The 288,358-nt window shown below is 42.2% G+C and overlaps 2 protein-coding genes across 2 annotated transcripts; both read right to left on the bottom strand.

Moving 5' to 3' along the window:
* Nucleotides 1-18,023: 18,023 nt before the first annotated feature.
* LOC126484894 (mucin-4-like) lies at nt 18,024-37,020 on the bottom strand. The gene is made up of 4 exons (XM_050108493.1): nt 37,009-37,020; nt 29,759-29,884; nt 22,025-22,175; nt 18,024-20,155 (listed from the first exon to the last, which is right to left on the bottom strand). The coding sequence occupies exons 1-4, from the start codon at nt 37,018-37,020 to the stop codon at nt 18,024-18,026; spliced, it is 2,421 nt and encodes an 806-aa protein (XP_049964450.1).
* Nucleotides 37,021-51,750: 14,730 nt separating this feature from the next.
* LOC126484893 (mucin-5AC-like) lies at nt 51,751-261,758 on the bottom strand. The gene is made up of 5 exons (XM_050108491.1): nt 261,677-261,758; nt 129,118-131,374; nt 61,717-61,868; nt 51,846-52,072; nt 51,751-51,765 (listed from the first exon to the last, which is right to left on the bottom strand). Exons 1-5 carry the CDS (start codon nt 261,723-261,725, stop codon nt 51,751-51,753), a joined length of 2,700 nt encoding a protein of 899 aa, XP_049964448.1. The 5' UTR covers nt 261,726-261,758.
* Between the last annotated feature and the right edge of the window lie 26,600 nt (nt 261,759-288,358).

Here is a 288,358-nt window from a genome sequence, read left to right as displayed (position 1 = left end):
GTTTACCATTATGGTTCATCATTTGGGAGGAGAGAAAACAGGATACGCGTTTGATCCAGCAGTGTACTGTTTCTCACACTTGAAGACTGACAACAAAACCGCATTTTTCTCAGGCCGACCAGCGACTTTGGAAAACTAAAGGGGTCCAATGATAGTGTGTGTAACAACACCGTTATCTGACTTGTCTTCCCTCGCACTATATATGTGATTAGATGTATGTGGGTTCTGCCTTTCAGGTTTACCGATCTCCTAATACGATCATGCATATAACGTCCACTAATACGCACATGGTATGTGGAAATATGCTTCTTTCTTACAATTCCTTTGCAAGCCAGAAGTGTACACATAAAGCAGTACTGGTCTTTATTTTGCATATTAACAATCGCTTTTTTATCAGCTATACCCTTTGGAAAATGTATATGTAAGGACCCTCGATATACTGGAATCAGCCAGGAAGAATGTAGTACTGAAAGCACATGTGAAATGTTATAGAAGCCTGTACAAGAAAGTAATAATTGCAGCTAAGAAGCTTGATAATGATACCTATATTGAGAAAGGTAACAACAAAATGAAGTCAACTTGGGAGGTAATAAATAAAAATATAGGTAGACACAAAAGAAAAGATAACAGCTTTGTCATTAAAAGTGGGGGTACAACTGTTAAGGACCCACTTCAGATTGCCAACATATTTAATGAACATTTCACAAATATAGCTATAAATTTAATTAAAACTAAATGCAATTCCAATAGCAAGGTAAAAATCCCCGTGAATGACATGACAATGTTCCTTTATCCAGTAACTGATTCAGAGGTACAAAATGCTATAAATAAGTTAAAAAATAAAATGTCATGTGGGTGTGATGGGATTCCTGACAAAGTCATTAAGCAAAGTGCAAGAAACATAGCCTCGCATCTCACTGAAATTATAAATGAATCTTTTAAGACAGGGGTGTTTCCATCAAAACTTAAAATGTCTACTATAAAGCCACTTTACAAGAATGGTGATAAATATGATGTTAGTAACTTTAGGCCTTTATCAATGTTGTCAGCTTTCTCAAAAATAGTAGAAAGGATAATGTATCAGGGACTATACAAATTTCTTATTAAGAATAGAATATTGGTTAATGCGCAAAATGGTTTCTGTAAAAATAAATCAACTGAAACAGCTATCTTCAATTTTTTGCAACTTGTTCTAAATTCCATAAACAGAAAGGAATTAAATTGTGGATTGTTTTTAGACTTATCAAAGGCCTTTGATGTCATCGACCATAAGTTACTGCTTAGGAAGTTATATGCCTATGGGATACATGGAGTTGCCCACAAATGGTTTGAATCATATCTGTCAGACAGGTATCAGAAGGTGGAGATAAGCCAGGCAGATAGGACATATTCATCAAGATTCGAGAGAGTTTTGTATGGAGTACCCCAGGGATCTGTATTAGGGTCATTACTGTTTTTAATATTTATCAATGACCTACCAAGTCAACTATCTGAAGCAGAGGCAGTACTGTTTGCTGATGATACAAGTTTGTTTGTTAAAGCAAATAGTGAAGCTGACTTACAGGAAAAAGTCCCATTAGCAACAGACGAAGCAGACAGATGGTTTAATGAAAACAGACTCATTGTGAATGCCAAAAAAACAACGTGGATCAACTTCAGACGTATTACAAATAAAATAAAAACTAACCTTACAGTAGATCTGGGTAAGTGTAAGATTGAACAAGTATCATACACTAAATTCTTGGGAGTATGGTTTGATGAACACTTAAGATGGGAAAAGCATGTAATATCATTGAACAAAAAATTAAGTCAAACATGTTATATACTTAGAATGCTTAAAAGCTCATGTAATATTAAAACAGTGTTATGTGTTTATTTCTCATTCATGCACAGTTTATTAAGATACGGCGTACAGTTTTGGGGGAACATCAGTCTAACAAAACACTCATTTAGACTACAAAAGAAGGCAGTCAGAATAATAAAAGGTATTGGATATAGAGACTCTTGTAGGCAAGCTTTCAAAGAATTAAAAATCATGACACTACCATCTTTATACATATATGAAAGCATATGTTTCTTAAAAGAACACGAGGAATTTTCTACATTAAACAGAAAATTTCACAACTACGAAACAAGGAATAGGAATGATTTCCACAGAGAAATTCATAAAACAGCTATGTATCACAAAAGTGTACTATACCAACCCAAAATCCTCTACAGTGCTCTCCCCAAAGAACTAAAAATAATACAAAAACTGTACATATTTAAAAGAGAATTAAAAAACATGTTATTGAACAATAGTTTTTACAGTATTGAAGAGTTTGTGAATCATTGACAATAAAAGCGCAGTTAATATTTCCCTGACATAATAAATATGTGTAATTGCTCACATTTAAATACTTGCTGTTTCTATGAAAGTGTGAAACTGTTAATGTAAGAATGTAAATAATCTTTGATGTGAGAATCATTAACCCTTTTTTTTGGTACGTTGTTATCCTACTTGTATATTTTTATGTTAATGTTCTAAAAGTTCTATTAAAATTGTAATGTCTAAGTGACAAGTAAATTCAATTACAAATTTTCATGTATATGTATTTTAAATTGTAATGTTTTTTGACAAGTCCTATATTATTTCGATGATGTACTACAAGGACGCTAATAAATTGAATTGAATTGAATTGAATTACACAAGTATGTGAAAGTCTGAATACAGAACTCTACAGAGAGCTTTACTCAAATCTCTTTGATGGAATCCAGAGAGCCAGGTCTGTATTGAATTCAGTATAAAATCATCAAACCACTCAGCATTTGAGGTGCCCTTTGATATCTCGCTATCATCATTTTGATTATGTATGAACAAATTCTCTGAGACACCATCCTTAGCCAGGAAAGAGAACTTGCAGAACGTCATAGTGAAAGCTGTAATGGCCGGGTTCTTGTTGAAATCCTCTTCAATATTATCAAGTATCTATTGGAACATGATGTTCAAAGTGGGGTGGGAAATTAAATGTGTTAATAGGTGTGTGTATGTGTGTGTGTGTGTGTGTGTGTGTGTGTGTGTGTGTGTGTGTGTGTGCTATACTTCAATCTGCTAGTATTCCTCCTATGAACAGAAATTCCATGCAAGCTGATCTTACAGATAGTGCTCCTGAATCTATTAGTGCTCCATTTGTTTTGCATTTGTGGCGCCGATGAGGTCAACACCAGCATCGATCTTAGTATCGTCTTCGAACTAAACTAAGATTATCTTTGGGTGAAACCGCCATGTTAGTTCTGTGTAAGCCTTGCTTGTGTAAAGAGGTGAATAAATGAACTACTGTAAAATGGGAGTGTTGTTTGGTGTAACCGACCCGAACTTTCTCCTCACTGGTGACCCCGAGTTGTAACGTCTTCCGTTTTCGCCGTTTTACTGTGTCCGCAGCCTCCTCCTCACATTAAATATGCGCTGAATTTAAAGCATATTAGAAATAGGTTTTTGGATATCATTGGAATGTGATGAATAGGATTGGTACAGAAAAAAGAGAAAGACTTTTTTTTTCTAATGACAGTAATTTATTTTCCACAGTTCATGAAGCACAAAATGTGTATTAAGAATATATAAACATTGTATCAAAATTCATGATAATAAATAATATTTTTGTTTGACGAGTTGTAATCTGTTTTATTCCATCATATGCTTATACCATGAGACCTAACAGTTAAGATGTTGCTGTAGTAGTTCATGCATTTACTGTGTCAGAGAGACTTTACAGTTCTGTTGTTGCTACATCAAAGAGACTTGGTACATTTATAGCCTTCACAGTCAGAAGATGTTCAGACAATGCACCTGATGCTTTAGACCTAACAGCCATTACAGATTGCTGAAGTTTAATATTAGTTACGTTTCTTGCTGTAATTAAAACATCTTTGTTCTGGGATATAGCATCTCTGAAAAATCCTTTTCATAAAATTTGCTCTGTATATGACTTCTATGGCACTCGGCCATCACAGGTGACATAATTTTGCATGTCTTCAATATGAGCATGGAAGTCACTATGAACAAGTAGTGGACAACTACACACAGCATGACAGGCAAAGTCCCATGCAATTAATTGTTTTGTGAAAAGTGAAGTAGTACAACATGTGGGACATAGTTTTTGTAAGGAAGAAACATATTATTACATGTCGATTTTGATGATCAAATAAATCTAGTTTATTAAGCTGTAGTAATTTGTTTTCTTCCATTCTACCCTGTCATATGTATATATAATTGTTTAAATTGTGTATTTACATCAGCATTTATAAGAATAGACACATTTACATTTAATTTTTTTTACTGTTGGCACATGCACACATCTTCATAAAGTATTTAACTTCTTACAATAGGCAGAACATCTGCACTGCATGCACCATTTCTATAAGCAGGGATGCATTTACACTTCCTTAAAATAGTGTTGAAGTAAGAACACTTACACTTAATCATCAGATGCACTTACTGCCAGTTCTGTGTCCAAGCTGGCAGCAGCCAGAGAAGCTGCTGCCTGCCGTGGGTCAGCTATGTTGGGTGATGGTACAATGGCCTAGCTATGCTCCCTGGCAAGTAAGCTTGCAGATAGGAGGGGTAGTGCGAGATGGTGGGGGTTTTGGGGGTGTGCAGTTTTCCTCCTGGTGTGGTGCAAAAGATATGAACACAGCACAAGTCGAAAGATCCAAACATAGAGGAACAGGCCTTAGGAGTAACGATATGCAGGAATTCTATTAGTACCAATACATCTCTGAGTGAACAGTAGCTAGGGTAAACATGTTAAACAGGTCAGTTAACTGACATCCTTTGTCTAACTGTCAGACCTGGACCTGAAGGAGGAAGAAGCACCTTTTGTCCTAGAACCAGTACAAGGAGGAAGGGGTTAAACTCCCCGTTTGTTCTAGGGCCACAGGCTTGGACCTGTAGGGGAACACAAACATCCTTTGTCTCAGTGGAGAAATCCCGGGAAATCTAATGTCATACAGCCTGTGCCACAACTACAGATCAGACATCTAAGATCAGCATCTTGGAATCTGACATCATAGACCCTGCACAAGTGATCCGGGTCAGCCATCTTGAATCCCAGTATGACAGTGCACCATCTTGTATTTTTTAATTTCCTGCCAATTAATATTAACGAAACCAACATCCTATATCTCAGGCCATAAATCTGGCAACAGTGTACTCTATCTGCATATTTTAGATCAGCCATATTGTATTCCAGAATGAGAATGTGCCACCTTGTATTTTTGAACTATCCACGAATTTAAAGTTCCACAGCGACATCACACTAGCACAACGAGGCTCTTTTTGAATTTCGCACAAAAATTTGAATTTCCTGGCATTTTATACATAGAGAAATTAGAATTTGTCAAAAACTTAGCAACAGTGCATGATATCATCAGTGACATCATTGATGATAACATCAGAAATCTGGCAATAATGCACTCTGTCCCAGAGCCTTCCTCGCCTATATACTCTGGAAGTCGACATCATATGCCAGGAGGTAATACAGAATGTTGAGAATGAAATGTACGATCTTTTGCACCAATCTCTGCCACTAGTCAAAGGAATCATGAAGAATGGACTCAGCCAAGTCAGACTTATGCCATAACCACCAAACAACAACCCAGCATTTTAGCAACATCACGTGCAACCAGAGCGGCGCGTTTCGTCACAGGGTTATTTGGCAAGCGTGATAGCTTTACGGAGATGTTTAGCAAACTCAAGTGGCACACTCTGCAAGAGAGGCGCTCTGCATCGCGGTGTAGCTTGCTGTCCAGATTTCGAGAGGGTGCGTTTCTGGATGAGGAATATATTGCTTCCCCCCACTTATACCTCCGAGGAGATCACGAATGTAAAACTAGAGAGATTCGAGCGCGCACGGAGGCTTTCCGGCAGTCGTTCTTCCCGCGAACCCTACCGGACTGGAGCAGGAAAGGAAGGTAATGACAGTGACACGTAAAGTGCCCTCCGCCACACACCGTTGGGTGGCTTGCGGAGTATAAATGTAGATGTAGAAAACTAAGCAAGGTGAGGCCGCCACAGATGAGTATTCTCCATTGATGATGGTCTCCAAGATGTGGTTAAACCTGTGGCTAAACCTGTCAAGGTGTTGGTCGACTCATGGCATTCCTCTTCTGTAATTTCGGATGCTTATATCGTCAGTTAAAGAAGACTATGGTCTGTGATATGACAGCGATTGTGCTGAAAGTCGCTAATAGGAAATACGTTCAGCTGATAGGGATATGTATTGCAAGATAAAGGTCAGTAACAGAACACAACCCTTCTAATTTGTCATGTTAACAGCATGTAGTCAAAATGTTATTTTCGGATACGACTTCTTGCAGGCATCGCAAGCAGTCATAGATGTAGAAGATCAGAGCTCCAGACTGATGAAGCTATTCCGATAACCACGCGTAACAAAGATTGCTATGGGCTGTTTTTGCCAATGAAGACGTTGTTATCTCGCCATCAGCAGGAAGACTAGTTCCAGTCATCAATCGAGATGATGCGAAAAGTGGCATTTGACCATGAATAAAGAAAAGTGTGAAGTTATTCACATTAGTACTAAAAGAAATCCACTAAATTTCGATTACGCGATAAGTCACACAAATCTGAAGTGTCTAAATTAAACTCAGTACTCAGGGAATACAATTACAAATAACCTAAATTGGAACGATCACGTAGATAATGTTGTGGGTACAGCAAACCAAAGACTGTGATTCATTGGCAGAACACTAAGAAGGTGCAACAGTTGTACTACAGAGACTGCTTACACCACGCTTGTCCGCCATATTCTGGAGTATTGCTGTGCGGTGTGGGATCCGCCTCAGGTGGGCCTGACGGATGACATCGAAAAAGTACAAAGAAGGACGGCTCGTTGTGTATTATCGCGAAATAGGGGAGATAGTGCCACAGACATGATACGTGAATTGGAGTGGCAGTCATTAAAACAATGCCGTTTTTCGTTGCGACGGAATCTTTTCATGAAATTTCAATCACCAGTTTTCTCTTCCAATTGCGAAAACATTCTGTTGGCACCCACATACGTAGGGAGAAATGATCATCACGATAAAATAAGAGAAATCAGGGCTCGCACACAAAAATTTTAGTGTTCGTTTTTCATGCGCGCCGTTCGAGAGTGGAACGGTAGAGAGACAGCTTGAAGGTGTTCATTGAACCCTCTGCCAAGCACTTTATTGTGAATAGCAGAGTAATCACGTTGACGCAGATGAGAAGCTTTGTTAAACTGTGAAGCTTTTATCGACTGTAGAAGGCTACTCAGGTTCACAAAAGAAACCTACACGCCAGCGGCGCTCATAAGCATTGTAAGTGGTCAAAAAGAACTTTAAATCAGTAACTGTCATGAGCAACCACAACTCATCCTTAAAGGTATTTGCTCAGTGATAACTGAACCACTTCGGGTACGGCAGCTTCGTGTCAGCAACGAACTCCGCTACCACTACATGCAAAATAGGGGAGGAAGCTACTATCTAACTGCCAATAGGATCTGGCATGATCAAGGAACAATTTCGGCGAGTGATACCCATTCTAAGTCAACTTTTGAGTGATTTCAAATCAGGAGTGGAGAAAAGACAGACCATTTGGCCCATGGTATAACACCATATCAACAGTGGAGACCAGCCATGAACAAACGACTGCTCATATAGTGTCACCTCCTGAGTGACAGAAAACCCAGGAGGAATTTGAGAAGGTGCTCCAGGATTACACGACTGAACTTTCAGAAAGTACATGACACTCCCCTGCGATCCTTGTGTAGGACAGCACATGACATTTCTTCTTCAGCTACCAACCACGGAACAAAACCTTGAAGAAAAATGTCCATCCATTTGCCACTCGTTGATGACACTCTAGACTACTCGGAAGAAGTAAAGTATTCCTCAGCTATGGACATGCAGGAAAATGAAAGTCAGTGAGACCGACTGGAAAAGACTGCGTCCATAACGGCTGATGGTCCCTATAAGTTTAAAGTTACGCCCTTTGGACTGTTTACCGCCCCAGCCATCTTTGAACATATGATGGACAACCTGCATTGACGCCTTAAGCTGATGAGGTGCCTTTGCTATGTGGATCGTTTTATCGAAGACATTTTCCTGGTACATCTTAAGGAGGTGGTAACATCTTTTCCAGTCTTAATGTCATATGACGAGAATGCTGAGAGAACTCCACGCTGACACTAGCAGGTATGGAACTGACAACTGCGCTGAAGTGTATTTAGAGTGCAGGCCTCCACCTAAATCCGAAAAAGTGCGTCTTCGTCACCCAAAAAAAAAAAAAAAAAAAAAATAAATAAATAAATAAATAAATAAGTAAATAAATAAATTTTGGGCACCTAGTCAGTGGCGGTGGAGTTTGTCCAGATGCAGAGAAATAAAAGCAGTCATTAATTTTCCAGCTATGCGCAACATTTATGATGTGAGAGGTTTTGTCTGAAATTGGTCATATGTAGCAGCGATTCATCAAGGACTTCCGTAGCAAGGCACATGCCTTGCAAGAAATGCTAGAGGGAGACGCCAGGTTTTCCTGGTGCATCTTAAGGATTTGCTAACATATTTTCTATTCCTAGCGACATATGACGAGCAGTTCTAGTGCAGATTCAGGAAGGTGCTTATGCTTTCACATTACTCTCCAAGTCCGACACGAACTACTCTGCAACCAAGAAAGAGTGACTTCCAGTGGTTTGGGCGAGCAACAAGTTCCAGTCGTATTTATTTGGCTATTCACAGTTGTGATAGACCACCATTCTCTTTGCTGACTGAGTAGCATGACGGATGGGGCAGAAATGAGCGAGCTACTCTGAAGTACACTCCTGGAAATTGAAATAAGAACACCGTGAATTCATTGTCCCAGGAAGGGGAAACTTTATTGACACATTCCTGGGGTCAGATACATCACATGATCACACTGACAGCACCACAGGCACATAGACACAGGCAACAGAGCATGCACAATGTCGGCACTAGTACAGTGTATATCCACCTTTCGCAGCAATGCAGGCTGCTATTCTCCCATGGAGACGATCGTAGAGATGCTGGATGTAGTCCTGTGGAACGGCTTGCCATGCCATTTCCACCTGGCACCTCAGTTGGACCAGCGTTCGTGCTGGACGTGCAGATCGCGTGAGACGACGCTTCATCCAGTCCCAAACATGCTCAATGGGGGACAGATCCGGAGATCTTGCTGGCCAGGGTAGTTGACTTACACCTTCTAGAGCACGTTGGGTGGCACGGGATACATGCGGACGTGCATTGTCCTGTTGGAACAGCAAGTTCCCTTGCCGGTCTAGGAATGGTAGAACGATGGGTTCGATGACGGTTTGGATGTACCGTGCACTATTCAGTGTCCCCTCGACGATCACCAGTGGTGTACGGCCAGTGTAGGAGATCGCTCCCCACACAATGATGCCGGGTGTTGGCCCTGTGTGCTTCGGTCGTATGCAGTCCTGATTGTGGCGCTCACCTGCACGGCGCCAAACACGCATACGGCCATCATTGGCACCAAGGCAGAAGCGACTCTCATCGCTGAAGACGACACGTCTCCATTCGTCCCTCCATTCATGCCTGTCGCGACACCACTGGAGGCGGGCTGCACGATGTTGGGGCGTGAGCGGAAGACGGCCTAACGGTGTGCGGGACCGTAGCCCAGCTTCATGGAGACGGTTGCGAATGGTCCTCGCCGATACCCCAGGAGCAACAGTGTCCCTAATTTGCTGGGAAGTGGCGGTGCGGTCCCCTACGGCACTGCGTAGGATCCTACGGTCTTGGCGAGCATCCGTGCGTCGCTGCGGTCCGGTCCCAGGTCGACGGGCACGTGCACCTTCCGCCGACCACTGGCGACAACATCGATGTATTGTGGAGACCGCACGCCCCACGTGTTGAGCAATTCGGCGGTACGTCCACCCGGCCTCCCGCATGCCCACTATACGCCCTCGCTCAAAGTCCGTCAACTGCACATACGGTTCACGTCCACGCTGTCGCGGCATGCTACCAGTGTTAAAGACTGCGATGGAGCTCCGTATGCCACGGCAAACTGGCTGACACCGACGGCGGCGGTGCACAAATGCTGCGCAGCTAGCGCCATTCGACGGCCAACACCGCGGTTCCTGGTGTGTCCGCTGTGCCGTGCGTGTGATCATTGCTTGTACAGCCCTCTCGCAGTGTCCGGAGCAAGTATGGTGGGTCTGACACACCGGTGTCAATGTGTTCTTTTTTCCATTTCCAGGAGTGTATTTCCACGACGCTCCAACATCTGGTCCCTGGGAATCGTGAAGACTTTAGATATAATCAGACGTAGGTATCTCTGGTCGGGTATCTACTGATTCGTTGGACATTCTATGAGCTACTGTAAGAAATCTAACGACAGAAGTACTACAAGGCCAGGCACCTCTCAGTGAGAATTGGTATGGATTTTTACACCTGTGGGAAAAGCAGGACTAAAGTTCTACTTTTGTACTAAAGTTCTACTTTCGGCTGTGTCGTATCTTTCATATTTCGTCGGGTGTGACGTATGAAGTCGAGGATAATGACCTTTCATAAAGAAAAAAAACTGCAGACGTCATCCATTTCCTCCATATGAAGCCCTACTGCAATCCTCGGCACAGATCGGTTTCAAGGAAACCGAAGACCCACTCGATTATCACAAAGGTTCTATGGGAGAGGCTACCTTCGATGCTCATGATAGTGAGATGATGTGACGACATAACATTGGTTGAATTTGTCCTATTCCCTCACCTCCAACATCTCGCAAATAGGAAGGCTCTTCTTGTTACTCCGCTGTACGGGACTTCTCACCCAGGCATTAGGCGGTGGCAGTGAGATGGACTGAGTGGCAAACAACCAGGTTGCACAAAAATATTAGAGCTGTTCTTTCACAAGGTCAAAATTGCATGCTGAAAGGTGGCTACACTGAGTCACAGTGCCAGAGATTGCGCCAAAGATTATTATTCCGCCGCCTCCACTGGTGCAATAGTAGTTCAGAGGTTGTCGAGAGCAGTAGTAGTTCAGAGGATGTCGAGTGCAGTTGTTGTTCTGTTGGGCGAGAGAGTAGATGCTGTTCGGTTGGTGTAATGTATAGATGGAAGATGTTGCAATGATCGCAGTGTATTTTTCAATGATCACAGTGTATTTTTCATCAATATATATTGAGGTAAAAAAAAAGTATTACAGATTTCTTTAATGACAATGCCTCTTGGTCACAGGTTCGGTCAACAAAGCATCTGGCTCGTGTTCATGTATTAGACTTGTAATTCTGGTTCCTATGTGCAATTATAGTATTTCTGGTTTTGCAATTAGTTCATTGTAAATGGTGTTTAAAATATCTTCTCGTATTGAGGAAGAACCAAGCCAGATACATGTATGTTGAGTCACACTACCACATACAGAACAGTTACACTTGTGCTTTGTTGTTTCGTAGCTTTTATAGTTGCAGGGGACTTAATTAATCAATTGTGTTAATGGAAATTTCTTGTCGTTCTTTATTTTTATTTTATGCAGTCAGATTGCGTGCTAATACTAGTCAGAGCCAACCGGTTACGAGACTTCGTAACCGGAAATACAGCTACTAAAGTTATTGCATTTATTCATTATTCTTTTTAATTAAGCCCCCATGCAATGCTGTGAGAATAATGTCCCAAATTTTCTAGCGGCATCGCTTGCTAGCGCTGACATTTTTCAAATGTGCTTTTTTCTTCTTAAAATATGAGGTCGAGATAGTGACGTTTCCCTGTAAGAGGACGTTATAATGATGTCATTGTCTTTTAACACACTACTAGCACAGGAGTGAATTCCTACTAGACTTGGTACATTTTTGTTGTAGCGTTCTGGTTGTTTAAGATGTGATATTGGCGTATTTCTTAAAAACATCACACTAAGCTAATGGTTTAATGTGGGATATCGGTGCTAATTGTTTAACAACTCTAGTATTTTTGTGTGTCTTAGGATGATGGTCTTGAAAAGTGGGAAAATATCGATGAAATATTCAACAACTTCCCTAAAACTGTAAACAGCACTGTGCTGGTATATGTATGCTATACCACCTTAGTCTCAAAGTGTCTGAAGTCATTTTTTAATCAGAAATAACACTAAATAAAACAAGGTTGATGTAAATATAGAGGCAGCTATAATTTGACAGTGATTAACTTATTCTTAATACTTCACTGTGATGACTGGAGATCAGGGGCGGGAAGGAGATAGGGAGGGTGTTTTTAATTTTTCACTATCGCAACTGGGATATTTCTGCTTCTTGAATTTTTTGATTGGGTCTTTCAGTTTTCATACTTTGCTGTGATTGTGGAAGATATGGGGAGGGGAGATAAGGAGGAGTCGGTTGTTAATTTCTCACCAGCACAATTGAGGTATTCCCACCATCTTGATTTTTTTATTTCTTTCATTTATTATACTGCACTATGATTGGATAATGGGGGAAGAGAGAGGAGAGGGAGTGGTGGGGGGGGGGGAGGGAAGGGGAAAGGGTGTGTAGCTTGTCTCTAATAAGGATGACAATGTCACTGACAAGATTGCTCCCATATGTAGACAACCTGCTAAAGCTCTTGAAGTTTTCAAGATAATTTTGGTGCACATTTGGTCTCGAATCTCCACTGAATTCTTACATCTGTGTCCTTACACCCACTCAGTCTGCAGTCTCTATTAGATATTTAGGCGTTGTGCAGTGCTCAATTTGAGAAATAACCTATAACAGCTTACCTGTCTCTTTACCAGGGCGAATCGGTGAGCTTCATTTGAAATGCTCATACTCGAACTGGTTTTCTAAGGAGTATAAAGGTTCTCTCAGAGCATCTATTCTGTTCTATCAGAAAGTGACCCTGCAGGGCGGCAATTCTTTGGTAGTGTACATATCAGAAAGTGGAAGTCCATATTAGATAAAATAATCAATCGAACTTTACACATTCTCCACCATAATCTACAATGATTACTGGTACTGTTTATTTTATTATTGCTCCACCAACAATTGAGTATGCAGTTAACATTTATTTTCAATGAATTTAACCACACGTTACAGCTCTTTCCTTTAAATTGTTTAGTATATTTTGAATCACACAAAATGCTCTTGCGAAGGTTTCTCTCGAAGAACAAACTCTACTGAATCTATAGATCTTTGCACCACATACGTTGCAATACGAATCGATTTTTCTGTCGTTAATGGTGTATTATGGTGGTTGCGAAAATTCATTAACCTGTAATGGATAGAAGTAGTGACAATAAAACACTCATACTATAAAAAAATCAGTTTTATTAAATGCATTCTGTACAATATTCAGATTTTTGGCAATCGAGGAACCAATCCTTTTTTCTGTATGTAAGAGAAGCAATATTTTAAAAATATTGCTACACTAGTCACAGACATGACGGTACTATCTAGCAGCTAATCACACATCAGAGTTTGTTGGTTCACTTGAAGCACACTGTGTATATGCTATAGTTTTCGAAGTACATTAAGGTCTCACTTCGATTTGACACTAGCAGATGAATTACTTAACTAATATGTCGAACATATGTTTTCTGCTTCCAATAGCACAGATTATATTTAAAACACTGAGAAAGATGACCAAAAGAGAAACGTGCTTGGTGTGGCAAAATACTGTTGCCGCTGCAAACTGGGGCATGAAGTACGAGTGTAGCTATACACTCAAACATTATATCAGTTAGAAAGTGAAATATAGACTTGACGACTCGTTCGAAATCTCCTTCTTGAAAGCTGTTTCACGCCAGAAAAAGACTCCAAGATGGCATTTAATTAGTAGTAATTTTTGGGGGTTAAGAGAGAACAGAGATCCTTTATATGTAATTTCTGAACGAATTTCACCATTTAAGCCGTGACAGAGATTCTGTATTTGTAATTTCGAAATGAATTTCTTACGTTAAGTTGGTTTATTTTCAGTTTCTGGGACCGCTGCTTTTGTTACACTTGAAATTACAAGATACAGGTACCAAGAGCATAAAATATATTTTGACTGTAAAAATAAGGCTACAAAAACGATTGGTACTGATGGTATCAAATGTAATTGTATTCTCAACACCGATTGTTATTATCTCCAATTAAACGTTGCTGAAATGAGAGAAATTTTCGCCACATTGTTGCCGAGGAATATACGCAATAATTTTTAGAAATAAATCAGCAACGAAAAGCGTATGAATTCATAACAAATCACTGTAGGAATAGTACAAAACAAACGCAGGTAATCTTATTAATTCGTTAAGATGTGAACTGGATTTTCTAAGCATATAAATGATATAGAATGTTAGTCATCTTCACTTTCTCACTGTGAGAGGTAAAAGTAAGTTGTACATGTCAACAGTTGCTATACGTAGCTTACGTTAAACGCTACAAGTACGTAAAAACTAATTACATTATTATGGTCCTGGTTGAAGGGAAGATGATATGGACCAGCCTGAAAGGAAGACTGTACACTGGCTCATTACAGTTAATCGAACTTGATAATGGGATGGTAAAGTGGGTCGTTGTACTAACTGACTGGGAAATGAATATGAAGACTAGTGACACTGTTTGTAAACAAAGGTGATGTATATGAATAACACTAACGTAACTTCTGAAGAGAAGTAATAAAGGATAACTCTGCACCATGCTTAAGGTCTCACGAAGACGAACCATTGTCAAAAAGTTTCGTCGTCTTATCTTGGCAAGAACATATAATGTAGTGCAATAGATGAGAGCAACTTTTGTAAATGAAAAATAGATTTCCCATATGGAACAAATACTAATGTCATTCCGAAACTAACGCATCCTGATTTTTGTGTTGACTTGAGTGGCCAAGCCATGTTATGGGTACGACACTTCTGATTTTTAAATCTCCTTGCTAACGTTCTTTTCGTTTCTTGCTCTGCGACAGTTGGCGGAAGCAGAGAAGCGTTCCAGAGTGGTAGCTGCCATCGAGGTGCATGTAAAACAGATGTGTCGTTGAATTCCTCGCGCCGAGAAAATTGTGCCAATTTAAATATGCTGGCGCTTGCTAAAGGTGTGTGGACACGATACAGTAGACGTTAGTACGGTGCGGCGGTGGCTACTGCGTTTTTATAGTGGTGGGAAGGGTGTGCTCTAGTCGATTCTGTTCAGTTGCCATACTTCATCACAAGCAGCGTTTCGATTAACTCATCGGTGATGAGCGGCGAATCACTACCAAGGAATTGTGTATATAGATGAATGTCGACTATAATACCTGAGACAGTATCTTACAACATCAGCTGTCACAAAGTTTGTATGAGATGGACCTTGCAGATTCTTTTTTAAAAAAAAGAAACATCGAATCGTTATTTGCCACGACTTGTTGGTGGACCAATAAGAGGCTGGATGTGAGAGTTTTCTGAACACCATCAGCATCAGAGATCAAAAGTGGTATCAGCAATAAAAGCCAAAATCCCAAAGGCTGCCCTTGGAGTGACGACATACAAATTTTCCAACAAGGAAGTAGTTCCTGTGCGGTTTCTACAGCTGTCGCCGCATCCCTTAAATCTGTCGCCATCGGTTTCTATCTTCCTGTGTTTCTTTTAATCTTCTTCTATTTCTCTTTTTTCTTTCATGGCCATCTTTACCCCATTTAACCTGCCATCCTTCAGTCTTCCACTTCTCTTTCTACGGTGAGGATGGTACATCAAGGTCGTTTTTGGCCATACGTCATCTGTCATTCGCATTACATGTCCATGCCCTAAGAGCTTCCGTTCTTCTATTATGTCTCTGATGCTTTCTTGAGTCTTGGTCATTTCCCTAATCGTTGTGTTTCTTACGTGGTCTTGCCGAGATATTCTAGAAGATCTTCTAATATAACGCAGTTCTAGAACTCTCAATTTGTTTCCATTTTTTCCAGTGAACTCTCAGGACTCACATCCATAAGTTTTTATGAGCTCTACAGTATTTCTATAGAGCATCTTCTTTACTTTCCATCTTATCTTAGAGGACCATAACAGAGGGTTTAACTCCTGGATTGCTGTTTTTCCAAGATATTTATTATTTTCTTTAATTTACGTTGATATTCTGGCCTTCTAGTATTATGCTGCCTATAATTTCTCCACTGCACAGGTATTCAGTCGTTTCAAAATGTACTTTCGGTCCACAGTTATCATGTTCTTCTTACAACCACCTACAGGAAAATCGATGTTCTGTCTACTGGGGTATGCACAGTGCAATTCTTTTTCATGTTGTGATGTTTAAAGCCAATTTCAATTCAGAACCCCATAAGACGATACCGACTAGCTGAGGGCACGAATTTCAAGAATGAGCTCTGAGAATAAGACAAAAAATTCCGCTTACAACACGATGACGTCAGGCCCCACACTGTTTAGCGACCCTGGAACGCAGTGCCAAATTTTGCTGGAATGTCCTACGACATCCACCTTAGGGTCCTGATTTATTACCTCCAATCTCTCATCTCTTTGAGCGTTTGAAAGTGGAAAGAACGTTTTCCACACTCAGAGACTGCCTTTCAAGCTGTAAGACAGTGGCTATCCTCAGGTCTTTATGAGCACGGGGTACAGGCTTCTGTTCATCGTTAGCAGGAGTGGTGACTATGTGGAAAACGAAACAAGTGCGAGTGGGATTTGCGTTCTGATTGAAATACGTGACATAGATGGCCTTATCTTTCGACTGCATTGATTTAGAAGCTTAAATCTTTTACACCACGAAGGCAACGTGGACCTCGGTATTTGACATAAATTTCAACCTGATACCTCCACTGGCTCTTGAGAAAAATGGGTCTTAACAGAAGGGCAGACATATGAACAACAGAGAACCTTGCAAGTAGGGCAACCACAGCTATCAGTAGTCGTCATGGGTATTAATAAAAGGCTTCAGCTGTATTTACTCGTTTATTTTTAGATGGCACTAAAGGCCACATCTTCAGGTGAACAATTTTAGTTTTAGTTACATGTTCACCCGAAGATGTGGCTTTTAGTGCCATGAAACCGGCAGTAATCTAAAGATAAACGAGTAAATACAGCTGAAGCGGTTTATTAATACCCAAGATGAAGACGGAAAACAAATATAAAGAATTTTTGTATCATATAATTACAAATTAACAATTTTAGGATTTTTTTAACTTATAATATGACACTTTGCCTCTTACGAAATTTCGTGATTATAGGGCAATTGAAAGTACACTATAGGTCTTGATTAGTTAGTTTGCAAGTGTCAAAATATGTGTCGTAAATGACTGTACCTTTTGACTGCATTGACGTACAAGCTTAAATTTTTCACACCGCCAAGGGATCATAGACCTTACCATTTGACATACATTTCAAAATGATACCTCTACCCGTTTCTGAGAACAAGTTCAGACGGACAGAAGGTGACCTTATAAGGGCTCCGTTTTTAACGATTGATATACGGAACCCGAAAAACGACCTTATATCTCTGAAATCCTTCTCTGTTGCAATGTTTTATTGTTCTTTGCATAGCTGCCGTAGTTTCCATGAAAATGAATGGAAGGTATTAGTTTTGGAATGAGCCTCGTAGTAATTGCTATTAGAAGCGCGGGGTAGCCGCGCTGTCTGGGGTGCTTCGTCACGGTTCGCGCCGCTCCTCAGGTCGGAGGTTCGAGTCCTTCCTCGGGAATGGGGCTGTGTGTTGTCTTTATCGTAAGTTAGTTTAAGTTAGATTCAGTAGTGTAAGTCTAGGAACCGATAACCTCAGCAGTTTGGTCCCATAGAACCTTACCACAAATTTCCAATTTCCAATTGCTATTATCATTGTATGGTGACAGTCTTGGGAATCTTTATTGATATTTGCTTAGCAAAACGCATAAGGAAGGACGATAAAAATTGAAATGTATTGCCGACGGTAAGAATTTGTTATTTGGGCGGATAACAGCGACTTTGCTAGAAAAGTTGAAGGGGAAAGGTCACTGGGTGCGCTTTAAGACAAGACAGCGAGTGCCTCAAACGAGGGAGAGTTGGAGGTGAAGGAGAGTAGCGGATGAAAGAAAAATAGAAAAGCGCACGAATAAAAGCGAATCGAAAGGAAGCAGCCGTTATCGCCTCGACGAATCCAACAGGCCAGCGGCGACGGCAGCCTCGAACTCCTGGCGTCCTTCGGGAGTGTCGAAGCTGAAGGAGATGGACGGCACCAGTAGGGGAGGCTGGTCGACGTCGGGCGACGGTTGGGCCGGACGGCCGGCCACGGGTTCGCTGTACAGCGTGTCCGGCTCCGGCACGATGACGCGCAGGCCGCCCGCCTGACGGAACGGCGACGGCGCCGACAGCCGCGGCTCCTCGCTGCTGGCCGCTTCCACCCCGGGTCGCCCCAGGTCCGTGGACAACGACGGCACCACCTCCACCGACACCTGTGCTCGCTGCCCCAGATCCACCTGTTGCGAGGGACCTGACAGGCCGTAGCTTTCCTGCTGCACGGAGGCGCCGGGCTGCGAGCCACCGGACACCACACCTCCGGCAAACGATTCGCTCGTCAGGCTTTCAGTAGGCGCGTAAGAGGCGCCGACAGGAGACTGGGGCGCACTGACAGGCGATGACAGTATTTGTACAGACACTTTTCCTTGCTGTTTCGAAGTCGCCGGCTGCTCTGAGAGGGCAAAATATGCAGATGTAGCAGGCGACTGGGTACGGCTTCCGTCCTGAATTGTAAGACTCGTTGATTGTACTGGTGACAGTGACAGCTCCGGTAACGCGTCACCCTGCTGGTTGGAGAGTTGGTTGTAAGCAGAAAGGGATGAGGATGGAGAAATTGTGGTACTGCTGCTATCGGTCAGCGGTTTAGATATAGAGACCACGGAAGGGCTACGAGAGAGACTTTGTCCTTGTATGGAGGATGAGTACTTGCTAGAAAGTTTCTCTCCGTACCTGAATCTAGACAGTGCTGAGGGTAAACTATTCGGTCCAGATGTATCCTGCAGCGAGGGTGAGAATTTGAGCTCTGACGCTACAGGCAAAGGTGGAAGCTGGTCCGTCTGTGGCGACGAGCTAGGCGAGGATATTGGCACCGAGTGTTCGGCGTAGATCAACGTAGCGGGGGTCGTCACGGGTTGCTCGTTGTTCCCAGAGAAAGCTGCAGATGTCGCCTCTAGCGAAAATGGAGACGGCGATGAGGATACGAAATTAGCAGGTAGAAGAAGGTCGCTGACGGATGGCGATGGCCGGAATGACACGAAGCGGTTTAGTGGAGATACTTTGTCACGGCCTAGTATAGCGAGTGGTGGCGGCAAGGGGCTCGAGTATTGTTTCGGAGCTGCCGTCGACTGTGTCGCGCCGTTGATCGCTAGTAAATCAGTCAGAACAGTAGATGGCGCCCCGCGTGTGATAGGCTCCACATTGAATACTGCATCGCCAACTGTAGGAGTGCTGTCTACGATTCCAGTCCCAGTTGTACCAGCCCCTGAGAAGTATTGTGATAAAGGTGGAGCTGGAGTTGAAGACAGCTGCAAATCACCCAAGATAATATCACTGGCTGTCGTCGGCTTTGCCGAGAGTACTACACGTCCACTGTCTACGGTTTGGCCTCCAGCTGTTCCAGTCTGTGTGTAGTATATTGCTGCAGGGGGAGCTGGAGTTGAAGACAGCAGTATATCACCCAGTCTCTGCGCGGGAGAGGAAATGCGTAATTCTTGTGGGAATTCTGGAGATTCGTTAGATAAGGGATATGGTGTAGAAGAGACGACAGTCTGTGTGAATCCCGGTGCCCCGCCAGAAACTGTGGTCAGCGCCAGAGGAGGAACCGTTGCTGTGTAGAAGCCCGGTGCTGGGGTGGATGATGGTACAAATGTTTCCACAGTGACGGCGTTCGTAACTGGCAGTGGGCTTGGTGTGGACGAAACGAGTGCCACGTCCCCAGATGAGCTCACTGAGAACGCTGTAGACGGCGGGTAAGCAGTGTAGTCCTGCGTGGGGCGTGGTGATTCTGACGGAACCGGGCTCGGTGTCGAAGAAACGGAGTTGTCTGGCTGTGGAGAGGCGGTACTAGAGCCTGATTCCGACAGCGGTGATGGCCCCTCTGTCAGAGTCACAGGGCGCGGCGTGGTGGACGTCGATAAAGGTCCAAACGAAAGGGCAGGGGCGCCAACCTTCTGCGGAACGGTTGGGCTCAGTCTCACAGTACTGCCCCCACTGCTTCCGGGTGTCGGGATGATCACTTCGGCGCCACGAGCCACACCTGGAAACAAAAGCGGTTCGTAAAAATGTTGTCAACCCCAGGAGCCAGCTCGCTAATAACGTGTAACACTGTCCCTGGTCTTTTTAAACGCCTCATTTCGGAGAGGAGGGAATAGTTTATTCATGTATTGCTCGGATATTTCTTCGTTCCAGTATTCTATTAGTCCATTTCCTCGTCCCTCTATCTCTGTTCATCTCACCTCCCCCTCTTTCTACCTACCTACTCCTCCCCCTCTCCCTATCCATCCCTCCTGCCTCTGGGCACCTCCTCCTTCCCACCCTATCTATCTCCTCTTCGCCCCACTTTTAAGGTTCACATATATTTTCTGCTACTGTAAATAATTCACGTTTACTGTACTGGGACAAAGATGAATGAGCGTACTGCATGAGTTGTGAATAAAATTCTTGACTCTGTGTTCAGTGTTATTTATGGCTAACTTGCTAGTCAGTCAATTGTGCAGCGCTGGGGAATTCAAATTTGAGACATAATAGCGAGCAGTGGCGTTCTTCAGAGAATGAGATGTGTTTTCTGTGAATCTTGGAGAAGCTATTTGGACTATTTTACTGTAGAGATGAAAACTCATTTATAATACTTGTTTGTTCTTTTTATTTCTGGACAAGATTTTGGAGGAATTTTAAAGTTGTGTTTGTAATGAAAGAATTTTGTAATTGTTGGAGTCTTCCTGTGTTGTGCAGTCTCTTTGTCGATAATCAAAGTCTGATTTCTCAAAAAACGATTTTCCTTATAGTGAAACCCACCTCCATGATTCCTCACGAAATCCTTGTCTTTGATGGACGCTCGCCGACGAGGACCACGTACTGGGTTCTGTTACTAAGTCTTCGAGCCACTCACTCACTCATTTGGGAACCTAAACCTATGCTCGGACGTTCGTCAACAGTCTGCAGCGGGGTACCATGTAAAATGATTTCTGGAAATCGATGAATATGGAATCTGCCTGTCGCCTTTCATCGTGTGAGAAAAGGGCAAGCTGAGTTTCCCACGGGTGATGTTTTCTAAATCCGTGCTGATTTGTTGTCAGAAACTTTTCTGTCTCAAGGAAATTTATTATATTCGAACTCAGAATGTGTTCAAGAATTCTGCACGATTCGATGTTAAGGATATTGCTCTGTAATTATGCGGTTCAGTTCTTTTACCGTTCTTAAATGCATAAGTGAACTGCACTTTTTTCCAGTCGCTTGGGACTTTCCACTGGGCGAGAAATTCGCGAGAAATGCAAACTAAGTAAGGGCGCAAGCCTCCACAGTTTTCTGTAAAACAGAAATGGGATTGCATCCGGACGTGACGACTTATTTGTTTTTGGTTCTTTCAGTTGCTTCTGTACGCCACATATGCCAATTTCTATGTCCTCCTTGCGGTAGTCTCTACGACAGGCAAACGACGGTATGTTTGTACGATCCTCCTGTGTGAGTGATTTCTTAGACGTGAAATTTGGAACTTCAGCTTTCCTTTTGCCACTCCAGACTGGTCGACGAGTAACTGGGTAGAAGCCTTCGACCCGCTTAGTGATTTTACGTATGGCCAGAATTTTCTCGGGTCCCGGCAGGTTTTTTTCGCTAATGCATGACCGTGGAAGTTGTTGCAAGCTTCGCGCGTTGATCTCCTTACATTTCTTAGGCGAAGCATAACACATGCTTCGCAAACAACAACCAACATTCAAATGTGAATCAGAATGATTAACCTACTGCGTAATTTTTCCTTATATAAATAATGTAGATGGCGTTACTGTTACCTACTTCGAAGGTTGCACTGAAATGCTGATCATCTGCATTTCTATACTAGTGCCAAATTGACGTAGCTGAATGTCGTCTTCATGGTGTTGGCAGCAGTGTACGTGGTAAGGCAGATTACCTGGAGGCAAATATCCGTCAGCGTGGCTGAAGCTACTGGAGAAGGCCTTCAGCTTGATCGCCGGAGGCGGCGCATCCAGCTTCTGGAGGCTCGGGTCACTTTCCAGCGGCGGCTCCAGACCCGTCGACAGCGCCAGACTTCCTTCTTTGTCCTGCGGCAAAGAAAGTTTTTTCTTACGCAAACAACACCAATCAACATCTGTCACTGCACCACTGAAACGAAGATCTGCTTCAACAAAAGGATATACAAGAAATCGAAAACCGTTACAACTGTCGAAATAGTGCTCAGATGATATAACAAACACTGTATTAAATTAAGAATTTTATTCACTCTGACGTCTTACGCAGGAGGATGAACTTTTAGACACAGTTTAGTATATTGGAGTAGACGGTAGAGAAAAATGACTCCATAGTTTCAGAACAGTCAGTTCTACAGTACATCAAATCGAGCAAAATTTACCAAATAATCTTACGTCGGAAACGCACTCGTGAGAAGATACGGCCATAAAACGATAGACAATCAGCGACGAACTCGCAGAAGTACACTCCTGGAAATTGAAATAAGAACACCGTGAATTCATTGTCCCAGGAAGGGGAAACTTTATTGGCACATTCCTGGGGTCAGATACATCACATGATCACACTGACAGAACCACAGGCACATAGACACAGGCAACAGAGCATGCACAATGTCGGCACTAGTACAGTGTATATCCACCTTTCGCAGCAATGCAGGCTGCTATTTTCCCATGGAGACGATCGTAGAGATGCTGGATGTAGTCCTGTGGAACGGCTCGCCATGCCATTTCCACCTGGCGCCTCAGTTGGACCAGCGTTCGTGCTGGACGTGCAGACCGCGTGAGACGACGCTTCATCCAGTCCCAAACATGCTCAATGGGGGACAGATCCGGAGATCTTGCTGGCCAGGGTAGTTGACTTACACCTTCTAGAGCACGTTGGGTGGCACGGGATACATGCGGACGTGCATTGTCTGTTGGAACATAAAGTTCCCTTGCCGGTCTAGGAATGGTAGAACGATGGGTTCGATGACGGTTTGGATGTACCGTGCACTATTCAGTGTCCCCTCGACGATCACCAGTGGTGTACGGCCAGTGTAGGAGATCGCTCCTCACACCATGATGCCGGGTGTTGGCCCTGTGTGCCTCAGTCGTATGCAGTCCTGATTGTGGCGCTCACCTGCACGGCGCCAAACACGCATACGACCATCATTGGCACCAAGGCAGAAGCGACTCTCATCGCTGAAGACGACACGTCTCCATTCGTCCCTCCATTCATGCCTGTCGCGACACCACTGGAGGCGGGCTGCACGATGTTGGGGCGTGAGCGGAAGACGGCCTAACGGTGTGCGGGACCGTAGCCCAGCTTCATGGAGACGGTTGCGAATGGTCCTCGCCGATACCCCAGGAGCAACAGTGTCCCTAATTTGCTGGGAAGTGGCGGTGCGGTCCCCTACGGCACTGCGTAGGATCCTACGGTCTTGGCGTGCATCCGTGCGTCGCTGCGGTCCGGTCCCAGGTCGACGGGCATTTGCACCTTCCGCCGACCACTGGCGACAACATCGATGTACTGTGGAGACCTCACGCCCCACGTGTTGAGCAATTCGGCGGTACGTCCACCCGGCCTCCCGCATGCCCACTATACGCCCTCGCTCAAAGTCCGTCAACTGCACATACGGTTCACGTCCACGCTGTCGCGGCATGCTACCAGTGTTAAAGACTGCGATGGAGCTCCGTATGCCACGGCAAACTGGCGAACACTGACGGCGGCGGTGCACAAATGCTGCGCAGCTAGCGCCATTCGACGGCCAACACCGCGGTTCCTGGTGTGTCCGCTGTGCCGTGCGTGTGATCATTGCTTGTACAGCCCTCTCGCAGTGTCCGGAGCAAGTATGGTGGGTCTGACACACCGGTGTCAATGTGTTCTTTTTTCCATTTCCAGGAGTGTATGTGCATTGAAACTAAATTACCCAGCTAAAATTTCTTATGTTATAGAGCACTCTTATTAATTGAATTAACTGAATAGTCAAAGTTATGTAAACTTTAAATTACTATCCGTAGCTGGCTGCGTTAGACGCGAATTTTCTGTGGCGCTTACTACGCTAAAAGTTCCGTAATGCCATTAATTTGCTGAGATAACAAGTTGTGCGTCAAAAATAGCTGTGCAGCAAGATAGTCGAAAAGTCGTACTACAAGGCGCAGTGGTATTAATAATGAAATATAAAGGCCACAGATTCTAAATTTTGCTAATGTACGGAGAGCATGAAATAACTTCTATTGTAAGAAGTACAGTAAACCAGTAAGTGAAGTAACACAGTGGCGGAAAAGAAAAAAAAAGATGTTAAACACTTTTTTCAAATCACGTTTTGAAAGCTTATGGTTGAAATTCTTGCCTCCAACATCGCCGCAAAAAGTATTGGGCTGTTGCGAATGACTGTCGCAGCCTCAAAGTGCGCCCGCTGTCAGCTGATTGGCTGTCGATTTATGGGGGTGAGATTCCGGTCGATGGTTATTTGGAAAATTATGCACAATTCAAGGTCATCATTCTGCTCTGACCATTTTATAAGGTCGTTTCCACCATCCTGTATGTAAAGGGTGAGGCAGAAAAACAGGCCACCCCCAAATACAACTGGAATGAATGAGTATATCTAGGTGCGTTTTTCGCCAAGTTGTAGCGAAGAACATGACGAATTGTGTGATATTCGCAAGTAATTTTTATCGTTTGTAGTCGCCGCATTACGACACCGACTTTGTTTTTTTTTTTTCTAACTGAACTATATACTTTTTCTGTGGCATTTGAAAGAAGCTTCTATGAGAACTCAACGACATATGTGAGACTTTATTAAATAATATCAATACAACAGCGTCACAAACCACTGTCCCGCCGTCCGGAGAAGAAGTTCGACAAACGTGTGCCCCATTACACCAAATGTAAGGAAATACGTAACTCAAGTATGGTTCTTGTGTCTAACTGTACGCTTGAAGCCCATCAGTCTCTGTTCTGCTGTTCTAGCAATCAGACAACTTCCTCCTAAACATACTGGGACATTCACAATGTATACGGTAGCCGAAAAAGTGGATATCGTTTATGGCGAATATCACCAAACTGTTAGAGCTCGGTGCGGTTTTATGCTAAAGAGTATCCAGATCGTGCTAAGCAGTCACGATCTGTTCAAAAATGGTTCAAATGGCTCTGAGCACTAAGAGACTTAACATCTGAGGTCATCAGTCCTCTATCCGCGCGGGATTAGCCGAGCGGTCTCAGGCGCTGCAGTCATGGACTGTGCGGCTGGTCCCAGCGGAGGTTCGAGTCCTCCCTCGGGCATGAGTGTGTGTGTTTGTCCTTAGGATAATTTAAGTTAAGTAGTGTGTAAGCTTAGGGACTGATGACTTAAGCAGTTAAGTCCCAGCCGGCCGGAGTGGCCGTGCGGTTCTAGGCGCTACAGTCTCGAACCGAGCGACCACTACGGTCGCAGGTTCGAATCCTGCTTCGGGCATGGATGTGTGTGATGTCCTTAGGTTAGTTAGGTTTAATTAGTTCTAAGTTCTAGGCGACTGATGACCTCAGAAGTTAAATCTCATGGTGCGCAGAGCCATTTTTTGAACCAGTTAAGTCCCATAAGATTTCACACACATTTGAACATCAGTCCCGTAGAACTTAGAACTCCTTAAACCTAAATAACCTAAGGACATCAAACACATCCATGCCCGAGGCAGGATTCGAACCTGCGACCATACCAGTCGCGCGGTTCCGGACTGAAGCGCCTACAACCGCTCGGCCACCGCGGCCGGCAGTCACGATCTGTCTTTGCAAATATTATAACTGAGCTACTCGAGCGTGACTTACGATCCACCCTGACAGATTTACTTCCACCAACACCTCAGTTCTATTTTCTTGAGTACCTCATTTGGTAGATCAGTTGCCCGCGAAAGTGTCCCGAGTTCGGGTCTCGCTCCGGCACACAGTTCCAATCTGCCAGGAAGTTTCATATCAGCGCACACCCCGCTGTAGAGTGAAAATTCTTTCTGGAAACATCCCCCAGGCCGTGGCTAAGCCATGTTTCTGAGATATACTTCCTTCCAGTAGTGTTAGTCTTGCAAGTTTCGTAAGAGAGCTTCTGTGAAGTTTGGAGAGTAGGAGGTGAGGTACTCACTGAAGTTAAGCTGTGTGGCTCAAATGGTTCAAATGGCTCTAAGCACTATGGGACTTACATAAGTCCCCTAGACTTAGAACTACTTAAACCTAACTAACCTAAGGACATCACACACATCCATGCCCGAGGTAGGATTCGAACCTGCGCTGCAGCAGCGCTGTTCCGGACTGAAGCGCCTAGAACCGCTCGGTCACAGCGGCCGGCTAATCTGTGAGGAAGCGTCAGGAGACGTGCTGGGTTAGCTCAGTTGATAGAGCACTTATCTACAAAAGGTAAAGGTCCTAACTTCGAGTCTCAGTCCAGCACATAGTTTAAATCCGCCAGGAAGTTTCATATCAGCGCACACTCCCCTGCAGAGTGAAAATTTCATTCTGGAAACATATGTATAGTGTTATGTTGCTCAGAAGTGTACATTTCTCGGTTAACTCATAAACAAACAATCGCATGTTTCCACAAGGTAATGACCTGTCAATAAGATGTTTACGACACCATTGGGCATGGTGGTTAGGTGCCGAAACAGGTTACTCGTTATAGACACAAAATGGTAACTGATTTTGTATTGGTTGCCTATCAGCAATTCATCTTTAAAACAGGTGAATCAATTAATTTGGGAAATAATCTACCGTTCTTAATCAAATGAATCAACAAGTACGGTAATGTGACCTTTATTAATAACATAAACTAAGTTTCACTATTTGTCGGCAATCCAGAGCGCCTTGTGACAATATAAACAGTTTAGAAGTATCTCAAGGCACTCTACGGGAAACTTGTTATTTCGTGGTTCGCCGTATAACCTCTCTCAACAATCAGCATTACGTTTTTTTTGTGTAGTTTACAAGATTATTTTTGTGGGAAAAATTTCGCTGTTGTATCGGTTGTTTCTGAGAAAAGCCGAGTTCTACAAAAATAAAATTAGTGTACTGGACCTTTTCTAGAGGAAGGTACAAGATGAAATGGTGCATATTATGGTTAACGAGACGTCTTTTCCAACGACATCATTTTATTCACCTTTTCACTACCAACACCGACACCCAAGTGTAATAACTTGCTACTTAACTTGGAAATATGAACAGGGGTGGCTTCTAAGGTTGTGCCGCTGTGCCGCGACACCACTTGCATAAAAAAGAAAGGAAGAGATATCTACGCAAACTGCGCTTAAAATATTGTTCGGAATATGTATTTTCTGATTTGAAGAGGCGCGTTTTGCCGCGCTCGTTCTCGCGGTAGTTTTCTGAAGCTTGGAGCCAACTGCAGATTGGCACCGTCTGTTCTGAACGCTGTGTGAAAGGCTCCACCGTTGGTTTCTACACGCTTCTTATGGCCGCCAGAGAGCAGTTAAGTGCAGGACGTATTGAAGCTCGATCTGCCATCTAGCGATCACGTTAGAATATATCGGTGCTCAGATTTCCTGTAATCCAATTTTACAATCCCTAAACGCTTATTAATGCTTAATTAAATCAAATCCAGAAATAATACACTTAAATATTATTATAAATAGCTTTATGTAATTTGATTATAATTATGCCCTTACCTTTTGTAACTAAGAGGCACTATTTCAATATTGGTATATTTCACAACAGGAGGACTACTGCAACAGAACTAAAATGGTAACGTATTCACCACCTGTTGAGCATATGTTTTCCGAACAATGGTGTAATATTTCTGTTTATACTCGTTACGTTCGTGTAATACAGTTCTGAACAAACACATTGTAGTTATTGCGAGGTCAGGTAATAGACCGTATACAGCTGTCTGCACAGTGTTATCTGCAAGGGAAAATTCAGTTGACTGTGGAAATAGCAAACATGAACAGGGTAAATGAGTTATTAAAAATGCCATTTAGCGACAGGAGTCACAGATAAAAAACACTAGGTAGGCCACTCTCAAATATGAATCTGTAGCAGAAAACAAAGAAATCGATGCCGTAACTTCAGTCCAGAAATTTACCAAAAGATGAAACGGATTTCTGGGTGTGAAGAAAGCAACGCTGTTTTTTGTTTTCCTTTTGTTTCATTTGGAGGAGATGTTCATTGCTCTAAGACCGGAATAACTGATATTGGGCGTATATGGCCTAAAACGAAAGTACATGAAATGTCAAAGTGACACATGAATAATGCGCTTATTCTTTCGTTTCTAGGCAAAACCAACATTCAGCAGAAATTAGATTCGCAATATAGACAAAAAATTGACAGCCGCAACAAATGTGTAGAAAAGTATAGATGTATATGGAATTTAACTGTAAACTGTATTCGGTTCTGTGGTGCTTTGGAACTGGCTCTCCGGGGCCACGGTGAATCTGATGCCTCTCAAAATAAGGGGGTTTTTCGCGAGCTAATTCAGTTCAGCGCGGAACTGGATAAAGCTCTTCAACTTCGTCTCATTCAAGCATCAGTGTTCAAAGGCATGTCTAAGACTGTTCAGCCGGCCTCTGTGGTCGAGCGGTTCTAAGCGCTTCAGTCCGGAACCACGAGGCTGCTACAGTCGCAGGTTCGAATCCCGCCTCGGGCATGGATGTGTGTGATGTCCTTAGGGTAGTTAGGTTTAAGTAGTTCTAAGTCTAGGGGACTGATGACCTCAGATGTTAAGTCCCATAGTGCTCAGAGCCATTTGAACCATTTTTAAGACTGTTTAGGACGAACTACTGCAATGCATGTTGGAAGTGTATAGTGTATTATGATGAAGTTCGTAAAAAAAAAAAGAAAAAAGTGCTGATTATGTTGCAATAATCGCGGATGAAAGCACAGATGTGTCTTGCAAATTTCAATTGGTTATTGTTTTGCGTTATATTGTCGAGGGAAAACATGTTGAAAGATTTTGGAACTTTGTTAATCCAGAAAGTCAGAGTTCTCATACTATAGCTGAGAGTATTCTGAAAGAAATTGAACCATTAATTGGCGATGATCGAGCAAAACTAATAGCTCAGAGTTACGATGGTGGCAAGTCGAACAGGGTTCAGAAATTAATTAAAGACAAATATCCAAAAGCAAACTACATCCATTGCTATGCCCTTCAGTTCGACATTATGTCTACGGCAGCCTCTGTTAATCGCAAAGCCCGCATCTTTTTTGCACACCTTTCAGGTAATTCTTCCCTCTTTTCTAACTCGCCATAGAGATCAAAAGTGTTGCATAGCATTATTCAAAAAGGCTTGCCCCGTGTGTGTGACAAGATGGAATTACCATTCGCAAGTAGTAAGAGATGTTTCTGAAAACAGGGAAAAATCTTATTACTGTTATGGAATTCACTGAAACAAGTGAGAGCATAAAACTAACTTCTGCTATTGAAAGAGCTCGTCATACAAACAAAGACTGCAAGATAACGAATTCATTTTCTGGCTATCATTTTTCTATAAGATAATGCCTCATGCATATGTCCTTTTTAATCAGCTTCAGAAGAAGAAACCAAACCGACCACAGCAAAGCAAGACAACCAGAACTTTGAAGCGGCAATGCAAAACATCAGAGATGACGTTGGTTCCATTCTTAATGAGATTAGTTTCGAAGATAACGAATCGATGCCTGCCAAGAAGCGAAAATGAAGACACGGAGGAAACGGAAGCGTTACCTCAGCTGCAGAAGTATCCTGTGCTGGATGAGGGAAGACGGAGGCTGCGGCCTCGGTGGTGGCGCGGCTCGACGGCGCCACGGGTGTGCTCAGCTTGGCCAGGGGGCGGCCGACCAGCCGCTCGGCCTGCGTAAAAAAACATTCAGTAGCTCTAAGGAATTAACATCGCAACTGCCCGTGTAGCTTGTCATCTCGAATATCTAGCAGCCATCCAGTGGTTACAGAAACACTAGTTAAAGCGAGCTATGCTTCTAGCTTGCGAATGACTAATGAAGGTAAAACGTCTGAAGTTGAGTTTGTACTTACGTAGTTTCGAACACAAAACGTCTCTGGGACAAAATTCAGGATGTATCAAAAAGAATCATCCGATTTAAAAAAAATCGTAACTACACTACTGGCCATAAAAATTGCTACACCAAGAAGAAACGCAGATGATAAATGGGTATTAATTCGACAAATATATTATACTAGAACTGACATGTGATTACATTTTCACGCAATTTGGGTGCATAGATCCTGAGAAATCAGTACCCAGAACAACCACCTCTGGCCGTGATAACGGCCTTGATACGTCTGGGCATTGAGTCAAACAGAGCTTGGATGGCGTGTACAGGTACAGCTGCCCATGCAGCTTCAACACGATACCACAGTTCATCAAGAGTAGTGACTGGCGTATTGTGACGAGCCAGTTGCTCGGTCACCATTGACCAGACGTTTTCAATTGGTGAGAGATCTGGAGAATGTGCTGGCCAGGGCAGCAGTAGAACATTTTCTGTATCCAGAAAGGCCCGTATAGGACCTGCAACATGCGGTCGTGCATTATCCTGCTGAAATGTAGGGTTTCGCAGGGATCGAATGAAAGGTAGAGCCAAGGGTCGTAACACATGTGAAATGTAACGTCCACTGTCCAAAGTGCCGTCAATGTGAACAAGAGGTGACCGAGACGTGTAACCAATGGCACCCCAGACCATCACGCCGGTTAACGACAGTATGGCGATGACAAATACACGCTTCCAATGTGCGTTCACTGCGATGTCGCCAAATACGGATGCGACCATCATGATGCTGTATACAGAACCTGGATTCATCCGAAAAAATGACGTTTTGCCATTCGTGCACACAGGTTCGTCGTTGAGTACACCATCGCAGGCGCTCCTGTCTGTGATGCAGCGTCAAGGGTAACCGCAGCCATGGTCTCCGAGCTGATAGTCCATGCTGCTGCAAACGTCGTCGAACTATTCGTGCAGATGGTTGTTGTCTTGCAAACGTCCGCATCTGTTGACTCAGGGATCAGACATGGCTGCACGATCCGTTACAGCCATGCGGATAAGATGCCTATCATCTCGACTGCTACTGATACAAGGCCGTTGGGATCCAGCACGGCGTTCCGTATTACCGTCCTGAACCCCCGATTCCATATTCTGCTAACAGTCATTGATCTCGACCAACGCAAGCAGCAATGTCGCGATACGATAAACTGCAATCGCGATAGGCTACAATCCGACCTTTATCAAAGTCGGAAACGTGATGGTACGCATTTCTCCTTCTTACACCAGGCATCACAACAACGTTTCACCAGGCAACGCCGGTCAACTGCTGTTTGTGTATGAGAAATCGGTTGGAAACTTTCCTCATGTCAGCACGTTGCAGGTGTCGCCACCGGCGCCAACCTTGTGTGAATGCTCTGAAAAGCTAATCATTTGCATATCACAGCATCATCTTCCTGACGGCTAAATTTCGCGTCTGTAACACGTCATCTTCGTGGTGTAGCAATTTTAATGGCCAGTAGTGTATTATGTTATTTGAAATATGTGCGTGAACATCGCACTGTTGGGTATAGCAAACTCTTGAGTTATACTTGGTTCCCGCTAGGTAGCACCACTATGGGCCCGCTTCAGTTCTTTTAAAAATGGTGTCGGGATAACAGAAATTGTTTCGTGTCCTACGTTTTGCGCATTGCGGGTCAGTAATAATTGTTCAGTGTGGCTTTCGTACTAGGTACGACGTGGATCCTCCTACAGCACAGAGCATTAGACGATGGCAGAACAATTACGAAGAACAGATTGTTTGTATAAAGCCAAATCGCCTGCCCGTCCTCGAGTGTCTGACACAGACGGTGCACGCATCCGCCATAGTTTCAGAAGGAGTCCGCAGAAATCCGTTCGCCGTGCAGCTCGACGGCCCAATATGCCGCCGATGTCCGGCTGGCGTGTGATGCGTCGACGTTTACACACGAAACCGTATAAAATTCAGCTCTTCGTGAAGGTGACAAAGAACAACGTGTGTTCTGTAATTTCGTTATTAGCAAGACTGAGGACGACAGTTTTCTTCCACGCATAGTGTTTGGTGAGGAGGCAACATCCCATTTAAAAGGAAAGGTTAACCGTCACATTGTGGGAATATGGGGTACGGAACAACCACGTGAGGTTGTACAACATGAGAGGGACGGTCCAAAATGTAATGTGTTTAGTGCAGTTTCAAGGGAAAAGATGTATGGTCCATTTTTCTTTGTCAAGAACACTGTTACAGGAAGCACATATCTCGGTATGCTCCAGAATGTTCTTTCCCCACTGCTGGAGACGGATTCGAACGACTTCATTTACCAACAAGATGGGGTACCGCCACACTGCATCTGGAAACGCGAATTTTGAATTGAAAGGATTACTGAACGATGAATCGGTCGCATTGAACGAGATGATGCAGCCTCACATTACTGGCCTCCGTGGTTACCGGACCTGACTGTATGTGATTATTTCTTGTGCGGGTTTATAAACGACAGTTTATGTGCCACTATTACTAACATCAATGAATGAACTGATACATCGCATAACAGCAGCTGAGGAAGCTGTAACTCAAGACATGCTAGCTGCAGTGTGGGAACAATTTGAATGCCGCGTTGACATATGCCGTGCATCTCAAGGGGGCATATTAAACACCTATGAAAAGGTATGAAAAAAAAACTTTTTGAGTTTCCCGTTCATAAAATAACAAAAGTCATTGTATATGTTTATTAGTTTCAGAAATATAGATGAGCCACATCAGATGACTCTTTTTGATACACTCTGTATATAAAAATTACTTTTTCTACAATCAAACAATGGAAACTCCAGGTAGGAATATCAACAATGCAGGAAGACAGATCGCTACTTACCATAAAGAAGACACGTCAAATTGCAGACAGGTACAACTGAAAGACACTCAAATATAGCTTTCGGCCACAGCCTTCGTCAATAAAAGAAACACACACACACCGTTCACATATACATACAAGCAAGCACATCACACGCACGCACGACCGGCAATTCCAGCCTCTCGGGCTGGAATGCTACTCTTCATGCAGAGGTACGAAGGCTACATCAAACAGTAAGCTACACATTATTATAGCAGGCCAAATAATTTTTATTGAATGTGAAAGGTGGATGTCACATGTACTGTGATAATTCTTAGTATGCCATGGGCCGTAAAGATGAGTTAATTCGTAAATTTGATAAATGTTCTCAAGCCATGTGATATCGCCCTAACATTGTCATTATGATTATACGTTTTGGAACGAGAGATGTTGGTCAGAGAGGTTAGCTTTACTTTGTCAAAGTAGAGTCAATGTGTGCTGGTAGCAACTACGTGGTAGTAGACTTAGTTTGAAATGGACGGAAGGTGGCCTGCTCTGGAGTGCAGGCAGCATATTTGGAGAAATTTTTGTAATATGATTTTTAAAGAGAAATATTAAGCTGAATGATTATAACGTTGTTTGGATCAGAAAACGTAACAATTAAAGGCAACGCGGTTTGTTATATTTGTAATTACTTAGGATACTGATTGTTATAACTGTGCCTATGGTTTAGATTTTCTGCAAACTTTGTGTAATGAGGTTATGTGGCTCTGTCTTCATGTGTGAGAAGTATGTGTCGATTCAGTTATTTCATAATCGGTGAGATCATACTTGGAGTCACGAACGAAGGCTGTCGAGTTTAGGCTTGTTCTGCACACCTACGTCACGCATTCTTCGAAAGCCACTGAGCGTTCAGTAGCATTGTGAGCGCTCTTCTGTAAATGCCGTGGTTAACCGTGCGGCAAGCGTGCTGACGATAATTACCCCAGCGGGTGCGTGCGGCTCTCAGTGTGCCGCCTAAAATCGGATACCATTTAACTAACAGTTTTTTTTAGTTTCCTGGAAAAATTTATAAAAGGGGTTTTGAGCTACAAATAAGATCGTTATAGCCACAGGTTTCAGTGCTATAATAGGCCTTTATGACATCAAGTGTAACAAAAATATGTAGTGAGGAGAAACGGAAATAGTGTATAGTCATAACAAAGAACAAGTCCAATTAAGAAAAAAAAAATATCTTGAACACTTACCAAGAATCATACACTTTGTTCCGCTGGAGAAGTTTTACAGAAATCACAATAATGTGGCTGTGTTGTGCGAAACCGCGCAAGCGGCCGCGCGGTTTGAGGCGTCACGTCACGGACTGCGTGTCCCCTCCCGCCGAAGATTCGAGTCCTCCCTTGGGCATGGGTATATCCGTGTGTTGTTCTTAGCATAAGTTAGTGTAACTTAGTTTAAGTAGTGTTTAAGCCTAGGGATCGATGACGTCAGCAGTTTCGTCCCTTAGGAATTCACACACATTTTTTGTTGCTTGCAAACAAATGTTTGCAACTGTTGCAAGTCACAGTACGTTTGTAATTTTTTTACCACCACATAGATAGTTCCTCCCATACATTTTAACAACTTCTTCGTTACTTACGGGGATTGATCGATAGGATGACAGAAATCCTTAGATGACCCTTGGTAAAGTAAAGAATTGAGTCCTTTCTTTCAACCGCCTCTCCATTAGATCCAAGGCCAGGTTTCTGAGGTGCGCTCTTCTTCTGAAACTTTTGTCTGGATCATTTGCGAAGAAGAGCACTTAGGAGTTAATTCCTGCAATATCCAGATACAGGAAAAACAAGGCCAAGGGCCATCATATTGATGTCCTCTAAGTGGAGTAGGATGTACACATGTGACCAACAGTACCTACGTCAGCTTTGGTTGCATTGCAGTTCAGATTTACAACAGACTTTCCTGTAGAAGCGCCTATTTCATCAGTTTCATGCAATGGCGACAGAAAACGCACATTCTTTTCGTTTCGCACGAAACAAGACAGAAGTCATCTTGAAATCCGAAAAAACAGTTTCGAGTTTCTCGCGACCTGTTTGGCAAAAATCCCGGAGGAATTCCCTTCTTGTCCTTCTTCAGTGTCCCTATGAAGGTTATCCAGTCTTCTGAAAGATACTGTCCTAAAGGATAACTACTATAATAGTTATGCATAGTTACACTGCTGTGAGTACCATTGATTGGCTCAACTAATCTCTTCACAATATCCATAGTCTGGTTCGATACAAGATATGGTCCAAGGTTATCTCCGCCGCATTATAGTACAAAGTTACATGTGTAAAATGTCTTGTTATCGCACAATGCGTACAACTTCAAACCATACTTCGCAGGCATATTGGGAACGTACTGCACAAAACCGCAACGTCCATGAAAACGAACAAGAATATGGTTGTGAGCTCCCCTGGGTTGTAGTTATTTCTGCAGCTGTTACAAACTGCGGTGTGGAGATCACGGATAGCAGCAAGTTTGTCAATTGCAAGTCGCTCTTTTCCCGTTGAAGTATCTTCAAACCCCAGTAACCGGAGCAAGAACAGAAAGCGCTTGTAGCAAAATTCTGCCCTGAGAGTATTCATTCCTCTGTCATTCGATGCCCACAGCTCATGCGTTTGTGTGTCCTCCTTTTTGTACAGCAATGAGCAACAGTGATCCTAAGAGAGCATTATTTCGGAAGCAGAAGTATTTCCATAGTCTCTGTCCCTCTCGTAATTCACAGATGATCTCTTGTTATTGGGGTATCCACCACTATTAAAGCTCAGCACCGAGCAGCGGCGTGCTCCATTAGGCGCGACCGAGAAACGCATCGTCGGAGAAACGCATCGTTGGGCGCATTTCTTCGTGCGCGGCCCGCTGCTGAAATCGCAGGCCGCCTTCGCGCGCGTTCGCTTCAAACCACAGCGATTGGCCTCCTCCACTCACCGACTGGCTGCCCAGAATATACAGCGGCCCCTGCCGCCGACTCCATTAATTATGGAGCCTTAGTTACAGCCGCTACTGACGTCTTCAAGCCAGTTCTCATCGTACTATGTTCTACTCCACAATTAGGAAGGGCTACGCTACGGTGGACCTGCTGTTCGATGTCGATTTGGCTGCGTTCTGGACTTAGAATCCGATTGCTATACTGGAGCTTGGGCTTCAACGTTCACTAGGCTTAGTACGTCAATGGACTTTTGATTTCCGCCGGAATTCTGTTTTTCACTTGCACTTCCTGGACAATGGTATAACTAACATCAATTTATATTATTTCCATAAAGTGTTCGTCTTCAGCTTGGCGCTTGGTAACAGAATTATTTTGTATGAGTGTTGTGTCAATAAACCGTAGAACGGTGATATATTTATTGTTATTCCTGGTTATAACACGATAAAAATGGCGAATGGCCAGCAACTATTTACAAGTACTCCTAACAAGGATTTCTTGCACGAGGCGCTCCAATTCGAAGACCCGTCATCAGACAAAGTTTTGAACTTAGCACAAAGCTTCGAAGTAACCCGAGCAGCAGGCAAGAAACTAGAGTCATGGATTGACGTAGCAGTCGTTAATGTAAACAAATCCGAGCCAGCAGCCTATAACCACAATAGTGGCGATTTGGACGTAGCAACAGTGCAGGCGGGACGCCGTAGCGTTAACCTACAGCGTCCTCTACCCAGCTCGAGCCGATCGAACAGGTCTTGTGTACCGAAACGATTGCTGTCTTGTCCGGATTGTTTTAAAAAACATCGACGTGAAGACTGTTCTGAAGATGGACCTATTCCCAACACTGTTCTTCCAACAGCCATTTAGCTTCTGCACGTCGTAGTTCCGTCAGGCAAGACAGGCTCCTGCCCAACAGACGGACGTTAATCTGGTAGCCACTATAGGCCATCAAGAGACTTTCAATAACATTTTCTTTGGAGTGCAAATTGCAGAGAAACCAGTTCAATTACAAGTAGTCACCGGCGCAGCCGTGAGCATTCTGAATTGCAGTACGTATTCGGAACTTGGAGCTCCTCCCTTGCAAGAAACAAAGAGACTTGTAATGGCATATAATAAACGTACCATTCCAGTACGCAGTCAAGTCGAACTGCCAACGACATATCATAATGTCACCCGCCACATTACCTTTTTAGTCATTACCAGTGATTCGCCGGCCGCTGTGGCCGAGCGGTTCTAGGCGCTTCAGTCCGGAACCGCGCTGCTGCTATGGTCGCAGGTTCGAAACCTCCCTCGAGCATGAATGTGTGTGATATCCTTGGTTAGTTAGTTTTAAGTAGTTCTAGATCTAGGGTACTGATGACCTCAGATTTTAAGTCCCACAGTGCTTAGAGACATTTGACCCATTTTTTGAATCAGTGATTCCGCTGAGAACTTGTTTGGACTGGACTCTTTTCAGAAATTTAGATTTTCCATAGACGATTCTGTGAATTTGATATCCAAAGATATTCCGTACCCGGACCTAGAGACACTTTGCCAGGATTATGAGTACATGTTCCCCTCGAACTCGGCACCGCAAAGAATTTTGAGGCACACATCACACTGAAACATAATGCACGGCCTCGGTACTTTCGAGCCCGCGCCATTCCGGTAGCTCACAGAGACCAAGTAAAGGAAGAATTGGATAACTGCAATTGGAGTTCTGGAACCTTTTTTCTTCTAGTCAGTAGGCTAACCTATTAATCATAGTGTGAAAGCCATCGGAGGAGATCCGCCTGATAGGCGATTTTAAAGCAACTGTCAGTGCTCAGTCAGAGATTGAGACATAGCCTACATCTACATCTACATACGTACTCCGCAATCCACCATACAGTGCGTGGCGGATGATACCTCGTACCACAGCTAGCATCTTCTCTCCCTGTTCCACTCCCAAACAGAACGAGGGAAAAATGACTGCCTATATGCCTCTGTACGATCCCTAATCTCTCTTATCTTATCTTTATGGTCTTTATATAAGTTGGCGGCAGTAAAATTGTACTGCAGTCAGCCTCAAATGCTGGTTCTCTAAATTTCCTCAGTGGCGATTCACGAAAAGAACGCTTCCTTTCCTCTAGAGACTCCCACCGGAGTTCCTGAAGCATTTCAGTAACACTTGCGTGATGATCAAACCTACCAGTAACAAATCTAGCAGCCCGCCTCTCAATTGCTTCTATGTCCTCCCTCAATCTGACCTGATAGGGATCCCAAACACCCGAGCAGTACTCAAGAATAGGTCGTATTAGTGTTTTATAAGCGGTCTCCTTTACAGATGAACTACACCTTCCCAAAATTCTACCAATGAACCGAAGACGACCATCCGCCGTCCCCGCAACTGCCATTACATGCTTGTTCCACTTCATATCGATCTGCAATGTTACGCACAAGCCGGGAAAATTACCGTCAAAATTACAAGGTGAATTCTTCTTCTCTAGAATAGACGTAGCGGATGCACACCTCCAACTTCCCCTTGATGCAAATCTCAACTGATTCTTATACTTAAAACGTCGCACAGGCTTTATCGTTTGAAATGCTTAATGTTGGGTATAGCAAGTACCCCCGTAATTTTTCAAAGGTTTTTGGAACAATTAGTACTCAAAGTGGATGGTTCCATTAACTATTTAGACGTCGTCGTTGTAACAGGGAGAACCACGGAGGAACACCTTCGCAATCTGAAATCTTTATTCAGTGTCTTAAGGGACGTGGCCTAAAATGCACAAAAGAAATGTTGTTTTTTCCATCCAGGGATTGAGTACCTCGGTCCCCTCATTTCCAGCTCAGGCATTCGTCCACTCGATAAACATGTCGAAGCCATAATCATACTTCCAAGGCCAACGACACTTAAGTAACTTCGGTCCTTTCTGCGGCTTATGCACAGCAGAAACAGAAACCACCCCCTTGTGTCAGCAATGCAAAAAGGGGTGCATTTCCAGTGGACCCCAGATTGCGAGCGCGCCTTTCAAAGGTTGGAATCCCAGTTGTTGATAACTCCATGTCTCACACCTTTTGATCCAACAAAGCAGATAGTTCCTACAACGGACGCATCTGATACAGGCGTTGGAGAGGGCCTGGAACACAAGGAGGCGGATGGCTCTGAAAACATTGACACTCACGCAGCACAGGTACTCCCAAACAGAAAAAGATGCGCTGACCATCATCTTTACAATAAAGAAATTCCACGTTTTAGTTTATGGCACGAAGTTTCATCTCGTCACAGACCATAAATCGCTGATCCCCTTATTCAACCCAGCAGCAAAGATTCCAGAGCGGACTGCTCACCGCCTCCAGCGCTAGGCTTTATTTTTGGCGCGCTACCAGTGTGAGATTCACTTCTGCAACACTAATGAGCATGCCAACGCGGATGCCCTCTCCCGCCTTCCATGGGGATCAGATCCAGAGTTCGACAAAGAAGAAATTCTGTGTTTTCACCACGATGAAGAAGCAGAAGCCGCCATAAATTCTTTTCCCATTACCAGCTCGCGGGTCGCAGACGCAATCGGTAACGATGAGGTAATCCAATAAGTCCGAAATGACATACTTCACGGATGGCCTGAACGACAACCTCCCAAGGCTTTCCACGGCGTTCCGTTAGTTCTTTAATGCCCAAAGCAGAGACACCCCCAAGTAGTCATCCCTTATTCTTTACGCCAGCACATCCTGCAACTATTGCACCAAGATCAGTGGAGGGTATCCTGAACTAAACTCCTGGCTTGTAGGTTCACTTACTGGCCAGTCATGAACCAAGAGATTGAACAACTCACCCAAACGTGTCCATCCTACCAAAACGACCAGGCATCCCAGCGACATTCATTTGCTTCTTGGCCACCATGTTGCTCGCACTTGGGAGCAGGTACACACTGATTTTGCTGGGACAGTGTTTAACGCCATTTTCTTGACAATGGTTGTTGCTTACTCCAGATTTCCATACATTTTCCGATGCGATGACACGTCAACCACCAACACCATCTCACCGTTAGAAAAATATTTGCGATTGAAGGTCTGCTGGAAGTGCTCTTAACGGACAATGGTCCACAAGTCCGTGACTAGGAGTTCTGTGCGTTCTGTGCCCAGCATGGCATTCGCCACATTCCCGTGACCTCCTTCCATCCATAATCTAATGGAGAAGCCGAGAGGATGGTCCGCGCTTACAAAACTCAAATGAAGAAATACCTCGAGTACCACTCCACCGATGCATCACTAACTTTCTTTAGCAGTTACAGGTGTACACCCATTGGAGACAAAAGATTAGCGGGACTTCTCCACGGACGGCAGCCCCGGACCCTCTTGATACTGTTCATGTCGACGCCAAGGCCTTGCCACCTTTGCTTGCTTCCAAGTTCTGCCCTGGTACCTGTTGGCGAAAGGAATTGGCTGGCAACCAACTGGATTCGAGGAACAATCGATTGTCCGCCCGGAGTATGCAGCGACGCCAGCCGCCGACGCCTTTAACTATGGGGCCTTATTTAACGCCGCTACTGACGTTTACAAGCCAGTTCTCATCGTGCTATGTTCTACTCCACAACTAGGAAGTGCTACGCTGCGGTGGACCTGTTGTTCGATGTTGTTTTGGCTGCGCTCTGGACTTCGATTGCTATACTGGAACTTGGACTTCAACTTTCACTAGGCTTGCTACATCAAAGGACTTCTGATTTCCGCCGGAATTCTGCATTTCACTTGCACTTCCTGGACAATGGTATAACCACCATAATTTCTATAAAGTGTTCATCTACAACTTGGCTCTTGGCAACATAATTATTTTGTATCAGTGTTGTGTCAATGAACTGTGGAACGGTGATATATTTATTGTGTTATTTCTGGTTATAACAATTATTTATTTATCTATTGGTATTCGCAACAACACAATCAAATATGTCAGGGTCAATAAATTTGAGAAAACTTTCGATTTCAGTTTTAGTTCCTGTATCATTGCGTTTCGGGCTGGGTAAGACCTTGATTATATTCTTGCGTTTTGGTTTACCCGGCACCACTAACGGATTACTTATCCATAAAGTTTCCTGGTCCTTCCCAATATAAAAATGGCACTCATACTTGGTAATTCATTCACTTCATTCCCTCCATTGTACGATTGTTCAGATTCACTAGAATAATCAGCAGCCTCGACTGTTTCTGCTTCATCATCGCTGTCAAAGAAATCAGCGTAATCCTCTCCGTCAGATGATTCCAAAAGACGGCGCTCAATTTCGTCTGTCGTCAATCTTTTTCTGTGTGCAAACCTTGAAGACAATAAGAAAAGTGTAATACTAATATTCAGTAACCAAATAATGATTCACTCCAAGTGTTTTTGTAAAATATAGCTTCTGGTCTTCAAAACATTCAGTAGAGATTATGCCGCATCTACTTACATTGGAAATGAAAATGAGCGTTTGGTGTCATTGGCCGGGAGGCCCCTTGCGGGGCAGGTCCGACCGCCTGCGTCTTATTACATTCGACGCCACATTGGGCGACCTGCGCGCCGGATGGGTATGAAATGAGGAAGACAACACAACACCCAGTCGCTGAGGGGAGAAAATCTCCGACCCAGCCGGGAATCGAACGCGGGCCCGTAGGACGGCAACCAGGCACGCTGACCACTCAGCTATCGGGGCGGACATTTATATTAACGGGGCGTTTGCGGCACGCAGTGTCGCCTCAAGTGTAGTTGTCCATTTCGCAGAGAAGTCGCAGCTGTTATGAAGGGTCTTATAATGTGACAGCAGTGCAGCTTTTCGCCTTGCAATGTCATCGAAGCATATCTAGCACCGTTGTGTGCTTTGCGCGCTAGCTTAATTACGGAAAGAAAACTGGATTGGCGGTTTTGTATGCCGCCACGCGCGCGCCGCAGAGTTATGTGAGCATTAAACGTGATTGTAGCGAGTCCTTTAGTGAATTTGTGTTCCATTTGTTGCGAGTTGTCATCACTGATAGTGGTGGTGAGTAATAAATTCCACAGAAGCAAGCGAGAGACATAGTGTGCAGGATATACGCTTTCTTCAAGCGGAAAGCACGCGCATGCGCGCACCGCAATTGTCATTTGGAACCGTCAACAATGCAGTACCCGTTTGTGCCTCCACATGCGCGAACCGCAGTTGTTCGTGGAACGGACTATAGTACCTGATTATTCATTTGCATTCATGGTTTTATTTGATCGCACACTCGCACTGCACAACGAGAGTTATGTGCTGAGTCACATTTCTGCATACTGAGGAAATCCCACCTAGCATTGCACATCGCAGGTTCGGTGAGTGAAACTTAATTTTGACAGTCAGATCACTATTTTATAAGAAGACAAGGCTGCAGAGCAGACGAGCGGACCACTGAGCCCACGTAAGCCATAAATTTCATGATCATTGTAGTTCATATCCAGAGCCAGGCACATTTATTGTCAGAGTGCGTTTACGAGGATAATATAAGTTCAGAGTTTAATGAGAGTAAAATACCTTAAGAAAGTGCTACATTGTGATTTCAGACAGGTTTAACAGATAAAGTCAGATGCGCTATATTCTGTGATCATTTGTTCTGTAATTACAATGATAGTTCTAGTCCAGAAATTGTTTTCTAAACTAACAAAGATTCGTAACTTTCAAGGCCAACATGTAACACAAAGTCATTTTGTCACAGAGTCAGATAGGTTTAATTAGTTCTAAGTTCTAGGGGACTGATGACCACTGATGTTAAGTCCCATAGTGCTCAGAGCCATTTGAGCTTCAATTATTTCTATCTTAGTCTTGAGATATTTTCAGTCAACGTTTCTCAATTGCTCATCTTTGCATATTTTGCTGTGTGACTTCACAATAACAAGAATATTAAAACATTTTTAAAGTATACCTCACTAGGCTTCAAAGTGGCACAGTTACATGAGACTATTGTTTAGCATAGTAACCAACTATCTGTAAAGAACGGTCAGAACGTCCTACCAGTCCAACTCCTCGACGACAGAAATCCGCTCCTTGGTTATGGAGTCGCTCGAAAACTGCTGTGTGAACGTTCTCATCGTTGGAAAATCTCTTTACCCTGGACGCGCTTTTAACTTGCCGAAAAGACGAAAATCGCATGGTTTATGATATGCACTTCCCAGTCAATATTATCCACCTCTGTGCGGCACCATTTTTCTACCGCTAGACCCGACACTGCATACCGCCAGAATTCAGAATAAATATTTGTGCAATTAACACGTTTTGCCAATAAGAATTGTTCTGTGCCACGTACTTTGGAGTATGTTTCCAGCTGTCGCGTCTTTTCACTCCCACACTGCGATGTACTGTTATAAGAGATGTGGCTATAAAATAATGGGATTATTGCTGTAAAACATTTTATTACAAAAAACATACATATTTACTTACTGTCGTCCTCAGTGTAATCCCCTCTTCTATCTCTACAAATCTCCACGCGAATTTTCCATTGATGGAAACAGCCTCTGTGAGCTCCTTGAAGACACGTGCCGCTTTTTCTTTCGCTGTTTCAGCGGATTGGAGCTTTGTTCCTTTGAATGCAGATTTGACCTTGAGAAATAGATAAAAGTCACATGGTGCTAGGTCAGTTGAATAGCGTGGGTGGTCTAACTCTGGGATGCTGTACTTCGCTAGAAAGTTTTTAAGATAACCACACGTATGAGCTGGTGCATTGTCTTGATGCATAACTCATGACTTGTTCGTCCTCATTTCGGATCGTTTTATTTTTATTATTATTATTTACTCACGGAGTTAAGCAAGAACCTCAGGATAGTAGTGTTGCTCAATAATTTGACCTTCAGGAACCTAGTGAAGGTCCACAATTCCATGAATACCGAAAAAAAATCATCATTGTTTTCAGTCTTTATTTCCTCATTCGAGCTCTTTTTAGCTCTCGGTGAAGTTGGGCCTTTCCAGCGTATCAAATGGCGCTTCGTTTCTGGATCGTAACATGTTATCACTCTTTCCAAGAAATAAAGATAATTTTCCGTGGTATCCAAATTGTCAATACAAACATTTTCACGAGCTTCTTTTTATTCGATAGTGACAATTTTCGGCACCACTTTCGCACACTTTTCTCATGTTAAATTGGTTATGTAAACTTTGTTAATTTCTACAGTTTCATCAATCGATCGAATACTCAACCGACGGTCAGATTGAACCAGATTGCTTACTTTTTCGATATTTCCATCCATTTTTGATGTTGAATGGTGTCCCAGACGTGAGTTATCCTCAACGTTTTCTCGGCCATCTTTGAAACGCTTGAACCACCCAAAAACTCGCGTACTTGATAAGCAGTCTTCGCCATACACTTCTTTTGTAAAATATAGGTTTCAGTAGAAGTTTTTCAAGTTTCATGTGACACTTCACGACAATTCGTTGTTCTATTATTACTCTTATAATTTTTCCAACAAAACAAAAAACAGCTCGTACGCAAACGAAGGCCGCGGCCACAGTCATTTGTGTACAGACACCAGAGATGCCGCACTCGAATGAGAAGGCTGCCCGCTTCACAGCTATTGGTCGGTTTTGGGGCATGCGGACTTACTCTGTGACAGCGTCGGGTCAGTTATTCTATAGCCACAACTCGTACGTAATGCAGCAGAACGTTATCTGCATAAAACTCGGAACATGTAATCCGCGCGCCACTCTTGTTGCGCAGTGATCTTAGCATGGGACGACATGTGTAACATACTTTCTGAAGTCGCTACGTAGAACGGCCGCCGAAGTCTCGCCAGCGCTGCACGCCACTAGTCTTGCTGTCCAACTCCATCAGTGAACTGCTCGGTTTTAGTCGGCACAAAGTATGCCAGACCGACTTTGGTGAAAAGAACTATGTGCGCATTGGCACAGCTGAGCTGAATTTCCACACTACATCATACGGTTCCTATACTGGAAGCACCTCTCAGTGTGCTTCACCCTCGTACAGGCAAACCTGTATAAATGTTTGTAACTGTTCTACAGCTTTGTTATTATTCATTACATACTGCTCTTCTCTATTTTAATTCTTGTGAAATATGTCTCATATACTCAGTAAAATAAAATTTTATGGACGATGTCTGTCATCCCAGTAAATGATTTACTTGTCATTTAATTTAATCCGAAGTGAGTAAGTAACTACCATATTTAAGTTTGCTTCTAACTGATTATTTCGTCCTAAAATATGTGGTAGAAAAGCAACGCATTTTCGGGATCCAGTGCTACAAACCACCTATAAAGGTAAAACCAATGCTATCATACGACGGAAAGAAAAGGGCTAAGTAACTACTAGCCGATTATCAAAGACTACTAATACAATCGGCAGTCTTCGTGTAACGTATCTCATTTTCACTGACTCCAATGGGCCCTTTCGTTTCACTTTTTTGTATTTAGAGGTTTTTATATAGGTTCTGCTTAATATTTACAGCGAGGCTTCCCACGCACAACCATCTGAAACGGTTCGTTGTATTGAATTCTTAAACTGTGATGCATGTCACCTATTAGGCGCATCAGCTCTCTGTCAAAATTCAAACTGAGATGTCAGCAAATTCCTTTGCGCCGGTAACGCGAGATTGTCCTCTATGCTGTGCCAGCTGCTGCTGATGGAGAAAAATAAATCAGATACTTCTTCCACTGCCGTTTTTTTGTTGATTGGCTGAACTGAAGTTCACGCTTCAACACCCAAACGCTAAGAAACGAACGTAAGGAAGTTTCAAATCAGCACACACTCGGGTGCAGAATGCAAACTCATTTGGAAACAGTCCCCCCAGTATGCGGCTAAGCTGTATCACCGCAATTTCCTTTCTTCCAGAAGTGCTAGTCCTGCAAGGTGTGCGGGAGAACTGTGAAGTTCAAAATGGTTCAAATGGTTCTGAGCACTATGGGACTTAACATCTGAGGTCATCAGTCCCCTAGAACTTAGAACTACTTAAACCTAACTAACCTAAGGACATCACACACATCCATGCCCGAGGCAGGATTCGAACCTGCGACCGTAGCGGTCGCGCGGTTCCGGACTGAAGCGCCTAAAACCGCTCGGCCACACCGGCCGGCAACTGTGAAGTCTGGAAGTTAACAGATGAGCCACTAGTGGAAGTAAACCTGACACGAGGGTTGTGAGTCGTGTCTGGATAGCTCAGTCGGTAGGGCAGTTGATGACGAAAGGCAAGGGTCTCAGGTTTGAGTCCCAGTCCGTCACACAGTTTTAATCTACCAGGAAGTTTCAAATCACCGCCCACTCAATTGCGAAGTGAAAATTCATTCTGGGAACGTAAAGATAAACCTCGCCAAATGTCGGGAACGGTAACAGCGTGAAGTAGAGTAAGTTGATCTGCGACCTACCAAGAGAACTCATTGCTGAATGACGTAATACTGTTTCACTGTCAAGACTGGAATATTCTTTTTACGAAACACTTTCAGTAAATATTTTTAACCTGTCGCTGTAAGTCTGGAACTAAACATACAGAAACAAACGGCGTCATCTGGGAAGGGCAGGAGGACGAAAGGGTTGCAGTTGTGCGTGGACGGTTGTATTAGGGAGGCCGGAAATTAGTGTCCTCTTTTACGTTAGAGTCATACAGATAATTTGAATTTTCTCATTTGGAGAAAACAGAAGAAGCGATCTCTTTTACTTGCTACAAACATTCTAAAGTCAAGATTGCATAGATATTTCTTTATTTAAAACAAACGATTACGACAAACTTCGCTATCTTAAGGTCGTAAAAAATCTTTGTGTTATGAAACATGTTTATAGTTTAGTTATGACGAGCCTTTTATAATGTGCTGTTTTTATCCACATGACAACTTGGCGAGAGGTCCAAAAAAGATTTTTTATGATATGAAGACGACAACAAAGTCTGTCGAAACAGATTGTTTTAAATAAAGAAATAATTATGCGATCTTGGCTTTAGAAAGTTTTTATCAAACTGGTAAACTGTTAACAGGTCTCAATTTTTAATTAGTGATGTAATTACCCTAGTTATCAACAACCTTTTTCCGTCTACATTTTCAATGCCGGATGGTTAAAATCAATTGGTTTTTGAGAAAATATCTGGAGACAGCAGTTTGGATATACACTATGTAATCGAAAGTATCCGGACACCTGGCTGAAAATGACTTACAAGTTCGTGGCGCGCCCTCCATCGGCATTATCGTGTTGGCCCACCCTTAGCCTTGATGACAGCTTCCACTCTCGTAGGCATACGTTCAATCAGGTGCTGGAAGGTTTCTTGGGGAACGGTAGCCCATTCTTCGCGGAGTGCTGCACTGAGGAGAGGTATCGATGTCGGTCGGTGAGGCCTGGCACGAAGTCGGAATTCCAAAACATCCCAAAGATGTTCTTCAGGATTCAGGTCAGGACTCTGTGCAGACCAGTCCATTACAGGGATGTTAATGTCGTGTAACTATTCCGCCACAGGCCTTGCATTATGAACAGGTGCTCGATCGTCTTGAAAGATCCAATCGCCATCCCCGAATTGCTCTTCAACAGTGGGAAGCAGGAAGGTGCTTAAAACATCAGTGTAGGCCTGTGCTGTGATAGTGCCACGCAAAACACCAGGTGGTGCAAGTCCTCTCCATGAAAAACACGACCACGCCATAACACTTCCGCCTCCGAATTTTACTGTTGGCACTACCCACGCTTGCAGATGACGTTCACCGGGCATTCGCCATACCCATACCCTGCCATCGGATCGACACATTGTGTACCGTGATTCGTCACTCCACACAACGTTTTTACACTGTTCAATCGTTCAATGTTTACGCTCCTTACACCAAGTCAGCCGTCGTTTGGCATTTACCGGCGTGATGTGTGGCTTATGAGCAGCCGCTCGACCATGAAATCCAAGTTTTCTCACCTCCTGCCTAACTACCATAGTACTTAAGTGGATCCTGATGCAGTTTGGAGTTCCTGTGTGATGGTCTGGATAGATGTCTGGTTATTACATATTACGACCATCTTCAACTGTCGGCGGTCTCTTGTCAGTCAACAGACGAGGTCAGCCTGTATGCTTTTGTGCCGTAAGTGTCCCTTCACGTGTCCACTTCACTATGATATTGGAAACAATGGACCTAGGGACATTGAGGAGTGTGGAAATCTTGCGTACAGACTTATGACACAAGTGACACCCAATCACCTGAGCACGTTCGAAGTCTGTGAGTTCCGCGGAGTGCCCCATTCTGCTCTCTCACGCTGTCTAATGACTACTGAGGTCGTTGATATGGAGTACCTTGCAGTAGGTGGCAGCAGAATGCACCTAATATGAAAAACGTATGTTTCTGGGGACGTCCGGGTACTTTTGAGCATATAGTGTAGTCCAAATTTCCACACTTTCGCATTTCTTGCCATTACAAAATGTTGTAGTGATCGATATAAATGGTAATCCTATGGAGCAATATAGGGCGAGTATGATGGGTGAGGTAATACCTCCCACCCCAACACATTAATTTTTTCCAAAGTTCGTCTTGTACAATGCTGTTTTGCTTTATCGTGTTGCAGAATAACGCCTGTTGACAATCGCTTGGTGCTTTTCAGTCAAAGACTGATTTACTCGATACAGCTGTTCGCAGTAAAAGTCTACGTTCACAGTTTGTTTAGGTTACGGTATTTGAAAATGAACGACCCAGTTAGTACTCCATCAAACACACAAAAACGCCGTTTTGTGGTGTAAACCCGACTTATCGGTACTTCGTGGAGGTTGATTCGGAGAGAGCCACAACCTTTTGCGTTTTGGATTATCACAGGACACATTTGTCATCGCCAGCGATCAAGAGATCGTAAGAAGCTTCTGTGTTGTGTCCTGAAGCAATAAATTGCACGGGTTCGATTCCCGGCGGGGTCAGGGATTTTCTCTGCCTCGTGATGACTGGGTGTTGTGTGATGTCCTTAGGTTAGTTAGGTTTAAGTAGTTCTAAGTTCTAGGGGACTGATGACCATAGATGTTAAGTCCCATAGTGCTCAGAGCCATTTGAACCATTTGAATAAGTTGCATTTAGTAGATTGGTTAGCTTCGTTTGTCTTTACTAATCTGTTGCAAATATTCTAGGATGGTCAGCCAAGACTGGTTAAGAGTGTTTGACAGTTCCGCGATTGTTTGGTACATATTTGTTTCTACTTCCGGCCTTTAACATGCCATTGTCTAAAGCTGTCGGTCATCGTGACGGATAAGAGTCGGAAAGACCAGAATTACCGGATTTGGACTTAGAAGAGCCATTTACGAACTTCTAATGCACTTGTATGAACATCGCAAATCTTTTGGTAGCAACTGTTGCGTTATTATCCCTGCAAAACTCAAAAAGCATACGATGACGGATATGTACCTCTTCTGGCATTTGGCCGACAGTTTCAACATGACGTTAGAATGTCTCTGGCATGTCTTTGAACTACACTGTGTGGTGATAAATGAAAAACCAATATCAATATGCGCATAAACTACATTACTTTCCAGTCCCTCCGACAAATACAATACGCATGCAGTACAGAGCTCTAAAAGGCACGCCGAAATTTCACTGAGCGACCAAAAATTATAGGAAGGCAATAGCTGTGACGTTAACAGCAAGCAGCTCCTCCGCCAGTGACGCCAATGCAGTGAATCTGTCTCCCTACAGTCTCGGTAGAAGCAGTTTCGTGATGCGCCACATTCAGATCGGCGCGATGGTACTCACCGTGGATGACCCCATATGGATCTGCTGATGCAACATTCCGTCTGTCTGTCAAGCACTTGTGGTCGTCCTGTGAAGCAGTTTAAGCGTGGAAACATTGTCTCTGCGACACGAAAAAAACCTCCTAGACACAACTTACCTGCCGGCCGGATTGGCCGAGCGGTTAAAGGCGCTACAGTCTGGAACCGCACGACCGCTACGGTCGCAGGTTCGAATCCTGCCTCGGGCATGGATGTGTGTGATGTCCTTAGGTTAGTTAGGTTTAAGTAGTTCTAAGTTCTAGGGGACTTATGACCACAGCAGTTGAGTCCCATAGTGCTCAGAGCCATTTGAACCATTTTTGAACCACAACTTACCTCGGAAACCCGAATTGTTATGGACTCTCCCGTGCGTCTTCCATCGATTATCGTCCCACTTTCAAAGTCAGTTAACTTGTGACGAACTGCCATATTCGCTGAACACCTGCCTGCAACAACCTGCTCAGATTTCGTGCCTACAGTCATATACACTTCATCTAGTTCTGACGTTCGGGCTTGATGCACAACACTTCTTTAAACAGGTGAACTCTGCGAGTGACTGTTGCCCATTCAGTTTACTGTTTACCACTCAACTAATATTTTTACTGCAGGAATGTGGTGCTGCGTCTACTGTACCTATGAGTGTGTAGGACTGCATGCCACCCTGATGACAGCAGTGACACAGCATATACACTCCTGTTGACACCGAAACGATGGGGAGCAATCGTAATCGATGGCAGCTCAGCCAATGCCCATAGCTCAGGAACGTTGGCTGGAGCAGTATTCATGGTAAGCTCGATGACGTCCCGTCTCCTTTTTGCTCTAATGCCCACGTATTTCGGATGTTGATGACCATCATAGCTACATCACTTTTCGTTGTTCGAAAAAGTTTTTCGCTGGTTTGTGAATTGTTGTTCTTAAGCTTCCTAGCAAAGACTTTCTTCTTCTGCTTGGTTTCTTTTATCAGGTATATTTCATTGAAGAATCTTCTACAGCAATTTATCGCTGTTTCCATTCCTCATTAGGTGGCAGAGATGTTGTATTTTGTCCGGCCGCGGTGGTCTAGCGGTTCTAGGCGCTCAGTCCGGAACCGCGCGACTGCTACGGTCGCAGGTTCGAATCCTGCCTCGGGCATGGATGTGTGTGATGTCCTTAGGTTAGTTAGGTTTAAGTAGTTCTAAGTTCTAGGGGACTGATGACCACAGATGTTAAGTCCCATAGTGCTCAGAGCCATTTGAACCATTTTTTTGTTGTATTTTACCGCGTCGAGGACTTCTTTTTATTCCTTATTTTTGCGGAGCATGTCGTTTTAATAATTTTATCTATCCATGACACTTCCTGAAATGCTTCAATTCGTCCTCCCCCGCCTCTCCCGTCTCGGTCAACATCCAACTCTCATCTCCATAGAAAAGGATGGGAAACATGTAACAACGTAAACATCTTCGACTGAAAGCTTGTGGTTGCTGAACACACTTATTTTATGAAACGCAGCTCTGGCTTTCTCAAGACTGACTTTAATTTTTTGCTAGTTATCTCATTGGTTTTTAACGTTAGTTCCTAGATATATGTGTTTGTTTCCTTGTTCAATAATCTTACCATTACTGTTTCGATGACAGTTTGGTATGTCTTTCTTGCTGACGTCCTAGATGTGCTCAGTAGGACAGAGTTCTGGTGAATTGCAGGGGAAAGTGGGGGAGGGGAGGGTGACTTACAAACATTCAATGTCCGAAGAAAATCTCTCAGAGCTTTCTGATCCAGTTACACTATTTGGAAGGGATGGCTGATGCACTAGATTGCTGAAGGTATAGGTCGCCCACGAGCAAACACATGCGCATGAACGTACGTCGGACCTATCGCTTCATTTGGTGTTTTTTACGCAATCGCTCCAGTCATTGGCGGCTACCAAGCGTACCGCGACTTATTAGTCCAGACGGCCTTTTCCAACGCTTAGTACATCCTTACATCTGTTAGACAGTGACTTCTGTACCCCATAGGACAGCTTTAGAGGTAGTGTATCGCGTGTGACGGGCATCAACGATCTGGAAGCGATGAAATGCCCTGATAACACGCTTACTGCCCATCCTGTGCTCGACCACCTTATTTATATGTAAGACGATGTCTGGCGAAATTCCAATCACATGACACTCCGAACTGTTACAATTTCTGTGTCGTCCTCTACTACTTAGCAACTGCCTCTGCTGGAATTGGTCACGAATGTGTACTTTTGTTCCCTTACGTAATAAACTGCTGATAGTGACTTACAAGCAAATGATTTGGATATTTGAGCTAGATTAAACGACGTCCACCTGCAATTGAGACACCACCATGGTCGCTGCGCTCTGTCAAGAGAAGCTTGCTCAGACGTTGCAGGTGAGATGTGTCGTACCTGCGGCAGGACGAGGTTGCCCGAGTACTCCGGTATGGGCAGGTGCGGGCTGCCAGCGCGGAAGACGGCGGAGCCTGGGCAGTCGACGTTGTTCCACCAGTCGCAGGTGCCGATGTCCTGGTTGAACACCGACCCGTTGGGGCACAGCGCTGACGACTTGGGCACCGGCGACGGACCCGCACACACGTGGAACACCTGGCAGCGCGTCTCCGGGTCGGCATGGTACCCTGCAGCACGTAACAACGTCCAATCTCAGTGCTCAGATAAGCACTGCTGACGAGCACCGTCCGCTAGCGCATTTGTTTCTGTTTGATAGTGTATGTTTTTCTGGTGGCAGAATTGCACATTACAAAGACTGAATGAAGTTTGAGCCATTTTCACATGTGGATCTGCATCTACAGAGTGCACATCTAACATAGTGATCTTTTAACTTGCCACGGGTACGGGATGAACAGTGGCTAGTATGGTTGAGGCAGAGAACTACTAGACTCTAGCAGTCGTTTGCCAGTGGCACTGTGCCGGGTTTCCACTTCAATTTACAGTTCTCTTCAGCTCCTGAATGCTGACGAAAACTATAGGGGCAAATTCATCTGTGAAGAAGCCTACTCGACCGGCAACCAAGAGACGCCTGTTACAAATTAGACTATGAAACGTCAACTCGGAGGGTGGGGGGGGGGGGGGGGGCGAGGACCAACAGCTGCTCTCAACAAGGCCAATAAACTTGTGCGTACAGCGGTGCCACCATTCATCCTACGAGGAATACACAACGGCGTATAAAAAGACAGAACCTAATGGCAGTCATCCTGCAATGGCAGACAGTATGAGTAGGAGCAACAACGCCCTGCCTACGAATAAGCGCCCAGTAAACCTATACAGGGTGTTGAAAAAAGAATTTTGTATTTTGAGAGGTTGCGTTCTAAAATGCGTACCTTAAAAAGTTCATCTTCCTGCTGTGAAACACATCTACTGCAAGCTATTTGCTGTTATGAAAGATCTACAGAATGAGGGAAACAAATGAGGCTACATTTCTCTGTTATTGTCCGTGGATGCAGCATGCAGTAAACATCTGTTAATGTTGTTACTGTGAGCCGTATTCACAGTTCTGGGCAAGTGCAGCGCATACGTTAATTATAATGGAACCAGATTGTGTTTTGATAAAATTGTGGCACTTCCTTTACATTTTAGTTTTATCGTTGCACTAACCAGCATAATGGAAGCCTGTTATTCCACTCGGGATATGGCATCCCGATCTTCTGTTAGAGTCTGGCACATTGAAGACCGTAATAGCTCATGTCTACCTATCACAGATAATAGACCGTACAGAAGTGTTCTATTACATTTGAATTTACAGTGAATGTACTATGTTGGTTTATATGTGACTGTGTATGTTCTGTCTTCAAAGTACGTTTGTGGGTCTGTGTGTGTGTGACTGATGGGTGCACGCAAAGTATAATTGTTTGTGTTGTTGATGACGATGGGTATATTGCAGCTCTGAATCATTGACAATTTGCCCCATAATGTATAATGTCTTCATCTCCGTCTTCAGTCTCCATCAATCCCTCTTTATCTTTTATGGCCACAGTCTGTCATTGACCAACAATATCTCCTGTCTCTTTGGCTCCCACTGCTGTTGTCTTCATCTATCTCTCTTTCACTACAACTATATCTCTCCCCGCATCACTGTCTCCTCTCTCTATCATTCCCACTGCAACTGTCTCCTCTCTTTTCCATCTCCAGTGTCTCTCTGTTACTCTAGTTCAGGACAAAAAGCGCAAATATGTTTGCATGCCGAAATTTTTGGTGAGGAAGGCGGAAAGAAGATTGATACAGCTGGTTCTCCACTTTTCTTTACAGTTTTTAAAAGACGTACGTATTCGCCTTTTTTTGCTCCGCCAGGAGCAATTTTTCGCTGGTTCCTTCTTTTTCTTACTACAGCCCGTAGTGCTATTTGTAGAAAATGGATTCCATACGTCAGTAAGTTTTTGACAGATTATTTATGTACTCAGGTACATTAACATACTTTGACACATAGAAACAACACGTAAGTACGCTTAACATAAGATTAAATCTTTTGCTTTATATTTTTTCTGGATACTTCGCTCATCGATCGCCATTTATCGAAAACTGACGGCTTATGATTTGTATCTTAAAAAAGTAAAAATGTTATTAGAAATATTTTAGAGAATTTGCAGCTTTTCCAGTTTTACATAATTTTTGGCAGTCATTTCCAGTTTCTTTTCAGGCTTGTTAAGATCCTGTTGCTTGTCGCTGCACTACCACTTTGGCATATTTGTGTAGGTGTGAAGTGGCTTTTCCACAGAGATAGAGCATTATAAAGTTTTGCTGATGAAAAAATGCTGACTAAAAACTAATTTGGCTACCTCAGAGCCTTGCCATATGTTCACCACGTCAGTTAAAATTACATTTACACCTCGGATTGGATATTACGCGCATAAGTACGGTAACTTTGAACCTTTGGATATCGGTAACGGATAATGACATCGGAAAGAGTTTCAAGATCACCCAACAACATCGTCGTAGGAGTATAAGGTAAAACTTTGCCGTGGACAGAAATTATAGATGTGGCCATCCCGACAATTGGTACTTTTGGTACCCAAAAAGCATGGTTTTTCGGGATTTTCTCAAGAACCACCCATAAGAAAAAGCTGCTTTTATAAGCCATCTAATGTCCACTCTGGACCTCACCAAATACAAACGAAGTAAGCGATTTATTCTATTTGCCTGGGCTGGAGGAAGTATATAGTGTTTATATTTTGACACTGTACTCTAGGATAAGTACTCTTGCGATAAGTATGCAAATGGTCACTAAGTCAAGGGCTATCCAAAATACTTAACGCCTTATCTCTGTGATCAATAGAACTCGAGTTACGACCCTCTAAAAATCGCATTTTCGTGCAGGCTTTTTGGAACATTCTGGACCGATATTGTAGGTAACAAAAATCTGGTTATTTACAAGCATTTACTGATTTGCACTTCTCCATCTCCTTGGTCTACAGCTTTTAGTTTTCAGACATGATCTGTATTTACATACTTTTGTTGCTGTGGACGCAAATTATGTACTAGTGCAGTAAATCTCGTCCAGGAGATAGCCTGTTCGAATCCCGCTTGTGGAAGAAAATTTAGAGAACATAATGCTAGAAAGGTGTAAAATTACCAATTACGATAGCGTGTGCCAATGAAATGAAATGATCGTATTGCATTTATTGGCCGGATATCCCCTTCTGGGTTCGGCCGCAGTATTGCAAGTCTTTTTAGTTGACGCCACTTCGGCGACTTGCGTGTCAATAATGATGAAAGACACACAACATCCAGTCCCCTGCCAGGAATCGAACTCGGACCCCCTTGTGTGATAGGCGGTAACGCTACTGCTGCGCTACGGAGGCGGACTGTGCCAGTGATGAGGATTAAATCACAAAGCTGTTCCCAGAGTGTCATGGAGCCACAATGTTGACTGTGAACTGTCTGTACAAATACTCTTAGCTCTGTGGCCCCATTGGTGTAATTCGAGAGGAATGAGTTGTATGTCAGCAACAAGTTGTTCTGTGTTCTTTCTTTTCATTTACATAATCATCTATGAAAACATTAGCAGAACACTGCACTGAATTCAACGCATTCTTTCGTACGACACTCTTACACAATTGCCACAAATGCACGGGGTGGACGGAACCAATACAGAATCACCTTCACTAGGGCCGCACCAATAGAATATGGAATATCCCCTGTCACCACACTCACTAATGAACATAGGTATTCACAGGATAAGTCTATCGCTATTCGCTTTTATATTGTGCTTATTCCAGTTTCTTCTGTTATTTTTAATTTTTTTTTTATTTCCAAATTTACAGAATTACATCTCGCTTGTAATGTCGATGTTTCTGACTCCGTTTCATCGTTCTAACAAAACAAGAATTTGCTCGTTTGTCGTACAAATAGATAGCCATTATGGTACAAAATATTGCCTTGCTTTGCTTTGTCTTATGAATACTTGTTTTGCGTGTATTCCGCAGCCCTGACAGGTTCTTCAGTATATCACATTTCCACTTCCTATGAATATCACAACACAAGCAACTAAAGTCATTAATTTAATCTATTATTCTATTGTTTACAGATTTTCTCTCCTTATACAGTACTTTTGATTGATGTTATTCATTTGTATTAAGCTTTGGCATCAGCTTTGTGGGTGAAAGCCGTGTACCACATTATGAAGCAGCAAATGAAATGGTTTGCCAAACAGTGTGACGATCTGCTAGAAGTACGTCATCTGTAATTTGTAATCTGTTGTGTACGAGTAGCGATATGTGTATACAAGCGTGACGACAAAACGGCTGTCGCTTGAATATTCTTCTCTTTCAATATATTTCTTCTTCTTCTTCTTCTTCTTCTTCTTCTTCTGACAATCCAGGATAAGGCGTTATGGTCTTTTCCGGCCCTATCATCTCTTCCTTGACCCTCCCACACTCCATCCGATAGGATTGTATTCCATAGCTTGTCGCGGGATTCTCTTAGGGGGCAGGCGCAATACATGCTCTACACAATTCTGCTTTAGATGGATTGCGGTTTCACTCAATGGGTGTACCCCCAGTTCTTTACTTTTTTCTTAATTTCTTATTGTGCCTTCTCCTGTGAAGCGTTTCAGTTATTTCTAATTTTTCGAGCTGTCTTAAGTCTTTTGTTTCTACTGTCCAAATTTCTACTCTACGTAGTACTGTGGTAGTACCATGACATTATGTAGTTTCATTTAGGTTTCTCAACGTTTTACCCTTTAACGTTGTTCGTATCGTGCCACATAAGTTGATGGGTGTTAATTTTCTTATTTATGTCTTTCTCTTATATGAACGTTATGCCACATCCTAGATACTGGAAATTGGATGCCTGTTCCACTATTGTATTGCTGATGATTATCCTGGACCTTATTGAGTATTTTCCCCAAAAGGCCATTGTTTCTTTTTTGTTGTCAGTATCTTCAGACTATAATTCAGGCTTACATTGTTTAATCTAAGTTCCGCAATTTGTAGTTTGACTTCACGTCCTGTATGATTACCTGGCTGTCGGCAAAAACCATCGTACTTAGAAATTTGCCTGGTCCCGTTCTTGTATGTTGAGGTATACTGTCCTTCACCCATTCCCTGGTCAGGTCGTCGGTGTAGATGATAAACAGTATCCTTGATTTATTTCTATTTTTGGTGTCAGCTCTTTGCTAGTATCCATTCTTATGTCGGTGTTTTCACATAAACGTTAGCATACTTTTATCACGTGCCTGGGGAAACGTCTTTTTTCATTATTGACCAGAGTTTTTTTTTCTGTGGATGTGGTCGGAAGCCTGTTCATAGTCGACAAATATTAGGTATACTTCATATTGAATTCTCATCTTACAAGGCAAAATTCTTCGTAAATGAAATACCTTAATGAGAGAAATACCGAGAATTTACTTAAGATAAGGAAATACAGTTTTACATTAAAATTTCTTAATCTATTTAAAAGGGACAACTTGAAGTTAAAATATAAACCATTAATAAAATACTACTATTAGCAAGAAAACGAGAAACTCATCGGATCTAGGCATGTCCCTTATCAAAGCAGGGAAGTTCATTTGATTTTAATATCTCCCTTATCTAAAAGGTAACACATTAAATTGGATCTTAGATCTTCATCAAAGGAACCAGTTGATTTAATCTCAATTTCTTCTTTAACCAAAGGAAAACTTTTAATTAAGGTTTTATCAACAAATGAGACATGAATAAATATCATGGAATAACTGGGACTCCCCAAAGGAATCTCCTGTGATTCTCGCAAAACGTAATTTACAAATTAACGCACTGACAAGTTACTTGGTTTTCCTTTGACATGAGGGCTTGCCTACGTGTGACGAACCAGTAAGGTTACAAACAGCCAAACTCGATCCAGCAAACAAATTTATTACGCATCACCAACTGGAGGCATCCATATAATAAATACTATCGGCGGGCTACCCAGACTTAGAAAACTTTAACATGGAATTACTGCCGTGCAGTCACAGCTCTTGCAAAAATGTGTGTGAGTTCTTACGGGACCAAACTGCTGAGGTCATCGGTCCCTAGTCTTACACACTACTTAAACTAACTGATGCTAAGAACAACACACACACACCCATGCCCGAGGGAGGACTCAAACTTCCTATGGGAGTAGCCGCGCAGTCGGCGACATGGCGTCTCTAACCTCGCGGCCACTCCGCGCGCCCACAGGCCTTGTATTCTGCGGTTTATGTAAAGGGGCACTACGGTACTTCGAGGCACCGAGCGCGCGAAACCGATTCCAACATTTGACTTCCGTAACATAAATCCAGCTGGAGCCGGCATCCGTATCCAGAGTATAGATGAGTTCACGGTTCTCCCCAAATTAAGGGCGTAGACGCTCTACTATAACTCATTTCTCACTGCACCAAACACTCCATATCGCACACGACTCTTTTAAGAAACAGTAATCACGCGTCCCGCACGCTCTGGTTCGCTCTGCCGTGTATCCAGTGAGGCAACAAAGCTCCACCAGCCGTCCAACGGCATCGGTTATTATTTTTCTCTACGGTGACAGCGTTCGTTACCGTCACAAAGCGCTCCCAAACCGGTCGACCGCCCGCCGCTCTGTTTCCATCTGCCAGCGCGGCTCCGGTCTCACGGCCCAACAAGCTGGCCTTTCGCGGACGTGGGCTTCCAACGGACGATCGGCCGCGCGGCGAATTCGAAATGTACGTGCAACCAGCACAAGGGGCTTTTCCTTCTTTTTCCTTGAATATCTGTTTTAATTCTGTCAAATCTATTAGATCTGCCCCTTTCTCTGCGTTTTCTTCTGTTGGCCCTTCAGCATCAGGATTATACTACAGAGAGAGACAATCAGGTAGGAAAGAGGTGGCAGAAATCGCATTGTGGCCGCACGGTTTGACGCGCCATGTCACGGACTGCGCGGCCGCCGGAGGTTCGAGTCCTCCCTCGGGCATGGGTGTGTGTGCTGTTCTTAGTATAAGTTAGTTTAAGTTAGTTTACGCAGTGTGTAAGTTCAGGGACCGAAGATCCCAGAGGTTTGGGATTCACACGCGCGCGCGCGCGCGCGCACACACACACACACACACACACACACACACACATATACACACACACACACACACACACACACACACACATCTTCTTATAAGCTCAACAAACACGTACTGTATGGTTGTAATTTTATTTATCGTACAGTATGATGTGGAGCAGTGGTTAAACTGGGCTCTAAATCCCTATACAGCCTTCCAGAAATACTGTACATCTTCTTTAGTGTGCAGTCTTGTGAGGGAACACAATCAGTTGCATACTTAAGAAACACTTCTACTGCTTTATCTCCCCTCACTTCGATTTTAAGAATTTTGCTGTTTGTACTACTGTTCATTACTTTCGCCTTGGCTTTATCTATCCTTAAGTTATATTTTGTGCTACGTATGCTGCCCGTTTCACTTAACAAGTACTAAAGAGCACCGTTACTTTCGGCTAAAGCTGCGGTCGCAGTGGCACCTGTATCGGTGGATTCTGCCGACGGTGGAAACCGGCCGAAGACGGCATATCTTTTCAGATCAGTACGCCACTATGAGCGCGGCCTCACTACAGCCGGTCACATCGTTCGAACGGATAGACATCGGATGACAATCCGTGAAATTCAAATAATTTTGTTTTCTTCGGTAACGTCAAATGACATTCTCACACTCGAAATACGGCCTGTGAGAAACTGATAAGTTTACTCCAAGAAAGGGCGAATTTGTGGCATTCAGAGGATAAAATATAATCGGGACATAGCAGGACTGATATAGCACGTTTATCGAAAACCACAATTTTTAGTGTAAATTATAACCTCAAAAAATAATTTGTTAAAGTAAGAAGGATCTTACGACTAAAGTTATTGCAGTGGCTCTTGTTCGGGCTGTGGTAGGTGGACATTAAATGTCTACAAATTATTATTACTCTTACTGTCGTTTTTATGTCAGTTGGGTGGTCATTCCTAAAGATAGGGTGGTCATTCCTAAAGACTAATTTAAAAACTAATATCTTCACTTTTGTACCCCAAATACTACGAAATACTGAATTTATTCTGTAACGAATTTTAGAGGTATGTTTCGTGCAAATGCACTAAAAGATACTGTAGTATAGTTAATTTCCTTTATTAAAAACTGCACTTGATCTGAAATAATACTGCCACCAGAAATCTTGTTACTTCCTTTCTCAAATCTGCTATGCAAATGTTTAAAGACCATTGAAGTTTCCAGTTCTAGAAGCTGATTATCTGAATACTGCTTTCCTTTTCGCCATTTTTGGAATAAAGTGAGCTGCTGTGATACCACAAATCTACCTTTCATTAATTAAATAATACTTGTTTACTGACATACAAATTTTATCCATACATTATATAACAGAATCATCATCTACTGTCACCACGTAATTTAACTACTATGTGCTTGTAACCTCATTGCCAAAACTCTTATACATCCTACCACTGTAACATAATAAACCATACTCGGACCAACGCGTTTTGGAGAATAAGGTGATGTATCAATGAAACTACGTATTTACGTAATACAGACGTATAAATATGAAAAACGTCAAGTACGGCATTTTTGCTTCAAAGATGGTAGCCTCTTCTGACGTGTTTAGGTCGTCGGAGAAGGACAGTGGTGTCACATAGTTAAAGTGTTCGTAACTTTCGTGAGATTGTGTTTTCCCTGTCATCTCATATATCCGTAAACCTTGTCTGGTTATTCCAGTAACTGCTTACACAGCATGCAATACTTACCACGCTCTTTTCGAGACAGATATGGCTCATTTATACGCATTCGCCATCTTTTTAGTGTCAAACGCCGCAGTGCAGCACTTGTCTCCAAGCACAGAAGCTTATCCATTCCACCCTTGGTGGTTGAAATCTAACCCACATAGGATACATAGGGTAGATAATAACCTAACGTATCTCCTCGACTCCGCCAAACACTGACGAATGTGATCGGGATCACCGTGACCGAGACGTCGGCCTATGTTACCGGGCGACCTCTGACTGTGGCGTCCGTGCCACTGTGAACGCAGTCTGACAGACATATGTTTTCCTTTGTGCTTATTTACTTTCACCTCCCTCTTTGTTTCATATACACGCGAGTAAATCAGTGGCCTATGCAGCTGTCCTGCGCTACACTCTTGTTAACAACAGTTTTCCGTCGTATTTTGTACTTTCATTTGCCTTCCGTAACACTGATTTTTCTTGATCATCATACTTCATGTCGCTTCTTAGTGTTACCCATAAATATTTAAACGAAGTGACGTGCTAAAATGTTCGTGACCAGTGTGGTAGTCATATACCATTGAGTGCTTTCTCTTTGTTGTAAGCATTATCTTATATTTTACTATTTAAATTCCAAAAGAGACGAGTAACTTGACCTTTCATATATCTCACGAAATGACTTAGACGGAAAATTTGAGGCTCATCGACAGTAGTTGTTCCCGGGCATCTTTCGTGACTAGAACAGGAAAATTAGCAAGCAATTGTGGTATCCGATGTACCCAACGCCACACACAACAAGACGATTTGCGCAATGTAGATGTAGCTGTAGAACCCTAGGGGTGCTACTCCGGTGATGAAAGTTGGAAGTCTGCTTGGAATTGAGAAAGTAAGGGAGATGCTGCTGGCAGAGGGACCTGTGTGTTGGAAATTGAGACGTGCGGCTGAGTACCTCAGGAGACAGGTGCTTCGCCCGCGGGGATAAATCTCCGATACGCCGAGTTTCGCCAAAGAACGGGTTCCAATCTCCGTCGCTCTCCGAGTTGAATCTGTGACAGGCGCATGCAGAGGAGGCGACGCGACTCACCTTCGGAGCGCCCCTGGCAGGAGAAGGCGGTGCTCGGGATGGTGCTGTAGACGGGGTAGTCTGTGCCGGGCTCGCCGGGCACGGACTCGCGCAGCTCCCAGCGCCGGGGGTCGTCCACGTAGCGGCCGCCGCCGTGCTTCTCCGGCCGGTACCTGCGCCCACAACACATGGTCACTCCACTGCAGAACACAGCCAGCCCTCGAGTATCGGGGTTCACGCGGAGTTCGGGTGAGTACTCGTATGAGTAGCAACAGCATGTGTTATTTCTGTGTTCTCGACAGGAAAACTTTGTGTTCGTGCTAAAAGGAACATTTCACTTAAAAAATGGGAAAAATAGTTTTTGACTAAGGCCTCACTGGCCGAAAGCTTTATTTGTGTCATCCTTTTTGTTGTGCCTATCAGCGACTCAGAATCTCCGCTATATGGTGAGTTGCAACTTTCTTTTTCATAGTATTGTTACAATCTTGTGAAACAAATTTTCACTTGTGATTGCTAGTCGATGCGGTGCCCGTGAACTCGGATTTGAGAAGATAACTGATGTATGTAATGAACAAAGTGTGTTAGATAGACGAAGAGAACGAATATCTGCACATTCTAAAAATAACCCCAAAAAATTTTGGTCCTACGTAAAATTTATGAACGCTACAAATAATTCAATATCTTCTCTTGCTGACAGTACGGGTAATGTAACGGATGATGATAAACAGGCAGCCGCGGTGGCCGAGCGGTTCCAGGCGCTTCAGTCCGGAACCGCGCGACCACTATGGTCCCAGGTTCGAATCCTGCCTCGGGCATTGATGTGTGTGATGTCCTTAGGTTAGTTAGGTTTAAGTAGTTCTAAGTTCTAGGGGACTGATGACCTAAGAAGTTAAGTCCCATAGTGCTCAGAGGCATTTGATCCATTTTGTAATGACTGACAGTTATCTCTCAATATTAGTAAGTGTAACCTACTGCGTATAACAAGGCGAAAATTTACGAGTACAAAATAAATGCCCAGTCTTTGGAAGCGGTAACATCTGTCAAGTATCTGGGTGTGACTATTCAAAATGATCTCAAATGGAATGATTAGATTACACAAGCAACGGGCAAGGCGAACTCCAGATTGCGGTTTATTGGTAGAATCCTGAAGCGATGCAGTCCTTCAACAAAAGAAATTGCTTGCAATATGTTATTTCGTCCAGTCTTAGAGTAATGTTCATCTGTATGGGACCCTTACCGGTTGGGTCTGATTCAAGAGGTAGAGAAAGTCCAAAGAGGAGCGGCAAGATTCGTGACTGGTACATTTAGCCATCGCGAGAGCGTTACAAATCTCATGGAATGTTTGAAGTGGGACACACTTGCCTATAGACGACGCGCCAAACGGAAGGGGCTGCTCACTAAATTCCGAAATCTGATCTTCGCCGAGGATGTAGAGCATATGTAATTACCACCAACTTCCAAATCGCGCAATGATCACCTTTCAAAGATAAGGGAAATCAGAGTTCTTACTGAGGCGTTCAGACAGTTTTTTTTCCCTCACGCGATCCGCGAGTGGGACAGAAGGGGGCAATTTTTACTTTGCAGCGAATTGTGCCCTCCACCACACACCGCTTGGTGGCTAGCGGAATATATATGTAGATGTAGATATCTTTTCCTTTCATTGTCCTGTAGCAGTGGGCTATTGTGGCTACTAATGAAACTGTTCTTTTAAATGCTGGATATTTTATTATAAAATCAACAAAAGTAAAGGTGCTTTTCAGAAATTATCAAATATTGTTTAGAAAACTTACACATATTTTCTGGGTGTCTTTACTGGCTAACATCACATAAGGAGCACAAATAAGGTGCATTTGTTGCAGACAGTTTTCTTACTCGTATGACACTTTAACAAATTATTTGTTTCCAACGCGGTCAGACTTCACAAAGCAATGTGTTCACTTTTCTTGTCTCTCAGGAATAGCTTCGGGGTGGTGCAGCTACTAGTCTTCCTGGTTGCTATGTACTTCTCATCAAGCTTCTCTCCCAGCTGCAGTATGAAGTCCTTGCTTTTCAGCTTTTCCTCGATTAGAGCATTGTACAATACCCAGGCATTTATCCTAGTCAAATACAGCAAGTTGTAAAATGTGAGAAAAAGGTAAAATCTGAGTGGTGATACTTTGATTATTTGCGAGCCACTCCATATTTACATCAGTCATAAAATGTAACTGTATCTGGCTTTTTTTTTACGTCCAGTCCCAATTTCCACATAAGGAGGCATAATGCTGAGAATCGGGGCATTCTTGCTGCTCTTTCCATGATAAACAGTCAATGTCGTATTCTTCTTCAGCAACACTGTGCTACACAACACTTCTTTTGCTTTCTTGACGGGGGCTGGTCTTTCCCTGCGAGATCGATTCACAGTGCCCACATCCATATTACTTATAGCATTTGCTTTCAAGATTTCAGAGACAGCCAATTAGGCGAAAAAATTGTCACATGAGAGATCTCTTCCCTTATTCAAGTAAGACTGCACTAACGTATAGACATAATTGTTATAATTCAAAAGTGTGTCTATGCAGCACACGGACAAACAATTGCATAGCAAACAAATAAAAATGCTACCTTCTTCATCATATGGTTCAAAGTCATCATCTGATGAGAAAAGTGAAACTACATGTCATGGTAACTCTTCCTCAGATGAAAACTCCAGAGTCTCACCCTCATATTCATGAGCCAAAATCTCATTTATGGCATTTACAATGCCCTCTTCTGTTCTTGGACGTTTGGCCATAATAAATGTGTTTGCTGCAAGCATTATTTGTACAGTTTGAATCCACTACTAACTCTGTAATTCATGCACCAAAGCACTGAATGTGCGGCACGTGTGTACTCTCCCAGACGTGTTTCAATCCGATTTCCTTCGCCTCCACGATTGGAGAACTGCAGCGTCATCAGAAAATGACATAAAATGAGTTTTGAGAGTGTTGAGCAAACAGAATGAAAAAAAAACCGTGAAGCGACAAGATACGAAGTTACTATAATGGCTACAGCAGTGGGATCAGAACTGACCTGCCCGTGGCTCTAGGTGAATTTGGATTTTTCTCTTTTACGGTTTCCCCGTAAAACGTAAAATTAGGTGTGATCGTTAAGTAACATATTTGAAACAAACTCATAGAAATTCAGCAGACACGACAATAACACAAAATAATGAACAACGAAAGAATTACGGAAGAGATCACGTGTGACCCAGACGCGGTTCTAGTGTTGGAATTGTTTGTATCACTTTTTGGCACGTGGCGGTCGTGCGAGTATACGCTCACTGTACCTATGGTGTCGCAGGTCGGCCACCTTTGAGATAAGCCTAGAGGCCAATACCGCCTTTGAGGCTTTGCCAAATACCGCTGCTGCCCCTTTTTCGTCTATGTGTCATTGTTCCTGTCGTTCAGTCGACGCTTCACTACCGCTGAATGATGGACGTGTTTTTCTTAGTTGTACAATTTTGTAATTTTCAATTTATCTAAGAAATTAAAAATGAGGAAAAAAAGATTTAACCATTTTCACCACAAACTATATTAAGTGTACAGTGGAACTTATGCTGATGAAAATAAAGAAAATGTACAAGGTGAAGTTAACTCTTTACAGCGAAATTTGAAAAGTAGTAAGAATGCTGGAGGTGAAGTAGATTCGAAAATCAAATAATTTTAAATAAAACTAACGAGAAAGGAAATGACAGCTACAGATTTTTTTCAAAAATTCCTTCCTTGTCAAAACCACCAAAACAACTAGAGCCCGTGGGCGTAAAAGTATGTTCAAGTTTTATATTATTTTAATAGATAACTTCCTCCACCGCTAAAAATATGTTAAGTGTTCCGTAACAAATTGAAAAACGGAACAACCCAATCAGTTAAGTTGTTGTTCACTACTTACAAAGCTAAGTTGGTAATCTCATCTTTCTGTCTGTCTGTTCGAGGTATTCTCGATTTCAATACAGTTTTCACTATCTTGTAGCTGGATTCTTCAAGGTAATTTAATATAAATATTGCGAGAAATGCCCATATTCAAAGTTTTACATGTTTACTTTTAAATACAGAAAGAAACTAAACAGGACATACCAGAAAAAACTGAAGATATTAATATGCAGTCAATTACTTCAGACAATACCTAAATCAACGCCCAGTAAGAACACTTCTAGGAATAAAATTCTAGTACTAGAATTTGAGCTCAATAGCTTGCTGTTAGCAAGCAACAGATGAAGCAATAAGGAAAGATGTTCAGCAGCAAAAAACATACTGAAGAAGATCAGCACAGCCGAATAACGAAAAAGTCTGACATTCTAGAAAACAAAAAAATTCTAGAAATCTGTGAAAGTAATTCCGACTTTGCAGCGGCTCTAGAAATTCGAAACACTATTGATCTACCTGGAGTAGAAGAAAATAAATCCGGTTTATTTGAAGTCATAAAGAAGATTGCAGCTTTTGGTGGCGCAGCTGATGATCGACGTCGCTCCGAAATTACAAGGTGCTGCGAAGCATTGGCCTACGTAGAAGCCGAACTATGTAAACAGAGGTATGCCATCAGTCGATCAGACTCTTTCCCAAACTTGTCAATATAGAAGAAGGAAAGAAACACATGGCAACTGTTCTGTTAAAACGTGCAAACCACACTCCACGCCATATGCAAAGCATAAAGATAGCAAATTTTATACAGCTGCGATAAGAAACCTTGAATCTTTAACTTAAATTTAATAATTTCTAAGTTTAACATTGCAAATTACGTGACGTTACACCAGTGGCAGGGAGGGGAGGGGGTGGGGTGGAGGGATTATACAGATGCGACCACCTGCGACAAGGACGTGAAACGTGGCGTAAGGCTCCAAACCTCATTACATTCGTGCGGTGTAAATTATGGAGGGTCCGTTTCTGGAGAGTAATGCACTCGCGCTATACAGCGAGCTCTCAAATGTGACATGTAACTTGTTTTGTAGATAGCAGTTTCCGGTAAAACGTAGTGTAAGAGATAATCGATAGGAATGGAACCAGCCTTCTAAAACAAAAACGTATGTATAATGAGAAACCGAAAGTCAAGTAGTATGAGATGGGAGAAGCGGAAACCTGTAAGGTTAAGTTACCATAAAAAAAAATGGTTCAAATGGCTCTGAGCACTATGGAACTTAACATCTGTGGTCATCAGTCCCCGAGAACTTAGAACTACTTAAACCTAACTAACCTAAGGATATCACACACATCCATGCCCGACGCAGGATTCGAACCTGCGACCGTAGCGGTCACGCGGTTCCAGACTGAAGCGCCTAGAACCGCACGGCCACACCGGCCGGCAGTTACCATCATCATGGCCATTTTAGAAGCCACCATCTTGGATGAAACTTGTAGTTTTCAAATGAAAAGGGAGTCGTGTAACGCAGCAAATATATAGTTACATGAGAAAGACATTTGAGAGTAGCTTCATTCACTCTAGGGTTACGTCGCATTTTGTACAGAACAAGGCAAATGCTGGTGATAGCACATAAGGCAACAGAATTTGCTCGAAGTGTTGTGCAGCACTTTGAAGGGTTGTTGATATACGTTTCACCCATTCCTCTTGGACTTTAGCCAACATATGCACCTGAATGCGAGCACAAGCATCGATAATCTGCTCCCTGAGATGTGCAAGATTTCTGACCTTCACCGCATACACAGTAATCATCACGTGTCTCCACAGATACTACAATCCGGGGAACGTGGTAGCCACTTTTACCACATTTACTAACAAGAATTTTATCAAGACACCTGTTCACAGTACTCCACAAATTCTCGATGGGATTTGAGGAGGGTGAATTACCAGGATATTGAAGCACATTAATGTTGTTTTCTTCAAAGAACGTCTTAACTGCTTCAGAAATGTGACACGGGTCTATATCGTGTTGAAATGTTCCACCATCATCTGCAAAGGTCTGTAGGACGACACAATCCTGCGCCAAAGGATTTCCATGTATTTGGTTGAATTCATGCAGTCAACTGGGGGAGCCACTTGCAATGGAGATATCTCATAATATTTTTTTGGGAAATTATTTTACAGTCTGTTCAAGATGGCCAGCTCTCACTGCCTCATGGATGCTTCGCCTGACAATCTTTGCTCTATGTATTTGAAAAATAAAATGTGAATCTTTACTTAAAATTACACGTTTCCAGTCATTGAACGTCCAAGGTTTATGTATGCCAATCATTTTTCTTCGTGGTAGGTTTAACAACGGCTTCTTTATTGACTTTTGTGCCTTCGCCCACAATTATGCAATGGTGCTGCTGCTCGCAGTATGGTTTCAGCGGTCTGAGACTGCAGTCGTGTGTATGAGTTGCGTTTGCGTGAGTGTGTGCGTGTGTGACTGTTTATGACGAAGGCCTTACTTGTCGAAAGCTTTATTTGTGACAGTATTTTTGTTGTGCATATCTGCGGCTCAGCATCTCCGCTATATGGTGAGTAGCAGCTTTTCTTTTCATAATTTGTTACATTCCATCCTAGATTTTCCATTGTTTGACATTCACAAGATCTGTCAGGCGAGTAGCAGAAACACATTCCTCACTAACCTTAAAAACCACTTGCATTGGAGGATGATACATCATCTTCCGGCGGTAAAACATACATAATATGTATACTAGTGTAGTCTGAACGAAAATATTGGTTCTAATTATGACAGACCTAGCGACCTGCCCCTGCTTCGCTAGTGTTGCAGTAAGTGTCTACAGCTGGACGACTTGTATGCTGTAGCGGTAATTTTGTTGATGGTGTGGGGAAAGAAGCAACGCATCATAGTGAAAGATGCAGAGGCGAGCAAGTATGCCAGGACTTAACCCCGTTCACTGCTACGAACACCACATCATCATAGCGCGCCTAAGCGTAGCATACGACGTATAGTGCCTTAATATAAGAATGAAATTAAAAATTAAAATAACTTTTCCAAACTTCGTCAGAGTATGCTTCAGTATATTAATGTTAAAATTGTTAAATCTCAAAGTTTTGCTAAATATATTATTTTATGAAAAAAATAAGTGGCTCTAAATAATGAAGCTAGAAAGCCAAAAACCGTGCAGAATGTGCCAATGTATGTCAAGTGTCAGCTTGATTGTTTGCAATATTTTGGTTGTAATTGGCATTTTTACGAAAAATTTAAGGCACTAAATAATTCACACAGAAAGATGACAATTCGTATTAAGAGTCAGTTTGATATAAAACCAGGAAATATGTAACACCAATAAGCTACCTCTATTAGTTTTCAAGTTATTCACTAAAAACTAAATTTGAAACAATAGCGTCCCTATTCGTAATAGATTAAGTATTGTTTGTATTTGTTATGAAAAATTCTAATTACAGCACTCGATTACAAAGGGTTCAAATGGCTCCCAGCACTGTGGGACTTAACATCTGAGCCCGCATCTCGTGGTCGTGCGGTAGCGTTCTCGCTTCCCACGCCCGGGTTCCCGGGTTCGATTCCCGGCGGGGTCAGGGATTTTCTCTGCCTCGTGATGGCTGGGTGTTGTGTGATGTCCTTAGGTTAGTTAGGTTTAAGTAGTTCTAGGTTCTAGGGGACTGATGACCATAGATGTTAAGTCTCATAGTGCTCAGAGCCATTTGAACTTAACATCTGAGGTCATCAGACCCCTAGAACTTAGAACTACTTAAACCTAACTAACCTAAGGACATCACACACATCCATGCCAGAGGCAGGATTCGAACCTGCGACCGCAGCACTCGCGCGGTTCAGGACTGAAGCGCCTAGAACCGCTCAGCCACAACGGCCGGCTGCACCCGATTATACTGATGAAATAATACAGCTGTACCAATTTCAGGACTTTAGTATGCATAACAATCACTACAAGGAATCTTAAAGAGGCAGTTCACAGGTCGTGCGTTACTGTCGGTTACGTTCTAACATTCAAGCTGGCAAAGTTTGAATGCAGTCGAGCTAAAAATTTTTAACTAAATCCAATGTTACCCCATTCATATAAAAATTTAGAAAATTGTAAACTATTAAATGACAGAAGTATTAATTAATACGTGTCCGAGAAAGGGACCATTTAGAGGCTGCTACCTGTGCCTAGAGCAGTTGGTAGCAGATGGTTCATCAGCGCTCCGCTGTTCCCTTATATAAATACGGCCAGAGAGGCAGTAAGAAGAAACATTTCGCACCGAGTTATCAATTCGTTCGCGTCAGTCAAACGCCTGTGTGCATTGTGCCTCGGAACGCCACAGCCAGGCAGCTACCAAACGCATTTTCGGTAAAAGTAGGAAGTGAACTCACAAGGCCTGTACATCGTCCTGGATCGCTTAGATTTCACGGAAGTAACTGTTTGTGTGCCGCTCGTAATTTTGACAAAATCACGTGGCAAGTGGTGAGATTATTTTCCACTTTTAAGGCGAGCAATTAACCTTTGCTGATTCTCAGTCAGGACGATAGACCATTTTACTTGGAACTTACTGTAGAGGTCGCCTCTAAACTGCTAATAGTGCTGTTTCCAATATGGACATTAGTATTATTATTATTATCAGTAATATTGTTACCTTCGTGCGTGTGAGCTTTTACTGAATATACTAGAGCTATTCTGAAGTTCCGATTGATCGCGAAATGGAAACCACTTTGAAAATCAGAAATATTTTATCTGCAACAGTTAGCTACAGCTTCCAGCCACTGCTCTACATAGTCACCACTCCAACTTAAGACATTTGTCGTAGCGTTGTACCAACTTTTCAATACCCTCGTCATAGAAGGCAGCCGCCTCTGCTTCCCGCCAATCCTCTACGCTCATCTATAGCTCGTTGTCTGTTCGAAAATGTTGTCTTCGTAGCCATCAGTTAATGTGAGCAGAAATGAAACACAGAGGGAGCCAATTACGGGCTGTAGTGCGGGTGATCAGACACTTCCCACCGAAGACGCTGCAGGAGCATTTTCATTGCCCCTGCAGATTGCGACCGAGAATTGTCACTAAGTATGAACCGTGCGATTGCAGTCTTTCTCGGCGTATTCCACTGATGAATTCTTCTCGTAGGAGATGATGGATACAAAACTCATTGAAACGTTGCGACAAGACGACGCCACCACTCGGCTGATAACCCGAGAAGAATTCATCAAATAGGAACCGTATGACAGTTCTGTGATGTGGACTGCATAACATCAGGCGAAATCTCTCACCAGGACCTCATACTTGGCGGGAGACAATATTTTCTACGCATCTTTATGTGCTCACTATGCGCTCAGAACTGAAAAGAGCGAACTGATGCAACCGACTGGCATACTAGGGACACTGTCTAACACATATGTGCAAAGCTTTACTAGATTTTTCACAGTGGTTTCCATTTCTTGACCCATCGGAACTTACTTTCCGAATATCCCTCGTATCGGTTAGAACTCAATACTTTTACTTATAGCCATAGTTCCGGATCCCACTGAGTAAATAGTAAGTACGAACATTTTTTTATCAGTGAGCACAAGAATAATGTGAATAATGTGGACTTGTAGACTGGAAGTTATGGTCAGCATGTTCTCCATCGCTTTCTGGCTGACCGCAAAAATTGTTTTCATGCTCTTGTAGACGGCGAAGATATTTTACTCGCCGCCCCACAATCGGGCGAACATCGTTAAGTAATTCTTATAAATTAAACTATTTAAGCACAACACGCCACTTGCCGGCCTACTGCAGCTCCAGAGTGAGCAGTGGCGCACCGCAACCCGATGACGATGTGAGTCGTGCATCAAACGGTGCCGCGCCTGGGCGCCCGCACTTTCTTCTTAAAGCGGTCGCGGCACTCCGCCGCTAGTTTCAAAATCCCTACAGTGGTTCCCATTGCAGGTCTTTCCAGGCAGCAGTTGACTAGGCAGTCGATTGAAGCAATTGTGGCGCACATGGTGTTAAAATTGGAAAAAGTCGAGTATCGTACAGTGATTAAATTCATCATAAAAGAAGGTTTAGCACCGATCGAAAGGCACATGAGGCTTGTAAATGTGTATGACGGCTTTTCACCTTCCATTTCCACCGTGAAGAAATGGGAGGCAGAGTTTAAAACGTGGCCATGAAAGCGTCCAAGATGATCCACTCGAAGGACCTCTAGAAATTGCAAGCATACCGGAATTCATCGACAAAGTGCATCAAATTTTGAGAGATCGGTGTATAAAAGTGCGTGAAACTGCTAATGCTCTATGGATGTCTAAGTAACGTGTTGGTTACATCTAGCACCAGGAATTGAACATGAAAATTTTTTGCGTAAGATGGGTGCCATGTGAGCTCACGTAATCATTCGTGAAAACAGATCTGGCTTAAAGAAGAAAAACATCATCTTGCATCTGGACAATGCACCTGCCCATGAAAGTGTCTTGGCAATGGAAAATCTGAGAGATTTACACTATGAAGGGATGGACCATCAACCATATTCCCCAGATTTGGCTCCATTAGACTTCCAGCTGTTCTCAAACCTGAAGAAATTCCTCACTGGTAAACGCTTTTCGTCCAGACGAGAAGAGTTATTGCTGTAGAGGGTACTTTGCAGAACTTCTGGAGGAGCGGTACAGAGAGGTGATAATGGCTTTAGAACACTGTTGGGTAAAACGTGTTGATACTAAGGAGATTGTTGTTGTTGTTATGGTCTTCCGCCGGAAGGCTGGTTAGTTGCAACTCTCCGTGCCACTCTATCCTGTACAAGCCTCCTCATTCCTGAATCTGCTTACTGTGTTCATCTCTTGGCCTTCTTCTACGGTTTTTACTTCCCAAGCTTCCCTCCGGTACTTAATTGGTGGTCCCTTGATGTCTCAAAATGTGTCCTACCAACAGATCCCTTCTTCTAGTCGGATAGCGCCACAAATTTCTTTTCTCCCCTATTCTATTAGTTACTTGACCTACCCAACTAATCTAGAGGAAATTATGTCGAAAAATAAAACTTGTTTGGTAGCATAATTCACTATCAGGCCGAGAATTTTTCAGACTGTCCTGTTATATGCACGAACCGTCCTCATGAATCAACGTACTTATTATTGAAAAAGTTACCAAAATCCCTAAAATAGTTGCTGAGAGAAGTCTTCATATGTAGACAGAAAAAGCCGACGGAGAACTTTAATCTGTAACATATATACAAGGAGAATTTCTATACAAGTTGTTAGGAGTATAAGTGCTGATATTTTTATTGGTGACTGAGGACAGTTTACTGAACAACATTACACCAGTATTTACTTCATTTGCAGATTAATAATTATACTTATTAGGTGGAGTATGTTTCTACGTTAGCTAGTACTTCCAAGTACATGCAGCAAGAACAAGCCATAGTCGTTATTTTCCCCTGAGTAGCAGGTCAGATGTTGAAATATGGACATACGGACGCGAAACAGTTAGTCTGTACTGACAGGCGTAGTCCATTTAGTGCTGCAGTTACGACAAACAGAACATCAGGTGACATGTTTGTGGGAAGATATATGCAGAGGAAAAGCAACTAACATACTAAAGTGGGTACATTTTCTTCTATTTTTCTGAGTCATCAGTTTTCTGACTGGTTTGATACAGCCCACCATGTATTCCTCACCTGTGCCAATCTTTTTATCTCAGAGTAGCAATTGCAACCTATGTCCTCAATTATTTGTTGGATGTGTTCAAATATCTGTCTTCCTCTACAATTTTTATCCTCTACAGCTCCCTCTAGTATTATATAGGTTATTCTCAGATGTCTTAACACATATCCCATCATCCTGATCCTTCTTCTTGTAAGTGTTTTCCATATATGCCTTTTCCTCGCCGGTTCTACGGAAAAACTCTCGATTCCATACCTTATCAGTCCATCTAATTTTCAAAATTCGAATTTCTATGTTTCGATTCACTTTTGTTCCTGTTTTTCCACAGTCCATGGGTACATATTAAGGAACCAATGATCACAGTATCTGCACGTATACTCTTAACACGCTGTATAAAGAGTGTTTCAGAAGTGATGATCAATAATTCACACATGGAAAGTACAGGCCCAAGTAGCTAAACATCTGCAATAAACATGGGTTCACAAATCAACCGTTGTCGACACATAACACATATTCTGTTGCTGTTCATCAGTAGCTATGAACACATGGCATCTCTAGACGTTAAAGCAGGTGTTCAAAATGTTGTCCATGCAACATTGAACTCGTTCCTGAAGTGAGATGCGAATCCTCTCAGGCAGTCCTGGGGAATTATGTGAATGCTGGAAGGCTACTTCAGTCCGCAAGCGTAATTCCTCAAGAGAGCTGACCTCGGTAACGTAGACCAGGCCTTGAACCGTGGGATTTAAAGCCGGAAACCTTGGAGGCTATGGCTCAGGCCCTCCTCTACCTTTCCAATGTTGACCATACGTCCGAGTTAGAAGCCGGCGCACTCGTAAATGAAAATGTTCTGGAGCACCTTCATGCATGAACCCAATGTTCAAGCGTTGCTTCAGTGGGATATCATGATGTACATCTAGAAGTACACTCTGCAGAAACAGCATGTACTGCTGTCCGGTCATTCTCTGTGGCAGAAAGTGTGGTCCAATTATGCAGTGTCCGAGCAGTCCTGCCCAGACGTTCAACGAATAACGCTGCTGATGTCGTGATACGTGTGTTGCATTAGGACTGACATCGGCCCAAATGTGACAGTTACGGTACTTAAAAATACCATCACGGGTAAATCCATCCTGCTTACAAACAGAGGACTCAGGGTACACTGTCGTTGCACCCTTTGGCAGAAATTCTCTCTAGGAGGGAAGTCTGCATTGTTGAGGGCTTGCACTCGCTGGAGATAATATGGATAGAGTACTTGGCGATGTAAAATCCGCCACACATTGCTATGACTCAGGACACGCTCCTCGGTAGCAAACCTCCTCGTTGAAGTACTCGGAGTTCGTGTACAATGCGTAACACCCTTTCCTCAACATCAGGTGTTCTCGTACATGGTGTGTGAAACTCTCCGTTTCTCAAAGGCGCTGATGTAAACGGCTAAATGTACGCCTGTCGGGATGCTTGCGGAAAGGAAAAGCTTCTTCATACAATGTGCAGCCTCAAGGGCACTGCCATTTGCTTTGCCATACTTGAAGTGCATGTCAGCATACTCTTCATTGGTGTATCCTCTTTCCATGGAGTCTTCACGTTCGTAGCTGATTTTGAGGCTGGTACGGTGGGGGAAAGGTAAGTAGTTGCGCATGCGTAAACAAACAGATAGTCGATCGCAAACCTTGAGATACCAAAGTAAATACCGCGGTATCCAGTGGCGTTTATAGTTAGTTCCCAACTTGAATTAATGCGTACCTCGGCAACGGTTGAGTTGTGCACCCATCTTTACTGGAGCTTTTTATCTACTTTTGGCCTATACTTCCCGTTTGTGAATTATTGACCATCACTTCTCAAACACCCTGTATGTACTGTGTTAGTGGTGTAGGTACAGATATTGTGATACCTGGTGTCTTAATACGCGCTAACTTCAGTGTGCTATCTGTTTTTCTTCGCCGTCTGACGGTCTTTCCGCAAACACATCACAAAATTCACTACTTAATGTTTTTTGCAGAGTTGTAACTGCACCATGAAGTGGACTACGCCTGTCAGTGTAGAGTAACCGTTTAGCGTCTATTCATCTGCGCTTCAGTACCTGACCTGCTCCACAGCCAGGATAGACGGTAATGACTTGCTTGTGCCACCCTTACTTGAAGGTTAACCAACCTAAAAACATACTACGTACTTCATGACAGCTATAATTATTGTCTGCAAATGAAGTAAATACCGATGTACCGATGTTCAGTACACTGTCCTCATTCATCAATAGAACACGCTGTATATATCTACAGAATCTGTTGTTGTTGTTGTGGTCTTCAGTTCTGAGACTGGTTTGATGCAGCTCTCCATGCTACTCTATTCTATGCAAGCTTCTTCATCTCCCAGTACCTACTGCAACCTACATCCTTCTGAATCTGCTTAGTGTATTCAACTCTTGGTCTCCCTCTACGATTTTTACCCTCCACGCTGCCCTCCAATACTAAATTGGTGATCCCTCGATGTCTCAGAGGATGTCCTACCAACCGAACCCTTCTTCTAGTCAAGTTGTGCCACAAGCTCTTCTTCTCCCCAATTCTATTCAATACCTCCTCATTAATTATGTGACCTACCCATGTAATCTTCAGCATTCTTCTGTAGCACCACATTTCGAAAGCTTCTATTCTCTTCTTGTCTAAACTATTCATCGTCCACGTTTCACTTCCATACATGGCTACACTCCATACAAATACTTTCAGAAACGACTTCCTGACACTTAAATCTATACTCGATGTTAACAAATTTTTCTTCTTCAGAAACGATTTCCTTGCCATTGCCAGTCTACATTTTATATCCTCTCTACTTCGACCATCATCGGTTATTTTGCTCTCCAATTAGCAAAACTCCTTTACTACTTTAAGTGTCTCATTTTCTAATCTAATTCGCTCAGCATCACCCGACTTAATTCGACTACATTCCATTATCCTCGTTTTGCTTTTGTTGATGTTCATCTTATTTCCTCCTTTCAAGACACTGTCCATTCCGTTCAACTGCTCTTCCAAGTCCTTTGCTGTCACTGACAGAATTACAATGTCATCGGCGAACCTCAAAGTTTTTATTTCTTCTCCATGGATTTTAATACCTACTCCGAACTTTTCTTTTGTTTCCTTTATTGCTTGCTCAACATACAGATTGAATAACATCGGGGATAGGCTATAACCCTGTCTCACTCCCTTCCCAACGACTGCTTCCCTTTCATACCCCTCGACTCTTTATAACTGCCATCTGCTTTCTGTACAAATTGTAAATAGCCTTTCGCTCCCTGTATTTTACCCCTGCCACCTTCAGAATTTGAAAGAGAGTATTCCAGTCAATATTGTCAAAAGCTTTCTCTAAGTCTACAAATGCTAGAAACGTAGGTTTGTCTTTCCTTAATCTTTCTTCTAAGATAAGTCGTAGGGTCAGTATCCCCTCACGTGTTCCTACATTTCTACGGAATCCAAATTGGTCTTCCCCGAGGTTGGCTTCTATCAGTTTTTCCTTTCGTCTGTAAAGAATTCGCGTTAGTATTTTGCAGCTGTGACTTATTAAACTGATAGTTCGCTAAGCTAGTAATAGAATCTAGTAATAATAATTTCGTGTTGCTCGTGTCCTGATGCAAGTCTTTTAATTGGACGTAACTTCGGCAGCGTGCGTTTTTGTAGCCATCTTTCTAACCTGGAAAAGCCGAGCTAAGGACCTATAGTTTAACATGGAATCCGAAATTTGTTTCGTTCCTTGCGAATCTCTAAATCATTGAGAGGTGATTGCTAGGCTAAAAAAAATCTGGTCTGACGGATTCAATCCTACGACTGCTCGCGATTTGTCGCTAAACTTCTCAGTAGAACATGTAAAATTGCCTCCGTTTTTGTATTTTATATTCTGTGCCAAAGATAGGTATTATAATCACAAATGTTACTGTTGTTTTTAAACTGATCCATGTTGTTGAGAACAAATTTCATTACTGAGTAAATGTACTGTGAGGCTGTTGTAAGAATTCCTCACCTTTTAAACAGATGCCTATAAGATGGCGGCTATGAGCCACACTCATTATTGTAACCACGTTCTCTTGAGGAGTGAATACTTTTTGCCTGAGTGTTGAGTTACCCCAAAATATTATTCTGTATAACATCAGAGAGTGAAAGTATGCAAAATATGTTAGGTTGCTAATTTATACATTCTCAAAATTAGCAATTATTCTAATTGCAAAAGTTACTGAACCTAGTCGCTTTAGGAGATCCAAAATATGACTTTTCCAATTAAGATTCTCGACTATATGTACACCCAAAAACTTAGTATGCTCTTCTCTGGCTGCTGACTTCTATTGATGTGTTATATTGTGTTATATTTATAGAAGAAACTGTGCTCCTTTCAGTACAAAATTGGATGTACTGTATTTTTTCAAAGTTCAGAGAAAGCCCATTCGCAGAAAACCAGTCAATAACTTTTCCAAAGACATTATTTGTATCATTTTATTTTGGAGTTTCTTTTATTGGATTAATAACGATGCTTGTACCATCAGCAAACAGTGTCAGTTTAGCTTCTTTTTTCAGATAAGAAAGGAGGTCATTCACATATATTAAGAACAGAAGAGGACCCATGAGCGAACCCTGTGGAACACCTACTGTAATTTCCCCCCAGTTAGATGAAGTGGAAAACTTCCTTAAATCACTTCTACATCTACATCTACATGGTTACTCTGCAATTCACACTTAAGTGCTTGGCAAAGGGTTCATCGAACCATTTTCATACTACTTCTCTACCATTCCACTCTCGAATGGCGCGTGGGAAAAAAGGAACACCTAAATCTTTCCGTTCGAGCTCTGATTTCTCTTATTTTATTATGATGATCATTTCTCCCTACGTAGGTGGGTATCAACAAAATATTTACGTATTCGGAAGAAAAAGTTGGTGATTGAAATTTCGTAAATAGGTCTCGCCACAAAGAAAACCGCCTTTGTTTCAGTGACTGTCACCCCAACTCGCATATCATATCCGTGATTATCTCACCCCTATTGCGCGATAACACGAAACGAGCTGCCTTTCTTTGCACTTTTTCGATGTCCTCCGTCAATCCTACCTGGTAAGGTTCCATACCGCGCAGCAATATTCCAGCACAGGACGGACAAGTGTAATGTAGGCTGTCTCTTTAGTGGGTTTGTCGCATCTTCTAAGTGTTCTGCCAACAAAGCACAGTCTTTGTTCGCCTTCCCCACAATATTATATATGTGGTCTTTCCAATTTAAATTGCTCGTAATTGTAATTCCTAGGTGTTTAGTCGGACTAACAGCCCTTAGATTTGTGCGGTTTATCGTATACCCAAAATTTATCGGATTTCTTTTAGTACCCATGTGGATGACCTCGCACTTTTCTTTGCTTAGTGCTAATTGCCACTTTTCACACCATACAGAAATTCTCTCTAGATCATTTTGTAATTGGAATTGATCGTCTGATGATTTTACTAGACGGTAAATTACAGCGTCATCTGCAAACAATCTAAGGAGGCTGCTCAGATTATCACCTAGATCATCTATACAAATCAGGAACAGGAGAGGGCCTATGACACTATCTTGCGGAACGCCAGATATCAGTTATGTTCTACTCGATGATTTACCGTCTACCACTACGGACTGTGACCTCTCTGGGAGGAAATCACGAATCCAGTCACGCAACTGAGACAGTATTCCATATGCATGCAATTTGATTAATAGTCGCGTGTGAGGAACGGTATCAAACGCCTTCTGGAAATCTAGGAATATGGAATCGATCTGAGATACCTTGTCGACAGCACTCATTACTTCATGGGAATAAAGAGCTAGCTGTTTTGCACAAGAACGATATTTTCTGAATCCGTGTTGGATATGTATCAATAAGTCATTTTCTTCAAGGTGATTCGTAATGAAACTTCCTGGCAGATTAAAACTGTGTGCCGGACCGAGACTCGAACTCGGGACCTTTGCCTATCGCGGGCAAGTGCTCTACCATCTGAGCTACTCAAGTACGACTCATGCCCCGTCCTCACAGCTTTACTTCGGCCAGTACCTCGTCTCCTACCTTCCAAACTTTACAGAAGCTCTCTTGCGAACCTTGCAGAACTAGCACTCCTAAAATAAAGGATATTGCGGAGACATGGCTTAGCCACAGCCTGGGGGATGTTTCCAGAATGAGATTTTCATATCAGCGCACACTCCGCTGCAGAGTGAAAATCTCATTCGTGATTCATAGTGTTCGAGTACAGTATATGCTCCAAAATCCTACTGCAAATTGAGGTCAGTGATATGGGTCTGTAATTCAATGGGTTACTCCTATTTCCCTTCTTGAATATTGGTGTGACCTGTGCTACTTTCCAATCTTTAGGAACAGACCTTTCGTCAAGTGAGCGGTTGTATATGATTGTTAAGAAAGGCGCTGTGTGTCTGCATACTCTGAGAGAATCCTGATTGGTATACCATCTGGACCGGAAGACTTGCCTTTCTTAAGAGATTTGAGTTGTTTTGCAACACCTAAGATATCTACTTTTATGTCACTCATGCTAACAGCTGTTCTGGTTTCTAATTATTTAGTAACTCCGCTTTAGTGACACCATCATCGGTGACATTTCCATCGCCATCCCGCAGTGACGATATTGACTGTTTTTTGCCACTGGTGTACTTTACATACGACCAGAATCTCTTTGGGTTTTCTACCGTATTTTGATGCAATATCTCATTATGGAAACTATTAAAAGCATCTCGCATTGACGTGCGCACTGACGTGTGAAACTTGGCCAGTCTTGGAGATTTTGTGAAACTTAGCCAGTCTTGGGGATTTTGCGTTCTTCTCAATTTGGTATGCTCTTTTCGTTGCTTCTGCAACAGTGTTCTGACGTGTTTTGTGTACCGAGGTGGATCAGTCCTGTCTATTATTAACTTATGCGGTGTGAATCTATCTTTGAATTTGAGCCATATCTGGTCTACTTAATCCATGCAAAGAAACTTTTTGCTTCCTGTTCTGTAGATATGACTAAAACAACTCATATGCCATTCCATATATACTGTAGAAGTGTAATTTCTGTAACATAATGGCATGGGTCACACAGTCAGATGCTTTGGATAAGTCACACAAAATACCTATTGGTGACATTTTACTATTTAAAGACTCTATTACGTGGGCAGTGAAATGGTAAGCCAACACAACCATATTTTGCTCTCCCAGTCACTGTCCAGTATTTTACCAGCCATTTAAACGAGACAGCCAGTCAACATACACCCCAGAGTCGGCCATCTATTCTCTGTGTCCCCTTCGGTGCTCAAATAAGGCTGCAGTTCGAGTCTTGTACCCCCTTGGTGCAAGGCTCCATGGACGTCAAATTAAATATCACTGTGTTGTTTTCAGGTTTAAATTGTCTGTATTATTGTTCTATAAGAGTACAACATACACGATGAGTACGGATGTTGATGACCCTATACATGCCACCACTACCATCACCACCACCACCACCACAAAATTGATGCGACTCGCTTATTAGCCCTATTGACATACCTTTCAGCTTTAAGTACGCTTGACGCCTAAATCATCACTGGAGACCTTCAAATTGGAGACCCTCAAATTAAGTGTCCTAATGTTATTAATATGTCTAATTTGTCTGTCATATTTATCAAAATACACAGAGGTATTGCCATTTCAATATTAGGCCTACGCCACTGGTGATACCATAAAACTTTCATAACCTAAACCTAACGGTTTAGGTTTGCAGAAATGTCTCACCTTACCCCACCAAGCACCAGTTTTGAAGGTAGGGGCAGAAGATAATGCATCATGTTCTACACTAGAAAGTTATTACTGACATTATTGACTGTCTAAAGCAGCTTTTTATTACTTTCGATCTTAGGCCTATTTGAGATTATACTCCACTGAGCTACAAAAACGAACTTTCGTCACATGACATTTTTAGAAACTTTCAATAATATTTCATCTCGCCAAGTCCATTTTAGAAGGGGAAGAAAACATTGCATCAAGTTCTACAATAGCAAAATGCGGTTCACACTGACTGGCTTTATATTTCCCATTCTTTGTAAAAGTTCTGTCATAATTTTATGTTTTAACAGGTTTAGAATGTAGTTGTTGTACTGAAGAAGGCTGCCATATTTACTGATAAGAACTATGTTGTTAAGATGCTTTCAGATCGTATCTCCTTCCCTTTTCATAATCAGTTACTAAGTAATACCAAGAGCTAACAACAAGATAAGATCTATAGCATGTTTAGCTGCCGACATCATATTTTCCAACGCTTTAGGACAACAAAGCATACTAAAAATGACGCATTTGGGAGAGATTTTTAATGTAATGTATCACTTAAACTGTATATTTTCAGAATACTCAAGTGTAACTACAAAAATCACCAAATACAAGATGTTAACTTTGTAAAATCTTACATCAAAATGGCTGCAGCTCAGTTTGCTTCTAAGACACGCTGTACTGTTGCAAGTCTCAGGAATATTAATGTGTCTGGACGAGGTTTTACACAGAGGAAAGTTCGATCTTTGATCATGGATGAATATTCGACCAAGATAAAAAACATTAGAAATGTTTATATATCATTTATCAAAACGCATGAAGATTTTTTGACAAAAGTACAGAACACATATGGCTCACTTCGTTGATGCTACGGGCATAAAGTGTGTAAATGTACACTTAGCAATGCCTATAGTTTAATTTCTGTACCAAAGTAAAATTGCATGTTAAAGAAACAAAAAATTGTCTGTATTACTTTTCTATATAAGTAGAAAACACAAGTGGCTCTCTTATTCTTACTGCTGATATAACTTACAAGATAAACTACACTTGGAAATGAATACAGTTCGATCTTTGTAACAAAGTAAAATATCACTGTAATAAAATCAAAAAGTTACCTGCATTATTTGTGACAATATGTACAGATTTGTTCTACAACAGTACATAACACATGTAGTTCATTTATTGTCACTACTGATCTGACATACACGTTAACATATACTTGCAGTGACTTTATTTGTGCTGTCACACAGTTGAAACTACATGTCACTTCGATGAAATAACGCACTAAACATAATACACATTCATATAGATAGGAAATCAGTGTTGGTATACTATCAAGAAATCACTTTCAACTTCTTTTCACGGTCAGCCAAACATTATAGTGTCCATATTCTAGAAAATTAACTTTATCTTGAATGTCACCTCTACTTACTCATGGTCTCATGCAGTGGATACTATGTAGCCTGGATCGAATTATATGTGGAACAGTCAATTTATCACCAACATTTAATACATGCTTGCATAGGTAAGACATGAGGGTTGCTGTGCTTTCAAGTACTCATATTCAAGTACTTTTCAAAGTCAGCCAAACGTTACAATGAAACCTTGCTAAGGTATTATGATTACCTTGCAGTGCAAAACGTTTGTCATACTCTGCTGAGAACGCTACCTTATGCTATTGCATAGTGGAAACGGCATGACAATTCAATAAAATAACATTCTGAACTAACAGTATCTATCAGCATTAATGAAGACACATTTGTAATGGAGTTTCTGCACTTTCAGCTACCACTTTTTACAACTTTTTAATTTCAGCCATAATGCATACTCTCTCTGCAATCTGTCTATGTAACTGTATATTATGTAACTGTATATTATGGAATGTTAGACTGTTATAATATGTATAAACCAGTAGGTTACAATTATATTTTCGTTATATATCTGTAGCATATAGGCTAAAATTTCATTTTCCTACTGCATACACATACAGCCACATGCTAACATGTACACAGTTACTTCTGCACACATACACAAAAAGCAACTGTATGTCTATTACTTTAGTTCTTGTAACTATAGTCGAAATCGACTGAGCCCACATTATTTACTCGTCCATGTTAAATCATACAAACTTTGCCACTGATGAGAAATTTAGATTCCCCACCGCATATAGCTGTGAATCCTGCAACAGAATCAGTCACTTGCTATTAGGGGCTGTCTTGCAGTTGTTAAAATAAACCAGCAGGGCTACTCCAAATATCGTTTTGGTGCATATTGCGCTCCAGATCTTCTTCCTTCTCTAATTCTGATAGCATTTCTTTACACGTTGCTTCCAACATCCTCCCTCTGCTTCAAATACTGCATAACAGAAGCAGAAGAACCGCTGTTTTCTTGGATTATGACAAGTAATTGCTACGAAAAATACGAAGTTTATTTGTAGTAGTGATATTCATGTCAGGCATAAATTTTGTGATTCCGAATCTCGCAGTATATGTACAGAGGACAACTACTTCTACCAGCAACAGTATCACTCACGTGCTACTAGTGGCTACCTTACTTTAAATATGTCTATCTGCTTAGTCAGCAAGGTCTCAGACAAGTTAATGCTGTTTGATACCTGTACATGCGCGTTCAAGGAACAGTCTACGCAACCTCCAAGCATGTCACATTATGCCATGTTGATTTAAATACACATGTGAGAAGTTTTTGCATTGTCAGGAATTGGCGCCTTTTCTGATCGCATTCTCATGACATCACTATCGTTCATGTCTGCTAAATTTAGAATAAGTCTCGATGTCTCTCAGGCTTCGCTGACGAAGCATATGTACACATTTTAGCAAAATCCCCCTAGCTTTTACGCTATAATAAGGGGGGAGGAGAATTGGTGGGATGGGCCACACACGTGTTTGACGCCAATGGAATGGGCTAAGATGTGTATATATGCTTAGTCAAGGTCTCAGAAAGTCAAGATGTCATCTGAATTTTGGAGTCAGGACAAGATGTGACATCATGATTATGTGATCAGAAGTGTCACCAACAGGAGACAAGATAAATGCTTCTCATATGTGCATTTTAACTAACACACAAATATGTTACATCACTAGAGATTGATGAACTGTTCTTTGAATGCTATGTGCAGATATTAATAAGTCTTGACTTGTCTGAGACCTTACTCACTAGGAAAGATACTAAAAGCAAGGAAGCTACTAGAAACAAGTGATCGATGCTGTTTCTGACAGAGTAAGCTGCCCTGTGGATGTGTCACACAGTGATTTCGAATTTCAAAAGTGAATGTCTAACGTATATTACGTACTACTACTACTACTAGGCTTCGTATTTTGCTTATCAATTACTTGTTTTAATTCAAGAAAATAGGGCTTCAATCTGCTTCCATGATGCAGAGGCTCGGTGAAGGTGAAAGTGCAGAATTCACCAAAAGAATATCAGGATTAGAGAAGGGATAAAAGCACCTGGTCTTGAGCGCAATTTGGAGCAGTACTGATCATTTTTGAAGAACTTCAACGTATATCTATCAGCTCAACAGTGGAAAGTATGAATGATATACTGTGGTAAATAACATGGACACAATCAATTTCGACATTAGTCATACGGACTAACGATGTGGACATAGTTTCTATTCGTATGTGTGTCTGCTAATAACTGTGTATCTCTTAGTGAATGGTTGTGTATGTATTACAAAACAGAAATTGTACCTCCTGGTTGTATGTGTATGATAACAACATAAAATTCCAGAATTTATTGTGTGACATCCCTTCGTGGTTTTCATGTTATTTATATCTGACATTCCTGCTTGTACCTCTATAACAGAATAAATATTCCATCTCCTTCATTGTGTGTACAATTATATAGATTATATCACATGATAGCTTTCAGAGAATGCATATATAATGGTTGACTTGAAAACATGTAAAAATGGGTAATTGAAATTGAAGCAACATTCGTTTTTTGGCTACATGAAAGTTTATTAAACAATGTTAATAGATCCACTGCTCAGTACGTTATTTTATCGAAATGTCGTGCAGTTTCCATAGAGTGGCAACATTAGTTAACATTTTCAGCATAAGATGATAAACGTTTTACGCTGTAAGACAACGTTAACCCCCTAGAATGGGGCCTCTAAAATGCTTGGCTAGTTTTGAAAAGTAAAGGGCAGTTTAAACCATAACAACCATTGTGTCTTACAAATGCTTTATTGCTAGAGTTGGGAGATTTCTGTAGGTTACAGTAGATTATGGTAAGCAACTATAGACTACGGTAGTTTTCGTATTAGCCTTGGTCAGTTAATATTTCTATCACGTCACCAGTATCACGCGAGTTGCATACGTACTGGGCGTTATCTCATTACGATAACTTTGTCTACAAATGGGATCAGGTCTTACTAGAGCCCCTAGAAACCGGAAGCGGTGAACAGTCTAGAAAGAAAGTTAAAAAAGAAACAATATGTGTAGCAAAATGGAAATTTTCAATGTTTAATTCAGGTTTTACTCGAAAATTATTGACTTGTAACGTGAAATGGGGGGATACTGTAAAAAATAAAAAACTCTAGATTTATTATATAGCGCTAGAAAACGCTATTTCATTAAAAATTGTAAAATTATAAAAACGCAAAAAACAACATATCAAACATAGCTTCTATACTTAGTCGAGATTATATAACAAATGCTTCTGTTATTGCTAAACAACTTTTGCACTTATCAGCAATAACTGGAAACTCTTGCCTATGACTATGATGATGAACATTGTATTCTGTACAAAATTACAACATAATTATATAGATTTTTTTGTGTTATTGGATGTAAATTGCACTTGCATCACAAGTATTTGCTTTGGTTACATAAAAACGCAGAAGGTACGTGAGGAGTGAATTGCAGTTTATATTCTGTAGGGGTGTAAAATACGTAGAGGTGAAACACTGAACGACGTGTGGTTCTAATTATGAGCAAAATACAAAAAAACAAGCAAACAGAAAACAAAGAGAAGTCGTCGGTTCTCGGTTCTTCTCACACTTGTTTATTTACTTATTTCCTCCTGCCAATGCTACCAATACTACCAGTATCCTACCTTTCAAAACTTCATTTCTGTACTGTGCCAAACTAACAAACTGTAACTTTGGTAGGGCGCAACTCTGTGTATTACATCTATGTACTATGTAACGCTGATAAACGGACTGCTCCGTTATACGAGTAATCCTATCCAAGCTGCATACAGTTTCCACTGTGTAACTACTTAAGTAAGTCATTACAAGCATAGCCAACAGCCTAGCCGCAGTGGTAACACCGGTTCCCGTCTTATCACCGAAGTTAAGCGCTATCAGGCTGGGCTAGCACTTGAATGGGTGAGCATCCGCTCTACCGAGCGCTGTTGGCAAGCGGGGTGCACTCACCCCTTGTGAGGCAAACTGAGGAGCTACTTGATTGAGAAGTAGCGGCTCCACTCTCGTAAACTGACTTACGGCTGGGAGAGCGTTGTGCTGAGCACATGCCCCTCCATATCCGCATGCAGTGACGCCTGTGGGCTGAGGATGACACGGCTGTAAACCTGCTAGTTGTTGTGACTTGTTTTATTATCCTCCCAATAATTCTAATTTTATTATCAGCATTATTAATTTCAGTTTTTACCAGCATATCTCTTGACCTGTTGGTAAATTTCCTGCAAATAATATTATTTTTGAAAATTATAGTAATACAGGAATTTTATTTGTTCTGGCCTTTATGCAAGCTCCTCTTTTCCTCTACAACATTTTTGAGAAAGAACGTTTCTAACATCATTACAAATTTATCACAGATTACACTGAATTTTACATTAGCATGTCTTTCCTTATCTCATCCCATCCCAACTCTTTTATTTTATTCTTAAATCATTGTATCCAAGAAACCTTAATAAACGTCACTGTTTTCAATAACACATCTTGAGCTACATGATGCTACACTGTTCATTCTCACTAGTTGTACTTAATTATCAGGTTGTTTATTAACAACAGCGTAAAACTATTTTTTAGTATGAACAGTGTCTGTGAAAGTATTAGTCACGTTCCTACTCTCTTCCTGCATACAATTTGGAATATTTATTCCTCTACCTTGTATTTCAGTCGCCAAATTTCCTCATAAAACAAACACATTTTCCTTTTCTTGAAACTATTTGATATTTGTGGTCCTTTTCTGCTTTAATTTCTTTGAATACTGTCTGTCCATAACCAGGTTGCAACCTTAAGAATGTGTAAAAATGTGTCTCGCTGTCTCCTGTAAACAGAGGGATTTGGCCTTGTGTTCTTGATTACGAAAGCGACCAAAACTGACGAAGAGAAAACGGCAAGTGCCATAACCTGATTACCCAGAAGCTTCGCTCTGTGGAAAATAAACCAAAATGAGCGAACACGTGCCTCGGCTTATACATAGATACTCGACCGTTTCTGAGAAAATGAGTCAAAAATTTTCGAGCAACGTTATGTGTCTTTGAGCGAGTAATTGGTTCAACCGAAGCGGTGGCATCATGGCTAGCGTCGCGGCTTCACAGTTGCGCGCCCCGTATTCGAAACCTGAATGTTATTTTTATTTTCGTTTTTAATTTGTTTACCAATGTCCGCAGAAAATTACTGTATATATTGAAATAACATTGTCCTTATTCGTCTACTGATAGCATTTCTGGTGAATGAATTTAAAAAAATTGAATGAAAAAATTATTTGAAATTGTTTTCGATGAAATTTCTGTAGTGTATCTTGATGCATAATCAGTTGCAAGCGCCAGTTTTCGGAAAACTAATCGGTTATGCGTGGTTTGCCTTGAAATCATTGCCAATGCAAGAAATCTTCAGCAATGGTAACGACGTTTCATTCCAGAGCGAGATTTATACCAAGAAATGTCGCTGTTGCTCTCCTGCCTTCGCCCGCTTCTCGTGGCATTCTGAATTTCTGTTTAGAATGTTTCTACGATCGGTGTGATCCTAGGGAATGCACAAAATCTTCCTGATGAATATAATATATGAATTAAGAATTGATATCAGGATGATATACGAGAATAGGAGAATTTAAAAAGATTTCAAGCCCTAAGAGCACCATACACACATACACTCCTGGAAATGGAAAAAAGAACACATTGGCACCGGTGTGTCAGACCCACCATACTTGCTCCGGACACTGCGAGAGGGCTGTACAAGCAATGATCACACGCACGGCACAGCGGACACACCAGGAATCGCGGTGTTGGCCGTCGAATGGCGCTAGCTGCGCAGCATTTGTGCACCGCCGCCGTCAGTGTCAGCCAGTTTGCTGTGGCATACGGAGCTCCATCGCAGTCTTTAACACTGGTAGCATGCCGCGACAGCGTGGACGTGAACCGTATGTGCAGTTGACGGACTTTGAGCGAGGGTGTATAGTGGGCATGCGGGAGGCCGGGTGGACGTACCGCCGAATTGCTCAACACGTGGGGCGTGAGGTCTCCACAGTACATCGATGTTGTCGCCAGTGGTCGGCGGAAGGTGCACGTGCCCGTCGACCTGGGACCGGACCGCAGCGACGCACGGATGCACGCCAAGACCATAGGATCCTACGCAGTGCCGTAGGGGACCGCACCGCCACTTCCCAGCAAATTAGGGACACTGTTGCTTCTGGGGTATCGGCGAGGACCATTCGCAACCGTCTCTATGAAGCTGGGCTACGGTCCCGCACACCGTTAGGCCGTCTTCCGCTCACGCCCCAACATCGTGCATCCCGCCTCCAGTGGTGTCGTGACAGGCGTGAATGGAGGGACGAATGGAGACGTGTCGTCTTCAGCGATGAGAGTCGCTTCTGCCTTGGTGCCAATGATGGTCGTATGCGTGTTTGGCGCCGTGCAGGTGAGCGCCACAATCAGGACTGCATACGACCGAGGCACACAGGGCCAACACCCGGCATCATGGTGTGGGGAGCGATCTCCTACACTGGCCGTACACCACTGGTGATCGTCGAGGGGACACTGAATAGTGCACGGTACATCCAAACCGTCATCGAACCCATCGTTCTACCATTCCTAGACCGGCAAGGGAACTTGCTGTTCCAACAGGACATTGCACGTCCGCATGTATCCCGTGCCACCCAACGTGCTCTTGAAGGTGTAAGTCAACTACCCTGGCCAGCAAGATCTCCGGATCTGTCCCCCATTGAGCATGTTTGGGACTGGATGAAGCGTCGTCTCACGCGGTCTGCACGTCCAGCACGAACGCTGGTCCAACTGAGGCGCCAGGTGGAAATGGCATGGCAAGCCGTTCCACAGGACTACATCCAGCATCTCTACGATCGTCTCCATGGGAGAATAGCAGCCTGCATTGCTGCGAAAGGTGGATATACACTGTACTAGTGCCGACATTGTGCATGCTCTGTTGCCTGTGTCTATGTGCCTGTGGTTCTGTCAGTGTGATCATGTGATGTATCTGACCCCAGGAATGTGTCAATAACGTTTCCCCTTCCTGGGACAATGAATTCACGGTGTTCTTATTTCAATTTCCAGGAGTGTATATTACATTATAAATCTATGAGACTTATTGTGAAACCCAAGTGTAATTTTACAATTACTGTAACTCTCTTGTATCCACTAACTTCATAACAAGCTTTCTTGTGGTAATTTTCGATAGACATGTGTAGGTAACTGAAAGAAATAAAGTAAATACAAACAGTAATCAAGTTTCGAAAACAGGACGCAAAACTGAGAGGCAGCGACTCTAGCTACTGTGCCACCAACAAGACTGATCTTTCGCCCGCTAAGACACAACTAAATAACATCGAAAACTTCTACGGTCGTTTTCTCAGAAACGGTCCAGTACGTTCGGATAAGACGAAACACGTGTTCGTTTATTTTGACTCCTCTTCCACTGAGCGAAGTTTTAGGGAAATAGGGTTATGGCACTAGCCGTGTTCTCCTCGTGAGTGAGGACTATTTCCAGAGAGCGATGACTTCCACAGGTAAGTACAGGTGCACTCCGCTAAATTAGTGACACTGCGGTAGTATTCAAAATCCATCAACGTTCATAATGTTTTACAAAAATAGCATCTGTTAACATTAACGTGCCACACAGAGGACGCTACCTAGACACCAAGGACAAAATTGTGGTACTATTGTTTACTCTGAGCAGCGGTTTCTATCGCAAAGTTATGTGTGCCATATACGTAAATAACTTATGCACTTGTGAAAAAACAGCAGTCAACGTACGTATTGTTCACTACCACAGCTGTCTTTTTTATTTGGTGGAGAGGACAGTTTCAAAGAATCGAAAATCCTGATGCTTAAGAAACAAGACCGTCCTATACGGTTGTCAGTGTGAGACATTAGCTGCAGTTTGGCGTTTTGAAGGAGGACATTCTTCAGAATTTTCTTTCTCATTTCTACCTAAAGGCTTCAGTCTGTCAGTTTCTTATGAAGAATAAAACCTTGTTTCCCATTAGCAGGTCAACGTTTCATATGGTGAAGAACACTTTACGCCTAAAGCCTCGCTTCGACGACTGTCTTGTGTGATCTTGCTTCTTAAGTACCAGGGCTTCATCCACTTGTTTTAAATTGTCGACTCCAGTCTTGGTATTTAGCAAATCCTTATTCTCTTTTCTAATTTTCTTAAACCTTGGTATATGTATTATTACCAATATTGGAGTGCCTGTTTAGCCCCTTCTTTCAGTCCCAATTAGTAATTCTCAGCCTCTATCGTTCTGGTCACAAGATTTATGTGGTTAATTTACGTTAGCTTTGGTTTTCATGGCACTGTTATAGCCCGTATGATATTTTCTTTCATGTAACTTGTCGCTTAAACCCGCAAGTCTGTCTTACACATGTTGCATTGAATTTGTTTTGTGGCAATAGGTCGTAAGTCTGAAAATTCCTGGCAGATTAAAACCGTGTGCCGGACCGAGACTCGAACTCAGGACCTTTGCCTTTCGCGGGCAAGTTTCATATCAGCGCACACTCCGCTGCAGAGTGAAAATCTCATTCCAGGTTGTAAGTCTCCTATTTTATAGGTGCTACATCCTTGCAGATCCCATACCTCCACCCCCATTTATGCCAGTACTTCCAAAAGTATCTCATCGAATCCAGTTTGTTTATACATGATGTTTGACTGTTACAGGTACAAACGAAACGGATGAGTAGAGGATAGCCGCGCGGGATTAGCCGAGCGGTCTGAGGCGCTGCAATCATGGACTGTGCGGCTGATTCCGGCGGAGGTTCGAGTCCTCCCTCGCGCATGGGTGAATGTGTTTGTCCTTAAGATAATTTAGGTTAAGTAGTGTGTAAGCTTAGGGACTGACGAACTTGGCAGTTAAGTCGCATAAGATTTCACACACATTTGAACATTTTGAGTAGAGGATAATGAAACAAGCAAATTAGCTTGATGAACATAATCCTGGAAACCAGTGGTTGTTCCGATACAAAGTATTACGACAGAGTACATGAACATCAATGTCTCCGAGGGAAAAAACCGCAATATGCACTTTGTGGTGTCACCGCCAGACACCACACTTGCTAGGTGGTAGCTTAAATCGGCCGCGGTCCATTTAGTACATGTCGGACCCGCGTGTCGCCACTGTGTGATCGCAGACCGAGCGCCACAACAAGGCAGGTCTCGAGATACGGAATAGCACTCGCCCCAGTTGTACGACGACTTTGCTAGCGACTACACTGACGAAGCCTTCTCTCATTTGCCGAGAGACAGTTAGAATAGTCTTCAGCTAAGTCCATGGCTACGACCTAGCAAGGCGCCATTAGCCTTACATAGTTTGATAGTTATCGTATGAAATGTCCCATCAAGAATGCTGTATTCACATGAAGGAATAAAAGTTAAGTATTCGAGGAGCTGCATACTTTTCTTATTAGCATTCACTACTTATCCTGTTCCAGAATTCACGCCCGTCTGCGTTAGATAGCGTGCATTTCGGCCTCCTCTATCTACAAGGTGTTGGCACATTTGCCAACACATCACACTTCAGGACAAACGCATTACAACAAGTCCACATGGGTCCTCATCGCCGCCCTTACACGTTCAAAAATCTCAGACGTGTTACGTATGCAAGGCGTTCCCAGAACTAATCGACATTATCAACATGGCTGAAATACGCCAAAGTTTTTTAGTATCCGCACACAAAAAAGTCCAACGAATTCCATTCGGGGACCACGGAGGCCACGATGTTGGCGAGCCACGTCTGATATACTTGTCGAAAAGCTGTTTACCAGTACTTAGGCATCTGGAATGATAAAATCAAACGAGGGCAGTTTATCATTGTATTTGCTTCACTTGAGAGTTTTCGAAAGAAACATGTCCTTAGACATTAACAGTGCTGTAACCTTGGCATGACTACACTTGCGCACATGTCGTAGGGAAACCACTGATTTCAGGACCTGAGTATATCAGAATTATTTGCTTGTTTCATTGTTCTCTTTTCGTTTGTACCTGTAATAGACAAACACCGTATATGCTGGAAGAAGTGTGAACAAACACCGTATATGCTGGAAGAAGTGTGACCCTTGGGAAAGTTCCTGGCATTCGATTTACAAATATGGGTGTTGAAGACAGGTAAATGATGTAAAACATTCTAAAGATTTCATTTGGAACTTTTTTCAGCTTAAATCAATCAATATCGAGAAAGATTCACTCTGCAATACCAGATCATCTGTTTCTTCTTCATCAATCTCTTACTTCTCTTCTAAGGCGCAGTAACATAATCCAGCACCATCCGTAGTGACTTTCAACATATTGATGCCATCTACATCTACATGTATACTCTGCAAATCACGTGTAAGTATCTGGCAGAGGGTTCATCGAACCACCTTCACAATTCTCTATTATTCCACACTTGTTTAGTATGCGGAAAGAACGAACATATATATCTTTCCGTACGAGCTCTGATTTCTCTTATTTTATCATGGTGATCGTTTCTCCCTGTGTAGGTCGGCGTCAACAAAATATTTTCACATTCGAAGGAGAAAGTTGGTGATTGGAATTTCTTGAGAAGATTCCTCCGCAACTAAAAACGCCTTTGTTTTAATGATGTCCATCCCAAATCCTGTATAATTTCAGTGACACTTTCTCCCCTATTTGACGATAATACAAAACGTGTTGCCTTTCTTTGAACTTTTTCGATGTACTCCGTCAATCCTATCTGGTAAGGATTGCACACCGCGCAGCAGTATTCTAAAAAAGGACGGACAAGCATAGTGTAGGCAGTCTCCTTAGTAGATCTAAGTGTCCTGCCAATAAAACGCGGTCTTTAGTTAGCCTTCTTCACAACATTTTTATATGTTGCTTCCAATTTAAGTTGTTCTTAATTGTAATTCCTGGTATTTAGTTGAATTTACGGCCTCTAGATTTTACTGATTTATCGTGTAACCTAGGTTTAACGGATTCCTTTTAGAACTCATGTGGATGACCTCATACTTTTCGTTATTTAAGGCCAATTGCCAATTTTCGCACCAAACGTATATCTGTTCTAGATCGTTTTGCAATTTGTTTTGATCTTCTGATGACTTTACTAGTCGATAAGCGACAACGTCATCTGCAAACAACCGAAGACGGTTGCTCAGATTGTCTCCCAAATCGTTTATATAGATAAGGAACACCAAAGGGCCTATAACACTACCTTGGGTAACGCCAGAAATCACTTTTGTTTTACTCGATGAATTTCCATCAGTTACTACGAACTATGTACTCTCTGACAGGAAATCACGAATCCAGTCACATAGCTGATACGATATTCCATAGGCACGCAGTTTCACTACAACACTCTTGTATAGTACAGTGTCAAAAGCCTTCCGGAAATCCAGAAATACGGAATCAATTGGAAATCCCTTGTCGATAGCACTGAACACTCCGTGCGAGTGAAGACCTAGTTATATTTCACAAGAACGATGTTTTCTAAATCCATGTTGACTGTGTGTCAATAGACCGTTTTCTTCGAGGTAATTCATAATGTTCGAACACAATATATATTCCAAAATCCTGCTGCATATCGACAACGATATGGGCGTATAATTTAGTGGATTACTCCTACTACCTTTCTTGAATATTCGTGTGACCTTTGCAACTTTCCAGTCTTTGGGTACGGATCTGTCTGCCTTTTCATCGAAGCCTTACTTAGACTAAGCATTGTCTTGTTTACTTCTCAAAAATTATTTGCAATTTTCCTTTAATAGCGTCACTATTTTCATTCCTTTATTTGCGTCTCAGAGCTCTCCTGGGTTTACTTATTTGAACTTTCTGCTGGTTTACAGCGAACGTTACTTATATTTCTGACAGCACAAGTTACTCTTTCTATTTTTTGTTCTTTTTCCATTGATAAATTATGGATCCTTGAGTTATCCGCAGCTTTCTACTCTCTGAATTTGCTGTAGGAATGTTACCCTATTCGCCCTTAGTTTTCTCTTCGTTACTATTATTATTGTCTTTTCCTGTTGGACTTGGTTATTGACGAAAAGGACTTGCACTTACTGTTAACCTCATTCTTACTCTGTGTCAGTATCTCATCTCTTCTGGGTTATCTTCTTTGAAATTCTTGCTGATTTACTACATATGTAACTTACATTTCTGACAGCGCATATTTCTCTTTGTATTCTTTTGTTGCTTTACCGTTGATATACTATGGTATTCTTGAATTACACAGGCCAACGAAATTTTTTTTAACTTTTTTACTTTGATAGCTGATCTTTATAGATTTTTTATGAGCTAAATCCAAATCTAGCCTTAGTTTTTTTGCATGACACATAGTTTTTTGAGCACTATGCTATTTACTGTATAGTATAAAAATCCTATGCTATACGGTAAATGGGGAAATTAATGAAACGCTTTGTTCCATATATGCATAATTTGTATTTACAGTAAGCTACTTAAAACAATGATATACGTTAATAGAGTCACTTGTCAGCTGGAATTGGTTTTATTTTCTTTCTCTTTTTTCTTTGAAGCTTCTTGTGTAGCTTTTTCTAGGATGAGTCGCTTGCTGAACTTCCCAGTGAAGTGACCAAAAAGTAGTTCCCCATCATGTTGGAATTCCAGCGGTTTTGGTAGCGTTTTTCCATCACTTTAATGTCCTGGTGAAAACGCTCTATTTGCTCCTCACTAACATGTGCCGTATTGTCTGGGAAGTAATCAAGGTGACTGTTCAAAAGTGAACTTTCAGGCTCATTAAACATCCTAAAGTTTTAAACTTCTTTAACATTGTAGCTGTAATAGAGTCATATTCTGGATCTTTTTCATGTCCTAACAACTTTGTAAGACTTGCATGAATGATACCCATGCTTCTTTCTCATTTAAGGTCATTGTGGATTCAAAGTTAACATCAAACACCAATTTTCTAATGTCAGGTCCGACAGAGACGCCTTCTTTTAGTTTAGCTTCTGAAATGTGTGAAAAATTTTGGCAGAGATACTTAAAATATGGTCCATATTTAGGCAAAGCCCTTACAAACTGTTTCATTAGGCCTAACTTTATATGTAGAGGTGGTAGGAGTAGGTTTTTTGAATCTACAAGGTTTTTGCGTTGACTATTCTTCTAACCAGGTTTTAAGGACTCCCTCACGGACCAGTTCTTTCTGCACCAGTATTGATCCCCAGCCCTACTGTCCCATTCACACAAGAAACATGGAAATCTGATAAAACCACCTTGGTAACCAAGGAGCATGCATGTTACTTTTAGTTCGCCACATATCATCCAACCATGAGCAGAATAGCCTATTTTATTTAGCACTATTTCTACATTTTCGTAGCTTTCTTTCACATGCACTGAATGTCCAACAGGTATAGATGCATACATGTTACCATTGTGTAGTGAAACAGTCTTTAAACTAGTTTTGGATGAATCAATAAATAGTCTCCAGTCTTCCTTTTTGTATTCAATGCCAAACTCATTCATCAGACCAGGAATGTCTGAGCAGTACAGTAAATCACATTCTTGTTGAAAAACTTGGAAAATTGCTGCTCTCTCTTTCTATGTGCGTATACGCTGGTTCCAACTGCCAATAAGTTCTTTTCTTTTAATCTAGAGCCAAGCAATTCAGCTTTTTCTTTCGTTAAGTCCACATCCCTTACCAAATCGTTAAGCTCGGTCTGAGTAAACCATTTGGGCTCTAGACTTTCTGTATTACTATGTAATTCATCATTATCTGGTTCATCTAAATCACATTGTACGTCAGAAAATACTTCTGTTGAAATAGAATTCAAACCACCTTGTGGTTCGGGAATTGGCAAATCTACACCATGCCCTACTGGTCAGATGGCGGACGAAAGGTTAGGGTAGCTTATTACCTTCTTGTTTTTCGAATTATGTCCAGTAATATCAACACTGCAAAAGTAGCAATCATTGGAATTATTTCTTGTCTTTCCCCATATCATAGGAACAGCGAATCTAAAGGCTTTTTTCTCCTTTTTGGACCATTTTCTCAGATTTTTAACACACACATGACATACCATATGCAGCGCCCAAGATTTATCTTGACCACCAAGTTTAGATCGAAAGTGTGATAGATAAACCTTTTTCACAAAGTCTGTAATGTTTCTTTGGTGTTTTTTAATCACAAATTCACCACAAATTTAGCAAAAACTGACAGCAGAGTTTTTACAAGCACGATTAGACATTGTACTGAGCACATTTACAGGAAACGGGAAAGTGAGGTTAGGTTGACAGTAAACAAAACACCAACTGTACACAAAAATAGAATAGACCTTTCTTTGCCAGCAAATGTTTTTCAGCAGTGCTACCAACGTCATCTACATTCATTACACCACCTTTTTAAATTATTTTAACTATATAAAAGCTGTTAAATTCTTTAAAAAATCGCTTAATTTAATAAATTTGACTGTAAAATGTGAAGAAATGATGGGTGATACAGTTTTTTAAGTATCATATTTGGAGTTCCCCCCCTAAAAAACATAGGAATAACGGATATTCAGCAAAAAGTTTTCCCATCGTTGGCCTTTGTTATCCTTGGCTTTCTGGCCTCTTCCTTTGCTATAGGAATGTTAACCTTTGTGTTCTCAGTTTTTATTTTTTCCAGATGAACTGTAGTCCTCGTATTCCCCTCCTCCCCCATGGGACTTCCTTCTTGGAAGTATGTGTGTCGTAACTACATGCCTCCTTAGCTATATCTGACATTAATTCCACTTACTTTTGTCAGGATTGTTCTGTTTTCTTTTCTGTCGTCCTCCCATGGCCAACTCTTGTTTATTTCCGACCTAATGGTATTAGGATTCGAGGACCAAGGGTGTCTTTCACTTTCCTTTTCTATCTTTAACGGTGAAGAACCCGATGGCAGATATGGCGGAAGAGGAGTTCTCTGGAAGGACTTACTGGCGGAAGATGTATCTTCAAAACAACCCTTACAGAGAGGGTTTGGATCGTCAAACACTAGATGCAGAAATCTTCGAAAAAAATTACCTGGCCGTCTTGGTGGGGTTTCTGCCTTGGGCTGTTAACCCATACACGTAAAAAGATACACATTCTAAAGCCTCATGTCGAGCCTCAGAACAAGGCAAGACAAAGTAGAAAAAGACCCAGTACAAATAAAGACAAGAAAAAAGGATTAACAGACGTAACAAATATGGCCACATGGAATGTACAGCGATTAGGATCAAATGAAACCGAACTAAACAGAATTATCAAAGATTGTAAATAAATATCATCGTGCTTAAAGGTAGAAAAGAGCTGCAAGACTGTCATGCTTTACAGTGGAGTGACAAAACAACAAGAGCATGTTGTGGAGTAGCAATTTGTATAGACAGTAAATGGAGGGATAAACTGAAAGTTTTTCTTTAGTAAATGAAAGCGTCTCAATAGTAAGATTAAAATTCGACAGGGGTCTCCTAACAATAAGAGAGGAAAGGCTGAAGGAAGAAACAGATCTTTATTATGAAGAACTTCAGAAATGTCTAAATAAAGCAAACAATAAGGACAATATAATTTTAACTGGAGATTTAAATGCTGTAACTGAACATGTGCCAATTCATAGTTTAACTGATACTAACGGGGAAGACATTTAAAATCAGAATAGAGCAAAATGAAGGGAATTCAAAACATTTAACCAATTGAAGGTAACAAATACCTTCTTCAAGCGGTTCTAGGCGCTACAGTCTTGAACCGCGTGACCGTACAGTCGCAGGTTCGAATCCTGCCTCGGGCATGGATGTGTGTGATGTCCTTAGGTTAGTTAGGTTTAAGTAGTTCTAAGTTCTAGGGGACTGAAGACCTCAGAAGTTAAGTCCCATAGTGCTCAGAGCCATTTGAACCATTTTTACATGGCCTGCAAGAGGTTTCTGTTCACTCATAAATTGTGTAATAATTAATCAAAAGCTAGCTCCAAGGACAATAGACCCTCAAGTTATAGGTGTAAAACTATATGCACCGCTATCTTGTAAAATCAGAATTCCAGTTATGGTCAAGATGAAAAAACCCAATCAATAAAAAATAAAAATAAAGATGAAAACAATCTAAACAAAAGATTTTAGGTACATCTGTTGCAAGATGAGAGCATAAGAAATCTGCATCAGAACAGACTGATGCAACTACTCAACGAAATACCAACTAATGAAGACATAAACAAAGATTGATCTAATATTATAAAACGCTTTAAAACTCGTACCAGATGAAACGCTAGGTGAAAAATATGGACTGAAGAGACAGAAAAAGCCATAAACAATAAACAGCTATTATATAACGAATATTTATAGAAGAAATTAATAGAAGCTAAAGAGCAATACCATTGGAAAAGAAATGAAGCAAAATCAGCAGTGAAATCAGCACATAGTGCACTGTGGGACGCTTTTATTAACAAGCTGAACATGATAGCCTTGGGAGACAAGAAACAGCGTGGAAATTAATGAAACAACTCAACACAGAAAAAAGAGGTACCGTAAATCTAAACATAATACAAACATCTGACTGGATTACACGTTATAAAGAAATGTTGGACAATATCGAAATCAAAGCAGATAAAAAAGAAAAACTGCAAAGAGTAGACTGTATTCAACTGACAGAATTGAAGATAGTTTGAAAAATGAAAAAACAAAAATCACTAGGACTATATGCAATAAATATCGAATTGATTATATGGAGGAAATATCTTAGAATTAAGAATGCTACATCTCTTTAAAATGTGCTGGGTAAAATACAAGATACCGGAAGAATGGAGAATAGCAAAGGTCATTTCAGTATAAAAGAAAGGAAAAAATATAACATATCTAACTACAATGGCATAAGTATTCTGGATATTGCTTATAAAATCTGCAGAAAAATGTCTCGAATGTAATTTTAATGGAGGAACAAGAAAGTTTCTGAAAGGGAAGTTCATGCATAGACGATGTTTTTGTACTGAAACTAATTCAAAAGAGGCGAGGATTTAATATGGAAACTCACCTAGCGTTTGTGTATTCTGAAAAAGCATTTGGCAGCATTCATAGAGACAAGCCATGGGTAATTATGGAAAAATGAGAAATCCCTAAACAAAAGATTTAAGGTACATCTGTTGCAAGATGGGTCCCTAAACATCTGATAAAAGTCGCCAAAAGCCCTGATATGAAATCCAGAATTAGAACTAATAGATCAAGGAATAAAACAAGAGCCCGCATCTCGTGGTCGTGCGGTAGCGTTCTCGCTTCCCACGCCCGGGTTCCCGGGTTCGATTCCCGGCGGGGTCAGGGATTTTCTCTGCCTCGTGATGGCTGGGTGTTGTGTGCTGTCCTTAGGTTATTTAGGTTTAAGTAGTTCTAAGTTCTAGGGGACTTATGACCACAGCAGTTGAGTCCCATAGTGCTCAGAGCCATTTGAACCATTTTTTTGAATAAAACAAGGATATTGCTTCAATATCTGTATAGATGACATGATAAGAGAATGAAAAAGAGGTGAAACACCATCAAGCATAAGTATTGGTAAGAATAAATATATTTACACGTTGTTTTTCAGAGTTATCCTACAAGACAGCGAAGATAAATTGCAAAAGGTGTTACATATACTAACAGACAAGTGCAAGCTACCTGTTTGACTGTATACATATATAAAATTAAAACTATTTACTTCTTAGGTATCCACCTAGTAAGAACTGAAATAGTCCTCAACAATAAACAGGTAGCCCTTTTTATGTATTTAGCATGTGATACCTTATGATGAAGATTTGAATATGCAAAAAAAAAGGTAATACTCTCCAGTGTATATGTGGCACAATAAGGAGAACACTTAACGGTAAAACACGGACAGAAACACAACTGACATTTTATAAAGTCAGACAGTTCCGTAATTATTATTTGGGGCAGAAAGTTTGACGCTCAGAAATAAGGATTTTTGACAAACAGAAGCATCATAAATGAAATTTCTATAATATGTGAAAGGGTGCACTAGGGAAGGCAATCAGAAACAAAGGAATAAGGGTTGAACAAGGGTTCCAACCATGACCCCAAAAGGCAGTGTGATACAAAGAAAAATGGAGAGAACATGTATTTTCTATGTCACCATAAAGACTTCTTAAACTACCAATGGCTTATGAACCATGGGGCAAGAGAGGTGTGCGAAGACCGAGGATGAGATAGTGAGACCAAAACAGGGCCTAGGCCTAATCATGGAGTGGCAGAATAAGAAGAGGAAGATTATTATTATTATTCTCTTTTCCTATTGAACTTGGTTGCCGACGAAGAAAACTACTGTTAGCCTCATTCTTACTCTATTCTTCAGTATCTCATTTTCTTGTAAGCTTCTCTGTTATTATTATTATTATTATTATTATTATTATTATTAAATTTCAAACTACTGTCCATAGCTACTCATTTAGTTTAAAATTATAATAATAAATAAAACTTGTATTTTGAATCCACAAACACTTTATTTGCAGATTAATCGTTAATATGATTAATTGGATAGGTAAGTATCTTACACACTGCTCAGTTCCTCAGATATTGAAATCAAATTGGATACAATTACCGTCATTTCATGATGCAATCTAATTTTCACTCATTATATGTACTCTTTGTTACAGCGACTCTCCAAACCCTAGTTTTGCACAAAACTGGTGCTTTAAACGAAATGAATTTTCCTTGAACTTTACCACTGGCAGAAAATATCCATTTTTACAGATATTTGAACTCTTGGTGTTCCATGTTGCCAAATTTTGTGTTCAACATACTGTTGCACGACTAGCTAATAAAATCTTCTGCTTCTATAGGTGGAGCTTTAGCTATAAAAGGGTCCTGATCCATAAAAATTTGTCGAAGGTATTTTTTGAACCATCTCTTAAGCAGTGACATGTGAACTTCAAAAACAGATTTTATGTCGCAAGACAGGTCACATTTGTGAAATAGTACAAGCTGGTACAAGAAGGGAAAAAATCGTTGATACATACTAGGCTTACATAATATAGTAACAGTGCTATTACTATTAGGGACATGAAGCAGTGTGAGAAAGAGAACAGTCGGTAGAAGATTTAACTAACAAAAGGGATGATGAATGTATGAGAGATTGGCATAAATTAAGAAATTATGAAGAAATGACATAACTGTCAATAGAATTATAATAAGGCAGCCTCAACATTACTCAAACAAATGAAAACTGACGAAAACAAGATTCTAGATTGACAGCAATACAGAAATAGTCATTTTACCAGATCACTAAAATAATAAATAAATAAAACAGAGAACAGTGCTATTACTGTTAGAGTCATGAAGCAGTGTGAGAAAGAGAATAATCTGTAGAATATTGAACTAACAAAAGGGATAATGAGTGCGTGAGAGATGGACATAAATTACGAAATTATGAAGAAATGTCATAACTGTCAATAGAATTATAATAAGGCAGGCTCAATATTACTAAAACAGACGAAAACTGACGAAAAGAAAACAGAAAAAATAAGAGAGGGGGTGGGAAGAGCGCGGAGGTCTGGTTTTCAAAAGAATTAAGAAAATATGGTGAAAAAGCTTTGGCCTGTGATGGGTCCTCATGTAGCAAAATAATTCTGCTGTTAAGAATGTCATTATTTAAACAATATGGGGAGTTCTGAGAGACATTCCACTGTGTATACATTTGTCTTAGTAAAATAAGAGTGTAAGAGGTAATATACAAGTTAAAAACGAACTTAGTGATCTTGGTAAGTAGAAGATGTAATTATGCAGTTATTTCAAATTTCTGTATGAAGAATCAAATACGAAAAGCGAATGTGATGGGTATATTGTTTCAATATAGTAAATTACTATCTGACCTGTAGTTTTATTAAAGTTATAAACTGTGCATGTGTGGTAATCTGGAATGAATAAGTGCAACCTGACGTAAAGTTTAGTAGTATCTCAGGTAAAAAGGAAGTGTTTTGTGACACAAAGAACGTAACATAGTTCATGTGAATCAAGTTTTATTACGCCTGATGTTTTGGAGTACGTTTAATCAATGGATTTGAAGCATCCTGTCTCACCTGTAGTGTTTTTATTGATTGAAGGTCTATCTGACGAATGATATTATCTGTCTGCCCTTTTTGGTTACCTGCTTTAAAGGAAAACTAATATTGTGAAGTAATCATGTTTTTCGTTATTTATAACATTATTATGTTGCTAATAAGAATGAAAATTAGCTTGTTCGTTGAGTCTAACCAACAATTTTAGTGGCCATGTGACAGTCTAGTGGTTGTGATGGTCCAGTTACATCACTAACTCCGCTGACATTTGGGTATGGTGGAGAGTTACATTTACAGCTATAAGGTAAGAGCTGAGTCATTTTTTTTAATAATAACATCATACAACTTCAAGAATCTGAGTGTCAGGTGACGAGAAAAAGTGCTAACATGTATCATTTTTTTTCTCTGCCAAGTCAAGCGACTAGCTTTTATGTCGACAAAGGCGCACGGAAGTGCGACACTCTCGCCAAGTAGCAGACACTAGATCACATAGCCAGCAACACAAAAGCTACCATGAGATGGGTCTGGCATGACCATGAAGAGAATACCTCAAAAGACATAATAAATGTAATATAACTTTTTTTGTACACAGAACTGAATATGTGGTGAAATCCGCAATTTTGTCTTTGGCACTGTAATTGTAATGGCAGGGCTTAGTTCATGTGAATGAGTTCAGATCCGTTTTCATTAATATATTTAGTATTCAGACTGATGAATGTTGCTACTCACCAGAGGTTATTGTGAAAAAAAGTGACATGTACATGACCTTAGTATAGATTTGACGATTATTATTTAAAGTGAACTGGTTTTGGCGTTTTGTGCGATCCTGACTTTTAGTACATAAATCTAAATGCGGTATTTGCTATCTAACGTTGCATTAATAATACAAGAACGCACAAATATGGAGCTTTAATTTTCTTGTTTGCCTAAAATAAACAGATTTTAATCATATTTAAATTATTCTCGCTGAAATTAATTCAGATATTAGTTATATTTATTAGCTTATTATTATAATGTGTAAACAGCAATTATAACCGAAATACTCGGGCAACATTACTTACAAGTGGAATATTTCATTAAATGTTCCTTGGGTGTACTGAGTCTTCAGTTACTAATAAGACTGGGTGTTGCTTTGTAGCAAGAGCCTATCTCAGAAGTAGGACTGATTAAAGAATTTGGTCAATAAGTAATTTATTAAAGTCGCGACATTGCTAAGAACGCGATTTACAACTTACGTATTTGCCAACCAACATGAGTGGTTACAAGTAGCTATTTGCAACGAACAAGGGATCTATTACAAAATATACATTCTTGGTACTTGAAATACATTGCAAGATGAAAACTGATGAGCTGAATTCCCACCAATAAGGTTGTTACTTTAAAGCTAACCTTAAACAGTAGCTTTGATGTTTCATGTGTTTTGGGAACACTCATTGGGGACCGAGATTCCTTGTTATCGTTTATTTTCAGGATTGACTCAAAAGTGAGTACTGAAGCAATTCTTCGAGCTAAAGTACATTTCTGTACATCTGATCTTGGCCGTAAATCGGACAGTTATGCTGTTTTGTACTTGTCAGAACTACCGCATCTCTACCAAAAAAGTATTCAATTCATGTTCAACAAAACATATATTACAACCGAAGAGAAACTCTGACTATTTCTTAAGTATTAATTGATTACAATACAGTACTGGAAGTGTGTTGTGTTTGGCATGTTTAAAAGTGTCGGGCACATTGTACGCAGGGGAGTTTCGTTATGCTGGTCGACGTAAGTGTTGTTAACTGGCGCAGATCACTGACTTTAAATTTCTTTAATGCTACGTCTAAATCGACATTGGAACAAATCTACCTGCGTATGTTTATTTTCGGTTTCTCATGAATTCTAAATTCATAAAATCTGAGCGGAAGATATCGTGCGCATCCTACGTATTTAGGGACACGGTAGGTGACGAGAAACACTCACTTTGTTCACTGTGATTAAAGCTGACATCTACGATCAAACTCAAGACAGGAAAATTGCAGTTTCAGCACTAATAGCCAGCTGTCATTTCGCACTTTAACTGGTTTCTTGAAACTATCGTTACATATGCTACATCAGCTGACGCCATACCAACCGATGAACAGTCCTGATCGGCACGCGGTTCCTGGCTACAGGCGACACAGGCAGATTCCAAACGAAAAACGAATAACAGGGAGAAAAAAGTAAGAGCAAATAAAGAAGCCAATATGATTATGAAAATGACGAGACAAAGAGCTAAAATTAAACAAAACCTCACATTTAAACCAATTAATTGAATAAAAATAATATCGTATGTCACGTTGATAAAGATTTAAAAACAAATTATCACCTATTGAGATTCCAAACCGAAACCGTCGGAGTGTTAACACTGTAACTTACCCACTACGCTACAGCACGACATACTGTGACAACTTTATATTTATTCCTCTAGACATCGCGCAGCAATGGTGATTTGCTGCCTTTAAAATGTTCAGCCTGATGCAATGTCGTATGAAGCTTATCTACTCTAGTCCAATTTCTGTGCTGATAATACATGCGTGTCTAAGAGAACAGACATAGTTGACAATCCACTGCTGTACCAAGTATCTCGAAATTAATTCGCTGGTTGAAAATACCTTGGCATCACCGTATTAGGTGTAGATATACTAGCTAATAGCAACAAGTAAAAATACGTTCCGGAGCAGTCGCCTTAACCACTACAGTTATCCAAGCATGCTCCCCGGAACGACCTAAACTTCCATATGTCACACTGTCCACTGTCTACATCCTTATTTCGCAGTCCAAGAAATTCATCACCTGACTCTCGCAGTATTATTTGGATTCCCGCCACAGAGAGACCAATGTTCTTATGTCATGTGCCCTCGTAAACGAGATAGTAAATATATAATAATAAATCTGTAATACGGCTGATATCAAGCAATTCGCAGTTAGCGAATTAATTTCGAATTGAATATCTGACGCTGAATCACGTCTTGTGCTATATGATCCAGAGGTGTTTGGCTAGTGCTTCGTACAAAACGTGCTTATTTCGTAACCATATTTGTGTGTGCTTGTTGTTTTCGGTGTGGTGTCATGTCTAATGAAATGCGAAGTAAAAGGGCCAGATGCAGGATTCGAGATCCAAACACATCAAGAAAGAATGCCGGACAAGGCATTGGAAGTGAACTGACCATCGAACATTTCGCTCGTGGCGTTGAGCACTCTGGTGGAAAACCAGATCCAACGCATGAAGCGTCAACGGGCAAGTAATTTAAATCAGCTTATATTGTGATACGTCCTTATAACCGAGACGCTCTTCTCAGCATGGCGCTCCAAGCGGCGGTTTGTGTAGCTTGGGCCTTAAACCGGCCCTGCCTAATACTTGGTACAATAGCATGTATTCTGTCCCACGCACTTAACAGTGGACTGCAAAGTATACACATAAATATTGGAGTCTGAACTATCCACTGAAATAATATATCTACATTATACGTATTACTAAATTAAAGTCCCTCCGCTGCGTTTTTCTCTCTGTATGTGAAGGTTAATGTCAGGAACTACTGTTAGGATTTTGATACGATTTTCAGTAATGGACTGATTCATGAGGCAGGTTTGTTTATATAATTTATAAATATTTCGTGTTAATCGGTTGACCTGTGATGAATTAAAGTCCACCGTCGCGTTTTTCCGCCTGTGTGTGACGGCTAATCTTAGGCACTGTACAGATATTGATACGGTTTTCACTGATAGTTAGACTGACTCCTGAGGAAGGTTTGTGTATATAATCTACTATCACTATACAGACAAGTCGTCTGGTCATAGATACTTAATGCTAGCTGTGCAAAGTTGAGGCCGGTCGCTAGAATATACCTATTTTTATCAAAACAAGTTCAAATACATGGATCGACTACACTCTCAGCCATACAACGAAGTACGAAGAAGATGTCCAGAAAATTGAGAGAATCCATCTGAACATGATATCAAAAATAAATGTGATTGAATTACGCACTCCAAGCACTTCTTGAGAAAGTGTTCACTTGACATTCCAGTATAGGCCATGAATGAACATTTTATCAAATACATGCAAATAGTACTGGAATGTTCTTTATAAAAACTGAACATATTAAAAATATTAAAAATCCATGCTAAGAGTTATGAACTGATTATGATCAAATAAACAAGATAAGGAAAATTTTTATTTTGTAGATAAGAAATCTGTTAAGGTAGATAAAAAAATCATCCCAGCTGAGAATCAGTAATTGAAGCTGCGCTACAATCGACTTGAGACCTGCAAAGTGGAAACTAGACTATGAAAAAACAGACAACTCTAGACCACAGTGTGATAATTGACCCAGTTCTCCATATAGTGAAATTTCTGGCCAAAGGCAGAACTAGATAAGGAAAAGAAATAAGGAATAATATACTTCCAGAAGCCTTGAGGTCAAGAAAGTATAAAGATCACTCAAATAGGCATTTGAAAATAAATTTAAAATCTAGTAGAAGTATAAGATGTGAGGAGAAAGAAGTATAGTTGACGGTAACCTGAAGATAATGGTTTCTTAAAGAAAAGGAAGATTGGGGGTTACATCCGGTTCGTGACAAAGTCATTACAAATGAAGCACAAGCTCGATTTGTGGAAGGCAATAGACCGTGGCCTTTCAAACGAACCAACCGGCAGTCGTCTTGAGCGATTTAGAGAAATCACGGAAACATAAAGCTGAATTTTCGGACGGATATTTGAACTGCTGTCCTCCCGAATATTAGTCCCATGTGTTACTACTGCGCCACCTCGCTCGATAGAGCGTGTTCCAGTGGAGAATGAACGAAAAATTCGACAGTTTTGTTCAGAGATCTTAGAGGGACATACGTATTTCAAGAGACTAAGAAAGTTAGACGTCGGTGAAAGTAAATTAAGGACTCAAGGTAAACAGAAATTTATTTAGGGGATCAAGAGGTGTCTGAGAGAGTTTCAACTAGAGAACTGACTCAAGAGGAACAGAAACTGTTCACAAGAATAATTGTTAACGATCAGACTAAAAGTGTCCTAGTACTGGAAAAGGACTACGTTGCGGGAAAGAAAAACCAGACATCAGGGAAGACTCAGTTTCTTCTAACAGCCGTATGACCACGACTTTTCGTTGTGACCACCATTATTTTCACTTATTCTTTAATATTTGAATCTCTTGGATGTATCCCACAATGTTCCTTGAAGATTTACTTGTCTGAAGGATAAGATCCGTTTTCTTTGAATTCTATACCAGAGAACAACAAATTTCTCTTAAAGCGGATTAGTACCTTCTTCAAAATTTGTACTCTTCTGTGGTCCTCCATAGTCTCTCCGTTGTAGTGAGAGAAAAATGTACATTTTTTTCTAATCTATTGTGTTGACTGTTAAGTAAAGCATTTTTAACAAACAAAAGAGTTATTGCTTTGAGTGACTTTGATGTGCAATAGACCCAGAGATCATTAGTGTGCTATTTAGAATGTAATGTATCTGTGATGACAACGTGGTTCATGTGGCGTCACCGCCAGACACCACACTTGCTAGGTGGTAGCCTTTAAATCCGTTAGTATACGTCGGACCCGCGTGTCGCCACTATCAGTGATTGCAGACCGAGCGCCGCCACACGGCAGGTCTAGAGAGACTTCCTAGCACTCGCCCCAGTTGTACAACCGACTTTGCTAGCGATGGTTCACTGACAAAATACGCTCTCATTTGCCGAGACGATAGTTAGCATAGCCCTCAGCTACGTCATTTGCTACGACCTAGCAAGGCGCCATTACCAGTTACTATTGATACTGTAATCATGTACCGTCAAGAGCGACACTCATCATTAATGGATTAAAGTTAAGTTTCCACCAGCTACGTCCGTTTTTCTAAAGTCTAAATTCCTTGTCCTGTTCCAGACCTCACGCCAGCCTGCGTGAGCTAAAACGCGTGCCTTTCGGCTTCCTCTAGTACCCGGTGTTGGCTCTCCTGCCAACCCACAACAGTTCATGTACTTTTTTTTGAGTCATCAGTCTTTTGAATGGTTTCATGGACCCGCCACGAATTTCTCTCCTGTGCCAACCTCTTCGTCTCAGAGTAGCACTTACAAACTATGTCCTCAACTATTTGCTGGATGTTTTCCAATCTTTGTCTTCCTCTACAGGTTTTGCTCCCTTCGGCGCCCTCTAGTACCATGTAAGTCATTCCCTGATGTCTTAACAGATGTCCTATCATCCTGTCCCTTCTCCTTGTCAGTGTTTTCTACATATTCCTTTCCTCTCCGATTCTGCGTATATCCTCCTCATTCCTTACCTTATCAGTCCACCCAATTTTCAACATTCGCCTGTAGTACCATATCTCAAATGCATCAATTATCTTCTGTTTCGGTTTTCCCACAGTCCATGTTTCACTATTGTACAATGCTGAGCTCCAAACTACGTTCTCAGAAATTTCTTCCTCAAATTAAGGCCTATGTTTGATACTAGTAGACTTCTCTTGGCCAGGAATGTAATTCTTCTTCACTTTCACTCAGAATAGCAATGTCGTCAGCGAATCTTATCATTGATATCCTTTCACCTTGAATTTTAATTCTACTTTTGGACCTTTCTTTTATTTCCATCACTGCTTCTTCGTTGTACAGATTGAACAGTAGGGGCGAAAGACTACATCCTCGTTTTACACACTTTTTTATCCGAGCACTTTGTTCTTGGTCGTCCGATCTTATTACTCCCTCTTGGCTCTTGTACATATTTTACCCTTCTCTCCCCAGCTTACCCCTATTTTTCATAGAATTTCGAATATCTTGCTCTATTTTACATTGTTGACAAATCCTATGAACGTGTCTTGATTTTACTTTAGTCTTGCTTCCATTATCAACCGCAACGTCAGAATTGTCTCTCTGGTGCCTTTACCTTTCCTGAAGCCAAACTTATCGTCATCTAACACATCCTGAATTTTATTTTCCATTCTTCTGTATATTATTCTTGTCAGCAACTTGGCTGCATGAGCTGTTAAGCTGATTGTGTGATAATTCCCGTACGTGTCAGCTCTCGCAGTCTTCGGAATTGCGTGGATGATATTTTTCCGAAAGTCAGATGGTATGTCGCCAGACTCACACATTCTACACACCGAAGTGAATAGTCTTGTTGCCGCTTCCCCCAATGACTTTAGAAGTCTGATGGAATGTTATCTATCCCTTCTGCCTTATTTGTTCTTATGTCCTCCAAAGTTTTCTTAAATTCCGATCCTAATACTGGATCCCCTGTCTCCTCTAAATCGGCTCCTGTTTCTTCTTCTACCACAGCAGACAAATCTTCCCCCTCACAGAGGCCTTAAATGTACTCTTTCCACCTATCCGCTCTCTCCTCTGCATTTAACATGGAATTCCCGTTGCACTCCTAATGGTACCACCCTTGCGTTTAATTTAATCGAAGGTTATTTTGAGTTTTCTGTATGCTGAGTCAGTCCTTCCGACAATCATTTCTTTTTAGATTTTTTCGCATTTTTCATGCAGCCATTTCGTCTTAGCTTCCCTGCACTTCCTATTTATTTCATTCCTCAGCGACTTGTATTTCTGTATTCCTGAATTTCCCTGAACATTTTTGTACTTCCTTCTTTCATCGATCAAATGAAATAATTGTTTGTTATCCATGGTTTCTTCGCAGTTACCTTCTTTGTACCAATGTTTTCCTTTCCAACTTCTATGATTACTCTTATTAGAGATGTCCATTCCTCTTTAACTGTACTGCCTACTGGGCGATTCCTTATTGCTCTATCTGTAGCCTCAGAGAACGTCAAGCGTATCGTGTCATTCCTTGGTACTTCCGTATCCCATTTCTTTGCATATAGATTTTTCCTGACTAATCTCTTAAACTTAGGCCTACTCTTCATCATTGTGATCTGAATCTATATCAGGTCCTAGGTACGCCTTACGATACGGTACCTGATTTCAGAATCGCTGTCTGTTCAAATTGAGAGTCAATAGGTAGAGAAACAGCAGAGAATTTAGTGCAAGATACTCTGTATCCCGATTCATTCGCTTTCTCACAACGTTCCAAAACTGCACCAGGCATTTGTTCACGTTCGGATCACGAAATGATTAAGTCGCAGTTCGTCACTTACCTCGGCCTATTCGTTTCTTGTTGTCGTTCTGTATCTGTCACACAGAATAATTTCTTTTGACTATGTGACTTTCCAATTTTTTTTTCAAACGTTGCCATGCTTTTCTTTTACACGTTTATTCTAGTGTACTCTTATGGAATTCTCGTAATGTTCTTGGGTAAGCCGTCAACAAAACACAGAACGTCTACAATTTTCTCTCTGTCAGCCATCTGAATTCCCATTCGAAACAAGCTGAAAATTACTAGCGCATATCGCTGCACTTTGTCTTCGCTTCGAACCGTTTCCCCGTTACAAAGACCAAGAATGAAGAGCGTTTAAAAGTGAGGCTACTTATTTACGCACTACGTTTCCCCGTTACAAAGAACAAGAATGAAGAGCGTTTAAAAGTAAGGTTATTTATTTACGCACTACGTTTCTCACATTCAGTAAGAGCAAGAGGAAAAGCCAAGACTTGTCGATACTCTCATATCAACCGATGTCTTCAGTGCTACGAACTCCTGTTCAGTATCATGCATTCCAGCGAGTATGCTATAGTGAATCGTAAGAACGGTAGTAGGTTATTTCTCCAAAAATATTTAACTATTTTCGGCGTAAGAGTTAAACATTTTGGCTGAATGTTCATTCTTTATTCAGAACCAGCCGTTTAAAAAACTACTTGTTCGCTGAGCTAATACCAAACTTAAATTTTATTGCATTTTAGTGGTTAATCATCGTGACTGTAGTCATGAATATAATGAAACTCATGAATCACATAGTTTGGTTTTTAACTCTTGTTACCTGAACGTTATTTTGAATATACTTTGTAGCTCTCTTCAAGATTTCGCAGAGCTGGTCGACTCCTCCTGACTAGAACCAAAAAATACTCATAATTTCACATTCTCTATTTTTTTCCAGTAAGGAGGACGCCTTAAAAAATCCTCAACCATTTTTCTACCATATTGTCTGCAGTTGTGAATTTCAGCATCTAATGTAAAGTTGACCGAGGTACCTATATGTTTCATTGTTTTGTGCTAAGAGAGGTGTTTCTTTTTTCATTTTATGTCATATTAGTCTAACTAAATTTATAGAAAATACTTTTAAAGCTGTAGCAGGGGTAATTTAGTATCCATACTAAACACTTAAAACACTTCATTCACTGTCTAAAAGTCCTTTAAAAGTACGAGCCGATTCAGTGAGTAGGTCAGTTTCATTTCAGATACATCACTTCATAGACAAGAACCAGACATTAACAAAAAAGATACTGCGTTTTTGTCTCCTGATTATTCCTGTAAATACGACAGCTAAAGTTTCTTCCGTACAGGCACAGTTATTCCAATATCTGTCGGAAGAAATTTGGCTTCAGGAATGTCTACTGTCTTGTACAATATTACTGGAATGCCCTAAAATTTTTTTAAGATTTCCTGCTTACCTGTTAACTGAAATTACTAGATTTTATATGTGTTCGGAAACTAAAGGCAATATGTCAAACAGCGATCGCTTAAATCAGGTACAATAGAGGCACTACTTATCACAAATTCTCAGTAATGTAGGAAAAAAAAATAATTTCATTAGTTGTGGATTTCTTTTCTCATAGTTTCTCCGTTATGGAATAGCGACAGCGATGTCAAATATAACAAATTTCTAAAGTCAATACCCACAATTGTTTGTTAGTCCGCGACGGATATCTTTTTTTCTTTTCTTTTAGTACAATCGTATCAGTGTCTGGTTTACTACAATTCTTATTAATTTTGTCTGGTCGCACTAGTAAACAATGTTATTCTCATCTCTAAACCTCTTCTTTAAAACCGATATTGAAACAATTTGCCTTTAAAGCCGATATTGAAATCAGCCAAACATTTAGTGACCCAAGATAGGGTATTAGCTTCGTTTAACAGTTCAAAACGTTGTCGTCTTTTGCTATCACACATTGGTAAGTACATAACACTTGGATGAAATAGCGATATGCTATAGCAACTTCACGCTAGGATATTAATTTTATCTTACAATACAAAACGTTTGTCATGATTTGCTGATAGTGCTAAGCAGGCGAAACAGTTACCATTGACACAAATCAGCTTTTAGGGTTGTGGAAACGATGGTCGGTATGTAGGGTGACTACCATTATTCTGGATAAGCATATGTACACGTCCTAGCACGGTTCCCTTTACATCAGTTAACAAGTTCCGAATAGTCCCAAATAGTTCTCACCACTTACAGTAATTACATCACCAAGTTACAGCAAATTTGTGGGTGACAGCTCTTGCTCATAGATGCTATTTTTTAGGGTAATGATGGTCAGTTAACAAGATGTCGGTCATTTCCGTGGATACTAATGTCTCGGGCAACGATGATTAATTTGCAGGGTGACAGCCATTAGCAGCATTCTAGTGGGGCAGTGATAGTTTGCAGCATAAGTGCCACTATCCTACGTGCTTAAAGTTAATTGCTTTTTCAGTGCTTCTGCTTTCACACCGCTGATTACACCACACCAACTTAAGTCCTTGCTTTGCAATAGAAAAAACATTGATTTACGGGATAACTGAATAAGAGGCAAGAATACCAATGACTACAGAAGATGCTTTATAAATAAAGGCAATACACATCTGGCATAAAACTCCTTTTAATTACAGTAAGTTTAAGACAGGAGAACCAACAGTAAACTAGTGTAGTCATCTAAAGATATGTTTGATAAATCAAAACTGGTAATGGCATTACAATAAAACAACTTGCCACAATAATATATCAACTTGCCCCAAAACTGCATCGACTTGCCCCAAGATTGCGCCCAGTTACCCTGGAACTGTAAGCCTTGCCGCTGTTATCCCCCCAGATACATTGGATAGGGCCATGATGGTCAGTTTTGGAACAAGATGGATAATGTTTCAGTGCACATTGATATAGTTGCGGGAAAAGTTGATACAGTTCTGGGGACAAGCTCATGTAGTTTTGGGGGCAAGTCAACACAGTTTTGGAAGCAAGCTGACATAGTTCTGTGGACCGAATTCATGCAGTTCTGAGGCCATGTCGATACAGTTTCGCGGCAAATTGATATAGTTTCGGCGCAAGTTGATACAGTTTTGCGGAAAAGTTGATACAGGTTTCAGGGGAGGGGCAAATTGATACAGTTCCAGGGGACAAGTAGTTAAAGTTGTTGGTCAAACATTTACAGGTGATGGGCAAACTGATGACGTTTCAAGGGGAGGCAAAATTTTATAGTTGGGGGTAAGTTGTTACAGTTGTGGAGTAAACTGATACTGTTTTTGGGAGCACGCTGTTACAGTTTCAAGGTAAGTTGGTTCAGTTTCAGGGAAGTTGACACAGTTTTCGGTGTGTGTGTGTGGGGGGGGGGGGGATGCAGCAGACTGATTCAGTTTTGACGTGAAGTTATTTTAATGTAAGAGCATTACCAGTTTCAGGTTATCATTGGCGTTAGTACATCTACGTCTACATGGCTACTCTGCAAAACTTACTTAAGTGAATGGCAGAGGGTTCATAGAACAACCTTCACAATAATTCTCTATTATTCCAGTCTTGAACAGTGCACAGGGAAAAAACGAACACCTCTATCTTTCCTTATTTTATGATGATGATTGTTTCTTTCTATGCAGGTCGGCGTCAAAGAAACATTTTCTCATTCGGAGGAGAAAGTCTGCGACTGAAATTTCATGAGAAGATCACGTTGCAAAGAAAAACGACTATCTTTTAACGGTTTCCACCCCATATCCTGTACCACTTCTATGAAACTCTCTCCTCTATTTCTCGAAAATACAAAATTTGCTGCCCCTCTTTGAACTTCCTCAATGTACTCTATTAATCCCACTGGTAAGGATCCCACACTGGATAGCAGTAATCCAAAAGAGGACGGACAAGTGTCGCGTAGGCAATCTCTTTAGCAGATCTGTTGCATCTTCTAAGTGTTCTGCCAATAAAATGCAGTCTTTGGTTCGCCTTCTCCACAACATTTACTAAGTGTTCTTTTGAATAAGTTGCTCGTAATTGTAATTACTAAGTATTTAGTTGAATTTACGGCCTTTAGATTTATCGTGTAACCGAAGTTTAACGGATTCCTTTTAGCGCTCATGTGGATGACCTCACGCTTGTCACTATTTGGGATCAACTGCGAATTTTCGCACCATACAGATAGGTTTTCGAAATCGTTTTGCAATTCATTTTGATCTTCTGGTGACTTTATTAGGCGATAAACGACAGCATCATTTGCAAAGAATCTAAGACATCTGTTCAGATTGTTTCCTAAATCGTTTATACAAATATGGAACAGAAGAAGACCTGTAACATTACTTTGAGGATCGCCAGGAATCACATCTGTTTAACTTGATGAAAAAATGGTTCAAATGGCTCTGAGCACTATGGGACTCAACTGCTGAGGTCATAAGTCCCCTATGTGTCATTAAACCGTTCTCTTCGAGGTAATTCATAATGTTCGAACACAGTATATATTCCAAAATCCTGCTGCGTATCGACGTCAACGATATGGACCAGTAATTTACTGGATTATTCTAATTGCCCTTCTTGAATATTGGTGTGACCTGTGCAGCTCTCCAGTCTTTGGGAACAGGTCTTTCGTAGAGCGAACGGTTGTGTGTGATTGTTAGTATTGAGCTATTGCATCAGAATACTCTGAAAGGAACCTAACTGTTATATAATTCGGACCGGAAGACTTGCTTTTATTAAGTGACTGACGTTGCTTCACCACTCCGACGATATCTACTTCTGAGTTATTCTTGTTGGCAGCTGTTCTTGATCCGAGTTATGGAATATTTACTTTGTCTTCTTTGGTAATGGAATTTTGGAACGCTTTGTTTGATAACTCTACTTTAGCAGCACTGTCATCGATAACATTTCCATTGCTTTGGCACAGAGGAGGCATTGATTGTGTCATGCCACTAGCATACTTTACAACGACCATAATCTCTTTGGGTTTTCTGCCAATTTCCGAGACAAAGTTTCGTTGTGGAAACTATTATGAGCATCCCACATTGAATGTCAATGGGGTTTTTACCTCTTCTTTACTTTTTCTGCAAGCCGCTGCTTTTACCGCAGCAAAATAGGGGCTCATCTTGATGGAGGGTAATCAGTAGCGGGTTAGAAGAAGCAGTGAACCAGGCATCTGTTAATGATTGTCGGCACATAGGGCAGTGGGGGTGATCTATCATTGCCCCACCCAATATAATGCTGCTAATGACAGACACGCTGTAAACTGATCAGCATTACCACCCAAATTAATAGCCAGGATATTTTTAATCACACTATAAACTGATCATAATTGACATAACCCTACAAAATGATTTGTGTTAACTACCACTGCCTTTCCTACTTACAAGGGAAACTCCCCATCGCACCCCGCTCAGATTTAGTGGTAAGATGGCCACGTGGATACCTCGTCAAACACTGAACACAGACAAGCATAAAAAAAGGAAGAAGTTGTTCAAAAATGGTTCAAATGGCTCTAAGCACTTTGGGACTAAACATCTGAGGTCATCAGTCCCCTGGACTTAGAATAACTTAAACTTAACTAACCTAAAGACATCGCACACATCCATGCCCGAGGCAGGATTCGAACCTGCGACCGTGCAGCAACGCGGTTCCGGACAGAAGCGCCTAGAACCGCTCGGCCACAGCGGCCAGCCAAGAAGTTGTAAAATGACCTGTGAAAAAAAGCAAAATAGAAACACTGAACGGTCCAAGCTTACGAAGTGCAATAATGAGCAAGAATGAACAGCTGCGGCGTCGTGATTTAAGTGCACGCGGTGTTGGACTGTGAAGCCGACGACCCGTGTTCTGAATTCTCTCGTGCCATTTTTTTTTCACATCATTGTGAACTGTTCGTCCTATTATTGAAATGTTTGTTCTCTTTCTGTAGTCTTGGCAGTTGTCATACTATACATTGCTTATAAAATATGAGTCATGTGGCAAGAATACATTACTTCGAAAGTAAATGTGATGAATAGTGAGAGCAGAAGAGGTACCGCATAGACATCTCACGGAAATGAAAACAACAAATAAACGGGTGTGAACAATGTTACAACACAGGAATTCAAGAGTCACCACTGTTGCGTTCATTCGTTGCAGCTTACGTGACAAACTATCGTGATTTCATCATTCCCCTGGGAGTGATCACATTCACATTCATACGAACACCTAAATCGGCCAAGGAGACATATCTTTCTCATTTACCAGGCATACAAATTAGGTGCGTCGATGAGAGATTCCTATCATATGACACACGTACTGTCACTAATGTCGTGTATGACACAGCAGACGTGTTTTCCGGTGGAGGATTAGGTTGACTTGTCGCCTTGTCATCAAACGTTGGCGGTTCTCATTCGAAAGCGACTTCCTTTCGGCTGCTAATAGAGTTATTGTGCAGATTCAGCTGTCATTATACGTCCCTTCCTTATACTTCGCTGTTGCAAATGGACGTTACACCACGACACAGGCACAAGTCTGAATAGAGCGAACAGCGGGAATACAAAATTGGCCCGACGGAGGATTGAACAAGGCTCGCCCGCTTGCCAGTTCAATACCGTGACCACTTAACCACAACGCCGTTCCTATTTGAGGCTGCTGTATATTGCACGTCTTGTCATTGGACCGCTCGGTATTTCTATTTTGCTTTTTTTCATGGTTCAGTACACCTTCTTCCTGCTTTCATGCTTGATCCGTGTTCAGGTTTTGAAGGGCTGTCCACTTCCTCCTCTTACCAGTGAATCTCAGGGGGAATGTGATGGACAGTTTCCCTTGTCAGCATTATCAGCATAAGATGACAAACATTTTATACTGTAAGGTAAAGTTAGTGCCCTAGCATGAAATCGCTATAAGGTTTGGGTAAGTTTGAAAACATAGCAGTCTTTGTTTCTTGCTTATAGGAATGTGTGTAACTACTGATCATTTCACTGAAGTGTCATGTAGCGTCCACAGTGTGGTAGCAAAAGATGACAACGTTTTGAAGTGCAAGATAAAGTTAACACCCTATCTTGGGGTCACTATAATGTTTGGCTGATTTCGATACGAGTTTTAACGAAATAAGAGCTAGGAATAACATTGATTACTTTGGTACTTGTCATCGAAAAGTGCACTTTAAGCTGTACGCTATCACCAGTAGCAGTCATGTGACTCTTTCAGTGCTATAAAATCAGTTTTTATATATTTTGATGATCTACTGACTAGTACAAAGATCGAATTGCGGTCTTCGGTTAACCTATAGTTTATTTACGTAATGTCAATAAGTGAGCTGCATGTATTTTAATACGTAATACAGACAGTTTAGATGTGGAAACATTTAATTTGATGTTCCACTGTGATTCAAAAGTGTGGTACAAAAATCAAATCTTTGATCATCAACAGCTTTCGCTTAACCTATAATTTTTGTCAGTACTACCAAGATGCAAAACCTGTGTATTTTTTAAAATCTTACACCTCAGTTAATTAACTATAATAGTGGCATGTGTGTTTTGTTCTGGAAAGCTTATACACTGAAGCGCCAAAGAAACTGGGATAGACAACCGCTTTCAAATACAGAGATATGTAAACAAGCAGAATACGGCGCTGCGGTCGCCAACGTCTATATAAAACTACAAGTGTCTGGCGCAGTTGTTAGATCGGTTACTGCTGCTACAATGACAGGTTATCAAGATTTAAGTGAGTTTGAAAAAAAATGGTTCAAATGGCTATGAGCACTATGGGACTCAACTGCTGTGGTCATAAGTCCCCTAGAACTTAGAACTACTTAAACCTAACTAACCTAAGGACAGCACACAACACCCAGCCATCACGAGGCAGAGAAAATCCCTGACCCCGCCGGGAATCGAACCCGGGAACCCAGGCGTGGGAAGCGAGAACGCTACCGCACGACCACGAGATGCGGGCTAAGTGAGTTTGAACATGGTGTTATAGTCAGCGCACGAGCGATGGGACACAGCATCTCTGAGGTAGCGATGAAGTGGGGTTTTTCCCATACGACCATTTTACGAGTGTACCGTGAATATCAGGAATCTGGTAAAATATCAAATCTACGACATCGCTGCGGTTGGTAAACGATCCTGCAAGAACGAGACCAACGACGACTGAAGAGATCCTTCAGCGTGACAGAAGTGCAACCTTTCTGCAAATTGGTGCCGATTTCAATGTAGGGTCATCAAAAAATGTGAGCGTACGAACCATTCAACGAAATACCATCGATATGAGCTTTCAGAGCTGAAGACCCACTCCTGTACCCTTGATGACTGCATGACACAAAGCTTTACGCCTTGGTTGGGCCCGTCAACACCGACATTGGACTGTTGATGACTGAAACACGTTGCCTGTTCGGACGAGTCTCGTTCCAAATTGTAGCGAGCGGATGGACGGGTACGAGCATGGAGACAATCTCATGAATCCATGGACCGTGCATGTCAGCAGGGGACTGTTCAAGGTGATGGAGACTCTGTAATTGTGGGGGGCGTGTGCAGTTGGAGTGACATGGAACCCCTGATATCTGTAGACACGACTCTGACAGGTGACACGTACGAAAGTATCCTGTCTGATCACCTGCATCCATTCATGGCCATTGTGCATTCCGATGGACTTCGGAAATTCCAGCAGGACATATGCGACACTCCACCTGTCCATAATTGCTACAGAGTGGATCCAGCAACACTCTTCTGAGTTTAAACACTTCCGCGGGGCACCAAAGTCCCCAGAAATGAACATTATTGAGCATATCTGGGATGCCTTGCAACGTGCTGTTCGGTAGAGATCCCCTGAACAGCCCTGTAGGATTCATGGCGTCAGTTCCCTCCAGCACTACTTCAGATACTATTCGAGTCCATGCCACGTTCTGTTGGGGCACTTCTGCGTGCTCGCTGTGCCCCTACACGGTATTAGGCAGGTGTACCAGTTTGTTTGGCTTTTCAGTGCATATTTTGTGAAATAATGTAATATTGTTTTGGTGCAAAGTTTAAATTTTTTTCCATAATCAGAGGTGTGTAGTAGTACATGCACATTACGATAAGCGAACTGTGTGTGTGTAGGTGTTTGTGTGTGTGTATGTGTGTGTGTGTGTGTGTGTGTGTGTGTGTGTGTGTGTGTAAGTGTGTGTGTTCTGCTGACATATTTTAGATGAGGATTTTTTGGGCATATACCTTTGAACATTGTGCAACAATTCAGATCATTCGAACACTTTTGAGCACAGCTAACATGGTTGCTCTGGGACTATATTTTGATGTACCCTAATACGCTGCACTGTGATCGGCTTTTTTGTGCTCTATATTAAATCTGTATCGGTTGGAGTGGGGACGGAGAGGGGGAGGGAGAATGTAGGGGACAGCGTGACCTGTCACGTGATGATGCTGATATCATTCATACATCTGATCATTGATACAGCTGATTTCTTATAGAAACGATTACAACATATTTTGTGCTTGTATAGTGAGGGCAAGAGCACACTGCCAACGACGCAGCTGAAAAAGAAAATTTTAAGTGTAAAGGAACCTTTTTTTTAAATTTTTGCTCTGTTTTGTGTTATTTGGACAACTTACTATGTTGCAACAAATTGCAGCTCTATTACTATTTGACGAAACTTACTTCTACATAAGTGAATCACGTTATTACTGCCTCCTTATTTACTTGATATCGGACAGACGTAGTTATTGAAGTACTTGTGTAGTAAGATACTGTGGCAGTACGTACAGTTTTTGGTAGCAGGATCCTCTTGGAACAGCGCCGTCACCATCGCAGACACCAACAGCGTCATCTCCCGCGACAGCATCACCGCCACCAACAGCACCACCACCATCAACAGCGTCACCAACACCAACCCAACACCATCCAGTCAGCAGCAAACCGTCATATCCTTATCACATTTTCAATTTTATTCTGTTTGGGACTTCAGTATTTCATGTCTAATATTTGCGTTTCAAATTCCATGTGTATTGCGTTCAAGAACTGCATGTTAACTGCAGACAGCATGCCCGCTTCATGAGGGATAAAATTACAACAAGGAAACGCACCGCCTGAAAACCCAGACACATTACTATAAAGGTGGGAACGATGAATTGCAGGAGATTATGATTATGTGCTTTCAGACCAAATGTAACAGTATTTCCAAAGCAGTATACATGGCCAATCCTTAATCCACTTACAGCATAATGAGGTTTTTTCTGGGATATTTTCTAATAAGGGAACTCTCCATAGCACCCCCATCAGATTTAGTGGTAAGAGGACCCAGTGGACGGCCGTCAAAAACTGAACACATATCAAGTGTGAAAACAGGAAGACGGTGTACTGAACTGTGAAAAAAGAAAAAAAATACAGAAACAGTGAACGGTCCAAGCTTACAAGTGCAAAACTGAGCGCAGAAAAGAACCGACGGCGTCGTGGCTAATTGGTCACGGTGTTTAAAGCTCCCTCGTGCATTCTTCTAATTATATTTATTTTATTCGCTGTATTCAAATTTGTGTCTGTGTCGTGGTGCAACGTCAGTTTGCAGCAGCGAGGTGTAAGGAAGGGACCTATAATGAAAACTGATTCTGTGCAACTACTCTATTAGCAGCCGGAGGAAGTGGCTTTCGAATGGAACTGCAAACGTTTTATGTCAACCGAATCCTCCACCGGAAAACAGTGTGTTATACACGGCATCAGTGACCGTACGTGCGTCATATGATAGGAATATCTTATCGATGCACCTAGTTTGTACGCCTGGTAAATGAGTGAGATATGTCTCCTTGGCCGATTTAGGTGTTCGTATGAATGTGAATGTGAATGTGATCACTTCCAGGGAAATGATGAAATCATAATAGTTTGTCACATTAACTGCTACAAAGGAACGCAACAGTGTCACAATCACGCAGTTTCTCTGTGTTCTGTCAAAATACATGTTTTTAACGTTTTTGAAGCTGCGTTCCGTTTTGGAAGTTTTGACACTTGAATTCCTGTGTTGTAACTTTGTTCACACCCGTTTATTTGTTGTTTTCATTTCCGTGAGATGTCTATGTGGTATTTCTTCTGCTCTCACTATTCATCACATTTACTTGCGACATTAATGTGTTGTTGCCACACGACTCATGTTCTATAGCCAGTGTATAGAATGACAACTGCCAAGACTACAGAAAAAGAACAAAATTTCAATGACTGGACGGACAGTTCATAAAGGCGTGAAAAAAGAAAATAAAAATAAAAGGCACGAGGATCCAACACCGTGACCACTTAACCACGACGCCATGGCTCTCACATTCTACTAAATGTTGCACTTGTTAATCTTGGAGTGTTCATTGTCTCTATTTTGCTTTTTTTCATAGTTCAGTACATCTTCTTCCTGTTTTTACGTTTGACCGGTGTTCAGTTTTTCACGGGCTATCCACTGTGGCATCTTATCACTAAACCTGAGGAGGGAGCGATGGTGAGGTTCCCTTGTAAGTATTTTGGTAGAAAGGACTATTAATCTTCGGTAGCTCGCCACAGAGTAATAACGTAATTATAATATAATTTATTCGGTTTGTTACTCCAGTTACCTTCACATCTGTAAATATACACTCCTGGAAATTGAAATAAGAACACCGTGAATTCATTGTCCCAGGAAGGGGAAACTTTATTGACACATTCCTGGGGTCAGATACATCTCATGATCACACTGACAGAACCACAGGCACATAGACACAGGCAACAGAGCATGCACAATGTCAGCACTAGTACAGTGTATATCCACCTTTCGCAGCAATGCAGGCTGCTATTCTCCCATGGAGACGATCGTAGAGATGCTGGATGTAGTCCTGTGGAACGGCTTGCCATGCCATTTCCACCTGGCGCCTCAGTTGGACCAGCGTTCGTGCTGGACGTGCAGACCGCGTGAGACGACGCTTCATCCAGTCCCAAACATGCTCAATGGGGGACAGATCCGGAGATCTTGCTGGCCAGGGTAGTTGACTTACACCTTCTAGAGCACGTTGGGTGGCACGGGATACATGCGGACGTGCATTGTCCTGTTGGAACAGCAAGTTCCCTTGCCGGTCTAGGAATGGTAGAACGATGGGTTCGATGACGGTTTGGATGTACCGTGCACTATTCAGTGTCCCCTCGACGATCACCAGTGGTGTACGGCCAGTGTAGGAGATCGCTCCCCACACCATGATGCCGGGTGTTGGCCCTGTGTGCCTCGGTCGTATGCAGTCCTGATTGTGGCGCTCACCTGCACGGCGCCAAACACGCATACGACCATCATTGGCACCAAGGCAGAAGCGACTCTCATCGCTGAAGACGACACGTCTCCATTCGTCCCTCCATTCACGCCTGTCGCGACACCACTGGAGGCGGGCTGCACGATGTTGGGGCGTGAGCGGAAGACGGCCTAACGGTGTGCGGGACCGTAGCCCAGCTTCATGGAGACGGTTGCGAATGGTCCTCGCCGATACCCCAGGAGCAACAGTGTCCCTAATTTGCTGGGAAGTGGCGGTGCGGTCCCCTACGGCACTGCGTAGGATCCTACGGTGTTGGCGTGCATCCGTGCATCGCTGCGGTCCGGTCCCAGGTCGACGGGCACGTGCACCTTCCGCCGACCACTGGCGACAACATCGATGTACTGTGGAGACCTCACGCCCCACGTGTTGAGCAATTCGGCGGTACGTCCACCCGGCCTCCCGCATGCCCACTATACGCCCTCGCTCAAAGTCCGTCAACTGCACATACGGTTCACGTCCACGCTGTCGCGGCATGCTACCAGTGTTAAAGACTGCGATCGAGCTCCGTATGCCACGGCAAACTGGCTGACACTGACGGCGGCGGTGCACAAATGCTGCACAGTCAGCGCCATTCGACGGCCAACACCGCGGTTCCTGGTGCGTCCGCTGTGCCGTGCGTGTGATCATTGCTTGTACAGTACTCTCGCAGTGTCCGGAGCAAGTATGGTGGGTCTGACACACCGGTGTCAATGTGTTCTTTTTTCCATTTCCAGGAGTGTATGTTCACAACAGTAGGTCCTCAAAATACTAGTATCTTACATTCGAACGCGGAAACATCCGATTTGTCACAGACACATACGAAGAAATGCAGTGGTATTGTGATGTGGTTGCTGTTTCAACAGGAAAAGCGCAGCATAGCGACCTATCGCCACTCTTCCTCTGTATTCTGTCAAGCCCAGCACTAGTGCATATTGGCCAACTCTTCATCAGTAACCTATCTTCGCTGATGCTTATCACTGTAAGTGCAACTATCACAGCCAGAAAACGAACCCAATACAGAACCGAGCAATAATGAATGCGAGTTAGAGGGCGAAGGGTAACTTAGGGTTCAAAATGGCTCTGAGCACTGTGGGACTTAACTTCTAAGGTTATCAGTCCCCTAGAACTTAGAACTACTTAAACCTAACTAACCTAAGGACATCACACACATCCATGCCCGAGGCAGGATTCGAACCTGCGACCATAGCGGTCGCGCGGTTCCAGACTGTAGCGCCTAGAACCGCTCGGACACGGTAACTTGGGCGTTACTGTAGTAAAGAGAGAGTGAAGTGAACGAATGGAACAAGTTTGTTTCCAAACAGGGCACAGAACCCGTGATGTGGACATCTGCGACTACTACGCAGATTTTCATTGCAATACAGACAGAATAGTAGGAGGGCGTGTCGAAAAGTAATGTTTCCGAATTTTTTAAGTGAAAACTCTTAAAGCGCTTCAAATAAAACAAACGTTAGTATCGCTCTATATATTCCATCTTCATGTCTACATATTCATTTCTCAACATAGTCATCCTGGCGACGAGTACATTTCTCCCAACGAAGGACCGGTCTGTTGATACCGTCACTGTAAGAAAGTTTCTTTATGGAGCCACCTCATCTCTTCTTGTACCGCGTCGTCGCTATCAAAGTAAACTCCCAGAAGGTGTTGTTTGAGTTTTGGAAACAGATGAAAATCGGATTGAGCCAAGTGGGGACTATATGGAGGGTGCCCCGTGACAGTGAAACCAGGGTGTTACATTTTTGCAGATGTTGCAGCGCTCGTGTGTGGTTTAGCACCGCCATATTGAAGGAGAGGGTGTTCCATGTGTGAACGAACTCTTCGAATTTGAAACTCAATTACAACATGCTGTTTCTCACGCGCCGACATAGTTATGTTACACACAGCCATGTTACACACTACAATTCGGAGCTTTCTGGCGGCAGAGGACTGGAAATATGTAGACATAAATGGTACAGATGTAGAATATTAACAACTTCTATTTTATTTAAAAAGCTTTAAGAGTTTTCTATTAAAAATTCAGAGACATTACTTTTCACTATGCCCCCATCATCGGGGATAAGAAAAAATAAAATAAATGCAGTTACTCTGTAACGAGCGACCGGAGACCATGGGTCAATGATATCAAAATAGCCAGAGAATATCCCTGAATAACCTCCGAAATTTTGTCAATGGGGTTTAGTTTCACCCTAAATAATGGAAATGATTCGGTAACTTCTCTGATGAAATGCTCTGATGGAAATATACCTAGCGATGATAGATAAATGACATTGTTATGCATAACCGAAGTAGTACACTGGAGAAAATCCTACATCCAACGTACTAATTCCTCGGAGTTAAAAAGTATTCATGACATGATAATTAAAGGTTGTGTGGTTTTTGTTTTAGGCCAGTCTTTTAATTTATAAAGTTTAATTGGTTTATATGATTATATATTAAATTATATGCCTACTGAAAGCGATTCCACCACGCCAGTGACTCGTAAGTCGACCATTATACTCTATTTTGCCCCATTTATAATTTTAATATTTTACTACCAGAGCTCTGTTTCTCTAAATTTCTGCGAATTTATGGTTTTCTCAAGCAGTTGGCACAAAATGCAGAACAAGACAGATTATGTTCTTGAAAATCTCTCCGGTTTGCAGCCGGGTGGCAGTGTTAAACAACGCGACGTTTCGACGAGTGTCATACTCATCATCTTCTGGCCATGAGTACGATAGTCTCCGAGACGTCGCGATATTTTAACACTGTCACCCAGCTGGAAACCCGAGACGGTATTCGCCTAGAGGGCCTACATTCACAAGACAGATTCTGCTTTAACTGGCTGTAGTTTTGTGGGATCCATCGACTGTGCATAAACGAAGCCCATAACTGCGGGGCACAGATTGAGACTCTATTCTTGTACGCTACGTTCCTTGCTAATTTATCTGATTTTCAAGAAAATGTCATAGAACCCATTCCAGTTCTTATTTGAGTACAAGAGAGAGCATATCTGCAGTTAATCCTATAGGCTCATTTTTGAAATCTTTTATTTAAAGTATATTAAGTCACTGACGTGACTTCCCTCAGTTCCAACAAAGACATCGGACTATGACTGTCAGGGTGAGATGACTCGCCATATATAATTTGCTTAACATTTGCATAATGTTACCGGAAAAAAAGATGAATCCATAAATGAGAGCAATAACTGCAGCACAGAATCTTTCTAATGAGCCAAATTTATCCAGAAAACTACGAATAATTCAATTTAACTTCATATTATATCATACTTATCAATGTACACATTTAACGTAATAGAGTTTAGAGTCATACATTTCATCTCAGAAAAAAGAAACTCACAACGGCCGAATTAACACGATTTTCTTTCTCAAAAACTGAAATATTTGGGGTTAGATATTTTTGAAAATACGCTGAATCAGACTAATTAAATTTCCTTTTAAGGAGGAGTTTGTAGATTGGCAGATGTTGCGCACTCCCTATACTGCCTGTCAGTTAAATTTTTTCCCCATACGGTCGAACAAACCTGTGACCATCACGTCACCCTTCTATCCAAACCCTCCATGTCCTCCGTTAGTCTGTCCTGCTATATACCCCACGCTCTCGGAAGATATTCCAGTATGTCGTGTAAATGAATTGTAAACAATTTCTTTTTCTAGAGAAATTGGACTTTTCTTGTGTTTTACCGGTATATCGAAGCGTAATATTTCATTTACTTCCAACGAAGCTTGCTTAATCGATCTTCATAAAGGCCTGTCTCCGTACTGTCACCTCCAGCTATTTTTATAATATGACTGACTGTTGTTGTAAATAATTAATTCTGTGGTGAAACAGTGCTACATTCGAATTTAAAGTTCTCTACGGTAAGAGCTAGCGGCTTGTGCTTGGGCCATACTGTTATTTTATCGTTATTAACTGGACATTATCAAAATTGTAAACTATTTTATTCACAATCTACGATGAAAAATTTTGAGAGGCCCGGTTATCAATTTCAGTCAGAGTTGCGCATCTTCAGATCTGAGTAATAATGTTTTGAAACCAACACGTTATTACGCTGACCTGCGTTTTTCACCACTAAACGAACTTAATTGTCTGGTTCTCTAACAATTGTAATCGATGATTGTGAGTAAAATAATTTGAATATTCTCAAGTTCGTTGTTACTTATTGGCGACAATTTAACAATTACTTACAGTACTTGGTCAAAACATTCTCTTAGAAAACGGAATCATCTGCAAAAGATCTGATATTGCAACCAATACTATACACTAAGTCATTTACATAGAACATGAATAGTAATATTCTCACTATACTTCCCTGGAACAAACTAGCTAATAGTTCTGTTCCTTTAGATTACTCCTTTTCCAGAATAACGTACTGCATTCTGTCCATAAAGAATATTCAATGTAGAATGAATTTTCACTCTGCAGCGGAGTATGCGCTGATATGAAACTTCCTGGCAGATTAAAACTGTGTGCCGGACCGAGACTCTAACTCAAGTCCCGAATTGGAATCTCAGTCTGACACACTGTTTTAGTCTGCAAGGAAGTATCAATATTCAATGTAATTAGAAACCCTTTCAGATAGCCCTTTTCCCTTTTTTCTATTGAATTAGAAATTGTTCAAATGAACTGAAACGTAAGTATCTGTAAGGACACTGGTACTCGACAATAAATATATACTGTACGAAGAGTGTGAGTTTCATATGATTGATGTTTTGGGCATGCATGCTAGTTTCCCAGCCTAATTCTGCTCCAGGATAAGTCATTATACTTTAACTCATCATATGAACCATAATTCCGCTATAAGTAAAAGTGAGTGTTATATAGGGGTAATTCTACGAATCAGTTCAGTTCTTTTTTTTTTTTTAAGACGAAACAGTATTCATGCTTCGTGTTCTTTAGCAAGTTTTAGTGGTGTGAAAGAGTAGTTATTGTAATATGGAAAAGTATTTCTTTCATTTCGTCTGAGATAAATATTATTTTCCGTACATTATCTTTAAATAAAAAATTAGGATTTATACCTCGTATCATATGCAACACATGAATTATTTGTTCATAAAACCTATCTTTCGTAAAACATTAGAGCTTTCACAAATCTAGGAACATAATTCCTTTTCTTTAACTCTAGCAAAAATTTTGTTTTATGCACAATACAGCTTGCTGTAATTGAGTTAATAAGTCAGATTGAATAATTTTGTATTATGCACGATACAGCTTGCTGTTAATGAGTCAGACTGAATTTTATGATGCATAACTCGCAACCCCTGTCAATTTACACATTTTATCGTACTGTTAAATCTTATTTTATCTGAGTCTCAGAGAAATAGTAAAATAAGAAAGACGAGCTAGGTCATACATGCCCTTGATTACGTTGTTATGAGGATTTGAGAAACGTGAAGTAGGTAATTTACACTTCATAGCTTAACATTATACTAATCACTTATATATCTTATTGTGTACACTTTCGGTAGGCTATTATTATAAGTTACCAATAAAATACAGTGAGTTTACTGGACAGTACTGAATTATATCGGTAAATTCTCTAGTTACACAATTATTTGCTTTAAAGATGGAGGTAATTATATTGTTTTTATTTACTGCTGTTTATAGTGTGGAATGAAACAACAGTAATATAATTATTTATTTATTTTCCTTTAATTCTTTTATTTCTTACATATTTAACTGTCGTATAAAACTATTGAAAATAATAACAAATGTAACATTAATGGCGTAAATGTTTAGAAGACATTGTTAATCTGATACGATGGTAGATTATGCATTGTAAAGCACACAATTATCCGGGGCGTTTATTCACAATTCACATTAACAAATTGAAATGGAGCTACTTGACACAGATTCAGATACCAGTTTGGCGATGTCCGATCGAGGTAGGATGGCAGCAGCTCCAGTAACATCGAAGTTTATATGGCCACAATTAAAGACGGAGATAACACAGAAGAAACGGCGTGATAACCGAAATTCCAGTTGCATGTCAGTGTTATCATTCTGTCTAAAAAGTTACACACAGAAGAAACAGGGTACGGTCAACTGCTCCCTGTTCAAACAACTTAGCTTCAAATGATATATATGTCTTCAGAATTCCGTGAACCCTTGTGAACATATGTCTGCAACACGACTGTTTGCACTGTACTTGTGGCAAAGAAATTAATGGCACAGAAATTTCACGAAATGAGTGTCTAGAATTCGTTACACATCTCAGAATCTTATTGGGTCAGACATGAATGGTTGTCTTCAAAGTGATGGCTGAGACACTGAAAGCCGTCTGAGCTTCTTAGTAATCTGCCTCAAATAACATTCGTGGATGAACTGTCGTGAGAGGGTCAGGCTAATGATTACGCACTATTCTCGCAATGTAACTTACAGTAATTAACAAGTAGTTAACAGCCATCTCCCGGGTTAGCTTCTATTGAGGGATAGACTCACTTTCCATCGTCGGCTCGTTCCTTTCTCTGCAGCTCTCCTGTAATCACGGGAGCAGACCTCTTCTTCAAGAGGCGCAGGTCAAAATCTGCTCCCGGAAAGAGTGCTGGGTATGAGAAAGGTTGTCCTGCACTCTTCCTCGCGTCTCCTGCAGGCGCTCCTGGTGTCGGGTAAGTGAACGGGATGCTAGGTGATTCTTTTGGATAGCCAGTGAAGATTGTCTGCGTGCTGGGATACGTCACTGGCCGAGGAGTTGTGTATGTGGGCCTCGGAGTCGTATATGTCGGCCTCGGAGTCGTATATGTCGGTCTCGGAGTGGTGTACGTGTACCTAGGGGTACTGTACGTGGGGCGTGGTGTTGTAAATGTCGGCCTTGGTGTTGTATAAGTCGGCCTTGGAGAGGTTGTGGTAAAAGTGACTGGTCGTAAAGTAGTTGTAGTGGTGTACGTGTAAGGCCGAGGTGTGGTTGTCGTTGGGAGTCTTGAAGGGTATGTGAAAGGTCTGCTGGGTGTTTCCTTGGGATACCCAGTTATTTTGGGGGTTGCCTGAGTCGGAAACGTTGGCCTTTGCGTCGTCGTACTGAATGTGTACGGCCGGAGAGTAGTGGTTGGCAGTCTCGTAGTGTAGATTGTCGTAGGTCGGAATGTTGTTGTTGGCCTCCTTGTGGTTGTCGTGATGAATGTAGGTCGGAATGTTGTTGTTGGTCTCCTTGTGGTTGTTGTGATGAATGTTGGTCTCGCTGTTGTGGTACTATATGTAAAAGGTCTCTGTGTTGTTGGGTACGTGAAGGGCCTACTAGGTGATTCCTTCTGGTAGCCAGTGAAGACTGTTGTAGACTGAGAGGGTCTATAGGTGCTGAATGTTGGCTGTCGAGTTGTAACAGTGAAAGGCCTCAGTGTTGTTGTCGAATATGTGGGTCTTGGAGTGGTGAAAGTCGGTCTCCTGGTCGTTGTAGTGAACGTATATGGTCTGACACTGGTGGTTGTACGTCTCGTTGGGTAGGTGAATGTAACACTTGGAGATACAGTGGGGTAACCGGTTGTTCTGACGGTGCTGTATGTGTATGGTCTCAAAGTGGTAGTTGGATAGGTGTATGTGAAGGGCTTAGCTGTAGTAGTGCTGTAGGTGTAGGTAATGGGCTTGCTGGTGGTTGTGTAGGTGAAGGGTCTCGCACTGGTGGTTGGCTGTCTGGTGGGATACGTGAAAGTGACGGTTGGAGACGGGTACTTGTATCCAGTGACAGGAGGTGCCGTTCTAACTGTAGTGGGCGGCGGCGTCGGCCTCGGAGTCGTGAACGTCGGGCGCCTCGTTGTAGTGGTGAACGTGTAGGGCCTCTGAGTGGTAGTCGGCGGCCTCGTGGGGTACGTAAACGTTACCCTCGGCGACTGCGTCGTATAACCAGTTGTAGCATAAGTTGGTCTCGTTGTATAAGTAGAAGGTCGAGCTGTGGTTGTGGAATAGGGTTTGCGAGTTGTCGTAGGATAGGTGTAAGTAAAGGGTTTGGCAGTAGTAGTCGAATATGTATAAGTAACTGGCCTGACAGTTGTTACAGGAGGGAGGTAGGAGACTGGTTTGAAAGTGGTCGTAGGGGATGTGTAAGTATAGGGTCTCACAGTTGTTGTGGGAGGGAGGTAAGTGACTGGTTTAGGAGTGGATGTAGCGAATGTATATGTGTAGGGTCTCGCAGTTGTGGTGGGTGGGGTGTAGGTGAAGGGCCTAGCTGTGGTGGTAGTTGTAGGGGGAAGATAAGAGACTGGTTTTCGAGTGGTATAGGTGAAGGGCCTAGCTGTGGTAGTGGTTGTAGGGGGAAGATAAGAGACTGGTTTTGGAGTGGTATAGGTGAAGGGCCTAGCGGTGGTAGTGGTTGTAGGGGGAAGATAAGAGACTGGTTTCGGAGTGGTATAGGTGAAGGGCCTAGCGGTGGTGGTAGTCGAGGGGGGAACGTAAGAGACTGGTTTCGGTGTGGTGTAGGTGAAGGGTCTAGCTGTGGTAGTGGTTACAGGGGGAAGATAAGAGACTGGTTTCCTAGTAGTGTAGGTGAAGGGTCTGGTGGTGGTGGTGGTGGTTGTCCCTCTGGTGGGGTAGGTGAACGGTTGCGGCGGCTTTTCGTACACGTAGCCCTGGTCGGCACGCTCCTTGTCCGGAGCCAGCAGTTTCCCTCCGTAGGCGAGGCGGGCGTCGAAGGTCGGCCCCAGCAGCAGGTTGTTTGAGGGAAGGCCCACCTCCCCGGCGGGCGATGCCCCAGCACGGCCGCTCCATCCTGCGAACACAGCAAAGGTATGTGTGAGCTGCTTCAGTCGCTAGCTACAACTGACGAAACGTCGCTAGCACGAATATCACGGTAGCTCAGTTGTTCCAAATTCTTTTTCACTAAAGCTAAAGGGTAATGCAGTATGTAAAGGGGGACGAAAATCTAATAGCCATGGGCGACTGGAATGCAGTTGTAGGGGAAGGAGTAGAAGAAAAGGTTACAGGATAATATGGGCTTGGGACAAGGAATGAAAGAGGAGAAAGACTAATTGAGTTCTGTAACAAGTTTCAGCTAGTAATGGCGAATACCCTGTTCAAGAATCACAAGAGGAGGAGGTATACTTGGAAAAGGCCGGGAGATACGGGAAGATTTCAATTAGATTACATCATTGTCAGACAGAGATTCCGAAATCGGATACTGGATTGTAAGGCGTACCCAGGAGCAGATATAGACTCAGATCACAATATAGTAGTGATGAAGAGTAGGCTGAAGTTCAAGACATTAGTCAGGAAGAATCAATACGCAAAGAAGTGGGATACGGAAGTACTAAGGAATGACTTGATACGTTTGAAGTTCTCCAACGCTATAGATACAGCAATAAGGAATAGCGCAGTAGGCAGTACAGTTGAAGAGGAATGGACATCTCTAAAAAGGGCCATCACAGAAGTTGGGAAGGAAAACATAGGTACAAAGAAGGTAGCTGCGAAGAAACCATGGGTAATGGTTCAAATGGCTCTGAGCACTATGGGACTCAACTGTTGTGGTCATAAGTCCCATAGAACTTAGAACTACTTAAACCTAACTAACCTAAGGACATCACACACATCCATGCCCGAGGCAGGATTCGAACCTGCGGCCGTAGCGGTCGTGCGGTTCCAGACTGTAGCGCCTTTAACCGCTCGGCCACTCCGGCCGGCTAACCATGGGTAACAGAAGAAATACTTCAGTTGATTGATGAAAGGAGGAAGTACAAACATGTTCCGGGAAAATCAGGAATACAGAAATACAAGTCGCTGAGGAATGAAATAAATAGGAAGTGCATGGAAGCTAAGACGAAATGGCTGCAGGAAAAATGTGAAGACATCGAAAAAGATATGATTGTCGGATGGACAGACTCAGCATACAGGAAAGTCAAAACAACTTTTGGTGACATTAAAAGCAACGGTGGTAGCATTAAGAGTGCAACCGGAATTCCACTGTTAAATGCAGAGGAGAGAGCAGATAGGTGGAAAGAATACATTGAAAGCCTCTATGAGGGTGAAGATTTGTCTGGTGTGATAGAAGAAGAAACAATCCCCCAAAACTGGAGCAATACTGCAATCATTCTATTTTAGAAGAATGGAAACAGGTAAGACATAGACATATCAGCCTACACTTTAGTTGGCTTTAGAAGTATATAAAACTCAGTAGACCATTTGAAAGCCATGAACGTAATTATAGAATGGAGCAATGAGTACGAATTCCCGCTTTGTCTACGGTTAATAAATATTGATAAATCATTCGTCTATTTCAGAAAAAATCTGTGCTGCCTGTCCTTGAGAAACAAGGGTCGATCTATTTTAGTCCACTGAAGAAAATACACATCTATGCAACAGCTTCTACTAGATATATTCGAGATCGTGGGAAATCCGATTCTGCGAAATCCAAAACTGAAAGAGACGTCAAGGAATGACAGTACATATCACGAAAATCATTCTCAAAAAATATGGAGGAATTTTCAGATCTAGAAACTGTAAAACAGATGAAGGAAAACGGATTAATTTGAACCACCTCCGTTTCACTGTTAAAAAAGTGCTGTTCGCTGCCGGCCGCGGTGGCCAAGCGGTTCTAGGCGCTTCAGTCTGAAACCGCGCAGCTGCTACGGTCGCAGGTTCGAATCCTGCCTCGGGCATGTATGTGCGTGATGTCCTTAGGTTAGTTAGGTTTAAGTAGTTCTAAGTTCTAGGGGGCTGATGACCTCAGATGTTAAGTCCCATAGTGCTCAGAGCCATTTGATCCATTTGAATTTTGCTGTTCGCTTCTGGCACAGGTAAACTTCAACGACTGCCTTATGAGTTTAAAGTAGGCCTTAAAATCAAAAGCTTGAGTTTTTGTACCGCATTTTTGCGGGGTGGGCATGTTTGTGAACGGTTTTGGCGTGGTTACTTGAAAGGGTGGCAGGATGTTGCTGCCACATCGTACTTCCGCAGCCCTATGTAAGCGACACTACACCTGTGTGGTGCAGGGCGTGGTGACTGGTATTTGGGTTGGCAATCTGTGTGAGCTGGGAAATTAACACGTAACCGTCAATTGGAAGTGTAAAAAAGGTGCATTTGAGAATGAGGCGTGAAGTCTCGAAATTGATCACGCGGTAAATCTTTTAACGCCATAACTGCACCCTGAGGCTATTTTATTTGTTGTTATTACTATATCCTGTTGCGTTCCCCCATACGCTATAATGAATAATGATGATATCAAAAAGATGGGCCGGCCGGGGTGGCCGATTGGTTCTAGGCGCTACAGTCTGGAACCGCGCTACCGCTACGGTCGCAGGTTCGAATCCTGCCTCGGGCATGGATGTGTGTGATGTCCTTAGGTTAGTTAGTTTTAAGTAGTTCTAAGTTCTAGAGGACTGATGACCTTCGAAGTTAAGTCCCATAGTGCTCAGAGCCATTTGAACCATTTTGAACCAAAAAGATGGAATCTGTTTACAGGAAAAACGTTTGACCAAGTATATTGAACTAGAAAGGAAATACGTAGAGAAATAAGTGCATTTCTACCAACAAAATCGCTCTATTTCCCACCCTAACAGATAAATGTTCTCCTTGCTCACAAGGTTTGTGGATGTCAAACAACAGTAGTTTCTCTCAACAACTCCATTAGACACGCGTCATCCAACCCTTGAGAAGCATGTTACAAAGTAAATGTAATCTGTACTTCGTAATGCTCGCTAATGAGGAGCTACGCAATGTTTCTATCCTTAAAAATCCAGGTTTTTTGCACCGCCCCCTTGAGAGCGTTCGCCATGTTGATTTACATCTTTTGTACAGCGCTATTCCGTGTGCTAAGCCTATCACGCAAAGCCACTGCGTTCCACAACGTGATGGGGATGAGGAGACGTCTTTTGACGCGTCTAGGAACTATCTTCTTTGTTGGCGGTTAAAATCTTGTCGATATTTTCGAAATGAGGATTACAGTAGTTGCTTAGTAGCTAAAAAATGTGTTAAAGAACCCCTCGTTATCTTTTTGAAGACTTCAGGCGTTAGGCTATGGTGATATTTGGATATCACGGTATACTTACATCCGAACCGTCAGGCGGGGACTTCAATTGCACTCGTACTGAATACGAACAGAGCGTACAAATAACTGTGCCATCTCGGTAGAGGTAGCGGTGAGTTCTGCACCGCTGTTTACGTAACCGCACGTCTGTTGAAGTACATGGCCTCCGAGCTGACTGCTGTTGCTCTCACCTACGTCACAGTGAAAGTAGTGGGAGCATACTAATCTATACTCTGCACGTTATTTCCCTAATCCGCTGCGCTTCCTACTTTTCAACCAAAACAACATCTTAAACATCTCTCAAGCACCAGTAAACGTAATAAGACAGCCTTATTACATCGTTACCGCCTCTCGGTAAGTGCTGTTAAGTGCTCTAGCGGATGAAATGAAGTCGTTGCATGCTACTTTGAGCGAATAATGTCATGTATTGTGTTGTAAGCGAATGTACAGTAACTTATGCTCGTAACAAGTCTAGGTGCATTTTCTTTGTCACGGCAAGCCTGGAACCCATACATCAGTCCATCTTTTGGGGACAGAAATATTTTTACTTCTGTAAGAAATTTTGGCGGGAATGTCATAGCGCTTAAATGCGCTAAAGTTGCCAGTCATTTAATACTGCACAATCTTTTCCTCATCGCAGCGGAATGAACTTGTACTGCATGGCAAAAATCGCAACATTCGTTTGGGAATAATTCCCAAATTGTGTTAAGTCCATTCCTTCACGAGTTGCATAGGCTAAAGATGGGGCAACTTCGCATTAATCTTTTTCGATCAAATGTCAAATGCTTCTGAAAGCATCTGCTTTAGTGTAGCTGGTGTCTAGGCAGATGATACTGTCGTGAAATTGGAGCATGCGTGGAAATGAAATTATTTTGTGACGCCTGGAAGTTACAGATCCTTTGTTTTTAGACACACTCGCAGATTGAGAAACGTAAGGGGAGTTTCTAGAAGTGTGAACTCCTTCATAGATGCCTGTAAAAGTTGTTTCTTCACTGATATTGTACACGAATATTTGACTGTAGCCATTTGTGAGGATATGAAGCGGAATGATGGTTCAGGCTCAGTCGCAGGTAAAGTTGACGACAAGACTTCGGTTCATTCGTAGGATACTGGAAAAATGCAGTCAATCTACAAAGGAGACTGCTTACAGAACACTTGTTCGACTCTTTCTAGAAAATTTTTCACCTGTGAATGATCCATACTAAACAGGGCTTACAGGGATACTGGACGCATTGAAAGAACGGCAGATATGTTTCACCCACGGTGGAACGTCGCAGAAATGCTGAAAAAACAAAATCGTCAAATATTTGAAAAGAGTCTTTAACTCTCCCGCGAAAGCCTAGTTACAAGGGGAAAAAAAAAATTAAAAAATTAACGAGCCAGAGGCTGTAAAATGAAAACCGCCGAAGGGATCGTACACCGAGGTGACAATAGTCACGCAGTAGCGATATGCACATATAGAGATGGCTATAGTACGCTATACACAAGGTATAAAAAGGCAGTGCGTTGGTGAAGCTGTTATTTGTACTCAGGTGATTCATGTGAAAAGGTTTCCGACGTGATTACGGCCGCACAGACCTTGTACGCAGAATGGTAGTTGGAGCTAGAAGCATGGGACATTTAATTTCGGAAATCGTTAGAGAAGTCAATATTCCGAATCAGTGTCAAGAGTGAGCCGAGAATACCAAATTTCAGGCGTTACCTCTCACCACGGGCAACGCAGTGCCCAACGGCCTTCACTTAGCGTATTGTTGTCAGTGTTAACAGACAAGCAAAGCTGCGTGAAATAATAGTAGAAATCAATGTGGGACGAGCGACGAACATATCCGTCAGGACAGGGCTGCGAAATCAGGTGTGGGCTATGGCAACAGTCGACTGACGCCAGTGCCTTTGCTAACAGTACGACGTTGCCTACGGCGCCTCTCCTGAGCTCAGGCGGGTCCTAGACGACTGGAAAACTGTGGCCTGGTCAGATGACTGCCGATTTCAGTTGGTAAGAGCTGATGGTAGTGTTTGAGAGTGTGGAAACCCCACGTGCCATGGACCCATGTTGTCAACAAGGCACTCTGCAAGCTGGTGGCGGCCTCATAATGATGTTGTCTGTATTTACATGGAATAAACTGGGTCCGCTGGTCCAACTGAAACGACCATTTGTTGGAAAAGTTTATGTTCGGCTAGTTGGAGATATTTACAAGCCATTCATGGACTTTATGTTCCCAAACAACGATGGAATTTTTGTGGATGACAGTGGGTCATGTTACCGAGCCACAGTTGTTCGTGTTGGTTTGAAGAACATTCTGGACAGTGAGGGTGAATGATTTGGCCACCCAGATCGTCCAACATAAATCTCATCGAACAGTTAGGAGAGGTAATCGAAAAGTCAGTTCGTGCACAAAATCCTGCACCGGCAACACTTTCGCAATAATGGAGAGGCAGCAATAGAGCTGCTGGGCTACGCCGGGCAAAAGGAGCTCCGACACGATGTTAGGTGGTATCTCATTACTTGTGTCACCTCAGTCTAACGCCACTGCACACGGAAGGGAGTGTAATCACGACAAGAGCGCTGAGGCCCCAAAGTCGTCGCTAGAGGGACACTGGCGCACACTCACGTGACCGTAGACAGAGCACATGCACGCGTCGACCGTCCACTGCGCTCTGTCGTGCTGAAAACGGTTAAATGCAAGCTTCCAAAGAAGAGCAAAAGGGTGTAGTCGGTTTGCTTACAGCGGGACGAGCGCTAGAAACGGAAATTCGTCATAGAATTGCACAAGTGTACGAAGAGCACTGCATGTTCGTTGCAAGGATCAAGACGTGATACTCCATGATCACCCATCACAGTACAATAAGAAAGTAGCCTTAATAAAGTAACAGTTTGCATACACAGATTTAGGACATATAATACCACCTGTTACACACACACACACACACACACACACACACACGCAGGAATAACAAACGCTACCACGGCCACAAACACAAAACAAAACACGATCGTATTCCGTAAGAACGAGGCAAAGTACATGACGTGTAGGTGGATCTAGAAAACATCGAAATGGAAATATACTCTATGTTAGTGAAGAGCAGTGTCGAGGTCGCACAGGTTAACGTGATCCCAGCGCAGAAACGCATTCTCGTCGTGGCTGCTGGGCCAGTCCATCCCTTTGTTCAGAAAGGGCGGCCACGTTAGTTCCGTGTCGCCTGGTGAGCTGTGTGCTTTATCCGTTGACGGTGACCGTCTCAGTTGTCAACGGTTTGTCACCGTAATTCGAGCATTCTCTGTGTTGTACACAGAGTGGCACCGCAGTCTCCACGCACTGTAGGCGCAGGGAAACTGCTTCATAGTCAGCCAAGCTAGATCCTGTGCAGTGTCGTAAAATTCGTGACGGAAGAGGTAGCTGAGGTAGTAAATATCCCATTATAACTGTACTAGAGAGGGTTGCAGGAGCCAATGGCGTTTCCCAAATAAAGAAAGTAAAAAAAAAGAGGGAAAACGTAGCTATACGCAATTCCCAAGGCTTCTTTAGTCCGAAAGAAGGGAAAGAAAATAAACATTTAGAATGATTTTGATGAACAGACTGTCAGGACATGAATACATAATTTCCCCGCGACACATAAAGAGTACACGACATGAAAGTCACCATAGTTATAGCTCCATTGATAAAAAAAAAAATACATCTTTTAAAGAAGGAATTTTGTCATTAGGATAATTTCGTCATTAGGATCCTTACTACACAAGTTAGGCTGTAGATAAGCCATTTTCTATTTTTCCTATCTTATTTATACATTTAAATGTTCGTTAGATATACAAAGTAAACATAATGATTTTCCAAATAACGTGAAAGGTAACCGTAATGAGGGTAGATCCATCATATTCGTCAATTTTACTCATCAGTCTTCTGACTGGTTTGATGCGGCCCGCCACGTTTTCCTCTCCTGTGCCGACCTCTTCATCTCAGAGTAGCACTTGCAACTTACAACCTCAATTATTTGCTGGATGTATTACAGTCTCTGTCTTCCTTTACAATTTTTACTCTCCTTAGAAATTATTTCCTGATGTCTTAATAGATGTACTACCATCCTGTCCCTTCTTCTTGTGCATGTTCCGTATTATTCATTTCCTCTCCGATTCTGGACAGAAGCTCCTCATTCCTTACCTTATCAGTGCACCTAATTTTCAGCATTCGTCTGTAGCATCACATCTCGAATGCTTCGATTCTCTTCTGTTTCGATTTTCCCACAATCCATGTTTCACTACCATTCATTGCTGTGCTCCAAATGTACATTCTCAGACATTTCTCCAAATTAAGGCCTATGATACTAGCAGGCTTCTCATGGTCAGGAAAGCCCTTTTCTCCAGTGATAGTTTGCTTTTGATGCCCTCCTTGTTGCGTCCGTGATTGGTTACTTTGCTACCGAGGTAGAAGAATTCCTTAACTTCATTTACTTTGTGACCATTTATCCTGATGCTAAGTTTCATTGTTCTCTTGTCATTTCTGCTACTTTACAGTACTTTCTTCTTTCTTCCATTTACTCTCTGTCATATGCTGCCATCATTAGACTGATCATTCCGTTCAGCATATCCTGTAATTCTTCTTCACTTCCACTGAGGATAGCAATGTCATCAACGAATCTTATCATTGATATCCCTGCACCTTGAATTTTAATTCCGTTGTTGAACTCTTCTTTTATTTCCATGATTGCTTCTTCCATATATAGATTGATTCCCTCTTGGCTCTTGCATGTGTTGTATATTACCCGTCTCTTCCTAGAGCTTACCCGTATTTTACTCAGAATTTGGAACATCTTGCACTATTTGGCATTGTGAAACGCTTTTTCCCGGTCGACAGATGCTATGAAAGTGTTTTGATTTTCCTTTAGTCTTGCTTTCATTAATAACCACAACGTCAGAACCGCCTCCCTCGTGCCATTACCTTCCCTAAAGCCAAACTGATCGTCATATAACACATTCTCAATTTCCTTTTCCATTCTTCTGTAGTAGACACAGGTTAAAATCGTATATCATACCACTGTATAGTTGGATAAATACAAGAAATTTATTCAATGCTCCTTTCAGTTCAAGTGGGGGAGGGGGGGGGGAGGAGGAGGGGGGAAGGCAGATTAGCAAGCAGAGACAATCGATGTGAATTTTTCATGGTATTTATTTGAGCTATTACTGTTCACTTCAAATGCTTGCGTAAAAAAGTATTGCAGTTTGAGTGAGTTATTTTGTTGTTTATATGGGGTGGCTGTAACAGAAATCAAACCCAAAATGCTTTGAGCCAAGGCTTCAGCTGTCGCAACTGCAGCTCGTCTACGGCCAGGGAACCACCGCCACTACCCCCGTCCCCACCCATGCTGCTCTGTCTACGCACACAAGGGGTACATTATTTTGCGCGACCTCTACGCCTCAGTGTAGAAGAACTTTAGGAAAGACGTAGAAAGCAAAAAAGAAATTGAGTCTCCCTTCTTTGTCTTGCGCCCTTATACGGCGTGTGCTCAGTGTCGCAATGGTTATTAACGGATTTGGTATGGTTAATTTAAGGGGTGGTCGGATGCCCTTTACATCACAACCCTGCTACTCCCCGAGAATAAGTGTTTGTACCCCAACTCTCTGCGTGAGATGTGATTCATGTGAAAGTGTGCGAAAGTTTTCGACATGTTTTCGAATGGTGTAACTGAGGTGGGGTCGTTAATCCGCTGAGCGGATTTAATCTGGAATCGGCGTACCTACCTGTTCCGCAAGCGGTGCTTTAATACACACGGCTATCTGAAAGGATGAAAAAAAGAAAAAAAGTAATAATGATACACTGAGGTGATAAAAGTCCTGTGATAGCGATATACACAAATACAGATGGCGATGGCATCTCGTAGACAAGGTGTAAAAGGTCAGTGCCTTGGCGGAGCTGTCATTTGTTGTGAGGTGGTTCATGTAGAAAGGTTTCCCACGTATGGCCGCACGACGGGAATTAACAGCCTTTCAACGTGGAATTGTAGCTGGAGGTAGACGTATGGGATAGTCTGTTTCGGAAATCTTTAGGGAATTCCATATCCGAGATCCATAGTGTCAACAGTTTGCCGAGAATACCAGATTTCAGGCATTACCTTTCACCAGGGGCAACGCAGTGGCCAAGAGCCTTCAATTAACTACCGAGAGCAGCGGCGTATGCGTAGAGTTATCGGAGCTAACAGACAACCAACACTGCGTGAAATAACGGCAAAAATCAATGTGGGACGTGCGACTAACGTGTCGGTAAGGACAGTTCAGCGAAATTTGGTGTTAATATTCTATGGCAGCAGAAGACAGACGCGAGTGCCTTTAATGACAGCACAACACCGTCTACAGCGTCTCTCCTATGTTCATTTGGGCCCTTGACGACTGGAAAACCGAAGCCCGATCACAGCTGGTAGGAGCTGATGGTAGTGGTCGAGTTTGGCGCAGACCCCACGAAGCCTTGGCACCTGTATTGCCAATACCGTGGAAGCTGGTGGCCCATAATGGTATGGACTGTATTTACAGGGACTGGATCCTCTGGTACAACTGAACCGTTCATCGACTGTAAATGTTTATGCTCGGCTACGTAGAGACCATCTGCAGCCATGTTCCCAAATAACAATGGAATTTTTTATGAATGACAGTGCGCCATGTCACTGGACCACAACGATTCGCGATTGATTTGAAGAACATTCTGGACAACTCGAGCGAATGATTTGGCCACCCAGATCGCCCGATATGAATCCCATCGAACATTTATGGGACGTAATCGGGAGGTCAGTTCGTGCACAAACTCCTCGACCGCTAACACTTTCGCAGTTATGGATGGTTATATAGGCAGTAATACACTATATTTCTGCAGAGGACTTCCAACGATTTGTTGACTTCATGCCACGTCTTGCTCCTGCACTACATCGGGCAAAAGGAAGTCCGACACGATAGCAGGAGGTAAGCAAAGACTTTCGTCACCTCGGTGTAATTTAATACTGTTTAATAGTAGTAATTCAAAACTTGAGAATTTTTTATGAACGTGTCAAACAGAACTCCTAGAAAAACCACGTTGTTACGATGACAACTGAAAATCTATTGAAATAAACAAAAAATAATGAGTCACGCAATGAAAATGTTCAATTATTTCACGTTCTTATCCTTGGTTCTCTGTCACTAGATGCAGTGCCGTTTCTTTTTCGTCTGCAAGAGAAAGCCAGGCGTGGAACGAGGAATGGTGTGGGATGCACGCGAGCCATGGAGAGCTGCTCTTGTCTGGAGGGCAATGAGGCTTTTGTGCCGCCGTTACTGGACGGTTACTGGCGGTTCATCAGTCTCGCGTTTGGATGGAATGAGGAAACGGAACTTCCGCCCTGCTACTTTCACTTTGAGGGGAACAGCTGGCGAGAGGACGGATGTGATTCTGTTTCTCTCTCTGGCTGCGTCGTTACTGAGCTAACACTGACGCCTGACTGCACTGTAATTTATTATCGTTCGATCGGAAAGAGAGCGGTGTATCCCAATACTTGTACTTAGAGTTCAGGTAAACACAGCAGACGAATCGAACATCACGTACTACTTCGCCATTTGTTAGCCCAGACTTCTACGTCACCCGATATCATTTGATGTTTCTGACATTCCAGTTTATTAACAATGAGCAAGCATCCATATTAGTCGATAGGCCTTTTGGAACAAAGAACAGGCGTCGCAGAAGAAGAACTCCCGACCAGGCGATGTGTTTGTATCTCAGATGCAATTGTTCACTCGTCGCTGACAAGAATGACTCCAGCTACATTTATGCAACTCTGTTCCGTCACTTGATGATCTGCTACTTAGTATACAGTGTGATACCAGAAGTCCTGATGATGGGGAGTAGGGTGTAGATGGAAGGGATGAAGAGGAGAGAGGGACGTAGGCGGTCAGCCCAGTTTCGCGTCAGTAACGTATCTGCATTTTACTGCTGTTCTTTCTGTTTTTATCGACTAGATATCTATATCGAGTTTTATCTGTGTTGCTGACTTCTCTCACGAGTCAGACAACGTTTTTGATCGGAAAAGTTGATGAAATAAGAAAGAACTTCTGTTCTGACAGTGTAACAGCAGGGATGTAAAAACGATAGAAAACATGCCATTTCTGTAGTCAGATGAATAAACGCTCGTGGTAAGATATATAACTCGCGCACCTGTCTTTATACGATTACCGTTAAATTGTTGCCTGTGTTTCAGAAGAGTTTCAGTCACCACAGATTTCCGGAGAACGATTGACAACTCACTACCTTTACGAAAACGCGAAAGTTTCTGAGTGGAGTGTAGAGGACGTTAAAATGAACTGAGATAAATTTTTCTACGTATTTAAAAATAACAGCTAGACGTCTGCCTTCGCAAGGATTACTTTTTGCCTTTTTTTTTTAAATCAACGAAAATGGCGAATAGGCAAACTTCTGCGCAAATGAATCGCTACAGATCACTAAATAATGAACACTTAGCCACATTCTGATGTTGGCTATCTGACCATGTGACGGTGTTGAAGAATCATCGTGAAGGCCTGTAGTATAGTGGGAAAATGAAAGGATTTATTGGCGAGTGTTAAAAGACACATCGTAAGGGTCCGAACGGTTGGTGTCTCGAGCTTACATAAAGTAAGCCGGTTTTTGGATAAAATGAACCGATGGATGCAATTACGGTATGAGGAATTCATGACAACACACATCATTGGCCTAACGATGGAGGATGACAAAATCCTGGAAGTCACGACTGCAGCAGGGCTCAGATGATAGGACAGCTGTTTGCCAGCCGTGCACTGTACACTTTTATGGGCAGATAGAAACATTCATCGCCAGAATTAAAAATCATACGAAAATAGAATGAGTGGAAACTATTGTATCAAACAATGTAAAGTCCAGGATGGAACATCAACAGTTATTAAAACGAGATAATGCTAGTCACTATAAAGATCACACGTTGAGTTGCAGACAGCGACAACGAAAAGACTGTTGTACACTGAGTTTTTGACAAAAGCCTTCTCCAGAAAAGAAAGGAAAACACACACAAAAGCAGGCACACTTAATTTACACGCGACCGCTGTCTTGGCCACACTTAATTATTTCTTATATTGAGTATCCTTTTCGGCTAACCGCCATCATAAAATCAAATACTTTAAAACATCCATTCAGTATCTATCGTCATAAGTTGTATTAATACATTGTACTGATGGTTTAACCCTTTGTTTCCTGTTGGTACTTCTAAGTACCACCTCTTTTGATCCTTATTTATTTTGACTGCTCAGGTATTGTCTACATCCTGGGCTGTTGGCTTTTTCGAACACATGTTTATGTTTATGTTTAGTAAGAAACACCGCACTGCCTTCTAGATCTCGTTTGTCAGTCAAAGAGTATGTTAATATAATCTTTGCTGAGAGCTGTAGATTTACTTTGTTTTCTGATATACAATTGTTAGAAATTATTGTTCTTTCTAGCGTAGATATTCTGAAAATTACGTTATATTTTATTCCCGTACAACTCTTTTGTTAAATCTGAGGTTTTTATTTACGAAATATGCGAAAATCATGTGGTACTTTAAAGTATCATCTGGCCGTACGTACATTTGTCGTGTACTGTTATATAAGCGTAATTTGTCGCTTTCTTTGATATTTTATGCTGTATTTTACTAGCATTTTCGAGTCACTGGCAATACCAAGAGATGACGGTATTGTTGCAGCTCTTCTAAAGTATTTGCCAGACGATGATAATGTTACAGAAGTAGAGGCTGATGACGACAATGATAGTTATGTTAATAATCCCGCAGGTTTAGGTTTTTGACGAGATTTTTGAAAAAGCCTTGGGATTTGATGCAATTTTTGAAAGAGACCAGATAGAACGGGCACTAGTGGAGGTTGAAATCAGTTTACCTGAAACTGTAGAGAAATCTGAGGGATAATTTATTGCTTACATCAAAACCCTCTCAAAAGTAGAAATATGACTGAGACTAAAATCGACAAAAGTTGGAGGAAAACATTTATTACTCAGTTATTTTCTTCAAAGAAGGATATAATGTGAAACAATATAACCCAATGAAACTTGTATAATGCGATTACAAACTGTGGCATGTTGCAGACCTGAAAGACTACATTCTTGCCTTTGTTTTTTATCAAAGGGATAACTGAAGTTTTGGAGAGGGAATTGTCCGTTAGAGTAGTACAAGGTTTTTCGAAGAAGTTGTGGGGCAAAAACAGAAGACTAAACCTTGATAACTTTTTCTGCCTGTAAAAGTAAAAGTAAAGAAAAATTTGGTTTCTGCACTTTGAGGATCAATAGGGTAAATTCCCACCAGGGATATCTACATCTACATGGATACTCTGCAAATCACGTTTAAGTGCCTGATGGAGGGTTCATCGAACCACCTTCGCAGTTCACTATTATTTCAATCTCAACAACAAACATCTATATCATTCCGTACGAGCTCTGATTTCCTTTATTTTATCATAGTGATCGTTTCTTCCTATGTATGTCGGTGTCAACATCGCATTCGGAGGAGAAAGTTGGTGACTGGAATTTCGTGAGAAGATTCCGTCGCAACGAAAAATGCCTTTGTTTTAATGATGTCCAGCCCAAATCATGTATCATTTCTGTGACACTCTCTCCCATATTTCACGATAATACAAAACGTGCTGTCCTTCTTTGAAATTTTTCGATGTACTCCGTCAATCCTATCTGGTAAGGATTCCATACCTCGCAGCAGTATTCTAAAAGATGACAGATAAGCGTAGTGTAGGCAGTATCCTTAGTAGATTTGTTACATTTTCTAAGTATCCTGCCAATAAAACGCAGTCTTTGGTTAGCCTTCCCCACAACATTTCTTATGTGTTCCGTCCAATTTAAGTTGTTCGTAATTGTAATTCTTAGGTATTTAGTTGAATTTACGGTCTTTAGATTTGACTGATTTATCGTGTAACCGAAGTTTAACGGATTCCCTTTACCACTCATGTGGATGACCTCACACTTTTCGTTATTTAGGGTCTACTACCAATTTTCGCACCATACAGATATCTGTTCTAAATCGTTTTGCAATTTGTTTTGACCTTCTGATGACTTTATTAGTAGATAAACGACAGTGTCATCTGCAAATAACCTAAGACGGCTGCTCAGATTGTCTCACAAATCGTTTATATAGATAAGGAACACCGAAGGGCCTATAACTAACTTGGGGAACGCCAGAAATAAATTCTGTTTTACTCGATGACTTTCCGTCAATTACTACGAACTGTGACGTCTCTGACAGGAAATCACGAATCCACTCACATAGCGAGACGATATTCCATAGGCACGCAATTTCATTACAACCGACTTGTGTGGTACAGCGTCAAAAGCCTTCCGGAAATAGAAATACGGAATCAATTTGAAATCCCTTGTCGATAGCACTCAGCATGCGAGTAAAGAGCAAGATATATTTCATATGAACGATGTTTTCTAAATCCGTGTTGACTGTGTGTCAATAGACAGTTTTCTTCGAGGTAATTCATAATGTTCGAACACAATATATGTTCCAAAATCCACTTGCATATCGACGTTAATGATAAGGTCCTGTAATTTAGTGGATTAGTCCGACTACCTTTCTTGGATATTGGTGTGACCTGTGCAACTTCCCAGTTGTTGGGTACGGATCTTCCGTCGAGCGAACGGTTGTATATGATTGTTAAATATGGAGCTAACGTATCAGCATACTCCGAAAGGAACCTAACTGGTATACAATCTGAACCAGAAGACTTTCTTTCATTAAGTGATTTAAGTTGCTTCACTACTCCGAGGGTATTTACTTCTACGTCACTCGTGTTGGCAGCTGCTCTTGATACGAATTCTGGAATATTTACTTCGTCATCTTTTGTGTAGGCATTTCGGTAGGCTGTGTTTAGTAACTCTGCTTTGGGAGCACCGTCTTCGATAGCATCTCCATTGCAAATGAAAAGAGATGACTTTCATTATAGGATGACATCCTCTGGAATTGTGGTACTTCGCTGAAAGACAACTAAATTGTGTGTCTGGCTTCGTATTACCATGGAACAGAAATAATATTTGCCTCCAGAGAGCAGGAGGATGGCAGTAAAATCGACATTCAATGCTCTTCTGCAGTAAAAGACTACAGTTGTGATATGGGATTTGTGAATCATGCTGACAGACTTAGATCTGCTTATGGGCTAAGAACAAAATTCATAAAGTGTAGCCGGCCGAAGTGGCCGTGCGGTTAAAGGCGCTACGGTCGCAGGTTCGAATCCTGCCTCGGGCATGGATGTTTGTGATGTCCTTAGGTTAGTTAGGTTTAACTAGTTCTAAGTTCTAGGGGACTAATGACCTCAGCAGTTGAGTCCCATAGTGCTCAGAACCATTTGAACCATAAAGTGTAACTGCCACGAACTGTCCTTTTCACTTCTGGAGTTTAGGATGAATTTTGCTCATGGACGTATGGGACGTGGTGAAGGCAAAGAATGTCAACCCCATAGCTGCGAAGCAATATATGCAACAAAAGCAAGAAATCAGTCCCAAAACATGTAAAATTAGGAAAGAAAGGTGATTTTGTCACTTTTGCCGTAAATATTGGAAGATTTGATGTATGTTGTAAAAGAAAGGTTCAGCAGGACCAAACTAAGAATAGTTGTTTTGTGGAGTATTTCCCTGCTACAATGAAAATAAAAATATTTTTGCTAAACTCCATTTAATAATTGTGTGATTACCTGCCTAATATTCACTGATTTGTAGCTTGAGTGCGTTATAACACATTTGTATTCGATAATGTTGGAAGCGGAGGAAATAAATTAAAATTTGTTCCACAGCTGGGCTTTGAACCTTGCTCTCCTGCTTGTGAGACAAATGTGCTACCCATTACATCACCGTAGCGTTATAGCTAACACCGCTGCATGGACTTCCCGACTCCAGTGCACTCCCTAATACAAACTTCGATTCACACCTTCAGTTTGTGTTAAGGAGGGAGTAGAGTAGTGTACGCAGATGTGTTAACCAGACTGCTATCTTAGTGTAAGGGTTAGTACATCTTCTTAGCAAGAAGGAGATTTGCTTTCAAGTCCCGGCTCTGCCACAAATTTTAATCCATTTCTTCAGCTTCTATGATTATCGAAGGTAAAGGTTAGACTTTGGAAAGTTCAGTGTGGAATAATGGCAAAATTATGAGAAGTATAGATTGCTAGTCACCATTTAGCGGATTTGTTGAGTCGCAGACAGGCACAACAAGAAGATTACTAAACAGTAGGCTTTCGGCCAAAAGGTCTTCTTCTGAAATAGACAACATACGAACACACGTTCAACGCAAACGCAACTCCCACACAGAGAGACCGTGGTCATAAGCGTGTGTTTTGTTTGAATATATGTGTGTGTATGTTGTCTGTTTAGTAGTCATTTTGTTGTGCCTGTCTGCGACTCAACATCTCCGCTGTAAGATGAGTAGCAATCTATTCTTTTCATAATTTTGTCGTAAAGTTGAGACTCGTATGTCTAAAGGAAAATGTAATTCCACATTACTTTGAAAGAGTGCTGTACTGAGAACTGTTGGTTGGAAACCACTGGAAGGTCAGATGGTACTTAAAAGCACTTCCTTTGTACAAAATAAATAAAATTAAAATTCTGAAAGACATTCACTGTTGTTTTGTTGACCATGAAAAAAGTGGGAAATTTATGGGTTTATGACAGTTCAGGCAACAAAGGGTTAAAGTACTCGAGCCAATGATGTCAGTTACCCGAAACGCGTAATCAAAATAAGAACGGCCAAGGCTAACAAATTTTGTGTCTTTATTAAGACGCGATTGGCGGCCTGAGCAGTTTGCAAGAATAAGAGAATAAGTTGAGGCCTGGGTAGGGGCATCTGAAGTTCCTGTGCGGAAAGCAAGGCTTTACGGGTAGACACAAAGGCGGTGATGCAGCGTGCACGGGTGGGATCACGGCTTACGGGCACCACAGGCAGCAGCGGCGTGCATAGGCAGCGCTCTCCCTACTCCGCTACACAGCTGCTACGAGGCTGTCCGTGCTAACAACGGAGTCTAGGGCTAGGGCCAGAGGTGTACAAATTCCCCTTGCAGCCTGCTTGCCCCTAGCACCTCTGCAACCATTCATGCAGGTTAGCCTGCCGCGATGTAAACACAAGAGTGCGCGTGTACTGAGGCATAGTGGGTAATGCGGGCGATACGGGCTCCCGCAAGCCCGGGCTACCTGGGTTCCCGCAAGCCTGCCAAGCTTCACGGGACCCGCTCAGCTTGCTGCGCCTGACAACAGGTTGCGCTGTCAAGCTACCGTGACTAGAGTAGCCAGGTAGTTAGCCTGCAGTTCATTTATCGCAACGGTGGAGGCAGCACAATGAATAGGTCGAATTTTAGTGAGATTGAAAAAAAATTGACAACTGGCGAATACATGCTGGTAACGAAACAGAGCACCAGTGCCGCATGGGAAACGTTTTCGTGTGTTTATGAGGCCGCTTCAAATAAATCGGTAGGTGTGTCTCAATGCAAACTATGTAAAAAGCTCTTAAGTACTTATTCGGGAACCTCGAGTATATTACGACATGTGTGCAAATTTGACAAGCAGTTCCCTCACTCCGTAAATATCTTGAAAGAGGACAAAGATTTAGTGGCCGAAAAGTGCGTCGAAATGTGTGCTAAGGACCTGAGACCATTTAGCAGTATAGAGGGAGAAGGATTTCTTAATTTAGGGCAGACAATGATCGACATAGGTAAAAAATATGGCTCAGTTGATATTAAAAATGTTATGCCTTCCCGAGTGACAGTAGCTAGGAAAGTTCAAACCTTAGCTGATAAAGTGCGCAGCAAAATGCTCCCAGATATAATGCATGCGATTCGTTCTGGTATATGTGCCAGTACAATTGATCTATGGACAGACAATTACAAAGGGGTGCATTACATGTCCGTGACAATGCATTACATAAATTCAGACTGGCGTTTGAATAAATATGTACTAATGTGCTCTGCGTTTCCTAACTGCCCAAAAACTGGCTCGAATATTCGAAACGAGTTGGAAGATGGCTTAGAAACTATGGGTGTTTCTCGTGAAGACATTGCCAAAATTACGTTTGTCACAGACCAGGGCAGTAACATTGTCAAAGCTCTCGAAGTATATCAGCGTCTTCCATGCATGGCTCATAGTATAAACACAGTCTTGAAACATGTTCTGAGCGAACAGTTTTTGAAAGAAAATGTTCCAAATATATTAGCCATTCTTAATACAGTGCGGGCTACGGTTTCGTACTTCAAGAGAAGAGGTCTCTTTGTGAGAATGAACTCATCTTTAAAGCAGTGGGTTTCAACTCGTTGGAATAGTTATTTTGACATGCTTGTATCAGTCCATTCTCAGATTGATTCAGTGAAGGCTGTTTTACATAATGAAGGTGCCTCTGATAAGATGCTGGGTTATGACCACCATATAACTGGCCAGCTTATAGAATTTCTTAAGCCGTTTAAAGAAGCCACAGTTGATCTAGAGAGTGACAAGGATCCAACGCTACATTTAGTTCTACCGTGGTTTTACGCCTTAAAAACTCACTGTACCGTACGGGATAACGATGAAGAGGTTTGTAATTTTATTCCATCTGAATATTATAGAACCACTTGTGAAATATGTATGTTGAGAAAATGTATTTTCAGGACATGAAACCTTTGAAACAAGCCGCTGATGCCTTCCTAGAAAAGAAAATGTGCGTTAGTATGTTGCATAAAATTGCAACGTTTATGGTGGCTAACTACCGCACATTAAGAAAGTTAACCGAGGATGAAAAAATTGAAGTTTACCAAGCAGCACGACAGATGTGTGCTGAAGGTAAGCTCCTAAGATAATGCATATATTCTTCATCTACATGTACATGGTTACTCTGCAAGACACACGCAAGTGCTTAATTGAGGGTTCATCGAACCACTTTCAACTTATTTGTCTCCTTTTCTCGAATTTCGCGCGGGATAGAACACCTACAGCTCTCCGTCTGAGCGCTGCTTTTTTGTATTTTATTCTGATGATCATTTCTTCCAATGTATATGGGACTCAACAATATCTCTTCGAATTCGGAGGTGTAAGTTGGTGATCGAAATTTCATATATAGATCGCGCCACGTCAAAAAACGCCATTGTTGAAATGATTACCACCCCAACTCTTGTGTAATTTCCGCGACACTCTTTCCCCTGTTTTACGATAATACCAAACCAGCTGCCCTTATTTAGACTCTTTCGACCTCTTCCGTCAATAGTCAGGCTCTCCAACTTCGTAGCAATGCTCCAAAAGAGTGTTTTGTCATTAAAACGCCTACAGCATTGTCTGTGTGTCCATTCCTATTTAAGTAGGTCGTAATTGTAATCAGAGGTTTTAAGTAGAATCTACAGCCTTTAGATTTGACTGGTTGATCTTGTAAACGAAGTTTAACGGACTTAGTTTAGTACACACAGGGATAACCTCGCTCTTGTCATTATTTATTGCCAACTGCTAATTTTCACACCAAAAATATATACCTTACTTAAATCGTCCTGCAGTTAGTTTTGATCTTCTGGTGACTTTACAGGACGATAAATGATAGCATCATCTAAAACCTATTATAATTTCAGCTATGTGTAGTTCGATCTTCACATTATTCTGCAAATATTAATTGGAACCTGTACAGTTTCAGTACAAGTGCCCAATCACAGCAACCAAGAAACAAATCCAGGGCCGTACAAAATGGCAAAATTTGAGGACTGGGCAGAAGAGCCTCCTCTCCTACATGATGAAGTCAGCAGATACTTGCAAGAACACTGTGTGAACGAGGGAGATATTCTACAGTGGTGGAAAAATAACTCCCAACGACTTCCTCGACTTGCGTGTGTGGCAAGAAAAATATTAATTATACCAGCCACTAGTGCGTCTAGTGAGAGAATTTTTAGTTGCGCTGGAAACCTAATTAGCGAAAAACGATCACGTCTTAATGCAGACAGACTTAACGATCTCGTCATAATTAATTCAAACACCAATCAGCAGACACATTGAAAATACAGTAGAACATTAAACGGGAAACTATGAGTTTGAGCGCAAATTTACTAATTAAGAGTGCAGATTTCTTTCTTGTGCTTTCTGGGCGTCAATTTCTGAGATAGAAATTTTGTAATGCATACAGTTCATTTTTATTTTAGACTAAAATTTTTGATTTCAATCCTTCCAAGTGACATTAATTATTGTTTGTAAACCATTTTCTGTTACTTGGGTTTGCAAAAGTAGCCAAATATTTTTAGGAGTATCTGGTTTGGCCTAAATAATACTTTCAGGGGAACTGAAGGAAAATTTGTAAAGATTTTATGTTGAAAAGTGTTCTGCAAAATAAAATATTCATTTGTGGAGTAAGGCAATACACATTATGAGTTTAAATTACAATTTATTTTGTTGAGTTCCACACACACTGCAAAATGTAATTTTATTCTTGTATTTCTATATTAAGGGGAATCCCACATGCAGAGTCAAGATGCTGAAAACCTAGACACTACAAATACTCCTAAAATGAAGAGCGTCTTTTTCCATGAGTGTATTGTAGTAGGAATATAATGGAAACTCTGAGCCACTCTCCACAGCGTCTATATCTGCGTCATGAGGATTCAGACTCATCGTTTAGGTCTGTGTTATGAGGGTCTAGAGTCGTCGTTTAGATTTGCATCATGCAAGTAAACACTCGTCGTCTTAGTCTGCATCATGATGGTCCGAAATATGGTCCCTCATGATGCAGACCTAGACTACAAGTGTGGACTCTCATGACGCAAACGTAGGAGCCGCGAAAAATGGCTCAGGGTCGCCATTGTATTCCCAGTACTATAGTTTTTAGACGAACTGGATACGAAACAAGTCCTTCGATTTTGTTAAAATGCATTTTGGCAATTTAGAATAATTTTTCCAACTTCGAATGAATTCACAGAACCAGTAAAATACATCCTGGAAACGTAGTTAAATATTTATATAAATGGTGTCATACTTGGCTGAAACATACTAAAGTTAAAGAATCTAGACTTCCAAAATCTTAATTTGGTTCTCATTGCAGTACAGTGGTTAATAGGGGCGTAGATAATGTATTCTTCTGGGGAGGTGACCAATCTTCTTTTTGGGGGGTGGAGGTTCACTTCTTTAGTACAAATATCCATCCGTTTCGGTGTTGAAGAGTGCAGCACAGACTGCATTGCGTTACCTGGGCATTTATTTATTCCATACTCTCGTAGTCCATCTTCCCTCCCGTATTTTCTCTCTATCCATTTAGTCCTCTCCCACTATCTCTTTGATCACCTCCACCCCCCCCCCCCCCCACTCCACATCCCTTGGCCGGCCGAAGTCGCCAAGCAGTTCTAGGCGCTACAGTCTGGAACCGCGCGACCGCTACGGTTGCAGGTTCGAATCCTGCCTCGGGCATGGATGTGTGTGATGTCCTTAGGTTAGTTAGGTTTAAGTAGTTCTAAGTTCTAGGGGACTGATGACCTCAGAAGTTAAGTCCCATATTGCTCAGGGCCATTTGAACCATTTTTGAACCCATCCCTTGGCCCATCTCCCCCCCCACCCTCTATCCTTCTCCTCGTCATCTCTCTGTTGGATTCCGCCACCTCAGTTCATCTCCTCTTCACCTATCTATGAAAACTCATATATATCTGTCAACTTTTGTGGTGATCAGTGAATCAGTGTCAAAGTTTATTGCTAGGTAGCATTTATTGTAATACTTTTTGATACGCAGCATTGATAGTTTTGTTTTCTGGTGCGTAAACAAATGAAGTTGAAGGTGTCCCGACAGGGCAATATGCGACATACAAATAGCCATGTGAAAAACATGATTTTCAAGATTGATGCCACAAACATATAACAACTGCCCCTGCGATTTATCTATCGACATGGCAAATGTAAGCTGCACTGGAAATTATAACCGTTTAAAGTCGAATGGCATGTCGGTCGGAATCTTAGTGATATTGGAATCAAACTGTCCTCACCTTTGTACTTTCCTTTTAAAATTGTGGCTTCGATTACGTTGTTCTTTAACTTCTTCCCCGCAAGCCGGGTGCCATTACAAAGACGTGGCTGGTTTACCTTTCGCAACATGATTGCCGATCCGACTTAATTACAGATTGGGAAGCGGTAATCCGGGGAAATCCAGCGAATTTAAAAATTCCGTAGGATAGTTGACTACATCATCTTGGTTAGTAACGGAATAAACCGACTTGTATGTCAGCAATTCGCCAGGTGTCATATTTTGAATCTGAAAATTCATTTCGTTAACATCAAGGTTTTTTGCAGCCAATATAACACGTTCACTCAACCAAAAATATATATACATATACATTGCACGTATATATATATATATATATATATATATATATATATATATATATATATATATATATATATGCACATGTAAATATTCAAAAACCTTCTCCATGGAAACATGCGTACATAGTGAACTTTCATGGTAACCCGCAAACGATGTCAAAATCTTTTGTAAGGTACTCTCTTCAATGTACTGTCCGAAATATTATGTAGACAGTGATGTTCCTCTTGATGGTCAAGTGTGCAAAATTTCTTCAAGATCGGAATAAAATTGTAGGTTGGTGTAGAAGTGTGTACGTAAAGTACCCTCCGCCATGCACCATTCAGAATTTTAAGCAGACAACGCCCTTCATCCTGCTTTGAATATCAAGTGTGCCAAATTTCATCAAGATCGGGATAAATACGTACAATTTGTCGAGTTCCGTTATGTAAAGGAACCTCTGCCATGCACCATATGAAATTTTATGTAGACTGTGACCTTCCTCTTGGTTTCAAGGTATAGCGTGCAAAATTTCATCAAGATTTATGCAATACAAACACACGGACACAATGAAAACGCACTTTCAGTTTTTGTCAAATTTTCCAATTTTTCGGTCGATTTTCGAAATATTTTATTTCATAAAAACCTTGTCCTGAGAATTACGAACACAGCAAAAAAAATTTAGCCGAACTGGTCCAGGCGTTCTCGAGTTTTACGCTTATCAACACATTTGGCAATTAATTTTTATTTATATAGATAAGAAGCCCGAAATATACGCGTAAAGGAAGAATATACAAATAAAACCAATATTTTTTTACCTGAAATTAACACATATATATATATATAATGTTGGGGTTTGTCTTTTGGTGCTCAGGTAAAATAAAAATTTTTGATTAACGTTCATAATACGACAATGACGCGCGCAGACTAAACGGCTGCGTAGCGCAGCTCAGCAGTAATATGGGCAGGCAAGCAAGTTTCCCGCAGCCTGCCCGGGTTGGGTTCTGCTTGGCTTGGCTGGGAGTGAAGCAGCCTGCCCGTTCTGTTGACAACGAGCGGCGGCCTGCCCGCCTGGCCACCGGGCAAGCATGGGCGGGTTAAAAGCGGGACATGTACACCTCTAGCTAGGGCATACGTCCGCGAAATGCCAGTCGTCCATCAGCTGTCCCGCTTTAGGCTTACATATAGGTATATTCACTTAAATCAATCGAAATTGGCGTACTGTCAGAATGAAACTTTGTGCGTATTGTGTGGCTGAGATATGTCTCTTGGTTAAGAGAGTTGCTACCAAAACCCAAAGGCTTTCGAAATTAATCTCTGACTGCATTTTTATTGCCATCAATTGTGTTAGGTATTGGTCTACTATCCAATAGTGACATACGAAAATTTTGCCAGACGGGACTCGAACCTGGATTTCCGGCTTATCGCGAGCGCGAAATCCGGGTTCGAGTCCTGGTCCGGCACAAATTTTCGTATGTCACTATTGGATAGTAGACCAATACCTAACACAGCTGATTTCAAGGAGTTCGCTGTTAGAGAATGAATTCAGGCAGTATTTGTAGAGCTACGGATCGTCAGCGTGTCGATTCTTCTGTGGTGTATCGTGAGGCAGCGTATGAAAGAGAATTTGCGTCCCGAGAGAGAGGAAAAGAGAGGTCGCTAATCGAAAGTGTTATTATGTGATGAAATCGTGTGAAAGGGTGGTTACGTTCTACTGCGAGCGCGAACGCTAGTAATCGGTGTCGTGCGCGAGAGTATTCCGTGCTATTACAATCGCGGAATGAACAAAGATACACGGTAGATAACTGATTCTTTTTGAGATAGCAAAGGAGACGGACGTGTTATAGATACGTGGAAAGAGGAAACTTGCATTGTTAACGGCAGACGTCTTGTAATTCTCAGTTACTATTATTTTCACGTTAAAATATAAGTAGAAAACAGAGTAACTTAAGAGTGTAAAAGGGAGGCTTAAATTGTGTACAACTAAGACAATATAATGAAATTTATTTAAAGTAATAGGTGTGTTGGAGTTTCAGTTCAGTGATAAATAAGTATGAAGTTCATGTAATGGTATGACTCGCGTAAACAAAGGGACAGATGTGTACTGGAAACTCGGGGAGAACCTGCAGCTTACACGGTCAAATTCATCTTTGAAAGTAAGTTCCTAAGAAGCATAATAATTGTTCTTCACGAACTCCTTGACCACCGAAATCCAATGGACATCTGAGCTCTGTTACTGCGCACGAGCAGACGCCGGAAGTTTTAAGTGAAGACTGATCTCATTTTTTGAGTTTCAGGTAAATCATCAGACAAGCCGATTAATCAGCGACGAGAGAGATCAGCCTACACTGACCTGGACGATATAGTAACATTTCAGACATGCATGTAAAGAGGCAAATGTCTGACTTTTCAGTCCAGTCTGGCACACAACTTTGAACTGTCCATTACAGCTACACTCTGCCGCAGATCCTCCTACGCACGCTGAAGTGTTACTCTTGAGTATCGGAAGCTCTAACAGATGAAAGCTATTGAGTGCGACAGTCTGAGGGTCCCAACTGATCAATCGACAAAGTCTGAATAAAAAGGACGACTATGCGAAAGTGACTAGAGTTTAACAGCACAGCAAGAAATTTCTGAGGCTAAGAAACATCCCGACATATTGCAGCAATATTCTCCATTTAATCATTATTGACACAGTTGCAGACTTTTTTAAAAATGCCGTTTATAGTGGACCGAATTACATTTCAACGTTCATGGTACTTAAGTTACACTCAACAGTGATGATGAATACAGGTATTACACTAATGCCAATCTTGTTAACAATAAGTTGAATACAATTTTTTCATGACGTAACATCCCGATGAAACAAGAGTAATGATGTGTCAATAGAAATGATTGATAACAGAATTATATATGGAGAAATTAACAGCTCAGAGGAAGAGTGAGAAATAATAAAGTTAGAAATCAGAAAGAAAGGAAAAGATAGTTGTTGAGGAGGGCGTGTTAACAGTGCGACAGAAAAATATGTTTGTCGTTGTCCAAGAGGAAGGCAGCTGAGGTACATTCATAGAGAAGTTACGCCGATGATAACGGGAAAAACTTTAGTGTCAAATGGTTCTAAGCACTGTGGGACTTAACATCTGAGGTTCAAAAAGGTTCAAAGGGCTCTGAGCACTATGGGTCTTAACTTCTGAGGTCATCAGTCCCCTAGAACTACTTAAACCTGACTAACCTAAGGACATCACACACATCCATTGCCGAGGCAGGATTCGAACCTGCGACCGTAGCAGCAGCGCGGTTCCGGACTGAAGCGCCTACAACCACTCGGCCACAACGGCCGGCACTTTAGTGTCCTCTTGATATCAGAAGTTTCTTCCAGAAATATATGGCTGAATAGAGCAGGAGGAGAATCATTTGGTGCTATGCATAGGTATACACAGTATGTCGGACGTATCACTTTCCTTGCTGCAGTTAACGAATAGTGATGAGTATCTCATTTACGAGGAGAGGTGTCGAGGGCTCATTAACTAAAAAGCTGATGAAGTAAGCGGAATATGTGAAAATCGCATCACCTAATGAGGGACGTTAAACTGTTAGCCCTTTTGTTGCGTAATCAAGGGACGATATAAGGGGGCCATAGCATTTTTATACTGTGCTTTGCTTTAATGGTTGTCGATGCTGTATTATGTTCAAAGTCGCTAGTTTGTGACGATAATCCGGGATGGACAGTTTGAGAAGCTCCGGTATTACCATAACGTTCTCGCCTTTCGCGTCCTTCACAGCAGTTCCAGCTCATGTCCACTATCATAGCCGTAGATAAAACGCGGTCAGTTTTCGTACGCTGCATGCTAGTGAAGGTGTCTCCTACACTGTGTTATCCCGCACACTAACCTTTAAATGGACGTATGTGACATACCATAACAGGGTGCCCCCCCCCCCCCCCCCCAGACATCGGACACGGTTCCCCACGATACATGCAGTATCCTTTGTACCTCGCTAAGCACACAAACTGCGAATAAGGCGCCGTATTCCCGGCTCGCCCTCTGACCCAGTTGGGCACTTTGCTGTGCAGAACTCCTAATTTTCATCTATTCTGTCAGGATAGTCAAAACAGCAGTCAGAAGTAAACTGCAGTTTCGAGGACGACGAGTGACCAGTCCCGCAAATAATCTGACCCCTCTAGCACAGTGCAATGTGGATCGACCGAACCTAGCGAAGTCAAATGATTTTTAGTCTTACGACCCTCAAAACTTTAGTTATACAAGGTGTGGCAGCGTTCATAGTAGGATATTAAAAACACACCATCAGGCAGTAACTGAATTTATTTATTACCTCTTATGTCAATTAATAGTTAAAGGTATGCCATTTACTGATGTGTAAGTCATTGTCCATTGCGTGGATTACTTTTTGAATATGACTCCTGTCAAATGATGCCCCCTCTGCATAACACATTCATCTAGGCGGCGTTGGAAGCTTTCCGTAACTCGGCGTGACGTTTTCCCTGGGACACTGCCGACGGCAGTGCTGATGCGATCCTTCAACTCAAGAATGGCGGCGCAACGTGTTCGGAACACTTCTTGCTTCAGGTAGCCCCAAAGGAAAAAGCCTGCACATGAAATGTCAGGTCAGTGAGGCGGCCAGGAAATGTCACTAAAACGAGAAATTACTCTACCGGGAAATGTCTGTCGCAAGAAATCCATGCAAATTCTGGCCACCATTCCTGAGTTGAAGGATCGCATCAGAACTGCCGTCGGCAATGTCCGAGGGAATACGTTACGCCGAGTTATGGAAAGCTTTCAGCGCCGCCCAGATGAATGTGTTGTGCAGAGGGGACATCATTTGACTGGAGTCATATTCCAGCAAATGGCATACCTTTAACTATTAATTGACATAAGAGGTAATAAATAAATTACAGTTACTGCCTGATGATGTGTTTTTAATACCCTACTATTAACGCTGCCGCACCCTGTATCATTGCCACGATGGCTAGACGGGATTCGACTTTAGAGATGTTCGGTCTTAATCACATGGATCGTTGAGTGACTGTGGGAAGATACAAGACGACTTAGACAACATTTCCAGTTGGTGTGATGAATGGCAGCTAGCCCTAATTGATAAAAATGTAAGTTAATGCGGATGAATAGTGAGTTCAAACCTACAATGTTCGGATACAGCATTAGCAGTGTCGTGCTCGACACAATCAAATCGTTTACCGTATCTGGGCGTAACGTGGCAAAAGCGATATGAGACGCAACGAGCAGGTGGCAACTGTGGTAGTGAAGGCGAATGGTTGACTTCGGTTTTTTGGGAGAATTTTGGGAAACAGTGGTTCACCTATAAAGGGTACCGCATATGGAACGCTGGTGCGACATATTCTTGAGTACTGCTCGAGTGTTTGAGATCCATAACAGGTCGGATTGAAGAAAGACATCGAAGCAATTCAGAGGCGGGCTGCTAGATTCGTTACCGGTAGGTTCGAAAAACACGTAAGTGTTACGAAAATGCTACAGGAGCTCAAATGGGAATCTCTAGAGGGAAGGCGACGTTTTTTTCCGAGAAACTCTATTGAGAAAATTTAGAGAACCGGCAGTGATTCTACTGCCGCCAATATACATTGCACGTAAGGACCACGAAGTTAAGATACGGGAAATTAGGGCACATACGGAGGCTTATAGGCAGCCGTTTTTCCCTCGCTCTGTTTGCGAGTGAAATTGAAATGACTAGTAGTGGTACAGGGTACCCTCCGGCATGCAACGTACGGTGGCTAGCGTAATAACTATGTAGATGTAGCTTACTACCACCGGCCCCTCGGTCGATTGAGTAATGTCCGGAAAAGAGGTTCCTCTCGTACTGACAAGGAGATCGTGTCTGCTCTCATCACCGATTTTATCCGAATTTATAGTATACGCAGCACTTGGCCAGAAATAAAAGTAACAGAACCGGAAGCGCTAGACGGCCAAGCGTTTAGAACAAAATTGTATTGTTGACACGAGTCGGATGAAGCATGATCCGCTTGTGTTAGCACGTTTGCCAGGCAGCAGCTGGCGCAGTGGAAAAAGTACAGAACCTTATTCAGAGAGGCGTGGAGCCCAACCCCTGCGCACAAGCTGTTTTATTTTCAATTTTTACGTTACTCACACTCCAAATGACCAAAGTAACACTCGATATATTGTATTTAATATTTTCATTAAAGGCATGAAGAGGAAAAGCAAAGACAAATTTGGGATTTCAAACAAATTTACAAGAAACACATGTATTTACAGCGTCCAAAAGGACTCTTCAAATAACTTTCCAAGAAGGGACTGTAATTAACACGTACACAACTTAGTATTCTGCTAGTTTCGTTTTGATCTACGTGGAGCTCTCGACAGCTACTCGCGAATAATAGGTTCCCGGTGCAGGTAAAATTGTCCCATCGAGAGGGAAAACGAAATCGCAACCCCACAAAACTGCATAAGAATACACTCCATTGTACATCACCAGCTATCCTCGTCAATATTTGGCGAAATGGTGCACCACACACGGTTTGTTGCCGAACAGTACGATGAGACAAAACCTTTTATGAATATAAACCAGATTTGTTTTTCAATCGAAACGTTAAAACAACCATGTAATTGAAAAATGCGGCGATTATAACGTGTGCAAGGTGCCGAGGCAATTACTGCTTCCCCTGTTTTTACGATGAATATCAACATAGCACGTGAAAACCATTAACTGAAAAAAAAATACGCCCACTAAGGCTTCCATGGAAACTTAATTATATATATATATATATATATATATATATATATATAGTCCGTCCATTCGCTGAATCGAGAATTTCAACGACTTTTGCGTGTCATAGATATCGATACTGGCAAGATATTGCTTCCCGGAATTCCAAGACCGTATCAAAATCTCCACAGTAATTGCTCAGAATAGCCCGCACATACAAAATGAAGCGAGAAGGGAACTTGACTTTATATATGTAGAGAGAGAAGACTTAATAAAAATTTGTTTATTTACTTACTAAAACATGCCCGCAACATACATTTTATGTTTCCATGCAGTAATGTTCATATCTTATGCTTTTGACGGATGATGACTGCAATGTATTTTTAAATGGCAAAAACATATATTTTTTGTGGTACAATTACAGTGTAACTACTTACAGATTTTTTACTGTACTTGCTCTGTGAAACCTTGTTTCTTGCCGAATTTTATGATTCTTGGTCAACGGGAAGTACGCTGTGGGTTTTGATGAGTGAGTCTGCGAGTTTCAAAATATGATACATAAATGACCGAATCTTTTCATCGCGTTGACTTGGAAGCTTAAATTTTTTACATCGCTAAGGGACCGTATGTCACATAAGTTTGAGCTTGATACGTCTACTCGTTCCTGAGAGAAATGGTTCTTAACAGCCGGACAGACAGAAAGAACAACTGACGGACAACAAAGTTATAACGTAAAGGTTCCGTTTTTACAGACTGTGGCGCGGAACCCTAAAAACTATCTAATTTCATATACGAAGTTCTGAAGGTCTGAAATCAATAAATGGTTCTTCCGAACAATAGTAACGTTATTTGCCTGTCGCCAAACTGCTAAGTGCAGCTACATGACGTGATAACGTCTAAGACGTGTAAAACTGGGAACTACTTGAAAAACGTAAGATGTCATTGTATGTAGGTGTAGGTCAAAGTGACACAGGTTGCGAAGATGTACTTAATATGAATTAATTGTAACTGATGGAGCTCATCATTTTCAAAATGCTAGAGACCAATAATATTTGACTCGGATATGCAATACTGTTGCTTAAAGGTTCTTCAACGCAAAAATTCACGCGCAGAGCGCATTAATATCTTCTGTTTAGCAGTGATGATTCAGTCTTCATGTCACCGGAAAGGAAAGAAACTGTTTAATTTGTTACAAGAACAGACCTGAATCCTTGCGCGTGAAGAGTGTTCACGAACTGACAGAGTCTATTTCTATTTTGTCAAAGACTTTAGTTAATAGGTGTGAAGTTGATAAGCTGAAAACACTGTAAATTGAAGTACTTTGAAATATTTAATGAACCAGCGTAATCCTCCAAGTGTTATGCCATACCGCACTTGCCTGTGTGTTGCCTACGAAGTCTCAGTGTAGTAAACACAAGCGACCAGTGTGCTTTGCAATACACTTCGTCCACGAGGTGTTCTTTTTGGAGACTAGACTACATCGTTCGGAAACTGATAATGTGATTAAACTGGGACACCGAGCTAATCTTTACGTTTCATAAGCTAGAAGCTGAGAAGAATTCTCTGAATCCTAATGCTCGTGAATACATCCGAAATTGTGAAGCCCACTTATGGAGTATTTTTAAACTGATGACGGTCTATTCCATGTCTGAAACTGGTTGTTAATGAATCAGTTTTTGGCCGGACTTCATAGTATTCGCTTACGGTTAAAATGTCACATCGTGTAACAAATACTCCTTGTTGGACTTCAAAAAAGTCTTGAATGCAAAACCATATTTCGTACCAGTTACCGCTTCATGCTAACTGAAATGCTTTCATTTGCCGAACAAAAAAATTTGGTTGCTTCATGTATAGTTTACATTGAGCAACAGAGACTTCTTCTAAATGGAAACGCAGTTTTTATGTAAAAAGGATCGTATTTAGGCTATTGTTGTCCACTCTGATCTCGAAGTAGTGGAACGCCCATTTGTAATACGTGTGGTATCTTGGTTAGAAAGGGCAGAAATGGTAATGGCACTTTCGTCAGAGCCGACAAGTTTACTGTCCAAGTTCACAACTTGAAGAGTCGTGACCTTTCACAGATGAAATAACGAAACGAGCTTGTGGAAACCCCAGGAACGTATCACCGTTGCGATTTCACTCTCCCTGGTGACCTTTGAGGAATTCGGCAGTAGACCTTGGACACCGCGAAGTAGCTGGATGACGAAGTTGGATTTTTATGTGTTAGTAAAATAAGCGTGTTTGTCACACAGTGCCTGATATACACTTCTCCCGGCCTTGACACGTCCAACAAGCTTACAAATTCCACGGATTAAGCCACTGAAACCTACCAGCACCCTACAGTACGCGACTGCTGACGGTTCGGGCATGACTTGATCCTCCGCATTTCTGCTCGCGTAGCGTCTCTCACACGCATACTGACACATGGTAATATAAAAGCGTCAAGAATTTATTGTAATTCGTGATTATCAAATTTAATAATGTATGAAATTAATTGCCCATTCATCTCGACCTGAAGGATTCCCTCCTTGAAGAACGGCGTCTCTTCTACCATGACGCATCTTCCGACAGTCTAGTAGACGCGCCTGCATTTGTTAACTTTCCGTAAGCCTAGGAAGCCAGACTGTGTTTTATGTTTCCAATTTGGACGCGGAGTACGGGAACCTATCATCAACATTTCTCCAATTCATTCAGAGTGTCTCACGAGTTTGTAACACCGATTACTGGAAACAGGCAATTAAGCAAGCAGATCAGTTTGAATTTTTTAAAGTAGCAAACATATATTTAAAAAAACATTTCGTTAACTGTAACTCATAAAATCCTCTTTTGTTATGTAATGATTCATTTTTCATATTTGATCTGGCAAGTTAGCCGAGAGAGATAATGTGCTGCTTCCTGGACTCAGGTAGGCGCGCCGGCCCCGGATCGAACCCGCCCAGTGGATTAACGTCGGAGGCCGGTGTGCCAGCCAGCCTGGATGTGGTTTTTAGGCGGTTTTCCACACCCCACTAGGTGAATATCGGGCTGGTCACCACGTCCCGCCTCAGTTACATGACTCGCAGACATTTGCAACACATTCACACTCTTTTATTATTTACACTAGACACTTTCATGATTTAAGCTTTGGGGTACACTAATTCCATCCTGGGGGGTATGGGGTGGCGGCAGGAAGGGCATCCGGCCACCCCTTAAAATTAACCATGCCAAATCCGTTCTTAACTCTGCCGACCCTGCACACGATGTGGGACAAAGGCAGTAGCAAAAGAAGAAGGAATTCATTTTTCATATTTAGAGTCTTATGAAGAGTTTCAGTGCCCATGTATTTGTGTGTTTGAAGCAAGTGTCATCGATTACCATCACAATTCGTATGCACTCAGTGAATAACACTTCGAGACGGAACATTAAAGTATTTTACCTGCCTAGCAGAACACAAACTGCTCCCATCTGTCACAAGACGATCTACAGATTCCGTATTTCTCGAGTTACATGAAGACTGAGTGGAACTTTTTTGGGTCATCAGTCCTCTGACTGGACTGATGTGACTTGCTACAATTCCTCTTTCGTGCCAGCTTCTTCATTTTAGAGTAGCACGTGCACCATACGTCCTCATGCATTTCTTGGCTGTATTCCAGTCTTTCTCTTCCTCTACAGTTTTTACCCTCTATAGTTAGCTCCTGTACCATGGAAGTTATACCCTATTGTCTCAAAACGTGTCCTCTCACATTATCCCTGCTTCTTGTCATTGTTTTCGATATGTTCCTTCCTTTGCCGATTCTGAGGAGCACCTCCTCATTCCTTATCTTTTCAGCCTACCTAGTTTTCAACACTATGGTTAAAGATTTTACGTTACCCTTGGTTTTATTGGCCAGGAGCAAATTACCGGAAATCTCTGTTGACTAACAGTTAGTGTCCTCTGTACAGGCTGTGTCAACTACTGCTGACACTGATGTTAAACAGGTGTAATTTTTGAGATCAATGTTGTATTTCATATAATTTTTTAAACCTCACGGAATGGACAAGATAGTTATACAGGGTGATTCCAAATGGCTCCATGCACTATGGGACTTAACATCTGAGGCCATCAGTCCCCTAGACTTAGAACTATTTAAACTTAACTAACCTAAGGACGTCACACACATCCATGCCCGCGGCAGGATTCTAACCTGCGACCGTAGCAGCAGCGCCGTTCCGGACTGAAGCGTCTAGAACCGCTTAGTGATACCGCTATAATGATACTAACTTTTATGGATGATGGAGAAGAGTAAATTTATCAATCTGAGGTAAGGGACCCTAGCGCAGAAACGACCGTGTCGGAAGGTATAAGCGAAAATGTAGTCAAATTTCACCGTAGACTCTAGCAGCGTTCCAACTAAGGGCCCCAACTTCCGAACCCTGAGCATGACGTACAGTATTCCCATGAATACTCCCCGATATCTTGTTGGTGGAGTAGTAACGACGCATGTACCATGAAGTCAGAGAGATAGAAAATCCTAAGTACAGCAAATTCCATTCACCTGCACAAGTTTCACGAGCTGCTACATTTACGACAGTTGTTCAAAATGGGGTCCTTCGCATAAATGCAGATGTGGTACCATCCCCGGTGTCTCCAGAATGAACACTGTTGCAGGAAACGAGAGTCATTGCCCGGAGATCACCTCCAGTCTCGACGAAATCAAGGGTGAGATGAGGTGGACGTGCTGATCACTAAACAGGATCCCCTCTGCCTATCCACTTTTCAGGGAACGTCTGTTCCAGGTGTTCACGAAAGTGAGGTGGGGCTCTATCACGCAAGAACCACATCCATTGGCGAATAACAAATCCAATATGTTCAATGAACTTGGGTAGTGTGTCTCTGAAGAACGTTGCGTACACTGGTCCATTGAAGCGGCGCGAGAAAGAAGAAGAATTATCACTGACTGATAATCTGTGTTGATGGCTCTTCACAATTGTAGCGCACGGATCATCATCGGCCCAAACATGACTATTGCGACTATTTGGCATTCCATATCTCGTGAAATAGGCTTCATCAGTAAAAGTTACACACACAGGAAAATGAGGACCTGTAAGGCTTTGACTGAACGCGACACGAGGTACGAAGTCAGTTGGAGGCAGAGCATGCACTTTCTATGGATATTAAGTGCGGAGCTGCTTTCCCCGTACTACTCGATACATAATATCTGCGAAACATTCATTTCACGCGCAACTGATCGAGGGCTAATTGCAGGCCCTTAATCCATTCGAACAAGCATTGCACCTTATAAGTCGGGAGTCGTCGTCCTCATCTGTCGTTGTACTTTGGTACCAACTGCTCTGTTTCACTAAACCGTTGGAACAGTCTTGGAAACGTGGTGTGAGCAGGATTTCTTCTACCGGATATTAGTTCCTTTACAATCTTTCCACTGCTGTTTCCATTTGCTTGTCGATCCAAGTATATCATGTCAGCAAATGCCGTCACCGGATATAACTCCATTTGGTTAAGGCTGATCGATGTCAGTACTTCAGCTTGTAAACACAGACTGCAATCTACTGCAGTACAGGATTGTTTATCTCAGTAAGCAGTACGCCATCCGCATTGGATTATTTATCACCACAACTTCTACACTTAATTGCTCGTCGGTATTGGCTACCCTACAACCTTAGCAACAACGATACCGATATATGCAACTGTATTCCAATGCCAGACGTTTCATAATGATTTCCGCTTATAATTTTCGACTCGGTCGTTTCCAGACCATGGTCCGTTGCCTCAGGTTGATACATTTACCCTTCTCCATCATCCCTGGAAGTTTGCAACATCATCAAGGAATAGTCCTGTATAACATGCCAAAAGCTGCGACAAAATGAGCGGGAAACATATCTTTGCGATGAAGGAGCCCACCGATGCACTCAAAGACTCACCATGTTTATTTCCAGTGAGCTACACAACAGTAAAAACGCCGCTACTCAATTGAAGAGAGGGCACATTTCCTGCATTCGTGAGAGTCGTAATATGCGATAAGCGAACTATTTTTCAATCAATAAGCAGTGTATTAATGATGAATTTTTATCACTTATGACAAATGTCGCTATTTTATGTTAAATATTACATCGGAAACATTAGAAATGGTTTTTAAAGTATGGGTTTTGTAACAGTGATTTTGCAAAGTTAATCTGTTTTATTTTCTGAAGTACAAAATTATTGAAAATAGGCAAGTAAAGTAAGATCTCGTGTCTGTGGTATTCTTCCTTATCAAGAAATCTCATTCAGGGTTTTAGAGCCATTACCGAAAGTTCAAATGTTTCTGTGTTGCTCTGTACTGTGCCCAAAGTGACTTCCTTTCTTCATGGAGGCGCATTCCCTCTTTGCATCTAAGTGACAGGCAGTTTGTTTATTATATATAATAAGTGACTTATATAGTAGAGACAAGTACGTATGTTACTGTATTATGTTTTCTCTTGTTATTCTCTTGTTTTTCAGGTTAGAAATAACTTGTGCAGCACAGGTTTGTTGAGGTTAAATTATCGTTTGCTCGGATGGTCTATTTTCGGTGTTTTTTTCGATCACATTTATTTCAACACTTCACTTCCACTCCTCACTGTGTATCGAATGTGTGTGTTCACAGTGCGTAGCGTTTCTTACATTAACACGCTTATTTGTTAAAATAAGCATGATACTCGTGGTAATAAAGAAGGCTATTAACGCATTTGAAAAGTTGAGATATGTTGTCTGTGAAAGATTCAAAGTTTAGAATGTACACTTCTGTACGATACGTCATAGTAAAGCACAGAATTCCACGGTATTTTGCGTGTTACTGAGAGGGGGTCCCCTACGGTGTGGGGCTGGCAATTGCCACCCAGACGTGAGCGCGCCGACTGCCCCCGCATTGGACCCGCTGCTGCTGCTTTCACCCTCGTAACTCCCGCTGCCGCGTTGCAGAGCGATCGCTTCTCGGAGAAAGGCCGAACTAGGAAATGGCAGCGGGTAGGTTATCGTGCTGAGTGAGACGGCGTTTTCCGTTTCGCAAGATTCAATCTCAGACACGATTAATTTCGGTTATCGCTCCATTGACGTTTTGGAAAGCCACCACAAATTTTTCGTGAAAAAAGAAAAAAATTCTAGCAATGTTTCCCCCCGAATATGTAGTATGAACATTAATAAAACAGACAAACTTCAGAGACGGGTTCCTAACTGGAAATGGAGGAAGAAAGGTCCTATGAACATGTGTCCGGAAATGGATCGTTGCCATGGTAGATGGCACTCTGGCCACATGCCGTTTGTTCCTTGTGTTTTGCAGACTGTGTGTTTGACGCAGCGTATTGTAAACAGCCGTATGATCTGGTATTCATGTCAGAAACAAGCTGAGATGGTGTTTATGTACGGCTAAGCAGATGGAACGGTCGAGAGGCAGCGCGGCTACACCAAAACAAATAACCTCACAGACACCAACCACATGAAACAACATTTCAAGCCCTTTTTGGGCGTTTTGCATGATCATGGGTCTTTTCAGACAGACGAAGGTGCAAGGACGCGGCAGACTGTGCGTACACCAGATACAGAGGACCGGGTTCTACAGAATATTGAGATGAACCTTAGTACGAGCTCCAGGCAAGCCGCCCGCAAACATGGTGCAAGGCAAAGTACGATTATGTGTACCCTGCGTGACAACCGCTACCATCCCTATAACCTTCAAAGAGTGCAAGGATTATCAGCAGCGGATTTCCCTCTAGGGAAGGCTTTTGTCGATGACTTTTGCACAAGACCATCACAATTATGGGTTTTCTGCCATCAGTCCACTTTACCGACGAAGCAACCTTTATCAGAACTGGCATCATCAGTCGTCATAATCGTCATCTGTGGGCTAAAGACAATCCTCGGTTTGAGCTGTCTCATCAGTATCGATTCAACATCAATGTGTTGGCAGGGACCCTTGGCGACATCGCCTCGATGGAGGAACATACCTGGACTTCCTGCGGAATACTCTGCCTCGGCTGCTTGAGACTGCCTTTAGCAGTACGACAGGTTACGTGATTTCTGCATGACGGAGCACACCCCGCTTCCGCAATACAGTTTGCCGATACCTCAACAGCATCTCTCCCGGGTGTTGGATAGGATGCGGATGCTCTGTAGCATTGCCTGCAATAATACGCTTGGATTTTTAGATCCGGGGGCATCTGAAGAGCATTGTGTATGCTGAACCAGTTCATGAGGTGCAGACCCTTCAACAGCGTGTTCACGACGCCTGTGATTCTACTCGGAGACTGGCCGGAACATGCAAAAGAGTGCGGCAGTCCTCGATGCGACGTGTGAACGCGTGGATTATTTGCCATGGAGGCCACTTTGAACATATGTTGTGACGTGGATGCGACGCAACTCTATATTTTGTTCCGAGACGAATTGTTGTCGTTGGTCATTCACCGTCTCACCGTCCATTTCAGGACACATGTACATAGGATCTCCTTGTACCGAGCAGGCACGTTGACTGTTGAGCGGTAGAGACAGCTAGTTGCCTGTGCACAGATGAAAAACTGTAAACCAGAGTTTTACACTAAGTGGCCAAAACTAATGCAAAGTTATTGGTGCACGGGTCGATTGTTGGCTGCTGAACCCTCTGCAATGCTTTTGTCTCGTACATTCCTGGCAGAAACCGGCTGCAGACGCCTCGCGTCCAAATCGGCTACGATCTGGTTCACAGTAAACCGTCCATCTAACCCTATAGCTCTGCGGAGGTGACGCGCCGTCCATTCTCCGAACACTTGTGGTTGCTCTGTGCGGCGGATTACTCATGTAAGAACACTGTTTCTGCGATACTGAAGATCTTCAGTAGACACTGTTGACCTCGTAAACGTGTAGCCTGCCGAATTCTTGTGTAACCTCCCGACTTCTTGAGTAACCTCCGACATGCTGTGACCAATGCGACCAGTCATTAGTCAATAAATTAAGCTTTCATTGATTGGCGACGTGCATAAAAGACTTCACAGTTTTCTAACATTGTAGTTGCAAACTTCGAACTGCAATGGTAGGATGCTAGCTACCGGTCCTGCCAACTTTCTTCCGAGCCATCGATATACCAAGAAAGCTATTTGTTGAAATCTGAATTTCTGGTAAAATCCTATTCCTCCAAACCGAATCTGCTTATCTCTTGGACAAAACTGTTCTATCTGTAGTGAAAAGTGCGTATTTTTATGACTGAGAATTGAATGTTGCCTCTAAAAACTAAATATTTACCTTTTCACCGCGTAGTCAACACATTTTATCATCTACAGAGAGTTTGCCCTTCTAGCAGAAACTAAAGGTGAATGATGCTTTCAGAATAAAAACAACGTGGAAAAGCATTCATATGCGATGTCTTGTCGCGCCTCTTATATTGCGGCAAACTTTTTACGTTCCACTGTGAATCATTACTAACAATAATGCTTACATTACAAAGCTTCACCTGCCCCAGAAATTTTATTTCCTTTGCTGTCATGTCTCCTTTCCCTGTTCTGACGCCTGACTGCGGCTTAGTATCACACGAAAAGCAGTTCTTGAGAGGTTAACATCTCCGCTTACTTCCTGAATTATTAGACGAATCCCATTAGTGACTTTCCTCAGAAATGTCTGCTTTACTGTCATACGTAATCCTCTACAGTTACTATGCGAAGTATTTGCACAGAGATAACTTTTCCCGCAGTTAGATTTGTGCTTCATCTTGTCGATCGTCTGTCATGGCTAAAGATGCAACTCCCCAAAAACATAATCTCATGTATTTTTATTTTTATTTCCAAAGACTGCAATTTTACAACTGTATATCATTTTTCCAGTTTAATGGACACTTTCACAGAAACTCTGATCTCACACATTCTCTTCAGATAGGCGAATAGTCTTAAAACACACAAAAGGATGTATTTTTATGTAAATTAACGAAATATAGCGATGAAAGTAGACAAAGTTTGTAACTGTCCTTTATTCCCTTTTTTTAAAGCTTCGCTAACATTCGTCGCCACCACCTCAACGTTCTAGACACTGCGCAACGCGTGGGACATAATTACCCGTCAGTCGACATTTTTTAACCAGCCTAGTACAATATAGGGGCCCTAAATTTATAAAATCGGTTTAGTGAGGATCGCCAAACCGCTTTCATCGACGAGACGATTTTAATTAGTCACAACTCCTAGACCACTTAACATTGTAACTATGTGGCTGACTGTAATTGATGTCGACCAAGAACGATACACCTAAGACAGTCTCCACTTAACGTTGCCAAAGGTTCCTTTAAAAATACTCGAATTCCCAGTAGAGTGATGTTGCGAAATGGTTAAGACCATGCATTCAAATTCAGGGGGACTGGGATTCAGTTTACCGTTCGCCGATACAGATTTGTTTTTTGTGGTTTATATAAATAGATTTAAGCAAATGGCGGAATGGTTCCCTTGTAAAGGAACCAGTCGATTTCCTTCGATATCCTTCCCCAATCCGACCGTGACTTGTTCCCTACGTAACGAACTCTTTGTAGGCAGGACATTGGACCCTAATCTCTTTTGCTTCGGAGACTACGAAACGAAAAGTCTCACAAAAATGGTTCAACCAGCCACACAAAACTAATTACTTTACCACAGAAACAACATAATTCACTTCTACTTCAAAAAATCACTTCGTCCATTCGTCACTAATTATCCGGAGGCTGGTTGACAGTAATTCTTCATCTCTATTCCTCTCTGTTCCCGGTTAGTCTATTCATTTCATCATTATGACTCTGCTCTTACATCATATCCGATCTCTCTAGAGTATTGCAGTCTAGGTCCTTCTCTTACTCTCCTGCCTTTTATCGTTCCTTATGTTATATTAAGGAGAAAATTATCGTGTCGGTAACGGCCAATTAGTGGAGTTCCTTTTCCGTGTTGTTGACAGTAGAGGACTTCTTTCACCTGTTGTTCTAAGAATATCTTCGTTTGCGAGTTTTACGGTCTGCGAAGTGCTATTCTTCCTCTTTAAGTACCACATTTCAGATGTCTCCATATGTCTCTTGTCCGAGCCGTAGAAGGTCACGCTCCAAGACAGAGTTAATAATCCTCTGTTTGGTCTCCAAATTTAGCTACCATTATGTAAGCGCTTCATTGCCTGTACAATTCTGCTCTTTATATTGGCTGAATTCTTGCCATCTTTGTCCGTGTCTTCAGGTCAAAATCTATTTCAGCTAGATATCATCTCTTCAACTATGCACGACGCTGTTGCCGAAACATCCTGTAAATGTAGGAAAATCTGCACTGACGTCATGGAAAACTCTCGATTATTTAGGCTGCAAAGTATCGATGATCCGTTAGCTGTTTATGAAAGAAATTAAAGCGACGAAGACGTATGTCCAGTAATACTAAATGATAACAGTGCTTCACATACACATCAACAGTGTTCCAAAAAGTCAAGAAGAAATGGTAATCGCTCACTAAAAATTCAAATTAACCGAGAAAGATGGTGGATATGACTAATATGGCGACATGGCACATTCATACATGATCAGCTATTGAGGTTACTGGACTTCTTATTTTCCTCGGAATGTCTGTAAAGTGTATGCATGCTCAGCAGCAATACGTAAAAAATTGCAGAATTTGTCACTAAACACCTACAGTGGAGCAAGAGATCGATTTCTTTCACTGATATTTATGTACTGTTTATTAGATTAGATTTACTATCATTCCAATTGATCCGTAGTGAGGAGGTCCTCCAGGATGTAGAACATGTCAGAAAAACAATAATACATGACAAATATTTACAACTCAAACAAATTAGCTAATGTACCATTCCACAGGTCCCTCGTAGAACGAACAGTATTCCTAAATCGATCGTTCACTCATTCTGATTGTTACTAAACGGGGCAGTCAAATGAAAAAGAGACAGACGGAAAAAAGTAAGTAAACCGTTTATTATTTCAAAAGCAATAGCCATAACTGTTAATACATCTGTAGAAATAAGGAATACTAACAGCCGTACTTTTTATAAAATATGTTAATTGCGCGACCAGTTTCGACACTGCATTAGAGTCATCTTCAGGCCGCTATAAAAACTGCTGTTTACACATTGTGTAAACAGAATTCCAAGAGTCCAATGAATTTACATGGTGCCTGTCCTAAAGCACCGATGCTTGGATATCATTTGGTTTGCATAGGGGCCTGAAATTACGCCAACGCTGTGGTCGCGTAATTAATATATTTTATAGAAAATACAGCTTCTGGTATTCCTAATTTCTACAAGTTTATGACTTGCCGCCGTCTCACGTCCACTTCAGGAATGGATCACGTAAAAGTTAGTACATTTGTCCCTCTGTGAGACAAGCCAGTCAGTGCCTTCATGGAAGAGTGTTTGCGGTTGCCAACGGAAGCTTGATTGTAGCCAGACGTGCACCCGTTCATCCGAAGCAAATCGAAGCCACGGGTGTCTTGTTTCAGGGCTCCAAAAAAATTAAAATCTCATGGGGAAAGTTCGGGACTGTATGGAGGATGTGTAAACGCTTCCCTGCGAAACAACTTTGGCAACATCTCGGCCCACCCATTTGCAGTCTTGTCTCAAAGTAGGATAAAAGTATCAATAGTAATACCGATTACTTTTGAAGTAATAGACAGTTTCCTGACTTCTTTCGCTCTGTTTCGTTTTCATTTGATTGCCCCTTATATTTTCGCCTTGAAGTTCCACCCGCTTTTAGAAATGCCCCAGTCAGAAAACGAAAGGAAATGAACGAATCTGAAATAGTTTCGGATGTTTTTGACGATGATTATTCAGATGTTCCTAGTGAGAATGAAAATCCGGATGACTGTGTGAATGAATATTTTTATGGTTCTGACGATGATTCCAGTGACATTGACATCGTTAAATCTGTAAAGAAGCGTAAGGTGGCAGTGTTTTCAAGTGATCCGACACTAACGATGAAAGTAAAATGTAAATGTCGTGTGACTAGGGCCTTCCGTCGGGTAGACCGTTCGCCGGGTGCAAGTCTTTCGATTTGACGCCACTTCGGCGACTTGCGCGTCGATGGGGATGAAATCATGATGATGATTAGGACAACACAACATCCAGTCCCTGACCGGAGAATATCTCCGACCCAACAGGGAATGGAACCCGGGCCCTGAGGATTGACATTCTGTCGCGCTGACCACTCAGCTACCAGGGGCGGACGCGATGAAAGTGATTCTGTTCTTGTGAACGATACGTTTTGTTATAGCGTTAGCCTTTCGAGGCGGCGCCCGACTCTCATTTGGACACTGCCATGTGTTGAATTTCTGTCCTCTTTGAAATTAATAACAAAACTCTTACACTTTTTGACATATTTTAAAGTACTTATAATATAGTTACACCTTACGAGTCTATATTCCCATCAATATGGTCTCTATTACATTTATGAAATTTCAAGGTGTGTATTATTGTGTAGGGTTTTGGGGAGTAATGTGTGTATTATTGTTGTTTAAGGGTATGTTGTGTATGCCTCAATACTTACAGTACACAGCTTACATTAAAAAAAAAAAAGGGTAACAGGAGCTGTAACGGTAAAATAGGAAAACTGCATAGTAATAAAATAGTGAGAGGTGGTTGGTTGATTTGGGGGAGGGGAGCAAACAGCGAGGTCATAGGTCTTATCGGATTAGGGAAGGATAGGGAAGGAAGTCGACCGTGCCCTTCCAAAGCAACCGTCCTGGCATTTGCCTGGAGCGATTTAGGGAAATCACGGAAAACCTAAATCAGTGTGGCCGGCCCCGCTCGGTCATAATAAGAGTCTGAAGGATAATCTGTGTGGCCAAGTTATCAGCTATCCGGTCTACCGTTCCTCGTTTCAAACACATCATACGATGTAGAAGCAGCATTTAAGTACGAAAAATCCACTTTTAACGTATTGCATTGCCGAAGCGAGCATCAAAAAAGATAAATGCAGTATTTTCGCGGATCAGTAACTTGAATTTCGATGGAACCACCTTCTGGAAGACCGTGGCTGGCCGAAAAAGCGACCGGATCTGCAGCCGCTACGTAATCTTTACGATTGCCAGTCCGGCGCTGGGGACACAGCAGGTATCAGGCAAACAGGCAGGCAGGCAGGCATTAAAGTAGGCGAAAGGGAGAGTGACCGGCAGCAGGGAGAGGCGCTGTGTCATCGCAGACGTGTTTGGTCGCCCCAAAAGGCCAACCGGCTCGGCAGCCTCTCTGCATAAATCTGGGAAGCGCCTCGTGACGCAACCCGCGGAATGTGCCGGTCCGGCTAGCGGACAGGGCGCTGCGTTCACGGTTGCTCGCCGTGCCGAACGCCGCCCGTAACGCTTTACGTGGAAGATTGCAGCCGCCCGACACGCGGAAGACTTCGCCACGGCCCACGGCGCGCCCGCTGGCGCCTGCTGACGCTCTGACGCCGGCTGCCGTGCGTTTCGTGTCGAGCCTTTCACAGGAGCCGTCGTTTGACCTTCGGTACGTCTTATGTCTGTTATTTGCACCGACTGGCGCACAATATTCGCATACGATAATACTGCTTTCGAGAAAATAAAACAGATATATACACTCTCAGGGTCGCCCAACGAAATTACAGGAAATTGCAGTTATAACGTGTATATGCAAAATTGAATCAAACGGTGATGACTTCCCGTAACACTTCGCAACTGTTCACAAGAATTCACTTCGTCTCCTTTTGCTGTGTCTTTATTTAGGTACAACGTAAGACAAAAGAAGTTAATTGTTTTGCACAGTGGCGACTCGTGAGTATACATCTTGAGTATTCACATATTTTTAGATTCAGATACATCTGAAAGTGTGAAGTAGCCTCTGGTGCAAAGTAGTTATGTTTACCAGCAAATTTATACAACTGCAGCCACTGCCAATAATAATAATAATAATAATAATAATATGCATAACTTCCTGACAAACGAAAGAATTGTTTTCGAGGAGTTTTGCTGTTTTGTACATAATTAAGTACAGTTTAGGGCTTTCGGTAATCTACGTTTCGCACTTTTATGTTAGTGTGAGTTTTAGTGCTTTTTTTTATTTTTTCGGACAAATGTACAAGACCTCTAACACCTGTATTAGTCCACGAATTAACTTCCGGGCTACGTTGCACCCACACAACCACTTACGCTTATTGTACACTTCTTTGTTAAACGTTCGCTTGTATGCACGCTGATTTGATTTCGTCACTTTCCGGATCAACGGATCTGGTCTGGAAGGCCTTATTTCCTTTGCGGCTAACTTTTCCTGGTAATTTTCTTTTCTGTTAGTATTCAATGTAGATTCAACAGAATTCATGTTGATACTGCGCACGAAAGCAGATTCCCGCAAAGTAAACTATAAACACAAACTGTCGTTTGCGGAAATGATTAAATTCAATTGATAACGACCACCAACATGTCACTTGACTAGAATACAAATAGATTACTGTGTCATGAAATACAAAACTTAATGTGCAGGCTGTACGAAAACTCTCTTTACCCCCGTCTAAATGTGTACTAATTGCTTTTTCTTGTTGCAGGCGCTATTGATTTATGAGAAGAATGGCTGATGAATCCAATTACACTTTGGAACAACGAGTCGTCATGCATACCTGGGTTCATGAACGACCTCACTCTTGGAAAACACTGAGAGAGTTTCGACACGATTTCACCATTAGATTTGATAATAGCTGCACCACTGAAATCAACAATATTAGGTTGTGAGAAGAAGCTGTTTGAAACTAGTTCCGTAAAAGGCAGACCACGCTCTGGAAGACCGAGAAGAAGAGCAGACACATTTACGGAAGTTGCAGCATCAATAGAACGTCCGGCGAAACGGTCGCTACGCAAGCGATCACGGGAAATGAACATGCCGTTGACAACTTTACGGCGACATATGCCAAGAGACTTAGATCTAAATTATTGAGACCCTCGTTTGAGAATTAATTGAGTGACCAAGACTTGAAGACTTGACGTGACGCCTGTGCTCGGTTACTGGAGGTGTTCGATACAATTTCCAGACATGGAAAAGTTGTGTTCTCAGACTAATGTGCCGTGTTCCGTAGTGCAAAAGGTAGATATGTTTATTCCTGGAGTAACGAAAACCTGCACTTCTGTGAGGGATTGGAAATTAACTAGCCCCATGTCATGATGTGGGCTGCAGAGTTTGCCACGCATTTGATTGGTCTATTTTTATTTGAAAATCCCGTAACTCATGCTTCTATGCCTGTGAATCAGGAAACGTATCTCTCCATGCTACACGACTGGTTTGTACCGGAATTGGAATGTTTGGGACTTCTTGGTCGTGTCTTGTTCCAGCACGATGGAGCGCCAGCGCATTTTGCACTATGTCTAAGGGAATTCCCTACCGATGTGTTCAGAGACAGATGGGCTGGAAGAGGACATCAGCGTTACCGCACCTCTGAAATAGCCCCCCCCCCCCTCCCCGTCCTCTGACGTCCCGAACTGACATCGTGCGTTAACGCATTAAGGGGACACATGAAACAGAAAGTCGCCCAGAATCTTCATCCGACAACTGAGGACCTCAAAGACGCTGTTCGGAATGCATTTCCTGCTGCGACGAATATCACATCTGACCTGGAGGTGAATAATTTTGTGCCATGAAAATAACGGATTGCACACATATCATCTGGAGTAATAGGTGGTAATCTGATGGTACACCTGCCTCTCATCAGACCAATGCTGTTGAAAGAACGTTTCGCACGGATGTCAGCAATATAGAGGGGGTGTAATGGGACTTTTGAAATAGCAGCTTGTACTATAACTCATTCAGAAACGCACATAATAGGTTGTTTAACAATACAACAATAACATATGCTGACTTCCTATCTAATTTTACCAAATAGTGAGTAAGCTGGCATATCTGAAGAGTGTGCTATACTGTCTAGCGGGGTTTATGCCGAGCGAACGCAAATAAAAGTCCGCTGCAGTGTGCTACCACCTAGCGGCACTGACGTAAACTTGTAGTTGAATGGTAAGAGGTAGCTATGCAAATCACAAACTGTGTGCGATATTTATCAAATCCATATGTATTTTACCCATAAGGCAATTACGTCACCCTAGTTCCGCATGCGCAAAAGTCTCGTAAACCGTGCATAACTGAAGATGTGCTCACGATCCTAATGCCAAGCCTCTCGGAGACTAGAGGGGCCGCAATGTTGCATAGTGGGGTAGATTTACGTGACCTGTACGGTATTTCAGATTACTGCTTCTATGTTACGTTTAACAGCATTCAAAGAAAAATAATCAATAAACGTGCAGGAGCCGCGCCGAGTGGCGGGTTTGAGGTGCCATTCACGGATTGTGCAGCCCCTCCTGCTGGAGGTTCGAGTTCCCCCTCGGGCATGGGTGTGTGTGTTGTTCTTAGTGTAAGTTACTTTAAGTTAGTTTAAGCAGTGTGTAAGTCTAGGGACCGATAACCTCAGCAGTTTGGTCCCTTAGGAATTCACACACATTTGAACATTTGAAATGTGCCACATATCAAAAGTCAGGGTGTTCACGTGTCCTTGTACTCTGACACAGCAGGCGCAACTGGTTTAATAACACCCTGTTGTGTTGTTACTGTTGTTGTTGATGTGGTCTTCAGTCCGAAGACTGGTCTGTTGCAGCTCTCCACGCTACTCTGTCCTATGCAAACCTCAACATCTCCACTAACTACTGCAACCTACATTCTTTTGAGCTTGCTTACTGTATTTCAAATGTTATTTATTCTCCTTTAATGATATTTGGTTCTGCATCAGTAACCACTGCAAGTATTTTCTGGTATTTATTCCCCATTCTTTAAAAGCCTATAATAATACATAATATTTTCAGCTGTTGTGATCCTGACAACTTCTACAGGGTGGGACAAATGAAAGTGGCCCGGATTGGACTTGAATGTATGCATCTAACCACACCCCGTGACGCGCACATCACGTGCACACCCGCCACGTTATCCACACCGGTTCAGAGCGTAGTGCGGGTTGTGTCAGTGTGAGTGGAGTGCAAAGGGGACGATGGTACTTACAAGGAGCAGCGGATATTCGTTGTAGAAAGTTACGTGACAACAAAGTCGTGGAAACGGCGTGGTCAGTTGTTTTGCTGAGGAGTTTGATGTTATCAAAGCGCCGACAAAGAGTGCCATGCAACTCTTTGTCCGAAAATGTCGTCAGACGGGATCTGCTTTGAGCATGTCAGAAAACGTTCCGAAACGTACCCGCACACGCAACGCCCGTCGCAAGAGACCAGCACGATCATGCGGACGGATACTCCACCTGGAACGGCACATGCATCCTTACCGCGTGTCTATCGTTTATGCATTAAAACCAGCAGATGCTCCCCAGCGCCTCCAGTTTTGTGAGTGGCTGTTCACTGTGGTAACAATGAATGGCTTGGATATGGATCCGTTCTTTATGTCTGACGAAGACTGTTTTCACCTGAGTGGTTATGTCACCTCGCAGAATCACAGATTCTGGGCAGCGGAGAAACCGCATAACTTCTACGAAACACCATTACATGGTAAGAAGACTGGGGTTTGGTGTGCAGTATCTGCACGCCGCACTATTAGTCTCAGCCGGCCGAGATGGCCGAGCGGTTCTAGACGCTACAGTCTGGAACCGCGTGACCCACTGCGGTCGCAGGTTCGAATCCTGCTTCGGGCATGGATGTGTGTGATGTCCTTAGGTTAGTTAGGTTTAAGTAGTTCTAAGTTCTAGGGGACTGATGACCTCAGAAGTTACGTCCCATAGTGCTCAGAGCCATTTGAACCATTTGAACTATTAGTCTCATCTTCTTTCATCAGACGCTGACTTCGGCGCGTTACATTTCCGACATTTTGAAACCATTCGTGGCAGCATTAACGGAGGAGGAAAAGACCTGCAGTTATTTCCAACAGGATGGAGCAACTGCCCGTACAATCGGCCGAACATTGGAGCACATTTACACAGTCTTCACGCCTGAGAGATTAGTTAGCACAGGTCAGTCTGGTCCCGGCCCCAGCTGGCCACACAGGTCACCTGATCTGTCGGTGTGCGATTACTTTGTGTGGGAACCCCTCAAGTCTAAGGTGTATAGCAACAACCCTCGTAGTCTTCAAGATCTGCAACAGAGAATTTCGGATGAGATTGTAACAATTCCAGCAGTGCAGCTTCGATCCGCCTTAACCAACCTGCTGCCCACGGCCCAAAAGCGCCAAGAGATGAATCGTGGTCAGTTTCAACATCTGCTGTTGTCAGGTTAGTAATGTACTTCCTTTCCTCTGATGTGTTTCTTTGTACCCTGGAACTGTTCTCTGGGCCAGTTTTACCCTGTAGAGTAGTTGTTTCCATTTCATCGCGAACAAAACAATGAAGATTAATTCACTGAAAACTTCTACACTACATTGTGTCTATCTAAATATCTGCTGTAAGTGTTAAGGCGTCCACATTCTGAGTTTTATTTTTTAAGCAGTTATGAGTAGCTTTACGTTGATTTTCCCAGAATACTACTGCCGGTTGCCGAGCGGTTCTAGGCGCTGCAGTCTGGAGCCGCGCGACCGCTACGATCGCAGGTTCGAATTCTGCCTCGGGCATGGATGTGTCTGTTGTCCTTAGGTTCGTTAGCTTTAAGTAGTTCTAAGTTCTACGGGACTGTTGACCTCAGAAGTTAAGTCTCATAGTGCTCAGAGCCATTTGAACTATTTTGAAATACTGCCGGTGCGCTACTCAAAGGTGAAATAAATTTCGACAAATTATAAACACGTCCATTTTCAACAGTTCGAAAAGGTTGTTTACATTTACAAATCAGGCACAAAATTGATTTAGACATGTGTACATCTTCCGGTCCTCTGAAGTACACTACCTGACAAAAAAATTTAGTACCCGGAAGGGGAAGAGGAAACTAAATGAAACTTCACAGAGTTGAGAGGGCAAGTGATATAATTGCAGTGATTACAGATCAGAGCCAAATATACAAAGAACTTGGTGGTAAGGTTATCATAAAGCCTTTGTATCCTCTGCTGATGCAAGCTGGCCAACAATTGTTGTAACTGGATACTGGCTCTGGAACAGAGTTACGTTCGAGCTGGCCCCACATGTGTTCTGTCGGGAACACATCTGGGGCTCTTGGTGGCCACTGAAGGCAGTCATCATCACAGAGACAGAGCTCATAGTCACACGTGCGGTGTGTGGACGAGCATTGCCCTGTTGGAAAATGGCAGAACGATACTGTCGCATGAAGGTTTACACTCAGAACGCAGGATGTCCGCGACGTACCACTGTGCCGTCAAAGCTTCATCAATCGCTGCCAGCCGAGACCTGGTCATACCCGACAGCTCTCCACAGCATGACGTCAGGAGTAATTCCTCTGTGTCTCTCCATAACACTCGAAGAAAACGACCTCTTCTCAGCTCGCCGCCCTAATAGCCGACGATGGTCCTTCGCACTAGTACAGGTCCGTTACTCATCGCTGAACACAACGTCACGCCATTATCTTCAGTCCATGGTACCTGTTTACGGCACCATTCCAAACGCAGTTATAGTGTTAACGATAGCCTACGCATGGGATGGTAATTCCCTAGTCTGGCTGCTGCTAGTCTGACCAATGGTGCAGTATGAACGCTGCAGAGAGTCCATTACTTGTTCTCTGAAGCCACGCACAGTTGTGAAGGGATTATGACCTAGTGGTGATCAGATGTGGTCAACCGGAACCTGGACAACGCGTATGTCTGCCCTAACGTTCCCATGAAGTCCAACATCGTGTCACCGTCACATCCGAATCTGGATACTGCACTGTTCGATGAGCCGGCCAAATGGAGACGCACAATGAGGCCCCTTTCACCCTCCGCCAGCTACTGATAACGATGTCTCGTATGAGTGCTCAGGATCTCCATGTACTACACAGTGATCACTCAACATCCGACACTTTTCACGTCCCACATATACCCTACCAAGCCTGGTAACAACACTAAACCCGAACAACACTAATGCATTGTGGCGGTACCTCTGTCACAGAGAATTGCAACTCTGACCATTTAGACACCCACTGATGGTGTGTATTGTGTACGAAGTGATATTGACACGAAACCATATCTTCCGGCTGATTCAAAATTTTTGTCCTTAGATATTTCGGAAGTTTGAAAATATTGGTTGAAGATATGGTTTGGACACTGACTGAAATTTTACATTTATCTGATTGAGTGACATTAAAAATATCTTACCTCTCCCACTTCCCCCCCCCCCCCACCCCCCACCCCATGGAAATCATTGACAGTCACAAATGTGATGCACTGTCGTCCTTATGAGACATGAAACTTCCTGGCAGATCAAAACTGTGTGCCATACCGAGACTCAAACTTTCGCTGGCAAGTGCACTACTATCTGAGCTACCAAGCACGACTCAGGGTCCGTCTCCACAGCTTTATTTCTGCCAATACCTCGTCTCCTACCTTCCAAACTCCACAGAAGCTCTCCTGCGAACGTTTCAGAGCTAGCACTCCTGGAAGAAAGGATACTGCGGAGACATGGCTTAGCCACAGCCTGGAGGATGTTTCCAGAATGAGATTTTCACTCTGTAGCAGAGTGTGCGCTGATATGAAACGTCCTCGTAGATCAAAACTGTGTGCCGGGCCGAGACTCGAACTCGAGTTTTGATGTGCCAGGAACGTTCATATCACTGCACACTCCGCTGCAGAGTGAAAATCTCGTTCTTATAAGACATGTTCATAAAAAAATTGAAATGACAAAATAATTATTGTCAGACGTTACAAATAGCATGTTTTTTTCGTCAACATCGAAGGTCGACATATTATCTTTATCATCAATGTTACGACATTTCAAAGATTTAAATATCGATACTGAAACATCAGTGTTTAATCTCCTAACAACAATATATTGTAAATATCTATGATCACTGGATGATCCTAATGGGGACTCGGTAATCCAGTATATTTGGTAAGAACTAAGCAACAAACATAGAGCCTTCCATGGCGGTGCCAAGCTCTTTATGTCACTTGTGAATACGCAATGAATGACTTGTAATAATTTCACACAGTACCAAGTATGGCACTGTAACAGAGAATAATGGCGATTATTATCATTGTTATCTAACTTACACTAGCTGCCTGTATTCTTCATTGCTTCGTGCTTCTTCTCTTATTGAGGTTACTCGCATCTTGACATTGCGAGTCAGCCTGAAAAATTTATCAAGCAATGGATACTAGCCGCTGGAAACTGAACTTTTTCCGCAGAGCAGGAAGTCAAAAATCCCTTTTCGACTCCTTATCCAGTACACAAATGGGACATTTGAGAACACTCCAGAATCAACGGTCCCCTACACTATCTGTAGTAGTCGTCAACGTTAACAGCTGCAGTAAATACAACAGAGCGCTGTTTACATAATTGCTTATTTATTTCCTTTCGATGAATATTGCATTTCGGTGAATACAGAAGTCATGAAGAGGAAGCGTCGACATGACAGAGCCTGCTACATAATAAATAGGAACGCATTTCATACCTGGCGACGCGCAGGGGCCCCTTTGTCGGCTACGTCATTGCTCTGACCTTTCAACAGCGGTTTCGATTTTTTTTCTTCGCAGGGGCCCATTAGAAAACTGTTCAGGTTTTTAGTGGAACGATAGAGGAACCGTACACTTCTTCGTAAGTATCACCCCCTCAGGATTCAGAAACTTGCTCCTAGTTCTACAGTTTGTTACAGAACAATTGTCAAGGACCTGTCTCCGTGGAATGTTTGAACCTTCGTCCTCGTAGTGAGAGAAAGTCTGCCGGGGATGGTTGCTCTCCTTGGCAGACATAAAAAAAATACGACGCTGTGGCGCCGGCTGCACATTTTGCAACGAAGGATTATATAAATAGCTGCCGGTTGTGTTGCACATGAAGAAACGCCTGCTCTCTTTTAGACTGTTTGCATCTCCTCTCTTATATTTCCTTTCAGTGAAGTGATAATTAGAGCCATTATCATTTAGTAACTGTAACGTACAAAGAAGGTAGATGTGAAAGAACCGATTGATAACCCTCTTTCATATTATTCCCTACGCCCAGCATAGCTTAAAACGATGTATAGTTCATTAGGATGAAATGCTGAACAAAATAGAACCACTGAATTGAATTAAGATATTAATACGTTCTGTCAATGAGGCACCATATCACAGGAAAATGAAGGCATCGATTCACGTAGTAAAAAAGACGTTACCAGATTTGAATAGCAGATCATCTTCGCGCATGAAAGATACGAGGGCCGTTCAATACGTATTACAACAATTTTTTTCTGATAGGAAGTTGGTTTTATTCAGGATTCCAATACACCATATTATTCCCCACTCTTTTGGCTTCAAAACCCTATTTTTCAACATAATCTCCATTCAGCACTCATGGAACCACTCTACTGGTCGACGTCGGAGCCAACCTCTTGCTGCATCAATAACCTCCCAATCTTTCCACAGAGTGCATCCGTCATTGGGCCAAGCAGATGGAAGTAGGATGGTGCGAGATCCGAGCTGTAGGGTGGGTGAGAAAGAATAGTTCAATGAAGTTTTGTGAGCTCTTCTTGAATGCGCAGACTTATGTGAGACCTTGCATTGTCTTAGAGAAGGAGACGTTTGTTTGGATTTTGGTGGGTACGAACAAGCCGAAGTCGTTCTTCAGTTTACAACATTGCAAGTGTCACAGCTGTGTGCTGCCGGCTGGCATGCGGGAGATCGCACAGGTTTGCGCTACCTTTCTGCGACGATTACTGACTTCTCGCACCACGACTCACCGTGTTTTTGTTCATTGCCAGGTCTTCGTGGACATTTTGCAAGCGCCTAGGAGTATGTGCGATGCTCTGGTTTTTCGCCATAAGAATCTAAACTAATGATAGATCTCTGCTTCGAATACACTTGCCGTACAGAAGCCATTTTGAAGACTACGTATAGTACATCCACCTATTGGAACTTCATGAAACTATAGGGTCCGGAACGGGAATATTCTACGATGTCACGCAACAAATTCCGCATTTTCTCAACCGAAGTTGGCCGAGAAAAATAACATGTTGAATTACTTACTAAACGCGCCTCGTATTAAAGATATTAACTAAACTGAAAATATTTCGTAAGCAAGATACGGATTTAGAATCATACTTAATTGCCTTATGACTGGCTTCCAATCACATAAAATAGCCGTACCGATAACTGTGATGATATAAACCGAATTCGTAATAAGCGAACAAAGTCCTGAAAGAAAGGTGTTTCTCCGTCTTCATATAGAGCATTGCTGAAATCAGAATGGCATTCAGTCACGTAATTCGATCAATTAGAGATTGACTTTCTTGATTTGGTGCATAACTGTTGTCGCTAGTGGATTTCCTTATACTTGCATGTATTATGTTTCGTATTACACCCCCGTTTCACCAACAACTTATGATGGTAATGTAAACAGACCGTCCGAGTAGCGAATTTTTCATGTATATTTACTACTAACTGTGACTGACTAAGTCGCATGTGTTCTGGTATGCTGGTCAGTAATCGAAATTTTGTTACCGAAGTTAGCTCTTACCGACGTATTTGCGTATTAAATGTGAGGAAAGTCTAAAAGTCTCAGCTGATTTTGTGAATGAACGTAGATGCTATAATATATTTAATTTATGATGGAACGAACAAGAATTGTGGTGTATAGCACGTACGTATATTCTCTTACTGACCGCTGCTTATGGTGTTCCCATAGGTCCTCAGAAAAGTCAATTTGTTGACATGTGCCATTTCGTCGATTTACAATTTCAATCTCTTAAAGTACTAGAATTGTCAGACTTCGTCGAAATAGCTGACTGGTTCCTAAAACGTGATTCTATAAAAACTTAGTTGGGAATTAAAAATAATTATAAACTGTTTCTGTGTGATGTAGGCTCAGGAGCTGTCTTCCTCTTGAATTTCGATGAAGTTTCGTTTATTACATAATAACAGAAATATTCCAAGAGTCGTTAAGTGAGCGCTACGGAATGGACAACCGTTTTGTTTTAGCCCGATCAAGTGACCGGGATAGAATCTGACAAACTTTTTATTTCACTGTTATTTCAGTCATGGACTATAAGTGTTTATCAATCAGATTAATAATTTCAGTCAATGATGACCATCACTAGACCTAAAAATATATACAATGGTAGCGTCACGTACAAGTATATCTAAATTACACAAATATTTAATTTATGAGAAAACGAATGATCTGTTGTATTTTAAACTTCATGTTTAGAAAAAACAAAAATTTTGCAGTTAATTGCCTCAATTTTTACCACAGTTTTTAATAGATTCGGAAAATTCTAGAGTTTCATACACCTTTAAGTATGGTTTGTATGCTGTGCAAAATTCATCGAACCATCTCTCTTACTTATGAAGAAAAGTGTACCTATAGCAACAAATGCTGCCATTAGTAAGTGAAAAAAATTACGAAATCTCACATGTAAAAAAATTACTTCTTTATGTTTTCGAACTTCCACTGCTATGAGTGTGAATTCTGAATCCTTCCTGGTCATGCTGACAAAGTTTTATGAATTTATTTGTAGAAGTATAGACAGTGGAAATTAAAATGTCCTGTGGTGCCTCTCCCGCTCCAAGTCGGCCCGTTTGACGTCCTACCCCCCTTAAGCAACGTGGAAACGTTCTCATACCTGAGTAGATGAAGGATACTAAATGTATGGTGTCGTCACATGCATACAAGGTCACACAAGCTTCGTCACAAAGTTACAAATTTTGAGTACCATAAGCTCCAGTGCGACATATATGTTGACGCCTTGTACTGGTGAAGCGATTGGTGATGCGCCTACATTCTGGCACGCTAGATGCTGTTGCTACATGACAATTCACATGACTTCAATAGATATATTATTTTTAATCAAGTGCACTAAATCTTTCCCCGGAATTTAGTGCAAGTGGATATAAAAGCGCAGATGATTGTGCTTTATGAAGTAAAACGTAACGAGGAAGAAGGCTTTATTAAAAATAATACTGATTATTTTACAAAAATTACAATGTGCCATTGTAGAATGCGAATTCCAATTTTTTTTAAAAAATCCGAAGCTCACTAATAAGTAAAGTAGAACAAAACACGAGCACACATGCTGTGTCCGCTCACTCCACTTATCAATAGGAAGCACCCAAAAAGGCTAAAAGGCTGACAATTATATGCAACAAACAATTATCACTGGACATAATCAGCGTTGTTGTCATATATATATATATATATATATATATATATATATATATATATATATATATATATATATATATATATTCAAATGAGTTACTGATAATTTCAATATCACGTCCGCGGAAGTTTAGTACTACTCGTATTTTATTTATTAGCGAGCTTCCGATTTTTAAAAATTACTAATTGCATTGTACAATCGTATCGCGCAATTTTTGTATCACAATACAATTTTTAATGAAGCGTTGCATTTTATTGTATAAAGCTCGAGTACCTTCAACTCGTATATCTATTTACACTAATTCCCATTGGAAAGATTTTGTACACTTGATTAAAAGGGATATTTCTATTGAAGTAATGTGACCTGGCGTGCAGCAGTGACATCTAGCGTGTTATAAAGCAGGCACGTCAGTCGTCGCTACACGGCACCATTACTTTTTTCTTTAAAGTGTCAACAAGTATGTTTGCTTTGAGGGGCAATAGTACTGGTGATTCTGAACGAAAAAACTCAAATGAACATATGGCATTTTCTTAATCGTATCCGACACACTGCTGTTGGAAAAATCATGGGAGTCAGTCCCATGTCCTTGATTTCCTTCAAAAGGTGTTGCCAGGTACTCGGAGAATATTCGATTCACAACACGACGTCGTACTTTCAGCGCAACGGAGCACCTATATATCCTGTACGGCCAAGGACACAGTACCTCACCGAAACGTATCCTGGGCGTTGAATCGATCGCCGTGGAGTCATTTTTTGGCCACCGAGGTCACCTGATCGTACTCTATTTGATTACTCGTTGTTAGATTGACTTAAGAGCAAAGTCTGCAAGCGCAGAGTGGATAGAAAGGACGAACTTCTCGCTCGTATTTTGTATGCGTGTGTTCAAGTAAGGGACCGTACGAATGAGCTAAGACCAGCAACACAGCAGCACAAGAACTGCAAAATTCACTGCAATTGACGGTGAACTTTTTGAATACCTTTTGTGAGGAGCTGTATGAAATTAAACAAAACATTAGATCACAATGTTTCATTATCTATCACCTGCAATTGTCCTGTTCAAATTGTTTTCATTAGTTTCCTCGGAAACTGTTAAGAACAGGACATATGTTCGTACGACATTTTGCTCAGAATCACTATCACCCCTCGAAGCGTGTACCTTTCCTCCTGACTCAACCTGTACATACACGATACATTTAGTATACTGCACCTACTCTGGTACGGGAATGTTTCCAAGCTGCTTAAATTTATTTCTGATTGTGTATTTGTGTGTGTACATTTTTAGGTGTGAAGCTGGCCTTCATTGATCGACGTTAATTACCTGATTGTTAAACACTTGAGGTCCTCTATTGGAATTATAATAAAATAAATATTTCCTGGATCGCTGGAAAATTCTACTAAGACTACGTTGCAACTCCTTAATCTGACAAACAATGCTTAAGAATAGTTGAATGAGAGATGAGGCTGAGAAGGGACAGTGATAGCTACGAAGATGCTTACACACTTCCGTATCTCAAAAATACTCGTAATTAAGACGTCTATTACCAAGCTGACAGTTTAAGAACTAGGTTCAAGGATATCCGACCTCAATGAGAATTATCGACTTGCTGCTGTTATGCCTTTAACATCCTGTAAACAGAGCTAGACATATGAGAAGAGGTGTAATGCAAAAGCCACAAGCACATTCTTCTGCTATTTCATTTGCAAATAATTAGTTATTAAATTTATTATACTGATGGTCACAAAAAGAGCTGCTCCCAGAAGGACCCTACCGATTCCCTGCAAACTGGGTAGACCTGTTGTACGCCATCAGCTATGCCAATGATTAGTTTTGCACGGTCGCCCACCCATCGGTAGGGCCGTAACGTGGTGCCCGTCGGTTGATATAAGAGTGCACCAAACGGCCGTGCACACAAGTACGGCAGCTGAACATGTACTAAGCCCATGCAACACGATCAACCGCGGGCTGCCCAGCTAGACGAGTTCGAGAAGAGTCACATCGTGTGGCTGCGAGTGGCTGTGTGGTCGTACCGTCGCACTGCGCGCCACACCGCTGTTGCGGACACAGCCATTGCCCATTGGAACGCACGCATGCACGACATGTAGGATCTGCATGTCCGACAAGCACCACAAGAAGGGAGGACCGACGGCACAGGGCTCGCCACACACCGACCGTTACGACTCTTGCCACTCACACCCACACAGCAGCGCGCTCGATTCCCCTACAGTCGTCAATAACGGACATGGCGCCCTGAAGACTGGCTGCGGGTCATCTTTAGTAACGAGTTCTGCTTCTGCCTTGGAGGCGACGATCAACAGATTCGTGTCTGGAGGTGTAGTGGAGAGAACAGTTTGTGGTCTTCCGTGACACTTCCACCAGCCTAGTGTGGGGAGCGATGTCCTATGGAGCTCTTTCACCTGTGGTGCTCCTAACGGGCTCAGTGACAGCGGCACGGTACACGGAGGAGGTCCTGGAACCGATAGCTCTGCCATTCGTGAACGCTCATGCAAATGCCCTATTTTAACAGGATAACGCTCTTCCTCATAACGCTGCCACCTCCCGGCCGTTCATCTCAGCTGTGAATACTCCGCCATGGCCACCGCATCGCTCGATCTCCCTCCGATCGAAAATGTGTAGGGGACCACATAGCGTATCATCAAGACTCCACCTCCACCCAGCCATCTGCGGGAACTGCAAGCACAGGTGCTAGCGGCATGTGATGGAGTATCACAGGACTACGTCCGAGACTGTACAACTCTATGCCGCAACATCTGCACGCTCGTATTCACAACCGCGGGTTTCTGACGTCACACTAACACCTACGATTTGTAACAGTGTAGCGTAATAACTGTTGGTCCTTCAAAGTTGAAAATGTAATCATTTTGTATGTGTACTACGATCTACCTGCCTGCCAACGATGATCGCAACTGCTTTATCCTTCTGGATGATTTTTATGACGATAAGTGCATTTAATCTCATCTTAAAGGAGTGCTCATTTAAAAATTTCATTGTGCATTCATTGCTTTAGATGCATACTATTAATTTTCTCGATTCCGTGCAGAAAATAATCGTATTCCTCTCCTACTTTTTTCGACACTGTTAGTGTTTTCTGAATTCCAGTAAATTTTATGTAGGCTGCTCTCCACGGCTCGAAAATGAGCCCAGCAGAATGGTTATCCCCTTACAATTATAAGATGTGCTGTGAATAACGTCTGACTGTTGCAACCAGATGCGGCGTATGAGGCGAGTTTAGACACAATCTTTGCGCAATCTGTTACAGACAGATACAGATTTATGGTGAACTAGCCGACACGTCGCGAGTTAACTGACTTCGAACGTGGGATGATAAATGGTCCAAGACGCATGGATCACAGCATACTGGGTGTCCGAAATCAACACTATGATGGATCTTCAGTATCGCAGAGTCAGTATTCCCACACACCTAAAACACATAAACCACGACCACAAGCGCGTGCCGATGGTTTCAGCAGCTGACGGCTGGCTAACGTCCGTTTGCCTTTCCCTGACTTCTGGCTAATCAGTAACGCGCGAGCAGTTCGGCACAGCTGGTTGCTCGTTATAGTCTTCCGTTAGGTGACGAGGATCGCAGCGGACACATATTTGAGTACCCGAACTGGTGAACGAGTATGTCAGATCTACTAACAGAGATGTCGAATTAAGCAGCGAGGTGTTTGTTTATGATCCGTCGATCACCTCGAATGAGAGGGTCTGCACGCTCCAACATTGCAGTTGCCACATCTGGGTGTTGCCGGCCTGCTCGCGGAAGTTCGGACAGGTTTACGTGACCTTTCTGCAACTATGACACACGTCTCGCCCTACGACTTATCGCAGTTTTGTTCACCGCCGGGTCTCCGTAGACATTTTGCAAGCGCATCTGAATATCTGCGATGCTAGGGTTTTTCGCCAAAAGAAACTCAATGACAGTTCTCCGCTTGGAAAGAACTTTCGTTATAGACGCCATTTTGCAGGATGTATATCGCCACCTATGGGAACTTTATGAAACTATAGGGGCTGAAGCGAGAATATTCCACGATGTCACATAACAAATTCTGCTGTTTTCAAACGAAATTGGTCGAGAAAAGAAAATGTTTTGCATTACTTATTGAACGCCCCTCGCGCAATGTCTAATAAATGTCGACTATGTCATCTACACTCCTGGAAATGGAAAAAAGAACACATTGACACCGGTGTGTCAGACCCACCATACTTGCTCCGGACACTGCGAGAGGACTGTACAAGCAATGATCACACGCACGGCACAGCGGACACACCAGGAACCGCGGTGTTGGCCGTCGAATGGCGCTAGCTGCGCAGCATTTGTGCACCGCCGCCGTCAGTGTCAGCCAGTTTGCCGTGGCATACGGGGCTCCATCGCAGTCTTTAACACTGGTAGCATGCCGCGACAGCGTGGACGTGAACCGTATGTGCAGTTGACGGACTTTGAGCGAGGGCGTACAGTGGGCATGCGGGAGGCCGGGTGGACGTACCGCCGAATTGCTCAACACGTGGGGCGTGAGGTCTCCACAGTACATCGATGTTGTCGCCAGTGGTCGGCGGAAGGTGCACTTGCCCGTCGATCTGGGACCGGACCGCAGCGACGCACGGATGCACGCCAAGACCGTAGGATCCTACGCAGTGCCGTAGGGGACCGCACCGCCACTTCCCAGCAAATTAGGGACACTGTTGCTCCTGGGGTATCGGCGAGGACCATTCGCAACCGTCTCCATGGAGCTGGGCTACGGTCCCGCACACCGTTAGGCCGTCTTCCGCTCACGCCCCAACATCGTGCAGCCCGCCTCCAGTGGTGTCGCGACAGGCGTGAATGGAGGGACGAATATAGACGTGTCGTCTTCAGCGATGAGGGTCGCTTCTGCCTTGGTGCCAATGATGGTCGTATGCGTGTTTGGCGCCGTGCAGGTGAGCGCCACAATCAGGACTGCATACGACCGAGGCACACAGGGCCAACACCCGGCATCAGGGTGTGGGGAGCGATCTCCTACACTGGCCGTACACCACTGGTGATCGTCGAGGGGACACTGAATAGTGCACGGTACATCCAAACCGTCATCGAACCCATCGTTCTACCATTCCTAGACCGGCAAGGGAACTTGCTGTTCCAACAGGACAATGCACGTCCGCATGTATCCCGTGCCACCCAACGTGCTCTAGAAGGTGTAAGTCAACTACCCTGGCCAGCAAGATCTCCGGATCTGTCCCCCATTGAGCATGTTTGGGACTGGATGAAGCGTCGTCTCACGCGGTCTGCACATCCAGCACTAACGCTGGTCCAACTGAGGCGCCAGGTGGAACTGGCATGGCAAGCCGTTCCACAGGACTACATGCAGCATCTCTACGATCGTCTACATGGGAGAATAGCAGCCTGCATTGCTGCGAAAGGTGGATATACACTGTACTAGTGCCGATATTGTGCATGCTCTGTTGCCTGTGTCTATGTGCCTGTGGTTCTGTCAGTGTGATCATGTGATGTATCTGACCCCAGGAATGTGTCAATAAAGTTTCCCCTTCCTGGGACAATGAATTCACGGTGTTCTTATTTCAATTTCCAGGAGTGTAGTAGTTGCTATCGTTCAGGAGTTCATTTGCAGTGTCAGGGCTCGCCTCTGTTCCAAATACTGGTGTGGTCTGTTGTGAACACCCTCTCCGTTTCTCGTGCACTTCCTGAACAAACTGCCTTTTACGAAGCTCTCTTGAGAATGAGTTAGCATTAGCCTTAAGTCGACCTACACGATGTGCACTGTGCCTTTTTCTTTCAGGCTGAGGACATTTCTAGTGGCACTAATTATTGGAGTTCAAAACAGCTTTCCAGTTTTCTCGGAATGGGTAAATGCAGGTCCTGTATAGTTTTCAAGGAACTCTTGTACCACTCTTCCTACAAATAGTGGCAGTGGAGATAACGGTGATGGAAGGGGATAGCTACCACGCACCTTCCTCTCCAAACTAGATCACAAAAGCTCAATTATATTGAGGTTTGGTGACTGTGTTGGCCAGGGGAGATGGGACAACTCCTTCTGGTGCTCACAAAACGAGCCCTGGGAGATGAAAGCTGTGAGAGCAGGGGCCCTGTCGTTTTGGAACACAACATGGCCGTTAGGTAACAGACATTGTACCACGGGATGGACTTGACCAGACAAAACGGTCACACAATCCTTGGCAGTAATGCGATCTTTCAGAGTAACCATGGGGCTCATAGAATACCCCGATACGGATGCCCAAATCATCACTGAACCCCCACCATGTTTTACTAATGGGAAGTAAACTTGGACAGAAGTTGCAAATAGTATGAAACGAGTCTCATCCAACCAAATGACTCTCTTCCATTGCTCCATAGTCACGGTTTTACGGCTTCGGCATCACGCTTCTCTGTTGCGGGCGTTTGCATCACAGATGAGTGCTTTTGGAATTCCGGCTCGCTCTGCAGTTCAGTGCTTATGGAGGTCCCTTCGTGTTGCTTTGCTGTTGACAGGGTAAGTGAGAGCGTCAGTAATTTCTGCAGTGACTTTTGCAGCTGTCGTCCTCTTAATTTTCGTCACAATACTCTTCAACGACCGACCGTCACGGTCGCTCAACACACAGTTTTGTCCGTGTTGTGACTTAGAGGATGATGTTATTCCGCTTTCCCTGTATGCGATATAAATCTTCGATATGGCCTCTCTTGAAACACCAGACACTTCGGCTCCGTTGGTTACGGAAGCACCCATATAAGAGAACCAACAAGTCCCCCCCTCCTTTCGAATTCACCTAGTTCCGACATAATGCACTTACAACTACACAGAACACTATTCTGACCACAAATGACACTTGAAACGTTGTCAGATACAACAACGAAACTCGCAGACGTGGCTGCCATCTGCATTTATGTTCAAGCATGCACTTCTCGCGGTGTTTCCATATTTTTGTCCAGCCCCTGATATTGCGGTTTATCAGTCCAGCAAATAAACGGGGTAGCTACTTTAGTACAGTGTGGTCTGCCCGCCCAGTTGGCCATGCGGTCTAACGCCCAGCTTTCCGGGCGGGAAGGAGCGCCAGTCCCCGGCACGAATCCGCCCGGCGCATTTGTGTCGAGGTCCGGTGAACCGGCCAGTCTGTGGATGGTTTTTAGGCGGTTTTCCATCTGCCTTGGCGAATGCGGGCTGGTTCCCCTTATTCCGCCTCAGTTACACTATGTCGGCGATGGCTGCGCAAACAAGTTCTCCACGTACGCGTACACCACCATTACGCTACCACGCAAACATAAGGATTACACTCGTCTGGCGTGAGACGTTCTCTGGGGATCCACTGGGGGCCGAACCGCACGATAACCCTGGGTTCGGTGTGGGGCGGCGGAGGGGTGAAGTGGACTGCGGTAGTCGTTGTGGGGTTGTGGACCACTGCGGCTGTGGTGGGGACGAAGCCTCTCCATCGTTTCTAGGTCCCCAGTTAACATACTATACAATACAGTTGTTTTGCATGATCTGTAGCTTCCCATACGGAGGTCGAGTGTTGGACAATAGTGAAGCTAAGATTTGGAGCAATGATGAACAGCTTGGTTGTACTCTTTTGACCCAAAAGTGCTTTATCCAAGCCATATAATCTACTTGTTTATGGTTAAAGAACTGTAGAGTAAGAGCACTGTCTCTCCTCGTACATTACATGGAAGTGATAAGGACAGCCGTTGGACATCGATAACAGGTGGATGCAGCTACCGACAAGGTTTACATTTCTCTCAGCTTGAGTGCCCACTGGCATGTGCTTTTGTTCTACCGTGGGTTGGGGGTTGGGTTGCTTGGGGAAGGAGACCAGACAGCGAGGTCATTGGTCTCATTGGATTAGGAAGGATGGAGAAGGTAGTCGGCTGTGCCCTTTCAAAGGAACCATCCCGGCATTTGCCTGGAGCGATTTAGGGAAATCACGGAAAACCTAAATCAGGATGGCCGGACGGGGGATTGAACCGTCGTCCTCCCGAATGCGAGTCCAGTGTCTAACTACTGCGCCACCTCGCTCGGTGTTCTACCGTGTTTCCAGTCATACAATGCGCACCGCTCTTCATTGGATCTTGTCTGTTTCTTTAATTAACCCAATCTGGTAACAGACTAATGAGCAATATTCGAGAATCGATCGAACAAGTTTCTTGTAAGACACTTCTTTCGTGTATGAATTATATTTACTTAATGCTGCTCCTATGAATCTCAGTCTGGCATCTGCTGTTGCTACTATTTGTTTTCTGTGGGGATTCCACGTAAGCTGGTTACTACTAAGTACAGGGTGACGCAGAAAATCGGGAATATCTCCACAATCCAATAAAACTGGAAGTGATGAAGGAAAGAAATTCTATTCATAGTAACTGAAACCTTAAAACTTTGCCATTTACGAAACATTGATGGCATTTATCATTTTTTTTTAAATTACGTCCTTTAGATAGTGTCCTGTACGAATACATTCATGAAATCTTCTGCTGAGATTCCTCACTGACCGCTGCAACATCTGAGCTGGGATAATGTGAATTGCATTTCCGAATTCTCTGTTTTAACTCATCCAGGGTTCTTGGTCGAGTCGTGTAGACTTCGCTCTTGAGGTAGCCCCACAAGAAAACCTGACAAACGGATAAACCCAGCGATCTAAGGGGCCAGGGAATGTTACCGAATCTTGAGATCAGACGGTTGCCAAACAATTCTCGCACATATGCCATTGATTGCCGCGCAGCGTGTGATGTCGATCCATCCTCTTGAAACCAGGCTTCTTGAACGTTTGGAAGGTAATTCAATGCAGGTGTAATGAAAGTTCGTAACATCTCCTCGTAACGATCGGCATTGGCAGTTATTGTGTTTCCCTGTTCATTTGCGAGAAAATACGGTCCAGTTATCCCATGTGATGAAACACCACACCATACTGTCACTTTATTAGCGTGTAAAGCGAGCTCATGAACGTCATTAGGATTTGTGTTTGCCCAGTAGCGGTAGTTCTGTTTATTCGCATTGTAGGGAAGCAGCCTACCCACGCCTTATAAAATTCACATCAGTCTTTCCATTGTGTGCCAGCCAGTCCGCTGTAACTAGCTCTGACGTCATAAATGTTGCGCAATACTTTAAAAATCAAGTAAATAACCTGAAACGTTTCTAGCATGTCAGGAGTAATACTAAATCAATATGTGTTCAATATCAGTACAATAACCTTAACCATTTTCGAAATTTTGATGCTGTAAAAATCATTGGCGCAACAGAAAAGAGCTAGAAACTTAAAAATTTATATTTAGATTCCTTTTGCATAATAATTTAGTAGAAACAGTATTCTAGATCTCACAAATTAAAATTTTAGTTGAAATTCATGATTTTCTGGATTTTATCTTAAAAATTAAGGAAGCAAGATAGATTAACTAGTCGAATAGATAAAGCTAAGATGTTTAAATTTAAGTAGAAGGGAGATCCGCTATAATCATAACGATGTGAGAAGTTTCAACTGAATAACTATAAAACTATAGCGATAGCGTATCTCCAAAGGGCAAGTTCAGAGCTCGTCTACTGCGTGTAGTGTAATTAAATTAATTATCTCGCCCAAATTATTTGACTTAGCCATGTCAGACTTTTATTATGATTACTTACCTGTGTGCTGATTGCACATTTAAATTGAGATCTTCATCAGCCATCAGCAAAGGAAACAATGATTTATTCGATAACTTAAAGTGGTGCATTGATAGCCCAGCGGCTAGTCGGGAGAGCAGATTTGATCAGGCGTTCCCTTAGCCGTCCGCACCGCGGCTTTATATGTAAGAACGCTGCGCGAGAAAAAAAGAAGGCCCCAGTTCTCTCCAGGCGCTGATTAGCGCACCACCTGTGCCGGGTCGCGTCGCGTCGGTATCGTTGATATAAACAGCCTCGGATGCTGTAATAAGTTACTCGGATACGCGTAACCATGAAATCGTTTTCGGCTGAAGTGTTAATTTAGGGATGACGTTAATGCTCTATCTTTAGTTTGCGTATGTCGTATTTTCACGTGCCGCCGCAGGACAGACATTCTACCATTATTAGCGTGGCGTTTGATGAACATTATCATCAAATTATGGCGAGCATTCACTTAAACATTTAATTTGAACAGTTATAGTTGCATCAGCGCCATTAGACTCTGAACTGCTCTGGTAATTGGATTGTGTGGATTCTTTTTGGTCTGTGATTTTCAGAATATAGTGAACATTTTGGAGTGAATGGTTTTTGATTATGAATCCCAGACAATCTCCTAATTCCTCAGAGCTATAAGCTGTAGCTATAAATGTATTTCTCAGATGAAGTGGGCACTAGGAATTCTAATTACAGGCTTCACGTTTTGCTAATCACTTTCTGGTTGCCAATATTGTAGTTAGAGAGCCAGTGTTGAGAACGGCAAACAACAGCATTAAATAAATAATAGGAACATTTTACAATTATTCCACCTGCCGCCCCACAACATAACCTGTGAGATGAAAATATACCTTATCTGACATCCACAAAATGTTTAGAAATTCATCTTCATTGTATATTTTTGTTATCCTTTGTTGAAAGAATCCTAATCGTAACTGGTGATAGTTTTCCTTCAATTGTTGCGCCATCTGTAGTTTGTACGGTTGAAATTTTGAATCAAGATGAAGAATTCTGTGAACGCTCTTGGGGCATTCCAACCACTGTTGCTTTCTTACGAATTCAACGCCGTGGGCTCCGTAAGACAGACTCGCGTACAACATCAATGTTCGCTGGAAAACGCACACTTCTTGTTCCTCCCGTTGATTTCTTCTTGAGGGCAGATCCAGTCTCTTCAACTTTATTAAACCAACATTTTATCGCGTGTTTCAACGGAACGGCATCATGACGTCCTAAATTATATAAACGTTGAAACTCTCTCTGCGCCGATACCAAACTGTTTATAAAACATTTTTATGGCTAACTCACGCGGTTGTCCGTTCCACTGATCCATGATTACTGAAATGGCGGACTGTTTACTCGCTAAGTGTCACGAACTCACAGTGCTGCTACCTGCTGATGTCTGCCACTACTCATTTCAAACATTCTCGTTATTCTGTGTCACCCTGTATTTTATGGTACTTATGTTTCCTGCAATTTGTCACCGATAGTGTAACTGTACAATAGCGGATTTCTTTTTCTGTGTATGCCCGTTTGAAACTGAGGGAGAACTACGCTGGAGATAACCTCGACGAGCTGTTTTCCGTTCAGTTGTCACACAATTTCAGTAATATAACAGATGCGACTTCCCTCTCCAGATGGCTATAATATAAAGTAGCCGGAAGAGAACTTGGTCCACCGGTTTCAGCGATACGGCAGTGGGATCTGCCTGTTCCGCCACCAAAGCATTGTGAAATACCACAAGAGGTTAACCAGCCAAGCCTAACAGACAGAGAAAGCGTAACTTTGGAGGGTACCAGTTTTAAATTTGAGAAGAAACGTAGCGTTCACAGAAGAAGCCGGGAGAAAACCTGGTTGTGAGCGTTGATGACTTGTAACATTTGAATACGCATAAAACCAAATGCTTATGAGTGTAAAAAGTTACCAGGAACACCTCCGAACGCGGAACTGTAGACCACCACAGCACATTCCTCGTAATACTCGTGCCGTAAGCTGCGACCGATATTATCAGAAACGGAAAAAACGTACGTCTAATTAATGGCCACAGCCGCTGTAACGATATTAAGCAAGAAAAAGAAAATTTGTATAATCATAAGCTCTCATAAGAGATGTAATCATAAACATTAGCCACACACTGGAAGAACTTCTTTTCTGTCAGCGCCAAATGGTCCCATTTCTTATGTTATAATTCATTATTCGTCGCTTATATAACTGTATCCTTACGCTTGAGACAGTACCTCCTATTATTTAAAACGTAACATTGATTTTTCTGTATCCACGCGACCAGTCTTTTGAAAAATAGAAGTGACTCTTTTACACGTGTGAATAGACACTGCCGGCCGGAGTGGCCGAGCGGTTCTAGGCGCTTCAGTCTGGCACCGCGCGACCGCTTCGGTCGCAGGTTCGAATCATGCCTCGGGGATGGATGTGCGTGATGTCCTTATGTTAGTTAGGTTTAAGTAGTTCTAGGGGACTGACGACCTCAGATGTTAAGTCCCATAGTGCTCAGAGCCATTTGAATTTTGAATTGACACTAACGCCAATCTAATTATATCTATAGCCAAATGCGCCTTAATTGAGTCATTGTTGTGGCTTACGAATATTTACTTCTCATTTCGAAGCTATGAGATGGTATCAATAAACTCTGATGTTCACCCTTCCACATTAGGCAGTGGTTTATTAACGTAGCTATTAAAAACAGCTACTTAATTAATATTTAAGAAGTAAGGACTGAGTTACTCCTATGTTTTCTGTTGTGTACCCCAATTGATTTTCTCTTGGAACAGCTAAATATGCGTTAGATGAAAAAGGTAGGTGCGATGAAGTTCCTAAGAGTATAGTTTGTATGATTTTCGAAATCTACACTCCGTTCTGTTTCCCAAAAGAGTGAGTGGAATACATCTGCTGCGCTATTCTCCTCCAGAACTGTTGTTTAATGTCAAGGCCAACGTAATTGACTCAAATAGGGAATTAAAAGAAACCTGATGTGTATGACAATTAGTGGAAAGGCAATACCTGATATCTTCTTGAGGCACATTCCAGTTAAAGTTTTATGCGATAAATTCCTAACGGTTTTCCTCTTTCCAACTAAGTATTGGTAAGAACGTGTTCTCTAAGGCCTCGAAACTGCTGTCTTTGAACTCAATGATTTTCTCCAGCTTTCCAAACATATTATATTAATTCAGTAATGGCATTTCACTTTTTTATTAGTTAAGAAATATTCTTACAAATAAAATTTCTCAGCTTTTGCATCACCGTTTTTAAAAGTGTTACCTGTAAAAGATGACTTGTAATGCGGCAAGATTTTTCCACCATGCACCTAATATTACATATATTATTTTCGATTTATATTTATATTAGATCATTGTTTACGGTCTACAGTCGGATTATTAATCATTTCATTGTCTGATACTGGTTAGCACCTCGTAGTAACATTTTCTGTAATACTGCATGCGTGGGGGTTAATTAGAACTGAGCACTGACAGAAAAGGTAATGTGGGCCACGTGTTCTTCAGAAGCTGCCATCAGCTGAAGAGGGGCTGGGAATAGAACTGTCATGTTCCGCAGGGGAGGACATTTACTGCCCTGAGAGAGAGAAGACAGAGGAGGCGGTGGTTTACGATGCTGTAGGCTCCAGAATCCCCGTTGCATGGACAGGAAATGTTATGAAAGTAGTATGAGGTTCAGGTGACTGGTTGGCAGAATTTTGACTGACTTAGGGGGAGAAATGGTTTTCAAATGACAGCTTGGATTCGTTGCCTGAGTGCGAACGTAGACGCCGCGTGTCCAGGAGAGAGTTGGGTACGGTGTGGAGAGTCACTTCCCTCTGAGGATCGGTCGAAGAACTTCCCTCCGGGGGTCGACTCAGAGACTTCGCTGGTGAACAGCGAAGAACCTGGCAGTTCGATTTTGAGTAATGTTTGCTTGCGATAAATGGGGCACGTGAAGACGTTTCTCTAGGAACAGAGTTGTTATTCTGTTTACTCAAGTGACGATTCTTTATTTCTCTGTGGTGTCTGACACACAATGAAGTTGCTAAAAACATTCAAAAGCAAAGATTGCATAAATATTTCTGTACTTAAAATAACCGGTTTTGACAGAATTTGCTATCTTAAAAATCTTTTTGTTGTGAAATGTGTTCATTTTAAGTTAGACCTCACGCCAAGTTGTCATGTGGATAAAAGACAGTACATTATCCACATGACAATTTGGCTTGAAGTCCAACTTAAAATGAACACCTTTCATGACAAAATGAGTTCTTAATACATGAAAATGACAGAAAAGTCTCTCGAAACCGGTTGTTTTAAATACAGAAATATTGATGCGATCTTTTTAAAAAGTAAAACACATCGCTCTTTCTGCCTCCTCAAAATGAGACAATTGAAACACATTGAAGTGGTTGTTCAGAGGAGAATACTTGAGTCGTATTTCTGTTCCTGGCTAGTGAGCAAACAGAAATCCTGACTCGTGGTAATGTACTGAGGTAATTTCAGCCCTAGGAGTTTGCGGACTGCATATTATTGAGTCCACTGTGTAGGCAGCGAATTGCAGGTACGCCACTTACATCATCTGCACAGCGGCTAACGGCCCACTGAACAGATCATCGGTGCAGTACCACTGCTGTCCTTACTTCACACTAGGTGATACGAGTACTCCGGTTTGGCGGACAGAGACACACTCACAGTAAATGTGTCGAGATCCATTTGCCTGTACACTGAATTTCTGTCTGAACGTGCATGTCATGGTGTAGGTCTTCTGTTTCTCAACGCTAATCTGTATCAGCAAACTTTGTGTGTGTCTAACAACGGAGGTGTGTGGACTAAGAAAAGTGAAACATATGTTCTGCCAATCTCGAAATTATGTGTAAAGTTCAACCCAACATTGTTTATTTCACACTTATACAATTTTTTGAACTCTGCATTTCTTGGGAATAAATAACTTACGGTATCAAGATCTGATTCATCCTAGTAGCATCCCTATACGAATGATTGGACTGACGTGCTAAACTGAAGTGAAGTAAAACCACAACACTATGCCTCGTTTTACGGGAACCTCTGGGTGTAGTCTGTCAGTGGCAGAGTAAAAAAGGCGTCAGAATTCCACTACAGAGACAACATTAGGCAACCTCACATACGTACGCATTATATGTTACATATGACACGGAGTTTTACTCACTGATTTGCAATGTTCTTTACAATTAGTTTAGTTTTGGCAGCTAAAGAAAATAAAAACGTGTATATGTAACTATTTCCGTTTCTTTTCTATTCTAGTCACCATTTTTTTTTTTGTTCTGTTTAAGAATATGATATTGTACTTCGTCATGATAGTTTTCGCAAGTTATGTGTACTTGATCATTTCGACACGTTTGAAACAGCGAACTGGCCTCACTTATTAAACTTCCAATACATGTGGATAAATACAGTAGAAATCTAGTTGCAATGTTTACTTTGATGAAGTCGAAAGCAAAGAAATAACTGCATACCCAGTAACAAATCCCCTCTCTGAACAAGATTCAATTGTTCCTCAGCGGAAATCAGAACAATTAATGGCACCAGGATAACGTTTCTAAAAATAGTTTATAAGAGATGACCTGTGATGAAACTAATAAGGATCGAAACGCTAACACAAATTTTAATCTATTCATGACAAAACCCAGAACGCTAGTTGAAAATAGTATTCGGGGCGAGCTAATTAGACATTAAATAGCTGTTTGAAAGCCCCGTGTATCATGTGACACAAAGTATCGCATCTGAATACTGGCGATTAATTTTGTTGGGACGCAGCGTCTGGATTGTGTGCCGTGCGTCGCGCGCCGCTGGAGCACGTCCGGTGGCTCGCGTGGCTGGCCGGAGCAGCGAGACTGCGGGCAAACGTGGATTGCAAACTATTAAAGGTACAGAGAAGCGTGGTGAGACCTGTTACAGGGGAAGCCAGGGCTATTCTGTTGATACGCAAATGCGCTGTGGAAATAATGTGTGTGGGAAGACACAACGGCGTGCACATTTGTTTAACTGAAATTAATAATTTTTACAAGCTTTATTACAGGAAAGGGATCGAGCGATCAAATTATAGCGCTCATCGATTTCAATCCCATGAACTATTCACGTGTTTCACAAAGCAATGACTTAACCTGTGAGAGACATTTTAGTTGAACTTTTGGTTAAAATTAGAATCATTTTATCCCAGGCAACTACATTAATAACGAGACCTATGTACTGGCAGACATGATTAACACCATCTCCATTTAGTTTGTAAGATTTGTATATTCGTTATTTTTAATAAGCTTATTTCTTATTTTTAATTATTTATAAATTGGCATGGTTTTGCCCATGATTTCAAATTTATTAAAACTATATTAACTATGACTGTGACAGTAGAAAGAGCTGGCAAATTCCTGTAAATCAGAGGTGCCATGCATGCCTGTACTGTAATTAGTGAAGATATGGAGATCATGCTCTATTTTGATTACTGCTGCTAAGATTTGAAATTGCTTAAAATTAACTTGCGGACAAAGAACTGCACATAGAATTAAGTATAAGATTTGAATTTCGTTTAGATTTTAAACGCATGTGTGATAGTACATTCAGAGTTTTAATTGCATTTGTATGTTGAAAGTTGTAATGGAAGCTGGTGATAGCACGAAGCCATTAAGTGGCATAGAGGCTTGAATTATCCGGGAAGGGTGCGCCAAGGTCACAAAAGGGCCACGGCTTCTTACTCTTTTGTATTGATTGGGACCGATTGGCAGACGCAAGATCTATGCCTATCTGAGAGGTGATCCGGCCGATCCTTTTGGAGGAAACAAATTTTAGCGTCATCGGAGACAACACTTTGAAATATTTTGTGTCAGTTCAGTGCTCAGGATTCTGTTTTATTTCTCCTGGTTGTTTAGCAGAACTTGTATTTCTGCGAGTGAAATTGATTTGGAATTTTGCAACAAGTGTGGATTAAACTACCACTTATTTGTGTTAGTATAGAGTTTGGCCTCTATTCATTTTAGCTGTGAGCTCTGCCTGTGTTTTCCATCTATTTTATTTATATATTGTGTTCGCTAACCACTTTATTGGAGACTTGAGCTAAAACTTCAATCCATTTAATTGTATAGAGTTTACCAGCCTGCGAAATTCTGTGTAATATTAAGAACAATAGACTTTCTTCATTAATTAAAACTTCCGGGCTGAATTGCCGTGGTCCATATATAAAACTTCTTCTCCTTCCTGACGTTTCGTTGCCTGCTGCGGGCAACATCTTTCGAGGTGAGTCGGCGACTGGCTGCTAGGCGCTGGAGGTCCCGCTTATACAGGGTGTCCCAGCTATCTTGTCCACCCAAAATATCTCTGGAACAATAAGAGCTATTGGAAAACGACTTTCACCAGTATCAATGTAGGGCTGGGGCCCATGAATGTACATATTTGGAAACATTCTAAACCGAAAGCATATGTGTTTTTTAACACAAACTTATGTTTTTTTAAATGGACCTCCTATTTTTTCTTCATCAATCCATAGCATGACAAAGCACATACATAATGGCGTTGATTGCATCACAATATTCCCATTATATCCCGAGATATTGAGACGCGAAGTTGACGCTTGAAACACCCGACATGCGCTGCTAGCGCACGTCCTGAGGCTCAGGCGTGAACCCCATGCTGCCCGTAATCGCGATGTGATTGACACGTGTAATCACACCTCCATACTTATCAAGAGGTCCGAAACGAATAATACGGTCTGCTGCCATCAACTCTCATAAGCACATGATGGTTTCCCTCTTACACGTTTTACGTATCTACGTACACAATATGAACCAGTACCGATCGGTGTACACCCGTCAGGTTGTCTTATTTATCCTGAACACCCAAAATAAGGTTTATCTAATGCGTTATATGACCCATTGTGCCTGTCGCTCAGGGCCTGGCTCTACCTAGTCAAGTGTCCAACGTAGTTCCCACTACTGCCACAGTTACCACTTCGCCTTGTTTATGATTTGCGACCCATGCAAACTTCTGTACTCCACCACCCTCCGAGCTTCCCATTTGTTGTTGCTTTGGCGTGCAGTACACCACTTGCCAGTGCAGTCGTGCATCAGAGTAATCTAGTGACGGCACGGAGGTAGTACACATTGTGAATAAACGTTGTGTTGTGGAACTCATACTGTACAGTATAATGTACACACATGAAGATATGGTAGAAATGCTGCTGATCTATGGAGAATGTACGTTGACGGGTAATACGTTATGAGATTGCTTGTTTGTTGATAGTACTGTTAGCGAACATTATGATTATTAAGTTAATATGTCTGTTTTCTACCCTACTCTACATACCTGTACTGTACCCTGTTGTAGGTGGACGAAATGCTGTTCAGGCAGAACGACTGTACAGAAGATTCCCTGACAAGCCATCGCCTTCGCGGCGGATGTTTGGTCGTCTCACATCTCGTCTACGTGAAACGGGAAGCTTAAATCCAAGACCTCGACATCGTCATAGAACACGCACAGATGAACGTGCTGAAGTTGCTGTGCTCGCTACCATATCTGTGAATCCTCAAATCAGCACACGTCAAATTGAACGTGAAGTTGGTGTGTCGAAATCAAGTGCACAGCGTATTCTTAAACGTCATAAATTTCATCCTTACCATGTTCATTTACACCAGGATCTTCATGGAAATGACTTCCGCAATAGGGTAACATTTTGTCGGTGGGCTCAGCAAAAACGTCTGACTAATCCAAATTTTTTTGCAGATGTTCTCTTTACCGACGAGGCATCATTCTCCAAAAAAGGAATTGTCAATATGAGGAATATGCATTATTGGTCCGCAGACAATCCAAAATGGCTCCGTCAGGTAGAGCATCAACGTCCGTGGAAAGTTAATGTTTGGTGTGGGATTATTGGAGATACCATTATCGGACCTTTCTTTATAAATGGCATCCAAAATGGCAGGCAATACTCCAGATTTATACGACACAATCTTCCTGTTCTCTTGGACACCGTACCTCTGAACCGGAGAATGGTCATGTGGTATCAGCATGACGGATGCCCTGCACATAACGCCTTACGAGCACGACGACTTCTGAACCGTAAGTTCCCTGGTAGGTAGATTGGACGAGATGGCCCAGTTAGGTGGCCTGCCCGATCTCCGGACCTTACACCGCTGGATTATTTTCTTTGGGGAGCAGTGAAGGATGCTGTTTACCAACATGAACCAACAACACCAGAGGACATGAAGCAACGCATTATTGATGCTTGTACAGCCATCAAAGAGGGAACAGTAGCACGAAGTAGGGCATCCTTCATCCGCAGAGTAACCCTATGTATGCAAGCCAATGGGCATCACTTTGAGCATGAGATGTGAACGCTATGTTTAGTATGTAGTGCTGGTATCCCAGTGGAAGTTTTTACAAAGGGCCATTTTACCCAGTGATGTTAAGAAACATTTGTTTTCAACAATTTGTCATTTAACGCATTAGATAAACATAACATTGATAATTATGTGATAATAAAACTAATTGGTTAAACATGTTTACATTCATCTTCTATGTCCTACCTGAACTTCCCAAATCAAAACATTTTTACCTAATCAACGGTAAAACTTTTAGTCCGCTTACTCGTTTCACTAAAACCATCAACATGAATTTTACTATTACGAGTGAATGATTAACTGTCACTTGCGCTAGATCTACAGTAAAATAAAGTTTTAACGTTGAACGGCATTACCTTTTTAGTAACGGATTAACGATAAGCGAAGTTAACTTTGTGACTAACGTTGCGGTACACAGATATGTTACAGAACCGCATCACCCCTAGCCTATGGGATAAATACCTGCTGGAATGTACGACGTTAATGCAGGATGGCAGCAGACCGTATTATTCGTTTCGGACCTCTTGATAATTATGGAAATGTGATTACGCATGTCAATCACATCGCGATTACGGGCAGCATGGGGTTCACGCCTGAGCCTCAAAACGTGCGCTAGCAGCGCATATCGGGTGTTTCAAGCGTCAACTTCGCGTCTTTATATCTCGGGATATAATGGGAATATTGCGATGCAATCAACGCCATTGTGTATGTGCTTTGTCATGCTATGGATTGCTGAAGAAAAAATATAGGAGGTCCATTTAAAAAAAAACATAAGTTTGTGTTAAAAAACACATATGCTTTCGTTTTAGAATGTTTCCAAATATGTAAATTCATGGGCCCCAGGCCTACATTGATACCGGTGAAAGTCGTTTTCCAATAGCTGTTATTGTTCCAGAGATATTTTGGGTGGACAAGATAGCTGGGACACCCTGTATAGAGCGCTTAGATGGCGCCACGAATCATCACGTGCTTTCGACTTTAAAACTATCGCTGGCTAGTGCCATCTCTCTCGATTACAGGTAATCGATTGTCACTTCGTTGGTGCAAAGTCGACTGTCATATCTTGTCTAGTTTTAATCCTTCTTCTTTTTTATTAAAATTATTTTCGTGCTTGTAGATCTCTATAGCTTCTCTATACATGCAGGTATAATAATGTGAGGTCCTAGCTATCACGATTGTCTCACTAAACTTTATTTCCTGATCACCGTCGTTGAAAACGTGTTCCGCTACAGATGATTTGTCAATTTCCCAATCTACAGTTCCTTTTGTGTTCCGTTAGGCGGGTACTAACACTCCTTTTAGTTGTTCCAATATAAACAATGCCACAGCTACACGGAATTTTATACACACCTTGGGTGGCTAAGGGGTGTCGTGCGTCGTTTACCGATCTTAAACTTTCACTAATTTTCTTGGTAAGTCGACAGATTGTCTCCACTTGAAACTTGGCCAAAACTTTCCCAATACGGTCCGTGATGTTATGAAGCTTAGCCGCGTCTAGTTGGAGTATATTATTTGCACTTGTTGCACATACGATCAGCCTAAAGTTATTTTAAATCTGATTGGGATATCGCAGACAGTTTTATTATTCTTAGTTTTATTTACAGCGACGATAACCGGAGTCAAATAATCATCCTCTAAGACGAAGTATTACGAGCTATCATTTCTAATTCCCGCAATCAGTAGAAGTATTAAAGTATCTTGTGAAAGGGAAAGAGAAACGTATTTGTCGACACGAACAAACAAAAGTTCTGCAGTAGTTCCACACCAAAAAAACTACTCAAAATTACTAATAAGACATGTCAGAAATCAGCAAGTCTGACAACAGACTTAAGTCTAAATGGAATGTAGTGAAACGAGAGACAGAACAGTACGTCACAGGAAACATCACTATTGATTTACATGGAAGGGCTGTAAATGATCGTTCACATCTAGCACGTATTTCTGATAATCATTTCTTAAATGTAGTAGAATACACTGGGACAAGCAGTTCAAGAGAATAATGAAAATAGGTTGTTGAAACACTAACTCACATAAAATTCAATAGTATGGGTATCTCACCCATTTCTCCCTCTGAAATTAACAAAATTATATATGCTCTCAAAAATAAAAGCTCATCTGGATTTGACTGTGTTTTCAACAGAGTAATAAAGACTTGTCCGCCCATAACAAGCAGTGTCTTTTCTGAAATGTGTAATGCGTCAATAACTCACGCAATTTTTTCAAAGGGATGGAAATATGCCACTGTTAAAGCCCTCTATAAGAAAGATGATGAGAGTGATGTCAGTAAAGCTATCCGGTTTCACTGTGGCATCATTTTCCAAAATATTTGAGAATATGATGTAGTCTAGAATTTTATTCCACCTTTTTCAATTTCAGAAGAGTTGCTCAACTGTGTGAATTTACTCATATGCACACAAACATTTTGCAAGCGTTAAATAACAAAATAGAAGTGGCTGGTATGTTTCTATCATTCATCGATGATACTTGGCCGTGTAAATGACAATACGCTCCTAGATAAACTGAGGTTTTATGGAATTAATGGTATAGCTAACTAATAGATAGTGTCAATCTGCCAAAAGAATGCAGAAAGTGTACTTAACAATTCAACCAATATAAGCAAGGGAGATTCTTCTGACTGGGCGTAAGTAAATTTATGGGGCCCCACAAGGCTCAGTATCAGGTCCACTATTGTTTCTCATATATGTAAACTACTTTCCATCTAACACGTAACAAACAGAACTAGTTCTTTTCGCGGATGACACTAGTATTGTAACCAGTTAAACATAAGAGCAACTAAGGAAGAAATATTAAATAATGTTCTAAAAGGTATTATTGAGTGGTTTGTTGTGAAAAGACTATGTTTAAAAAAGATGCAACATCTTCAGTTCTGCACATCTGTAAGTACTATACCAATGATAAGCGTAACACATGGTGAAGAAATAACAACTAAGGTGGAAACCTCGAATTTTTAGGTGGTGATATGGATGATAGTTTAAATGGGTAACAACACATTTTGTAACTTAGTTCAGTCTCATTTGCACTTTCAGTCGTTTAAAACCTTGGGGGAGGGGGGGGGGGGGCAACAACAAATCAGTAAATTGACATATTTTGCGAATTTTTATTCAATGTCACAATGTCAGATAGAATAATGTTCTAGAATAATTCATGTTGAAGGAAGAACTCCTCATTGCTCAAAAATGTGCTATAAGAATAATATGTGGTGCTAACCCACGGTCATTTTGTATAAATCTGTCTAAGGAGTTTGGCTTTTTGATTACAGCTTCACAGTATATTTATTCCCTCATGAAGTTTGTTGTAAACAATTCACTGCAGCTCAAAAGGAAAAATATTAAAATACCTCAAGAAGGAATGGAATTCATTACTCCACATTCAGGTTGCCTTTTGCACAAAATGGGGTGCACCATGCTGCCACCAGAACGTTTGATTACTTACCCAATGATATTAAAGTCTGATAGCCAGCAAAGTTGAATTTCAAAACAAAATGAAAAAGTTTATCCATGACAGCTTCTTCTATTAAGTAGAATATTTTTTCTATTTTACTAATGTGCAAAATGTAGTGGGTAGGAATTTCTAACTCACATCTGTAATTTAAAAAAGAAAAACTTGTAAAATAAAGATAAACACCATATAGCCTTATTTACAAATGAATGTGTTCCACATCATAACAGTTAATCATACAAGCGGTGCATGGAACCCGATACTAACTGAACATTGGTATCTATGCTCAGCGTGCTGTTGAGCCCAGTGCCCTCAGTCATATGGGAACTTCTCTGCTTGCAATATATTTTCGGTTGTTTTCTTTAAAGGTGTTGTTGGAAGACTATTAAACGAAACAGAATTTTGCGTTATTTTTTTCTGGCTAGCGATAAGTCCACACAAAAGCAAGAATGTGACAGACAAATCACCGAATAAAAAAATTTATTTCAGTCAGTTATTAAACTCAGCGCTTTTCTGTTAGTTATTAGGAGGACTACGACTTTAGCCTCACGATTTGGTGCTCTGACTGTTTGAAGTATTTTTTCTGGAGAATGCATGTTGATAATAATCTCGTAAGAATCCCTGTCTCTAGCATCTAACTTAGATTAAGCCAAAACTTTTCATACCCATGAAACACTTCTGTCCGTTTGCTAGCATAATATGTATGTTAGAAACACGTTTTCTGTATATATATACCACAGTTTTACAAATAGAAAACGAATAAAATGTCTTCCGAGACCTTGTTGGTAGTAGAGGAATTGATAAACTGCGCTATGTCTGGGAAGCATTAGTAAATAATGCAATGAACAGTAATGTAAGTTATTTTATTTTAATATGTTTGCAGATGTGCTCAATATCAAAATAGTCACTGTGGTAGACAGTAACGTCTCCTGTCGGGAAGTCAGTAACTTTTCTCTAAAAATTAGAGTGAGCTACACAAAGTTAAAGTTTTTGGCTGGTCAAGTTTTCATCGTATTAAAAAGAGACTACTTTGGCTCAAGGATGTCACCTAATGAACAAAATACGTGTGTACGGGATGTCAGGCAGCTTTTTAAATGGATTGATGAGCACGTTTTGCTTAAAGTACAGAAATCTGCTGACGTAAGGCATACGAAGTGAGCGTTATAGGACCATTAGTGTTCACAGTACACAGGGTGTACAAAATAATGACGACAAACTTCTAAGGATTGAAGCGGGCGTGTTGAGGAGGAAATTGAGGGTAGAAATCCATGTCCAGAACCGAGCGAGGTAGCGCAGTGGCTAGCGCGCTGGACTCGCATTCGGGAGGACGACGGTTCAATCCCGCGTCCGGGCATCCCAATTTAAGTTTTCCGTGATTTCCCTAAATCGCCTCAGTGAAAAGTTGGGATGGTTCCTTTGGCAGGGCACGGCCGACTTGCTTCTCCATCCTTCCCTAATCCGATGATCTCGCTGTATGGTCTCTTTCCCCAAATCAACCCTAACCTATGTCAAGAAACGTCAACCAACGACGTTACAGAGCGTCTGAGTTACAGGAGGCTACGGCTGCCGCGGAGCCTACCCTCCGATTGCAGACGTGAGACAGCAGGCCGACGCCTCCGCTGCTATTGCGGTTAGTGGCCTCTACCGAGGTGTGGAAGCGTCTGGCGCTATCTGACATCCTGAATGCTGTCAAGCCAGCTTGCAAATCCAAGTCATACGACGAAGGAGTGACCTTATGTTAGGAGCTCGCTTCGATGGCTTGGGCGCTCTGTAACGTCGTTGGATAACATTTCCTAATTTAAATTTGTTCCCCAAGGCACACGCTTAAACCACTCGTAGTTCATCGGCATCAATTGGTTACATTATGGTTTTGCTGCATCCTGTATACGCGGTTTTTCACAAATCCTATTACAGGCTGTTACAGGTTGTTGAGCGGACTTGGGTTTCGTTAAGGAACTCATGCCAGGTAATGTACCGTTTGGATATTCCGTAAGTTTCAAGACAGGATCCCTTTCAAATATCCAGCTTCACGGTACGCAGACAAACTCAAAAGATTTTTTTTCTGCTTTTCTCACGCTTGGTTGAAAGAGTGATCTGACGTGAGAGATAACGTTCTTTTCAGCCACAGGTTTGGTATTTTTCTGTTGAGGCACCATTTGTTTGTAGACGGAGACAGAATAATTTTGAATATGTTCTTTTAAATCTTATTATTTTCTTCTCCTGGGACTGCCGTGCGTGTGGTGTTCGCGCTGAGCAGCCCTAGCAACTACGAGCATGGCAGTCTGGCTTGACTTATAACATCACCTACCAACAACGGCTGTGAGAAACTGATGTGTTCGCAAATAGGACGCGACACAATCGTCACGTCACGCCACGCCGAAGAGAGAACACGTCGACGAGGCTCGAATGAGCCCATGTCCTGCACTCATGTAGAGCGCACAGGTTAGAGTTCATTGTCTCCGCTATATGCGTTCTGTGAATAGGGAGATTTAAAACTGCCCGATCTTCCAACTCACACTGCGTCACAAAGAAAACCTTGCTAGAGATGAAAGAAGTGATAAATGTCATACAAAAATCTTACTACAGGATTCGAACTCGAAACCTTCGCATCCGTAATCTGGCAGTTTGCTACTGAGCCTCCGAGACATAAAGCACAACTCCTTTACTAAGGGGGTAACCCGGTTCAGGTTGCCTATCTAATGGCTTCTAGGGGCGACAAAAATTTGATTTTCAGTATTTCATGTAATTGTTAACCGAATTCAAAAATTTAGAATGCTATCATAAACAATTCATGAGGAGGTACAATCTTATGTTAAAGGTTTAATACAAAAGACAAGTATTAAAGTTAGAAACCGATGAGGGAGTGTACGGCAAGCAGGTTACCCACCCTATAGTCAACCAATACTTCACTTAACGACTTTTCACATACTTTCAAATATTAACGAAAATGTTTCTCGTTTGCTACATTTTCACTGTTCAAGCAGTAATTTATCAGCATCAGGCATGTCTATTAATTTATTACCGGTACTTCTGTATTACAACTCTGTTCACAGCATATTTTACAGACAGTATCCAAACATAACAGCGAATATACCTGCAAAATTACATGATTGTACGACACACAGTTCAGGACACATGATGGCATAATAATTGAGAAGTATGAAAAACGAGCTTTTGCCTAAAACGAAACGCAAATTACCCGGGCTATGCTTATCGAGATTTTGATAATGAGTGCACTTATCAACTACCAACAAACTTTAAACATAATTTCAAACCTTTTCTAAGTAGTCAGTACGTCTGTACGTCTGAGCCTGTTTTTAATCAGATGTCTGAAGCTGTTTTATACGTGGGCGTTCGATTCTTTGAAGAATCTGGAGTGCAGAATTTACTGATAGGGACATAAGCAAGATTTGTTCAGCCGTTATTTTCCTCATTAAACAGTGACGCAGTTCATCTTGAACCATACACTGGCAAAGTACTTCAAAACACACAGGGAAGGTCGCTTCTTTCTTATAATATGCCATGTAATTGCTTGATGCGATTGTCTTTTTCTAATTCACTAGGACTGAACCGCGCATAAGCACGTGTATAACAGAGTGGCGCGTGAGGGAAAACAGCGTCCACGTCATAGAGAGGGCAGTTGTTGCAGTGGTGAGGCACGTGAGTAGGACTACTGGTCTTGTGCTTTTTCTCAAGTGGCTCGTGCAGCAGGATGAAAGGGAACCTTCGTAATAAAGGCAGCAGTAGTTCACTTTCACGCTTGACGTCACGCATAATGGCTTGCCGCCGATGATTGCGCAAGTAAAGCTTACACCTGGTGCGTGGCAGCACACTGCGTCCTACTAACGCCCTCACCACGTCCTGCGTCCCACTCTTTGCCTAGTATTTTCCTTGCCAAAATGAAATCAGCACCCTTTTTTCAAAAGCTTTGCTCTTCTTAATACGTCCATACTCGAAAATAAAACATAGTAGTACATTTAACGTTGTTGTATATTCCTGACACAGTGTAAGAATTTACCTAAAATCGGTTAATTAGTTCAGGAAATTAAAGGAGCGTCTAAGCTCTAACCGGCTATCTTTACGAGGCCAACCACAGGAAAAAAAGCTCAATTCAAGACTGTAACTATCCTGTGTTATCTTAGTTTATTTTTATTAATACTTTAAAAATACTAGCGTACAAAAGGAACCATCTAGAAGAACCAACGGATTACTGTCTTCTTTATTCTTTGTTTCGTCTTCTTCTTTGTGTATAATTGGTCTAAGGCACTACATATTTCAGTTTCATCACGATAAGAAACTCGTTTTCGACGTTCTGGTTGGACCTATTGAAATGTCCCGAATCTGGTTAGCGTAGTTAAGCTCACACGTAATGATTACGCCCCTAAGTGACGCTGTTAAATTCTTAAATCTGATGATAGCTGCAAAGCTGAAACCGGTTATCAGTTTTAATAAAATTTTATGCGACTAACACATTGATGCCGGCCGGAGTGGCCGTGCGGCTCTAGGCGCTACAGTCTGGAGCCAAGCGACCGCTACGGTCGCAGGTTCGAATCCTGCCTCGGGCATGGCTGTGTGTGATGTCCTTAGGTTAGTTAGGTTTAATTAGTTCTAAGTTCTAGGCGACTGATGACCTCAGAAGTTAAGTCGCATAGTGCTCAGAGCCATTTGAACCATTTTAAGACATTGATATTTATTCATCTCATTTGAAATACTGTTGACTCTTACACTGTTCAATTATTATCTAGAGACATTTCTCCACAGATTTTAAAAAGTGGTTTGTATGATACCAATAGGTGACTAAAATAGAGAGGGTAAGCAAGACTTTATCGTCCGTTCCAAGTGTCATATTTGTGGGGCTCTATGAGTAAGAGAATGTTACAGGATGCATTTTGGTGAAGCGGTAGTTATAAATATGTGGGGGAGAGTGTTGTATCTAGAGGATAGTGAACCTGCCGTTTTTAATGGTTAAAAAAAACATAAAATAATGCGCATTAGAGAGTGCCATAAGCAGTTTCCGCCATTTGCTATAGTTTTTGTTGTTGTTGGACGTAAGATTGTATGAGTGTTGGAACTTTAACAGTGGCAACTATTTATTTACAGCTCGTACAAAATAGATATGTGTTTCAAAGCTTTACTGACCTTCAAAGCAGTCACCAGCATTGTGTACAACCCGTTGCCAGCGATGTGGAGGTCGTAGGATATTCTTAGCAGTGCCAGTTGTGTTGACAGTTCGAGCGACGCGGTCTATTGCCCGACGAATTTGTAGCAGTTCTGAAGCGAATGCCGTGAAGTGTTTGCTTCAGTTTAGAAATCGAGTTGAACTCACGAGGGCTTAAGTCAGGGGAGTGCAGTAGATGGTATAGCTCATAGCAGCACCATCAGTCAAACAAATCAGTAACAGCTTGCACTGTACGTGCTTGAGCATTGTCCTGCAAAATGATGGTCAGGTCCTGCAGAAAGTGTCATCACTTCTGTGTCTATGCTGCTGACTTTTGTAACACAAACTACGACCAGCTTAGAGACAAAAGTGATGACACTTTCTGCAGGACATGACCATCATTTTGCAGGACAATGCTCACGCACGTACAGTGCAAGCTGTTAATCATTTGTTTGATTGATGGGGCTGCTAAGCGCTATACCACCTACTGCACTCCCATGACTTAAGCCCTCGTAAGTTCAACTCGATTTCTAAACTGAAGGAAACACTTCACGGCATTCACTTCAGAATTGCTATAAATTCGTCAGGCAATAGACCACGCCGCTTGTCGGCGGCTCGTGGTCGTGCGGTAGCGTTCTCGCTTCCCACGCCCGGGTTCCCGGGTTCGATTCCCGGCGGGGTCAGGGATTTTCTCTGCCTCGTGATGACTGGGTGTTGTGTTATGTCCTTAGGTTAGTTAGGTTTAAGTAGTCGTAGTTCTAGGGGACTGATGACCATCGATGTTAAGTCCCATAGTGCTCAGAGCCATTTGAACCATTTTTTGAACCACGCCGCTCGAACTGTCAACACAACTGGCACTGCTAAGAATATCCTACAACTTTCACGTCGCTGGCAACGGGTTACACACAACGATGGTGACTACTTTGAAGGTTAGTAAAACTTTGAAACACGTATCTACTTTGTACGAGCTGTAAATAATTAGTTGCCACTATTGAAGCTCCAACTCTCGCATTTCATGCAGCATTTTAAATATTTCGCGTTCTATATATGTATTTTCTGTATAATAGATTAAAGTTATTTGGAATGTGTTGTTAGCTCATCAGTTACAGAATTTTATGGTGAGTAAAGTGCTCTATATTTTTAGATCTGTGAACAGTGAAGCCGTAGTCGTCGGTCGCATACCATCTTGTGCCTTGAGACAGAAGGAGGTCTTTTCCATTGAACACGTGTACAAGAAAATGAACTCAGTTTCCTTAATGTCTTAACGATATTACGCGTCTTGAAATTGGAAATTTGCGTTGGTTTCCAATAGCTTCTGTTTCAATATGTATTAAACTTGTAACTTGTTTTTGATAACACTTCTGCTTAGTTTGATTTCACTGGTTATTGGTGTATAATAGAATAATAATGTAACAAACAGACGACTAGGTACAGTATTGACAAGATTTTCTCTATTGCAATGCTTTTAAATTTTAATAGAATATTTGTTCCTGGGTACGGATCTTATTGTACCTTGGAACATGTTTTTGCATTTGGAAAAACCTTAATTTTCCGGAATACATAAAAAGTCAATGCCATAATTTCAAAATGAAATAAGAAAACATATTATAGGGCGAGAACCTAAAAAGTGTACCAAGGTGCAACACTCATCACCTGCCGTTATCTTGTGGGTGGAAGCGAGCCTGGTGGCCCTTACGGGAAACTGCTTGTGTAGTGTAGCAATGCAGAGAGTCGAGCCGGCCTTAAGAGCTGCTTCATCGAAAGCCTAGCACTACGTCTGAAAGCCGTGTCGCTCGCGCCAGGAAGACCTGCAGCTCTTGAAACGCGGCACGGGTCTGCTCTGGCTAGTTCGCGGAGCACAGGAGAGGGCGGACTTCTACCACAAGGCAGGCTCAATATTTAGAGACAAGTGTGAATCACACTGTAAAATATAAAAAATGACATACCACGTAGGAATTATGCGAATGGGACGGAAATACGTAGATGTGATGTACATGTACAGACAAACAAATGGTTACACTTTCAGAAAAATTGGGCGTTTGGTTCAAGAGAAAGAGCTTCAGTAATTGAGCAAGTCAGTAATGTGTTAGTCCACCTTCTGGTCCTTATTAAAGCAATTATTCAACTTGGCACTGATTGACAAAGTTGTTGTATGACCTCCTGAGAGACATCGTGCCAGATTCTACCCAAGTGGTGCGTTAGATTGTCAAAATTCCGTGCTAGTTGGGGGGCCCTCACCACAATGATCCAAACGTTCTTAACTTGGGAGAGATCTCGCGACATCGCTGGCTAAAGTAGGGTTTGGCAAGCACGAAACCATGCCATCGAAACTTAAGCCACGTGCGGGCGGGCATTATCTTTCAGAAATGTAAGCTAGGATGGCTTGCCATGGAGGGCAACAAATAGAGGCGTCTTTCCTGGATGTCGGATCGTATGGCGGGCGACAGTCAGGTTAGTATCGCACGACTGTCCGGAGCATCTCCAGACACGTTTTCGGCCTGGATTCCCATTGACTGGAGTAGAAATGTCTTCAGTAATGAGTCCCGCTTTGAACCGAGCTCCGATTAGCAGTAAAGACGTGTCTGGAGGCTCCTCGGACAGTGGTGGGATACCAACCTGGCTGCCGCCAGCCAGATGTCCCGACAGTCTCGAGTGATGGTCTTGGGTTCCATTTCATTTCACAGCGGGACCCGTTTGGTTGTCATCCGCGGCATGCCTACAGCACATCGGTACGTCGAGGATACCCTACACCTCGTTCTGTTGCGCCTCATGACAAGCCATCCCCGGCTTACATTTCAGGAAGATAATGCCCGCTCGCACACGGCGAGAATTTCTACTGCTTGTCTTCTTGCTTGCGAAATCCTCCGTTGGCGAACAAGGTCACCCTATCTCTCGCCAAATGAGAATGTTTGAAGCACTCTGGGCAGGGCCCTCCGATGAGCATGGGATTTTGACGATCTAACTCACCAACTGAACAGAATTTGGCACCACATTCCTCAGATGGATATCGAATAACTCTGTCAATGAATTCCAAACCGAATAACTGCTTGCATAAGGGCCAGAGGTGAACCAACTCGTTACTGACTTCCTCAATTTGTGAAGCACTTTCCCTTGAATAAATCATCCAATTTTTTTGAAACCGCAATCGTTTTTTTGTCTACACGTGCACATCACATCTACCGATTTCCGTTCCACTCTGGTAATTCGTTCGTGGTGCGTCGTTTCTTTTTTTTCCTTTGTCTTAATGTGTATTTAGCTATAGTATGTAAGTATGAGCCTACTTCTTTTGCAAATTGTGAACCCTAGATTCCAAATAAAAATTGGCATGTAAATTGACGTTATTCCGAAGAACGTTTTCTACTTTTATTTCAAATTTACCTTTGGCATCGGGCATTTTATGTAATTAAGTAGCATTGCTCAATCTTTTTATTACCAAAAAACAGTTTTTAATTAGAGAAACTGATCTCATTTTTCTATCATGGTACTCTATTTATGTACTTCATTTGTTACTCTTTTCATTTTCTCCGTAGAGTAGGCCGTTATAATAATGATGCACAGTAGTGTCAGAGACTTTTCAGCCGAGACGAGCTGGTAGTGGGGCAGATGGAGTTTCAGTTGGGAACCTTTGGGAGGGAATTTCAAGTCTGATTACAAAGGGAAACACTCAGCAACCTTGGTTACAAACAGGGAATGGAAACTACCTTTAACCCAGTTCTGGGACCATATGTCCAAAACGAAACACTGAAGTCCTCATGTAGGTTTATGTGCAAGTACATTTGTTCATGTTTATACAGAGTAAACTCAGCGACATGCTCAACTTGTGCAGTCTGCCTAAACGTCATCGGTTACACCATGGAGAACGTTTGTTAGTTCTTCCGAACTCTGTTTGTCTTCTTCACTTTTTATCGAGCAAAATAGCTCACTAGTTAATACTCTCGACTCGTCAAGCTAGCCAGATTGGAGCGTGGTGGAGCAGTGGTTACCACACTGAACTCATATTCGGGAGGGCGGCAGTTTAAACCCGCGTCCGACCATCTTGATTTAGGTTTTCTGTGATTTCCCTAAATCGCTTCAGGCAAATTCCGGGATGGTTCCTTTGAGAGGGCGCGGCCGACTTGCTTCCCCATCCCTACCTAATCTGATGGGGCCTATGGCGTCGGTGTTTGGTCCCCTCTCCCAAATCAACCAGCCTATTCAGATTGGGATGCTTCAGCTGAATGGTGCGACGATCCGTGTGGCACGACTGTGGCCGATTCGTTCCAGGGTCTTTGCCTCAGAGAGTTTGAGCTCCGTCTGACCACAACGCCCGCAGCCCCTCGCCCCTCGCGGCACTCATTGAGGCAGCGGCACGTCGCGTTGGATCCCGCAGCTGTCCCTGGTGGGAGGCTGCTGCGCTACACGCAGGTGGTCGGCGCTGTGTGGAGCAGCGTAGCGTGCCGTGGCGCGGCTTTGTGGTGCGGCGTGACTTTCTCCAGCCGCCTCCGGCGAGTGGCAAGGTCGGCGCACCGCTGACATCCGTCACGCGCTTTAATAAGCAGCCAGCCGGAGACGGCGGCGTGGCGCGGCTGCCAAGCAGGAGCTGCATTGGGCTCATCTGGCACCGTGTTCGAGACCAACAGCTTCGTCACATCCTGCTCTCGAGGAGTATGTTCGGTGGCACCAGGGTGTAATATGAGCACACTAAAGTGTTTGTAGTGTTCGTGATTCATTTATTACGGTCATCGGCGATCACATGGCGCCTGTCTTCGCACCCTCCGTTTCGACTCTGCAGACAGTAATTATGCTGAGTTTAGAGGTGAACAGTGTTTGCAACCGTGCCACACCGACGAGTACGTACTCCTGTCGAACAGCTACTGTCATTTGAACGGGGTCGCATTGTGTCCTTGTCGGAAGCTGCATAGACGTATTGATGGATTGCTGGACATGAAGGGTGCAGTGTACCCGTATTGTATCGCTGCTTTCATCCCTGGTCTGTGGAACTTTCCGACGTCTGTTGACCAGGCTCTGGACGTCCTCGTAGTAGAGACGCAATGTGCGAACAGCAGTGTCAAACTGAATATCGTTCATGGACGGGGACATATTGCACCTGCTGTGGGATCGCTGGCCTTGCAGAAGGACTAAGATCACGTGTGCCTCTGGTAATGTTACTACTGACATAACGACACCGCCAAGCATGGATGCTCAGATGTCGTGAAAGAGTTGACTGGAGAGTGGAATGGCGCTCTGTTGAGTCAGTGATGAGAGTAAGTTCTGCCTGTATTGAGTGTTCGACGTGCTGTGTATGTGTATGGCGTAGACGTGAACTGGCTACACCAGAGTGCATTCGACCACGACACACAGTGTGTGTGTGCGTGTGTGTGTGTGTGTGTGTTTGGAGCTTACGGGCGCTCAACGCCGAGGTTATCACCGCCCTTGCACGTAATGACACACAGGTCCTATCGCAAGCTTCATGGTGTGGCAGGGGCTTCAGTTACAACTTGCGTTCGCATTTGGCGTTTCTTCAGATAAAGCAACCAGTGGCCGTTCCATTGCACAGGCTATTATCTCCGTGCTACTGTCATTTATTCGACAGGAAGGTGGTGTTCTTCTTCAGCAGGATAATGGCGTTCACATACGTTTACTCTTGGTGGTGTAGATACAAGAAATCTCGCCAATTCAGCTGTAGGAACGTGATGAAGCGGAACCTTCCTCGTTTTCCAGGGCCTGAAAGAATCATTGCCTAAGTGCAATAAAATGCGCAAGATACCATTTCGTACGTTTATAATCATTTACACCTGAGAATACACGGCCGCATTGCCACCAGAGGTCTCCCATATGTACTGATGCGGCTGTTTGGGTGCCCTTTACTGTGACACGTGTGTTTCATTCACTCTGAATTTATCATATACTCCTAAAATGATGAACTTGTAAATAAAATGACGTAGTCCTTGAGTATGTTGCTTATTTTTACTGCAGTACAGAGGTAGCCTCGAACTGGCTTCAGCACGACAGCAAAACAACCCTTGAGAGCTTTGTCGCTTACGATTTAGATTTCATCCTGTACTTTATTAACATTTAACAGATAGCTATGTAGCAGTGTATTCCTGAATAGTGTTGTGATAAGTAGTGGGAGGTCCAACTGCGTACATTGCACTTGAGCCGGTCACAAAGCTATTTTGTTTGTGGGTGGAAAAACGCTTTTGTGGGTTTCTTGGACACTATCTACTACTGCTGATAAGACTGAAGAGCTAACTAACTGGAGGTAAGTTGATATACGAAGGCTGCCCAGAAAGTAATGCACCGCATTTTTTTTCTTCAGTCTAAAACAAAGCTACGAATGCGCAACGTTACGTATGTACGCATATCAAAAAAAGTTTTGCATCACCTCGGTTCCTGGAGTTCCGGAACCTGTACAGAAAATTGAAATAGAGATCAACATAAACATCATTTCCTCCCTTTTTATTGCTCATGAAAACAGCACATTGCTTGATGTACCACCATACAGCGAGACCTTTAGAGGTGATGGTCCAGATTACTATACACACCGGTACTTCTAATACCTAGAAGCACTTCCTCTTGCATTGATGCATGCCTGTATTCGTCGTGGCATACTATCCACAAGTTCATCAAGGCACTGATGGTCCAGGTTGTCCTACTCCTCTACGGCGATTCGGTAAAGATGCCTCAGAGTGGTTGGTGGGCCACGTCGTCCATAAACAGCCCTTTTGAGCCTATCCCAGGTATATTCGATAGGATTCATGTCTGGAGAACATGCAGGCCACTCTAGTCAAGCGATGTCGTTATCCTGAAGGAAGTCATTCACAATTGGGGCGTGAATTGTCGTCCATGAAGACGAATGCCTCACCAATGTGCTGCCGATATGGTTGCACTATCGGTCGGAGGATGGCATTCATGTATCGTACAGCCTTCCATGACCACCAACGGCGTATGTTGGACCCGCATAATGCCACCCCAAAACAGCAGGGGACCTCCACCTTGCTACACTCGCTGGACAGTGTGTCTAAGGTGTTCAGCCTGACCGGGTTGCATCCAAACAAGTCTCCAACGATTGTCTGGTTGAAGTTATGTGCGACACTCATCGGGGATGAGAACGTGATGCCAATCCTGAGTGTCCATTCTGCATGTTGTTACGCCCATCTGTATTGCGCAGCATGGTGTCGTAGTTGCAATGATGGACCTCGCCATGGACGTCGCATCATGCATCCTATTGTGCACAGTTTGAGTCGTAACACGATGCCCTGTGGCTGCACGAAAAGTAATATTCAACATGGTGGCGTAGCTTTCAGGGTTCCTCCGAGCCGTAATCCATTGGTAGCGGTCATCCACTGCAGTAATAGCCCTCGGGCGGCCTGAGCGAGGCATGTCATCGACATTTCCTGTCTTTCTGTATCTCCTCCACGCCCGAACATGACCGAGCGGTTCTAGGCGCTACAGTCTGGAACCGCGCGACCGCTACGTTCGGAGGTTCGAATCCTGCCTCGGGCATGGATGTGTGTGATGTCCTTAGGTTAGTTAGGTTTAAGTAGTTCTAAGTTCTAGGGGACTGATGACCTCAGAAGTTAAGTCGCATAGTGCTCAGAGCCATTTGAACCAGCCTCTCCAAGTATCTCATGAAGTGAGGGCGTGTGACACTGTTGATAACTGTGTGGTGGAGTTCATAAGACCTTTATTCTTGGTCTGTTCTTCTTTGAAGAGAATACACCCGGTGGGCCTGTCAGGTGTACCGTGGCGTATGCACATTGTCGAGACCTCCTTGTACAGTATGAGATTCCTGCTTTGGAAGAACGCAAGTGTATGGAAGCCACATCTTTCATGCAAGATGGGGCAACACCTCTTGTCGCATGCCTATTGAAAGATCTGCTCAATGCAACCTTCTGCAAACGTGTTATCTACAGAGGATTTCCATATGCATGACCAGCAAGATCGCCTGATCTGCATCCATGTGACTTTTGGCTCTGGAGACATCTACCGTAAAAGAACACGTGTACGACGGACTCGTTCGATCTCTACCTCATGTAAAGGCCAATATACAGGAACACGTTTCTCAAATTCCACCGGAACTGCTGCGAACAATTGTCGATCACGTCGTTTTACGGATGCAGCATCTTGTCGAAGTATCCGATGTTCATACTGAACAAACTGTGTAAGTGTCAGTTAATAAGAAAATTAACGTTCCTCTTACTTCGCTTGTTTGATCTTTTCCGCCCACGTCCCGTTCATGAACCATTACATATGGGAACATTTCAGTACGTCACTCTTGCACTCACAGCACCAAATTAGCACCTGGTGGCCACATCTGGAACTATCATCTCTCACCATGATGGTGCACTCCTACATTGGAGTTTGAACGTGCAGGATGTGCTGTACGACACATCTTTTGAGAGGTGGATGTTTCGTGATGGTCCTATCCCATGGGCCCCGCTGTCTCCTGATATCAAGCTATTAGGCTTGCCACATATTGACGACATAATGACTTGTGTGTTGGTACGCTTAAGGCTATTTGGAGCTATCGAGGGCACTCCAAGGTAGGAAATTAGAGACGCATTGCAGAGAGCAGGCAAAAGTGGTAGCCTTTAGGTAGCACTAGAGCCGTGCAAATTGCAGACGTTCTGGGCAGCTGTTCTAGGAGAGAAGTTTCACTCCATCCACCGCCTAGACGCTATCGTAAGGCGTCACTGTAAAAGATGGCCACGATAAGGCACTTCTTAGCGGGGGCAGGAAGCTTGATACTTGCTCCTGAGAACTGCAACCTCAGTAGGTTTACACAGGTTAGAGTGCTACTACAGCAGTCGCCACCCACAGAAGGGCGGAGGGCGGGCCAAGTGACGTAAAGCGCTCTTGGTACTGGCCATAATAGGAGTGGCAGTAACGATTAGCTGAACGCTGTTGATACCATACTTGGAGTTTGTTAATGTAAAATCCAGAAGCATTCCTACCTACGGAGTAAGGGAGAAATCTAAATGTGGTTGGCCAGAGGCACCCTGGAGGTGCAGAACGACTCGCCAGATTTGCCAAAGTTTGTTAGGTGTCGGTGGATTGGTGGGTCGAGTACGCCACCACGATTCCTTAAAAACCCATGTTTTCATATTCAGAGGGAGTTCTCAATCAGATCAGTGGGGCTTCGACTCCGTGTCGCTCAGGACCAGCCTCGGTAAGCTCCGACATGTCTGTTTTCCTCAAGTTGTACTCTCTCAAGTTTATACTTAACGTGCTGCTAGTGTTCTCTACTTCTGGTAGCACCCGCACCCATGGCTTGAGACACTGGCTTCTGTTGTGCAATAAATTGTCTCCTGTGCTTTTTCTAATGTTTATAATTAGCCTTCAGTGTAGTAGTTAGTCTGGTCGCAAATAAATAGTGCTAATCATATCCCTGAATTCCACGAGTCTCCAGCTGTAAGCGACCTGTCGAGTCCCAGACTCTGCATCTCCCTCAGGTGCCCTGTGGTAGTGTTTGGCGCTGATCCAAGTCATCAGTCTGCCTTCACTGGGAATTTGTCTTTCTGCATTTGTTCCTCACCGCTGGGGAATTGCAGACTGACTTTGAACCCTCCAACTTCCCTCTGTCCTCTGTCAGGACAGAACGACATCAGTCAATGACATTGCTACCCTTCGTGCACGAGTAACTGAAACAATCAGAACTGTTGATGCTGTAGTGCTGATCCATGTATGGGCAGAACCGGAATATCGTCTTGATATTCCCTGAGCGACGATTGGAGTACACATTCAAATTCTGGCACAACATAAAAAACTTTGAGAGCTGTAAAACGTTCTATTACAAATCACGATGGTCTATCTCTAATAGTATCAAGGGATAATTTTTAGAGCTGATGGCGGAACTTAATGGACGGCCAGTCTTTCTGGCCTACAATTATCCGGAAAATTTTTCTGAAATCGACGCCCCTTACCCCACCGTGCCATTATTACGTTGCTTTCCTTCCCCCTTGTGCGGGGGCAGAGGGTGCGTCAGTCGGTAAGTGGTCCAGTCTGAGCGCCGACCATGTTCCACAGCCGACTGGCGCCCCTGCGTGCCTTCTCCCGCGTGTCGTGGACAGCACTGGGCCGTGTACGACGGGCAAGGTGAATGCGAGGGGACGCGTCGTAGACAGCAGTGGGCCGCGTACGCCGGGCAAGGTGAATGCGAGGAGAAAGTAGCGCCGGCTGCACACTTTCCAGGCTAATATTTCGCTTTGTGTGTCACGAGATGCTGCCTCCGGGTTAAGCGGCCCGTGAGGTCGATGGCGCGTCCTCTCGCATAAGCAGGACATGCGTGCCGCGAGGGCGGCCGTTACGTAAGGCAGCCAGGCCGAGCGGCCGGCGCGCGTTGCGCAACGTCTGGGTCTGCAGGACGCGCGGCCAGCGGGAACATCTCTCCCACGCAGAGGCGTGCCGAGTCAACTGCCTGCATATGGACAGGTGGCTCATCTGTTAAACGTGTTACTGGCAGGAAATTTACACTATCTGATCAAATGTATGCGGACACTCCATGTAAAGTGGAATTGACCGCTAGATGTCGCGAAAGATGGACTTGCCCGTATAAAAGGAGGTGGGGAGTTTTGTATTGTATTTGGAAAGTAAAAGCGTAGAAGTGGGCGGTCAGGAAAGCTCAGAGACTTCGAATGTGCAAACTAAGGTACGAGCATATGGGATTGGTTCCCGAATATGTGAGTGGCTCGAAGACTTCTTAAGTAATAGAACTCAGTACGTTGTACTCGATGGTGAGTGTTCATCGGAGGTGAGGGTATCACCTGGAGTGCCCCAGGGAAGTGTGGTACGTCCGCTGTTGTTTTTTATCTACATAAATGATCTTTTGGATAGAGTGGATAGCAATGTGCATCTGTTTGCTGATGATGCTGTGGTGTACGGGAAGGTGTCGTCGTTGAGTGGCTCTAGGAGGATACGAGATGACTTGGACAGGATTTGTGATTGGTCTAAAGAATGGCAGCTAACTCTAAATATAGATAAACGTAAATTAAAGCAGATGAATAGGAAAAAGAATCCTGTAATGTCTGAATACTCCATTAGTAGTGTAGCGCTTGACACAGTCACGTCGATTAAATATTTGGGCGTAACATTGCAGAGAGATATGAAGTGGGACAAGCATGATATGGCAGTTGTGGGGAAGGTGGATAGTCGTCTTCGGTTCATTGGTAGAATTTTGGGAAGATGTGGTTCATCTGTAAAGGAGACCGCATATAAAACACTAATACGACCTATTCTTGAGTACTGCTCGAGCGTTTGGGATCCCTATCAGGTCGGATTGAGGGAGGACATAGATGCAATTCAGAGGCGGGCTGCTAGATTTGTTACTGGTAGGTTTGATCATCACTAGAGTGTTACGGAAATGCTTCAAGAACTCGGGTGGGAGTGTCTAGCAGAGAGGAGACGTTCTTTTCGTTAATCGCTACTGAGGAAATTTAGAGAACCAGCATTTGAGGCTGACTGCAGTACCATTTTACTGCCGCCAACTTACATTTCGCGGAAAGACCACAAAGATAAGATAAGAGAGATTAGGGCTCGTACAGAGGCATATAGGCAGTCATTTTTCCCTCGTTCTGTTTGGGAGTGGAACAGGGAGAGAAGATGCTAGTTGTGGTACGAGGTACTCTCCGACACGCACCGTATGGTGGATTGCGGAGTATGTACGTAGATGTAGATGAACGTGTACTAGTAATTGACTGCCACCTGATTAATAAATCCACCAGCTACACTTCAATACCGGTGAAGGTGCACAAGTCGACTATTGGTGAAGTGAATACGAAGGGGAAACGTGATGGAAAAACTATAGCTAAGACAAGACCATGCAGACTTCACGTATTGATGGACAGGGATCATCATCAGGGATCATCGAGCATTGCGGAGGGTGGTCGTACAAAATCGCACGAAATTCGCCAAAGGAATCACTCGTGATTTTCAAAGAGCTTCCAGAAATCCTGATAGCGCAAAGACTGTCCGTAGAGAGTTAAAAACAATAGCGTTCAATGGTCCAGCACTTTTCTGTAGTCAGTGATACGCGCCGCTTGGAGGGTGTAAAGAGCAGTGTCACTGGACATTGGATGATTGGAAACAAGTGATTTAGAATGAAGAATCACGCTAGACTCTGTGATAATCCGACTGAAGGGTTTGGCTTTGGCGAACGCCATCATATGTAGCTCCAACGTTGAAGTACGGAGGAGAATGTGTACGGTATAGGGATATTTTTAGTGTTTAGGGGATGATCCGCCTACAGCTCTTAAAAAATGCCGAATTCGGACGGTTATGAGCACATTATACAGCATTGCTAACTGCACACAGTAGAGGAACTGTTCGGAGACTATTTATGTAACAGTGTAAAATTGTGCCCTGTTATAAAGCAGTATCTGTGAGACAAACATCTGTGAACGACAACATACCTAAAATGTACTGACCAGCCAAGAGTCCCGACCTGAATCCAGTGAAACACCTCTGGGAACAGAACGTCGACTTCGCTCCAGATCCAAGCGTCTTCTCAGGTTTCGGCTCCTGACGACAAGTTGCTGCCATTTCTCCACGGACATGCAGACATTGCACTGAAAGTGCACCATCAAGATCAAGCCGTCATAAAGCCGAAGGTGGATACACTCTCACTTAACCTGAAACTTCCTGTCAGATGAAAAACGTGTGCGGGACCGAGACTCGAACTCGGGACCACTTCCTTTCGCGGACAAGTGCTCTACCCAAGAACGACTCACAATCCGTTCTCACAGTCTTACTTCGGTTAGTACCTCGTCTGGAGGAAGTAAGGCTCTGAGGACGGGTCGTGAGTCGTTCTTGGGTAGCTCAGTTGGTAGAATACTTGCCCGCGAAAGGCAAAGATCCCGAGATTCTAAAAGTAACCTTGTGATCAGCCTATGAAACATAAGAAGTGTAAGGTACTAACGAATCAAAAATTTATATATGACTTGTAAAATACAAAACTATACATAATGATCTTAGCTCAAGTAGCGGCTTCTTTCGCCGTGCTGGACGTAGTTCTCGATACATGAAACCAGGTGAATAACATGAATCAGTTTCTTTAGCTCTTAAACAGATGAATATTGATAGGTGAGTGTGCTTTATTATTATCATAAATACACACATCAAAAAAAGTATTTCATCACCCCGGTTACCAGAACTCCTGAAGACAGACATTGATTGTGAATATTGTATCACAGACACAGTCCCTTTGACTGTTCAGAGATGTCACTAAACCCGCCCAAAGGTGTAAACAACTATGCATGAGCAGCGCCTATTAGACGGAAGGGGTGCGACAGCCATTCAGTTCCAGTCATTCCACCAGGAAGGAGGTACACGGCTAGTGTTGCCTGTAGTTCAACCATGCATAGACGGTCAATACCGCGGTTCGATCGCGTCCGCGTTGTTACTTTGTGCCAGGAAGGGCTCTCAACATGGGAAGCGTCCAGGCATCGGATCGATCGCGTCCGCGTTTTTACAGTCCGTCAGTTCACCTGATGATGGCGACATGTATGATCGCCGAAATATTGTGCCCGTTGGACACTGTAGACCGGCAGCACACCCGTGGATATTTTGATTATCAAATACGCCGGGAGAAACTCAAGAATCACAACAAAACGATGTTGTTCGGACATGGAGGAGATAGAGAGAGACAGGAACTGTCGACTGCATGTCTCGCTCAACCCGCCCGAGGGATACTACTGCAGTGGATGACTGCTACCTACAGATTATGACTCGGAGGAGCCCTGACAGCAACGCCACCATATTGAATAATGCTTTTTGCGAAGTCACAGGACGTCGTGTTACGACTCAAACTGTGCGGAATAGGCTGCATGATGCGCTACTTCACTCCCGACGTCCACGGCGAGGTCCATCTTTGCAACCACGACACCATGTAGCGCGGTACAGATGGGCCCAACAACATGCCGAGTGGATCGCTCAGGATTGGCATCACGTTCTTTCTCTTCACCGATGAGTGTCGCACATCGATTCAACCAGACAATCGTCGAAGACGTTTTTGGAGGCAATCCGGTCAGTCTGAACGCCTTAGACGCACTGTCCAGCGAGTGCAGCAAGGTAGTTCCCTGCTGTTTTGTGGTGGCACTATGTGGGGTCGAAGTACGCCGCTGGTGGTCATGGAAGGCGCCCTAATGGCTATACGATACGTGATTGCCATCCTCCGATCGACAGTGCAACCATATCGGCAGCATATTGTCGAAGCATTCGTATTCATGGACGACAATTCGCGCCCCCATCGTGCACATCTTGTGGACGACTTCCTTCAGGATAATGACATCGCTCAATTAGAGTGGGCAGCATGTTCTCCAGACATGAACTCGTATCGAACGTGCCTGGGATAGATTGAAAAGGGTTGTTTATGGATGACGTGGCCCACCAACCACTCTGAGGTATCTACGCCGAATCGCCTTAGTAGGACAATCTGGACCAACAGTGCCTTGATGAACTTGTAGATAGTATGTCACGTGTGTATTTATGATTTTTGAGTAAAGCACATTTGTATATGACTTCTCAACATCCTCTTTAGAATAATATTTGTAAGATTAAAATGTGAATTTCAGGTTTAAAAAGGAAAGAGTAAAAGACAAGCTTTTGGTTGGCATGCGGCACCTTTGCCTTATAATTATGGAGAAAGAGATGTTACAACATAGCCTCCAAAGATGTCGTTCTGTAATATCTAAGATGAAGTCGGTTTGCTGGCCAACATCACACTAGCCATATAACAGTCTGTGCCCCGTATTGCCGTGTAACGAATACGGTGCCATGCTGCAATGCAGCAACTTGTCGAGTCCTCCCGATATCCACCTGCTTAAGAAAAAAATGTTCAAATGTGTGTGAAATCTTATGGCACTTAACTGCTAAGGTCATCAGTCCCTAAGCTTACACACTACTTAACCTAAATTATCCTAAGGACAAACACACACCCATGCCCGAGGGAGGACTCGAACCTCCGCCGGACCTGCTTAAGAGCTGGGGATACAAATTCCTGTAAATCAGCCTGTGCGGAGCATCGAGGACAGGCAAGGGATGCAGTAAAATAAAGTGACACATACAAACAGGTTCAGAACTCTTTTACCCGTACATTTAATAGTTTATATAATTCGTTTGGATTATAATTTAGACTACTTATGATTCCTGGGGCTGCCTGAAACCGGGTTCTAGACGTCGGAACAGGTCCTAAACATGCAGATACATGCAGTGCCCAAGAATCCGAAAATACGTTCCTGTATGTGGGCTAGGAAATCTGAGTCTTTCCCTGTCACCTGGGCCAGTATGGCGGTTTTGTGAGAGTACGTGTGTACGGTAGCAGAGACCCTATACCAGATCGCGAATCCAGTAGCTAGCTGGAGGTGGTGTGTAATGAACAACTTCTGCTTGATGACTTTTAATAAAGCCAATAAATTACATTTGTTTCCATAGCGATTAAAGAGTGCTATTTTTGTGTGGTTTCTTCCTTATTGACATTAACCTGTTATCCTGTTTTAGACACGGCCTGATAAAGCAATCAGAAGTGGAGGAGGCGAGGAAATGACACCTCATGGGTTGGGAGTCAGATTTACAGAGAACTTGGCAGTATGAGCACTAGTTTGGAAATGTTTTCATAAAGCTGTTGTATCTACTCCAGAGGCATGGGGGCCCTCATCTGTCCTAAATGTTTCTTGATATTCTGGATACTGGCATTGAGAAGGAGTTGAGTCCGAGCTGGTCTCATACGTGCTGTATCGGGGACAGATGCTGGCTACTGGAATACTTCAACACCACGCAGACAGTTCATAGAGACATGTACCAAGTGTAGAGGAGCATTGTCCTGTTGAAAAATGGCTCCAAGAAGTTATCGTATGAGAGGTAACACATGAGGACACAGGTTCTCTATGACGAATCGTTGCGTCAGTAGAGTTCCTCCAATCATTACAGCCGTTACAGTAAGTCTTACTCGATGGTTCCCAACACGCCAGAAGTAACACCGCTATGCCTCTCCAAAACATTGAAAGAATCGGACTTTCCCCAGGTCGCTACCAACCGCGGTGGTGGAGAACCGCGATTCATCGCTGAATGTAGTGTGGCGCCATATATTAGTAATCCATACTTCTCGGTTACCGCACCACTCCAAACGCAGCCGTTTGTTTTGTTTCCAACAGGCTATGTATGTAATCCGGTTGCTGCTTGTCTCGGACCAATGGTGCGGGAAGACACAGAACGTTGCAGGAAGTCCATTATTTGTTCTCGGATGATAGGCACACTTATGAAGTGGTCCTCTTTGGTTGTCAGACGTGGTCGACAGGAAACTTGACGACGACCGTGTCTCCTCTAACATTCCCGTGCAATCCAACATCGGTCCACTGACACATCCGAATCTTCCACAAATTTGGATGTTGCGTGATTCAACCAGGCGGCCAAATGGAGATTCGCAATGAGGTCTTTTTCAGACTTTGTCACGTGCTGATTAAAGGTGCCTCACACTAGCACGCAGCATCTCCGTGTCCTGCACAATGATCCGTCAACGTCAGACGCTGTTCACGCCCCTCATATACCCTACCAGTCCTGGTTCAAAAATTGCTCTGAGCACTATGGGACTTAACTTCTGAGGTCATCAGTCCCCTAGAACTTAGAACTACTTAAACCTAACTAACCTAAGGACATCACACACATCCATGCCCGAGGCAGGATACGAACCTGCGACCGTAGCGGTCGCGTGGTTCCAGACTGTAGCGCCTAGAACCGCTCGGCCACTCCGGCCGCCACCAGGCCTGGTAAAAACACTAAAACGTGAACAGTACTAATGCACTCTGGCGGCCATTCCATCCGTCACAAAGGATTGCAACTCCAATCATTTACATTCCCGGCGATGGCGTGTCCGTGTTACAGTGTAATCCGACCAAGTCTTCTGGATGCTTCACTCTTTTTGTCAGGGAGTGTATATTTGTGGAGATGCACCGCAGAAACTGCAGGAGCAAGGTGGAAGTGGTGAACGAACTGTTAGGGCTGCATATTTTGCGGTCCACTGTAGTATCTCGGAGTCTTTCAGAGAGTACAGGGCATTTATTAATGGAACAGATGACTGAGGACGCTTCCTTCCATTGATTTTATAACTGTAGCCAACTCAGAGAATTAATGAGGGTCCGCCAATAACACGTTTCCACGTAAATCTGCGTAGCATTACGTTTCGTAATTTGTCTTACGCATCGCACAGAGCAGGAATGCGTGGATTCTGGTAGCGGCTGCTATTGGGACTTTGCGACACCAGGGAAGCGCCAAGGACGAGACAGAGTGAACGTGTCAGGCTTGTGTCACTACGTAACGATAATTTTGCAACTGATTGTATTCGTACATCAGGACACCAGCTGACACTAACTGCTCACACATCCACTGAAAGAACAGCGAATTCCTGTTTCTTCCTACCAGAGATCTGTGTCGGTAGATGTCACCTTGAAAACAAATGTAATAGATCATGCGCTTGATTTATGTTGATGAACAGATCGAGCACTTTGAACGACAAGTGGGTCTCGTCAGGCCTCCCAGCGATATGAGACCTCAACCTCTCGGCGCCACTTCGTGTGGCTCACTCGTTTAGTTCGTTCACGACTAGCCTATAGAAAGCTAACGGTAAGGACCCGCTTGAAGTACCGGTCCATAAACATCTTCAGGAATCGTCACCTTGGGCTGTTTGTGCGAGGCGCAATTGCAGTCACTTGTGATATCGTCCTGTGCCTCGAAGTATTGACGTAGATGACGGATGTGCGTCATAAGGCCGTCTCCAGCAAGAAAAAATAACTTGTTCAGAGGGTTTCTCTTCACCAGACAACAAACTCCTGTTAAGAGTAGTGATTTGACTTGCAGATTACTTCCTAGAGCAAATACGGTAATGAGCTGCACCTCACAACGTACATTTATACGACCGCTGATGGTAATTTGTACGTTCCTGAAGATGTAGCTCACACCGCCGGTTAATCGTCAAGGTGGTGCTATGTGTCAAACGAAGACAAGAGACAGTTATATAATTCATTAGCAGCATATTGGCACCCGTCATGACGTAAGACTCGTACACTCACACCATTCATTTCACCCGAGGTAGTGACCAGACATTAAGGCTTGACTTTTTTTCGTTGCACGGTCTCTTCAAGGCTTAACGGCGTTCTATCAGCTTGCGAATTATTGGCAACATACAACTATTAATAAAAAATGTGGTTGGTACGAATATTGGCAGCTATCACTTAATAAAGACGAATATAAAAGTGAAGTCATCGAGTAACTTAATACGCCACAGCCTTTGACCAGATGGGTCATGAGTCATACGTGGAGTTCATCGTGTCAATCAAAAAATGTGGATATCCAGTGGAATGATCACGTAGTTTCTCTTCAGGTAAATCTTATGACAGGCTTCAGTTCGTACATAGGTAGGGCACTGAGAAACTGCAGTTTGTATATGAAACACACTGCTCAGAAAACAGTAGTTTGGCGTGTCCAATAATTACTTGTATAGTATTTACATTAGACTGATATAACAAAGAACAACGACAGGAGAGCCGGGTGAATAGTCATAGTCTTGTTTGATTTATGGCTAACAGTAACGGAAATGCACGCGCACGCGTTTCATGGAAAATTGCTATTAACATCTAAAAATTTGTTTCCTTACGGGTTTTCCTCGACGTTATAAGCCTGTTTAGGGTTATCGCATAAGTAAATAACAATACTGAAGTAATCTCTCAGGCTTTCTCGGTGTTATACTTCCGGCTCTGTAGCCGAGTTTTTGTTTCCACGTTTCGTGTACTCGCTGCCAGTCTGCTTGGAGTCCAGGCAGCTGCTACACGTAACTCGCAGCATCTGGAGAAGATGGAAGGGGCGACCGTCGGAGTATTCTACATAAATTGGAAACAAAACTCGACTGTACACTCGGAAGTACCCCATTAAGTAATAGAGTACACTTATGATGAAAGTAGCAGCGAACTCAAAAATTATAAGGAACGATCAAAAAGTTTCCGTTCAAGGCCACACAAACCCCTTGTCTACATGTCGGTGCCACATCAGAGTCGCGCTGGGCTGCATGTATGCTGCAACAACGCTCCCAAACGGAAACTTTTTTATAGCTTCTTGTATTATTTATTTTCGTTATTTTTTTCATTTACCGCTTTACTTAACAACGTGCTTCAAACTTAAGCAGAAAGTGATTTGATAGCCCATGGCATTAATATGGTGTCCAAAATTAAAGCAACTATCAGAAATGTGAAAAGCTGCGTTTATTTTGCCACAAAATAGTATAAACATGTGATAGTAAAGTAGAAGCAATGTAAAAATACAGAATGTAAGCAACTGGAACATGCATAACCGCAGACAAAAACGTTCTTCGTTTTTTTCTAACTTGTCGGATTTGTACACAAATTCTGACAAGTAGTTAATGTGTTCAGTTTGGGTTGTGACCACTTCTGGCAGAAATAAGGACTTGACGGGGAATACTGTGAATGATGTCTTCAATCTTATGTTGAGGCAATAACATCCATTCTTTCTGCAGAACTACTCGCAAGTCTTAGAGAACTGTTGGTGAACGATGATGTGAAGGGGCATGTCATAGGCGACGACTCTGCCGGTGGACATTATGGGCTACGCAGGTGCCGTATGGACTCGGCGAGTAAAAGCCCATGCCAACGATTGGCAAACAGTCGTCTGTGCTACTTTAATACGTGAAAGCTGGCCGCCAGGTTAAGGGTACTCTGATTAGATCTCAGAAGCTAAGTCGAGAGCCTTTGCTATCTCGTCAGTCTGCAGACACTGCGAAACGGCGATGTGAATGAGTCCCCAAGGCTTCTTCTGCGACAATCTGCGGATCCATCCAAACTTTCTAAGAAGTAGTATTTCGTTTCCTATCGTGGACTATCAGATCGGCTACAGATCGTACACTTAACACCATATGAGAAAACAGTCATCAGAAGATCAGAACGAATTGCAAATTATTTGGATAATATATCTCCATGAAAACGAAAAGTGGCGAATTGACCATAAAAAATAAAAAGTGCGAGGTTCTTCACCTGCGTATTACGAAATTCAGTAAAATATCGCTTACACGACAAATCACAATTCTGAGTATAGTCAATTCAACTAAATACCTAGGGAGTTCAGTTATGAAAAACTATCACTTAGAAAATGTTGTCGAGATGGCAAACCAAACACTGCGGTTTATTGGCAGAACACTCAGATGATGCAACAGTTGTACTAACGAGACCATCTACACTAAGCTTTTCCGTCCTCTGATATATTTCTCTGCGGATGGGATCCTTACCAGATAGGATTGACGGAGGACATCGAAAAAGTCCAAAGAACGGCAGTTCGTTTTGTATTATTGCGAAATAGGGGAGGGAGTGTCACGGGTATGATTAGCGAATTAGGGTGGCATTCATTAAAACAAAGACGTTTTCGTTGCGGCGAGATCTTTTCACGCAATTTCGATCACCAGCTTTCTCCGCTGAATGTAAAAATATCTTACTGTCACCAACCTGTATTGGGAGAAATGACTATCGTAATAAAATAAGAGATATCACAGCTCTCGCGGGAAAATTTAGGTGCTCATTTTTCCTGTGAGCTATGCGAGAGTGGAACGGTCGACAATTTGTGTGGTGTTATGTAGACTCTGCAAACACTAAAGTGTGAGTTCCTGGGTACTCATGTTCATGTAAACAAACATCACTGCTGAAAGACATCGTCTTCACTGTTCCTATGTTGCAACTGAACCAAAGCTCACGTTTTTTTTCTTTGAAAGTAGGAGAGTACTCTTTCAGTCACTAATGTCAGTCACTATATGTATAAGTATTAATATTCGATACTGCGCATGTAAGACAGGAAATTATCAAAATAAAATCTATAACCGGCTGTAATGTCTCTGTCGTTAAAACTCTTGCCTTTTATTGGTGACAAGCTATGCTACATAAACGATTCACGCAACTCATTTTACATTATCTTTATTTCTTTAAATAAATTCAGACCAATGCTGAGACAGCATTCCTAACTTGTGTGTTAGAACTTACCTACAGTTACCTCTTTAGAGACTTCAAAGTTGTCAGTACCCTTAAACGCCAGACCTCCTGCTCAAAGGTATGAAATGAAAACAGTGCGCAACCTTCCCATAATCAGCCACGAATACGTGCTCTACTTCAGCAGCAGTAGGCTGACTATTTCGAGACACCTTTCTAAGCACGTCTCTTCATCGGTGCCAGATAAGGAAACATTTTGTTTTCGCTGTATTCTACGTGATACACATTCCATGTTAGAGATGTTCTAGTGTAAAAGTCATATTCATATCTAAGTTTTGTTTCGTGATAGAAATAGACACAGCGATCATAAATTATTCTTTTTTAATAGCTACAGGAAGACACAATCGCTCAATATACAGAAAAAATCTGTTTCTTGTCTTTGACTGGAAATTTAATTCAAGGCTTGTATCGAAATGAACATTGGGAAGAAAAGGTGAAGAAAACGCTATTACAAGTAGCCACACCGATCATGTGATAGTGACGCAAGTCAAATACTGTGGGCTGCAAGTAGCGCGGAAAGCAAGTAATAGCGAAAGTAAACGTTGACTTCCTATTAATTGGCTACACATTACTATCAAAAACCTGGTTAGCTATTCCAAAAGAAATGTAATCATAGTGACGTTATCCAGACGATCAGCATGAAAGAAAACTACCAAAAAAAGTTATGCGTGTTTTGAACAATACTTTGCCTGCAGGGTGCGAGAACGTTGCATGACAAACCAATGAAGGTTGTTTGTTTTTCCATCTCTTAGCAAAACTATCTCGCGCAGTGGAAAGTACTGGATAGTTCGGTGACATTTCGAGACGACATTTGGTCGTGTAAGACTTCGGCAAATTGACATCGGTGAGAAGGACAGTCTGCAAGAAAGACCACTGCGTCTTGTTTTAATGCGGCACATATTACTATCCACGGTGACAGTCAAAGACAACGAAAAAGAAGATATCTACATGGAGGCGTTTTTCATCTGGTCTGCGAGCAGTCCATAGCATATTATATCTCAAATGACTTTAAATGCATGGATAAACTGTACATATGTTTAACAGACCTCGTTACTTAAACACTTTAACATGGAAACTCCTTTGTAGGCGTTGTCAAAATGCATTTCATCTGGAGGTCTTTAGCCATGAAATTTAATAGGTGTACTCCATGCCTTAGGAAATGCAACAAAATGGAACTATGCAATGTGATTTGTAGCTTAGAATAGGGGAAATCAACCTTAAGTTTGCGTGATATCAAAGTCTGAATGATGTACAAAACAGACGAAAAGTTAATAGAACCATCCAGATTAGGGATAAGCAACAGCAATTTCCAGTCCACCGTTTGCTTTTAGAGTTAGTTTACTTGAGGGGTCACTACAAAAGAAATGCACACTATTTTTGTAAAAATACAGTTTTCATTCTGCGTGAGTGAAAGTTTTACAGTGTGTAGTTACATCCTTCCCGATTGTTTTCGAACTTAGTTCAACCTGTTCCTGTGAGTGGCGCCGTCACAGCATGTCTTCAAGATGACTGCTACACTTGACGTTCGTCAGAAGCAACGTGCTGTCATAGAATTCCTGTGCTGTGAAAACGAGACAGTGGGAAACATCCACAAGAGGTTGAAACAGGTGTATGGAGATACTGTTGTCGATCGCAGTACAGTTAGTCGGTGATGTGGTAGATTCTTTTATGTGTTTGTCTATTTTTGTTTGTCTGTTGTCGATGTATTATGCTCGCAGTAAATGGTCGTAAAAACGTGATAAAATTGTCTCTGATAGTGCTGTTAAAAGAATTACTGTTTGTTGTGCGTATGAAGAGTCTTGGGAGAGACGGCTGGATATTTTTAGCAACTATTCATACATGAGATTGCAGGGTCGAGTACTGTCTCTTCCCGTACACCTCGCATTCAATCTGAAACAATTCTGCTATTTCAATACTTCCAAAAATACTAATAAAGGTCGTGACGCTCACCTTTGTTCTCATGAAATAATAACGGTTTATTGTGTCTCTTGTACAATTCTCCACATAACATCAAAAGAAGCGAACAGAAAACTCTAGTTACCCTTAGTTACGAGTAAACTACAGAGAGAGTAATATTACGAGTCAACGATATAATTATCATAGAGTCTCTCAGATAACGTCTTTGCCACTTAGCTTTCTCACAGTCGATTCAGTATATTATATATTTATTACACTACAGTAGGCAAGCACGTTACGTGATGAAAGCGTACCGTGCGGGTGTAGAGGCGCTGGTTCCAAGATGGCGCAAGGCAGTTGAGAGGGATGGAAATTATGTGGAGAAATGAAAATATTGTCCCTAAAGGATGTATCTATGAAACGTAGGAAAAGAAAACATAAGCGTCAGGTGTAAAGATAAGGTATCTGGGTTCATAATGTGAAGATCTATTGGAACAGCCGATACACTGGCACGTAATTTGCATGTTGAAGTAACGTCAACCAGCATCAAGTTTCTATATTAATTTAATCAGACAGCATTAGATTGCATTTATTTTAAAATATCACAGTTCTGTACTGACTATGCTTATTCCAGGAAACCATAGTTGCTGATTTCGTATACACTTGGTTAATTCCTCAATTTATTGTAGTACCATTTAAAGTAAAACTTAACTTTTCTGTTTTCACGTGGCCTTTGTAATCCGAGCCGTCGATGACATAGTATCACAGAACGGTGTTCCAGCATGCACTTTTAACTACATCATGATGAACAAAAGTAACTAACGTATGAGTGCTCTAGCGTGAGATTGACGACTACTGTTACTTCCAGTTTCAGATAACGTCAACGGAACCTCCAATTTTGAAAGTTTGTGCCGACTATGAACATTCTGACGGTGCTAACTGCGACCTCACGTGCAGAATATCCATACTTCTTTCTTAGAATGCAAAATTCTAGATCATCTTGACCTGCACAGTTAAGGTTTGCATTTATGTTGCTGCAAAGCTGACAGTCACGAGCCATGGGTGTAACTGTATCCAGATGCTAGATACGTACATCATTGCTTTTTACAGTTTTGTGCAATGATCTAGGAACACATTGGCTTGCTTTCCGGGCCTGCTTATCGGATTCACATTGTGAATAGATTTTCTCATTTACTTATTTCGGTTATTTTATGCCTTGTGCCTTTACCACGACTTCATTCTTGAACCGAGGCCTCTACCCACTCAAATCCCTGTACTAGCAAGAGTAGATCTGCTCAGAGACTACACTTCTTAGATGCTAGTTGTTAGGGTATATTGCTTCAGCCAGTAGAGTAATATCTCATTTTTATGCGAGGAGATGCCGATTTCTGGCAGATTATCTCTCCAAATGGAAAAGAGTCAGACCTGTTTATACGTACCGATGAATCGCTCGGAGGACCTTACTGGTATCGCAGAGCCAAAAGCAAAGAAATATTTATACATCCAGAAGGACTTACGGCCATTCTACAGAATCCCAAGACATTTATCAACAAATGGTGAAATCTTCCATCACGTTATCAGATTCCAGACCATCGCTTACTCTCCTGAAGCATTTAGACAACGGAAGAAGAAATCAACCGGTGGTACATGACATGGAGAGGCTGACATTATTTCGCATCCGTCAACAACATTCCCGCCTGTGCTGAAGAATACCACAGTGCAGAATTTAAAGAAAAAAATTATGTTCTTTGGCCTTTGAAGGCCACCTACGATGGAGAAATTAGTCATTGTCGAACCCCAGCTATCGATTTCCTACGAAGAGTTTGAGGTTCAGTCACGAAAAAGTGGGACGAAGAATGGCAGAAGTCCTCCAGAAGTAGGGGTAGAACTTACAATTATATCTAGTGTTCAGAAGACAAGAGCCACCTTTGAGCCTACATTTCAACAACAGTTCTCCTTATTCGAACACATTCTGACATTCAGACCAAGAGTTTTCTTCTTCTGAGTGTAGTCATTATCTTGTGATATCAAATACAAGATAATCGCCCCAATTCTTGATAAGAATGATCTGGGTAGCACTCTTTGCCACTACAATAACAATGAAAGCTATATTTCTGCACCATTTTGTAGAACAAAATGATTTTTAAAATGGAACTTTACGTGCGCATTCGACAAAGCGGTCCGCAAACAGTTTAGTGCGATATTAGTCTTGCGGATACGTATTAACGGTGACAGAAAATCAGAAGAATAATCAGTACTCCAACAGCGGCAGCAACGCCCTGGCCCACACTGATTGTCAGTCGCCATGCAGCAGCGCTGCTCAGTCGCTAGCGCTACTGGAGTACTGTTTATTCTTCGTGTTGTAATGTCCCTATTAACACATACTGACAAAACGACTATCGCACCAGATCAATCGGGGACCGTTGTATCGAATGGGCGTTTAAAATTCCGCTTTAAAAGTCACTTTGCTTATAACGGGAAACAAAACAACACTTCCCGTCGACACAGGGCATCGCATGAAAGATTTGATGCACAGTATTTGTTTGGGCTGATTGCAGCTACACATAGCGAAACGAAATTGCAAATATTTGCCGAAACATCAGGAAAATTCGTCTGATGACTCTTAGGAGCGACAGCCGTTATGATCCTTGCTGACACCACAAAGAAACACTGCCAATACAAAACGAAAAAATGGGCTCTGTGTGTGTCACTGCTTAAGAGCTCATCCAGATATTTCGACTGTATAAAGGACCCGATTACTGTCATTTCAATTGTAAGACGAGTTATATTTGACCATGGATGTTTTCGCATTTAGAATGATTTTGTGCCTTGCTGTTTCTTGTGTGTCGTGTCGATGTCTCCATTCATCGTAACATGAATCAATTGATTTCGTATGACGAATTAAGTATCATTTGGCTTGTACAGCAACGTAACATATGATATGAGTCACACTGCTAAAAGCTGCCATCTGTGGGGAAGATAGAAGTAGGAGAAGAATGAAAACAAAGGAGAACGCTCAGGTTCACATAAGCTGTTAGTGGCATTTTATAAGAAAGCTTATGAAATTAATGTCCATTTGAATATTTCCTCGGTATAATTACAAAATAGGGAACAGTCTTTGAAACACGCCGTTCTCCTATGCTGTTTATCCCTAGTTGAGACACCTGATAGCGGAGAGCATGTACGTTTACGTCCATTTTTTGGTGATAACAATGGACTGTCACATATAGAATTAAATTTATGTTAATCTTTATGCTACGCTACATATTTTCCTTTTTTGTTTTCTATTCTGGACATCGAATTAAGTTTACAACGTTCATCACACTATTTTTCCTGGTTTTTATTCCTTTTTACTACTATCGGTCTAACATTTAGATGGATATTTATACGCTACTCTACATATAGTTTTCCTATGACGTCTTTGTTCAATCTTAGTTGGGCGTTCCTTTACTACGACAGAAAAAGAGCCACATGTTTTCGTTATTTCAAACTGTCTTCACTAATTTTAGAATCATCTTCATATTTACTGCAGCTAGCACTGTTACAACATCGTAAACTGCTACTATAATAACAAACAATGCAACTATTTACAAATGTAAAAAGTGAATGTTACAGCTACGACCACTTTGTTTTTATCTACAGGAACTACTACTATTACTGAAAATTATGTTACTAACATTAATATTAATACTTTTACTACGATCACATATGATAATTTTAGGGTCACCTACCCCTCGGAGAACAATTAAATGGTATATTGTCCTGTGTGACTTCACTATTTCCGTTTACTGTAGTCTGAGATGAACACACACATATACACAGACACACACACACACACACACACACACACACACACACACACACACACACACACACACACACACACAAACAAACAAAATTTACTACTATTGGAATGTATGTACTCTCTCTCTCTACGTTCCGTAGCATATCAAACACCCTATCGGGTCCCTCAATATTTCGCTGCCTTCAAACAGCTGGTGACCTGTCAGAGCGCATCACTTCACTGACTCTTTCCGTTCTTTTTGCGTGCACTTGTGGCCACCTCCTTTTAATCTTCCGTTACTGGACCAAGCAATAGTAGAGCTACTGGGGTTCGTTATTATTCCGTAGCGTCGTCAAAAGTCCTAATTTTCCTTAGGGTCGTCCACAGTTCTAACTCGTTTCTGCTGTGACGTCTGTTGGCTATAATCAGGCCCTACTTTTTCTGATGCAGCATCATTTACAATATTTAAGATATCAAAACCCTCTTTTATTCGAATTATGTCGTAAAGAATTTCACCTCTTAAAGCCTGCCGTGCAGTACTTGCCATGTCTTCAACAAAGGGACATTCCTATAGGACATGATCTAGTGTGCCAAAATCGTCAGTCACAGGTGATCATTACCCTCTTACCAATTCTATTCAGATATATAGGGTATGGCCCATGTCCGGAAAGATAATGGAGCAGTTCCCTACTTGGCTCAAAATTTATCTGAAGCCATCTGTTTGTATCAGTAAGAAATTGAAGCGTCCTCCTTCCTGTGTCTGAGGAATTACATTTCTGCTGCCATTCTACATATATTAAAATATTCGTTGCTATCGGATTTGTTGCTAGTTTCCCAAGAACTTCGTGTATTTTCTTTATAATGGTTTTCCTTCAGCCAACAGATGGCAGGCTTTTCTCTTATTTTTAGGTTCAAGGGACACGTCCAGTAATATAATTAGGACGTCTACAGCTGAGTTACTGAAGGCTCCAAAGCTTGGTAACAAAATTTATCGGTGAAATGTTCTTACCGCGTCGGCAGATTTGACCAGTCGTAACCTGTGCGCCCAAACACTACCACCGTAACCCACAACTGCAGTTAATACAAACTCGTGATTCGCTCTCCTAACAATTTTAAATGTTTTTCAATCTATCAGAGGTGATTCTAAGGTCAAACCCACTAAAGAGACATCCTACATTACACTTGTCCGTCCTCTGCTGGATTCTTGCTGCACGGTGTGGGATCCTTACGAGGTGGAATTGACGGAGGACATCGAAAAAGTGCAAAAAAGGGCAGCTAGTTTCGTGTTATCACGCATTAGGGGTGAGAGAGACACTGACATGATACGCGAGTTGGGGTGGCAGTCACTGAAACAAAGGCGGTTTTTTTTTTGCGGCGTGATCTATTTACGAAATTTCTATCACCAACTTTCTCTTCCGAATGCGAAAATATTTTTTTGACACCCACCTACGTAGGCAGAAATAATCATTATAATAAAATGAGAGAAATCAGAGCTCGAACGGAAAGATTTAGGTGTTCCTTTTTCCTCGCACCATTCGATAGTGGAATGGTAGAGAAGGAGTATGAAAATGGTTCGATGAACCTGCTGCCAGGCACTTAAGTGTGAATTGCAGAGTAGCCATGTAGATGTAGATGTAGATCACTACACATTACCTCTACCTGTGGCGATTGAATGCGACATACTTCATTTTTGACAACTGTTACTGCGACAAATTTTTGTAACAATTATTTTGTTATTAAAATTACAACAACCCGATTTTGTACCGTAAGTACATATACCAAGATCGAGAAATTTATTATTTCAAATTGATTTATTTTCTAAATAAAACTACTCCATCTTTTGGTATTCTGTTTCTAGTTTTTCAATAAAGGTTCGTGAAGAGCTGTCATACGTTATAAGTGCATCTCGCAGCTGGACCTGAGTTCAAAAGAGCCGACCGAGTAACCATTGCTGTATGGAAAGAGCTCGTACATAGTTACCTAGCTCTCTGCTTGGACGCACAAACACCGGACAATAGTTGTGGGGTTGGTGTCACTCGCTATAAACTAACATAAATGGCAGGAAAACGTAGGCTGTATTACCGAAGAGACAGTGTCGTGAGAGCTATTAATTGTGGCTTCATCAGGTTCAGAGATCGAATTCAGTCCGTTCATCGAACCCACTACAAGAACCCTGTCCGATATTTTTTAAGAACAAAGTAAAATCAGTCGTGGCGTCGCTGATGAAAGTTGAAGCTTTATGGAGTACAGTGTTACATAGGTCTCATTGTTCCTCTTTTGTCTATTTTATGTTTTGGTTTTCTTAATTCTTCAATAGGCGACCATACCAGGTGGCACACTCGCAGAGACACGGGCCTTCCATTTGGAAGGACCTACAAATCATTCCCTGTCCGACCTATCAGTTTTAGATTTTCCGTAATTTCCCTAAATCGCTTATGGCAAATGTTTGACTGATTCTTTTGAAAAGAACTCGGTGGCCAGACAGTCTTGCTTGTGCTTCCAGAGCCCGAACTGTTGTTCCGTTTCTAGTGACTTCGACGTCGAGGGAACTATGAACCCTGAAGTTCCTTCTTACTTCTGACGAAGCAACTGGTTAGTAAATGAAATCCTCGTAAGCAATTTTATGTGTATTTGTTACTCCAACACTGGTGGACTTATGCACTATAAAACACATTACATACCACATACATTGACCGAAAAATGTCGCAACACCAAAAAATGATTAATATATACTAATGAAATTTCGGGAATACATTTGTCTTGGTAACATATTTAATTTAAGTCATTAACACTACAACATCACAATTTAATATAAGCGCGAGATAACCCGTTGCAAAAGTGAAATGCTGGTACATTAATAACAGGCGCACCTGCCAGAATATTAATGCAAGCATGCAAACGTGCATGCATTGTCTTTTACAGGTACCGGATATATATTTGTGGATGGAGTTGCATGCCTATTGCACTTGATCGGTCAGTCCAGGGACGGTTAATGCTAATTGTGGATGACGCCATGGTTGTCGCCGATTGTGTCCCTTATGCGCGCGATTGGAAACAGATCTGGTGCTCGAAAAGGCCAAAGCAACATCTCTGTAGAGCATGTTGGACTACAACAGCAGCTTGTGGGCGAGGGTTACCCTTTTGTAAAATGCCCCCTAAAATGCTGTTCATGGATGGTATCACAGCAGGTTCAATCACCAAATTGACATACAAATTTGCAGTCAGTGTCCGTGGAATAACCACGAGAGTGCTCTTGCTATTACGTGAAATCGCACCTCAGACCATAATTTCAGGTGTAGGTCCGGAGTGTCTGGCACGTCATTACTGGAACCGAGGCAGAGCTGGCTTTCATCAGAAAACACAACAAACCTCCACCTTCCCCTCCAACGAGCTCTCGCTTGACAGCACAGAAACCGCAAATGGCGGTGGTTTGGCGTCTGTAGATTGCACGCTAGAGGGCATGTGGTTCGGAGCTGTCCTTGAAGTAATCGATTTGTAACAGTAAGTTGTGTTGCCGTGGTGCCAACTGCTGCTCAGATTGCAGCTGCAGCTGCAGGACAATGGGCCAGAACCATATGCCGAACACGATGGTCTTCACTCTCAGTAGTGCAAATGGCTGTCCAGAGCGTGGTCTTCTTTGCGATCGTACATTCTCCTAACCACCACTGCCAGCAATAATGTACAGTCGCTATATTCCTGGCAAGTCTTTTTGCAGATCGCAGAAGAAACATCCAGCTTCTCGTAGCCCCATTACACGTTCTCCTTCTAACTCAGTCAGGTGTTGATAATGGTGTCTTTGCCTTAAAGGAATTCTTGACTAACATCTCGAAGGCAACTAACGCTTTCTACCGTTACAGAGTGTATTTAAAGCAAACCTGATCTGCACCTCATAATGGCGCTACTAGCGCTACTCTTATGCGACTGGCGCGAAATCTGAACTTACATCATGTATCGGGTGTAGAAACAGCCTACAAATTTTCGTTTATGTCGCACTACTCCTTCTTCGTGTAACAACTTTTCTCCCGTCAATGTTTATATGAGATTAGATGAGTCCTCGACGTTGCCATGGTATGTACCTCCTCCACTTATATTAGTCCATTATTCCATCTCATCCTTCCCTCTGTCTGTCTGTATGTTCCTTCACCTCCTCTCTGTCCGTCCCTCCGTCCTCTCTGTCCGTCCCTCCGTCCCATATCTCTGTCTGCTTCCTCCATCTGCCACTCTCTGTTCATCTCTTCCTATCCCTCCTCTCTGTCCATCTCCTCATCCCTCTTATCAGTGTCAATGTGTCCCTTCCTCCTCTGTCCATCTCCTCCCCCCCTCCCTTTAATTCCACCTACTCCTCCTGCTCCATGTGTCAGTATACTCTTCTCTCTATTTCTCTTTCTATCTACTCCCACCTCCCTCTGTCCATCTCCTCTCCCCCCTCTTCCAGTTCATCTCCTCCTCTTCCCTTTCTCTCCCTGTTTCCTCCTCCTTTGTGTTTGTTCATCTCCTTCTTCTTCCTTCTCTCTCTCCTTGTCTCTTCCTCCCCATGTCTCTTTCCATCTCCTCCTCTCCCATTTCCGCCCTTTTCCCTGTCCTCATCCTCCTCCTCCTATCTGTGCTTATCTCCCTCTTCCCCCCCCCCCCTCGCTGTTTGTCCATCTCCTCCTCTCCTCCTCTCTCTCCACATTACCACGCTCATCCCAATTGGAGGCTTGTCTTTCTTACCTCAACGTATTTCTTTCCTCACTGTAACTAATACGAGTATGTGTACCAAATTTTATTGAAATCGTTCCAGGGGTTAAGGATGAGCTTCTTACCCGTGGCTTTGGCCTCACGTGCACATGTCAAATACATTTCACATTTATTTAACACATTTCACACGTTTTTATTTACATATTTCGGCTATATGCCTAGCGAATTTCTCCTTGCAGTTTCATTTTCACGGAGCTTAATGTTTTGACATTGTATCTCCGGAATTATGTGCTTTACGGTGACACAATTTTGCAGGTACATCCAGTATAATATGAGGCTGCTATCTGCGAAATGTGCTGCGAATATAGTTAATAACAAAGAAGTAATAAATAAAAGCGTCGGGCATGAAGCGTCAGTTTCTCACGCGTCTCTGTATTTGACGTCGTATCTGCTGAACTATGTATCGTACAATGATATGTTTCCGTAGGTACATTCAGCGGCGGATGTGGATACTATCTGTGAAGTGTTGCGAATAGAGTTAGTAGCAACGAAGCAATAAATTTAAACGTCTTGTATGGATACGGTAGTTTTTCACGGATCTCAGTGTCTAGGCTGTCGTATCTCCTGAACTAAGTGTCGTACAATGACGCAATTTTTCTGGCACATTTAGTGGTACACGAGATTACTGTCTGCAAAATGGGTCACGAATACAATTAGTAGTAAAAAGGTAATAAATTAAAACATCATGCTTCATGTGGCAGTTTTACTGCATGAACAGCGGAAATGTAGTACGTGATGATCTCTTTTTCCATTCATCATTTTGTAGAGGTTGTCAGCGAGGAAAAGTTTATGGAGGGTTTGAAATTATGTGCAAAGTTTGTTGCAAGTATCTTAATGCTCCCGTTCTCAAATACTGGATGACTAAGGTATGGGATTTTTGGGCGTCGTGGGCTACATTGCTTTTCTACCTACACTGCCGCCCCGTCTGATGGGAGGATGGTCCTTATCGCCACAGTGATCCTTCCTAGACCGTATGAGATTTGTGTACCAAGTTTGGCTGAAATCGATCCAGTGGTTTAGGAGAAGTGGAACATACATACATACTAGTACTTATATACATTTTTTAATTTGTATGGATTATGGCATGTGAAAATGTCGCGTTCTTTATAGAGAACAATGCTCCAAACCTGATTTCTGTGCATTTACCGAAAAGATGTTCCTTGTATTTGCTGGGTTCTCGTTGCTACTCAAAGTGAATTATTATTATTATTATTATTACTGTTATTGTTATTTACAGTTTTCTTATTGCTGTGCAATTCTGATTGGTCGTGGGGAAGCTAGGCGCTTGTATAACAAGAATTCTGCACACGACAACCAAAATAAGTAGGCAGTAGATAATTTCTAATTCTAGTGATAGCAGTGTCACTGAAAGGCGTGATGGAATTTTAGGAAGCTATACACAAGGAATGTGACATAACATTACATTAGTGTTTCTCCCATAGATCATGAATAGGCATATCGTAATGACGTGGAACGTGTCAGTTTAAATAAGTTTTCTTCACATGATACAAACTTATTCTTTTACAATTACTACTTCATATCTAAAAATTCATCTAGTGAGTAGAAGGAGTTGTCATTCATATATCCTTTTAATTTGTTTTTAAATGTTGCTTGGCTATCTGTCAGACTTTCAATGCTATTTGGTAAATGACCAAACATTTTAGTGGCAGCGTAATTCAGCGCTTTCTGAGCCAAAGTCAGATTTAACCTATAATAGCAAAGATAATCCTTTCTTCTAGTGTTGTAGCTAAGTACTTTTCTATTATTTGCACACTGGGATGTGTTTTTAATAACAAATGTCATAAGTGAATGTATTTTTTGCGAAGGTTCTGTGAATATCCCGACTTCCTTAAATAAATGTCTACAAGGCGATATTGGGTAGACTCCAGCTATTATTCTGACTATGCGCTTTTGTGCAATGAATACTTTTTCTCTTAATGATGAATTGCCCAAAATATCATGCCACATGAAAGCAGTGAATGAAAATAGGCATAGGAGGCTAATTTGCTGATATTTTTATCACCAAAATTTGCAGTAACCCTAGTAACATCAAGTAGCTGAACCTAAACTTTTCAGCATATCATCAATATGCTTCTTCAAATTCAGTTTCTTATTAGGTGAAGGAATACAAGCTGTACTTTTTAGTTACGTCGAAATGGGAAAGTTTTAAGGGTCGTGAGGAAGACTTGCCCCTCTCGTCTTGAGTTTTACTAGACATTAACTGTTTTGCTGGTTTCACGGTGGATAGCTTATCGGCAACTCGCACAAACATTGGATTTCGGGGCCGTTGTCATCTGCAAGAAAACGTATCTCGATGTGTGACTGCTTCGTCATGATTAATGTTGCACAAAGAAATATCGTGCTGTACTCAAGATAATGTTTCTTCATATGGATGTGGCTTTGAAATAATACCAGAAAGAACACGCTTCCAAATAGTACATCATACATCCTTATCCGAAAAATTTGCTGTCTAGTGTTTCACTCCTTGCATTTCGTAAATTTATTTACAAGTACTTCATTTCAGTTATTTATAGCTCTCAGTTTTTTTATGATTGTGAAGAACATCAAATGTGATTATGCGAACTTCTGAGACTTGCTCAAAACAAATGTAGTTTTTATTTCAGTTTCAGTATTATTGACACAATTGCAGGTCATATGCAGCGTATAGCAACGATGACCATCTCCTTTTCCATGATGGTTCTCAAAAAATGGTCCAAATGGCTGTGAGCATTATGGGACCTTACTTCTGAGGTCATCAGTCCCCTAGAACTTAGAACTACTTAAACCTAACAAACCTAAGGACATCACACACATCCATGCCCGAGGCAGGATTCGAACCTGCGAACGTAGCGATCGCGCGTTTCCAGACTGTAGCGCCTAGAACCGCTCGGCCACTCCGGCCGGCGATGGTTCTCACCCAACTTGCATTGTGTGAATGCATTCGGTAGATAAACCGGAAAAATATGTTTCCACAACGCTGCAATAAATTCAAGAACTATGAAACATTCCTGTTCGTCTCTAAAAGACTTCTTGTAGTGAAACGATATTTCTCCGCAGTTGCGTAGGGCGAGTTTCCCACGCTCGGTTCTTATGTCAGACCTTGAACTGACCGTTCGTTCTGCGTTCCGCCTCTCACTCATTACAAATGCAACGCTATTCTTCCTGCACGGCCGTTTTAAGTGCGGTGCATTTCGCTCAACATTCTTGCAGTCGTCAGGTGCGTAATCCACGGAATATACGAATAACGCAAAAAAACACAAAATTTCTGTTTTACGAAACACTTGCTTTGCAAATCAGACTGTAGTGATATGTTAAAAATTCTCCTAAATTTGAGTTTCATAGTCCACCTGAATCATTTCTATTTCCTCCCATTCTTGATGTTTTCTATAATTTTTGTAAATATTTTCAGAGAATAACGTTACTGATGCCGGTATCAACGGAACTTTAATTTCTGATTTAAAACATAGGTAATAAAATAAGTCTCTAAATTATTAATAAGATCTTTAGAATCCTTGACAGATTACCACGGATTAGGACTACGTACACAGTCCCTCTTGTCAACTTGAAGATTTGCCTTTTAACATTTCCGGGGGATATTGCAGCAAATGTTGTACACCAGTAGTGATTTCATTATACTAGTACAAAGCAGATAGTTTCAATGTCTGGCAAGTATAACAATGCGAGAACAAAGCAAACAATTCTGGTAACGAGATGTCATCTGTAGAGTAACTGCAAGTTGTGTGAACCACAGACATTAGAACGTTAAAACACGCAGTAAGAGCGTAAACTAGGAACAGTTTGCTGTATACTCGTCACTTACCACTGTGCGCCATAACGAACGTGATCCTTACCGTTGTATCCATGCATAAGTTTTTTCTGTGGTGAGTTTCAGAACCAACTCTGCATCTACACATTAGCAGAAGCAGATAGGAGATTAGGAGATCAATGAATATATTGCACTGCCACTAGATGGGATAGTAAATATCAAATACCAACGTTTTCCTTCAAATACAAGAAAATAATATATAGGTAAAGTTTTTATGAATCGAATTCCGGCAATGAGAATGAACCACTGACACAGTGACTAATCATAATTGTGACGGTAATTGAAACCACTCTGTTCCCTTCGTATTACTTTGTGTTACAAGTATGTCCAGTGTTGCAAAAAGACCATGATGAATGCCCATTACCGCACCATTTCCGAGTAAAGTAAAAGGAAATAAAAAAGTCATTCGAGACGATACACAAGTTCGGACAGGGAAGGAAGGAAATCGCCTGTGTCGTTTACACTGAACCCATCCCGACATTCGCCTCCATTCAGGATAGGTGGACGAGGTTTTGAAGTGCACCTCTCTAGAGTGTGAGTTTAGTGTGCTAACCACTGCGCCATGTCCCTATGTCGACACAAATGAGTAACGTGAAAGACTACCGTCGTGAACGTGCCGCGTACTGTCATTACCTTGTAGAATATAAAACGACTTTCGCCCTGATAGAGACGCTGCTACTTCGCGGCGTACACTCTACGAGAAACCGAAGGAGTTGTGCAGCCATCCTGTACATCTACATCTGCAGCTGTACTCTGCAGAGCACTGTGAAGTGCATGGCAGAGGGTACATGCTATTGTACCGCTTATTAGGGCTCCTCCTCATTTCATTCCCTTGTAGAGTGAGAATTATTGATTAAATGCCTCTGTATGCGCTGTAATTAATCTAATATTGTCTTCACTGTTCGTACGGTATCGGTGCATGGGGGGAGGGGGATGGAGTGTAGCATATTCCCAGATTCCTCGTTTAAAACTGATGCTTGAAACTTTGTAAGTAGGCTTTCACGTCTGTCTTCAAGCGTGGGCCAGCTCAGGTTTTCTAGTATCACTGTGGTCCTCTCCCAGGAGCAACAGAACCTATGACAATTCCGGCTGCCCTTGTTTGGATGGATTCAATGTCACCTGTTCGTCCTATCTCGTATGATGCTGTGTTGCCAGGTGTCCCGATTTTCCCGAGATGTCCCGAATTCTTGTTGTGTCATGACGATCCTCGCGTAGCCCTTTCGCGGGATGCCAGATATCCCGACTTTTGGACACTGCTAACAATTTGAAGTATAACACGCAGCCACTTCAAAATGGTCAATTGCATATAAGATCCGAAATGAGTTTCTGAACGCGTCTTTGCGGGAACCAGGAAATAACACGATGAGTCAGGATCCAGTGGTCAGCCAATAAACTAAGAGACGCCTCAGCGCGTGCCCGAACTGTACTTTTTGAAAACAGTCAGCCGCGTGGCTTCCACTGTCGTATTATTAGTACTTTAATGACTAGTGCTGATTCGTGTCGGAAAATTTTTATTACCAGCCTAAATTTGGCACTTTTGATGAACAGAACAATATTTTTAACTACAACTGTAACAGTGTTGTGCTTTATTCATTATGTAGTACAAGGAAACACTTGCGGCTGTGTTGATTTCGAGGGTAGTGAGCTGGACGGGCCCTGGTGGTCCCGTGTTCAATCCAGACAGAGGCGGGAATTTTTCCCCGTTCTGGTCCCTGCAGGACAGCCTCATGTCGACTCAGCCAATATCAACTGAGTACTGGGGTTCTTTCCCAGGCGTGAAAGGCAGTCGAGGCGATGGATCCGCTACCGTTCCCCTGCTAGTGCGGCAGCGCTACACTCAGCCGGATAGCCTGGACACCGACTTGTATCATAGACTTTATCTATTTATCTAACGCTAGAAAATTTACATCTCCTTTACATTGCCTGAATTTTAGGTTCTTATTTGTAATTTTTTAAACCAGCAGGTCCTAATCTCAATTTTCTGCACGTTGCATCTGCCAACACTATATGGAGCCGAAATGCTTGAACAGTACTCTAGGACGGATCCCACAAGAGTCTTGTAATCTCCTTCAAAGACAGACTGGGTTTTTCCAGTGTCCTACCAAAGAAACGAAGCCTGCAACATTTATGACTGCTCAGAAGTAAGACACAACAAACGGAGAGTGGTCGGACACGCACGCGATCAAGACGCTCAATGGCGTCTCAGACGAGCTCAATAGAACTATGGGAAGGAGAGCTGGGAGGTTGGACGAGGTCACACGTGCAGCCTGATGTCATTCTTACGCTCTTCGGAAGTGTTCGGGTTGTGCACCGTCTTGCTGAAACTACAGAACGGATGTGTAATACAGTAGCCTGGAAGAGACCATAAATACCTGCATCGTTCGTCGCTAAGAGACAATGACAGACGCGTCAGTAGCGAAATTTCAACTCAAAGCTGCAGCAAGAGAATACCTACAGCACCTTCCCACATGGTGCCCTGTTGCCAAACTTAATGGATTGCCCCGTGTTGTCTTAGACATTCTTACTCCCGATCGCTCCGTGTAGTTTTAGATTTTCTCACTCTGTCGTCGGCGTACACCAACTCCCACCGATTTGCATGTTTTGAGCAACCCCATGCTAATCTTTGCATTTTGTGCTATGCCATTGGCGGAGGTGCGTGAGTGAGGTGATGGCTTTTGTACCTTCATAGTCCTCGTATAGTTGCTTGCCGAGTGTTGTTGTTTGATACTGAAATACCGAGTGATTTACTGCGCTGAGGCCCGTCTATTCGCTGTTACAATTTCCGATTGACGACGGCGACATTGCGATCAACTCATGGATGGCCACTGCAGTTCTCTCCGTAGCGGCGGTTTTCATCGCATCAAGGCCGACTCTTGCCACGGAGACACGAGAGCAGGCCAGTGTTCGCACGGCTTTGGAAGTGGAGAACCCAGAGCTGCAGGCCCTTACATCTGGACGCGACTAAATGCGCCGACATCTCACGTCTTGCCCATCATTTACTTCTCTGTCACTTCAATGCCCAGTGAAAGGTCTTACATCGCAGTCGCGTGATCCGCTACACTACTCCTTTCGGCGTGACGGGAGGAGTGCTCTCTTCCCTAACACAGTATCTGCCTCTTGTGCGAGTCATTATTTTTGTACATGTTCAGCTTTAAACGATTTGCTACATTAATAGTCACTTCTAAGCATTTACGTGTGTACTTCGTGTAGTACCTGAGTCCAGTCGCTTACGAAAAATTTGGCTACGTTGCAAGTACAATTGTTTTCTTCGACTTCTGTAATTGTTAAGCTATAAATATAACCGAGTCAGAGCTGTCAAAAAATTTTTTTCACTTGGGTTGAGAGTTGTTTAACTAACCTTCTATTCTTCTTAGGGTTCTGTACCACAATCGGTAACAGCGGAACCCTTATGGCATCATTTTGTTGTCCGTATGTCAGATAGTCCGTCTGTCTGTCCGACTGTTAAGAACCCTTTTTCTCAGGAATAGGTAGACATATCACCTTGAAATTTATGTCACAGGTCTGCGGTCACTTCGCATTGTAAGCAATTTGAGCTTCTAAGTTAAAGAATTCAGAAGACACGACCATTTATGTCATTTGTTTTGATATTTTCAAACTCACTCATGAAAACCTGATGGGTTTCACCCAGAATCACAAAATTTGGCAAGAAGCAACTTCTCACAGTACGAATAATGGAGAATATCCGAAAGCTGTTAAATTGTAGTTATATCACATAAACATATTTTCCGTCATTAGAACTTACACTGCATTAATCACCCGTCAAAAGCACAATAGAAAAATATTACGTCATACAAACATGTTATAGTAAATAAGCAAAAAATATTTTATTATATCTTCTCTCTCTACATGCAGTATATAGACTGAAATCCCCCTCTTCCCTTATTTTCGTTTGTACGGGCTACTCTCAGGAAAAACTGTAGAGATTTTGATAGTCTTTGAATCCCCGGGACCGATATCTTGCCAGTATCTGTATCGATAAAAGGTAGAAATCGTCGTGATCCTCGATTGCCGAGATGGACGATTTATCTGTGAGCGAGTGCTACTAGCACTTGGTCAATTTTTTCGCGTCAAGTGAAAAGAGAATGTTTTTTTTTTCATTAACAGTACAGAAATGATACCAATGATACACTGACGAAAAAAAGTCGCACCACCAGGAAGGAACTGAGCGTCATAACGAAAGCTAGTAGCCGTGTTTCTACGTTTGAAAGATGATATTTATTCAGTTTTTCCGCCAGTTGCGCTAGCAGCGCCACAATGAGGATACAAATCAGGTTAAACACATTCTGTGACGGTTGTGAGCGTTAATTATCTTTAACATTGGTCGTAGTGGTTCATGTTAGTCTAGACTGCCTTTAAGGCGACAACACCTCACTGAGTGTGAATGCGGTCGTTTAATAGGGGTACGAGAAGCCGGATATTCCTTCTGTGGTATTGTAGGAAGACTTGACAGGAATGTAGCCACTGTATAAGACTGCTGGCAGTGATGGTTTGAGAATGTACGGTCGCAAGAAGACAGGGGTCCGGACGGCCACGTGACACTACCGAGAGGGAAGACCATCGTGTTCGCCGTATGGCTATGGGGCATCGTACTGCATCTGCAGCAGCAATTTGAGCAGCAGTTGACACCACGGTGACACAACGTTACCGGTTACTTCAAGGACAGTTCCGAGCCAGACGCCTCAAACCACCGCCAAGCGAGAGGTCGTTGGAGGGCAGGTGGGGGTCTGTTGTGTTTTCTAATGAAAGTTGGTTCTGCCTGGGTGCCAGTGATGGTGGGTGTGTTACCAACATGCCAGTTGAGGACATGCGACTAACCTGTCTGCGTGCTAGACGCACCGGATCTACACCTGGAGTTATGGACTGGGGTGCAGGAGCACTTTCGTGGTTATCCCACGCACCCTGACTGCAAATTTATAAGTCAATCTGGTGATTCGAACTGTTTGTTACCATCCATGAACAATGCCGTAGGAGGCTTTTTGCAACAGGATAACACTCGTCCACATACTGCTGTTGCAATCCAACATGCTCTACAGAGTGTCGAAATGTTGCCTTGGTCAGCTCGATCACCAGATCTGTTTCCAATCGGGCACATATGAGACACCATCGGATGACAACTCCAGCGTCATCCACAAACAGCATTAAGTGTTTATGTATTGACCGACTAAGTGCAAACAGATACGTAACTCCATACTACAAACTTACATCCGGCACCTGTAAAAGACAACGCACGCACGTTTGCGTGCTTGCATTCAACGTTCTGGCGGTCACACCGGTTATTAATGTACCTTCATTTGATATTTGCAATGGCCTATCTTGCGCTTGCATTAATCTGTGATCTTGATACGTTAATCACTTACATATGTCACCTAAACAAACATATTCCTGAAATTTCATTGGTCTATGTCAATTATTTTTTGGTGTTGCGATTTTTTCCCGTTGGTGTATTTTTCTTGATTGTTGTATTTCGGCAGATGTGATGAATTACAAATGTCATTAGTTTTCGGAGTGTGGAGTTGAACGCATAACTGAGAAAACAGAAATATAAAACGGTGAAAATGTTGTTATGATAATCCTCGAAATCATCCACCAAGCGAGGAAGCATAATGCTAAGTCAATGGATTCGCATTCCAGAGAGGCGGGGATCGAATCGCAGTCTAGCCGTCCCCATTTAGGGTTTCCTCGAGCACTCCTGGCATGTTTTTTGAATGATTGGATTGAGATGGACGTCGATGAGATATTAAACTTGAATTGCTTTCTTCCTTTCAAAAATGCCCTAAACTTTCGGAGGGCGTCATCAGAGTCACTCTACCATTGCTCAAGTTTACGATAGTACACAAACAGAGGATGAGTACTTCAGTTATGGCGGAAAAGCAGTGAATTCTTAAAGTTCTATACGGCAGTAAGGCTGTGTAAGTCTCAGCAGTGGCGCAGCTCCCAGAAAAGGCATTCGCAACGAAATTATTCCTACACCAGAGACTACTGCTCCTACTGCAGAACAAAGTTATCCCTTCATATCACGCTACAGTACTTCATTTATAAAAATATCTTTCCCACACTTATTGTTGTCTTAATTCGTGTAACTGACGTTACTTACGATGTTCACATACAATAGTTATTTCATACACTTCGGTACATTCAAGATGTCTTTCTATTTGTTTCGTAACATTATCCACAATGAGAACAATTTTACGTGTATTCACATTCCTTGCTAATAATAATAATTTTCTTGTGGTTCATTGGCCGGATGCTAACCTTTCAATTGGACACCACTGCGGAACTGTGTCTTTAATGTACCGCAGTTACCCAACGGCGGAAAGTGAATCAGCAGTTTAACGCTGACTCTGAACAATGTGTCTTTTCTGGCGACACCTCGCAGTATTGAGAGGTGAAGTCTAGAGCACAGGTAACAAGATTTTCATGGTCCGGCCGGAACCCGATCCCACGACCCCTTGGTTCCCAGGCACTCGTTTTACCCCTAGACCACATAGCCCGAAATAGCTTGCTAACGGTCTTGCTGGTTTAGTAGGTCTTATTTAACCTCTTTTGAACTTGTTGTGGTAATCAAAGGTTTTTAGGATCTATGTGGTATTTTTGGACATCCAGTACAGCAGACAACTCCAGTTTTATTCGTAATATTGCGACGTCAAGACTAATATCAACGGCACACGGCAGTAAGCTTACGTGTTCTCGCTACCAGGACTCTAAATAGGCAAAAAACACAATTGAGATATTTATCCGAAGAACCTCACATGAACGACTCAGTCATTCGTCGAAATATGTTACATGAAAATAAAGTAGTCTAGCAGTGTGTAAAACCGCAAACGTACCGTCTGTAAATGACGCTTGGCAAATACTATAAGTGTTACAATCAAAGGAAGGCACAAATTAGGTCATACCCCCTAGAAATTTTCATATGTTGAACATTTAACCTTAGGAAATATGGCTATTGTATTCTTGATGGCGTTTTTGAGTCGAGTTGTTCTCGAAAACTCATCGTTCAGTACTCTTCCCAAGGACATTGCCATGAATTTGTAATGATTTTCTACAGAACATTAACTAAATCTGGAGACAGGTACATAATTAAAGCCTTTTAAATTCCTGCACTAAGAAGAAGCGAAGGAAGACTGGTATTTAAAATCCATTGTAGTTGACGCCCACACAGGTTGCACAAAGTTGTGCAGTTAACCCGAAATTGGTTTGCTTGAAGGAACCAGACCCACATTCACTTCAAGTAGTGTAGGAAAAACGCAGGGAGCTTGTTCAGAATTGGCGGACAACGATTCTAACACTTTTGTTTTTTAGGCCCCACAGTGCAAAATATGTCTTATAATGACATGATTATTACGAATATTTGTCAGCTATGCTGCTCTTTAAAGGGTTTTTACTTTGAAAATCATTCACAGTGAGCACCATCATCAGATGCTTTGTAAATACATAAGTAAGCGATAGTCTTAATACAAAAGTCGGTAACTATGATCGGAAAAGTTATAATACATCGTTAGGGATTTTTACCTTACATGTAATATCGTTGTTACCATGTTCTGTCTTTTTTTAGAATTATTAGTTTCTCCTTAGATGTACGCTGAAGACGTGTATCTAATTGTAGCTGCTTTTTATGTATGTTATTATCCCCTTGACAGCTTGGCTGACAGTGGATTATTGATATTACATGTTTAAATAATTTCCATTATAAATAAGTGATATGTGAAAATTCGGTTGCTTTTTAATTATTTTTTAGGTTTGGTTCTAATTATGTTTTTGTCTGGAATTTGCTTTAGTTTTATTTGAGATTTTTATGTTATATTTTTATTTTTAGTAATAATTTTGTTACTGTCTATGATTCCTTGGTGACTATAAAACAAAGACATAACACAAAGAAGACATCATAAATCATAGACAATACCATAAAAATCTCAAATAAAAGTAAAACAAACTCCAAACAAAAATATAAATACAACCAAAAATATAAAACTGATTAAAAAAACAATCAAATTTCCACATCACTTATTGATAATGGTAACTATGTAAACATATAATATCGCTGTTCCACTGCCATCCAAGCCATCAAGAGAATAATAACACACATAAAAACCGACTAAAATCAGATATACGTCTTCAGTGTACATCTAAGGAGAAACTAATAATTCTAAAAAAAAAAGCAGAACATGGCAGCAACGCCATTACATGTAAGGGAAAACACCTAACGAATATATATATCTTCCTGATCATAGTTACCGACTATTGTATTAAGAACATCGCTTACTTATGTATTTACAAAGCGCTGATGATGGCACTATGCCGAAATGGACTCACTGTCAATTATTTATAAAATAAAAACAATTTAAAGAGCAGTGCACCTAGCTGATATTGGTAATAACCATGTCATTAGATTCGAACACTGCTCGTTCTGAATACGAGTATGCAGTCTTATCCAGTGTGAAAGACGGATGAAGTTCGAAACCGACAGAATGAAGAGCTGCTGTAAGCAAAAAACTTGCCTCTTGTAGTTCTAATCAATCCTTTTTTCTACGCAGTGGGAATGTTGTTGTCGTAGACACGTGACATGATTACCTTCGTATTTCATTTTCATAACTCAGAATTAACGAAGTAATAACTGCTTCAGGGATACTATTGAACAGAGTATTGAAGGTTTTAGGGCTCTGACTAAAGCACACATCATTTCGCAGCATTTCATCACTAGGAGGGTAGAACACAAGCCGGATGCGCAGCTAAAGAAAAGGGTTTCTATTGAGTAGGCAAGTAAAAGTGAACATGTCAAATGCTTACCACTAGCAGAAAATTACATGAAATGTCTTCAATTATTTTTCTGTGCTCGTAAATAATTTATTCTCAGTCATGTGTTGCGAGCTGTAACAACACTGTCATACGCGCACTTTCACAGAATCAACGAATTTGTATGTAACTACTTTGAGAAAATTTGTCGTTACTGTAGTTAATATGGCTGTTGTTATTATTAGGGTTTTTATTATTATTACTGTTATTACATTTTAAATATTGTACTTTCTGTTCGACTTTTAAGGTAATTCCCGACAACCGCTGTGGCCAAGCGGTTCTAGGCACTTCAGTCTGGAACCACGATGCTGCTACGGTCGCAGGTTCGAATCCTGCCTCGGGCATGGATGTGTGTGATGTCCTTAGGTTAGTTAGGTTTAAGTAGTTCTAAGTTCTAGGGGACTGATGACCTCAGCAGTTAAGTCCCATAGTTCTCAGAGCCATTTGAACCATTTTTGACCTTGCGTGCCGGTGAGATCCGTAAATAGCTCGGTTCCCCGATGTAAAAAAAAGTTGTTTGGAACTGAGCGGTTGATACTTGATTCACGGGAAGTGAACCGAGGGCTTAAATGGAACACAGTAGATAACAGTGTAAGGTGACTATATCTTCCGAATCCTTCGATGTCACTTCACATTTTTATTAACTGACAAATAATTAATACTTTTGTATAGGTAAATCAATATTTAAATTCAAGCTGAACTCAACTTCTTTCATATGGAGCAGTTTGATTATAAAGAGCACTGGTAAGGGAGGAGATTGTTTGGAAGAAAATTTCAGTACTGTCAAATGATGTGAGGCCATGTGATGCCGTCGCTGAAAAACACAGCGTGCGACGTAAGGACGCTAAACTGCTGGAGGGGACCCTAAGGTGGCGTCACAACACAGCAGAGAGGCCTAGAGCGTCGAGAGCGGCAGTTCTAAGAGCCGGCGATGACGATTGATGTGGGTATGCTGTAGAAATATTGAGATGATGAACAATTCTTGAAAGCCTACTGAGGGCACAGGAAGGTGTGATAATAATTAACGAACAAGTTTTATTTTTAACAAAGAGTTGAATATAATGAATTAGGTGAAGCAATCAATGCTAAGATTGTATCGTAACAGTTGGTGCCGTAAAACAAATTGGAAACAATAACCTGTAGCTCAAAATAAATAATTGTGAGTCGCTTTCAAGAAAAAATGTATACGGAAAGAGTCATTGTTGTACGACTACATGACTACAGAAAAATCAGTGGAAGTAGTTACTTCCATAAAATACTTGGGGTATGCTTAGGGGAGCGATTTAAAGCGGAACGACCACACGGAACGAACTACAGGAAAGGTAGATTCACGCTGAGATTCATTGTAAGAATCCTCAGGAAATGCACTCCGTCAACAAAACAGGTAGTCTACACAATCCTCTTACGACCAATATTTGAATATTGCTCATCTGTATGAGATCCGTACCTGATAGGATTGACAGAGTAAATAGAGAAGATTCAAACAAGAGCAGTGCCTTTCGTTACAGGATCACTCAGTAAGCACGAAAGCGTCACAGAAATGGTCAACCAATACCAGTGGCAGCCGCCGAAATTGAGGTGTTCTGCATTACGGTGTAGTTTATTTTTAAACTCCCTATAGCGTATATTCCTAGGACAGAGAACCAACATATGCTTCCTGATCGTATAACCCGTAAAAATACCATGAACTTAAATTGGTGAGATTTGAGCCGACATGGAGGCTTACGGGCACTCCTCCTTTCAACGAATTACTCGCGATTGGAACGGGAAATGGCGGAATTGACAATCATACATAGAGTACCCTCCACAACATGCCGCAAGATGGCTTGCGGAGTATAGATGTAGATCTAAAAACAGATGCAGACCGAGGCAGTCAAAGGGAGCTCACGACATCTTGAAGGTAACACAGAGCATATTATACGAATGTATAGCATAATGCTTCTTCAAAGTAGAAGATAGGAGTACATCAGAATCCTACTTCACGATAAAGACTCCGGATTATCAGTGAAGAAGATTAAAGTCTGCTCGTCCCAGATTTTCTCACTAACATTTGATTGCAGCCAGATTATAAAATGGTTCAAATGGCTCTAAGCACTATGGGACTTAACATCTGAAGTTATCAGTCCTCTAGACTTAAAACTACTTAAACCTAACTAACCTAAGGACAATACACACATCCATGTCCGAGGCAGGATTCGAACCTGCGACCGTAGCAGCAGCGCGGTTCCGGACTGAAGCGCCTAGAACCGCTCGGCCACAGCGGCTGGTAGTCAGATTAGATCACATGACCTCATATAGAGAAAAATCCGTACCGCTAATGAACAAAAATGAACATTTGAAAGTTAAGGTACAGAAAAACCAGTAGAGGACAGCTTTATAACTGAATCGGATATCAGTTACATTCATGGGCATTATTTAATTTTAAGACTGAAGTTAAAGTAATGTACTACCCCAGTCTATGAATAAATCCTTTGATTTTTAGATACCATCTTTTACTCTCTTGTGATTTTTTGCTAAGACATAAGACATCTCTTTATTTCACTCGACATATTTTTTTCTTTCACAATTATTTGCATATTGAACATCCCTGGCGTATTTCTAAGTGCTAAATTGCTACCAAACCTACAGAAACAGATGTGCAGATGTGACACTTGCAGATATGTTTGGAGAATAAATAAGTTATTCTGGAAGTTCTGGAAATCGACCGTCGGCGGGTCCAGTACCAGATTAAGTACAGCGACGTCTCATTTCCGTGCACGTACTTTGCACCAATGTGTTGCGGGGTGTGCACTGTGAGGCTGTTACAAAGTGCACTTAGCGAAAACTACAGATCGATCTGAGTCTTCACGCATTAGCTGAAATGAAATGCTCGTTTGTCACTGATGACCTGGAGTCCCCACCTGGGGAACTTCGGGCGTCGAAATGTAAATCTTTTCAGTTGACGCTACATTGGGCAACTTACGTGTCAGTGATGATGAAATGATGATGAGGGTAATACAACAACCAGAGCCCTAGCATCAGCTATAGGGGCGAACTGAGGTATTAGCTATCTCGCCTCGTTGCAGTGAATCGTTCAGTACTGGGAAAGTCTACAGTCACGCAATGGGAAATCGAATTACTGGTTACTTTGGTCTTACTTTCTTCCGCTCAACGTAATAAATTTCCTATCTGCTGTGAAACAGACTTCCTTTTCATTGCGTGGGGGTATTATGTGCCTGCGTGTATCACGCCGAAACACGATCAGCGTCACTTTCGCCGATGTCCGTAACGCTGCCCGCGACGCAATAGTGCTTTGTGGGCTGCATAAGCAGCAGGCGAACTCACCGGACAGCGCCGCCAACAGGAGCAGCAGCAGCGGCCTCGACGTCTTCATGCTGCGTGCGCGTCTGGCTGTGTCTGGCGCAGCACTCACTGCGCGCAGGCGCCTCCGTGGCCGCTATATGCCGGGCGGCGTTCGCCTCGCCGAGGGGGGAGGAGCAGCGACCAGGGAGCAGCTAGCAGCCGCTCCCACCTGCAGCCGGACCCGTCCGATGCTGCTGGAGCCGGTCTTTCCATCAGCCTCTCAACCCTGCGCTTCCGACACTCTTGTTCTCAAAGTTCAACCACAAGTCCTTTGAAGCGAATATAGATTCTCATCGATAGTCGCTAAATCACCCTATCATCTCGTAGATACCAATGCATTTGCGCACTAAATTCCTTGATGTTTTGAAACAGCATATAGACAGGGTTGATTTGGGGGAGGAGACCAAACTGCGAGGTCATCGGTCTCATCGGATTAGAAAAGGATGGGGAAGGAAGTCGGCCGCGCCCTTTCAAAGGAACCATCCCGGCATTTGCCTGAAGCGATTTGGGGAAATCACGGAAAAACTGAATTAGGATGGCCGGACGTGGGATTGAACCGTCGGCCTCCCGACTGCGAGTCTAGTGTGCTAACCACTGCGCCACCTCTCTCGGTTAAACAGCATAAAGAACTTGTGAGACACAGTACCTGGACCTGGCTTTGCTCTGTTACTTATTTTTGTGTCACCCCCTTTCGGCCTGTAATCCGTCTCTAGGGGTGAAATGTCATCGCAGTTGCCACCAAGCAGACAACGAGACTGGAGAAATTTGGAAATGACGCTAATACCAGTTACTTTCGCTTGTTTCCCATTTCTTCATCTTTCTACCCCCTATCTCCCAATAATGATTATGTTAATAGGGGTAATCAATGAGTGACACCTAAAATTACTCAATGTTGGGCAATATAGTGCCACTGGACTCTGAGACAGAGAGGGTAAATAAACCGGTGGGCAGAGTGTCCCTGGTGACGTGACATGACATCAGCCATGTAAGCAGACGGCTGTTGGTCGAGCCCAGAAAGTAACATACATATAGGCAACAAAATGGAGGGCTCTGATTGGACTAAAACACAAGGAAGCACTTCCGTGTCCTGTGTCAAGATAACAAAGCGACAGTCGGGAAGGGACGGTTTAGGAGAGCGGTTGCGTATCGAGCGTAGATACCGCTGATCACGGTAAAATATGAGTTTCTAGATTTTGTTAAATACAACTGCAATTCTTTTGGCGAGATACGCGAAGGGAAGAACTTGTAATCTGCATACGGCCGAGATGGATGATAAGTAACTGTGTAAATTTGTCTTGTAAAACATCACACAGGATTATCAATAGAATTAAAAATGGCATCCCATCAAACTATAAGTACATGTGCACTATCATTCAACTACTAATTATTGTCAGCTTTCACATCACGGTGCACCCGTTACTACAGGCGAATCTACGACGAGCGCTTCTACTGTGCAGAGGAGACGTAATCGTATGAAAGACGCAGGTCGGTGTATTTCAGGCATCTATAGTGAGATACGACGGACGTGCGTGTCCCCGCCAGCAACCTCGCCAAGTTCAGACGATCTATCACCAATAGGTTCTGCGACCGGTCGAGCTAACTCCAGGAGCGTGTTGAACAGCCCCCGCCTCCCCATCCCCACCTCCGCCCACCTGTCGGTCAATTAACGTCAGGACTCTTACTGTCCAGCCTAGCAACCCCAAATACTCTGGATACAACAACAATATTAGTTATTTACGACCGCTTTTACGTCACCCCCTTCCCACTCCCCATCCCATCTTAACAAATTCCTAGGGATGAAACGTCATCGTAACTGTCCCCAGTTAGTCTATCAACAACAAAAACTATAAGCTCAACAGTAAAAAAAGATGTTTCCAATTATTTTTACATACTACTGTGTGACAACACCACCCCACCCAAAATCTTCAGCTACATCTGCGTACATACTCGGCAAACTATTGTGAAGTGCATGACAGGGGTGCTTTGCACGGTAGCACATGTTATCATTTCTTCCCGTTCAAATCCCATATGGAGCGTGCGAAGAATGACTCCTTAAATGCTTCTCCACATGCTGTAATGAGTTTGATCTTGTCTTCATGAGCCATAGGGGAGCGATGCATAAAAGGCTCAAGAATATCTCTTAATTCTTCACTTAATATTGCTTCTTGAAACTTTATAAGTGGAGGTTTCATGAGATAATCAGCGTCTAACCAATTCTGGTTTTTCAACATTTTGATGACTTTTCCCGTGAATCAAATAAACCTCTGTCCATTCGTGCCGCTCTTCTTGGTATACGTCCAAATATCCCCTATTAGAACAACGAGGGCGTGCTGAGAAGTAATGCCTCCGAATGTTTATATGAAAACTCCTAAAGATTGTTAAATAAACTATTTGTTACTATCGTTGTACATCTTTATTCTTCATGTCTACGTATTTATTTCTCAACATAGTAGCTCTGGCGACGAACACGTTTCTCCTTCGAGAAACCACTTTGTTCATGCCATCTCTATAGAAAGTTTGACTTTGTTCACGCAACCACAATCTCACCCCTGCTTGCATGGCTTCATCACTATCAAAGTGAAGTCATCGAAGGTGTTCTTTAAGTTATGGAATCGGATGAAAGTCGGATGGGGCGAAGTAGAGATTATATGGAGGATGATCAATGACAGTGAATCCAAGCCGTCGGATTGCTGGAGATGACGCAGCTGTCGTGTGTGGTTTGGCGTTGTTATGCTAAAGGAGAGGTTGCTCCATGTGTGGACGAACGCTTAGAATTCGTAACTTGGGTGCATCACACTGTTTCTCACGCACCGACGTGTTAGGTTGGTGAATAAGTTCGTAGGATTTTTCCTTAAGTTAATAAACACAACAAATACGTATAACAGAGATTTTACTCACCAATAATATATCCTCCTTTATTGTTTACAACAGTCTGCCAACAATGCAGTAACTTTTCGATTTCGCGACTGTAGAAATCAAGCGTTTTTGAAACGAACTCACCGATCAAGGTTGGGAGCGCATTTTCATCCAGAAAGGAAGCTGCTTGAAGGGTGTTCGATAAGGTGAAAATCTGAGGGCGCAATTTCAGATGAATAAGATGGGTGCATTCTGGCTTCCCATCCCAACTCCTGTATAGCGTTTTTTGTCAGTCTAGCAGATTGGGGACGGGCGTTGTTGTGGAGTAAATTTCACGATTTTTTTTGTCATCAGTCTCTTGGTTTCGGTCTATAATAACCATCTTCAGATCTGTTTTACATAAACATGTCCTAAGATATTGGAGCCATAGTGGCATCGTCAAATTCAAAATCAGCGCCAGCATCGTCATTGAGGAATAGCATCATTTCACTCAGTTTTCCTGATCAAGATTCTTGGATTGCACCTGCAAGACATCTCAGTTGTTGACAGTAAATGTCGGCAGTGATTGTTTCACCTCTGGAAGTAATTCGTAGTGCACCACATCGTCGATGTTCCACCACATGCATAACATTGTCTTTGTAGATGCGCATAGGTCTTTATACGGGGAGCTGCTGCTTTGTTTGGGCTCAACCATTCATTTCTTTTCCTTATATTACCACAAAGACACCATTCCCCGCACCGGTAACGACACAGAATCAGTGTTGTTCACGAGGCAATTGATAACGAGCAAGCAGAGATACACATACGGCTGCCCTGCTGATTTTTGTGATTTTGGCTTACAGCATGTGGTATTCATATACCCTATTTTTAAACTGTCCCTATTCCATTCAAATGTCACACGATAGTGGAATGATCACACTTAATCACATTTGCCGGTTCCGTGTACACTGACGTAGGTCATTGTGGATTAATGCTTTTAAACGATCATCATCAAACCCCGAAGGTCTCCCTGAATGTGGGGCGTCACTAATGTCAGAACGAGACTCTTTAAAACGAGAAAACCGTGTTATTGCCGTGCTTTGTTAACAGCATTATCCTCACACACGGCGCAAATGTTTCTGGCTGCCTCCGGTGCTGTCACTGCTCTATTGAACTAAAACAGAAGAATATGTCGGAAATGTTCCGATTTCTCCACTTGACACTCCATTTTCTAGCGTAAACATTTCCACTCGCTATCTCTAAATGACAAAATGACAGTATGCAAACTCATAATAGCGAAAGTGAACTACAAATAAAAAATAACAATCGATAAATAAACCCGTAGGAACCGGAATACCAACATGCAATACAAAAACGCTATGAACTTATCTACCAACCTAAAACTTAAGTTATACACCGTCACGTTACACGCTACAATTCCGAGCCCTCTAGCGGCAAAGTATTTGATGCAGATATGTAAACATGAAGAACGGAGATGTAGAATGATAATTACGTGCGCTTTATTTAAAAACCTTAATATTTTTCACATAAAAAATTCGGAGGCATTACTTTTCAGCCCGCTGGTGGAGGGGGGGGGGGGTATTTGATATGAGTCCCACACACCTGACCTATATTCTAAGGTCGAATGCACAATTTTTTTGTACCCTCTTTGCAGACTGGCTGCACTTTCTCAGTAACCTGTCGATGAACCGAAGTGTACCAATTGCCTTACCTACGACTGGACCTGTGATATCATTTCATTTCACATCCACACAAATTGTTACATGCAGATATTTGCGTGGGTTCTAATCTGCATCATCTATACATGCATCCTGCTCCGCAAGGCACTTTGCTTTGTGTGGAGGAGGGTGATTTTGTGTACCACTGTCACTTCCCCCTCCATCTCGCACCTTTTTGTTCGAGTTGGGAATGGTTCGCGGGAAGAAAGATCGTTGTTGCTGTCTCCTTCTAATCTCGAATCTCTGTAATTTTACGTTCATGGCCTTTAATCGGTATATACCTAGGAGGGAGCAATGTACTGATTAACTCTTGGTGGAAGGTACTGTCTCGAAACTTTAACAGTAAACTATACCCCGATGTAGAATGCCTCTCTTCCAGTGTCTGCCACTGGCGATAGCTGAGCGTGTCCGTGACAGTTTCAGGCTTACTAGCTGGGCCTGTAAAAAAAAAAAGAAAAAAAGCTCACTGCTCTACTTTGGATCTTTTATACTTCCCCAGTCAATCCTACGTCTGCGCTTGTGGCCTAGAGGAGTCTGGTGAGGTGGTCCGGCGGTCAGTTGCGCCTTGTACGCCGAGCGAGCACTTTATTGCTTACTAATCCGCTCCGCTGCAGCGTCGCAAGTGCTTGATAGTTTATCACCTCATTGGTGTTTGTGCGTTTTTGTATGACAGATCGTCGTTGTCTCGCCTTGTCCTCCGTTGGATGCTTATTGCTGTGTGTCGGGAGCGACAAAGTAACTTCTTAATTTACGGGGTTTCAATGGAGTGCCACTGCTGTGGATCGAAATACGCCACTGTGAGCTGTTGTTAACATTGTCAGCTCCAAATGGATACCCTCAACTGCAAATCGGTTACTGATAAGATCCAGAGACCAATACTGGATCATGAACGACGCTCTCTTATCCGGAACCGTGGCCAAGCCGTCGCCAGACCAGGCCTAGGGTTTGTTTCCACCAGCCTGAAGCTGACTGTGACCAGTGCTGATTACCTTTCGTAAAATGTATTTCCTGTTTGCATGAATATTAAGATACTTCTTTTGTGCATTTTGTAGTTAATTCTGTTTTCATATATGTAAACTGCGCCATGATCATGTTTACTATCTTTATTTCAATTTAAATTAAACTGTACATGTTGATTACTCAGTAAATTACTATTATGAAAGAAAGGGGTTAGCATCTTTGAACAGTAGTCAAAACTTCCTGGGTCCCGAGTTCGAACCCAGCCAATGTTTAAATTTCGAATATCAATCATAAGCAATGGTGCCCGAAGACTTCTGCTACAAGAAGTCACCCTTGTTCTGCCAACGGCCCTGTGAAACATGGTGGCGGAGGTGACAGAGGTTCAGGGTAGTCTCTTCTCCTTGGGATGGGAAACTGCCGCTAATAGGCAGAAGAATCAGCAATGATCAACGGCATGAGGATGCAGAAGGCAGTGGGATCACTGCATTAAAGACACATAATATGTATCCACATGACATGTGGCCTCTAATTGGAAAGTGTCATAATGATCTGTCCATCTGGAAAACATTCCGGATTAGTCTCCCATTCGGATCTCCGCGAGGGTACTGTCAAGGCTAAGGTGACAGTGAGAAAGAAGTGGAATAACCGACAACGGAATAACATTAAAAATGTCGGAGCTAGGATTCTCAGAAGCTTGAACGTAGTAGGAAAACTAGAAAACCTGAAAAGGGACGTGCAGACGATCAATCTAGATATAGCGGGAGTCACTGAAATGGAATAGAGAGAAAATAAAGACTTCTGATCAGACCAAAATAGGATAATATCAGCAGCAGCAGAAAATGGTACAACAGGAGTAGGATTCGACATGAATAGGAAAGCAAGAAAAAGAGTGTATTATCGTTAACACTTCAGTGATAGGGTTGTTGTCATCAGATTCGACAGCAAACCAACGCTGACATCGATAATTCAAATATACGGGCCAAAGTCACAAGCAGAGGATGAAGATAGGGAAAAATTATGATGTCATTAAAAGGGTAATAAAGTATTTAATGGGAGATGAAAATCCAGTAGTCTTGGGGTATTGGAACACGGCTGCACATGAAGGAACGGAATAAAGGGTTACAGGAGAGTATGGGCTTGGCAGTAGGAATGAGGGAGGAGAAAGACTGAGTTCTGAAATAAATGTCAAATGGTAATCACAAGAGGAGACATATACTTGGTAATATGGGAATATTCCAACTGCATTACATCATAGTCAGACAGGGATTTCGGAATCAGATATATTTTTAGGCATAGCTAGGTGCATACATAGATTCAGATAATAATTTATTAATAATGAAGAGTAGACTGAAGTTTAAGAGAATCATACGGAAGAACCAGGGCCGAAGGAAGTGTGATGCTGAAATACTGAAGAATGGTGAGACGCGTTTGATGTTCGCTACGGATGACGATACTGCGATTAGGAATACCAGAGTAGCCAGTTGAGTTGAGGAGGGTTGAGCATCTCTAAAAACGAGTCACAGAGGTTTCACAGACAAACATACGTGCAAATAAAGGAACGGCGAAGAAACCTTGGGCAACAGAAGAAATACTTCGATTGATTGACGAAAGAAGGAAGTGCAAAACTGTTCGGGAAAGACTCGAATACAGCAACATAAATCACTTAGGAATGAAATAAATACGAAGCGTATTTAAGCCAGGACGTAATTTCTGCAGGAAAGATGTGAAGAAATCGAAAAATATGATCCTCGAGAGCACTGACTCAGCAAAAAAACAACATTCGTTGAAATTAAAAGCAAGGGTGGTAACATTAAGAGTGCAATGAGAATTCCGCTGTTAAATGAAGAGCCGGCCGAAGTGGCCGTGCGGTTAAAGGCGCTGCAGTCTGGAACCGCAAGACCGCTACGGTCGCAGGTTCGAATCCTGCTTCGGACATGGATGTTTGTGATGTCCTTAGGTTAAGTTAGGTTTAATTAGTTCTAAGTTCTAGGGGACTAATGACCTTAGCAGTTGAGTCCCATAGTGCTCAGAGCCATTTTTTTTGTTAAATGAAGATGAAAGAGCAGAGAGGTTGAAAGCCTCTATCTGGGGAGGAATTGTCTTATAGCGTGATAAAAATTGTAGTCGACGCGGAAGACACATGGAATCCAGGATTAGAGACAGAATTTGAAAGAGCTCTGGAAGACTTGAGATCGCATAAGGCAGAGGGGACAGGTGACATTCCATCGCAATTTCTAAAATGAGGGAATTGGCAACAAATCAGTTATTCACGTTGGCTGTAGAATGTTTGAGACAGACAACGTACCAACAGACTTTCGAAAAAACATCATCCGCACAATTCCGAATATAGCAAGTAATGTATTGCGTTTTAATAGGAAGAAATACTCATTACTGTATTATTATACGATTTCGGAACAGTCACCGAAAGCAGTCATATCCAGAACATATCCAGGCGTATGCATATACGTGAAAGTAATCCTTTGCAAAGTAGGTGCAGACTGAGATCATTGGAATAAATAGAGAAGTATCGCACAATCGGCTAAACAGCTCATGCATCCAAGCTCCTGACTAAAATACTGTACAGAAAAATGGAAAAGGAAACTGAGGATCTGTTAGATGATGATCAGTGTGGCTTTAGCAAAGGTAAGGGCCCAAAGAGGCAGTTCTGACGTTACGGTTAATAACGCAAGCAAACTGAAGAAAAATCAAGACACGCGCAAAGAATTTATTGAGTTAGAAAAAGTGTTCCAATATGTAGAACGGGGCAAGGGGTTCGAAATTCTGAGAAAAATAGGAGTAAGCTATAGGGAAAGACAGATGATGGACAATATATACAAGAATCAAAAGGAAAGAACAGAAGACAAAAAAAGCAGTGCTTGGATTACAAAGGGTGCAAGAAGTGGACGCTATCTTCCAACTCTATTGTTCAATCTATACAATGAAGGAGCGGTGACGAAAATGAAAGAACATCTACGTCTACATCTACATTTATACTCCGCAAGCCACCCAACGGTGTGTGGCGGAGGGCACTTTACGTGCCACGGTCATTACCTCCCTTTTCTGTTCCAGTCGCGTATGGTTCGCGGGAAGAACGACTACCGGAAAGCCTCCATGCGCGTTCGAAATTCTCTAATTTTACGTTCGTGATCTCTTCGGGAGGTATAAGTTGGGGGAAGCAATATATTCGATACCTCATCCACAAACGCACCCTCTCGAAACCTCGACAGCAATATACACCGCGATGCAGAGCGCCTCTCTTAGAGGGTCTGCCACTTGAGTTTGTTAAACATCTCCGTAACGCTATCACGCTTACCAAATAACCCTGTGACGAAACGCGCCGCTCTTCTTTGGATCTTCTCTATCTCCTCTCTCAACTCCGACCTCATACGGATCCCACACTGATGAGCAATACTCAAGTATAGGTCGAACGAGTGTTTTGTAAGCCACCTCCCTCGTTGATGGTCTCCATTTTCTACGACTCTCCCAATGAATCTCAACCTGGCACCCGCCTTACCAACAATTAATTTTATATGATCATTCCACTTCTAATCGTACCGTACGCATACTCTCAGATATTTTACAGAAGTAACTGCTACCAGTGTTTGTTCCGCTATCATATAATCATACAATAAAGGATCCTTCTTTCTATGTATTCGCAATACATTACATTTGTCTATGTTAAGGGTCAGTTGCCACTCCCTGCACCAAGTGCCTATCCGCTGCAGATCTTCCTGCATTTCGCTGCAATTTTCTAATGCTGCAACTTCTCTATGCACTACAGCATCATCCGCGAAAAGCCGCATGGAACTTCCTACCCTATCTACTAGGTCATTTATATATATATTGTGAAAAGCAATGGTCCCATAACACTCCCCTGTGGCACGCCAGAGGTTACTTTGACGTCTGTAGACGTCTCTCCATTGAGAACAACATGCTGTGTTCTGTTTGCTAAAAACTATTCAATCCAGTCACACAGCTGGACTGATATTCCGTAGTCTCTTACTTTATTTATCAGGCAACAGTGCGAAACTGTATCGAACGCCTTCCGGAAGTCAAGGAAAATGGCATCTACCTGGGAGCCTGTATCTAATATTTTCTTGGTCTCATTAAAAAAATAAAGCGAGTTGGGTCTCACACGATCACTGTTTCCGGAATCCATGTTGATTCCTACAGAGTAGGGTTTCCAGAAATGACATGATACGCGAGCAAAGAACATGTTCTAAAATTCTACAACAGATCGATGTCAGAGATATAGGCCTATAGTTGTTGAAATGTTGAAGAGTGAAATAAATATTCAGCACTGAAGGATATCGATGATAAGATTCGCTGATGGCATTGCTATCTTAGTGAAAATGAAGAAGAATTATTACAAGTTCTGTTGAATGGAAGGAACAGTCTAATGAGTACAGAATACTGCTTGCGAATAAACCGGAAAAAGACAAAAATAGTGAGAAGTAACAGAAATGAGTGTAGTGGGAAACGTAGCATCAAAATTAATAATTAGGAAGTAGACGAAGTTAGGGAAGTCTGCTAGCTTGGAAGCAAAATTATCCACGACGGACGAAGCAAGAAGAACATAATAAGCAGACTAGCGCTGGCAAAGAGGGCTTTCCGGCCAAGGGAAGTCTACTAGTATCAAACATAGGCCTTAATTTGAGGAAGAAATTCCTGAGAATTTACGTTTGGAGCATTGTGTTGTAGTTAATCATGGACAGTGGGAAAATCGGTACAGAAGAGAATCGAGACGTTTCAGTTGAGGAGTTACAGAAGAATGTTGAAAATTGAGTGGACTGGTAAGATTAGAAATAGGAAGGTTCTCCGCAGAATCTGAGAGGAAAGGAATACATGGAAGACACTGGCAAAGAGGAGGGACATGATGACAGGACATGCGTTAAGACATCAGCGGTACTAGAGGAGAGAAATTTGTGGTGAGCCGCATCAAACCAGTAAAATGACTGGTGATTCAAATAAATAAATAAAACTAAAAACAAAAAAAATCAATCCTATGTAGTACGGATCACAGATTGACGTGCAATAATCAAATATTGGTCGTACAAGGGTTTTGTAAACAACCTCCTTTGTTGAAGCATTACATTTCCTAAGGTTTCTTCCAGTGAATCTCCGCCTGACGCCTACTTTACTTACGATTACTTTCATGTGGTCTTTCCACTTTAAATTGCTCCGCATGCATACTTCTGGATGTATTCTGTATATGATTGCTTCCAATGTGGGACCTGAAATCCTATAAGAATACAACAATGAGTCTTTCTTCCTATTTAAGCGCAATAAGTTTCATATTTTCACTTTGTGGGTCAATTGCGAACGCTGCACCAAGTGTCAATGCTCTCCAGGGCTTCCTGAATTTCACTACAATTTTCTAGCGTTATGATTTCTCTATAAACAACAGCATCATCCCGAAAAGCGTAATAGAAATTCCGAGCTTATTTTCTGGGTCACTTAAACAGGTTTCTTCAGAAAGCGGGAATTATGAATTTTACATTTACAAAATAAATTAAATTGTGCGGAACGATTTGAAGTGGAATGATCATATAAAATTAATTGTTGGTAAGGCGGGTACCAGGTTGAGATTCATTGGGAGAGTGCTTAGAAAATGTAGTCCATCAACAAAGGAGGTGGCTTACAAAACACTCGTTCGACCTATACTTGAGTATTGCTCATCAGTGTGGGATCCGTACCAGATCTGGTTGACGGAGGAGATAGAGAAGATCCAAAGAAGAGCGGGCGTTTCGTCACAGGGTTATTTGATAACCGTGATAGCGTTACGGAGATGTTTAGCAAACTCAAGTGGCAGACTCTGCAAGAGAGGCGCTCTGCATCGCGGTGTAGCTTGCTCGCCAGGTTTCTAGAGGGTGCGTTTCTGGGTGAGGTATCGAATATATTGCTTCCCCCCACTTTTACCTCCAGAGGAGATCACGAATGTAAAATTAGAGAGATTCGAGCGCGTACGGAGGCTTTCAGACAGTCGTTCTTCCCGCGAACCATACGCGACTGGAACAGAAAAGGGAGGTAATGACAGTGGCACGTAAAGTGCCCTCCGCCACACACCGTTGGGTGGCTTGCGGAATATAAATGTAGATGTAGATGTAGAACAAAATATATAAACATGTTCATCACACCTTCTCGTTCAGGTATGTAAAATAATGTCTGACAAATTACGTCCTTTGCTGCTCTGTCATGCAAGAAAAATGTCCTGGACATTCACTTTGACTGCCTCACAAGACTCCATTTAAATAACGCCAACAACACGTCGAATTTGCTCCTTTAACTAACGGTGCACGATAACCTGCCTGCTGAAAAAATGCAAAATCAAATCGATCTTCAGGGCTCCGACAAAAATTCGTCAGTTTCTGAGAGTAGTTAAAGACCCAGCAGATCTCAGAACACCTGGGATCTACAACATACCTTGCGGGTGTGGCCAGTCTTACGTCGAACAAACAGTACGCACTGTGGAACAACACAGGAACGAGCATGAGAGGTTTAATCGCTTGCGCTACTCCGAGAAATCTGCTTTGTTTGAGCATGCTTTAGAAAACGGACACCGGATAAAATTTGACGAAACACTAACGGCTTCTGGGATTGTGTAATTAAAGAAGCCATTGAAATAAAAACTACCGATAGCGCGCTAAACAGAGATGGTGGCCCGCAGCTCAGCATGGCGTGGGATCCAGCGATCGCGCGGTTGAAGCGCGCACTTTGACCGTCGAGTCAGCGTATGCTCACAAATGGTGACAGCCGCGGGCACAATGACATCACAACCGGCAGCTAGTGTATATAAGGGGCATATCAGCAGCTCGCTGGCAGTCATACCATTTGGCAAAGGAGTGCTTGCCCAAAAACCCGTGTAATTTTAATCCCTTGATGCGGCTGGAATTCCGAGAAGTTTTTATCCAATGTTACCGCGGCGAGACTACACTCTTACACTGCCGGTAACATAGTCCGCGGGAAGATGGGCAAGGGTAATATAGAATAAAACTTGGAACAGTACAGGAGAGTAGTAAAAACCTCTCAACACCATGGTTTGCAAAAACTTGGGCGAGGGACACCTGGGCCGGCAGATGTGGCCGAGCGGTTTTAGGCGCTTCAGTCCGGAACCGCGCTGCGATACGGTCGCAGGTTCGAATCCTGCCTCGGACATGGATGTGTGTGTTGTCCTTAGGTTAGTTAGGTTTAAGTAGTTCTAAGTCTAGGGAACTGATGATCTCAGATGTTAAGACCCAAAGTGCTTAGAGCCATTTGAACCATTTTTGGAGAACCTGGAATCAAACTTGGAACAATGGCGTTGGGTTATCTTAACCGACGAGTACAGGATTTTTCCGACGCTTGATGATCGTCGTGGAAGAGTACGCAGATGGTAATACCAATGCACGTCTCAGACATACAGTTCCATGGGTTCAACAGAAATGTGTATCATGTTTATAGCAGCGGTGACGCATGGATTTCAGACACCTTTCATTTCTATCGAGAGTAATATAAGGTCTGTGAAATATCGCGATGAGGTATCCCAACCTATTGTCTCCAGGCCTACGTTCAATGTTTCACCTTTGAGCTCGCCTTTGAGACAATGATGCGATATTTTAACGAAAAGTTACTGATCTGTTAGACCAAATCTGGGAAGAATAACTTTTCTGTATGAGTCATATTTCTGTTTTTCGCGGAAGTATTGATTAACATTCACGAATCTCTTGCACAGTGAACGTCTGTTCATCGCTACGAGCGTCAGAAACGAGGCTAGAAGAGCCATATCTACCTTATGTGCTTGAGATATCCGGTAGTAATTACTCCTCTTAATCTCCAGACGCCGACATACATAAATGCGGAAGTGTAAATTACGGGGATTTTTCGCGTGTCCGCCTGTCAGTAAGACGCGTAACCACAGAGCGGCAGTGAAAGTGCAGCGTGTCGCGGTAGTTAGCACGTCCATGCGAGGAGAAGGGCTCCCGCCTCACGCCTCTGCAGAGATTTATTTCCAGACTAACCCTTTAGGGCATGAGTGCAGGACAAACCACGCAGACGATGTGAATTTATAAGTATCTTTTGCAATCCCGGACGTCCGCGATTGATGGAGAGATGACTGAACATGCAAAAGGTGACCTAAATTCGTATTGTTTATAATGTTAAAACGTTCAAATGTGTGTGAAATCTTATGGGAGTTAACTGCTAATGTCACCAGTCCCTAAGCTTGCACACTAGTTAACCTGAATTATCCTGAGGACAAACACAGACACCCATGCCCGAGGGAGGATTCGAACCTCCGCCGGGACCAACCGCACAGTACATGACTGCAGCGCCTTAGACCGCTTATAATGTTATTTGCATCTGTTAATCAGAAGTGATGTAAACGTCAAATATAATATAAGCAATATAATAAAATTAAGTTACTTTCCAGCTAACTTACTGGCCGTTGTGTTCTTTCTCAAACATCTAAAACACTGCGCTAACAATGAAAATACAGAACTTAAAATTTACTATTATTCTTCAGTGACTTTAAATTTGATTGCCCATTGACGTTTAGTACGATTAGCGATAGATAAAATGAATTCACGCATCCACAAGTTCATTAATCTACGAGAAACCACTCACTACGTAAACATAAATAAGCTGTAAAAACTTAATCAACAGAAAACATGTTCGTCATCTGTGAAGTTTGTGTTCTATCCAGGCTGAAGCTTAGTCAACGAGAAACAAGTCAGAGATTATGCTAGGCCTGCGCGCACCCCGGATAGTGACGGACACCAAATTTCGTCACTTCGAATTTATAAATATTTACTGTGAGCGTGAAAATTTTGGAAACTACAATAAATGATTTTCGTGACTGATATTATTAATAAATTATTAACAAAATTGAAATAAATTACAGAGAAAGAATATTTAACTCTGTGGTGGGCTTTCTTGGTGGAATTCTCAATAATAGTTGCAGCTTAATAGCATCAGTTTGGCACTTTATAATTACATAAATTAATTATTAAATAAGTTTTTACGTAATCTGACTCCAGCAGTAAATATTTCATGATCAGTTTTAGTAGTGGAAATGGATACTTGTGCTCGCGGACGTATGACACCTCAGTTGCGAATTACGAAACCAGTTAATTTTAGCCGAAATGTTACGATGAATGATAACTCTGTATAATGTAGTGCTGACCTAAATACGTTTGAACAGCAAGCAATCAATGAATAAAGATCGAGTAAGGCAAACAGGAAGAGAACAGCCCACTCACGATTCTATTAGCGTCTTTCTTTACTCTTTTTTCTTTTTTAAAAAAGTAGCTTGTGTTGACAAACTGATCTATAGCGTAGTCCAAGGTCTTAGGTTGGTTTGAAAAGTGACCGTTTGGTTGTGAGCTGACGAGAGCGGTATCGATGAATCCAGTTAATACGAATCGACAATCGTTCCACGTCTTACTTTTTTATTACAAAAGAAATAATCTTCGGTTTTAAACGGAAAATGATTAGTACACAATTTTTTGTCTGCAAGACCTTGGTTTTCATATCATTCCATCACAGAAGGTCTCTGTGTTTGGCTGCGTTTTACTTCGTAGCTGGCTTTCAAGGTTCGACGACACGAATGACTAACGGTGCTGGTATTAGACGATCTTCAGTTTGTAGTCTAGATTATTAATTCGTCCATTTGAGGTGATGTAGCAACAATTGTTCTCCGGTTTTAAAATGTCGAAACTTATCGGTCGTAGCATTCCAGACTGCAAACGTGCACGACGTAATCGTGCATCACGCAAACAATAGTTGGGCGAATAGTGAGCCATGCTGGAACTCCTGGATATGGCTCACGGAGTGGAAATAGAGCGAGATGATGCTTTGGTTAGAACAATGGAGTCGTAAAAGGGAGGACAATGCTTCACATCCTTCTATTCATCCAGAGGATTTTCCATGATTTCCCTAGCTCAATTAAGGCAAATGCTGTGGTTCCTTTGAAAGGGCGCCGTCGATTTTCTTTCTCATTCTTTGGCAATCCGAATTTGTTCTCCACCTCTAATGACCTCGAAGCAGATACGACGTTTAGCTCTGATTCATCTTACAAAACGTATGAAGTTTTAGTCCATTATGATGATATTTTGGAGATTGCGTGCGGAAGCCTGAATAAATAGCAAACCACGTGCTCTATAAGTTGCAACAGTTTATCAGGAGCAGAAAATTATGAGTAAAACTGAAACTTTCCTTTCAGAGTAAAACTGTGTACCGGATCGGGATTCGAAACCGAGAACTTTGCCTTTCGCGACCAACTGAGCTATCTAACTGTCACTTACGTCTCGCCCTCACAGCTTTAGTTCCGCCACTACCTCCTCTCCTACCTTCCAAAGGCAAAGGTACTAGTTTCGAGTCCTAGTCCGGCACATTACTTTAAACCGCCAGGAAAGTTTCATATCAGGGCACGCTCCGCTACAACGCGAAAGATAATTTTTGAAACAATTTACAAAGCTGTGGTTAAGCCACATTTCCGCAATATCCCTTCTTCCACGAGTATGATATGCAGGAGAGCTTCTGTGAAGTAAGGATGGTAGTGAAAGATGTGCTGACAAAGCTCAGTCAGTAGAGCTTTTAGCCGTGAAAGGCGAAGGTCACAGGTTCGAATCCCTGTCCGGCACACAGTTTTACTTTGCCAGAAAAATGTTTGGATTAGCGCACACACTGCTCCAGAATGAAAACTGATTTTTGAAACAAAACAAAAAAAGCTAAGTATAAGAAGCGTACGGACAGTCCTTCTCTGAAACGTTTAAGCTAGCTAATAGCCCAGTTACTCGAATCACTCACTACAGGTACTTAGGAGCACTACTCGAGGACACAGAGCCATCAAGTGCCATGCTGATGAAAGTCTCCAGCATTATATCAGAAGAGTTACAACTCGTACTTCGCAAAATATACCGCTCTGACATTACGATAAGATATCCACAACATACTGGTTCGGCGAGATGACTTGGATAAATGAATACATCGTAACAAGTGAAAATTTCAGCCAGACTGTGAGTGGAACCCGAATTTCTCGCTTAAACATTGGGCTTCCTGAACACACTTCCAAGACTGATTCGAACGTTATTTGTCTGATGTTTACTCCCATAAATAATTTCCGAGCAATACTAGGAGAGGTTTTCCCAAGAGGAATGTCGGAATACCACAACAAGGTGTCGTCGTTATTGTGATCTTCAGTTCTAAGATAGCTTCGATGGAAATAAACAATAAAACGTACATGCTTGAGGCAGGTTCATACAATGTAATGAGTTTTATTAACGTATGCAACATACAGTTTCCTAAGAGTAAGTTAAAAGAGGTGGTATGGGGTGAGGTATATATAGAAAGAGACGCTAATGTTAAATTCAATTTATTCTGTAGTAAATTTGCGTCAGCATTTGAAACCAGCCAATCTGAAAAGTTATCCAAAATACCTGTTCAGGAAACAAGTAAGCCATGGATAACTAAAGGAATTAAATTCTCATGTAAAAGAAATAGGAGAATTTATATAAAAAGCCAGAATAAGCCAAGATCCGACATTATTTCCATACTACGACAAATACTGTCATAGTTTAAGGAAAGTCATTAAAACGTACAAAAGTATGTGTACTCCTGACAGAAATTAGTAATGTAGAAAATAAGATTAAAAATACTTGTGGTCCTGTCAAGTCAGTGAACAAGGTACCATAACAATTAAACTAGGTGTCGGTATTGTGACTGATAATTTAAAAATTGCAAATTAACAATTACTTCCGAAATGTAGCAGCAAAAGTAGTCCCAAATGGTTCAGATGAGGCATCTACAGAACGTATTGAAAACGACATTCCACAGAATTTTAAGTAACTGGAAGTAGCACCAACATCCTTCACTGAAATTAATAGAATTATAAAAATTCTCAAAAACAATGGTTCATATGGTGGTGATGGAATTTCGCATAGAATTCTGAAAAGTTGTTTTAACTTAAGAAGTAAGGTCTTTAGTAACATATGTGATACATCACTGGTACATGGAACCCTTTCAGGTAGGTTGAAATATGCTACTGTTAACCCTCATTATAAGAAGGGTGACAAGAAAGACTTAAATAACCGTTGTCCAATTTTTGACATCCTCTTACAAAGTATTAGAAAAAGTAAGTACTCTAATGTGGTCCCACATTTAAGTAGAAACAATTTAATTTCATGGATCACAGTTTATGTTCCAGAAGGGTTACTTAATGAGAATGCTAGTTACACGTTCACCCACCAAATATCGCAACCCTTAAATAATAAAGTGTCTCCAGTTAATATTTTTTGTGATCTTTTCAAAGCGTTTGAGTGTGAAGATCATGTTACTCTCTTAGAAAACATACAACTTTATAGTATGGGCACCTACAGCCGTTGAAATTCATGGTAAATTGAACTTGAATAAACTGCATATAGCTGTTAATCATCACTTAACAGCTGTCTGCGTTTTATTCAAGTTCAATTTACCCTACTTAGAAAAAGTTAACTTTTATAGAATTGAGGAGTTTATGCACCACTGGCTTGAATCACACATAAGAAACAGAATGCAAAGTGGTGTGATGAGTAGTTCAGATGGTGTTTAAAAGGTAGAAAACCTTAGTGGCTGAGAGTCGCACAGGGTTCAGTTTTGGGTCCACTCCCATTCCTTATATGTGTGAATGACCTTTCACATAATATCTGATAAGCAGATTTGTACTTTTTCCAGACGAAACTCGTGTTAAAATAAATCCTCTTAGACAGAAAGCATCAGAAGAGATTGTTAATGATGTTTTACAAAGAATTTTTAAGTGGTTCTAAGAAAATGTGTTATCCCTAAATGTTGAGAAAACCCACTATAAGTTTTGTACAACAGGGTTATATCAACAACTGATGCAGCACAAGAAGAGGAGTCAGTAAATAGCAAAGAATGCTCTCAATTTGGGGATGTACATACTGATGAAAACTTGAACTGAAAGAAGAATTTACTGAGCTTCTCAAAAAATTAAGTGCAGCTACTTTTACTCTTCATATAATTACTACAATTGGAAGCAAATTAATCAGCCTCCTGACATATTTGGCATATTTCCACTCAATGATGTCTTGTGGAATAATTTTCTGGGGTAACTCATCACTTACAAAGAAAATACTGATTGCATAAAATCGAGCAGTAAGAATAATATGTGGTGTTATGAAGGTACTCATTCAAGGAGTTGGGGATTTTAGCTGCACCATCACAGTGTATATATTCGCTAATGAAATTCGCCAAAAGTAATCCATTACAATTTCAGAAGAATATTGATATTCATAGCTACAACCTTAGAGGAAAAAATTACTTTTATTGCCCATTATTAAACTGCCAGTGGCTCAGAGAGGAGTTCAATATGCAGAAATTCTTTTTTTTGTGATTTGACCAATATTATAAAATGTGTGACATGTATTTCTACTGGACAAGTCGTTCTATCACAAGGAAGAATTTCTATTTCAAATCTGATAGCCTGTAAAAAATCTAAAATAACTACTATTTAAGTGTCGTGGCATGAGTAGGACTAAAAATAATGTGTTTATTAATTTTAACACTAATCATGCATACATATCCTGCAAAATTACTCATTCCACCTCATTTCTATAAATGAATTGTTCAAATGATCTATGGAATGTGTAACTAACTAACTACAGCTCTTCACGATAGACTACCTAGTGCTAGCCTCTTCATTTCTGGATAACTGTTTCAACCTACATCCATTTGAATTTGATTCCTAAAATTTTTATCTCTCACACTTCTCTCCAGTACCAAACTCGCTATTCTCTGATGGCTTAGGAAGTGTCCCATCAACCGGTCCCTATTTATGGCAGGATCTGCTATAAATTTCTTTTTTCTGCAATTACATTCAGTATCTCGTTATTACTTATTCCTACTACCAATCTAATCTTCATCATTATTCTGCAGCACCACATTTCAAAATGTTTCAACTCTGTTCTTATGTGAACCTCTTATCATCTATGTTTCACTTGGGTTGCAAGACAACTCTCCAGGCAATTACCTCAACAAAAGTCTTCCTAACACTTAAATGTGTATGAGATGTTAAGAAGTTCCTCTTTTTTCGGAAATGCTTTTCTTGATATTGACAGTCTGCTGTTTATACGGCCCCACTCTGGCCATTGCTAGTTACGTGTCTCGTTTTCTAATTTAATTGTCTCAACATCTCTTGATTTAATTCGACTGCAACCCATTATTTTTGTTTTACTTTCCTTGAGGCTCATCTTATAACTTATTTTCAAGACACTATCCATTCAATTGTTCATCCGAGTCCTTCGCCGTCTCTGACACGATTACACTCTCATCGGCAAATCTCAATGCTTTTATTTCATCTCCCTGAACTTTAATTCCCATTTAAAAGTTCTTGTCGGTTTCATTTACTGCTTGCTTAATTAGAGATTGAGTAACCTTGGGGATAGGCTACAACCCTGTCTCACTCCCTTCTCAACCACTGCTTCCTTTCCAAGTCCTTCGACTCTTATTATTGCTAACTTGTTTCTATACAAGTTGTTAATAACCTTCCGCTCTCTGTATTTTATACGAGCTATCTTCAAAATTTCAAATAGTGAAGTTCAGTCAACCTTGACAAAAGTTTTCTCTAAATTTCGTGTTTCACGTACGGCACCATAGTCTCAATGGAGACGTAGACGTTCCCCAGCACTCGGTGTTAGGTGCTGCACCCTTTTCATTGTATGTCAAAATTGCGTGTCATCAGTTCTGGGCTTCTGTAAATCCCGCATATATGCTGACGATCTCCAGTTGTTTCTAACAAGGGGAGGCCGCCAATTGTGAAATTTAGATTCGATTCATACTGCGCATAATAAAAGCTCATGGCCAGAGGTGTAATGTGGCAAAGCACCAAGATGCACTTCTCAGCCGTTGTCGAGAAAATCGAGTCAAAAGAAACCGTTGCGGTGAAATACTCTCTACGATCAATAATTTTTCTAGAGCGTCGTGGTGCAGCGGTAAGCGCTCGGGTCCGTAATCCGAAGGTCGCCGGATCGAATCCCGCGCCATGTAACTTTTTTTTAGTATTTGTTTTTTGTAATTCATATATATATATATATATATATATATATATATATATATATATATAATTCCCGGCAATCAGTTGCAACAATTACGCATATAATAAGTTGTTGAAAGTCGTTTGTCGTGGAAAAACTGGCGACTTCGAACATGATTATGTTTTCCGCAAACAAAGTTGTATTTCACAAATGTTATTAATTGTCTTCATAATGTTAACCACGTATAGTTAACGGAAGACGTAGAAACGGTATTCCGAAACGAATACGTATAGCGTAAGTCAAACGTTCGAATTAGAATAGACTCCACGAACACAAATTTGCTGCGGAAGGTATGAAATATAAACTCCGTTACTCGCTCGTTACACTTGAAGGACAGATGTTGAATGGGCCGAAACGAGCCGCCGCATAACAGCGTAGTTGCCTGCTAACTTCGAAAGAAGATAGATGCGGTCCCTAGCGCAACTTATAACATCGTCGAAAGTCAGTGCGGATGGGAGAGCTTTGGTACACCCTATTAAAAAAACGGAAAAATGGAGGCGGTACAATTGGAGAGCGATCCGCTTTCACCAACATGCATAAGCAATTCATTAATAGTTTATATATATATATATATATATATATATATATATATATATATATATATATGAATTACAAAAAACTAATAATTAAAAAAATTGCAACGCGCGAGATTCGATCCGGCGACCTTCGGATTACAAATCCGAGCGCTTACCGCTGCGCCACGACGCTGTAGAATATTATTAATCGTAGAGAGTATTTCACCGCAACGGTTTCTTTTGACTGTCGATTTTCTCGACAACGGCTGAGAAGTGCATCTTGGTGCTTTGCCACACTACACCTCTGGCCATGAGCTTTTATTATGCGCAGTATGAATCGAATCTGAATTTCACAATTGGCGGCCTCCCCTTGTAAGTGCAAAACCACTAAACTTGAAGACAGCTATCATATCAACGTACACTGTTCCTCATATCTCTCCACCACCTTAACTTTCTTGTCTGACCAACATAATAGAAATACACGTTCCCTTCAGAGCAAAATCCTTTCTGTCCCACTGCCTGACTCAGCCGCTTTCTCGAAATCCTTTCCGTTAGCATGATCCAGATTCTGAAATGAGCTCCACATTTACATTAGAGAACTGAATACTGGTTAACGGCATATCTACTGAAGCTACAATGTCTACCTCTGTCATCGTACGCACTCAATACTCCGCTACATACTTCCTTCCAACTAGATCTAGTTCTCATTGCTCTTAGCTGGAGCAGTCTACCCAAGTTTCTTTCCCTCGGAACTAGCTACGTCAGAAATAACTTAGTATACCTATAAGTATAGCATGCACTCAGATCATTTTAATTATATTAATACTACTTTATTACTATCTTTCATAATAAAATTATAATTATTTCCGAGACAATTTTGATTAAAAAAAGAAAAGCACTGCATGTGTGATACCATGGTCTGATATAAGAGGGGGCCTGAAGGCATGATCTGATCAGGTTAAATAAACAAATGAAATAAATCTTGAAATACTACAAATACAGTTTTGTATTTCTTCATTCTGTCTTCTAAATCCTAGGGTCAGTATTATCTCACGTGTTTCTACACTTCTCTGGAATCCAAACATTTTCCCAGGGTCATCTCCTACCAGTATTTCTATTAGGGTTATCGATATTGCTTGTTTCATTTCAGCGTCTTTTTTTCATTTCCAATACATATCTTGTATTATACAAAGGAAATGTACTTGAAAGCAACAATACAGAAAGGGAAGACGTAGTAAATGAAGATGAAATGGGAGACGTGATACTACGACAAGAATTTGACATAGCAATGAAAGACCTAATTGGTAATTCGTGTCAGTATTTTGCAACCATTACTTATTAAACGGATATTTCGATAATGTTCACACTTGTCAGCACTCGCCTATTTTAAAAATGGGATTATTATGTTATTCTTGAAGTTCAACGGTATTCCGCCTGTCTCATATGTTGTGCGCCAGAGGTGGAATAGTTTTGTCGTAGCTACAGTAGCTCTCCCAAGGCTCTCTATAATAAGAGAATGTCGTCTACTCTAGAGGGTTTGTTACCACTAAGATCTTTCATTGCTCTGTCAAATTCTTATCGCTGTATCATGCCTCCCATTTTATCTTCATTTGTTACGTCTTCCCTTTTTATACTACTGCCTTCAAGTACATTTCCTTTGTATAATACAAGATATGTATTGGAAATTGATAAAAGATGCTGAAATGAAACAAACAATATCGATAACACGAATCCTGAAACGCAGGAAATACGCCGTAGAGGAAAAACAGCTGCCCAGCTGACCTTTTCTGCCTAATGACACCAACTTTGAGGGCCTGAGCAAAAAATAGGCTCTTGTCTTATCACGGTCCCTCCCTTGCCCTAAAATGTCTATTGAAGGAGCAATGACCTGTGGCTGAGCCGCGAGAGGTCACCGATCATCGATGCACCGATGGAGTCTTGTGCCTGTCGGACAAGATGTCAACAACGAGCTCTTAGGTGAGAGCCATCCTGCCTCAAGAAGATGCGGGTGCCTGTGGCGCCATCTCGGTAATCAACGTTGCTCTCTTCTCAGCCGTTAGCCATCCCTCAACTTGCTAGTCAGAACTAATGTCACTTCCGTTCCTGCAAGAAACTTGTGCCGTGTGTGTGAGTGTGTCAGTGTGGATTCAAATGAATAACATCCGCCTCAAAAAACGTAAAGTACTCATTTGTTCTGTTTATGAATTATGTTATAAGAAGGTTATGATGTTATAAATGTGCCATTTGTTAAAACGTCATACATTTGTCATGCCACGTCTCTTTGTGTTAGAATAAGATTTCATAGCATTCGGGAGGACCACGGTTCAATCTCGCGTCTGGCCATTCTGATTTAGGTTTTCCGTGATTTCCCTAAATCACTCCAGGCAAATGCCGGGATGGTTCCTTTGAAAGGGCACAGCCGACTTCTTTCCCCGTCCTTCCCTAACCCGATGAGACCGATGACCTCGCTGTTTGGTCTCTTCCCCCAAAACAACCCAACCCAATAAGATTTCATACTTATACCTTGTTACAAATACACAACAGTGGTTGCTCAATACGCGATGATTCTTGTTATTTTGGTTGTGTTTTATAGATATGTATAAAAAAAAGTACATGTGTGTACACAATCACAGACACTGGACTGGGCCAGACCTTGTTGAATTGTGTAAAGATGTCACTTACACCAAGCACAATATAAACGTCCAGAGACAGTGAGACGCAAAAAAACTGAATTAGAGCAACCACTATCAACTTCACAAAATGTTACACGAATATTGTTCCTGTATGTTTTGAATAATTTAAGTCGAGTAGGGATGGATAACTGAGAGTGAATGGACCCTAAGTTATAATTATGGGTCTTGCCATTCAAATGACAAGCACAGAGGTGCTTAAACATTTGTATTTGCCCTTTGCGACGTGTGTCCTTGTAATATAATTGTAGTTTTCTTTTGAGTACTCTGACCAATAATTGTCTCAGGAATCGGCAGAGATTAAAGTAAAATTAGACTAAATAACGACCACATCTTTAACAGTAAATCCAGTCATTGAAGGCAGGTACCCTAGGAATAAGTGGAATTGTGCATCAGAGAGGAGGCAGTGGTAATCAATCGCCCGTAACTACTCACGCGAATGGATTAAAAATACCAGTTATGGAGATATTAATTTTGTACCACAGGTGGTAACACAATAGGAGTCATCACCTGTACTACAAAATTGATTTGAAGAGAGGGGCTATGTAAGATGGCAGGAGCCATGCCCCTTACATGAAGTCATTAAAGATCACCTAACTCACGTTGAGCGAACAGTAGGGCTGAACAAAATGACTGACAAGGCACAATGCATCTTGTAGATGGTATAGTATGGACATATTGGAATAATCATTGTCGGGTGATGGTTTAAAATAATTCACACGACATGAAAACTTTGTAGAAATGCGTCAATTTACTGGAGGCTAGTTTCTCCCCGGGAAGTACCCAGAAATGACCGCAGCGGGCGGCTGGGGAGCGGCGAAGGGAAAAGACAATAGGCAGCTTAGGGTGGATCAAGCTTTGAGAAAACAGTAATGAGACGCGGACTCCAGCCACTTTAAGATGAGTGACAGCATGGGTGTTTGACCCCAACCCCACGCTGGTGTACCAGGAAGCAGACTGAGAATTTGTATGCCTGTTGATTATTGTCCGTCGTCGCGTTTTCAGTGAAACATGCGAGAAAGCCACGCAAAGCTAGGTGGAGCGGTCAACAGAGGTCAAAATATGCGTGTTCATGACTATAGCAACTTCATGCTGAATTCACGGTCCGCAGAGTCTGAAGTAAATCAGGTGAAGAGCGACAGAATGAAATATGCCGGCCTCCGATGGGAACGTAGGACCGAGGAATTTGAAGTACTCTCCTGGGAGTCAGAATTCGGGATAAATTGGTGTTTGTGTTGTGGGTTGGCAGGAGAGCCAACACCGTTACTAGAGGAAGCCGAAAGGCACGCGTTTTAGCTCACGCAGGCTGGCGTGAGGTCTGGAAATTAGAATTTCGAAAAACAGTCGTAGCTGGTGGAATACTTAACTTTAATCCATAAATGGTGAACATCGCTCTTGACAGTACATTATTCATAATATCAATAGTAACTGGTAATGGCGCCTTGCTAGGTTGTAGCAAATGACATAGCTGAAGGCTATGTTAACTATTGTCTCAGCAAATGAGAGCGTATTTTGTCAGTGAATCATCGCTAGTAAAGTCGGTTGTACAACTGGGGTGAGTGCTAGGAAATCTCTCTAGACCTGCCGTGTGGCGGCGCTCGGTCTGCAATCACTGATAGTGGCGACAAGCGGGTCCGACGTATACTAACGGACCCCAGCCGATTTAAAGGCTACCACCTAGCAAGTGGTGCTGTCTGGCGGTGACACCACAGTTTGTGCAGACACTAACCTTGATGGGTGGCCTGGGAGGAGCTAAATAACAGAAGTTGAGAGGAAGGGAAATTTTGTTGGAATTTGTTCACTTCCCAGAGCAGGCCTTGGTCGGCGCTGGGAAGCGACGCATAATTAACGCAACTTGCGCTGCAATTGGCGTAAGTGATTTTGCTGGAGGGGAAACCGAGGCAAGGACCGGACTGCGAGAAGTTTCAATGGAGTCTTCCGTTCCCAGCTTGCCTAGAGTGTGGACGTGGCGTTCTTGCCTCAGCTTGCCTGAGAAAGAGTGAGCATCTCTGTAGTTTAGGACTTAGCAAAGGGAACGATTGAGTTTGGAGATAGGAAGTTTTGGTTCAGCTATATACTGAGCAAGATAGCTAGGAGTGAATAGACGAGCACAGCCTTGCATCACCACGAGGTTGGCCGACGTCCACACAACGACGACGCTCCACCACACTGTATTCGGTGATATTGCGCCCGCTCCGGACACCGATTAATTTGTTGGATCACGTCGGTAAAGTTTCCACGAGGGTTTCATGGGCCGTGTATTGTAGAATTCTTTTCGCACTTCGCATTACGCCTGGGTCAGTCGATAGGAATTACTTTTGAGTTATCGTGCTTTACTTCACGCAAACGCAATTTATTACCACTGCCTGATAGGAGAGTCTTGTAATGTGATGATTGAAGGTCGGAAGTTAAAATAAATTTGTGCTAATCGACTGCATCTGTTTTCAATCAAGTAGTTGAAATCCCAAGTCACTTTCTTAATTAATTTTATGTTCAACATTTGCATCTGGTGTTCAATAGCTGAATATAACATCAATGTGCACCCCTCTTTAATTAAAAGTGATCAGTTCTGAATAAATTAATGTCATCACTGCCACCGCAGTTCAATAAGGAGTCACAGGGCCATAATACTTTTTTTTGCGTTATCCGATATTGCGGCAGTTTTGCACTCTCTGTTGATCTGTTAGTCAATTAGTTGGGGTGAACACACGCCAAAACCAGCTAAGTGACGGGTGGGGTGTTACATAGTCTATATGCCCTTGTACATACTCGAGTTTTTAACAGTCCTTTAACTATGGAAGCCGCTTACGTAGCTGAAGTCACGTCTGTGCATTGATGCTCGACTCAAAACTAACCGCTT

The sequence above is a fragment of the Schistocerca serialis genome, chromosome 6 (assembly GCF_023864345.2).
Source record: "Schistocerca serialis cubense isolate TAMUIC-IGC-003099 chromosome 6, iqSchSeri2.2, whole genome shotgun sequence".
Lineage (NCBI taxonomy): Eukaryota > Metazoa > Arthropoda > Insecta > Orthoptera > Acrididae > Schistocerca > Schistocerca serialis.
The sequence above is the reverse complement of the archived record's forward strand: the minus strand, read 5'-3'. Positions and strand labels throughout refer to the sequence as shown.

What these genes read in the sequence shown, in the direction of transcription:
- LOC126484894 (XM_050108493.1), bottom strand. An exon ending in AGGATACTTCTGCAGCTGAG is followed by an intron (nt 22,176 to 29,758) that starts GTAACGCTTCCG and finishes TCTTTGCCGCAG; the next exon opens with GACAAAGAAGGAAGTCTGGC. An exon ending in TGACGGATATTTGCCTCCAG is followed by an intron (nt 20,156 to 22,024) that starts GTAATCTGCCTT and finishes TTTTGTTTCCAG; the next exon opens with GTGTGGCTCGTGGCGCCGAA.
- LOC126484893 (XM_050108491.1), bottom strand. Translation starts at nt 261,725, where the DNA reads ATGAAGACGTCGAGGCCGCTGCTGCTGCTCCTGTTGGCGGCGCTGTCC. An exon ending in CCTGTTGGCGGCGCTGTCCG is followed by an intron (nt 131,375 to 261,676) that starts GTGAGTTCGCCT and finishes CTGTGTTCGCAG; the next exon opens with GATGGAGCGGCCGTGCTGGG. An exon ending in CTGCCAGGGGCGCTCCGAAG is followed by an intron (nt 52,073 to 61,716) that starts GTGAGTCGCGTC and finishes TACGTGCTGCAG; the next exon opens with GGTACCATGCCGACCCGGAG.